Genomic DNA, 288,358 nt, shown 5'->3' on the forward strand with positions numbered 1-288,358 from the left:
AAATACTCTCAGACAAACCAAGTATTCTCAGAAATACCAGAGAACTATCTGACATATCGGACAACTGTCAGACAAACCGGAATATTATCTGACAAATCCCAGTACTAGCTGATGAACCCGAATTTTATTGTACATACCTGGGTACTATCTAATATACCTGAGGCCAATTTGAAACACCTCAGTTTTGTTTGACAAACCTGAGTACAATTTAACAAACCCGAGTTCTCTCTGCCATATCTGAGAATTATCTGGTGCCCTCAAATGCAGTCTGAGATAGCGAGTACTGTTTGGTACATCAAAGCACTGTCTGATATAAACTAATACCATCTGATATAAGTAATTATTTAAGTAACATAGAAGATATTGAAGGAGATATGATATATCCAAATATTACATATTTTAGTAGTCATGATGTATTTAAAAGTTCTGTATTATATCTTGTGATTGTTGTATAACATATCTAGATGTATCATGTCTAAGCACTGTATTATGTGTCTGAATACTATATATGTCAAGTATTGTGTTTTATATGCCCCAGTATGAAATTACATATTAAAAACAAGCAGAAGATTCTGGAAGTACTCAGCAAGTCTGGTATTATTTATGGAAAGAGAAAAACAGAGTTAACATTTCAGGTTGAAGATCTTGCATCAGAGCTGGAAAAAAGTTTGAGAAGCGGCATGTTTAAAGCAAATATAGAAAGAAGGAAAGGAAAGCGAGAAAGATAGAATAAAACAGAAGGTCTGTAGTAACTGGAAGAAAGTAGACATATTATACATTATATTATATTCTCAAGTACTGTGTGACATATAAGATCCTATGTTATATATGTTATATATATATCCATGACATATGAAAGATAGTATTATATGCCCAAAGAAAATATGGATGCTACGTCAATGCTACAAAATTCCATATGTGAGACAGAAGATAAATGAAGAAGTGCTTGAAATTTCAACAGCAAAATGAATTCTAAAAAATGACATCCAGAAAGAAAATGTAATTATTTAGGCTATTTGATCAGAACTGAAAAGATACAGAGATTTCTTCTTCTGGAGGCTAAAGTGGAAGGCAACAGAGAGGGGTCAACCTAGGCATAGGTAAGTACAGACATCCAGAATGGTTGCAGACAAACTACAGTGGATGTTTGAGGATGGCATGAGATAAACGAGTCAGACATATCTTAACAGCAGATCTTCTGGTAAGAGTAGCTAAAAGTAACAGCAATAATATGTCCAAATTGTTAGAAGTATGAGGAATTATGGTCACCAGATTGCAAAAATGATGTTGAAGCATCGGAAAAAGTGCAGGTAAAACTTACCATAATGCCACACAAAAACACAAAAAATCGAAGCAGGAGTAGGCCGCCGATTCCTTCAAGCAGAGAATTCTAGAGATTTGCCACCTTCTGTGAGAAGAAATTTAAGAACATAAGAAATAGGAGCAGGAGTAGGCCATCTAGCCCTTCGAGCCTGCCCCGCCATTCAATAAGATCATGGCTGATCTGTCGTGGCTCAGTTCCACATTCCCGCCCTCTCCCCATAACCCTTAATCCCCTCTCTTACCAAAAACCCATCAACCCGCGTCTTAAAAATATTTAGCGAGGTAGCCTCCAACACTTCAACGGGCAGAGAATTCCAGAGATTCACCACCCTTTGAGTGAAGAAGTTCCTCCTCAACTCCGTTCTAAACCGCACCCCCTTTATCTTGAGGCTGTGCCCCCTAGTCCTACTGTCCTTTCTGAGCGGGAAAAGTCTCTCCACCTCTATCCTATCCATCCCATTCATCATCTTATATGTCTCAATGAGATCTCCCCTCATTCTTCTAAACTCTAACGAGTACAAGCCTAATTTATTCAGCCTCTCCTCATAGCTCAACCCCCTCAACTCCGACATCAGCCTAGTAAACCTCCTCTGCACTCCCTCCAAAGCCAAAATATCCTTGCGTAAGTGCGGCGACCAAAACTGCACACAGTACTCCAGCTGCGGCCTCACCAATGCCCTATACAGCTGCAGCAAGACCTCCCTACTTTTATATTCAATCCCCCTCGCTATGAAGGCCAGCATCCCATTTGCCTTCCTGACCACCTGCTGCACCTGCAAGCTGGGTTTTTGCGACTCATGCACAAGGACCCCGAGGTCCCTCTGCACCGTCGCCTGCTGCAGTTTTTTGCCACGTAAGTAATAATCCTTCCTACCATTCTTCCTACCAAAGTGGACCACCTCACGCTTGCCAACATTAAATTCCACTTGCCATTTCCTGGCCCATTCGCCCAGCCTATCCAGATCCTCCTGTAGACTCTCCACACCCTCCGCACAATTTGCCGTTCCACCAATCTTGGTGTCATCAGCAAATTTCGACACCCTACACTCGGTTCCCTCCTCCAGATCATCTATATAAATGGTAAATAGCTGAGGCCCCAGCACCGACCCCTGGGGCATTCCACTAGTCACCATCTGCCAATCCGAATAGCACCCATTGACCCCCACTCTCTGCCTCCTATTTGACAACCAATCCTCTATCCATGCTAACACCCTACCCCCAACTCCATGTCCCCTGACCTTCTCTCTGTTCTCTGGAAAAGAGATTAAGAAGGGAGATCTGACAGACATGTATAAATAGTTTTAACTGGTTGGCTTACAGGGAAACTGTTTCCAGTTGTGGTAACAAAGGGGCATAAATTGTAAGAGCATCATTCACAAATAAAGAATTTTAAAAGAATTCCAGATATTTAGAATTTCGTTTTACAAAGAATGGTGATAATTTGCAACTTGCAGTCAAATGATGTGGTTGATGCAGAGTACTGCTGTCTTTAAATGACTTGATGCATATATGAGATACAATTCAAGGCTACAGGCCAAGTACTGCAAGTGGGATTAGGTGGGCAAGTCAGGGCCTTTCATGCATCGGTGCAGACTTGATTGGCCAAAGGGCCTCTTCTGCACTGTAGTATTCTGTGATTCTGTGAAAAGAAAGATGAACCCATGTCTTCAGAACATTAGCTGAGCTTCTGAATTAATAGTCTAGCAAAAACACCACTAGGCTATCGCCTCCCCCAGCAAGTCACCCTTCAATCGCCTCGTCCAATGAATATAACCCAAAGTTTCCTATTTCAAACTAAAACTTATTCCCTTATCCTAGGTAGTCATCCAGTAAGTAGCCATCAAGTTTTCTCAAAATCTGTATCTCTTTCCTATGACAGGCAACAGAAAGCCAGTGTTAGTGCAACTGAGATTGTGATGGTGTTGCATTGGTACAGCACAGTATTGAGTGCTGCTGCCTTACAACACCAGGAGTCCAGGTTCAATTTTGCCTTCAGTGATTGTCTGTATGGAGATGCATGTTCTCTCTATTGAGAAAGTAGATAAGAATATAAAGGTTTAACTGGGAAAATATGGTTTAGCATGACAGGGGTTAGAGAGGATAGCATCACTCAAATAAAATGAAGACATACAAAGAATGGAATGCTCTAGGGAAAAAAAACTAAGCCCAATAAGTGATTTAATTATGGGTGTAATTGTATTCTGTGAAGACTATTGGGTAAACAAGGTAGAAAATCCATTATATTGAGGATTTTGATTAGATCTGTACAAGATTGTTACGCTCATATGATTGGATCTGTATAAAAGATGGCTGTAATGGAACAACTGGGAGCAAATCCTTCTGATCACTCCTAATAGCCATTGTAAGCACAAAATAAAGTAATATTGTGTGGATTTGCCACAATGTAAGTTGTTCTTTAAAAATTTCCTTAACACTGCCTGTGTGGGTTTCCTCCGGGTATTTTGGTTTCCTCCCACAGTCCAAGAATGTGCAAGTCAGGTTGATTGGCCATGCTAAATTACCCCTTAGTGTCAGGAGGATTAAATACATGGGGTTATGGGGATAGGGTTGAGTGGGATTGTTGTCCGTGCAGGCTCGATGGGCCAAATGGCCTCCTTCTGCATGGAAGGGATTGTATGAAACTAGAGCGATATGGATATGCTGCAAAAAGATAATTATAGTGAGAGGAGAATCATGAGGATCAGTTGAGATGAATCACCTGTTTCTATGTAATTCTGTGTCATGTCTCTGTGCTATGTTACATGAGGTTTGAATCTACAATACTCCAACTCAGAATCAAGAATACTAGGAGCTAAGCCAACATTGACAATGAAATGGCTACTATAACAAACTTATAACAAAGTGCCCAGTAATTCCCATCAGCAAAACACAACTGCAAAGTATGTAAATCTGTTTCTGTATACTTAACTATTTTTTCAACTCAATCCTTCACTCATTAATTAACAGAGTAGATATGGAAGATTCACAGATTGTGAAAATATGTAATGAAAGTAGTATTTTCATAGAAGTTGTTTATGATCATTTTGTAATGTAGAATGTATTTCTGTGAGTATGCAATCTTTTAAGTACAAGAAAATACAATTAAAAATCAAAATTTGACCTTTGTGTATTGATTGGTAAGTAAAATGCAACTTCTTTACTATATAAGGCTGCATGGTACTGCATGGAACTTCTATTAATAATCAATTAAAATCATCCATTTCTTCCATTATAGCTTATGTCCATGTTTAATTGAAAACACCCTATTTAAGCCTACCTGGCTGTAATTCCACCCTCCTGCCAGATGGGGGACTGCAGCATTGCCACTGGAGGATGCAATTGCATTGTGACATGTTATACAGACAATTTCTATTATAAAATGGGCATAGAATTTGTGTAACCTTTTCCTCAAAAATAACTCCCCATCCATACTCACAGCCACTTTTGCAATTTCACCTTCCCATTATCTCAACTACAAACAAATCCATGGGGATTCCAGAACAAGGGGCCATAAATAAATATACTCAGTGATAGATCTCATCTTAGTGACAAAGAAATGTTTTTTAATTCATTTTTAGGAGTTGGATGTCACTAGGAAAGTCACTATTTATTGCCTATCTTTAATTGTCCATTGGAAAGTAGAAAGAAAGAAACTTAAACAAGGAGTAAGAAGGGCTAAAAGGGGTCACGAAAAATCATTGGTCAGCAGGATTAAGGAAAATCCCAAGGCTTTTAATGCATATATAAAGAGCAAGCAGGTAGCCAGGGAGAGGGCTGGCCCACTCAAGGACAGGGGAGGGAATCTATGTGTGGAGTCAGAGGAAATAGGTGAGGCATTAAATGAATACTTTGCATCAGTATTCACCAAAGAGAAGGACTTGATGGATGACAAGTCTGGGAAAGGATGTGTAAATAGTTTAGAACCATAGAACAATACAGCACAGAAACAGGCCTTTTGGCTCTTCTTGGCTGTGCCGAACCATTTTTCTGCCTAGTCCCACTGACCTGCACTTGGACAATATCCCTCCACACCCCTCTCATCCATGTACCTGTCCAAGTTTTTCTTAAATGTTAAAAGTGAGCCCACTTTATCCGGCAGCTCGTTCCACACTCCCACCACTCTCTGCGTGAAGAAGCCTCCGCTAATATTCCCTTTAAACTTTTCTCTTTTCACCCTTAACCCATGCCCTCTGGTTTTTTTTCTCCCCTAGCCTCAGTGAGGCTGTGTGCACGTAGCAGTGATTAAATTTGCAGAAGTTGATTGCATTAGACACTTGCAGTGATATGATATAGTGCCTGGAAAACAATACATTTCACAATGAGCAAAATTTATTTAGTCCAAAAGTCTGAGGAATCTGTGGACTCATTCATAAATATGTTGTGCGAATTGGCTGAAGATTGTAACTATGATGACCTTAAGTCAAAGCTGATGAGACACTGACAGTAGTAGAAGTGGCTGATGCTCCACTCTAAGGCAGATCTGACTTTGGAAAAAAAATCATCTGAATCACCAGATAATTGGAAGTCTGTCAGCAAAATCAGTCTATTTTCTTGGTGAAGTTAAATCATGGTACAGACCAACACCAAAAGTCCAATTCATAAAGAAATAAAAGGACTAGGATAGTGATACCCAAGCTAAAAGCAAAATGGTGGCAGACCATGTCAGCACTGTGATGCCAAAAGACCTCCAGTGTGAGCAGTGTCCAGCAGGCCTATGTTTAAGTTTATTTATTAGTGACACAAGTAGGCTTACATTAACACTGCAATGAAGTTACTGCGAAAATCCCCTAGTTGCCACACTCCAGCGCCTGTTCAAGTACACCGAGGGAGAATTTAGCGTGGCCAATGTACCCAACCAGCACATCTTTTGGACTGTGGGAGGAAACCAGACCACCCCAAGAAAACCCACGCAGACATAGGGAGAAAGTGCAAACTCCACACAGACAGTGACCCAAGCCGAGAATCGAACCCAGGTCCCTGGCGCTGTGAGGCAGCAGTACTAACCACTGTGCCACACAACTGCTGGGAATACTGATATCTCAACTGGGACTTCTGTTTAGAATTGCCTTCATTCTTTGCAGATTTATGGGATTTAAGCTCTTGTCTGTGAATCATTAGTTCAGGTTTCTGGATTACTGCTCTAACAACAAAATACTATGCTACTATTACCAGTGAGTGCTGTCAAAGAAACGTTGTTGAGTTGCTGCAGCGCATTGTACACACTGCAATCTCAATAAAACAACCGAAGCTCTGGAAATGCTGCACAGGTTAGACAGCACCTGTGGAGAAAGTCTGATCCTTAGTCAAAATTAAAGAGATCTGAAAACATTAAGCTTTCTCCTCCACAGGTGCAACCTGACCTATTGCCTGTTTTTAGAACTTTGTGTTCTTATCACTGAAGGGAGCACTCAGTCCAGAGGTGCTGCAGATAGCCCAGAGAAAGATGAGATAGTGTTCCTGATGCTTGCGTCAGGACAAGAGGCCAAGGACATAGGGCGCCAGTGTGGGGCGGGGGTATTAAAACAGGAAACTTGTGTCCAGGCCTGTACAAATTGCTTTACTGTTAAAAAAGAGAGCAAGTTGTTCAACATCAATAGCTGCTTCCTGAATCGACGAATTATTTAACTCTCAAAAAGGTTTGATAATCAAAGCAGCTTTCAGTGGACTGTAATTAAAACCTATTAATCTGGAGTTGACATAGATGGGAACAGCAGAAGATGCGGTGAAGTACAGTGAGCTCTGAATGCTCCACACCAATGACAATGCAAAACCACTAAGAATTTACAATTCTGAGCAGCAGGACTGAAGACAAGTCAGGCCTCTGCTTCTGTTTCACTGATTTTGTCAAGTGGTGAAAAGGTTTCCTTCAGTGACTGGTACTGCTGCTAGGTTGACTTATTGAAGAACAACTTGCATTTAACTATTGCCTTTCACAGCCTCAGGACATCCTAAAGCGCTTTGTGACAATTAAGTACTTTTGAAGTAAAGTCTCATTCGGAAAGTGGAAGACACAGCTGCTTGTTCTGACACAGCAAAGACCCACAAACAGCCTCATAATAATGGCCAGACAACATGATTGACTGATATTGTTGGTTGAGGGGTAAATAGTTGGCAGGACACTGAAGTGAATTCCTCTGCTCTTCTGAGAAATTAGTGGTTGTGGGGGCTTTCTCATGTGTCACAAGAGGGAACTTTGGCCTCCAGTTCAATGTTTTTTACGCAGAGAGTAGTGGGTGCCTGGAACTCGTTGCCAGGGGATGTATTGGAAGCGGATACAGTAGTGACTTTTAAGGGGCAGCTTGATAAATACATGAATAGGATGGGGATAGAGGGCTATGATCCCCAGAAGGGAAGGGGGTTTTAGTTAAGTTGGGCAGCATGATCGGTGCAGGCTTGGAGGGCCGAAATGCCCGTTCCTGTGCTGTAACTTTCTTTGTTCTTTGTTATTCTTTCTTTTATCTGAAAGATGGTGCAGTACACCCTAGGCACATTTGATTCCAATTTATCAGGCCCAGATTTATCCTTAGCCCGTTGAAGCTGGTTTTCCATTGTCTCCTAAACGATCCTTAATGACATTTGATCTACTTGACCCATGACATCCTCAAGAACAAGGTCCAGCAATGCCTCCTTTCTCAATGGACTGGAAACAAGGGGAGATACTGGCCTACTGGTATTGGTCATTGTCTCTGGACCAGGGCCCAGGGCAAAGTTCTGGGGACCTGGGTTTGAATCCCATCATGGCAGATGTTGAAATTTGTATTCAATAAAAAGCTGGCATTAGAAGTCTAATGATGATCATGAAACCACTGTTGACCATAGTAAAAACCCATTTAGTTCATTAATATCCTTTAGGTAAGGAAATCTGTCATCTAAAGTGGTCTGGCCTACATGTAATTCCAGTTCCACAGTAATGTGGTTGACTCTTAACTGTCCCTCCAAGGACAGATAGGGATCAGCTATAAGTAATGGCCCTGGTCAAGATGCCCATGTCCCATAAAAAATATATATTACTATAGATAATTTTTCTGAACACAGTTTGAGAACTCTTGCCCCTCTCTGTCTCTTATGCCACTACTATCCGAGTCTATATTCAGATACCTTTCCATGGGTTGCCACCTTGCCATGCTGGAGAAGCTTGGACATTTTGTTGATCCCAAGAACAATGTCATCAGGAGTCTTGAACACCTGGAAGGGTCACCCATGACGGTAAGGTTGGAGGGGAGCAACCAAACAAAGCGCAATCCAAAACAAGTCCTCAATGGCGGATCAGTCAAAAGATACTCACATGGAGTCAAGCAGCAGTAGGAAGTTCCCCAGTCATCGAGTCCCCTTGGCACTGGAACTGAACGTACCTTCTATCAAAGACCAGGTGACTGCTGATGTGCAACAGCACTCCCATGTTAAAAGATATCCTGGGCCAGATGTCTACCTAGAGGAAACCAACACACCACCACACATCTGCTCACCCTGCATGGGGAAAAGATTCGAAAAGGTGCCTACAGCTAATCTGTTTCACCTCCAACCTGGCTGGAAAACTGTATCCAGCAGGCTCATCTATCTGCAGTCAGAAAATCAAAGTTCAACTCAATTTCTGAACCTGGAATGTATGAATGCTCATAGATAACTTTCAAGCTCTTCCAGTACAGTTACAACACTGGCATCTACCTAACAATGTGGAAAATTGCCCGGGTACACAAAAAGCAGCACAAATCCAAACCAGCCAAAATCACCGCCCAATCTACTCTCGATCATCAGTAAAGTGACAGAAGGAATCATCGACAGTACTATGAAGCAGCATTTGCTCAACAATAACCTGTTCAGTAACGCCCATTTTGGGTTTCGCCAGGGTCGCTCAGCTTCTGACCTCATTACAGCCTTGATTCGACCATGGACGAAAGGGCTGAATTTCAGAGGTGAGGTGTGAGTGATGGCCCTTAACATCTAGGCCACATGTGATTGAGCGTAGCATCAAGGAGCCCTAGCGAAACTGGAATCAATGGATATCAAGGGGCAAACACTCCGCTGGTTGCAGTCGTACCTGGTACATAGGAAGATGGTTGTGGTTGTGGAGGATCAGCCATCTCAGCTCCAGGACATCTCTGCAGGAGTCGCTCACGATAGTGTCCTAGGCCCAATAATCGTCAGCTGCTTCATCAATGACCTTCTCTCTGTCATGATGCCAGGAGTGGGGATGGTCGCCAATGATTGCACAATGTTCAGCACCATTCGCAACTCCTCAGATACTGAAGTAGCAGTCCATGTTCAAATGCAACAAGGTCTGGATAATATCCAGGCTTAGGCTGACAAGTGGCAAGTAACATTCGTGCCACTCAAATGCCAGGCAATGACCATCACCAATAAGAGACACTCTAACAAAGGTTGGTGGTGTTGTGGATAGTGTGGAAGGATGTCAGAAGTTACAGCGAGACATTGATAGAACATAGAACTTTTCACAAATATGTGAAAAGTAAAAGGATGAGAAGAGAAGGGATAGGACCTATAAAAAGTGAAGGGGGAAAGGTCTGTGTGGAACCAGAAGAAATGGCAGAGGTGCTTAATGAGTACTTTGCCTCAGTATTCACGGTGGAAACTGATCTGGGAGATTTTGCTACAGGTTTGCAGCAGATGGAAAAGATTGAGTATGTGGATATTAAGGAAGAGGATGTGTTAGAACTTTTGAATTCTATCAAGATAGACAAGTCGCCGGGACCAGATGGGATGTACCCCAGGTTACTGAGGGAGGTGATTGCAGAGCCCCTGGCAATAATCTTTGCGTCGTCGATGGAGACGGGAGAGGTTCTGGAGGATTGCAGATAAGAACATAAGAACATAAGAAATAGGAGCAGGAGTAGGCCATCTAGCCCTTCGAGCCTGCCCCGCCATTCAATAAGATCATGGCTGATCTGTCGTGGCTCAGTTCCCGCCCTCTCCCCATAACCCTTAATCCCCTCTCTTATCAAGAACCCATCAACCCGCTTCTTAAAAATATTTAGCGAGGCAGCCTCCACCACTTCAACGGGCAGAGAATTCCAGAGATTCACCACCCTTTGAGTGAAGAAGTTCCTCCTCAACTCCGTTCTAAACCGCCTCCCCTTTATCTTGAGGCTGTGCCCCCTAGTCCTACTGTCTTTTTTGAGCGGGAAGAGTCTCTCCACCTCTATCCTATCCATCCCATTCATCATCTTATACGTCTCAATGAGATCTCCCCTCATTCTTCTAAACTCTAACGAGTACAAGCCTAGTACAAGATGTGGTTCCTATTTTCAAGAAAGGGAACAGGGATAGCCCAGGAAATTACCGACCGGTGAGTCTGACCTCAGTGGTTGGTAAGCTGATGGAGAGGCAACTGAGGGACAAGATTGATGAGCATTTGGAGAGGTTTAGCATGATCAGAAATAGTCAGCATGGTTTTGTCAAGGGCAGGTCGTGCCTTACGAGCCTAGTTGAGTTCTTCGAAAATGTGACTGAACACATTAACGAAGGAAGAGCAGTGGACGTGGTGTACATGGACTTCAGCAAGGCGTTTGATAAGGTCCCCCATGCAAGAGTTCTTGAGAAGGTGAGAGGGCATGGGATCCAAGGGGCTTTGGCCTTGTGGATCCAGAACTGGCTTGCCTGCAGAAGGCAGAGAGTGGTTGTGGATGGGTCTTTTTCTGCATGGAGGTCGGTCACCAGTGGAGCGCCCCAGGGATCTGTTCTAGGACCCTTGCTGTTTGTCATTTTCATAAATGACCTAGATGAGGAAGTGGAGGGATGGGTTAGTAAGTTCGCCGATGACACGAAGGTCGGTGGTGTTGTGGATGGTCTGGAAGGATGTCAGAAGTTGCAGCAGGACATAAATAGGATGCAAGGCTGGGCGGAGAAGTGGCAGATGGACTTCAACGCGGATAAGTGTGTAGTGGTCCATTTTGGCAGGACCAATGGGATGAACGAGTACACTATCAAGGGCAGGAGTCTTAGCAGTGTTGAAGAGCAGAAGGATCTTGCGGTCCGGGTCCACAGGACTCTTAAATCGGCCTCGCAGGTGGAGGATGTGGTCAAGAAGGCATATGGTGTACTGGCCTTTGTTAATCGAGGGATTGAGTTTAGGAGTCGGGAGGTAATGCTGCAACTTTATAAGTCCCTTGTCAGGCCTCACTTGGAGTACTGTGCGCAGTTCTGGTCGCCTCACTATAGGAAGGACGTAGAAGCTATTGAAAGGGTGCAGAGGAGATTTACAAGGATGTTGCCTGGATTGGGAGGCATGCCTTATGAAGATAGGTTGAGGGAGCTGGGACTCTTCTCCCCGGAGAGCCGTAGGCTGAGAGGCGACCTGATAGAGGTTTATAAAATGTTGACAGGAATAGATAGGGTGGATTCTCAGAGGCTATTTCCCTGGGTTGAAATGGTCGCTACAAGAGGACACAGATTTAAGATGCAGGGAAGCAAGTACAGAGGTGATGTTAGGGGTAAGTTTTTCACTCAGAAGGTGGTGAGTGAGTGGAATCGGCTGCCATCAGTGGTGGTGGAGGCGAACTCGCTGGGGTCTTTTAAAAGATTTCTGGATGACTATATGGGATTTAATGGGATTGGGGGTTATAGATAGGTCTATGGATTGGTAGGTATTGATGTGATCAGCGCAACTTGTGGGCCGAAGGGCCTATTTGTGCTGTAGTGTTCTATGTTCTATAGAACACTACAGCACAAACAGGCCCTTCAGCCCACAAATTGCGCCGATCATATCCATTACCTACCAGGCCTATCTATAACTCTCAATCCCATTAAATCCCATGTACTCATCCAGAAGTCCCTTAAAAGGCCCCAGCGAGTTTGCCTCTACCACCACCGATGGCAGCCGATTCCACTCACTCACCACCCTCTGAGGGAAAAACTTACCCCTGACATCTCTTCTGTATCTGCTCCCCAGCACCTTAAACCTGTGTCCTCTCGTAGCGACCATTTCAGCCCTGGGAAATAGCCTCCGAGAATCTGCCCTATCTATACCTCTCAACATTTCATAAACCTCTATCAGGTCACCTCTCAATCTTCGTCTCTCCAGGGAGAAGAGACCTAGCTCCCTCAACCTACCCTCATAAGGCATGCCTCCCAATCCAGGCAACATCCTTGTAAATCTCCTCTGCACCCTCTCAATAGCTTCCACATCCTTCTTGTAGTGAGGCAACCAGAACTGCGCACAGTACTCCAAGTGGGGTCTGATAAGGGTCATATAATGTTGCAGCATTACCTCCCGACTCCTGAACTCAATCCCTCGATTAATGAAGGTTAGCACACCATATGCCTTCTTGACCACATCCTCCACCTGTGATGCCGATTTAAGCGTACTATGGACCCGGACCTCAAGGTCCTTCTGCTCCTCAACACTGCTAAGAGTCCTACCCTTGATATTGTACTCCTTTATTCCATTGGACCTGCCAAAATGGACCACTACACATTTATCCGCGTTGAAGTCCATCTGCCACTTCTTAGCCCAGTCTTGCGTCCTATCTATGTCTTGCTGCAACTTCTGACATCCCTCCAGACTATCCACAACACCACCAACCTTCATGTCATCAGCAAACTTACTAACATATCCCTCCACTTCCTCATCCAGGTCATTTATGAAAATGACAAACAGCAAGGGTCCTAGAACCCTGGGGCACTCCACTGGTGACCGACCTCCAAGCAGAAAAAGACCCATCCACAACCACTCTCTGCCTTCTGCAGGCAAGCCAGTTCTGGATCCACAAGGCAACAGCCCCTTGGATCCCATGCCCTCTCACCTTTTCAAGAAGTCTTGCATGGGGGGCCTTATTAAACACCTTGCTGAAGTCCATGTAAATCACATCCACTGCTCTTCCTTCATCGATGTGTTCAGTCACATTGGATAGGATGCAAGACTGGGCAGAGAAGTGGCCAATGGAGTTCAACCCAGATAAGTGTGAAGTGGTTCATTTTGGCAGGTCAAATAGGATGGCAGAATATATTAATGGTAGGACCCTTGGCAGTGTGGAAGATCAGAAGGATCTTGGGGTCCAAGTTCATAGGACGTTCAAAGCAGCTGTGCAGGTTGAAGCTGTGGCTAAGAAGGCATATGGTGTACTTCATCAATTGAGGAATTGAGTTTAGGAGTCAAGAGATAATGTTGCAGCTAGATAGGACCCTGGTCAGATCCCACTTGGAGTACTGTGCTCAGTTCTGGTCTCCTCATTACAGGAAGGATGTGGAACCCATAGAAAGGGGGCAGAGGAGATTTACAAGGATGTTGCCTGGATTGGGGGGCATGCCTTATAAGGATAGGTTGAGGGAGCTCAGCCTTTTCTCCTTGGAGAGACGAAGGATGACGGGTGATCTGATAGAGGTGTATAAGATGTTGAGAGGTATTGATCGAGTGAATAGTCAGAGGCTTTTTCCCAGGGCTGAAATGGTTGCCACAAGAGGACACAGGTTTAAGGTGCTGGGGCGTAGTATAGAGGAGATGTCAGGGGTAAGTTTTTCACTCAGAGTGGTGGATGTGTGGAATGGGCGGCTGGCAATGGTGGTGGAGGCAGATTCGATAGTCTTTTAAGAGACTTATTGTACATGGAACTTAGTAAGATAGAGAGTTCTAGGTAAGCCTAGTAATCTCTAAGGTAGGGACATGTTCGGCACAACTTTGTGGGCCAAAGGGCCTGTGTTGTGCTGTAGTTTTTCTATTTTTCTAACCAGTGCTCCTTGACATTCAATGGTGTTACCATCACTGAATTCCCCCACTGTCAACGTCCTTGGGGTTACCATTGACCAGAAACTCAACTGTACTCACCTCATAAACATGGTGGTTACATGAGCAGGTCAGAGGCTAAGAATGCTGCAGTGAGTTACTCACCTTCTGACTCCCTAGAGCCTAAGCACCATCTACAAGGTATAACTTAGGAGGGTGGTGGAATACTCCCCACTTTCCTGGAGGGGGACAGCCCCACTGACACTCAAGAAGTTTGACACCATCCAGGACAAAGTAGCCCACTTGATTGGCACCACATTTACAAACATTCAATCCCTCCACCACCGACGCTCAGTCGCAACAGTGTATACTATCTATAAGATGCTCTGCAGCAATTGGGGAAGTAGAGGCATTGTTTCTGTTTGATTCATCATCTATGATACACAGTCAAAGAGCAATTATCAAACGATGGAAGGATATTATTAAACAAGAAAGAGTGCAGAAAAGATTTACCAGGATGCTACTGGGACTTGATGGTTTGAGTTATAAGGAGAGGCTGGAGCATAGAAAGCTGAGGGGTGATTTTATAGAAGCCTATAAAATAATGAGGGGCATAGATCAATTAGATAGTCAATATCTTTTCCCAAAGTAGGGGAGTCTAAAACTAGAAGGCGCAGGTCTAAGGTGAGAGAGAAGAAATACAAAAGTGTCCAGAGGGGCAATTTTTGCACAGAGGGTGGGGAGTGCCTGGAATACGCTTCCAGGTGTAGTAGTAAAGGTGGGTACAATATTGTATTTTGAAAAGCATTTAGATAGTTACATGGGTAAGATGGGAATAGGGAGATATGGGCCAAATGTGGACAATTGGGATTAGTTTAGGGGTTTTAAAAAAAGGCAGTTTGGACAAGTTAGGCCAAAGGGCCTGTTTCCGTACTGTAAACATTTTTGACTCTTTATGACTCTATTAATTCACAAAAGATCATTAAACAGCACCTTCAAATCCATGATCTAGAAGGACAAGGGCAGCAGATAAATGGGGAACACCACCGCCTGCAAGTTCTCTTCCAAGCCACTCACCATCCTGACTTGGAAATATATCGCTGTTCCTTCACAATCACTGGGTCAAAATCCTGGAATTCCCTCTCTAATGTAGTTGTGGGTCAACACACAAAAAATGGACTGCAACGATTCAAGAAGGCAGCTCACCACCACATTCTCAAGGGCAACTAGGTGTGGGCAATAAATGCTGGCCAGCCAACGATGCCCATGTCCCACAAATGAACAAAAAATATAATTGACCAGAATGGAGAACTGCCTTGTTGCTCGTGGACTCAGACAATTCAACATTTACATCACTGCCCTGCAAAAGACTCGAAGAGTAGATGAAGGGCAGCTGAAGGAAGATGATGGTGGTTACATCTTCTTCTGAAGAGGAAAACCCAATGATCACGCATAGAATTGGATCTTCTATCAAGAATAAACTTGTCAACCGACTCCAGAGCTCCCTGCCAGCATCAACGAGCACCTCATGACCCTTCGTCTATAACCAAGAACAGCAATCAACAGTTTTGAGTGCCTGCGCCCTAACCCTTCATGCCAATGAGTCCAAAGAAAGTTTATACTCCATCCTGGATACCATTCTCTCCAACACTCAGAAGGAAGAACATCCTCCTTGGCATCTTCAATGCTGGGGTTGGAAAGGACACCTAGCTGAGGAAAGGAACCATTCGAAAGGAAGGAGTTGGAAATCGCAACTCCAACAGGGTTCTCCTGCTCACCAAATGCATGGAACAATAGTTTGTTATTACTATCACACTGCTGTGCCAAAAGACATGTTCAATACTTCCTGGAGATATCCATGATCAAAGCATTGGCTCATGATCAACTTCTCCATCGCCCAATTTCAAAAGGATGCCTTCATCAATAAAGCGATAACCAGTGCAGATGATTGCTGAACAGACCACCAGCTCACCTGCTCCTCTAAGTCCATCAAATTCCACAAGAAGCTGCAGAAGATGCAGAAACAGCTCAGAAAAAAGATCAACATTGGGCAGCTTCAAGAGCTGATCATGCTAGTGACCTTCCAACAATGTCTTCACCAATATCTCCAAAATGTTCATGCTAATGGAGTGGAGGAAAACTGAAAAGAGCTGAACATAGTCATCATCTCAGGCTGTGAAGAAACTATTGACTGTTAAACTGGGAAACACATAATAACATAAGAAATAGGAGCAGGAGTAGGCCATCTAGCCCTTCGAGCCTGCCCCGCCATTCAATAAGATCATGGCTGATCTGTCGTGGCTCAGTTCTACATTCCCGCCCTCTCCCCATAACCCTTAATCCCCAAGACTAACTCGATGAGAATGACCACACCATCCAAGACTTTATCGGCAAGAAGATGAAAGCTCTCCACGCTTGGCAAAACAACATAATTAACAAGGCCACGAGAAGAATTTGCCAATCAGCAAAGGCAGAGGTACAAAGAAGGACCAAGGAAATGAAGAACAAATGGCGGACTGAGAAAACTAAGGAGCTGCAACTCCTTACTGACAAACTCTTCAGTGCCACTAAAATAACATATGAAGCCAACACCCTTGGCCTCAAACCAGTAAGGAATAATGACAGAACTGTCTTGAGAGAGACAAAACATCAGCCTTCAACGGAGAGAACACTTCAAAAAAATTCCTAAACCGTGATACAATCATAGATGAAAACGTGTTTGAAGAAATCCCTCAACTCCACATCAAAATGATCTTGAATACCTATTAAGCATGGATGAAATCAAAGCTGCCATTAAAAAAGTGAAGAATGGAAAAGCCACAGGAGTGGGAGTGGATGAGATTCCTGCAGAGATTTTATTGTTGTTTACCAATGCACCTTAGGGCAAGATCCAGTCTCTCCCTCCATCAGACTCAATGGAGTAACCTTCCCAAACGTGGAACATTTTCCCTACTTGGGAGCCACTTTCCATCAAACACTGACATCAGTGCAGAGTTCCAACTTCATACCCAATCTGCAAGCGCCACCTTTGGGCGCCTAAGGCCAAAAGTCTTTGGCAACTGTGACATTTGTTCTGACACCAAGATCTTCTTGTACAAGGCAGTCACCTTCTTAACTCTTCTATACGGCTCAGAAACTTGAATGCCATCTCGAGGCCCTGGAGAGGTATCAGTGCTGTCTGAGGCACATTCTTCTCATCAGCTGGGAGAAGAGATCACCCTTTACCTCCATCAGCTGTTCCTGAAAATCTGGGACAGAGAAGAAATTCCCGCTGACCTTAGGGATGCTGTCATCGCTAGCATCTTCAATAAAGGAGACAAAGTGGACTGTGGGAATTATCAAGGAATCTCCCTATTCTCCATCACTGGGAACATCATTGCCCAAATCCTCGCTAGCTGCCTTCTCCCAGTCTCTGAAGCAATCCTCCTGGAAAGCCAGCGTGGTTTCTGACCAAACCTGAAACAGTGGACGTAATTTTCACTGCTCAACAACTTCAAGAGAAATGCCCAGAGCAACATCGATTACTTTACATGACCTTGAACGATCTGACCAAGGTTTTTGATTCAATCAGTTGGGAAGTGCTATGGAAGATCATGTCAAAGACTGGCTGTCCAAAGAAATTCATCAACATCATCCGGCTGTCCCACAATAAGATGTCAGGCACAGTCCTCACCAACAGAAATGGAACAGAAACCTTCAAAGTTAAGACTGGAGTCAAGCAAGGTGTGTCATCACCCCCATCCTTTTCTCTAACTTCATCACCTCCATCCTTCAAGAACAAGCTTCTCAGTGGAGTGGACAATGTCTACAGGATGAATGGAAAACTTTTCAATCTCAACCAGCTGAAACCTAAGAAGAAAACACTGACATTACTCAAAGAATTTCAGTGTGTGAATGACATCATCATCTCCGCTCCCTCAGAAGAAAATCTTCAAGCCATGCTTGACACCTTCTTGGAAACATACCGAAGAATTGGTCTCAGCCTCAACCTCAAGAAGACTCAAGTCCTTTACCAATCTACCTTATGGCAAGATCCAATCTCTCCTTCCATCAAAATCAATGGAATAACCCCCTCAAACTTAGAACATTTCCCCTATCTGGGAGCCACCTCTCATTGAAGGTTGACATCAATGCAGAGATCCAACCTCGTATTCAATGCTTGGGCACCTACAGATGAGCGTCTTTGACAACCACAACATTTGTGCTGACACCAAGATTTTCACGTACAAGACAGTTGGTTGGATGGTATGGGCAAGTTCGGCCAAAGGATCTGTTCCCATGCTATAAACGTCTGACTCTATCCCGATACACGTGACAATAATAAATCAAATCAAATCAGAGCCTTTGTGTGGTAAATCTCCCTCTGACAGCTCGCGAGGATTTGGGTACAGAAAAGATTTATCAGGATGTTGCCTGGTATGGAGGGCATTCGCTATAAGGAGAGGTTGGAGAAACCTGGTTTGTTCTGACTGGAATGATGGAGGTTGAGGGGCAACCTGATAGAAGTCTACAAGATTATGAGAGGCATGGACAGAGTGGATAGTCAGAAACATTTTCCCACGGTGGGAGAGTCAATTGCTAGGGGTCATAGGTTTAAGGTGCAAGGGGCAAGTTTTTCACACATAGGGTGGCAAGTGCCTGGAACTCGTTGCCCGGGGTGATAGTGGAAGCAGATATGATAGTGAGCTTTAAGGGGCGACTGAACAAATACATGAATACGATTGGAATGGAGGGACATGTTCTCTGGAAGGGTAGGGGCTTTTAGTTCAGTTGGGCAGCATGGTCGTTGCAGGCTTGGAGGGCTGAAGGGCCTGTTCCTGCGCTGTAATTTTCTTTGTTCTTTCTTTGAGTCAGTTCCCTCTGAGCCTGGGCCCATCGAGTTTAGAAAGGTATTGAGTGGCTGCGGGGAGGACACCGCCAGCGGGCTGGGCGAGTGGGTGAGCAGTCAGACAGCAGAGCGCTCGCAAGCGGCAAGCGCGAGGAGTAGGGGGCGGGGCGGCAGATTCAAAGCCCAACGGCTGCCGCGCGAGCTGCCGCAGAGCGCGGGAAAATCCTGACCGGCTGATTGGCTGGGAGCGGCCAGCACGTGCTCAGCGTGGTCCTGACCCCTCTCCGTGCCGCTCGTGCTCCAAACGGTGTCCGATCCTCCTTCCTCAAACTGTTCCGGAAAAACGTCTCGAACCTCGCCATCTCCTTTCCGATGTGTCACCATGCCAATGATTAAAAAAAAACATTCTCTGCGCATATTTCGTCACATTTTAACATTTGATTCCCAAATATTTATCGCTTCCAACATTTGGAAAGCCTGAACATGGAAACTAAACAGAAATCGGTGAAAAGAAACAGCCTGTACCGTGAGGGTTAAACTACAATATCCAGAGTGCTGCGGGGCGGACCCGCATCACGTGACCGCGTGTCAAGCGAGCGCAGTGACGTAATGACGCAGCCTCGGGCGTTCGGCACTGGTTGCTAGGAAGGGCGACGGGGATATGGCGAAGGAGATGCTGCTCAAGGTAAAGCCAGTCACTGAAACCGCTCTGATCGGCCATTCCTGACTGGAGCTCGGTGGTCTAGGAGGGTGAAGCGAAGTGGGCTGGCACCGGCTCAAAAAAAGAAGTTATAGTGGGGGTGGCATTATTGGGATCGGTGATAGGGGCAGAGTGTGGACTGTACCCTGGTAGATATTGATTGGTGTGGGTGTGCTGGGGCAGGGTGCGGTCTGTACCCTGGATGTGATAGGGGCAGGGTGCGGTCTGTACCCTGGATGTGATTGGGGCAGGGTGCGGGCTGTAGCCTGGATGTGATTGGGGCAGGGTGCGGGCTGTAGCCTGGATGTGATTGGGGCAGGGTGCGGGCTGTAGCCTGGATGTGATTGGGGCAGGGTGCGGTCTGTACCCTGGATGTGATAGGGGCAGGGTGCGGTCTGTACCCTGGATGTGATAGGGGCAGGGTGCGGTCTGTACCCTGGATGTGATAGGGGCAGGGTGCGGTCTGTACCCTGGATGTGATAGGGGCAGGGTGCGGTCTGTACCCTGGATGTGATAGGGGCAGGGTGCGGTCTGTACCCTGGATGTGATAGGGGCAGGGTGCGGTCTGTACCCTGGATGTGATAGGGGCAGGGTGCGGTCTGTACCCTGGATGTGATAGGGGCAGGGTGCGGTCTGTACCCTGGATGTGATTGGGGCAGTGTGGACTGTACCCTGGTAGATATTGATAGGGGCAGGGTGCGGGCCGTCCCCTGGCCGCGAGAGGGGCAGGGTGCGGGCCGTCCCCTGGCCGCGAGAGGGGCAGGGTGCGGGCCGTCCCCTGGCCGCGAGAGGGGCAGGGTGCGGGCCGTTCCCTGGCTGTGATTGAGAGACCATGATGTGGAGATGCTGGCGTTGGACTGGGGTAAACACAGTAAGATTATAGTAATCTGTAAACTGTCTGTGCGGTTATATGCTCTGTCTGAAGTCAGAACTCGCCATTCACCGACGAAGGGGCAAACTCCGAAAGTTTGTGAGTTTACTATCAAATAAATTGGTTGGACTTAAATCTGGTGTTGTCAGACTTCTTACTGTGATTGAGAGGGCCAGGGTACAGACTGTCCCCTGGTTGTGATTGAGAGGGCCAGGGTGCGGACTGTCCCTTGGTTGTGAGAGGCCAGAGTGCGGGTTGTTCCCTGCTTGTGATTGATAGTAAGAAGTCTCACAACAGCAGGTTAAAGTCCAACAGGTTTATTTGGTAGCAAAAGCCAATGGCTTTCAGAGCACTGGGTGCCCCTTCATCAGGTGAGTGGCAGTTCTAATCACTAACAGGGCTTATAAAGATGCAAACTCAATTTACAGAATAATGATTGGAATGCAATTCTTTACAGCTAATCAAGTCTTAAAGATACAGACAATGTGAGTGGAGAGAGTGTTAAGCACAAGTTAAAGAGATGTGTATTGTCTCCACACAGGACAGTTAGTGAGATTTTGCAAGTCCAGACAAGTCATGGGGGTTACAGATAGTGGACGTGAACCCAAGATCCTGGTTGAGGCTGTCCGCGTGTGCGGAACTGGCTATCAGCGTCGGCTCAGCGACTCTGTGCTGTCATATGTCGTGAAGGCTGCCTTGGAGAACGCTCACCCGAAGATCAGAGGCTGAATGCCCTTGACCGCGTTTCCCAACAGGAAGAGTCTTGCCTGGTGATTGTTGAACGGTGTTCATTCATCCATTGTCGTCGCATCTGAACACAGTTGTGATTGATAGGGGCAGAGTGCGGGCGGTACCCTGGTTGTGATTGATAGGGGCAGAGTGCGGGCGGTACCCTGGTTGTGATTGATAGGGGCAGAGTGCGGGTGGTACCCTGGTTGTGATTGATAGGGGCAGAGTGCGGGCGGTACCCTGGTTGTGATTGATAGGGGCAGAGTGCGGGCGGTACCCTGGTTGTGATTGATAGGGGCAGAGTGCGGGCGGTACCCTGGTTGTGATAGGGGCAGACATAATGACAGTTAGCTTGGATGTGAAGAAGGAAAATAATCTGTTTAAAACCTCAAAGTAGCCTAAAGCACTTCACGGCTAATGAGGTATTTTGGAAACATTATCTTCAGAAGGTTGTGTGTTGAACCCCATTCCAGAGATAAGAGAACAAAAAGACACTAGCAATCCAGTGCGATACTGAGAAAGCATCACGTTGTACTTCAGATGCAATGTTTTGCCAAGATCCCACCATGAACCATAACTATAAGGTTTGTGGTGGGAGATATAGGAGGGATGCCCGAGGTAGATTCTTCACTCAGAGAGTGGTTGGGGTGTGGAATGCACTGCCTACTGTGATCGTGGAGTCGGACATTTTAAGAACTTTCAAACAGTTATTGGATAGGCACATGGAACACTCCAGAATTATAGGGACGCGATGGCTTGATCTTGGGATTGGACATAGCTCGGCACAACGTTGAGGGCCGAAGGGCCAGTACTGTGCTGTAATGTTCTATGTTTCTATGTTTTTATCCCTACCTGTTGTATTGTGTGGAAAAACAAAGCAGACTGTTTGACTGGCAACTCATCCAGCATCTTAAACATTCACTTCCATCACCGTCAAGAATGTACAGCGGCAACATTGTGTAATATGTATAAAATGCACTGCAGCAACTTACCAAGCCTAATTCAAAGCACTTTCCAAATGCATGATCTCCATCATTCAGAAAGACAAGCAGCTAATGCATGGGAAGTTACCCTGCACATTATAGACCATCCCGACTTGGAATTCACTGCTTCTTCATTGTCACTAGGTCAAAATCCTGAACTCCCTCCCTAACAGCACAGAACATAGGAGTTTTCCCAGGGCCAATATATACCCCTCAACCATCATAACAAGCAAATTATCTAGTCCTTTTATAGAGTCGTGGAGCCATATACAGTACAGAATTGTGTCTATACTGATTGCCGAGGAGCAATCAAATCAGTCCCATTCACCTGCTTGATCCCTGTAACTCTGAGGATTTGTTTCCTTCATGTCCATCCAATTTCCATTTGAAATCATCTTGTTTCTGAGATGTTATGGTGTTTGTTTTGGCTGCTGTATGTCTTGCAATAAAATAATGACTACTTAATTGGTTTGAAGAGCTCTGAGACAGCTAAAAGTCATAGAAGGTGTGATGTAAATGAGTGTCATTTTGTCTTGTGTTTTAATATTATGCAATACTTGTGTTCCTGTGACCTTTTTACTTTGCATCCACTATCAGTGCTCCTGTGCTAGACGTTATGCAAACTTTCATGTTGTCCGACATTACAGCAAAACAAACATAGGCAGATGACCAGTATGGCCTAGGGATGTTAGAGGTGAGAGGCCACGTACTGAAACCTTCAAAAATGCATCCAGGCAGTAAGCTAAGTGACAGTTTTGTGATTTCAAGTCGTAGCTAGCGGTTGCTGCTGTGTAAGTAACTATGCACAGAACCAATTCAGGCTCATGACTCTTAATGATTCAGTGTTTGAAAGACATTGATTGCAGCCATGGCTAATGGGGACGACATGGTGGAGTGGTTGGCACTGCCACCTCACAGTACCAGAGACCTGGGTTCAATTTTGGCTTTGGGTGACTGTGTAGCATTTGCATGTTCTCCGCGTGTCTGCATAGATTTCCTCCAGGTGTTCCAGTTTCTTCCCACAGTTCAAAGTTGTGAGGGTTAGTTTGGCCATGTTAAATTGCATCTTAGTGTTGGGGGGACTAGCAGGATAAATACGTGGGGTTCTCGGGATAGGGCCTGGGTGAGATTGTTGTCGGTGCAAACTCTATGGGCCGATTGGCCTCCTGTTGGGATTCTATGATTCGAATTATGTCGGTGGTATGCTGAAATTGAATTTTTTGTCAGAACTATTTAGCTCTGAATTGGGCTCCAGTGTCTCCATTTCTGAGGAACAAATATGGGGGAAATTCTCAAAGTTTTATTCTCTCTCCCACTCCCTATTTTCTTCACTCAAGTTGTGAATCTTTAAAATTCTCTACCCCAGAAGGCCAGGGAGACTCAATCATTGAGCATGTTCAAGACAGAAATTGAGAATAGCATCAAAGGAAACGGGGATAGTGTGGGAAAGTGGCATCAGGGTAGATGATCTGTCATGATCTTCTACACCATTGGAAAATACAGAAGTCCTTTGAACCTGCAGGTTCAAAAGACTTCTGTATTTTCCAATGGTGAGGAAAGAATCAGGTGCTATTCAGGAAAATATATCTCCAGGTTGTGGCTACGTCCCAAAGTCTTTTATTAGACTGCTTCTTCCTCCCTTCCAGCTCTCCTCACCCACATTTAATGCTCCCAGGTGAGTGAGAGAAGGTTAGTTGAGATAAGATTCCTAATCTTTCTGTTTTTTCATTCTGGGTCCTTATGTATCATCAGACGGTAGCATTGTTTCAGCATCATGGCCACCTCTAGATTCAAATATGTAAGTGCCATCTTGGCCAGCCTTCCAATCTCCAACATTTTTTTAAAAATTCTTTCATGGAATGTCAACATCACTGGATTGGTGAGGGTTTGCTGCCATCCCTTATTACCCTTGAGAAGGTGGTGGTGAGCCTGAACTGCTGCAGTGCCCATACTCATTGATGGGACATCCCAGCACATCAAGGCATTTACAACAATCTTCAGCCAGAAGTGCTAAGTGGATGATCCATCTTGGCTACCTCCTGAGGTCCCCATTCACAGCTTGATTCGCTCTGCCTTATATAAACAAATAACTGAAGGCAATGGCTAAACAATACCATCAGCATAGACCCCCTCTTCCCTCAACCTGGTCTGTGGCACCAACGCTGTCAGTGAACTGTCCAGCTCATTTTATTGGCTGCAACAGAAGCATTTTACAATGAGCAAAATTTAATTAGTCCAAAAGCCTGGGGAATCTGTAGACTTTCATAAATATGTTGTGCAAATTGGCTGAAGACTATAACTATGATGACCTTAAGTCAAAGCTGATGAGAGACTGACAGTAGTAGGAGTGGCTGATGACGCTCCACTCTAAGGCAGATCAGACTTTGGAAAAAAAATCATCTGAATCACCAGGTAATTGGAAGTCTACCAGCAAAATCAGTCTATTTTCTTGGTGAAGTTAAATCATGGTACAGACCAACACCAAAAGTCCAATTCATAAAGTAATAAAAGGGCTAGGATAGGGGTACCCATGCTAAATGCAAAATGGTGGCAGACCATGTCAGCACTGTGATGCCAAAAGACCTCCAGTGTGAGCAGTGTCCAGCAGGCCTGTGTTTAATTTATTTATTAGTGTCACAAGTAGGCTTACATTAACACTGCAATGAAGTTACTGCGAAAATCCCCTAGTTGCCACACTCCAGCGCCTGTTCAAGTACACCGAGGGAGAATTTAGCATGGCCAATGTACCCAACCAGCATATCTTTCGGACAGTGGGAGGAAACCAGAGCACCCCAAGGAAACCCACGCAGACACGGGGAGAACGTGCAAACTCCACACAAATAGTGACCCAAGCCGTGAATCGAACCCAGGTCCCTGGCGCTGTGAGGCAGCAGTACTAACCACAGTGCCACAGCTGCTGGGAACACTGAAATCTCAACTGGGACTTCTGTTTAGAATTGCCTTCATTCTTTGCGGATTTATGGGATTTAAATTCTTGTCTGTGAATCATTAGTTCAGGTTTCTGGATTACTGCTCTAACAACAAAATACTATGCTACTATTACCAGAGAGTGCTGTCAAAGAAACGTTGAGTTGCTGTAGCGCATTGTACACACTGCAATCTCAATAAAACAACTGAAGCTCTGGAAATGCTGCACAGGTTAGACAGCACCTGTGGAGAAAGTCTGATCCTTAGTCAAAATTAATGAGATCTGAAAACATTAAGCTTTCTCCTCTACAGGTGCAACCTGACCTATTGCCTGTTTTCAGAACTTTGTGTTCTTATCACTGAAGGGAGCACTCAGTCCAGAGGAGCTGCAGATAGCCCAGAGAAAGATGAGATAGTGTTCCTGATGCTCATGCCAGGATAAGAGGCCAAGGACATAGGGCGCCAGTGTGGGGTGGGGGTATTAAAGCAGGAAACTTGTGTCCAGGCCTGTACAAATTGCTTTACTGTGTAAAAAAAAAGAGAGCAAGTTGTTCAACATCAATAGCTGCTTCCTGAATCGACAGATTATTTAACTCTCAAAAAGGTTTGATAATCAAAGCAGCTTTCAGTGGACTGTAATTAAAACCTATTAATCTGGAGTTGACATAGATGGGAACAGCAGAAGATGCGGTGAAGTACAGTGAGCTCTGAATACTCCACACCAATGACAATGCAAAACCACTAAGAATTTACAATTCTGAGCAGCAGGACTGAAGACAAGTCAGGCCTCTGCTTCTGTTTCACTGATTTTGTCAAGTGGTGAAAAGGTTTCCTTCAGTGACTGGTACTGCTGCTAGGTTGACTTATTGAAGAACAACTTGCATTTAACTATTGCCTTTCACAACCTCAGGACATCCTAAAGCGCTTTGTGACAATTAAGTCCTTTTGAAGTAAAGTCTCGATTGGAAAGTGGAAAACACAGCTGCTTGTTTCAACACAGCAAAGACCCACAAACAGCCTCGTAATAATGGCCAGACAACATGATTGACTGATATTGTTAGTTGAGGGGTAAATAGTTGGCAGGACACTAAAGTGAATTCCTCTGCTCTTCTGAGAAATTAGTGGCTGTGGGGGCTTTCTCATGTGTCACAAGAGGGAACTTTGGCCTCCAGTTCAATGTTTTTTACACAGAGTAGTGGGTGCCTGGAACTCGTTGCAGGGGGATGTAGTGGAAGCGGATACAGTAGTGACTTTTAAGGGGCATCTTGATAAATACATGAATAGGATGGGAATAGAGGGCTATGATCCCCAGAAGGGAAGGGGGTTTTAGTTAAGTCAGACAGCATGGTCGGTGCAGGCTTGGAGGGCCGAAATGCCCGTTCCTGTGCTGTAATTTTCTTTGTTCTTTGTTATTCTTTTATCTGAAAGACGGTGCAGTACACCCTAGGCACTGCAGTGGTGTGTCTGCCTAGATTATGTGCTCAAGTCTTAATTGGGGCTTAAATCCACAACTTCTGATTTGGTCTTTCTTTTAATGGCTTGGGGAAAGCAATGGAGACATTTGCTAACTGGCTTGGTCCATTATGTTTCCGTAGCCGCAGAAGAATTTCTGTAAATAAAAATGGTTGTCGCATTAGGGTGTTCAGGACTGTAAGGGTTAATGTACGCCAATAGAAACAGGCGTGGGAGTAGTAGAATGTAACAGAGGTTGGCATGAAGATCACATCTGGTCAGATCTGTGTCCTATATGTGTGCATGTATTATACAGTTATGTTTTAATGAATAGTTATTGTTCAATCATACAAACTTCTTGGAAACTAGAAGCAGGAGTAGGTTATTCAGCCCTTTGAGCCTGCTCTGCCATACATTTTGATCATGGCTGATCATCAAATTCAATATTCTGATTCTGCGCCCCCCGCCCCAGCACAATGAGCCAAGTGGCCTGATTCTGAGCCATAAACTTTCTATGATTGAGTACAGTAAAAGTTTCCTTCACCTTGCCCTACCATCCTGTGCACCAGGCTGTGGCTTGGCCCTGACTGCTCAACATAATTCAGACTGTTCCTGCAGAACATCTATAAATAGCTACTTTAATCTGCAGATGTCAGCCAGCGAATAAGGAGGCCATCACCGTTGGTTTGATGTCTGTTCTGGCACTTGGTAATTTATCCGTGTTTTTTCCTCCTCCCCCAAACCTTCTCTTCCCTAAACAGAACCTCAGCTGATTTTTATTTTGGAATAACTATTAATTTTGCAGCACAGAAGGAGGCCAGTCAGCTCATTGTGTCTGTGCCAGGTCTTTGTTGGAGTCTTTTCAAAACGGATCTATTTGCCGTGCACACTTCCTAAATCTCCCCCTCTAGAGCTCAGAATTGATCCCAAGCTAATCTTTCTGCCCTGTCCTCTCACTATAGCCCTGTATGATAAAAGATATTGAACTCTTATTTGGTCTTTTTTATAATATGCAATATTTTTTGCGTCATTTGCTTCCTGTTGCAAAACATTCCAGGCTCCAGCAGCCTCAGCATAAGAAACTTTTTGAGTTCTCTCATCATTTTTTTGACAATCTTGATAACTCTTGTCAATATTCCTCCTTAAATAATGGCAATCCTTTTCCTTCTATTCATCTCACATAATACTGCAGGCACTGGAAACCTGAAACAAAAAGTTGAGAGACCAAATTCTCCACCCCAGAGGGCTCTTGAAACTCTTTATCATTCACGGTGTTTCGATAGTTTTTTGGATATTAATGACATCAAGAGTTATGGGGAATAGTGGAGAAAATGGCAGAAGAGAACAAAGAAAATTACAGCACAGGAATAGGCCCTTCGGCCCTCCAAGCCTGCACCAACCATGTTGCCCGACTGAACTAAAGCCCCTACCCTTCCAGGGACCATATCGCTCTATTCCCATCCTATTCATGTATTAATTCTGACGCCCCTTAAAACTCACTATCATATCTGCTTCCACTACCTTTCCCAGCAGTGAGTTCCAGGCACCCACCACCTTCTGTTTAAAAAAAAACTTGTCTCGTATGTCTCCTTTAAACCTTGCTCCTCGCATCTTAAACCTATGCCCCCTAGTACTGACTGTCATATCCTGGGAAAAAGCTTCTGTCTATTCACTCTGTCTATGCCTCTCATAATCTTGTAGACTTCTATCAGATTGCCCCTCCGTCGTTCCAGTAAGAAGAAACCAAGTTTCTCCAACCTCTCCTCATAGCTAATGCCCCCTCCATACCAGGCAACATCCTGATAAATCTTTTCTGTACCCTCTCCAAAGCCTCCACATCCTTCTGGTAGTGTAGCAACCAGAATTGAACACTATATTGCAAGTGTGGCCTAACTAAGGTTTTATGAAGCTGCAACATGACCTGCAAATTTTTAAACTCAATACCGCGGCCGATGAAAGCAAGAATGCCGCTTGCCTTCTTGACTCCCTTTTCCACCTGCATTGCCACTTTCAGTGACCTGTGTACCTGTACACCCAGAGGTTGATGATCAGCCAAGATCTGCTTGAATTGCTGAGCAAACTCAATGGACTGAAGAGCAAATTCTCCCTATTTCCTCTGTTCTTAAATCTCATTGTCTAAATCAGCATTGGGAGTGAATGCATATGAAATTTTAGGTATACTTCATTCCTCATGAAGGGAAAAAGAAGGATGAATGAGCCTAACAGGAGATGAAACATTCAAGGCAAACCTCTCAGGAATGAAATAGGTGACTATTTCTTCACATAAACATCGATTAGTTTATTGAAAAATCATCATGGTGCCCTGTGCCAAATTGTAATGACAAATTAAACAAGTGATCATAATTCAAAACAGTTATAGACAATTGTAAAATGAAAATGAAGTACAAAATAATAAAATAATTATGCAATTGTGAACATTTCACTACACAAATAATTGCAAATAAACTGCAAAATATACATCTGATTATAGAAAAATGGAAGAACTACTGAACGCTATTTTGTATATATGTCCAAAATATCTGTAGATTATTTGTTAGGTGGAGTTCATTAACTTCTCAAACATTTACAAGAAATTTGAGTTTTATAACATACAGGATTTGTCTCATATATATCTTATTTGCAGAATGGTGTCTTTTCTTAACTCCATTACATATTTAGTTTTGTGCAGTTATGGCAAGACATAATGGCAATGGGAAGTGGGATTTGAGCATTTTCTACCTTTCAGCAAGGGAACAGTTACTCAGTAGTTTGGTTTTTGTCAGAGTGGCTCTGAAACCTGTTACCTAGAATTGGTTTTGGTGCTTGTTTCTGAATACTTTCCATCTTGTTTGCATAGTCTTCAGTAAGGCCAACATTCCAATCTGATACTGCGTGTTCAGCAAATGGGTCCAGCATAACTATTAAATGCAGTGAATATGTCAATTTGAGGTACAAAGAACAGGACAGCACAAGAACAGGCACTTCGGCCCACCCAGTCTGTGCCGACACAGATGCCTCTCACATCAGATATTTTCTTGCCGTTACATGGTTCATATCCCTCTGTTCCCTGTCTTCATGTATAAATCAAGATGCCTCTTGAACATTGTTATAGAATCTGCTTCCACCACCTCCGCTGGCAGAGCATCCTTTATGAAAAAACTTTCCCCTTGTATTTCTCTTCAACTTTCCTCCTCTCACTTTCAATCTATGCCCCCGAGTAGTTGACCATTCAACCTTGGGAAAAAGATTCTGATGATCCACTCTGTCCAAGCCTGTTGTAATGTTATAAACTGCTATCAGACCTCCACTCATTCTCCATGCCTTCAACCTTCCTTCATTGTCCATGTCCTCTAAACGAGGCAACATTCTGGTAAATCTTTTCGTCACCCTTTCCAGTGGATCAACATCCTTCCAGTAGTGTGGCGACTAGAATTGTACACAATAGTCCAAATGCAGCCTAACCAAAGCCTTACACAGCTGCAACAAGATTTTCCAATTCTTATACTCAATACTCCGACTGATGGAGGTGAGCATACCACATGCCTTTTTGACTATCTTGTCCACCTGAGTTGCTGCCTTTAGGGAACCTAGATCCCACTGTATGCTAATATTTTTAAGGGCTGTTTCATTCATTGTATACTTCTCTTCTGCAGTAGACCTTCCAAATTGCATCATCTCACATTCGTCTGGATTAAATTCCATCTGCCATCTTTCGGCCCTGGTCTCCAGCTGATTCATATCCTGATGTATTCTCTGACAATTCTCCTCACTATCCGCTACTCCCCACATTTTTGTATCATCTGCAAATTTACTGATCGGATTACCTACATTTTCTTCCAAATCATTTATTCATATAATATATTATATATATAAATTACAAGCAACTGAGGCCCCAGCACTGATCCTTGTGGAACACTGCTTGCCATAGACCTCCAGTTAGAAAAGTACCATTCACTGCTACTCTCTGCTTTCTATGCCTAAGCCAGTTTTGTATCCAAATTACCAGCTCACCTCAGATCCCATATGACTTCACCTTCACCTTCTGTATCAGCCTGTCATGAGGAACTTTAGCGAAGGCTTTACTATAGTCCATATGTACAACATCCACTGCCCTGCCCTGGTCAATTTCTCTTGTCACTTCCTCAAAGAACTCAATCAAGTGTGTGGAGCATGATCCCCCCTTCACAAAACCATGCTGCCTATCACTAATAAGCCTATTCTGTTTCAGATGTGAGTACATCCTACCCCTAAGAATCTTCTCCAATAATTTACCACCTTTGATGTAAGGCTCACAGGCCTGTAATTTCCCAGATTGTTCCTTTGTTTAAGAAGGGCAGAAGAGAGAATGTTAGCTACTCTCCGATCCTGTGGTATCTAGATAGGCTGGGCGAATGGGCCAGGAAATGGCAAATGGAATTTAATGTTGGCAAGTGTGAGGTGGTCCACTTTGGTAGGAAGAATGGTAGGAAGGACTGTTACTTACGGGGCGAAAAACTGCAGCAGGCGACGGTGCAGAGGGACCTTGGGGTCCTTGTGCATGAGTCGCAAAAACCCAGCTTGCACGTGCAGCAGGTGGTCAGGAAGGCGAATGGGATGCTGGCCTTCATAGCGAGGGGGATTGAATATAAAAGTAGGGAGGTCTTGCTGCAGCTGTATAGGGCATTGGTGAGGCCGCAGCTGGAGTACTGTGTGCAGTTTTGGGCGCTGCACCTGCGCAAAGATATTTTGGCCTTGGAGGGAGTGCAGAGGAGGTTTACTAGGCTGATTCCGGAGTTGAGGGGGTTGAGCTATGAGGAGAGGCTGAATAAACTGGGCTTGTACTCGTTAGAGTTTAGAAGAATGAGGGGAGATCTCATTGAGACATATATGATGATGAATGGGATGGATAGGATAGAGGTGGAGAGACTCTTCCCACTCAAAAAGGACAGTAGGACTAGGGGGCACAGCCTCAAGATAAAAGGGGGGCGGTTTAGAACGGAGTTGAGGAGGAACTTCTTCACTGAAAGGGTGGTGAATCTCTGGAATTCTCTGCCTGTTGAAGTGGTGGAGGCTGCCTCGCTAAATATTTTTAAGACGCGGGTTGATGGGTTTTTGATAAGAGAGGGGATTAAGGGTTATGGGGAGAGGGCGGGAAAGTGGAACTGAGCAGCGACAGATCAGCCATGATCTTATTGAATGGCGGGGCAGGCTCGAAGGGCTAGATGGCCTACTCCTGCTCCTATTTCTTATGTTCTTATGTTCTTATCTTGCCTGTGACTAAAGAGGAAGCAAAGATTTTGGCCAAGCCCTAGTAATTTCTTCCCTTGCCCCTTTCACTATTCTGGAATAGACCCAATCTGGTTCTGGGGATTTGTCCACTTTAATGTTTTTCAATACCTCCTCCCTTTTTATGTCAACATTCTCCTTTCTGCACTCGCCATTCACACATCCTTCTCCCTTGTGAATACTGATGCAAAATACTCATTAAGGACCTCGCCCACCTTATTTGGCTCCACTCACAAATTCCTTCCATTGTCCTTGAATGGACCTACCCTTTCCTTAGCTACCCTCTTCCTCCTTATACACACAAAAAGCCTTTGGATTCTCCTCAATCCTACGTGCCAAGGACATTTCATGGCCCCCCTTTGCCCTCCTAAGTCTGTGCTCTTTTCTGCTGTCTTTGTATTCCTCAAAAGCCTTAGCTGTTTTCAATTTCCTGAAATTTATATATGCTGTAGCCTTCTTTTTCACTAAGCTCACAATCTCTTTTGTCCTCCAAGGTTCCCGAATTTTGCTACCTTTATCCTTCACTTTTGCAGGGATATATTTGTCCTGAATCGTTAGCAACTGATTTTTAAAAGACTCCCATATATCAGATGTGGATTTACCCTCAAACAGCCATCCCCAGTCTACATTCCCTAGCTCCTGCCTAATACTGTCGTCGTTAGCCTTCCCCCAGTTTAGTACTTTTGTTCAGGATCTACTTCTATCCTTTTCTACAAGATGTAGCACGTTAAGTATTACATTTGCTCAATCAAGCACTTCACAAACTTGGTAATCCCATTTGAGATCACTTTGAATGTAGATTCCTAATAGTTTAATAGATGCTTGTTGCACAATTAGCATCATCTAAATCTGGCTTCTCGAACCTGTGATCTGGCCTGTGAAGCCTCTTTGTAATGGCCTGCAAAGCAATTGTTGAAAGTACTGGTAAAATGGTCAGTAAGTTTGAAGATTTCTGCAGGGAAACTCCTCCAGTCACAGCCTATTTCTCTCTCAGTGGGGCATTTAACACCCATCGCATAGTAGTTAGCATTGTTGCCTTACAGTGCCAGGGATCTGAGTTCAGTTCTCAGCTTGGGTCACTGTCTGTGCGGAGACTGCACATTCTCTGCATGCGTTTCCCCCTGAGTGATCTGGTTTCCTCCCACGGTCCAGAAGTGCTGGTTAGATGCATTAGCCATGCTAAATTCTCCCTCAGTGTACCCGAACAGGCGCCGGAGTGTGGCAACAAGGGGATTTTCCACAGTAACTTCATTGCAGTGTTGATGTAAAGCCTACTTGTGACACTAATAAATAAACTTTAACCATCCAGTTATTCACAAAACCACCTCCTTATTGAACTCCTGCACATTCTGTGGTAAAGATACCCACCAACTGGGAGTTTTTTTTTAATTCACTCTTAAGATGTTTGGTTGGGTGTTTGCTGGCAAGGTCAACATTCATTGCGCTCAACTAGGCCATTTCAATGAGCAGCTGAGCTTATTTCAGATTGCAGTGGCTCTGGGGTGACATGGGGGTTAGATTGAGTAATGATGAGAAATTTTCTTCCATAAACAATGTTAGTGAGTCAGATGGGTTTTTACAACCGACCTGTAGTTTCATAGACACTATGCTAACTTTTTATTCCAGATGTGCAAGCTGGGATTTAAGCTCTTGTCTGTGAATCATTAGTTCAGGTTTCTGGATTACTGCTCTAACAACAAAATACTATGCTACTATTACCAGTGAGTGCTGTCAAAGAAACGTTGTTGAGTTGCTGCAGCGCATTGTACACACTGCAATCTCAATAAAACAACCGAAGCTCTGGAAATGCTGCACAGGTTAGACAGCACCTGTGGAGAAAGTCTGATCCTTAGTCAAAATTAATGAGATCTGAAAACATTAAGCTTTCTCCTCCACAGGTGCAACCTGACCTATCGCCTGTTTTCAGAACTTTGTGTTCTTATCACTGAAGCGAGCACTCAGTCCAGAGGCGCTGCAGATAGCCCAGAGAAAGATGAGATAGTGTTCCTGATGCTCACGTCAGGACAAGAGGCCAAGGACATAGGGCGCCTGTGTGGGGTGGGGGTATTAAAGCAGGAAACTTGTGTCCAGGCCTGTACAAATTGCTTTACTGTGTAAAAAAAAAAGAGAGCAAGTTGTTCGACATCAATAGCTGCTTCCTGAATCGACAAATTATTTAACTCTCAAAAAGGTTTGATAATCAAAGCAGCTTTCAGTGGACTGTAATTAAAACCTATTAATCTGGAGTTGACATAGATGGGAACAGCAGAAGATGCGGTGAAGTACAGTGAGCTCTGAATGCTCCACACCAATGACAATGCAAAACCACTAAGAATTTACAATTCTGAGCAGCAGGACTGAAGACAAGTCAGGCCTCTACTTTTATCAAGTGGTGAAAAGGTTTCCTTCAGTGACTGGTACTGCTGCTAGGTTGACTTATTGAAGAACAACTTGCATTTAACTACTGCCTTTCACAACCTCAGGACATCCTAAAGCGCTTTGTGACAATTAAGTACTTTTGAAGTAAAGTCTCGATTGGAAAGTGGAAAACACAGTTGCTTGTTTCAACACAGCAAAGACCCACCAACAGCCTCATAATAATAGCCAGGCTTGGAGGGCCGAAAGGCCCGTTCCTGTGCTGTAATTTTCTTTGTTCTTTGTTATTCTTTCTTTTATCTGAAAGACGGTGCAGTACACCCTAGGCACTGCAGTGGAGTGTCTGCCTAGATTATGTGCTCAAGTCTTAATTGGGGCTTAAATCCACAACTTCTGATTCGGTCTTTCTTTTAATGGCTTGGGGAAAGCAATGGAGACATTTGCTAACTGGCTTGGTCCATTATGTTTCCCTAGCTGCAGAAGAATTTCTGTAAGTAAAAATGGTTGTTACATTAGGGTGTTCAGGACTGTAAGGGTTAATGTACGCCAATAGAAACAGGAGTGGGAGTAGTAGAATGTAACAGAGGTCGGCATGAAGATCACATCTGGTCAGATCTGTGTCCTATATGTGTGCATGTATTATACAGTTATGTTTTAATGAATAGTTTTTGTTCAGTCATACAAACTTCTTGGAAACTAGAAGCAGGAGTAGGTTATTCATTAATGAGATCTACCATTCATTTTGATCTTGGCTGGACATCAAATTCAATATCCTGATTTCCTCTTCCTCCTCCTCCTCTTCCACCACCCATCCCTCCCCCCCAACCCCCCATATTATATCCAGTAATTCCAATAACTGTCACACATAATTGTGAAATATGGAACAAATCAATCTTCTGATAACTTTGAATAGGTCACTGACACTTAGTTTAACCTGAGAAGCAATAACATTTCACAATGAGCAAAATTTATTTAGTCCAGAAGTCTGGGGAATCTGTAGATTCATTCATAAATATGTTGTGCGAATTGGCTGAAGACTATAACTATGATGACCTTAAGTCAAAGCTGATGAGAGACTGACAGTAGTGGGTGTGGCTGATGATGCTCCACTCTAAGGCAGATCTGACTTTGGAAAAGAAAATCATCTGAATCACCAGGTAATTGGGAGTCTGTCAGCAAAATCAGTCTATTTTCTTGGTGAAGTTAAATCATGGTACAGACCAACACCAAAAGTCCAATTCATAAAGTAATAAAAGGGCTAGGATAGTGATACCCAAGCTAAAAGCAAAATGGTGGCAGACCATGTCAGCACTGTGATGCCAAAAGACCTCCAGTGTGAGCAGTGTCCAGCAGGCCTGTGTTTAAGTTTATTTATTAGTGTCACAAGTATGCTTACATAAACACTGCAATGAAGTTACTGCAAAAATCCCCCAGTTGCCACCCTCCAGCGCCTGTTCAAGTACACTGAGGGAGAATTTAGCATGGCCAATATACCCAACCAGCACATCTTTCGGACTGTGGGAGGAAACCAGAGCACCCCAAGGAAACCCATGCAGACACGGGGAGAACGTGCAAACTCCGCACAAATAGTGACCCAAGCCGAGAATCGAACCCAGGTCGCTGGCGCTGTGAGGCAGCAGTACTAACCACTGTGGCACAGTGCCGCAACTGCTGGGAACACTGATATCTCAACTGGGACTTCTGTTTAGAATTGTCTTCATTCTTTGCAGATAGTTATTCCAGTTCCTTTATAGATAGTAGGAAATACTCTTTGGTCAGACCAGCGAAACCTCCAGATGGGCACCAACATACTTAAAGCAGAAGATATGGAGCAGGAGCAGCAGAAGGGTATGCCTGAACTTCAGAGTCAAAATGCTGCTGTTATAGGTCAAGGAAAAGATTTAACAACAAAGCTGGGGCTTCAAGCTCACACGCATAACATAAATTTGATCTTGGAGAAGAAATGAAACAACCACCAGCTCAGCAAGACAAAACATAAGAACATAAGAAATAGGAGCAGGACTAGGCCATCTAGCCCTTCAAGCCTGCCCTGCCATTCAATAAGATCATGGCTGACCTGAAGTGAATCAGTTCCACTTTCCTACTTTCTCCCCCTAACTCAGGGAAACACAAGTGCATATGAAGAAACAAGAGTGCAGCATTAGAAGCCAAACTGCAGCTCAAGGATGAAGAATGCACAAAGATAAGGAAGATAAATCATCAACTTAAAGGAACAACATGGCGGGTCTCTTGCATAAAGAAAACCTGAATGGAACCGAACATTCACTCTGGAAGCAGAGGAGATAACTCCATTGTAGTTGTCCATGTAAGACACAAAATGCAAGACACAAAAAACAAATCACTGAAGAGCTCCAGAAACAAACTAAATGTTGAAAGTCAAATAATTGAAACACCAATTGCCATATCTTCAACTCTGTGGCGGATAAACCATTAGGCTGAGTAAGCTTAAGCCTAAAGGCCAGAAGGGAGGAGCCTGAGAGCAGAAAAAATTGGTTTAACCCATTTAAGGATGAATAAATTTTCATAACTCTATCCCGTGGATGAATTAATATAACAAATACCTATATATAGAGGAGCTTCACCTCCGGACTTGTACTATATGCAAATAAATACAAAATAAATGCAACAAAGAGTTTATTGTCATGCTATAACATGTATACATAGTTATTTTAGTGCATACTTAATTACATATAGTACTTTTTTCAACATTCACCCTTACATAATCTTGGTCCCACATCACAACACAATGACTGTCACCTCTGTCTCCAGTGCTATCAATGTATCACCAAATTCACAATCATCAGCTGATGATTCACTAATATCAACATCAAAATCCTTGGCATCTAAATCACGCCCACTATTATCACTGCATAATCCATCATCAAAACTGTTGTTGAGCGCAGTTACTGCCTGTGAAAACGTTAAAATAGACTTTAGTTTGCGTGCCGCCATTGTTGTTTACGACGTGGTAAATGACTCACTGTCACCACTCGCCAGCCAAAGAGTTTGAATTCATTATCATACTGCATTCATAACACATGTATGACATCATCATGAAGCTGAAGAAAGAAAGCATCTGATTGGAACAGTAGCCGTTGGTAAATCTTGTTTTACCAATCACTGCAGACGTGACAAAGTTAACCTACCGAGAAACAACATTTATGTTGCTTTACCCTTAATACAATGGACGACATTCATGTCACTCTACCCTTCAAAGGGTTAATTGAGTATACAAAAAAAATGGTTTAATTGAGTGTACATGTGACTATTTTGGATGATATTTCAGTACTTTTGCATATACTTTTTTCATATGCGGAATGGCCTTTGTGGAAGAGCTCATCTACTTTTAGAAGTGCATTCGAGGACAATCCGATGATGATGTCACTGTCACTGGGATGTATTGAGCTCTGGCAAGAGATTGACTGCACGAGGTGTATCCAAATGCATACATTTGCTTTAGAATTTATCTGTCCTTAATGATGAGTGTTCATTTTCAGCACTGAAGAGGATCAAAATCTATTTGCGCTCAACAATGAGTGATGAGAAACTTATTCACCTGGCACTCATGAACATTGAATCAGACATGCTTCAATCTATTGATTTACAAGCTGTTATCGACACTTTTGTTAATCAAAAAAACACGGAAGCTTTTTGAAGTACAAATGTAAAGAAAATGAAAAATAAATGAATAAAAGGGCTGTAATTGATTCATATAACTTTATGATATACACATAGTATATTACACATGGTACAACAATTATAAGTTATCTAATGTCACTTAATGTCACTTCTTTCTATTCAACGAAGGGTGGAGCAGGGGGCCTTACTAAAGCTCAGTCTAGGAGTCCGGGAGGTAGTTAATCCGCCACGGCTTCAACTCTAGACCAACAAAGTCAGTCCAAAGAAGTTGAAGCTACCATTGCTCCAAACCTGAAAACAATTAGATCCGGAAGTGTTGTAAAGTCTCCAGACTGAGTTGGTGAAGTCAGAGACTCGGTGGGGGGAGGAGAAGTAGTAGCATGTAAATATTATGAAAATATTTCGGTAAAAACTTGGAATGGCTGTGTGATATTAGACTATATGGATTAATGTGGAACTGGGGAAATAGTACTGGCCACATTGCAGAATATCAAAAGGGAGTATAGGAGAGTAGTGAGGCTGGTAGAAATCAGCATGATGATTGTACCGATGTATATGTGTGTTATTAATCAGCAGTAATAGTTGGGCCAAATGAGTCTCTTGACAGCTTCATAAGAAAACAATCTTGCGACAATTATCATTTTAAACAACCTAAAATTGTATGTCAGTAATTAACTATCTAATTTCGATGGTTTTTTTTCCTCAACTCTCACGTTTCTTGCATTCTTATTTACTTTTTATAATTTGTTAGGTATGGTTGTGTAGGCATCACTGGACCTTATTGCAGAGGATGAGGCAAGTACCACTGACCCCGTCTGCCATCTTCAAGCAGCAGCTTAGTTCCCAGCCCATGAGGTATGTTATTATGCAGGAGTTTGTGCACTTTAGGCCAACATATTGTCTTGCAGGGTAGAGGCCAGTGTGGTCTTGAACCTCACCAACTCCTTCAGCATTTGTGTTTTCCCCAAATTAACTCATCAACCTGTTAAATGTAGGAAAATGTTAGCCTTCTGCGTTTCAATAGTGGGATTTCCTCCTATCCAGAACTGTCCAATCTCCTGCAGGAGACTGAGAAATCAGGTTTAAAAACCCTAGACCAATTAGAAACATTTCCTCCAGTTTTCCCATGGGGATTGAAATTGAGTCATAGTTTTTATTTTGGAAGGATCTAGGTCTGGAAGCTCTGAAAGGGCAGGGGTTGGGAAGTAGGAAAGTTTATCCATGGATGATTTTGAAAATGAGGATGAAACTTTTGAATTCAGTGCATTGGGAACCAGTAATAGGGTGGATAAGTCCCCTGGGCCAGATGGGATACATCCTAGGATACTTTGGGAGAACATAAGAACATAAGAAATAGGAGCAGGAGTAGGCCATCTAGCCCTTCGAGCCTGCCCCGCCATTCAATAAGATCATGGCTGATCTGTCGCGGCTCAGTTCCACTTTCCCGCCCTCTCCCCATAACCCTTAATCCCCTCTCTTATCAAAAACCCATCAACCCGCGTCTTAAAAATATTTAGCGAGGCAGCCTCCACCACTTCAATGGGCAGAGAATTCCAGAGATTCACCACACTTTGAGTGAAGAAGTTCCTCCTCAACTCTGTTCTAAACCGCCCCCCCTTTATCTTGAGGCTGTGCCCCCAGTCCTCCAGTCTTTTTTGAGCGGGAAGAGTCTCTCCACCTCTATCCTATCCATCTTATACGTCTCAATGAGATCTCCCCTCATTCTTCTAAACTCTAACGAGTACAAGCCTAGTTTATTCAGCCTCTCCTCATAGCTCAACCCCCTCAACTCCAGAATCAGCCTAGTAAACCTCCTCTGCACTCCCTCCAAGGCCAAAATATCTTTGCGCAGGTGCGGCGCCCAAAACTGCACACAGTACTCCAGCTGCGGCCTCACCAATGCCCTATACAGTCGCAGCAAGACCTCCCTACTTTTGTATTCAATCCCCCTCGCGATGAAGGCCAGCATCCCATTCGCCTTCCTGACCACCTGCTGCACCTGCAAGCTGGGTTTTTGCGACTCGTGCACAAGGACCCCGAGGTCCCTCTGCACCGTCGCCTGCTGCAGTTTTTCGCCCCTTAAGTAATAGTCCTTCCTACCATTCTTCCTACCAAAGTGGACCACCTCACACTTGCCAACATTAAATTCCATTTGCCATTTCCTGGCCCATTCGCCCAGCCTATCTAGATCCTTCTGCAGACTCTCCACACCCTCTGCACAATTTGCCGTTCCCCCAATCTTGGTGTCATTAGTAAATTTCGACACCCTACACTCGGTTCCCTCCTCCAGATCATCTATATAAATGGTAAAAAGCTGAGGCCAGGGCAAGGGATGAGATTGCGGAGCCTTTAGCTTTGATCTTTGGGTCCTCACTGTCCATGGGGTAGCGCCAGAAGACTGGAGAGTGGCAAATGTTGTTCCTCTCTTCAAGAAAGGAAGTAAGAATGACCCTGATAATTGTAGGCCAGTTAGTCTTACTTCAGTGGTCAGTAAGTTAATGGAAAGGGTCCTGAGAGATAGAATTTATGACCACTTGGAAAGATGCAGTTTAATCCAGGATAGTCAGCACGATTTTGTGAGGGGTAAGTCCTGCCTCTCAAATTTGATTGAATTCTTTGAGGAGGTAACTAAGTGTGTGGACGAAGGTAGAGTAGTTAATGTCGTATACACGGATTTTAGTAAGGCATTTGATAAGGTTCCTCATGGTAGGCTCACGAAGAAGATAAGGATGTGTGGGCTAGAAGGAAATTTGGCCGATTGGATAAGTAACTGGCTGTATCATAGAAGACAGAGGGTAGTGGTGGAGGGAAAATTTTCAGACTGGAGGCCAGTTACCAGCAGGGTACCACAGGGGTGAGTGCTGAGTCCTCTGCTATTTGTGATTTTTATCAATGACTTGGAAGAGGGGGCTAAAGGGTGGGTTAGTAAATTTGATGACGACACCAAGATTGGTGGAGTAGTGGATGACATGGAGGGCTCTTGCAGGCCGCAAAAAGACATTGATAGGATGCAGGGCTGGGCTGAAAAGTGGCAGATGGAGTTTAACCCTGATAAGTGTGAGGTGATTCATTTTGGTTGGACAAACTTGAATGCAGATTACAGGGTCAACAGCAGGGTTCTAAGGAATGTGGAGGAACAGAGAGATCTTGGGCTTCATATCCACAGATCTCTGAAGGTTGCCACTCAAGTGGATAGAGCTGTGAAGAAAGCTATATGTTAGCATTTATTAACAGGGGGTTTGACTTTAAGAGCCGTGGGGTTATGCTGCAACTATACCAGACGTTGGTGAGACCACGTTTGGAATATTGTGTTCAGTTCTGGTCACCTCACTATAAGAAGGATGTGGAAGCATTGGAGAGAGTACAGAGGAGACTTACCAGGATGCTGCCTGGTTTGGAGGGTAGGCCTTCTGAGGAAAGGTGGAGGGAGCTGGGGCTTTTCTCTTTAGAGCAGAGGAGGATGAGAGGCAACTTAATAGTGGTTTATAAGATGATGAGAGGGATTGATAGAGTGGACATGCAGAGACTATTTCCTCAAGTGGATGTAGCTGTTACTAGGGGGCATAAGAACATAAGAAATAGGAGCAGGAGTAGGCCATCTGGCCCTTCGAGCCTGCCCCGCCATTCAATAAGATCATGGCTGATCTGTCGTGGCTCAGTTCCACATTCCCGCCCTCTCCCCATAACCCTTAATCCCCTCTCTTATCAAAAGCCCATCAACCCGCGTCTTAAAAATATTTAGCGAGGTAGCCTTCACCACCTCAACGGGCAGAGAATTCCAGAGATTCACCACCCTTTGAGTGAAGAAGTTCTTCCTCAACTCCGTTCTAAACCGCCCCCCCTTTTATCTTGAGGCTGTGCCCCCTAGTCCTACTGTCCTTCCTGAGCGGGAAGAGTCTTTCCACCTCTATCCTATCCATCCCATTCATCATCTTATACGTCTCAATGAGATCTCCCTTCATTCTTCTAAACTCTAACGAGTACAAGCCTAGTTTATTCAGCCTCTCCTCATAGCTCAACCCCCTCAACTCCGGCATCAGCCTAGTAAACCTCCTCTGCACTCCCTCCAAGGCCAAAATATCCTTGCGTAAGTACGGCGCCCAAAACTGCACACACTACTCCAGCTGCGGCCTCACCAATGCCCTATATAGCCGCAGCAAGACCTCCCTACTTTTATATTCAATCCCCCTCGCTATGAAGGCCAGCATCCCATTCGCCTTCCTGACCACCTGCTGCACCTGCAAGCTGGGTTTTTGCGACTCATGCACAAGGACCCCAAGGTCTCTCTGCACCGTCGCCTGCTGCAGTTTTTCTCCACATAAGTAATAATCCTTCCTACCATTATTCCTACCAAAGTGGACCACCTCGCACTTGCCAACATTAAATTCCATTTGCCATTTCCTGGCCCATTCGCCCAGCCTATCTAGATCCTTCTGCAGACTCTCCACACCCTCTGCACAATTTGCCGTTCCTCCAATCTTGGTGTCATCAGCAAATTTCGACACCATACACTCGGTTCCCTCCTCCAGATCATCTATATAAATGGTAAATAGCTGAGGCCCCAGCACCGACCCCTGAGGCACTCCACTAGTCACCAACCGCCAATCTGAATAGCACCCATTGACCCCCACTCTCTCTGCCTCCTATTTGACAACCAATCCTCTATCCACGCTAACACCCTACCCCCAACTCCATGCCCCCTGACCTTCTGCAATAACCTCTTGTGAGGTACCTTGTCAAACACCTTCTGAAAATCAAGAAAGACCACATCCACTGGCTCTCCTCTATCCACCGCCCTAGACACATCCTCATAGAACTCCAGTAACTATAAGGCATAACTATAAGGTTCATGGTGGCAGATATAGGAGGGATGTCCGAGGTAGATTCTTCACTCGAGAGTGGTTGGGGTGTGGAATAGGTTGCCTGCTGTGATAGTGGAGTTGGACACTTTAGGAACTTTCAAGCGGTTATTGGATAGGCACATGGAGCACACCAGAATGATAGGGAGGGGATAGCTTGACCTTGGGATTGGACATACCTCGGCACAACATTGAGGGTTGAAGGGCCTGTACTGTGCTGTGATGTTCTATGTTCTCTATGTAATAATCAACAGGAGTATGAGTGATGGGTTAATTAAACTTAACGTAGGGCTGGATACAGTTGTCAAAATTGCTAATTAGTTGGACTGGCTTGACCTCAGTTCATTTATATGTAGCTTCAATTACCTCATACACTTAAAATCTCGGGTCTGATTAGAAGCTGCAAATCAGTTGTACTCCAGCCTCAAGAATACATCAGCTCTGCTGCCTAAAAACTCGGGCAGAATTCTCCCAAAAAAATTCTAAGTGTCGAATTTGTGTGAAAATTGGAGCAATTCGTACTGGTTTTTTCAGTGGGAGCTCAGAGAAGTCTGTGCACTGCATAGGCCACCAATGTGAATATCATTAAATTTCAGGGGATGGCCTATTCCCACTGCAGAGGCTGAAATCAACGTGCAGAGAGGGCCACTGCACATGCGCAGATATGTCAGTGTTGAAATCGGCGCATGCGCAATGGCCTCGCACTGATGACCTCCCAACTGTTGGCCAACCCCGCAACATGGCTGTCTGCCCCCAAGGCCCAATCGCCTGCCCCAACACTGGCCTCCCTCCTTCCCCCACTGATCCTGAATGCTCCTTGGCATTGCCCATGCCTGATGGGTAGTGCCAAGGTGCCCTTCCCAGGCACTGGCACTTTGCTCCTTGGGCAGTGCCAGTGGGCCCAGGCTGGCACTTTCAGGGTACCAATGCCCCTCCACATCCTTCATTCCAACAGAGTTGGACCGCTAGTTCCCCGAAAGTGGGGAGCTAATGTTACCCCGCTGGAGTGAAATACTCTGGCAGGGTGGGAGAGGCTAGTGAGCCTGGAGACTTCAGTCCTGGCCCATTAATTTAAATTATATTAAAAATAGAAGTAAAATACTTACCCCCCACCTCAGACATACGGAGAGAAGAAAAGATCACCGCACACCACAGTCTGATAACAAGGAAGGCAGTCAAAATGCATGAGGGAGGTGATTCTCCCATCCTGCTGCGCTAATTTTTTGGGAGAATCCCGCGGCAAACTGATGTGCGGAATTTGTGCATGCATTCCCCACCTCCCCACCGATTTCCAGCCAGGAACATATGCCACCAGAGATCCAGCACTGGGAGATTTTAACATGGCGGGAATGCATGCACAAATTCCACACATCAGTTGCCGCGGGATTCTCCTAAAAAATTAGCGCAGCATGATGGGAGAATCACCTCCCTCATGCATTTTGACTTCCTTCCTTATTATCAGACTGTGGTGTGCGGTGACCTTTTCTTCTCTCCATATGTCTGGCCACTGGGAAATGGATCGGAATTGCTGAAGCCAGGAGAAAACCTGTTTAAGACTTGTTTAAGGTTTACTTAGATAGACACGTGAGCAAAACAAGGATGGAGGGTTATAGTAGAGGGTATTAAATAGGGTCAGAGCCTTGGGAGACACCGGAAATGTAGACTTACATGTTAACGTTTTTGTCTTTTTATTCCGCAGGTGGCGGTCCACCTTGTTGTTAAACAAGGGGCATGCACATGGTGGGTCATGCATGGGTTGCTCTTGGAGGTTCCGGGAGTGGCCTAGTACTTCGTGTCGGTGTGTGTGCTTGATCCTGGACCAGTAGACGGGCGCCGCAACAGCTCAGTGACTAGCACTGCTAGCTGTGCAGATACATGGATTTGGGCCTGTGTCTGTGGGAGTTTGCGCATTCTCCCTGTGGTTGCGTGGGTTTCCTCCGGGCGCTCTGGTTTCCTCCCACACCCCAAAGATGTGCTCTTAGGCTGATTGGTATACCAAATTGACACTATTCTCCCCTGAATCTGGCTAAGTTAGGGGTTCCACTCGCATACACGCAGGGCAGGGTAGGCGTAGGGTGATGCGGCGGCGCGGGCTCGTTGGGCCGAAGGGCCTGTTTCCCGTGCTGGGTTGTTCTTTGTTTATGCTGCACCATGTGCTTTTTAAAAAAAGGTGAAAAGTTTTCGCTATGAAGTGTAGACTATACCTTTCTTCTGTCCTTCTACAGTTACGTTCGTCGACGAGGTCTGTATAAAAAGCTGCTCTTCGGGGTAGTGCTTACCGTCCCGCTGACTGCTGGTGTCATGTTTGGTTTGTCAGATGCCCGTGACCGCAGGAGAATGAGGCTTTTGGTTGAAGGTATTAGTCGCTTCTGGAGGTGAGTAATGTGTTTCTTCCTTTTGTTGTTTGCTTTTTGAATCTTGCTTTGCTGTCATAATAGTCCAGATATTTCCTGTCCTTTCCTGAAGAACCCGACTCTCTCTGGGTAACCAATTTTTCATTTATTGGCTGTGAGCATTGCTGGCTAGGTCATCATTTATTGCTCATTCCTAATTGCCCTTGAGAAGGTTGTGACGAGTCAGCATCTCCTAGGAAGGGAGTTCCAGCATTCTGCTCAGCAGCAGTGAAGGAACAGTAATATGTTTTCAAGTCAAGATGGTGTGTGACTTGTTAGGTGCAGTGTTTCTAAACATCTGCTATCTTTTTCCTTCGAGATAATAGAGGTCATGGGTTTGGAAGATGCTGAAGTGGAAATAGCCTTGGTGAGCTGCTTCTGTAAACCTTATAGGTGGTACACATTGCTGCTACTATTTATTGGTGGTAGAGCTAGTGATCATTTAAGATTGTGGATGGGGCACCAATAAAGCTTGACTGAGTGTAAAATGACAGTGGGCCTGTAGGGGTTGATGTGGCTGGGTTATGCGACAACTCTCAGATGGCAGGTACCAAGCATTTGCCTTTCTGATAATTCAAGCCTTTGGTCTTGACTAATACCTAGAAGGCTAACATATCATTTGCCTTGATAATTACATGCTATACCTGGATGTTAACTTCAAACTTGTATACAAGAGATTATAACATTTTTAACAAAATTTCTCCAATAATTGAAATTTGGACCATTAGCACAACATTAAAACATTGCAATAGGGCAATGATTACCCCAGTGCAGAATCATCTCAGAGTGCTGGAGGAATGAAGTAATTTTGTTCATCTGAATGGGCTATACTTGCCTTTCCAGATCCATTTACTTTGGAATCAAAATTTCTACAGATTACTGGTGGACTATTAACGTTAAGCTACATGGAATGGATGAGGTAAGCTTTGTATTTTGAATGTTAGTTTTAATTGAGTTTGTGCCATATAATAGGCTTGCCAACAAATTTGAACCAATGGGAAGAAAATGGACAGTATATTTATATAATGCCTTTAACATAATGAAATGATCCTTTCATGCAGAGGGTTCCAGATTCCCACTGATGAAAAAGGTCTTTCTCAAATCTCCTGCCCCTGACCTTAAATCTATGCCTCTTCTTTATTGACCCCCTCTACCAAAGTGAATAGTTTATCCATCTACCCTGTAATTTTATATCTTAGTCCCTTATGATCAACCTAGTCCCTCCTTGGCCTTCCCTGCTCTAAAGAAAACAACTCCAATGTAACCAGTCTTTCTTCATCACTGAAAAGCTCCAGCTCAGGGAACATCCTGGTCAGTCTCCTCTGCATACTTTCTAGTGCAATCACATCCTTCTCAGTGTGGAACTGGAACTGCATGCAGCACTCTAGCTGTGACCTGACGAGTGTTTTACTCAGCTACTTCAGAACCTCCCTACTTTTACAACCTTTACCTTGGCTAAAAGAAAGCAAGTATCCCACATACCATTTTAATCATCTTATTTACATGTCCGACTGCCTTCAGGGATCTTTGGATATGCACCCCAAGGTCCCTCTGGTCCTCTGTACTTCCTGGTGTCTTACCCCTTCATTGTGTGTTCCCTTGCCTTTAGTCCTCTTGAAATGCATCACCTTACACTTTTCAGGGTTAAATTCCATTTGTCACTGTTCTGCCCACCTGACCAGCCAATCTATATAGCCTTATAATCTAAGGTTTTCCTCCTTGCTGCTTACCACATCACCAATCTTCATATCATTTCTGAACTTATGATCATACTTCCCCACATTTACCTCAAGATCATTAATGTACACTATAAACAGCAAGTGATGGGATGAATTTGAATTTAGAAGCTTATCTTGGTGACAAATGTTACTGTTACGATCCCAGTCAGTGTCATAACTGGACAGGAGGATCCCAGAATGGGACCCTAGCTCAAAAGATCATAACAGTTATATTTATTTTTTGGTTTTATCAAATGTAGAGGAAATGGAGTCACAGAACTGTCAATTTTTTTTAACAACCAAAGAAGACATTTATTAAATGTTTAAAAAAATGAATTATAATACAATACCCTGTATTCCTCCTTTAACTGAACACTTACACACAGGTTTAAGGTTACTATGGATGACAAAATACATTAGAAGCTGCAAACATCTCATCAGCACCCTAAGTCAATATTTGTAGATTTCTTCTTAGAATCTCAGAGCATGGACCAGTTCTTTGTGACTTCCATTGCCTTAACAATTTTTAAGATCTCAGTTGCTACTTTACAGTGTGTTCACAGACAGTAGTAGAACAATTGCCGGCATTACTTTTAGTAGTTCTCACCCATCAATCTGACCCAATTTTTCTTGGATCTCGAATAGAAGTCTGTTCTCCAAAGTCTCCAAACACTGAGTTTCAGGCTTCCTGAAATCTTATTACAGCTCTGTGGTTCTCTGGAATTTTCAGTAGTTCCTTACAAGTATTTTCTGTGTGATTCTAGCTGGTTGTTTGAAGCATTACTTTATTATAACGTTCCAGCATCAAGCAGACTTGAGAGACCCATCCTATCTCTCTTCCAGTCTCCATTTTTCTACAGATTTCCAGACAAAGTCTACTCCCATCACAGGTTACTAGGCAATCATCTGGAGTCTGTATTCCGAAACTCTAAAAGACAATTGAGTCTAAGCTGGATATTGAAATGAAACCCCCACACAGACAAACATTGTTTACTCAGCCTGAAAACTAATCATAGCTTATTTGCCAGTACAGAACATTAAATTAAACCTACCTAAAACCATAAGACATTGGAGCAGAACTAAATTACTTGGCCCATCAAGTCCGCTCCACCATTCAATCATGGCTGACATTTTTCTCATCCCCATTCTCTCCTGCCTTATCCCTGTAATCCGTGATCCCCTTATTAATCAAGAACTTATCTATCTCTGTCTTAAAGATACTTAATGACCTGGCCGTCACAGCCTTCTGCGGCAAAGAGTTCCACAGATTCATCTCTCTCCTCATAAAACTATATCTTATTTTTAATCTTTATCTCTACAAATATAAATCCTTTGAAACTCTGGTTTCCTAACAGTGACATGAAGGTTGTGAACAGAGTGGCTTAATCTTGGACTGTTGCTTGGGAAAGGAATGGAGTTGGTACCTAGGATACAGTTTAGAGCTAAGTCCAAAATCAATGGCTTCAGTAATTGGAGGAAAGCTCCCCCCCAGCACTGGATGTCAGATAAGCTGTCTGATACTTTTCAACAGTAGATGACGAGAGAGTACTGCTGAGGTGGAGTTGGCTGTCATTAGTCTATGGGTGAAAACTAATGCAGTGCCTTTGGATGATGTTGCTGGATTAGGATGCCAAGAATCGGTACATAGATGTGAAATAGGAGGCGACTAAGGATAGATCTTTGGAGGACACCAGTGGTAACATAAGAACATAAGAAATAGGAGCAGGAGTAGGCCATCTAGCCCTTCGAGCCTGCCCCGCCATTCAATAAGATCATGGCTGATCTGAAGTGGCTCAGTTCCACTTTCCCGCCCTCTCCCCATAACCCTTAATCCCCTTGCCTATCAAAAACCAATCTACCCGCGTCTTAAATATATTCAGCGAGGCAGCCTCCACCACTTCAATGAGCAGAGAATTCCAGAGATTCACCACCCTTTGAGTGAAGAAGTTCCTCCTCAACTCTGTTCTAAACTGCCCCCCCCTTATCTTGAGGCTGTGCCCTCTAGTCCTACTGTCCTTTCTGAGCGGGAAGCGCCTCGCCACCTCTATCCTATCCATCCCATTCATCATCTTGTACGTCTCAATGAGATCTCCCCTCATCCTTCTAAACAAGTACAAGCCTAGTTTATTCAGCCTCTCCTCATAGCTCAACCCCTCAACTCTGGTATCAGCCTAGTGAACCTCCTCTGCACTCCCTCCAAGGCCAAAATATCCTTGCGCAGGTGCGGCGCAAGGATATTTTGGTAATGGTGTGGGAGCAGGAAAAGAAGCCGTTGCAAGTGAATTTCGGCCTAGGATAGATGGATCCAGGTGAGAGCAGTCCCACCTAACTGGACAACGGTGCAGAGGTATTGGAGAATGATATCAATTGTGCTAAAGGCCTCAGACAGGTCAAGAAGGATGAAGAGGGAAAACTTACACTATGTGATTGAGACAAAGGTATCTGTAACTTTGAGAGTCATTTCAGTGTGGTGGAAGCAGAAACTTGAATTGGAGAAACCAGCTGCTGTCCTGAGAGAAGATTAAGAAGAGATTTTATCGAGGTACTCAAAGTCTTGATGGGTCGTGGCAGATTTGATAGAGGAAAAACTGGTCCCGTTCATGGAAGATTTGAGAACCAGAGGACAGTGGTTTAAGGTGATTGGTAAAAGAGCAGTCATTATATTAGGCAGCAAGTGACAAGGATCTAGAATGCACAGCTTGTGAGCCTGGTTGGAGCTATATGCACTGTGACTGGAATAGGACTGGCTAAACTGATGTTGCAGAGAACTGATGTGGGCTTGATGGGCCAATTGGTATCCTTCTGTGTTGCAGTACTATGATTCATGTCTCCACTTTCTCCTGAGTACCAACTCTTTAGAATTGAAGAAGTTAGACCTTTGAAGATGACACATCCGATGCAGTTCTGATCATAATAATACGGGGCTCAGAGTTTATCTATGAGTATAGATCACATAGAGCAGGCTTGTGTTTATTCTTTAGAGTATAATTGAGGAATATAAGACAATTTAAGTAATATGATGAGGTAGATGGAGAGAAACTATTTCTTCTGATGGCTGAATCCAAAACAAGGGTCCTAAGCCTGAAATTAGAACTAGGCCACCAGGCGTGATGTGAGGATGCATTTTTATTTATAAATGGTGGAGTCTGAATCATTAAATAGTTTCAAGAAGGAAATGGATATATTTCTGATTTTTTAAAAAATGGATTAAAGGAATATGTGAAACAGATAGGGAAGTGGATTTGAGACCAGGGAGAGATCAGCCGTAAGAACATGAGAACATAAGAAATAGGAGCAGGAGTAGGCCATCTAGCCCTTCGAGCCTGCCCCGCCATTCAATAAGATCATGGCTGATCTGTCGTGGCTCAGTTCCACTTTCCCGCTTTCTCCCCATAACCCTTAATCCCCTTGCCTACCAAAAACCTATCTAACCACATCTTAAATATATTTAGCGAGGTAGCCTCCACCACTTCAACGGGCAGAGAATTCCAGAGATTCACCACCCTTTGAGTGAGCCATGATCTAATGAATAACAGAGATGGCTCAAAGGACTGAATTGCTTACTTCTGCTCCTAATTCTTGTGTTCCTCTGATAAAAGCAAGTGTCCTGTATGTTACCTTAACTACCCAATTAACCTGTCCTGCTGCCTTCAGGGATCTGTGGACAAGCACCCCTAGAGTCCTCTGTTCTCTGAACTTTGTAATATCTTGTCATTCATTGTGAATTCTCTTGGCTTGTTACTCCTTCCAAAGTGCATCATCTCTCACTTTTTAGGGTTAAATTCCATCTGCTGCTGATCTGCCCATCTGACCAGCCCATCTATATCTTCCTGCATCCTAATACCTTCTTCTTTCCTATTAACCATCTTGCCAATCTTCGTATCACATGCAAATGTGCTTTTCCTAACCCCGCCCCCACATTCTCACCTGTATCATAAAATTTATTTTGTTTGTTTAAACACTGGAATCTTGTGGTTTTATTCTTGGATTTGGACATAGCACGGCACAATATCGAGGGCCGAAGGGCCTGTACTGTGCTGTAATACTCTATGTTCTATTCTCTTAGTAATTATTTGGGGATTTCAAACTTTGCCTGCTTTAAACAAAAAGTTACTTGTCCCTAACGGGATCAATACACAATCCAATCTTCTTTGTCCAACTGAGGAAGCGGACAGAGCCGTGGCTTACTGTCTTATTTAAAAGAGAGCACTTCCAACACTACAGCGCTTTGTCAATATGGATTAGAGTGTGGACTGTACTCGAATCTCTAGAGGATTTGAATTCCTAACCTTCTGACTCCAAGAGAGCTACTGTTGAACCAAGGCTGATATGAAGTGTCAATGTCATGCTCAACATTTCGAAGATTTAAGCTTTATTTTATAAAGGAGGTTAAATGTAAAAATTAGTGATCAAAAGGCTTGTTTTATTTTGGCACTTATTCCATAAGAGACCATGTGGTGATCTGTTATAAGTGTTGTGTTCTTCTTGGATCCTGTCAGAACAGCCAGGACTTCCTAGACACAATGTCTGCCTGCCACCAGCGAGGGGCAGACCTCATCGTGGAGGGAGCCATCAAGAACTCAGGTTTGTACATCAAGCTGGGACAGGGACTGTGTGCCTTCAATCACCTACTCCCTCCAGAGTACACCAACACTCTGCGAATCCTAGAGGACAAGGCCATTGGCAGGAGGGACAAGGAGGTATGTCTGTTTGTGTTTCCCTTTGTGAATTATGTTATCATCTAAGATAGTACTGGGAACTCTTGGCACTTCATGCTGGCAGAGTTGGCATTAGACACCCTCAGGGTAGGTACAGCAAGGCTAGCTTCAGAATCCAGCATCCTGTCTAGATGGCACCAAAACATTCCTGAGCTCTGACCTCAAAACATGTAGAATCCTAATGCACCAACCTGCCGATTTCTGTTTCTAACTGCAACCATTCATGTCACTTCCCCAAGTCAAGGTACGAAGTTGGAGACAATGCTGGTATAGTTATATTGTCATTGGGCTAGTAATCCAGAGACCCAGAGTAATATTCTGGAGCAAAAACTGAAACTGCTGGAAAATCTCAGCTGGTCTGACAGCATCTGTGGCGAGAGAATAGACCTAACATTTGGAGTCTGGATGGCCCTTCGTCAGAACTGATGATAAGGAAATTAGGAGGAGGTTTATACTGTAAGGCGGGGGAAGGGGCCAGCTAATTAACAAAAATGTCATAGAAAAAAGGGAATGTTAATGGCAGTGATCATGGCTTAGAAGGGTGCTGATAACAGGCCATCAAGAGATCAGAATGTATTTGAAAAGAACGATGGAAGAAATGTAAATAGTAAATGTGACGAAATAAAAGAAAATGAATAGAAATGGGATGAAGATGAAGGAGAGAGTCCATGCTATGAAGTTGAACTCAGTGTTCCATGTGGAAGGCTGTAAAGAGCCTAATCGGATGATCAGGTGCTGTTCCTCCAGTTTGCATTTACGGGAACATTGCAACAGGCCAAGGACAGACGTGATCATGGAAGCAGGGTGATGCATTGAAATGATAAGCAACAGGAAGGTCTGGGTCCTGCTTGTGGATGGACTGAAGGTGTTCTACAAAGCAGTCATTGCGTTTGGCCTCCAATTTAGAATAAATCACATTGGGAGCAGCGAATGCAATAGACTAGATTAAAGGAGGTGCACATGAAGCGCTGCTTCACCTGAAAAGTGTGTCTAGGTCCTTGGATGGTGAGCAGGAAGGAGGTAAAGGGGCAGATGTTGCACCTTCTGCAATTGCATTGGAAGGTTCCACGGGAGGTGGGCGAGGTGTTGGGTGCGATGGAGGAGTAGACCAGAGTATCCCTGCTGAATGCTGACGGGGAGTGAGGAGAAAATATATTTGGTGATGGAGTTGGAGTTAGTAGAGAAATGATTTTGGGAAAATTGATGGGATTGAAGGCAGGTAAATCTCCACAGCCTGATAAATTTCATCCCAGAATACTTAATGAAGTGGCCCTGTAAATAGTAGATCCATTCGTAGTCATTTTCCAAACTTCTTTGGACTCTGGACTGGTTCCTACAGGTTATATTACAGGCTAATGTAAGCCTTCTATTCAAAAAGGGAGATAAAGAGAAAACAGTAAACTATAGACCAGTGAGCCTAACGTCAGTACTTGGCTAGAGTCCATGATCAAGGATTTCAAAGCTCAGCATTTAGAAGGCAGTGTTATAACCAGACAAAGTCAGCACGGATTTACAAAGGAGAAATCATGCTTGACGCATCTATTGGAATTCTTTGTGGCACTAACTAGCACAGTTGACTAAGGTGAACCATGGGTGTGGTTTATTTACACTTTCAAAAGGCTTTTGCCAAAGTTTCACAAAGCAGACAACTTTGTAAAGTTAAAGCACATGGGATTGTGGGTAGTACCTTGAGATGGATGGATTCCTTCACTCAGAGGAAGGTGAATGTGTTGAGTTCACTATCATAGAAAGTAGTTGAGGCCAAAACAGTCTGTGATTTTAAGAAAAATTACTATTTAACTTACTATTTAAAGGGCAAAAAGCTGCAGCATGCTACGGTGCAGAGGGACCTGGGGGTCCTTGTGCATGAGTCGCAAAAACCCAGTCTGCAGGTGCAGCAGGTGATCAAGAAGGCGAATGGAATGTTGGCCTTTATAGCGAGGGGGATAGAATATAAAAGTAGGGAGGTCTTGCTGCAACTGTACAGGGTACTGGTGAGGTCGCAGCTGGAGTACTGTGTGCAGTTTTGGTCGCCGCACTTGTGCAAGGATATTTTGGCCTTGGAGGGAGTGCAGAGGAGGTTCACTAGGCTGATACCGGAGATGAGGGGGTTGGACTATGAAGAGAGACTAAATAGATTGGGTCTGTACTCGTTGGAGTTGAGAAGGATGAGGGGGGATCTTATAGAGACGTATAAGATAATGAAAGGGATGGATAGGGTAGAGGTGGATAGATTCTTCCTGCTTAGAAAGAATAGCAGGACTAGAGGGCACAGCCTCAAGATAAGGGGAGGGGGCAGTTTAGATCGGAGTTGAGGAGGAACTTCTTCACTCAAAGGGTGGTGAATTTCTGGAATTCTTTGCCCGTTGAAGTGGTGGAGGCTGCCTCACTAAATATATTTAAGTCACGGGTAGATGGGTTTTTGACAGACAAGGGAATTAAGGGTTATGGGGAGAGAGCGGGAAAGTGGAACTGATTCACTTCAGATCAGCCATGATCTTATTGAATGGCAGGGCAGGCTCGAAGGGCTAGATGGCCTACTCCTGCTCCTATTTCTTATGTTCTTATGTTCTAGAAATTAGATATAGCTCTTGGGGCTAAAGGGATCAAGGCATATGGGGGAAGGTGGGATCAGGATATTGAATTTGATCAGCCATGATCAAAATGAATGGTAGAACAGGCTCGAAGGGCTGAATGGTTTATTCCTGCTTTTATTTTCTACGCCCTACCAGAAGAGATGGTGGAAGCAGGCACATTAGCAACATTTAAGAGGCATCTGGATAGGTACCTGAATAGGGAGGGAATAGAAGGATACGGAAGGTTTTCTCATTTAGTTAGGGCATTATAATTGGCATGAGTCTGGAGGGCCGAAGGAGCTGTTCCTGTGCTATTCCTTGTTCTTTGTTTCTATGTTTGACAGAAATGGCAGATGATCCTTTGAATGCAGGGGCCGGCGGGTGACACGTGAGAAATGGGGACACTATCCTGGCTCTGGGAAAGAGGGATGGGATTAAGCAGTGGTGTGGGAGATGGGTCAGACGTGGTTGAGAACTCTGTCCGCCATGGTGGGTGGGAAACCACAATTAAGGAAGAAGGAAGACATTTTAGCAGTGCCATTTTGGAAAGTGGCAGCATTGAATAGATGCAACAGAGCTGAAGAGATAGAATGGGATGGAGTCCTTACAAGATGGGTAGGACTTATTTTCCTCATCACAAACAAAGTGACTATTACTCCCAACTACTCCTTGCATTAAATGTATACAAAAAGACCATGTCACCTTCTCTTCTGACATTTCCAGGTTGATGCATTGTTCCTTGAAGACTTTCAAACCACTCCAGATAAATTGTTCAAGTACTTCAACCAGAAGCCATTTGCAGCCGCCAGTCTATCTCAGGTCCACAGGGCAGAACTACATGATGGGACATCTGTGGCTGTTAAAGTAGGTACAGTCGGTAGCAGTAGTGGGTATCACAAATTAATTTTTGGTTCCAAAATTGATATTTGATAAATTCAGGCAAAAATGATAAATGTAGTAATCTGCTTCAAATTTCAAATAATTTCACCGGTTAACTCCTCTCAAGTGTGTCGTCATCACTGAGAATATCAGCACAATGAGACAGCCAATGAACCAGAACAGCCGACAGATACGCAGTGCAACAACTTAAGAGGAAAGAGTCCAATTGGACTCCTCCGGAAGGCCGCTGCCCTCGACTGGACTTGTATGCCCAAACCATCAGGAGGTGCATTAACACCAGATTCATCAGCTGCACTCACAAGACAGCCCCGAACATCACCCGAGCACAACGCAACGCCATCCATGCTCTCAAGACAAACTGCAACATTGTCATCAAACCAGCAGACAAAGGAGGGGCCATCGTCATACTGAACAGAACGGATTACTGTAAAGAAGTGTACCGAAGTGTAAAGAACTAAACAACGAGGAACACTACAGACAGTTACCCACAGATCCGACCAAAGAACACACTCGTCAACTCAACAATCTGATCAAGACCTTTGATCCGGACCTTCAGAGCAACTTCCGTGCTCTCATTCCACGTACTCCCCGCATTGGAGATCTCTACTGCCTCCCAAAGATACACAAGGCAAACACACCTGGTCGTCCCATCGTATCGGGCAATGGGACTCTGTGTGAGAACCTCTCCGGCTACGTCGAGGGCATCCTGAAACCCATTGTACAAAGAACCCCAGCTTTTGTCGCGACACTACGGACTTCCTACAGAAACGCAGCACACATGGAGCAGTTGAACCAGGGACACTCCTCGTCACAATGGATGTCTCGGCCCTCTACACCAACATCCCCCACAACGATGGCATTGCTGCGACTGCCTCAGTACTCAATGCTGATAACTGCCAGTTTCCAGATGCAATTTTACAACTCATCCGCTTTATCCTGGACCACAATGTCTTCACCTTCAACAACCAGTTTTTCATCCAGACACACAGAACAGCCATGGGGACCAAATTTGCACCTCAATATGCCAACATCTTCATGCACAGGTTCGAACAAGCACTGCACAGAATCTTCAACCGATGCTATACACTAGATACATCGATGACATCTTCCTTTGGCCTCATGGTGAACAATCACTGAAACAACTATATGATGATATCAACAAATTCCACCCCACCATCAGACTCACCATGGACTATTCCCCAGAATCAGTTGCATTCTTGGACACACGCATCTCCATCAAGGACGGTCACCTCACCACCTCGCTGTACCGCAAGCCCACAGACAATCTCACAATGCTCCACTTTTCCAGCTTCCACCCTAAACATGTTAAAGAAGCCATCCCCTATGGACAAGCCCTCCGTATACACAGGATTTGCTCAGATGAGGAGGATCATGACAGACACCTCCAGACGCTGAAAAATGCCCTTATAAGAACAGGATATGGCGCTCGACTCATAGATCGACAGTTCCGATGTGCCACAGCGAAAAACCGCACCGATCTCCTCAGAAGACAAACACAGGACACAGTGGACAGAGTACCCTTCATCGTCCAGTACTTCCCCGGAGTGGAGAAGCTACGACATCTTCTCCGGAGTCTTCAACGTATCATTGATGAAGACGAACATCTCCAGGGCCATCCCCACACCCCCACTTCTTGCCTCCAGACAACCACGCAACCTCAAACAGACCATTGTTCGCAGCAAACTACCCAGCCTTCAGGAGAACAGTGACCACAATACCACACAACCCTGCCACAGCAACCTCTGCAAGACATACTGGATCATCAACATGGATACCATCATCACACGTGAGAATACCATACACCAGGTACATGGTAAATACTCTTGCAACTCGGCCAACATTGTCTACCTGATACATTGCAAGAAAGGATGTCCCGAAGCATGGTACATTGGGGAGACCATGCAGACGCTACGACAACGGATGAATGAACATCGCTCGACAATCACCAGGCAAGACTGTCCCCTTCCTGTTGGCGAACACTTCAGTGGTCATGGGCATTCAGCCTCTGACCTTCGGGTAAACGTTCTCCAAGGCGGCCTTCACGACACACGACAGCGCAGAGTTGCTGAACAGAGACTGATAGCCAAGTTCCGCACACATGAGGACGGTCTCAACAGGGATCTTGGGTTCATGTCGCACTCTCTGTAACCCCCGTGACTTGCCTGGGTTTGCAAAACCTCACTCACTGTACTGTCTGAAGACAATACACATCTCTTTAACCTGTGATCAGTGCTCCTTCCACTCACATTGTCGGCCACTTTAAGACTTGAACAGCAGGTTAGGTGTAAAGATTTGCATTCTAATCAGTAATCTGTAAACTGTCTGTGCTTTATATGCTCTGTCTGAGGCCAGAACTCTCCATTCACCTGACGAAGGGGCTAACCCGAAAGTTAGTGAGTTTACTATCAAATAAATCGGTTGGACTGAAACCTGGTGTTGTCAGACTTTTTACTGTGTTTAAGAACATAAGAATTACCCCAGTCCAACGCCGGCATATCCACATCATCAATATCAGTCCACACATAGGAACAGGAGAAAACTATTTGGTTCCACAAGCCTGTTGCAGGCGGGTGGGCCTGGGTAAGATGCTATTTTGGAGAGTCGCTGCAGACTCAATGACCTCCTTCTGCACTGTAGGGATTCTATGGTTATTCTATGCTCCTCTATTAAAGAGAGACAACTGATCTGTATCCAAACATCATCCACCTGCCCTGGCCTCTTCTTTATCCTGTTTAGCGAAGTTTAATCTCCTTGGGCAGGTTTTAAATTATTAATTGAGCGCAATGCTTTACGTGGGAGAGTTCCACACTTCTACCACCCCAATACACACACAAGTGTTTTCTAACTTCCCTTCCAAATGAGCTGGCTTTAATTTTGTCCCTTTTTCCTACAGTTCTACCAGTGGAAAAAAATTTTATCCCGTCAATTCCATTTAAAATGCTAAAAATTTCAATTTGGCGCTCATTGTTTTAAAATGAGGAGCTGCCCGTTTAAGAAACGAGAAGGATTTTCTCTGCGGATTGAGAATCATAGAATTCCTACAGTGCAGAAGGAGGCCATTTGGCCCATCAATTCTGCATTGACCACAATCCTGCCCATACCCTATCCCCGTAACACCCTAGCTAGTCCCCCTGACACTGAGGGCAATTTAGCATGGCCAATCAACCTGACATATTCAAAGTATATTGTGCTTATATCAATCCCAAAAAGTAAAACTGAAAACATAAAGAATGGAAAACAGTAACACTTTTTTTTAATGGGCACATTCTGACCATGAATTGATTTATTTTCCTTTGGTCATGTAATAAGTCTTATTTGACTGTCTGTGACCAATTGAAGACAATACAACCCCACAAAGCTGTTGTGTGATTCAATTAAAACATAATTGATCTGTAACACAAAGAGAAAATGCTGGAAAATCTCAGCAGGTCTGGCAGCATCTGTAAGGAAGAAAAAATAGCTGACATTTTGAGCCCAGATGACCCTTTGTCAAAGCTTACTGCAAAACCCATTGCACTGATCTGCAATCTTAACTCCCTTCACCCACCTTTGCACCAAATCACTGAATATCCTTAAGTCAACAAGAATCTAGTAACAAAAACAGAAAATGCTGGAAAGTCCCAGCAGATCCGACAGCATCCGTGGAGAGAGAGAGCTGGAGTCTTTAGAATTCTCTTCCCTAAAAGGCAGTAGAATCAAAGTGTTCGAATAATTTTAAGGCAGAGATAGATTGTGATAAGGGGGGGTGAGGAAATACTATAGGAGGTAGGCAGGACTGTGGAGATATCAGATCAGCCATGAACTTGCTAAATGGCGAGCGGGCTTGAGTGGCCTATTCCTGCATCTAATGTCCATGTATGTAAATCATACCTTAGCCTATAATTCAGGGAATTTATTTCACATAATCTAACCCTTTGAACTCTGGAAATATTTTGATAAATCTTCATTACGTTCTTTCCAAATCCAACATGAAAAAATGTGCTGCTGTGAGTGTTACGCAGTCTTCTAGGTGTGGCCTAACATTTACTTTGTGTAGCTGTTGTAAAAGTTCTCCACTTTATATTCCCACCATCCAGCTATGAAGGCTAATATTCGTTTAGCCTTTTTTGAGTACTTGCTGACAATTTATGATGAAGTGGGTCAGCTTTCAAGCTCTCACTATAACAACAATATTCAGTGGCTTTCACTTTCAACACAGTTTCTTACTCCATGCTGGAATAGTTTTAAATACATATCTTGAAATACTTTGGGACTGGAGGTTTACACAGGCTGTGCAAGGCGGTGTCAACCTGACTATAACCCACGCACCAGTGTTCATTCTGTACCAAGATATATCTCTAAACAGGGAGAGAGTCCCTGAACACTGAAGGGAATGAAACTTAAAATTAAATTAATGATGGGATTCAACTTGCATTTCAATGATGCCTTTCACAGGCGTGGGGTGTTCAAAAGCACTTAGGACATAGAACACTACAGCACAAACAGGCCCTTCAGCCCACGAGTTGCGCCGATCACATCAACACCTACCAATCCATAGACCTATCGATAACCCCCAATCCCATTAAATCCCATATACTCATCCAGAAGTCTTTTAAAAGACCCCAGCGAGTTCGCCTCCACCACCACTGACGGCAGCCGATTCCATTCACTCACCACCCTCTGAGTGAAAAACTTACCCCTAACATCACTTCTGTACTTTCCTCCCCGCACCTTAAATCTGTGTCCTCTCGTAGCGACCATTTCAACCCGGGGAAATAGGGTGGATTCTCAGAGGCTATCTATTCCTCTCAACATTTTATAAACTTCTATCAGGTCGCCTCTCAACCTTCGTCTCTACAGGGAAAAGAGTCCCAGCTCCCTCAACCTAACTTCATAAAGCATGCCTCCCAGTCCAGGCAACATCCTTGTAAATCTCCTCTGTACCCTTTCAATAGCTTCTACGTCCTTCCTATAGTGAGGCGACCAGAACTGTGCACAGTACTCCAAGTGAGGCCTGACAAGGGTCTTATAAAGTTGCAGCATTACCTCCCGATTCCTAAACTCAATCCCTCGATTAACGAAGGCCAGTACACCATATGCCTTCTTGACCACATCCTCCACCTGCGAGGCCGATTTAAGAGTCCTGTGGACCCGGACCACAAGATCCTTCTGCTCTTCAACACTACTAAGACTCCTGCCCTTGATAGTGTGCTCGTTCATCCCATTGGTTCTGCCAAAATGGACGACTACACATTTATCCGCGTTGAAGTCCATCTGCCACTTCTCCGCCCAGTCCTGCATCCTATTTATGTCCTGCTGCAACTTTTGACATCCTTCCAGACCATCCACAACACCACCGACCTTCGTGTCATCAGCGAACTTACTAACCCATCCCTCCACTTCCTCATCCAGGTCATTTATGAAAATGACAAACAGCAAGGGTCCTAGAACAGATCCCTGGGGCACTCCACTGGTGACTGACCTCCATGCCGAAAAAGACCCATCCACAACCACTCTCTGCCTTCTGCAGGCAAGCCAGTTCTGGATCCACAGGGCCAAAACCCCTTGGATCCCATGCCCTCTCACCTTCTCAAGAAGTGTCATTGACACTTCTGGTCAATTGGCATTTTCTCTGAAGTGCAGGCTCTGTTGAAAAGAAGTTTTGCTTTTTTTCCCCTCTTTGCATTCCTGCAAACCTCACGCTGCTAATGGCCATCGCCACCTTTCAAATATTGAAATGAGTTGCTGAGCTTTTCTATCATTTCAGTTCATAAAATAGCACTAGCAAATCTCTAGTGCTGATACTACCAATGAGCTTGTTGCAGGATGTGTTGTACATTACACAGGGAAAGGCAGAGACCACAAGTAGTGGATAGAGGCAGCAGCTGGCGGGCATGGTGTGATACGCCCAGGGAAGTTGTTTTGCTGTGTATGTTTTTTTTCAATATGGTTGAAAACTGGAAAAGCAATTTTTACACAACAGGCACACTTGAAGTGTGAGACAAAACGACTTGCATTTATATGACCATCAGAAATTTCAAAGCACTTTGCAGTAATTGAAGTACTTTTGAACGGTAGTCATTGTTGTGACCTAGGAAGCACAGCTGCCAATTTATGCACTACAATGTCCCACAATCTGCATTGTGATTAATGACCAGATAACCTGTTTGATATTGATAAGCCAGGACACTGGGGATAACTCCCCTACTCTTCTTTGAGGTAGTGACCAAGGGAATTTTTCTCTCCAGCTCAGAGGAAGGATGGGGCCTCTGTTTAATGTCCCATCTGAAAGGCAGTACCTCAGAAGTACCCCCTCACTACTGCCTTGATTTTTTTTGTGCTGGAATGGGACTTGAACCTATGTTCTTCTCACTCAAGAGACCAACTTCTTTCTTGACTCTGCTTTTAAATTCACAGTTCAATTGCATTTTATCTCTTCCTCTTACTCCAGGTACAGTTCATTGATCTACGGGACCGATTTGATGGAGACATTATGACACTGGAGTTCCTCTTGGGCCTGGTTCAGTTGATGCATCCAAAGTTTGCATTCCGCTGGGTCCTCCAGGTAAGTGTTCTCTGTCCTAATGGAAGGGTAGGAATGTTGAATGTAGCATGATATTTCCAGATGATACTGCAGAATTTCATACAGATATATATCCTTGATGGTATAAGGTTTTATCAAAAAGAAAATTGTAAGAGAGGCAGTGGTTCAGATATGAATCATGCCCCATTTATTTCTCAGTCAATTAATATCTCTTTTTTTAAGAACATAAGAACATAAGAAATAGGAGCAGGAGTAGGCCATCCAGCCCTTTGAGCCTGCCCCGCCATTCAATAAGATCATGGCTGATCTGTCGTGTCTCAGTTGCACATTCCCGCCCTCTCCCCATAACCCTTAATCCCCTCGCTTATCAAAAACCCATCAACCCGCGTCTTAAAAATATTTAGCGAGGCAGCCTCCACCACCTCAACGGGCAGAGAATTCCAGAGATTCACCACCCTTTGAGTGAAGAAGTTCCTCCTCAACTCCTTTCTAAACCGCCCCCCCTTTATCTTGAGGCTGTGCCCTCTAGTCCTACTGTCCTTTCTGAGCGGGAAGAGCCTCTCCACCTCTATCCTATCCTATCCATCCCATTCAACATCTTATATGTCTCAATGAGATCTCCCCTCATTCTTCTAAACTCTAATTTATTTATTAGTGTCACAAGTAGGCTTACATTAATGCTGCAATAAAGTTACTGTGAAAATCCTCTAGTGGCCACACTCTGGGTACACCTGAGGGAGAATTTAGCATGGCCGTTGAGCCTAACCAGCATGTCTTTTCAGATTGTGGGAGGTAACTGGTGCACCTGGAGGAAACCCATGCAGACACTGGGAGAATGTGCAGACTGCGCAAAGACAGTGACCCAAGCTGGGAATCGAATCTGGTCATGGCGCTCTGAGGCAGCGGTTCTAACCACTGTACCACCATGCCACTCAAAGAGATGTATGCAGATGCGATGCAAATATTTTTGGGCACAAAAGTGCAGGTCCTTATTTCAGACTCTGACTGTCTTAACCACCTCAAAACAGGCCGCATCTTAAACTGCCAGTGTCTCCCAGACTGCAGACCATGGCATAGTATAAAACATGTTCCACCCATCTTGAAATAAATGTCCTTCAAAACGGATTAAGACCAGTTGGCCTGAAATAGCCTGCATTTCTATAGCTCTTTCCACAACCTTTGAAGATTACAAAGCATTTTCCAGCCGGTAATGTACTCCTGAAAAGTAGTCACAGTTGTAATGTAGGAAATGCAACAGTCAGTTTGCCTACAGTGAGCTCCCACAAACAGCAATGAGATAATCTGTTTCTTAATGATGGCTCAGGCATAAATGCTTGCTAAAATATCACAGAGAACTCCCTAGCTATTCTGTGACATGGTGCCATGGGATTGTTTCTGTCCATCCCTGAGGGACAGATGGGATCTCGGTTCTCATCCAAAATATTGCATGCCCAACAGCACTCCCTGGGTGCTGTGCCAGAGTATTAGCCTGAATTGTATGTACTGAATTCTCTGAAGTAGGATTCAAATCCATGACCACTGAACTTGAAGTTATGTCTGACACAGCCTTCTCAAACCTGGTACTACCTAACCAGATGGGTTAATGCTCTGGTAATCACGTGCATCCCCAACCTGATTACCTGACTCGGCATTGCAGCAGGCTGTTTAGTCACTAAACCGACATGGAAATGGTATAACAATGCAAATGATAATGGATGTTAAGAACTGTGTTAAATGACAGATCTGATCCTTCAGGTTACGTTGCAAAAGTTACAAATGGTGCAACGTCATCATCAGCTGTTCGGATGGCAGAACAGGCCGGAGAAAATGCTTCTGTTCCTGTGCCAGGATATTTCACTTCTTAAAGTTCATTCACAACATGTAGGCGTTTCTGGCAAGGTGATGATTTATTACCTATCCCTAATTGCCCGTGAGACAACTGAATTGTTTGTTAGCCCAATTCAGAGAGCAGAGTGCAACCAATCACATTAATATAGGTCTGGAGTTACACACAGGCCAGACTGAAGACAGGCAGATTCCCTTTCCTAAAGGATGTTAGTGAATCAGGTGGGTTTGTAGTGACAATCCAGTAGTTACTGATACTTTCTGCGATACAGTTTGAACTAGTGTCTCTAGATTATTAGCTCAGGTCTTTGGGTGCAGTAATGTTGCCTCTACACTCCCTGACCCTGTATTAATAACATTGAAAGCTTATGAATGCAAGCTGCTGTGGAATGCCAAATGTTAAATTTGCAAGGTCACGTTCAGTGTTGACTGGCGAAATGGCCATTCATGTGAATGATGTATTTTACAATCAAAAACCTCTCTGCCTGCCAGGCCCAACTCCAGATAATTTTTATTTTTGAACTGTCCCAGAATCTTATCTCTTTTACACTCATTGTATATTGCATTTTAGTAACATAACAGGTTATTTTTTTAAATAGACTGTTATCTTTGTACACTGGGTACTCTTATTATGTCTGAACAAGCTCTTATTCAAGCTTTGCATTTTTAACCTTTCCAAGTTTAATTAGAGTCCTAGAGGTTTACAGCTTGCCCATGCCACATTTTTTTAAAACCCATAAGCTAATCACATGTAGACCATTCCTTATAGTGATGATCAGAGGATTGCTCGTACAGCACAGAAAGAGAATGATCATAATGGTGTCAGGTTTGTAACTCAAATCTGCTGCCGCCTTTGCAGTGAGATCATTGGTATCTCAACCCAAATGGCTATTTTTTATGAATCTTAACAATGTTGGCAGGCTGTTTCATTGTGGGAAGACATTGTAACAAAGAACAAAATCAGCCCGGGAAACAGGCCCTTCGGCCCAACAAGCCCACGCCGCCATCTCAACACCACCAGTCCACCTCTCTACCCATGACCCCTATCTAATGTTTTATGGCCATCCAGATTGAGGGAAACTGATTTAAGGACAACTTATTCCTGCCAATCAGCCTAACAGCACATCATAAGAACATAAGAAATAGGAGCAGGAGTAGGCCATCCAGCCCTTCGAGCCTGCCCCGCCATTCAATAAGATCATGGCTGATCTGTCGTGGCTCAGTTGCACATTCCCGCCCTCTCCCCATAACCCTTAATCCCCTCGCTTATCAAAAACCCATCAACCCGCGTCTTAAAAATATTTAGCGAGGCAGCCTCCACCACCTCAACGGGCAGAGAATTCCAGAGATTCACCACCCTTTGAGTGAAGAAGTTCCTTCTCAACTCCGTTCTAAACCACCCCCCCCTTTATCTTGAGGCTGTGCCCCCTAGTCTTACTGTCCTTTCTGAGTGGGAAGAGCCTCCCACCTCTATCCTATCCATCCCATTCATCATCTTATACGTCTCAATGAGATCTCCCCTCATTCGTCTAAACTCTAACGAGTACAAGCCTAGTTTATTCAGCCTCTCCTCATAGCTCAACCCCCTCAACTCTGGTATCAGCCTAGTAAACCTCCTCTGCACTCCCTCCAAAGCCAAAATATCCTTGCGTAAGTACGGCGCCCAAAACTGCACACAGTACTCCAGCTGCGGCCTCACCAATGCCCTATACAGCTGCAGCAAGACCTCCCTACTTTTATATTCAATCCCCCTCGCTATGAAGGCCAGCATCCCATTAGCCTTCTTGACCACCTGCTGCATCTGCAGGCTGGGTTTTTGTGACTCTTGCACAAGACATCTTTGGGGTGTGGGAGGAAACCGGAGCACCCGGAGAAAACCCACGCAAGCACGGGGAGAATGCGCAAACTCCCACAGACACCGGCCCAAATCCATGTGTCTGCACAGCAATCAGCGATAGTCACTGAGCTGTCGTCTTGCCCAGTATCTTGTCCAGTTTAGGCACACACTAACGACATGAAGCACTAGGCCAATCTCAAACAACCAAGAGCAGCCCCAGTACGACCCATCGCGTGTATGCCCCTCGTTGGACACGAGGTGGACCGACTTAAAACCCGTGAATGAAAAGATTATACCCCTTCTATGAGGATGTGTCTAGGGCGGTGGATAGAGGAGAGCCGGTGGATGTGGTCTTTCTTGATTTTCAGAAGGCGTTTGACAAGGTACCCCACAAGAGGTTATTGCAGAAGGTAAGGGGGCATGGAGTTGGGGTAGGGTGTTAGCATGGATAGAGGACTGGTTGTCAAATAGGAGGCAGAGAGTGGGGGTCAATGGGTGCTATTCGGATTGGCGGATGGTGACTAGTGGAGTGCCCCAGGGGTCGGTGCTGGGGCCTCAGCTATTTACCATTTATATAGATGATCTGGAGGAGGGAACTGAGTGTAGGGTGTCGAAATTTGCTGATGACACCAAAATTGGTGGAAAGGCAAATTGTGCGGAGGGTGGTGAGAGTCTACAGAAGGATCTAGATAGGCTGGGCAAATGGGCCAGGAAATGGCAGATGGAATTTAATGTTGGCAAGTGCGAGGTGGTCCACTTTGGTAGGAATAATGGTAGGAAGGATTATTACTTACGTGGAGAAAAACTGCAGCAGGCGACGGTGCAGAGGGACCTCGGGGTCTTTGTGCATGAGTCGCAAAAACCCAGCTTGCAGGTGCAGCAGGTGGTCAGGAAGGCGAATGGGATGCTGGCCTTCATAGCGAGGGGGATTGAATATAAAAGTAGGGAGGTCTTGCTGCGGCTGTATAGGGCATTGGTGAGGCCGCAGCTGGAGTACTGTGTGCAGTTTTGGGCGCCATACTTACGCAAAGATATTTTGGCCTTGGAGGGAGTGCAGAGGAGGTTTACTAGGCTGATGCCGGAGTTGAGAGGGTTGAGCTATGAGGAGAGGCTGAATAAATTAGGCTTGTACTCGTTAGAGTTTAGAAGAATGAGGGGAGATCTCATTGAGACGTATAAGATGATGAATGGGATAGATAGGATAGAGGTGGAGAGACTCTTCCCGCTCAGAAAGGATAGTAGGACTAGGGGGCACAGCCTCAAGATAAAGGGGGTGCGGTTTAGAACGGAGTTGAGGAGGAACTTCTTCACTCAAAGGGTGGTGAATCTCTGGAATTCTCTGCCCGTTGAAGTGGTGGAGGCTACCTTGCTAAATATTTTTAAGACGCGGGTTGATGGGTTTTTGGTAAGAGAGGGGATTAAGGGTTATGGGGAGAGGGCGGGAATGTGGAACTGAGACATGACAGATCAGCCATGATCTTATTGAATGGCGGGGCAGGCTCGAAGGGCTAGTTGGCCTACTCCTGCTCCTATTTCTTATGTTCTTATGTTCTTTACATTACCAGGGTCACCCCAATGCTAATGACCCTTATTTAAAAGGATCTCCTATATCCACCCATCTCTAACTCAGTCATGTGCCTGTCTAAGTTACTCTTAAAGGACTCTAGCGTGTTTGCCTCCACCACCTTGGCAGAGCATTCCATACCCCCACTACCCTCTGTGAAAAATCTCCCTCTAATATCTGTGTTGTACCGCTCCCCCCTCACCTTAAGTCCATGGCCCCTTGTTCTACGTGTCTCTATTATAGGAAATAGCTTACCTCTATTTACTCTATCTATACCCTTCATAATCTTATATACCTCTATTAGATCCCCCCTCAGTCGGCATCTTTCAAGGGAAAAGAGCCCTAATTTCTTCAATCTTTCCTCATACCCCAGTCCTTCCATACCAGGCAACATCCTGGTAAACCTCCTCTGCACTCTCTCCAGAGTCTCCACGTCCTTCCGGTAGTAAAGCGACCAGAACTGGACGCAGTACTCCAAATGCGGCCTAACCAACGTTCTGTACAACTGCAACATTAGACTCCAGCTCTTATATTCTACACCCCTTCCTATAAAGGCTAACATACCATAGGCTTTCTTCACCACACTCTCCACTTGTACTGCCACCTTCAAAGACTTGTGCACTTGCACCCCCAGGTCTCGCTGCGATTCTATCCTCCTTACAGGCTTACCCTTTATCATATAACTTCCCCCTACATTATTCCGGCCAAAATGCATCACCTCACATTTATCTGGATTAAACTCCATTTGCCACGTATCTGCCCAATCAACCAGCCTATCAATATCCCGCTGTATTGCCAGACACTGCTCCTCACTGCCTGCCAATCCAGCCATCTTGGTGTCATCAGCAAATTTGCTGATCACACCATCTACTCCCTCTTCCAAATCATTTATATACACTATAAAGAGAAGAGGTCCCAGTACCGAGCCCTGCGGAACACCACTAGTGACAGACCTCCAGCTAGAAAAAGACCCCTCCACTACTACTCTCTGACTCCTCTTTGCAAGCCAGTTCTCTACCCATCTAGATACCTGACCACATATCCCATGAGCTTTAATCTTCTGTACCAACCTACCATGAGGGACTTTGTCAAACGCCTTACTGAAATCCATATAGATGACATCAATGGCTCGTCCTTTGTCAACCGTTTTTGTCACCTCCTCAAAGAATTCTACCAGATTCGTAAGGCAAGACTTCCCCTTGACAAAGCCATGCTGCGTATCCTTAATCAGATCGCAACGCTCCAAGTGCGCATACATCCTATCCCTAAGAATCCTCTCCATCAACTTGCCTACCACTGACGTTAAACTCACCGGCCTATAGTTACCCGGGCTATCCGTCCTACCCTTTTTAAACAACAGTACCACGTTCGCTATCCTCTAGTCCTCTGGGACCTCACCTGTGTCCAAAGAAGAGACAAAGATTCGCGTCAGAGGCCCAGCAATCTCATCCCTCGCCTCTTTAAGCAGCCTAGGATAAATGCAATCAGGCCCCGGAGATTTATCGGTTTTAATGCCCTCTAAAAGCCCTAACACTTCTTCCCTCATAACCAATAGATCTTTCAATTGGTCTACCGCTCCCTCAATGACTGTACTAGACATCAAGCCCCTCTCCTTCGTGAATAACAGATGTGTTGAGTATAGGGCTAACGGGAGGACTTTGAATAGTGTGGATGAACAGAGGGATCTAGGTGTATGTGTACGTAGATCCCTGAAAGTTGGGAATCAAGTAGATAGGGTTGTTAAGAAGGCATACAGTGTCTTGGCGTTTATTGGTAGGGGGATTGAATTTAGGAGTCGCAGCGTCATGTTGCAACTGTACACAACTCTGGTGCGGCTGCACTTGGAGTACTGTGTGCAGTTCTGGTCCCCACATTACAGGAAGGATGTGGAGGCTTTGGAGAGGGTGCAGAGGAGGTTTACCAGGATGTTGCCTGGTATGGAGGGGAGGTCCTATGAGGAGAGACTGAGAGATTTGGGGTTGTTTTCGCTGGAAAGAAGGCGGCTAAGAGGGGATCTTATTGAGACATATAAGATGATTAGAGGTTTAGATAGGGTGGACAGTGATAGCCTTTTTCCTCGGATGGAGAAAGCTAGCACGAGGGGGCATGGCTTTAAATTAAGGGGGGGTAGTTATAGGACGGATGTCAGGGGTAGGTTCTTTACCCAGAGGGTGGTGAGGGATTGGAATGCCCTGCCTGCTGTGGTTGTAAATGCGCCTAGTTTGGGGGCGTTTAAGAGATCCGTGGATAGGTTTATGGACAAAAAGGGATTGGTTTAGGTTAGTGGGTCATTGTTTTTTAACTGGTCGGCGCAACATCGTGGGCCGAAGGGCCTGTTCTGCGCTGTAGTGTTCTATGTTCTAATACCGACGCAAAGTATTCATTCAGGATCTCCCCCATTCCCTCTGCCTCTAAGCACAATTCCCCACGTCTGTCCCTGAGAGGACTGATTTTACCCCTAGCCACCCTTTTGTTCTTAAGATAGGAGTAAAACGCCTTTGGATTCTCCTTAACCCTACCTGCCAAAGCCATCTCATGCCCCCTCTTTGCTCTCCTAACACCCGGTTTGAGATCCCTCCTACTCTCTCTGTATTCCTCCAACGCTCTCTCCGTTCCCAGCTGCTTAGACCTGACATACGCCTCTCATTTCTTCCTAACCAGGTCTTCTATATCTCTAGTAATCCACGGTTCCCTAATCCTACCTTTCCCATCCTTTCTCCTAACCGGCACATGCCTTTCCTGCATGTAACTGTGCCCAGAACCTGTTTGATCCAATATCTATATACGTGTACTATGCATTGAGGTCATAATTTACTGGTAGTCATGCATCATGCACCGAAAGGTCATCATGAACCGAAACGTTGGGTCTATTCTCTCCACAAATCCTGTCAGACCTGTTTAGATTTTCCAGCATTTTCTATTTGTGTTTCAGATTCCTGCATCTGTAATATTTTGCTTTTATCTTAGAGAGACTGAATGACCTGCTTCTGTTCCTATGTCAGTGGAAGGCTAGAGTATTAAACTGGTTTAATATGGAAATACATAGCGTGCCTCATATGTATTCTGTACATGCCATACACCACAGGACCTGAAGGGAACACTAGCCCAGGAACTGGACTTTGAGAATGAAGGCCGTAACGCAGAGCGATGTGCACGAGATCTCAGCCACTTCAAATTTATTGTTATTCCCAAGGTGTACTGGAAGCAGACTAGCAAGGTGAGGCTAAAAATATGGAGTATGTTCTGGCTATGTGCAATGAATATGTCTCCCATCATTAAAATATAATCAAGGCTTTCATTAGATTAACATCCTGGGCAAATAAAGTGGTTCAGCTGCCTGGAGGCTGGGTTCATTCAGGTTTGGTAAATGGGGCCCATATTTTATGAGATTTGTTGCTCACCAAGTCACTTGTAAACCCTTTGAGTCTGTTGGCCACTGATGAAAGCTCAAAAATTGGGGATGATATGCAAGTCTCTTGGCTTGAAGTTCATCCTAAGCTGTCATGCAGGACAATAGAAGATTAAAAACAAATCTATTACAAATGCAGTGGGAATTTGTTTTTTGTTCTGGAATGTAGCTTATGCTAATAAAATTGTATTTATTTCCTATCAAAATTTCCAATAATTATTACATTAGAATTTAAAGATAAAGCAGCAGGAGTAGACCAAGTGACGCTTCAAATCTGCTCCCCCATTCAATATGATCATGGCTGATCTCTGGCCTTAACTTCACTTTCCTAGCCACTCCCCATGTTCCTTGAATCCCTTCAGAGTTGAAAATTCTGTCTATCTCAGCATTAAATATACTCAATAATAGATCATCCACAATCCTCTGGGGTAGAGAATTTCAGAGGTTCACAAGTCTTTGAGTGAATACATTTCTCCTCATCTCAGTCCTAAATTAATAGTTCCTGACCCTGAGACTTGGCCCTTATCACCTAGATTTCCTACAAAGGAGAAGCAACCTCTCAGCATCTACCCTTTTCGAGCCCCCTTCAGAACCTTGCATGTTTGGGAGTATAGGATTTTGGAGCGGGGATAGGCCATTCAGCCCTTCATGCCTGCTTCACCATTCAATAAGATCGTGGCTATCTTCTAAGTGACAGATGGAATTTAACCCTGAGAAGTGTGAGGTGATACACTTTGGAAGGAGTAAGTTGACAAGGAAGTATTCAGTGAGTGGCATGATACTAGAAGTTCTGATGAACAAAGGGACCTTGGTGTGTTTGTCCATAGATCTGTGAAGGTGGAAGGGCATGTTGGTGGAGGGGTGAAAAAGGCATATGTGACACATTTTTTCCCTCAAGGCCATTGGTGAACCAGATGGGTATTTATGACAACAATGGTTTCATGGTCAACATTCAACTTCTGATTCCATATTTTTATTGAATTCAAATTTTGCCATCTGCTACAGTGAGATTTGAACCTGTCACCACAGCATTGCTAGTCCAGTGACAGTATCACTATCTCAGCACCTCCCCTTCCTGAAGTCAAAACTGTGCACAGTATTCTTCGTGTAGTCTCACCAGAACTCTCTACAACTATATATCAAGACATCCTTATTCCTGTACTCCAAACATGCCATTTGCCTTCCTAATTGCTTGCTGTATGTGCATACTAGCTTTGTGTTCATTGTATGAGTCACCCAAGATCTCAAACCTCTCACTTCCAAACATTATCCTCCATCTGTGCCACCTTTCACTTCACCTAACTTCCATTCATCTGTTATTTATGTTACTTTCCAATCTCTCTATCAGTTCACAGCTTTCGTTTCCAGCTAACATTGTACAATTTTCAAACTTGGGTAACTTTTCTTGGTCTTTTTGTCTAAGTTATTAATAGAGATTAAGTAGCTGGGCCCAAGCGTTGATCCTTGTGGCACTTCACTAGTTACATCTATCAACTTGGAAACACACACTTACCCCTATTCATTGCATCCTGTTCATCAATCTGTCCACAATCCAAGCTAGTATATTACTCCAAACTCCATTAAGCTCTTATCTTTTATAATGACCTTTGAGTGGTATCTTACTGAATGCCTTTTACAAATCCAAGTATACTACATTTATTGGAGGTTCTTTATCTTACTAGTTACATCCTCAAACAAATGCAAAAGGATTTGTCAAAAGTAATAGTACAGAACTCAAGTATAGCTGGAAAAAAGAGATATACTATCAAAGGGAGACTTGCTGTCATCAGGATAGATACAAGAATACCAAATCGCAAAGGGAAAAACAATTGTACTTCATGAGAAAAGAATGCTGATTTGCAAATAGACTCTGGTTGAGATGTTGCCATTGAGAATGCCCAGAGAATATTTATCCCTCTAGTTTTGTTTAAATTCAGAATAGCCAAGTTAGCACTGATTGAGATGTTGCCATGGGGAATGCGCCAGGGAACAGCTGTCCCCCATGTTTTTGTTCAATTGAGAAAGGTGCAATGCTTGGACATAATTTATTTGTTTGCAGAACATAGGCCCCTGAATTTAAATACATGTAACTTCTAGCACAAATATGTGAACCATATTGCAAACTTGACTGATACTGAATTGGTTCTCGACATAATTGGTAGTGTACTCAGAAATGCTGGCCAATTGTGGAATGACACCCTATCTGCATACTGTTCTAAATTTTGCAAGCACAGGTTTGTTGAGTACAATCAATACTCTGTGCCTGTTGCAAACAGCTGAGGGGACATGTTTATTACAATCCATCAGTCATTGGGACATATGACCCACATACCTGGCATCACGCTGCCACTGGAATTAATATAACACATTATTCATTTGTGTGATAGGCGGGAATGTCTTTTTGGCTTGGTGCAGCATCCTGTTGGAAAATACAACTCGTGTTGCTACTGCATATTAGCAGGATGAGATGCTAGCTGAACTTGTTGCTCAAATCTTTGAGACACCTTGGGTGGGATTTTCCTCCCTTGCTGCATCATGTTTGATGGTGGTGGGAAGTGGCGTGTTGTTTGCAGGTGGTGGGATCTTACAGTCCCACCATTGTGAATGGACTCCTTGCGGCTGGGAAACCGATGGCAGGGTTGTACCGTTAGCAGGGCTATAAGATCCCACTGGCGTGAATGGCAGCATGATTTTTGCGCTTGCCTGCGGGGTAATTTGAGATAGACTGGGTACTTTTCAGGACTGACACATTCATTCATGAGTTAGCGCGATATAGATCAAATATTCTCCATGGCAATGCCTTGACCATGCAGAGCCCACTTACCAACTAATCAGCACCTTTTTCTTCAGCACGAAATATTGTTATTCCCTTTGAAATTTGATATTCTTGCATCTGTCATGTTGAGGACTAAACACAAAGCATGTCTTCTTTTTTCAGCTATACTCAAATTGGTCAAGCACAATTCCTTTTCATATAATCAGATAGAGTCATAGAGGTTTACAGCATGGAAATAGGCCCTTTGGCCCAACTTGTCCATGCTGCCCTTTTTTTTAAAACCCCTAAGCTATGAGGAGAGACTGAATAAACTAGGCTTGTACTCGTTAGAGTTTAGAAGAATGAGGGGAGATCTCATTGAGACGTATAAGATGATGAATGGGATGGATAGGATAGAGTTGGAGAGGCTCTTCCCGCTCAGAAAGGACAGTAGGACTAGGGGGCACAGCCTCAAGATAAAGGGGGGGCGGTTTAGAACGGAGTTGAGGAGGAACTTCTTCACTCAAAGGGTGGTGAATCTCTGGAATTCTCTGCCCGTTGAGGTGGTGGAGGCTGCCTCGCTAAATATTTTTAAGACGCGGGTTGATGGGTTTTTGATAAGAGAGGGGATTAAGGGTTATGGGGAGAGGGCGGGAATGTGGAACTGAGACACGACAGATAGCCATGATCTTATTGAATGGCGGGGCAGGCTCAAAGGGCTGGATGGCCTACTCCTGCTCCTATTTCTTATGTTCTTATGTTCTAATTCCAATTGCCTGCATTTGGCCCATATCGCTCTATACCCATCTTTCCCATGTAACTGTCTAAATGCTTTTTAAAAAACAAAATTGTATCCACCTCTATTACTACCTCTGGCAGGTTGTTCCAGACACTCGCCACTCTGTGTGAAAAGGTTGCCCTTCTGAACACTTTTGTATCTCTCCCCTCTCATCTCAAACCGATGCCCTCTAGTTTTAGACTCCCCTACCTTTGGGAAAAGATATTGACTATCTAGCTGATCTGTGCCCCTCATTATTTTATAGACCTCTATAAGATCACTCCTGTGCTCCGGAGGGAAAAGTGCCAGTCTACCCAGCCTCTCCCTATAACTCAAACCATCAAGTCCTGGTAGCGTCCTAATAAATCTTTTCTGCACTCTTTCTAGTTTAATAATATCCTTTCTATAATAGGGTGACCAGAACTATTCCAAGTGTGGCCTCACCAATGTCTTGTACAACTTCAACAAGTCATCCCAACTCCTGTATTCAAAGTTCTGACCGATGAAACCAAGCATGCTGAATGCCTTTTTCACCATTCTGTCCGCCTGTGACTCCACTTTCAAGGATTTATGAACCTGTGCCTCTAATCTCTTTATTCTGTAACTCTCCCCAATGTCCTTCCATTAACGGGGTAAGTCCTGCCTTGGTTCAATCTACCAAAATGCATCTCCTTGCATTTATCTAAATTAAACTCCAGTTGCCATTCGTCGGCCCACTGGCCTAATTGATCAAGATTCCGTTGAATTGGTGATAACTTCACTGTCCACTATACCACCAATCTTAGTGTCATCTGCAAACTTATTAACCATGCCCCCTGTATTCTCATCCGAATCATTAATATAAATGATAAATAACAGTGGACCCAGCACTGATCCCTGAGGCACACCACTGGTCACAGGCCTCCAGTTTGAAAGATAATCCCCTACAACCACCCCCTGGCTTCTGTTAAGAAGCCAATTTTATCCCCATTTAGATACCTCACCCTGGATCCCGTGAGATTTAACTTTATGCAACAACCTACCATGTGATACCTTGTCAAAGGCCTTGCTGAAGTCCACGTAGACAACATCAACGGCACTGCCCTCATCTACCTTCTTGGTCACCCCTTCAAAAAAACTCATTCAAACATGATTTTAATTATTTTTTAAGTGCATTGTTAAGATTTTCTTACAGTTTCCAGCATTTTCTGAACAATTGATGCCAGGCTTAGAGGCCTGAATTTCCCTGTTTTCTCTCTCCCTCCTTTCTTAAAAAGCGGTGCTATATTTATAGAGTCATAGAGATTTACAGCATGGAAACAGGCCCTTCAGCCCAACTTGTCCATGCTGCCCTTTTTTTAAAACCCCTAAGCTAATCCCAATTGCCTGCATATTTCCCCTATACTCTATACCCATCGTACCCATGTAACTATCTAAATGCTTTTTAAAAGATAAAATTGTACCCACCTCCACTACTACCTCTGGCAGCTTGTTCCAGACACTCACCACCCTCTGTGTGGGAAAAATTGTCCCTCTGGACACTTTTGTATCTCTCCCCTCTCACCTTAAAGCTATGCCCTCTAGTTTTAGACTCCCCTACCTTTGGGAAAAGATATTGACTGTGTACCTTGTCTATGCCTGTCATTATTTTATAGACCTCTATACTCAGCCTTCTACACTCCAGAGAGAAAAGTCCCAGTCTATTCAGCCTCTTCTTATAACTCAATCCATCAAGTCCTTGTAGCATCCTAGTAAATCTTTTCTGCACTCTTACTAATTTCATAATATCCTTTCTATAATAGGGTGACCAGAATTGTACACAGTATTCAAAGTGTGGCCTTACCAGTGTCTTGTACAACTTCAACAAGATGTTCTAACTCCTGTATTCAATGTTTTGACCGATGACACCAAGCATGCCGAATGCCTGTTTCACCACTCTGTGACTCCACTTTCAAAGAGTTATGAACATGTATCCCTAGATCTCTTTGTTCTGTAACTCTCCCCATTAACTGAATAAGTCCTGCCCTGGTTCAATCTACCAAAATACATCATCTCGCATTTGTCTAAATTAAACTCAATCTGCCATTCGTCAGCCCACGGCCCAATTGATCAAGATACTATTGCAATTACATTTGCTAACTTCCAATCCACATGGATCATTCCAGAGTCTAGAGAATTTTGGAAAATCACAAGCAGCACATCCTCCGTGTCTGCAGCTATCTCCTTCAGAACCCTTTTAGGTTCTGGGCATTTGTTGGATTTTAATTCCAAAAGTTTATCTAATATTTTTCCGTTGTTGATTATGATTACTTTAACTACATCACTCTTATTAACCCCTTCGTCATCCTGTTCTGACCCTGTCTCATTGCATAATACTAGGTCCATAGTCGGTTCCACAACACATTGCTTCAAGAAACTAATGCATTCTAGAAACTAGTCTTCTAGACCACCTTTGCCAAATTGATTTCTTCAATTTATTTGAAGATTAAAGTTCCACATAACTATTACATTGTCTTTGTTACATGCTCCAATTATTTTTTTGTAATACTCTATCTGTCAGTATAACCACTGTTGAAACATTGTATACTTTGGAATATTTATTTCTCAACCTCGATCTCCTTATAACCATGTAATGGTGATTCGATTTAAACCATTTATCTTTATTTGTGCTATGTTATTGCGAATACTCACGCATTCAGAATGAAAATCTTTATTTTTTTTTACTATTTTTGCATGAGCCTGATTTGCTGCAGCAGTAAGAAAGGCTGGATAGACTGGAACATTTTTCCCTGGAATATGGGAGGCTGAGGGGTGATCTTACAAAGGTCTTAAAATAATGGGGGGCATAGATCAGCTAGATAGTCGATATCTTTTCCCAAAGGTAGGGGAGTCTGAAACTAGAGGGTATAGGTTTAAGGTGAGAGGGGAGAGATACAAGTGTCCAGAGGGGCAATTTTTCACACAGAGGGTGATGAGTGTCTGGAACAAGCTGCCAGAAGCAGCAGTAAAGGTGGGTACAATTTTGTCTTTTAAAAAGTGTTTAGATAGTTACATGGGTAAGATGAGTCTAGACGGATATGGATTGAACGCAAGCAATTGGGACTACCTCAGTGGTTTAATAAAAAGGACGGCATGGACAAATTGGATCGAAGGGCCTGTTTCCATACTGCAAACCTCTATGACTCTATCTGCAAACTTTGAAATAATGCCTCTGTGCCAAGGTGCAGGTCATTTAATATGTATCAAAAAGAACATTGGTCCCAACCCAACCACGTGAGATCTCTTAACAATCTTGAGTCTTGATGGGGTAGATGTGGAAAGGAGGTTTCCTGTTGTCAGAGAAGCTTGAATTGTTTAAAAATAAGAGGTCTGCTGTTTATGACAGAAATGAGGAAAATGTTTTTCTCTGATGGTTATCAGTCTCTGAAATTCTCTTCCTCAAAAGGCAGTGAAAGCAGATCCCTTGAATATTTTTAAGGCAGCTCTCAGTAGATACTTGATAAACAAGGGGATGAAAGGTTATCAGGGGCTGAAAGATGATCAGCCACGATCTTATTGAATGTGCAACAGCTCTAAGGACCGAGTGACCTACCCCTACTCCTAGTTCCTATTTTTGTACCATTGAAAACCTTCTTCCAGTCTGAAAAAAACAATGTTGTTTTCTCAACCTTAGCCAACTTCATATCCACGCTAACACTTCCTCTTGATCCTGTGTAACCATTTTTCTAATAATTCTGTAAGCTTTTCCTTTAAACGTTAGTCTAATTTCTCGTTTGTGTATTGGTTTGTCCGATGATATTCTGCACTTTCCCTAAGCACTCTATTCAATTGCAAAGATGGAACCTTTGTTTACTGTGATCCAGCTGTCTAGATTCTACCTGTCTAAACCCCTCCTTTCCATTTTACCACAGAGTCACTCACACTCACCTTCTATTGCTGTGCATAGGCATTTTCTGCCTTTTGTTGGCTCTGTAAATGTATGATGTATTTCTGCTTAATCTGTGTATGCTTTTACTTTCAGCGAATCCTGACTGCAGATTACTGCGAGGGCTGTAAAGTCACCAACGTTGATGAAATTGAGCAACAGGGCTTGAGTGTCAAAGATGTAAGTGCAGATTTTCCTCATCCACTCTCTCAAATTTATTCCTCATCTCTTCTGAAGGCAATGGCTCATGGACAGACACTAGGAGCCCTCTGGTCTTGCCTCGCTTGCTCGCCTGCTCGCTCACTGGCCTCGCCTCGCTTACTGGCCTCGCCTCGCTCTTCAGACAGTATATGTTAATAGGTCAGTTTAACTGTGGGCCCAGAGAGTATAATAGGTCAATTTCATCATCTGATGCCCATACATGCTATATTCTGAGAGGGTTTGTTTGATGGGGACCAGAAGTGGAAACCCTGAGAGATTATATTTCTTTAAATGTTAATCTAATTGCTGTACAGTCCCTGCCAGTATTTGTTGGCTGTGTATCATTTAAAGCTTATAGTCTTTCAATCTATTGCGGCTGTGCACACTCTTGGCTAGAACGATCCAAAGTCAAACCCACTGTCTCCCCAGCTTTCTCGATGAACTTTAAAGCTGTTAAAAGTCACTTGTCCTTTGAAAAATATAATAGTTTATTCCCAGCACCTACCCTGTACCAAAGCATCCCTTGCTCCCTGACAACCCTGCACAAAGTTTTCTCCCAGCCTGCACTAAGTGATGGCTTTAATGTGCAACTCCTGTTGCTGATGTCCACAAAAATCTGCTCGAATCTGGATGTAACATGTGAGTTCCTTGTCTGGATGGCAAATCACTGAAACCAGCTACTTCATCTGCCACTGACACAACATGGTGCTGTGCATACTATCTGCAAGATATGCTGCGGCAAATTATTCCTTCGACAGCAACCTCTGCTGCCTTAGCAGACACATGGGAACACTATCACCTGGAAGTTTTCCTCCAAGTCTCTCTCAATCCTGACTTGGAAATATATCCATAGTTATTCATCATTACTGGATCAAAATTCTGGAACTCCTTCCCAACAACATGTTGGGTGTCTCTATGTCTCATGGACTGCAGCCATTTAAGGGAGCAGTCCACCATCATCCCTTTGGAGGCTCCTAGGACTCAGTAATAAATGCAGCCTTGCCTGTGATGCCCAACCAGGCCAGCCAACGTTGAGATATCATTGAATTGGAAAAATGGATTGATTAAATGCCTTTGTTGAGAGGGTCAAATTCAGATCTTTTAAGATGCCAAAGACGAGGAAGGGTTTGCAGTGGCTGTTCTAGTTTCTCTGGTGTCATGTCTATGCCTGTGTTGCACACCCACCATCTGTTATGATTGGCAGTACTGTTGAAAAAGCAGCTGGAAGAGTTGCACTGTACACTGACACACCAACTCCTTTCCTCAGGTTGCAGACAAACTGGTCAGGACTTTTGCAGAACAGATATTTTATACTGGGTTCATCCACGCTGACCCCCACCCTGGGAATGGTAAGTCTGAGAACTGTGGGGGAGCACTAGACCACCAAAACTTCACATCTTTGAAGTACAAATGCTACAGTAGAAAATACATCTAGTTTGACCAGAATTAGTTTATATAACTGAAAGCAGAGACTGAAAAGGGGGAAAGCTACTTGTGATCAATAACACCAGGCATTTATATAGCACCATCAACATCCCAAGGTTCTCTACAGGAACATTTTCAAACAAAATTTGATGCTGAGCCATTTCAGGAAATATTAGAACAAGTGACCACAAACATAGCAGAGAGGTAGCTTTCAAGGAGCATTTGAAAGGGGCAGAGAAAGATGGGTGTTTAGGAACATAATCCCAGAGCTATAGGCAGCTGCACACACTACTGCTATTTATGGAGTGATTAAAATGGGGGATGTACAAGAAACCTGAGTTAAAGGAACATCGAGATCTCAGAAGATTTTAGGGCTGTAGGAGGCTATGGAGATTGGGGGAGATTGGAACATGAGGATGAGAATTTTAAAATTCCAAGGCATTTCTGGTTGGAGATGTAGGTCAGCAGCAGTGATGGATAAACAGATTATGGACAAAGGCAGCAAATTTTTTTTCTCTGTCATGGGATATTGGCATCACTGGCAAGGCCAACATTTTTGTTGCCCTTGAGAAGGTAGTTTTGAGCTGCCTTCTTGAACTGCTGTAATCGCTGAGATGTAGGTAGACTGCACATCTGTTGGGGAGGGATTTCCAGGATTTTGACTCAGTGACTCTGAAGGAATGGTGATATATTTACAAGTCAGGATGGTAAGTGGGTTGGAGGGGAAATTGCAGATGGTGCTGTTCCTGCTGCCTTTGTCCTAGGTGGGAGGGGTCATGGATTTGCAAGGTGCTGTCAAGGGAGCCTTGCTGAGTTACTGCAGTGAATCTTATAGATGGACACACTACTGCCACTGTGGTGGCAGAGGGAATAGATGTTGTTGATATCATGCCAATCAAGCAGGGCTGCTTTGTCCTGGATGATGTTCAGTTTCTTGAGTGTTGGAGCTGCACCCATCACACTCGAGACTTGAGCCTGATAGGCTTTGGGGAGTCAGGAGGTGAGTTAGCATCTTTGCTGCTTTTGTAGTCACTGTATTTTTATGGCTGCTCCAGTTCTGTTGCAGTGGTGACTCTCTCATGATGTTAGTGGGGGATTCAGCAATGGTAATGTCATTGAATGTGACTATCTTCAGCAGGAGCACCATATAGTATTTCTATATTGCATCTCGAAGATGTCAGTGTTACACAAACCCACGTGCACACGTATAAATAACCTATAAATTTATAGACCGATAAGGAGGCCAGTCTCCCACAGCAAGAAATCTCAAACAGCAGTAAGGTCAACCTTTTTATTGTTTTGTTGATAGAGGAATGCTCCCCTTACAGGATCTTTATCATCCATCTGAATAGGCTGACATGCATTTCCTGAGATGTTGAGTGATTTTTGTCTTGTTCCAGCCTTTCTCTTCCCCTGTCCCATGTAATTCCTCTTTATCCAAAAGAGTCAAATTAATATTTGATGCTTTTTTCTCTCTGTTGTGCAGTGTTGGTTAGGAAAGGCCCTGATGGAAAAGCAGAACTGGTGCTCCTAGATCATGGATTGTATGAAAGCCTGGATATAAAGTAAGTGTTTTTTTCAGAAATCATTGTTAATAAGTGGGATTTGCTGGCTAGGCCAGCACTTATCGCCCATCATTGCTGGCCTTGAGGTGATGGTGGGCTGCCTTCTTAAACCACTGCAGCCCATCAGATGAACACACTCTGCTTGGTTGGGACTTCACCCTTTGTAGTAGTTTTGATGCAACTTAGTGGTTTACTCGACCGCACTAGTATGGAACTAGTCACAAAGGCCTGACCAGCTAAAGGACAATGATGAATCAGTTTGGTATTTGCATCACTTGACAGATTGTTGCTTCTATTGATAGATTTTTATTTTCATTGCACTTTCTGGATTGTTAATGCAGTATCTTGCTGCTCAAAGCAGCAGCCACTTTTTGGACTATACTGTCCTGACTTTTCCTACTAAAAGCACTGGTGCTTATTAAATTAATCCTGGTCGCATTTTGTGTTGCTCTGTTAAGATATTTTTTGGAATGACTGTAAATCCCGTCTTAAGGGCTTCTTGTTACTGCTATTACTTTGTAAAGATAGATGACAAACACTCGGAGTATAACTTTTGATGTGAAGGAGAATTTGATTATGACAGATTATTTGAGTTTGTAAATGGAGCTGAAAAAGATAGCTTTACATGGGATGAAAGAAGAAATTGATAGCATGTTTTTAGCACCTCAGGCTATCTCAAAATCATTTATAACCAGTTCATATTTATGAAGTTGTAATGTAGGAAATGTGACAGCCAATTTGCACAAATCAAGAATCCACAAACAACAATGTGATAACTAATCTGTCTAATCAGCTATAATGATGTTGATTGAGGGATAAATGTTAGACAGGACAAGGATAATTTCCATGCTCCTAAAATCATAGAATCTCTGCAAAACAGAAGGAGGCCATTTGACCCATCAAGTCTGTACCGACAACAATCCCACTTAGGCCCTATCCCTTTAACCCACATATTTACCTCGCTAATCCTTCTAAGCTACACACACTAAAGGGCAATTCAGTATGGCCAGTGCACCTATGAGCATGCCTTTTGGACTGTGGGAGGAAACTAGAGCACCCGGAGGAAACCCACGCAGTCACGGGGAGGACTTGCAAACTCTGCATTGACAGTGACCCAAGCCAGGAATTGAACCCAAGTCCCTGGCGCTCTGAGGCAGCAATACTAACTACTGTACCACTCAAAATAATGCATGGAATTTTTTTTAACATGCATCTGGGAGAAAGAAGATTTGGCATAAATGTTCATCTGAAAGACGTCACCTCTGGCAGTGCTGCCCTTTCTCTGTTATGTGCTGGGAACGTTAGCCTGAGTATGGTTCCAGAGATGAGGAACTTGCATTATGTAGATAAAAAGGAGCAATTGGGACAGTTTCTCTTGGAGAAGAGAAGATTGACGGCTGATATTCGTAGAGATGCTCAAAATCGTGAGGGTTATGGACAGAGCATTTAGGGAAACCAGTTCCCATTGGTGGAAGGATCAAGAACGAGCAGGCACAGATTTAAGGTAATTAACAAAAGATGCAATGGAGACATGAGAAACATTTTCAGCCAGAGAGTGAGATGGAGGTACGTTCATTTGAGGAATTTAGGAGGATATTAGATAATTATCTGAAAATGAGGAATGTGCATGTTTAAGGGAAAAGGCTGGGGAGTGCTACAATATAAATTGCTCCTTCACAGCAGGCCTAAATGGCCACTTTCTGTGATGATATTGATATCTCTGGACTGTGAGTTGAATTTAACTTTCTGACATTGACAGTGTGCCACACATAATGTCTGCTGCAATCCAAGCTTACAGGAAACAAAAAGTTGAGAGAGTTCCAGAGTTTTCAGCATGAGTGAAAAAAACAAGTTCTCCAAGGTTTGAGTTTTGAACTGAGGGTTGATGTTAGATTAATGATGCAACAAAGAGGAGGAATGTAAAGTGGACAGTTCTAGAGCCAGATTTCTCAGCCTACACCATTGGCTGTGTGTCAGAAATCCATCAACAGAATATTTACTCTCCTGTTCTGTGAAGAGACAAATTGAGATTGTACTCAGCTTATCTTAGAAGTCTGCTGGACTGGCCTTGTTCTCTCGAGTTGGCTGAGGTATGCCTGTGTTTTTATTTTAAAAGTTACAAATCACTTGTAAGCCTGAGACAGCCTTGGTGAGAAAGTTAACCATTTAACTGCTACTGCTGCTAACAATACAGCCTCCTGGTGAGTGCTGTTGCCTTCCTAAAGGAAGCCAATTCCTGGAGATGGTGGAAGTCTTCAGGAATCTGTATCCTGCTCGGCAGAATTGTTCACTTGTTCATATCCCACACACAGTATTTTGGCAATCTGTCTTCCAAACACAATCTAGGATCTCCCTGTTCCAGTTCTCATAAGGAGGGTGTCTGTGTGTAAGACATACTGTAGAACAATTACTGATTCTAGAGCCAAATGTTATACAGGAGAGGAGTGGGATAGGGGAACACTGGTTCAAAGCATGTTCTATTGCACGTAGGTTGGGTATTTCATTGAGAATAATAAGCAAGTAGGTTCTAAGGTTGATCAGGTCCTTGAGTCGTGAATGGACCTGTATATCACAGACAAGAATGTAGGTTCACCTCTTTCAGTTCAGCTGTAGAAAGGCTTATGTATCCGACCTACAGAGACGACAGGAGAAGGCAGAGTCATTAAATGCCACAAAAGGGCAGAGCGCTGCCTTTCTGTGAACCTGTGAAACAATGGTTTCATGCTCATCATTAGACTTTTAGTTCCAGATTTCTACCGAATTGACTAATAATCTGTCCTGGTTCTCTCCCCCCACCATGCTGACACTATAGTTACTAAAGCCCACCAACGCCTCTACTTCCTCAGAAGACTAAGGAAATTTGGCATGTCAACCATGACTCTCACCAACTTTTACAGATGCCCCATAGAAAGCATTGTTTCTGGTTGTATCACAGCTTGGTATGGCTCCTGCTCGCCCCAAGACTGCAAGAAACTACAAAAGGTCGTGAATGTAGCCCAATCCATCACGCAAACCAGCCTCCCATCCATTGATTCTGTCTATACTTCCCGCTGCCTCAGCAAAGCAGCCAGTGTAATTAAGGACTGCACGCACCCCGGACGTTCTCTCTTCCACCTTCTTCCTTTGGGAAAAAGGTACAGAAGTCTGAAGTCACGTACCAACTGACTCGAGAACAGCTTCTTTCCTGCTGCCATCAGACTTTTGAATGGACCTACCTCGCATTAAGTTAATCTTTTTCTACACCCTAGCTATGACTGTAACACTACATTCTGCACTCTCTCCTTTCCTTCTCTATGAACAGTATGCTTTGCATAGCACACAAGAAACAATAATTTTCACTGCATACTAATACATGTGACAATAATAAATCAAATCAAATTCCACCATCGCCATGGTGGGAATTGAGCCTAGAACCCCAGAGCATTATCTGTGTCTCTAGATTACTGGTCCAACAGTGAGTCGGATTGATGAGAAGGAGCCAGTGGGTATGGTTTATTTGGACTTTCAGAACGCTTTTAACAAAGTTCCACAAGAGATTAGTGTGTAGAATTAAAGGGCATGGAATTGAGTATAGTGCATTGAAAAGGATAGAAAACTGATTGCTGCTTGGCAGACAGGATACACAGAATAGGAATAAATTTTATGAGTATTTTTCCAAATGACAGGTAGTGATTAGTGGGGTAGCACAGGGATTGGTGCTAGGGCCCCAGTTATTCACTGTATATATGATTTGGAAGAGGAAGCTAAATGCAATATCTTCAAATTTGCAGATGACACAAAGTTGGGTGGGAAAGTGAGCTGTGGGGAGGATGCAGAGAAGCTTCAGTGTGATTGGACAAGCTGAGTGAGTGGGCAAATGAATAGCAGATATTGTATAATGTGGATAAATGTGGTTATTCACTTTGGGAGTAAAAACAGGAGACAGATTACTATCTGGCCGTAAGCATGCAGGTGCAGCAGCAGTAAAAAGGAAAATGATATGTTGGCCTTCATTGTGAGAGGATTTGAGTAGAGGAGCAGAGATGTTTTGCTGAAATAATATAGGGCCTTGGTGAGGCCTCCACATCTTTCTTATAATGCGGCGACCAGAACTGTATGCAATACTCCAAGTGCAGCTGCACCAGAGTTTTGTACAGTTGCAACATGACCTCACGGCTCCAAAATTCAGTCCCCCTACCAATAAAAGCTAACACACCGTACACCTTCTTAACAACCTTATCAACCTGGGTGCCAACTTTCAGGGAGCTATGCACATATACCCCGAGATCTCTCTGCTCATCAACAGTACTAAGAGTCCTTCCATTAGCCCTATACTCTGTACTCCTGTTACTCTTACCAAAGTGAATCACCTCACACTTTTCTGTATTAAACTCCATTTGCCACCTCTCAGCCCAGCTCTGCAGCTTATCTATGTCCCTCTGCAAACTGTAACATCCATCCTCACTGTCTACACCTCCTCCGACTTTGGTGTCGTCAGCAAATTTACTAATCCATCCTTCTACACCCTCATCTGGGTCGTTTATAAAAATGACAAACAGCAGTGGCCCCAAAACAGATCCCTGAGGTACACCACTTGTAACTGAACTCCAGGTTGAATATTTCCTGTCAACCACCACCCTCTGTCTTCTAACAGCTAGCCAGTTCCTGAACCAAACTGCTAAATCACCCTCAATCCCATGCATCTGCATTTTCTGCAGTAGCCTACCATGGGGAACCTTATCAAACGCTTTGCTAAAATCCACATACACCACGTCAACTGCGTTACCCTTATCCACCTCTTTGGTCACCTTTTCAAACAACTCGATAAGGTTTGTGAGGCATGACCTACCCTTCACAAAACCGTGTTGACTATCCCTAATCAATTTATTTCCCTCTAGATGATTATAAATCCTATCCCTTATAATTCTTTCCAAAACTTTGCCCACAACAGAAGTAAGGCTTACCGGTCTGTAATTCCCAGGATGGTCTCTATCCTTATTTTCTACGACGTGAAACTGTTGAAGTGTAGTAAGCAGAGAGGAATATAGCCACTGGATTTCAGGAGGACGTAGGGCTAATTGAAGGGAAATACATGAAAAATGACATTCAACAGAACAAAGTATGAAGTGATAGAATTTGATAAGAAGATGAGAGTCAATGTGGGCTAAATGTTATAACTGTAAAATGGGGGTGCAAGAACAGAAATCTAGATAGCACAAATCTTTTGTGAGGTAGCAGAACAGGTCACATTTATAACTTGGAAAAGTAGGGTCGTCCTCCTCAGCCCTCTCTGCTTGGAGGAGATTTGATCTGGATATTTAATATCATAAAAGATGTATGTATTTTTAAGGAAAGATCATGTCTCACTAATTTGATAGAATTTGTTGAGGAAGCAGTAAGGCAGAGTGATGAGGGTAGTGCTAACATATATTCCTGTGCTGACTATCCAATTCTGACACTGATTTCCAAGTCCTCTGCTATAAAATCCTTGATGACAAACTGTAGAATTTTCCCCATTACCAATGTTAGACTGGCTGGTCTATAATTACTTGTTTTCTCTCGACTTCCCTTTATTAGCTACTGTCCAATCAGTAGGAATTGTTCCAGAGTCTACAGAAACTTGGATGAAGACCACTATTTCTCAAGCCACTTCCTTCATTACTCTGGGATGTAGATTATCAGGCCTGAGGATTTATCCGCCTTCAATCTCATCAATTTCCCCAGCTCCATTTCCCTACTATTACTGATTTCCTTTGGTTCTTCCCTCTCACTAAACCCTGTGTTCCCCAACATTTCTGGTTCACTATTTGTTCCTCAATATATTGATCCAGAAAACTATCCCATACACACTTCAGAAATTCCTTCACTATGATGTGATTTGCCCAATCTCTATGCAGGTTATAGTCACCCATAATTACAAATATTCCTTTATTGCATGCAAATGTCACTTGCAAATTTTAGGAACTGCACCATTATTCAAAATAGAGCATGAACCATGCCCTTCCCCCCTCTCAATTCCAAGTTATTAATTTTCAGCATAAATAATATTGGGAGGCAGTAGCATTGTACTGGACTATTAAAGTGAAGATCCAGGGTAATGCTCTGGGGTCCTGGGTTCAAATCCCACTACTGCAGAAGGTGCAATTTAAATTCAATAAAAATCTAGAATTTAAAGAAGGCTGGCCATGAAATCATTGTCATAAAACCCATCTGGTCCACTCATGTCCTTAAGAGAAGGAAATCTGCTGTCCTTACCTGGATCTGCTGGCCTACGTGTGATTCCAGACCTACAGCAAAGTGGTTGTCTCTGAAATGGCTGAGCAAACCACTCAGTTCAAGGCCTGTTGGGGATGGGCAATAAATGCTGGCCCAGCCAGCGACACCCACCCTGACTGAATAAAAAAAATACTCGGGAACTCTCCTTACTGCATCCATCCTGTCTGAAAAACAGTTGTTCACCAAAACTGCTTTCTGTCCCTCAGCCAGTTTTATATTCATGCTACTATTGCCCCTTTTAACCCATGCTGATGAATCTGATATGCAGGACTTCATCAAATCCCTTTCGCAAGGCAACCAGAACAGAAAATGTAATCAAGTTATTCAAACACAATTTGCCTTTAACCATTGACTCTCCTGTAGTAGTCTTATGCTTATCTAAATCCCTGTTGATTTTGTCCCCGAATATTTTTTCTGAAGTTTTTTTGTCAGTGATGTTTAATTGACTGGCCTTAAGTTTATTTCTCTACCTTTTTTAAGACTGCAATTCTCTAGTCCTCTGCCACAATCACTTTAACTAAGAATATTATGGCCAGCATCTCCCTAATTTTACCCTAAGTTTCTCAGCAACTTAGAAGACATCAATCCAGACTGGGATGTGGATCACTAGTTCATCAACTGCCTTACTGGTTTAATCTCTAATCTGTACTGAGTTATTAGAGACAGGACTACAGTTGGCTTTTACATCATTGGCTAAGTTTTTTTTTAATTATTCATTCACTTGATATGGACATCATTGGCTGGGCCAACATTTATTGTTCATCCCTAACTGCCCTCCACTACAGAGGGCGTTTAAGGGTCAACCACATCCAGGTAAGGACAGCAGGCTTCCTTCTCTAAAGGACATTAGTGAACCAGATGGGTTTTTACAGCAATCAACAATGGTTTCATGGTCATGGGATTTCTAATTCCAGATTTTTTTTATTGAATTCACATTTCACCATGTGCCATAATGGGATTTGAACCCAGGTCCCCAGATCTTGCTCTGAATCTGAATCTAGTCCAGTGACAAGAGCATTACACCCCTACTTCCCCAAAGGTTTCCTTTTGCTAATTGCTATCTTGTGTGTGAAGTGGGTGATTGTATTTGTTTGAGAGCAAGGGTGGATATATCAGTGTGGGTGAATGCATACAAAAACATTCCTTCCTCTCTTCCTTAAATGGAAGACTCCCTATTTTTAATAAGGGGCAGCACGGTGCCACAGTGGTTAGCACTGCTGCCTGACAGTGCCAGAGACCCGGGTTTGAATTGCCAGTTTGGGTCACTGTCTGCGCAGTCTGCATGGGTTTCCTCCAGGTACTCCGGTTTCCTCCCACAGTCTGAAAGACATGTTTGTTGGGTGCATTGGCCATGTTAAATTCTCCCTCAGTGTACTTGCCAGAGTGTGGCAATGAGGGGATTTTCACAATAACTTCTTTGCAGTGTTAATGTAAGCCTACTTGTGACATAAATAAACTTTTATCCATGACCTCCTAGGGTGGCACAGTGGGTAGCACTGCTGCCTCACAGCTCCCAGGAACCTGGGTTCGATTCCTAGCTTGGGTCACTGTCTGCATGAAGTCAGCACATTCTCCCCGTGTCTGCATTGGTTTCCTCCAGGTGCTCCAGTTTCCTCCCACGGTCCAAAGCTATACGGGTTAGGTTGATTGGCCAAGCTAAATAGTCCATAGTATCCCTGGATGTGTAGGTTTGAGGGATTAGCATGGTAAATATATGGGGTTGTGACTTAAGGCCTGGGGGGGATTGTTGTCAATGCAGACTTGATGGGCTGAATGGCCTCCTTCTGCACTGTCGGGTTTCTATGATTCAATTAGCTCTAGATTCTCCCACAAGAGGAAATATCCTCTCCATATCCACTCTGTCAATCAAGTCACCTCTTATTCTTCTAAACGCCAGTGGATACAAGATTAACTTATCCCAACATTTATTCATTAGAAAACCTGCCTGTTGCTGGTATTAATCTAGTAAACCTTCTTTGAACAGCTAATGTATTTACATTTTTCCTTAAATAAGAAGACCAATACTGCATACATTACCGAGGCAGTCTCACCACTTCTCTGTATAACTGAAACATAATCCTCCTAATCATGTTTTCAATTTTCCTCAGAATAAATGATAGCATTCTATTAGTTCTTCTAATTACTTGCAATGCTGGGTGTCTGTAATTGGCTAGGTGTATTCTCAGCTGCCAAAAGTCATCGTCCAGGGTTATGTTGAGACTGGCCAGTTAAATAAAGGCTGTTGGTGCTTTAGGAACTTGAACCAAAAAAGATGTATTGCTGGGGAACACTGATCAGCTGACATGTTCTCAGATATGCCCGTCACTGGCAAGGCAAACATTTATTAATCTCTCTGTGAAAATGGTGGTGAGCTGTCTTGAACCATTTAAGTCCATGTGGTGAAGAAACTCAGTGCATGAAATTCCAGGATTTTGACCTAAGAATGATGCAGGAATAGTGATATTTGTCTGAGTTTAGTGGGTCCTGGTGCTGATGGTTTTGCCAACACTTTTTGGCAGGTATTGTGAGGGAGAGAAGTACAGTAAACGTGTGACTGAGAAATCCCTGATCCTTCAACCCAGATCATGTGTTTGACATTGTATTTGCTCTTAGGGACCGGATTAGTCTGTGCAAACTCTGGCGTTCTATCATTCTCCTCAATGATTCTGCTATGAAGAAATTTGCTAATGAGCTAGGGGTCAAAGGTGAGTGACCTGATTAATGCCTTGCCTATGTGAATGAGCTTTTTGTATCCAGAGATTGGTCCTTAAATATTATTTACAAATATTGGAATGTTATAATTGGATTGAATAGTTCTTAGTACGTAACATGATGTTTCACTTAATGTACTACACATCAGCCTGAATAAAGGTGCCAATGTTCATAAACATTGCAAGTTTAATCATCTTTCTCCATGTTGTACCTGCCCTGTGAGTGTTTGGAGGCCTCGTCGTGCAGGTCCTTTACACAGTACACAGTAGGATCCACGATGCAAGGCCAATTAGTTAATGGACTCGGCCTATCAGAGAATATGATCAGTTTCTAGTGAGCACAAATAAAAATTTGAATAATATTGTGCTCTTATTGTAATAGAACTTTATTACTGTACAGTGCCACTCAAATTTAAACAGATGTTTAGTTTATTAGTGTCACAAGTATGCTTATATTAGCACTGCAGTGAAGTTACTGTGAAAATCCCCTAGCCCCCTGTTTGGGAGATGTGAGATGCCCATTGACTGATTAGGGAGATGAGAATAACAAATATTGGGTATGTGACAGAACTATCACCAGCTAGTTATAAGTTGTATATGTGAGCACCTTGGGACATTCAAAATCTAAAAATGGTTTGTATAAATGGCAGTGAGGCTGCAATATTCAATATCTGCCTGAAACTATAACAGCCTTATTATAGTCATCAAAGGTAGTACGGCAGCCATACAGGGCTGGCACAGTGGTTGGCACTGCTGCCTTACAGCGCCAGTGACCTGGGTTCAATTCCTGGCTTGGGTCTGTGTGGAGTTTGCACATTCTCCCTGTTTCTATTGGGTTTCCTCGGGGTGCTTCAGTTTCCTCTCAAGTCCAAAAATGTGCAGGTTAGGTGGATTGGCCATGTTAAATTGCCCCTTAGTGCTAGGGTAAACACATGGGGTTATGGGGGATAGGGCCTGGGTGGGATTGTGATCGATGCAGACTCAGTGGATCAAATGGCCTCTTTCTGCACTGTCGGATTCTAGGTAATAAAGGCAGGTATAATTTTGTCTTTTAAAAAGCATTTAGACAGTTACATGAGTAAGATAGGTATAGAGGGATATGGGCCAAACATACGCAATTGGAACCAGCTTAGTTGTAAAAACTGGGCAGCATGGACAAGTTGGGCTGAAGGGCCTATTTCTGTGCTGTAAACTTGACTCTATGACCTGGGAATGAGGTAAAGGATGGATTCTGTGCCTTTAACTGCGCATACCATTTTGAGTCAGGGGCTGCTGTTTTTGGGAAAGGCCCCTGGTAGTGCTGTAATTAGTCAGCATTTGATTAGTCTATCCCCGAAGGCAACAGACCTTTCCGTTTGCTCCAGTTATTTCACTGTTTTTCCTCCCCTGCAGACTATTTCCTCTTCTGTGAGATCTTGATGCAACGGCCAATCAACATGCGAGAGGCAGCCTTTCAGCTGGCCAACATCCTGACCAGGGAGGAGAGGGCTTACATGCAGGACATGGCCAGCAACCACATTGACCGCATTATCCAAGTGCTGAAGGACTTGCCGCGGCCTATGCTGCTTGTCTTCCGGAACATCAACACCGTCCGCAGCATTAATGTCATCCTGGGCTCTCCTGTTGACCGATATGTCCTGATGGCTAGAAGGTAAATCCAGTACTTCCCACATCATTAATGCTTGTCTTTCCAGGTAGGAGCTGATTTTCCTCCTGTTTCCAGTGAATTCCAGCCAGGAATTGAACCCGGGTCACTGGCGCTGTAAGGCAGCAGTGCTAACCACTGTGCCACCCCTGTATGGCTGCCGTACTACCTTTGGTGATTATAATAACAGTTTCTCTGTTCTCTGTGTTATTGATTTCGTCCACCAGAGAGAATAGTTACCCTGTAGCTAATCTTGTTGAAAACATGTTAAGCATTTCAACGTTCTCAATTTTAGGAAATACAGTAAAAATTCCTATCTCAGATAATTTCCTCAGCCCTTTGTCTAACAGTGATACAGTATGGAATCTTACCTGGTATGAGAGTCTGATAGTGCACTGGTCTCACAATTGATACAGTCTGGAGACAAAGATCTAATATTTACTGGCAAGTAAATGATATAATCTGGAGCATCTCAACTGTTGTTGCTCTGCTTATTTTGCTCTTTTCACATCCTTGACCTTGGACATGGACGATTCTTATTTGTTGTTGATTTTTAAGCAATCTAGCCTTCCCAACCTCTATTTTTTCAGGGCCGTTTTTGGCAAATTTTAGCTTTTAAAGAAGTTATGTTTACCTTGGAGTAGTGGATTTATTTTCCACCTATCCTGTTTGTAGGCAAAATTAAAATTATCATGAGTGGTTCCCAATAGTTGGAATCCATGCTCATAATGTTGGGGTGATCCAGTGGGTAGCACTGCTGCCTCACAGCCTCATGTACCTAGGTTTGTTTCGAGCCTTGGGTGACTGTCTATACAGTTTGCATGTTCTCCCTGTGCCTCCATGGGTTGCCTCCCATAGTCAAAAGATGTGCTGATTAGGTGGATTAGCCATGGTAAATGCATGGGGTTACAGGGAAAGGCCTAGGTAAGATGTTCTTTTGGAGTGTCAGTGCAGACTTGATGGGCTGAATGGTCTCCTGCACTGTAGGGATGCTATGAATAGTGACTTGATGCAGATTTATTAATAAACTGCTGGTTCTGGCAGAGTCTATTCAGTTTATAAATAGTAAATAAATGATCTTGTTCTTTACATACATCAGCCTGCTCCTAGTTCTTTGGTTTGCCTTAGCAATGGTGAAGAAAAAAAAAACATAATTCTTTTAAGTAACCTGAGTTGTGCTTGAAAGGGAATTGGACGTACTGCACTTTGATACTTTAGCAAATACTTTCTAGAAATCTAAGATTATTAGGAAAATTCAAAGTTCGTATCATGAAGGATATTGACATGGCGGCACAGTGGTTAGCACTGCTGCTTCACAGTGCCAGGGCTCAGGGTTCGATTGCTGGCTTGGGTCATGGTCTGTGGATTTTCTCCGAGTGCTTCGGTTTCCTCCCACAGTTCGAAAGACGTGCTGGTTATGTGTATTGTTCATGCTAAATTCTCCCTGCGTGTACCCAAACAGGCGCCAGAGCATGGCGACTAGGATTTTCACAGTAACTTCATTGCAGTGTTAACTTAACCCTACTTGTGACTAATAAAACAAACATCTGGACAGGCTAAACTTGGATCTGCTGAAGAACATAAGAAATAAGAGCAGGAGTAGGCCATCCAGCCCTTCGAGCCTGCCCTGCCATTCAATAAGATCATGGCTGATCCGAAGTGGATCAGGTTCCCTTTCCCGCTCTCTCCCCATAACCCTTAATTCCTATCAAAAACCTATCTACCCGTGACTTAAATATATTTAGCGAGGTAGCCTCCACCACTTCAACGGGCAGAGAACTCCAGAGATTCATCACCCTTTGAGTGAAGAAGTTCCTCTTCAACTCCGATCTAAACTGCCTCCCCCTTATCTTGAGGCTGTGTCCTCTAGTCCTGCTATTCTTTCTAAGTGGGAAGAATCTCTCTACCCTATCCATCCCCTTCATTATCTTATATGTCTCTATAAGATCCCCCCTCATCCTTCTAAACGCCAACGAGTACAGACCCAGTCTATTTAGTCTCTCTTCATAGTCCAACCCCCTCATCTCCGGTATCAGCCTAGTGAACCTCCTCGGCACTCCCTCCAAGGCCAAACTTGACTTGATTGCAAGATACTGTGGGCGAATGTAGAACTAGGGGTCATTGTTTAAAACAAAGTTGCGTATGTAAAATGGAGATGAGGTGAAATATTTTCAGTGTGGGTCATGAGTCTTTGGAACTCACTTCCTGAAAGGTTTTGTGTGGATAGGTTCATGAAAAAGAGTAAAACTCCCTCTACATTGTCCCCATCAAACACTCCCAGATTCGTATGAAGTTTATTGTGGATGGTAAGATGTAAATTTGAGGTTGCCATGAGATCAGCCATGATCTTATTAAATGGTGGAGCAGGTTCAAGAGACTGAAAGACTTCTGCTCTTTGTTTGTACGTTCATTGATGTGCATTATTCAATTCATTACAGTTTCTTATTCATCAATAACGCATTTCCTAGCCCATCCTTTACTTCAGGCAAAATGGAAACCAGGAAAATTGAGGCAGCACTCAGTGACTTTTAACTTGGTGGTAGTAGAGAAATGAGTGAAGAGTAAATTCAGAACAATTATAGTCAATGTATCTAGCAAAGTTATAGTCTGAAAACAAATCAGATATCAAAGTGTACCAGAGAGATGGAATTTTTTTTTTTAGGGACTTGGGAGTTATGGCAGCACTGTGTAGTGTGTGCTTTTCTGCATTTATTGCCCGTTCCTAATTGCCTTTGAGAAGGTGGTGCTGTGGGTTGACCCACAATGCCATTAAGGAGGGAGCTTTAGGATTTTTACCCAGTGACTAAAAGAATGGCATGGAGGGGAACTTGCAATTGGTGTTGTTCCCACATGTCTGCTGCCTTTGTACTTCTGGGTTCTTTATTTAGGGGCTTTTGTATTCCTGAACTGTGGTCCAGACCAGTATGCCACTTACATTCAGAAACTACAAACCGGTATCTCATTCCTTGCAGTGCGGTTCAAGCACAAAGTCTGTTAACACATAAACACACCAGGGGATTCTGGACAGTCGGTGCTTTAAAGTGGATGAAGATAAAGTGGGCCACCTTCCAATTTGAGATCAGTCTCAGGTAAGCCAGGAGATGCAAGAGAATTGTAGCAAAACTGTGGATCCAGGAAAAGAGCTCTAGGCTGCAATTCTCCCAGATCACACCAGTTCTGACAGGTCAGCTTCTCACCTGAATCTCTGCACTTTGTGCGCTGAAGAGGTCCTTGTTGTGAATCTAATTAAAAACCTGGGGGGGTGGGGGGAACACTATTCACGCCAGAGTTTGACGGCTGTGGAGCTCTGCGTGTGCACAGTGGCCCCAAACTGTCAAACTCCTGTCTGCTGGCCAGCTCGAAACCCCAGCAGCTCCCCGCCTCCCCCCACAACCCCCTGGCCATCGCTCCATCCTGGACTGATGCCAATGCAGAGTGGCAACAGGATTTGTCCCTAAACCCTGACCACGGGCACTTTGCCCCTTAAGCAGTTTAAGGCGTCCCCAATTGCCCCCCCCTTCATTCTGGCAGGGTCTCCCGCTAGAATGAAGTAATCCTGACAGTGGAAGATTCGATCGGGACTTGTAAGTTTCTGATAATTAAAATAGATTTAAATGGCTTACCTGCCTTCCCGCCGGTTTCCAGCATGGTCTGGCCGGTAACTTCTCACCCGATCTGGGAGATGTGCAAATCCCAGTTCAAGGCCACAAACGCGTGTCTCCCAGCCGGATCCGCCAGGAATGGGGTGGGCGCGGATGGGAGATTCGTGGCCCTAAAGATTCTTCTCTGCCTTAGATGGATGGGAACGTTTATTACCGAACCCAATCTGTGCAAATTCACTTCCACTGGAAAAGACATCAGAAACTGGGGCCATTCCTGTCCCTAAACTGCAACCCTTCCCCCTTATTATAACCCAGCCAATTCGATGATGGGGGAATAGTGCAGTCAGAAAATTCAAAGTCTGTCTGAAACTATTGGACATATTTGTAATTGTATTCTGTTTATTCCTCAGATCGGAAAGCCTGATGATGAAGATAGTCTCCCTTCTTATACGATTGTTTGTTTACTTTGGCCTGTTAGCACCAGACGAAGAACTGTACAGTTACCTAGAGTAATAGTGGGATGGCTATCATTCAAACTTGACAGATGGATTTTTTTTTTCCCAAAATCTTTGTTCATCAAGCAGCCATGAACTTCAAGATTAAATGGAGGGAGCGCCAAAGGGATCTGAATCCTCAGAGTTTCACTCTTCAGATGGCACTGTAAATATATCACTGCAGAACAAGGGCCTAAACCAGTTTGGGTTAAACCAACAGACTGGGCATTTACTCATCTTCTACAACAGGAGGGATGAGAAATTCAGCACTGTTTCCTTTTTTCTACAGCAAGCTTAATGGACACTTGTGTAATGGCTCTAAATCATAGAATGCCTTAATCATCAGTCAGGAGTTTGTCAAGGTGCCCTTAAGGATTTCTTGACATTGAAACAATCTCTCCCAGTTCAGTGATAGAAATTCTACTCTATTTGTAAGAAAAGTCAGGAATTGGATAAGGACCATAGAATCTGACCTATTCACACACTCATCATGTATGGTACTTAATTGTATTTTAAGTAACTTCTTATTGCTGATACTTTAGTGAAGTTGTTTTTCCTTATCTCACTCCGTTCTAATTAGAACAATAGAAAATTACAGCTCAGAAACAGGCCTTTTGGCCCTTCTTGTCTGTGCCAAACTATTTTTTGCCAAGTCCAATTGACCTGCACTTGAACCATATTGACAACTCAGTGACTATCACTGCTAGCTGCGCAGATACATGGATTTGGGCCAGCGTCTGTGGAAGTTTGTGCATTCTCCCTGTGCTTGTGTGGGTTTTCTCCAGGTGCTCCGGTTTCCTCCCACACCCCAAAGATGTGCTGTTAGGCTGACTGGTGTAACAAATTATCCCTAAATTAGTCTTCCCTCAACGTGGAATGGCATAAGCATAGACAAGGGTCATGGATGGAGAGGGAACTCTGTTAAAATGGCGGCACAGGCTTATTGGGCCGAAGGGCCTGTTTCCCGTGCTGTGTTGTTTGTTCTATATCCCTCCACACCCCTCTCACCCATCAACCTGTCCAAGTTTTTCTTACATGTTAAAAGTGACCCACATTTACCACTTTATCTGACAGCTCATTCCACACTCCCACCACTCTCCTTTCATCCTTAACCCATGCCCTCTATCAAATCTCCCCTCCAGGGAATAGAGTCCTAACCTATTCAATCTCTCTCTGTAACTCAGCTTCTCAAGTCCTGACAACATCCTTGCGAATCTTCTGTGCACTCTTTCAACCTTATTTACAGGAAGGATGTAACTAGGTGACCAAAACTGACTACAATACTCTAAATTCGGCCTCACCAATGCCTTATATAACCTTACCATAACACTCCAACTTTTATACTCAATATGCTGATTTATAAAGGCCAATGTACCAGAAGCACTCTTTACAAAATTCTGCACCTGTATTCCCAGGTCCCTCTGTTCAACTGCACTCTTCAGAGTCCTACCATTTACCTGGTATGTTCTACTTTGGTTTGTCCTTCCAAAGTGCAATACCTCACACTTGTCTGTGTTAAATTCCATTTGCCATTTTTCCAGTTGGTCCAAATCCCTCTGCAAGCTTTGAAAACCTTCCTCACTCTCCACTACACCTCCAATCTTTGGATCAGCAGCAAATTTGCTGATCCAATTTACCACATTAATCATCCGGATCATTGACATAGATGACAAACAACAATGGACCCAACACCACTCGTCACAGGCCTCCACTCAGAGAAGCAATCCTCCACAACCGCTCTCTGGCTTCTTCCATTGAGTCAGTGTCAAATCCAATTTATTACCTGCCCATGTATACCTAGCGAACGAACCTTCCTAACCTCCCATGAGGGACCTTATCAAAGGCCTTGCTGAAATCCAGGTAGACAATATCCACCGCCTTCCCTTCATCCACTTTCCTGGTAACCTCCTCGAAAAACTCTTAATAGATTGGTCAAACATGATCTACCACACATAAAGCCATGTTGATGCTCCCTAATAAGTCCCTGTCTATCCAAATATTTGTAGATCCTATCCCTTATCACACCTTCCAATAACTTGCCCACCACTGTCATCAAACTTACTGGTCTGTAATTTCCTGGATTTCTTTTGGAACCTTTTTTAAACAACAACATGAGCCACCCTCCAACCATCTAGCACCTCCCCCGTGAATACTGACATTTTAAATGTGTCTGCCAGGGCCCCTGCAAGTTCAACACTAGCTTCCCTCAAGGTCTGTGGGAATACCCTGTCCACTCCTGGGGATTTATCCACTCTGATTTGCCTCAAGACAGCCAGCACCACCTCCTCTTTAATCTGTAAAGGTTCCATGACCTCCCTACCTGTTTGCCCTATTTCCACAGACTCCATGTCTGTTTCCTCAGTAAATACGGATGCAAAAAACCCATTTAGTATCTCCCCCCATCTCTTTTGGTTCCATACACAGTCTAATTATTTCTTCAGTCCCATTCTCTTGATCCTTTTACAAAAGTTTACTTCACAAAAATTCTGTCCAACAAAAAATGCTAGCTCTGTCCTGTAAAATAGAGATGGGGACTAGGCAGAGAGCAGTGTCAAACATTTTCTCTTCATCCATCCTTTCAATACAATGTTAAGCTGAGCCGTGGCTGTTGTCTCTCATGACAGAGAGGAGTGGTATCACTGGAAACAGTTGTCTTGTTTAAACATTATCACAGTGACCATGCTTCACAGGAACTTCATTGGCCAATGATATCCTGAGATCATGGAAGCATTATAGTAAGTCAGTCTTTCATTCCACCATTTTGTCAAGTGTAAACAGATTAATTCAGAGGCCAGTGTTACCAGTAAAACTTTAAAGTTCTGGGCACGATAGCTATCTGCAAAAGGGTAGGTTTAAGATGCCATTTTAAAATTGAGCTGCACCAAGTACCTCTAATGGGAGTTTAAAAGAAATAGTCTATCCACCAGGGGCAGCCATAGTTCTCCCCTTGGGAATCATAAAGGTGTCCACACACCAAGAGGCAGCATTGCTGTGATCTTTAAGATGAGACTGAAACTCCCATCTATGCACTTGGATTTATTTATACCTCAACCATAGAGATTAAAGTCTGCTTAATTTGTTATAAAGTTCTTTCACTAAATACAATTCTCCAAGTTCTAACCCAAACTTTCAGAAAGGAATCCTTGATGCCAATTGGAGAACTAGCCAAGTACCATCGGGTAGGATGTAGAAGACTTGCTCAAGAACTAAATTCTATGCTGAGGTCAAGATAAGCAACAAAGACATACTGGCAGTGGATTTTCTTACTTTTGATTTTTCCACATATTCTCCAAATAAGAAAAAATAAGGACAGGTTAAAAAACAAAATTTTTTACCCTATTTGCATTACAAAATATTTAAGTATGAAAAACAGACAAATACATTCAAATTAATCCATATAAACAAATCAAGAATGAATAAAAACTGCCTCAGGCCTTTTGCACTGCTGTGTTCAGTCAAAATGTCCAGAGGCCCTCAGACATTTCTGTCTGCATTGAGGTGAAAAGTTGCCGACAAAATCTCTGGCTTTTTGTCCAGTCTGCATTAGAAATGGGCAGTAACTCGATCAATCTCCAGCACATCTTCCAAAATCTGAAAGAAACACAGGTGATATAATGTCACAACAGAGTCCTAAAGAACAGGAAGGCTGTGATTCACTAAGGCAATGACTTGGGTAAGAAAATTACTCTCTGCATGACCGGATTAGGGAGCAGGGAGTTCCTACCCTTGGGTGTGGTGGACAGAATTGGGTTTGGATGTGATTATTTTTGCAACCAAAAAATAGCTGTTGAAACACTCACCTCATTTAACTGACCAAATAGATGGACTAGTTACAATAGAGATTATTGGCTTCAGCAGCCTTCTGAGCACCCAGTATTAAGTCTGTGATAATCCTACAATTTCATAATAACTTCATTAACACTGCAATGTAAACTTACTTGTGACACAATTAAAAAAACAAACTTTAAACAATACTATAGATATAGGAGCAGCATTAGGCCATTCAGCCCATCAAGTCTGCTCTGTTATTCAATCATGGCTGATAAGTTTCTTAACTCCATTTTCCTGCCTTTTCCCCATAACCTTTGATCCCCTTACAAATCCAAAACCTATCTACATCTGTCTTAAATACACTCAATGACCTGGCCTCACAACCTTCTGTGGCAATGAATTCCACAGACTCAGCACCCTCTGGCTGAAGAAATTCCTTCTTGGTACTAACGGTTTATTCTGAGGCTGTATCCTCAGATCCTAGTCTCTCCTACTGATAGAAACATCTCCACATCCACTTTATTCAGGCCTTTAAGTATTCTAAGTTTCAACAAGACTTCCCCCCTCCCTTTTAAACTCCATTGAGTACAGACCCACAGTCCTCAAATGCTCCTCATAAGTCAAGTATTTCATTCCTGGGATTTTTCTCGTGGACTCTGTGCAAGTCCAGCACATCCTTACAATATTCCAAATGTGGTGTGACCGGAGCCTTATAAAGGCTCAACAGTACATCCCTGCTTTTGTATACTAGTCCTTTGAAATAATGCATTTGCCTTAACTACCAACTCAATCTGCAAGTTAACCTGAACTACGATTCCCAAGTCCCTTTGGGCTTCCCACCCGTTTAGAAAACAGTCTACACTTCTATTCTTCCTACCAAAGTGCATGACCTCACACTTTCTCATGTTGCTTTCCATCTGCCACATCTTTGCCCAGTCTCCTAACTGGTCAAAGTCCTTCTGTAGCTTCCCCACCTTCTACTATCTGTCCCTCCACCTATCTTTGCATCATCTGCAAACTTAGCCACAATACCCTCAGTTCCTTCATCTAGATCAGAAGTTGACTCTCACCTCTGGTGTTAGTATCACAGGACCAGTCAGCACTTCCAATTGTGGATGGGGAAAATAGAGCAATAGGACATTGGAATGACAGGTCGAGGAAGGACATTACAAAAGGGCATCCCAAATTCCACACTTAATTCGAAATGGCAGCTAAACCGTTTGAAAGCCAAAGTTCATATAGTGATGATATGAAAATGTGATCTGCTGTTAAAACACATACAATATTAACCCAGGCTATCCTGTGTGGGATTAACCACGTGCCACCATGACAGTATTAAGCCTGACCATCCCTAACGAGAGGTCATTGAAAAAATCAGTTCAGTCTGTTGAACTGGTGTTTGCTGCTATTTACCATATCTGGTGTTGTGCCGATTTTCTTGGCCAGCTCACTGCGCTCCATTGTGCTGAGGTACAAAAACTTGTTGAGCAGTTCACCATCTAGAATGTTCCGCACTGCATTCTGCAGAGCCCGTCGGTCGCAGTGCAACATCCTGTTTCACCAAACATGAACAACAAGCACGTCATTACACACAGCACTCAGCGAGTAGCATTCTCAGTTGAAAATACGTTGGTTCAATTCTCATTCCAGAAACTGAAGTGCGCAAGACACACTGCCTTCTCAGGTTGGCATAAAGAGCCTCTTGACATTCAAAGTAGCTCTTCCCATGTCCTGGGTGGCACAGTGGTTAGCACTGCTGCCTCTCAGCACCAGGGACCCGGGTTCAATTCCCGGCTTGGGTCACTGTCTATGTGGAGTTTGCACATTTTTCCTGCGTCTACGTGGGTTTCCCCCTTAAGTCCAAAGATAGGCAGATTAGGTGGATTGGCCATTCTTATGGTGGATTGGAATTCTCTGCCCATTGAAGTGTTGGAGGCTACCTCGTTGAATATATTTAAGTCAAGGGTAGATAGATTTCTGATAGACAACGGAATTAAGGGTTATGGGGAGAAAGCGGGAAAGTGGAACTGATTCACTTCAGATCAGCCATGATCTTATTGAATGGCGGGGCAGGCTTGAAGGGCTAGATGGCCTACTCCTGCTCCTATTTCTTATGTTCTTATGGCCATGATAATTTGCCCCTTAGTGTCAGGAGGATTAGCTGTGTAACTAAGTGGGGTTACTGGGATAAGACCTACGTGGGATTGTTGTCAGTGCAGACTCAATGGGCCGAATGGCTGTCTTCTGCACTGTAGGGATTCCATGGTTCTATGAAAAGCTATCCCTCATACAGATAATCTCAACATTGTTGTCAAATGCACATAATCAACTGTGAAGCATTTGGGATGTCCTGAGGATGTGCAAGGCACTATAGAGATGCAAGTTCTTCATTTACTTTAAATTTCCTAACTTTGATCAGTCCTTTAACATTTACCACAGTGAATCATTTGTTTGGATGAAATGTCACAGAGCTATCTTGATCTCAACAAACAAGGCTTAATGCATTTTTTAAATGTCATAAGGGAACAGTAGAAATGAGGAAAGTGGTGTCATGGAGAGAAACATTAGAAAGAGAGAACAAAGTTTGACAAGTAGATAAGTTTTGAATCGGATTTTACAGATGGAGTAGTCACAGGTTGATTGAGGTAATGGAGACATAGAGCGAGCTATTATCGGCGCATATGAACACACACAGAAGCTGCCTGCAGTCAATGTCACCAAGAAACAGCACATGGAGGAGGAATGGACTCCTGGAGGTGACTGAAAACAGAAAGAAGCGATGTACCAACATGAAGCCATAAAGATGCCGGCATTGAACTGGGGTGGGCACAGTAAGAAGTCTCACAACACCAGGTTAAAGTCGAGCAGTTTATTTGGTAGCATGAGCTTTTGGAGCACAGGCTGAGTTTAGCTCTACTCACCTGATGAAGGAACAGCGCTCCGAAAGCTCACGATTCCAAATAAACCTATTGGACTTCAACCTGGTATTATGAGACTTATTAATGAGAAGGAAAGTTATTTAAAGTGGTACAGATCAATATAAACTGGGTAGGTTACCAAACCATGTGTCTATTGTGAGATATTGTAGGAAACATACCTCAGTACAGATTTGATATCGAGAATGCATTCAGTGAGATAAAAGCAAAGATGTGGTTTAGATTAAAATTAAACTTTGCATTTATACAACACCTGAGGACATTCCAAAAATCTTTACAGCCAATAGAGTACTTTCAAAATGTGGTCACTGTTAAAACATAGAAAACATGGCTAATAGTTTGCACATAGCAGGCTCCCTCAACAGCAATGTAATGATCAGATTTGTTTCAAATGATGTTGGTTGAGGGATAAATATTGGCCCAGGCAACATTGATAATTGGGATACCGTACAGGAATGCTAAGGAGATAACAGGTCAAGACCATTAAAAAAATGTGATAACTATACCTAGTTTGGAGCCAATTTGTCTACGTTTCAGCTGTTATTATTCTATTAAAGTGTGATGTTTTTACCTGTGCAAAGTTGTTTCATTTTTGAAAAAAACAACCATTTCAGTGAGAATGGAAGTGCATGGTGCAATATTACTACCTACTAGCGAAGGGTAGAAACACCTCTAGTAATTTTTCAATATTCCAGGCCAAAAATGCATCAGGATTGGCTTGCACACTGATGGATATCCTACCACAGTAAGCATGGGATGTGTAACTTATTGTATTTTGTCTATTAGGAGGCATGATTAGTAAGTTTGCAGATGACACTAAGATTGGTGGCACAGTGGACAGAGAAGAAAGTTATCTCCATTTGCAACGGAGTCTTGATCAATTGGGCCAGTGGGCTGACGAATGGCAGATGGAGTTTAATTTAGATAAATGCAAGGTGATGCATTTTGATAGATTGAACCAGGGCAGGACTGACTCAGTTATTGGTGGGGTGTTGGGGAGAGTCACAGAACAAAGAGATCTAGGGGTACTTGTTCATAGCTCCTTGAAAGTGGAGTCACGGGTGGACAGCATGATGAAGGCGGCATTCGGCATGCTTGGTTTCATCGGTCAGAACACTGAATACAGGAGTTGGAACCTCTTGTTGAAGTTGTACAAGACATTGGTAAGGCCACACTGGAATACTATGTGCAATTCTGGTCACCCTATTATACAAAGGATATTATTAAACTAGAGAGAGTGCAGAAGAGATTTACTAGGATGCTAACGGGACTTGATGGATTGGGATATGAGACTATGTGCAATTCTGGTCACCCTATTATACAAAGGATATTATTAAACTAGAGAGAGTGCAGAAGAGATTTACTAGGATGCTAACGGGACTTGATGGATTGGGATATGAGAGGCTGGATAGACTGGGACTTCTTTCTCTGGAGCATAGGAGGCTGAGAGGTGATCTTAGAGGTCTACAAAATAATGAGGGGCACAGATCAGCTAGACAGTCAATATCTTTTCCCAAAGGTAGGGGAGTCTAAAACTAGAAGGTATAGGTTTAAAGTGAGAGGGGAGAGATACCAAAGTGTCCAGAGGGGCAATTTTTTCATACAGAGGGCAGTGAGTGTCTGGAACAAACTGCCAGAGGTAGTAGAAGAGGCGGGTACAATTTTGTCTTTTAAAAAGCATTTAGATAGTTACATGGGTATAGAGAGATTTGGGTCATAGAACAGCACAGGCCCTTCGGTCCTCGATGTTGTGCCGAGCTTTGTCCGAAACCAAGATCAAGCCATCTTACTCCCTGTCCTGGGAGAGTTTGAGAGACTTGTTTGTAAGTGCAATCCATTTTCTGACACTGATACCTCTCGCATTGAAGAATATTAAAATTCACCTGTTTTTGAAGAAATGACAGCGGGTATGAACCCTAAAGCTTTGGTCAACTTTTGGTCCGATCAGGCGAATCCTTCACATTAAATTTGCATAAGAAAATATATATATCCACATCAACTGGCTGCTTTAAAGTTATTGTATATTTTTAAAAATAGATGAAGACTTTACCCTGACTAGCCATGACTCATACCAGAGGAATTTGTAACCTTCCGTCAAACATCAGAGACACGTTATCTCAGAAAAAAATAAATTACTGGCCATTCCTGGAATTGCACAATCCTTCTTAACATTTCTGAAGAAGAATCCTGACCATCAGAGATACTGTGTCTCCAAGAACAAAAGTGGGCCTCAACTCCTTGATCAAACAGCTCAGAATTCCAGACCTAGTAACACATATTCCTGACCAGCACCCAGGAGGAATGGGACATGTGACATAATGTTCCACTCACCAAGCTGCTGGAACGTGAAATGTTGCCATGTGGGAACTGAACCGTGGCTGTCTCTGTGTGACCTCTAAAGAGAAAGCAGGACTCCAGGCCGGCAGCCTGTCACTGTTTCTATTTTATCATCAAGCAGGTAGCAGCAGAAAGAAAACTGCCCCTCGTGTACATAGTGAATGAACTAATTAGTGCAACATTGAAACTTATGCCTTCAAGACTAATTCAACTCTATGCAGCTTCTCCCATCACGTTTATTGGAAAGACTGATTATTGTGCAACACTAATCCTGCTAACCTCTGAAGGAATACGCCATTGCGTTCCGATTCTGGACTCATGCAAAGCTCGCATTTTTATTGTTGCCTTGCCCTGTAGCCATTTCTTTATCCCTCTTTTATTGTATAGGCGTCAAAGGAACGGATATTGGGAAACCCCTTTTCCACACTGTACGTGTTTGATTCAAAAACAACCGTCATATTTTACCTTGTCTCGAGTTTGCTGTGGGGGTTATTTGGAGAGGTTTGGAACACTCAGGTTGGGGAAAATGCATCATCACTGAGAAAGGGGAATGAGAAATCACAAACAGTGACAGGAGAAATCAGGACTGTTAAAATGAATCCCCCTCCTGTCTGTAACACAGTTGGTATAGAGAAGCTTCCATTGTACCCAGGAAGACTGGGGGCTTTGGAAACAATTAGCTGGCAAGTACAAGATGAGGAAGTATTTTCAGTGTTAAAGCTGATGACAATTTGAAGATTAAATTTAAAATTGAAGATTGTGGCGTGAGATGCAAAAAACGCTGCCTTCTTCTCACCTGAATGCCTTTGGGTTGAGGCCCGCATGGTGAGGAATCATTGTGATCAGCGCATTCTGTAGCATCAGAAGACGCCGGTATGTCTTTTCCTGCATTGGTAATAAGAGTCCCATCCCACCATCCAGCGTTGCTAGGAAATACATGAAACATAAATAAATGTCATGTAGAGAAACATTCAGAACCGATAGGGGAAGACAAGAATCCAATCCCATCATTACATTACTGGGAAATAAGGCAACAGTGAAAAATATGCATATGGATAACTGAAGCATACGGATAACTGATAGTTACCAAACCAGGTAATATGTTTGTTCTCCCAAGCCAGATTCTTCTTATTTGAACCATCCATGATTCCACGACATGGTGTCCGCCAAAAGGCATTCACATGAGCTGCCACATTAAAGTCTGCCCTTCGCAGTAATCGTGTCCCTCCATAGCTCTCCCTTGCTGAAAAAGAACAACCAGAGATTCTCAAATATCAACAATTAAACAGGTTACTTTCAGGTTGGCAGGTGGGTCACTGCTAGGATCAGTCCGGATGAGGGAACCAAGTGTGGTGCATCAAACCTTGCTGACAAAACATAGTTAGGTAACAGAAGTAAGCCATGAGGAAGATGCAGGAAACCAAATATAGTTTTAAGGGATTTATATTTGTATGATAAACACTAGAAATAAAATATAGCTTCAAGTGGGTTCAACTTAAATGTTTCTGTGCCTGAAAGGGAGCTGTAGTTAGATTGTTTTTTTGAATTCATTCATGGGATATGGACATCGTTGGCTGGCCAGCATTTATTGCCCATCCCTACTTGAGAGTCAACCACATTGCTGTGGCTCTGGAGTCACATGTAGGCCAGACCAGGTAAGGACGGCAGATTTCCTTCCCTAAAGGACATGAGTAAACCAGATGGGTTCGGACAAGATCGCATATATGGAGGTTCGTTTCAATTCCAACTTTAGAAATGTGGAAAGCAAGTTACTGGATGCTGAAAAGTAAATTTATTTGGGAATTTACTGTTAAATGGTGGAATCTGTGAATCCTTAAAAGAAAGAGTAAATGGGTATTGAAGCACTGGACAAGAGATTGGAGGTCCTCTAACATATATTGTATATGTTAGAACCCAAACTGCATCAGAAATTGCTAAGACTTTCCTAAAGATGGAAGACGATATTTTGACAAATGCTGAGATCATTGAAAGCATAACCCGTAAATTACAAGGATTGTTGGATAGACCAAGCTCTCCAAACAGTGGTGAAACTGAATTAGCTACAATTCAATTGCAAACGGATAATTAGAATTGCTGGAAAAGATAAAGAATAAGAAATAGAATTGAAGAAATCTAGAAAAAGAAAAGGAAAAATAAAAATGAATACCAATGAAAAAACTTGAACTGGATTTTTTGATTAATTCATGTGGATATCACTGGCTCGGCCAGTATTTATTGCCCATCCCTAATTGCCCCTTGAGAAGGTGGTGATGAGCTGCCTTCTTGAATCGCTGCAGTCCAGGGGATGTAGGTACACCCTCAGTGCTGTTAGGGAGAGAGTTCCAGGATTTTGACCCAGTGACAATAAAGGAACAACGATATATTTCCAAGTCAGGACGGTGAGGGGGTGGGGTGGGGGGAGAGGAGGAGGAGGAGGAGGAGGAGGAGGAGGAGAGAGAAGGTGGGGTGGGGGGGGGGGGGTGCCAAGCGCACGAGGGAAAAAAGCGAGAGAGGATAAATCATAAAAGCGACAGCGCTGAATCCTCCACAGCACAGGCTGTAAGGACAAGTGGTTCATACCTTCTGGCTGATACATGTAAACCAGGAGATTCTTCTCACGATCAGACACTGAAATCAAAAAGAAAAATCAGCTATAGGGAACCAGTACAGGCAGAATTTGCAATGTACCACACCTTCTTCAAAGGTGCACAGAGCTGGTTACACCAAAGACTTGTCAGGTAAAGCTGTGTGTTGCAATGTCTAAATCTCCACCAAACCTTTCCACAAATGATAAATTGCATTATCAGGAAGAAGGAGAAACTATCAAGGCGAATGAGAATAAAACAAAATTCTGGGTATTTGAAAGTTTTTTTTAAATTGTCAACATACAGATCGCCCTTAAAGAATAGAAAGAGGGTGGAGATGCTTTGGCATTCTGACAAAGATGGCCTATCTTCCAGACACTGAGGAAGTTGGACATTCCAACAATCCTCTGCAGTGAAGTGCGGGCTTGCTGAACTAAACTAGAAAGACAGCAAGGAAGTTTCGCTATAAACGGGCAGTGAATGTAGATTAGGTTCAAGGATCAAAAGATTACATGGATACAATAGCCAAACTGGCAGAAGCAGAGAGAGAGCTTGGTGCTAAAACAAGTGGGTTTGAAAAGGCCCAGGTTTGTCCTCTAGGTGAGGAGAACAGGATTAGCTGCCTGTGCAGAGGGAGGACGTCATTAATAACAGTAACACTGGTTAAAATGCAACTGGGTTTCTTATTGGCTCTTCAACCTGAGGTCATTTGGAGAGGCAGTAAGGAGAAAAAAATTGCTAAAATTATTCACAGTTTTATTAAGTCTTATTCAAAGCAAACCTTTGGACAACAGATGTGGATAGTAACTCACCGAGGAATCCCAGCTGAGAGTTGTCTACCATGAATTCTATGCTGTACACTTCCAGAAGTTTGGGATCCTGGGGATAAGTGACATTAACAAGGTGAACTTTGAAATAAAAACACTCAGAATCAGAATCATAGAGGTTTAACAGCATGGAAACAGGCCCTTCGACCCAACTTGTCCACGCTGCCCAGTTTTTACCCCTAAGCTAGTTCCAATTGCCCACATTAGCCCATATCCCTCTACACACATCATACCCATGTAACTGTCAAAATGCTTTTTAAAAGACGAAATTGTACCAGCATCTACTACTATTTCTGGCAGCTTGTTCCAGACACTCACCACCGTCTGTGAGAAAAAATTGCCCCTCTAGACACTTTTGTATCTCTCTCCTCTCACCTTAAACCTATGCCCTTTAGTTTTAGACTCCCCTACCTTTGGGAATAGATGCTATCTAGCTGATCTGTGCCTATCATTATTTTATCGACCTCTATAAGATCACCCCTCAGCCTCCTACACTCCAGGGAAAAAAGTTCCAGTCTATCCAGCCTCTCCTTATAACTCAATCCATCAAGTCCCGGTAGCATCCTCGTAAATCTTTTCTGCACTCTTTCAAGTTTAATAATATCCTTTCTATAATAGGGTGACCAGAACTGTACACAGTATTCCAAACGTGGCCTTACCATAGAACATTACAGCGCAGTACAGGCCGTTCGGCCCTCGATGTTGCGCCGACCAGTGGAACCAATCTAATGACCCTCTAACCTAAACTATTCCAATGTGATCCATATGCCTATCCACCGACCATTTGAATGCCCTTAAAGTTGGCGAGTCCACAACTGCTACAGGCAGGGCATTCCACGCCCTTACTGCCCTCTGAGTAAAGAACCAGTGTCTTATACAACTTCAACAAGATGTCCCAACTCCTTTATTCAATGTTCTGACCAATGAAATCAAGCATACTGAATGCCTTCTTCACCCTGTCCATCTGCAACTCCCACTTTCAAGAAGCTATAAACATGTACCTCTAGATCTCTTTGTTCTGTAACTCTCCCCAATGCCCTACCATTAACTGAGTAAATCCTGCCCTGGTTGAATCTACCAAAATGCATCACCTCACATTTATCTAAATTAAACTCCAACTGCCATTCATCAACCCAGTGGCCCAACTGATCAAGATCCCGTTGTAATCTAAGATAATGTTCTTCACTGTCCACTATGCCACCAATCTTGGCGCCAAACTTACTAACCCGACTAACTTACTAACTAAGTAAGCAAACTTACTAACCCTTCCTATATTCTCATTCAAATCATTAATATAAATAATTTATGCTGCAACTATACCAGACATTGGTGAGACCACATTTGGGATATTGTGTTCAGTGCTGGTCACCTCACTATAAGGAGGATGTGGAAGCATTGAAGAGAGTGCAGAGGAGACTTACCAAGATGCTGCCTGGTTTGGAGGGTAGGTCTTATGAGGAAAGGTTGAGGGAGCTGGGGCTTTTCTCTTTGGAGCAGAGTAGGATGAGAGGCGACTTAATAGAGGTTTATAAGATGATGAGGGAGATAGATAGAGTGGACATGCAGAGACTATTTCCTCGGGTGGATGTAGCTATTACTAGGGGGCATAACTACAAGGTTCATGGTGGGAGATATAGGAGGGATGTCCAAGGTAGATTCTTTACTCAGAGAGTGGTTGGGGTGTGGAATAGGCTGCCTGCTGTGATAGTGGAGTCGGACACTTTAGGAACTTTCAAGCAATTATTGGATAGGCACATGGAACACACCAGAATGATAGGGAGTGGGATAGCTTGATCTTGGGATTGGGCATAGCTCAGCACAACATTGACAGCTAAAGGGCCTGTCCTGCGCTGTACTGTTCTATGTTCTATACCAAATAACAGTGGACCCAGCACTGATCTCTGAGGCACACCGCTGGTCACAGGCCTCCAGTTTGAAAAACAACCTCCAACAACCACCCTTTGGCTTCTGTCATCAAGCCAATTTGTATCCAATTGGCTACCTCACCCTGGATCCTGTGAAATTTAACCTCATGCAACAACCTACGATGTGGTACAAAGGCCTTGTTAAAGTCCATATAGACAACATCAGCTGCACTGCCCTTATCTACCTTCTTGGTTACTCCTTCAAAAACTCAAATTTGTGAGACATGGTTTTCCACTCACAAAGCCATGCTGACTGTCCCTAATCAGTCCTCGCGTCTCTAAACACCTATAAATCCTGTCCCTCAGAACATCTTCTAACAATATAGTCATCATAGGCTCAACAGACTGTAGTTCCCAGACTTTTCCCTGCAGCCCTTCCTAAACAAATACATTTGCCACCCTCTAATCTTCAGGCACCTCACCTGTGGCTGTTGATGATTCAATATCTCTGCTGGGGGACCCGCAATTTCCTCCCTAGCCTCCCACAATGTCCTGGGATACACATAATCAGATCCTGATGATTTATTTACCTTGATGCCCTTTAAGACATCCAGAACCTCCTTCTCTGTAATATGTACACTCCTCAAAACATCACTATTTCCCAAAGTTCCTTGACATCAATGCTTTTCTCAACAACAAATACTGATGAGAAATATTCATTTAGAATCTCTCCCATCTCTTGTGAATCCGCACATAGATGACCCTGTTGATCTTTGAGGCCCAACTCTCTCCCTCACTATGTTTGTAGAAGCTCTTTGAATTCTCCTGTGTCTTATCTGTGTCTCCTTTTCATCTTCCTGATTTCTCTCTCAATTCTACTCCTACACCTTCCATACTCTTCAAGGGATCCACTTGATCTCAGTTGCCTATGCCTGTCATGTGCCTCCTCCTTCTTCTTGACCAGGGCCTCAATATCCTGAGTCATCCAGGGTTCCCTACGTCTATCAGAAGTTCAGTCCAGACTCCAACCAGTCTCTTGGTAAAAATAAAATGCTCACATCACTAATACTCCTTTTGTCAATTATTTTGAACATGTCCTCTAGCTCTTGATGTACTATCCAGTGGCAACACTTTCTCACTACTTACCCTTCAAGATCAGAATTCCTTGATCAAAGTCTCTTTCTCCTGGGAAAACAGTCTCAATCTCTCCAATCTACCCCCATAGCGACAGGTCTGTATCCCTGGAATTATTCCTATGACTCTCATCTGTACATACTCCAATGTCTTTCTGAAGCATGATACCCAAACTGGATGATACCAAGATCAGGCCTAACCATGTTCTATATAGTTTAACATAGCCTCCTGTTATTCTGTGCCCCTATTGATAAAGCCTAGGATACTGCAAGCTTTAATAATAATGATCTCAGCCTGTCCTGCCACCCTCAGTTCAGGCTGACAGATTAATAAAGCATACATAATGTTTAGTTCGACAATGATGTGGATCCACCATCCCTTAGGTACTGACTAGCAGTGTTATCTTCTGAGATTCAAGGGCAGGCGATGGCCTAGTGGTATTATTGCTAGGGTATTTATCCAGAAACTCAACTAATGTTCTGGGGATATAGGTTCGAATTCCACCGCGGCAGATGGTGCAATTTGAATTAATTTTTTTTTTAAAATCTGGAATTAAAAGTCTAATGATGGCCATAAAACCATTGTCAATTGTTGTAAAAACCCATCTGGTTCACTAATGCCCGTCAGGGAAGAAATCTGCTGTCCTTACCCGGCCTGGCCTACATGTGGCTCCAGAGCCACAGCAATGTGGCTGACTCTCAACTACCCTCAGGCAACTGGGGATAGGCAATAAATGCTGGCCAGCCAGTGAAGCCCAAGCCCCATGAATGAATAAAAAAATTAGAATGGGAATAGTCTCCATTATCTTAGGCTCTCATGCAGGAAGAGAGCAAACGTCCATCTTTATCCTATTGAAAATTAATGCTCCTGAGTGTTTCCCATTCTCGGGGATCAGTACAAGTGGTCAGCGCTGTGCCACACACGTACCCTGCTAACGAGAGACAGAGTCTTGCTCTCTTCTTGGTATCGAAGGATGGAGACACTTTTCATGATGTCTGCTGCCATGATGAAATTCTTCACACTGATCATCTGGTGAATGTAGAGCTGCGTGTCGATGAAAGCCATTCCAGTTAGGTCATTGTCCTTCAGACTCCACAGGAAAATCTGTACAAGAAGAATTTCATCACATCATTTTACCAGGCAGAAGATCCCGAGAGAAACACACTCAATTCTCTCCAATTGTGACATTTTAAATGAAAGAAAGGACCTGCAGTGCTTCACTCTGTGAAGTGTTGTAGGAAATACAGCAGCTAATTGGATCAGGACTAGAGGGCACAGCCTCAAGATAACGCTGGGTGGGGGGTGGTGTGCAGTTTAGATCAGAGTTGAGGAGGAACTTCTTCACTCAAAGGGTGATGAATCTCTGGAATTCTCTGCCCGTTGAAGTGCTGGAGGCTGCCTCGCTGAACATATTTAAGTCACGGGTGGATAGGTTTCTGATAGACAGGGGAATTAAGGGTTATGGGGAGAGGGCGGGAAAGTGGAACTGATCCACTTCAGATCAGCCATGATCTTATTGAATGGTGGAGCAGGCTCGAAGGGCTAGATGGCCTACTCCTGCTCCTATTTCTTATGTTCTTATGTTCTTACACAGCAAGAGCCCACAAACTGAGATAAATAATCAGCTGGTCTGTATTTTTGTTTGAAGAATAAACATTAGGCAGGATATTGGGAAGCATTTCCCTGCTCTTCTTCAAATTAATGCCATAGGATTTTTTACATCCATCTGAGGGATCTAATGAGAGCTATTTAACAACTCATTTGACAGTGCAGCACTCCCTCAGTACTGCACCAGAGTGTCACCCTAGATTATATCCAATCTAGGGACTTGAACCACAAACATCTGATTCAAAGGCACGTGCACAGACAACTGAGAACAAAAATCCAATCTTACACTCCGTACAGAACAAAACAGTTAATAATTTCTCATAGGACTAGTAATCCAGAGACCTCGATTAATACTGTGGGGACTCTGCAGATGATGGAATTTGAATTCAATAAAAATCTGGAATTAAAAGTCTACTGATGACCATGAAACCATTGTCCATTGTCAGAAAAACCCATCTGGTTCACTAATATCCTTTAGGGAAGGAAATCTGCTGACCTTACCTGGTCTGACCTACATGTGACTCCAGATTCTTAAAATGCCCTCTAAAATGGCCCAGCAAGTCACTCAGCTCAAGGGCAATTAGGGATGGGCAATAAATGCTGGCTCAGCTAGTGCCACCCACATCGCACGAGCGAATAAATAAACCCACATCAGCAATCAGAAATTCTTCACTAACAGCTGAGGAATGTTACAGCAAGTTAATTAAAGCCACATTCCAGGAGAAGTAACACTGCCAGTGACAAGTGAGACTGAATCATTAAAATGCCTGATACTAGGGCAAGCAATGTCAGAGCTCTCACTTGAAGAGTCAGTATGATTTTTAGGTCTCCAAAAGATTAGTGCTTTCAAATTTAACAACAGAGTTTTGTAATCTCGTTGCAGCATTAGCTCAGAGTTTGAAGAGATCCCTGGATGTCTTGATGGCACAGTGGTTAGCACTGCTGCCTCACAGCGCCAGGGACCTAGGTTCGAATCCTGGCTTGGGTTACTTTCTGTATGGAGTTTGCACGTTCTCCCTGTGTCTGGGTTTCCTCCAGGTGCTCCGGTTTCCTCTGACAGTCCAAAGATGCACAGGTTAGGTGGATTGGCCACGCTAAATTACCCCTTAGTCACAGGGACTAGCTAGGGTAAATGCATGGGGTTACGAGGATAGGGCCTGGATGGGATTGTGGTCGGTGCAGACTTGATGGGCCGAATGGCTTCTTTCTGTGCTGTAAGGATATGATTCACCTGCATAAGGCAGGGCAAAGAGCTTCCTTCAGGCCTCAGCTTCTTAAACAGCTCAAGATGGCAGATGGACTCTGCTTCTCCAGCAAATCAGAGCTCCCCCATTGTCTGAATGCAGAAGTTGGACAAGAGCTTGTTCATCTACTCCTTACTGCCCAGCAAAGCTGCTGCTCCTCTCTCACTGAATGAAGATTCAGCTTCAGACAGACTCAAACATCCTCCTGTCTCCAATATCTAATATCAGAAGGTGGGGATTTACAGATAGAAATCTCAAACTAAACGTCACATCAACATCTGACAAGTCACCTAATTCATCATGATCTGAATAGGTTGATCTTCGAATTCAGAAGGAAAAATGGGTGGACAGTGGTTAGCACCGCTGCCTCACAGTGCCAGGGACCCGGGTTCAATTCCCAGCTTGAGTCACTGCCTGTATGGAGTTTGCACATTCTCCCTGTGTCTGCGTGGGTTTCCTCCGGGTGCTCCGGTTTCCTCCCGGCTCCTCCCACAGTCCAAAGACGTGTGGGTTAGGTTGATTGGCCATGCTTAATTCTCCCTCAGTGTACCTGAATAGGCACCGATGTGTGGCGACTAGGGGATTTTCATAGTAACTTCATTGCAGTGTTAATGTGAGCCTTACTTGTGACTAATAAATAAACTTTAACTTTGATTTCTGTCATAAGAACATAAGAACATAAGAAATAGGAGCAGGAGTAGGCCACCTAGCCCTTCGAGCCTGCCCCGCCATTCAATAAGATCATGGCTGATCTGTCATGGCTCAGTTCCACTTTCCCGCCCTCTCCCCATAACCCTTAATCCCTTCTCTTATCAAAAACCCATCAACCCGCTTCTTAAAAATATTTAGCGAGGCAGCCTCCACCACTTCAACGGGCAGAGAATTCCAGAGATTCACCACCCTTTGAGTGAAGAAGTTCCTCCTCAACTCCGTTCTAAACCGCCTCCCCTTTATCTTGAGGCTGTGCCCCCTAGTCCTACTGTCTTTTTTGAGCGGGAAGAGTCTCTCCACCTCTATCCTATCCATCCCATTCATCATCTTATACGTCTCAATGAGATCTCCCCTCATTCTTCTAAACTCTAACGAGTACAAGCCTAGTTTATTCAGCCTTTATTCAGCCTCTCATGCAAAACAGACAAGGAGGGAAGGGCACTGATGAAAGTTCGAGATGAAACTTGTCAGGCCCCACTTGGAGTACTGTGCGCAGTTCTGGTCGCCTCACTATAGGAAGGACGTAGAAGCTATTGAAAGGGTACAGAGGAGATTTACAAGGATGTTGCCTGGACTGGGAGGCATGCCTTATGAAGATAGGTTGAGGGAGCTGGGACTCTTTTCCCTGGAGAGACGAAGGTTGAGAGGCGACCTGATAGAAGTTTATAAAATGTTGAGAGGAATAGATAGGGTGGATTCTCTGAGGCTATTTCCCCGGGTTGAAATGGTTGCTACGAGAGGACACAGATTTAAGGTGCAGGGAAGCAAGTACAGAGGTGACGTTAGGGGTAAGTTTTTCACTCAGAGGGTGGTGAGTGAATGGAATCGGCTGCCGTCAGTGGTGGTGGAGGCGAACTCGCTGGGATCTTTTAAAAGACTTCTGGATGAGTATATGGGATTTAATGGGATTGGGGGTTATAGATAGGTCTATGGATTGGTAGGTATTGATGTGATCGGTGCAACTTGTGGGCCAAAGGGCCTGTTTGTGCTGTAGTGTTCTATGTTCTATGAAATGTTTAACCTCTGTTTCTCTCTCCACAGATGGTGCCAGACCTGCTGTGTATTTGCAGTAGTTTCTGTTTACAACCAAGGTGGCTCCAACTGAATTGGTTCAAGTTGAGAGAGAAGGCCATGATCTTAAGGTGAGCACCAAAGGAGATTGGAAGAGTCTTTCCAGCTAGTGAATTATAGGACGAAGCCACTCAAGTGAGTGGCACTGAAGTGACCGCAGCAGCTAGAAGTCTTCTCTAAAAGGATGTAGGAATAAAGGTGGAAAACAGAATTAATATAAGAAAGAAAGAAAGAAAATAGGGCAGCACGGTAGCACAGTGTTTAGCACTGCTGCTTCACAATTCCAGGCTCCTGGGTTCAATTCTCGGCTCGGGTCACTGTCTGTGTGGAGTTTGCACATTCTCCTCGTGTCTGCGTGGGTTTCCTCCGGGTGCTCCGGTTTCCTCCCACAGTCCAAAGATACGTGGGTTAGGTTGATTGGCTGTGCTAAGAAATTGCCCCTTAGTGTCCAGGGACGCATAGGTTAGAGGGATTAGTGGGTATAATATGTAGGGATATGGGGGTAGGGCCTGGGTGGGATTGTGTTCGGTGCAGACTCGATGAGCCTGCACAGTAGGGTTCTATGATTCTATGATCTATATTTGTGAAATCAGCCCACAAGAGATTTCACTTTACCAAGTCTCCTCCTATGCTGACAATCTCCACATTAAGAACAGAAGAAATAGGAGCAGGAGTAGGCCATCCAGCCCCTCGAGCCTGCCCCACCATTCAATAAGATCATGGCTGATCTGTCGTGGCTCAGTTCCACATTCCCGCCCTCTCCCCATAACCCTTAATCCCCTTGCCTATTAAAAACCTATCAACCCGCGTCTTAAAAATATTTAGCGAGGCAGCCTCCACCACTTCAACGGGCAGAGAATTCCAGAGATTCACCACCCTTTGAGTGAAGAAGTTCCTCCTCAACTCCGTTCTAAACCGCACCCCCCCCCCCCTTTATCTTGAGGCTGTGCCCTCTGTCCTTTGAGTGGGAAGAGCCTCTCCACCTCTATCCTATCCATCCCATTCATCATCTTATATGTCTCAATGAGATCTCCCCTCATTCTTCTAAACTCTAATGAGTACAAGCCTAGTTTATTCAGCCTCTCCTCATAGTTCAATCCCCTCAACTCTGGAATCAGCCTAGTAAACCTCCTCTGCACTCCCTCCAAGGCCAAAATATCCTTGCGTAAGTGCGGTGACCAAAACTGCACACAGTACTCCAGCTGCGGCCTCACCAGTGCCCTATACAGCTGCAGCAAGACCTCCCTACTTTTATATTCAATCCCCCTCGCGATGAAGGCCAGCACCCCATTCGCCTTCCTGACCACCTGCTGCACCTGCAGGCTGGGTTTTTGTGACTCATGCACAAGGATCCCGAGGTCCCTCTGCGCGTCGCATGCTGCAGTTTTTCGCCACGTAAGTAATAGTCCTTCCTACCATTATTCCGACCAAAGTGGACCACCTCACATTTGCCAACATTAAATTCCATTTGCCAGTTCCTGGCCCATTCACCCAGCCTATCTAGATCCTCCTGCAGACTCTCCACACCCTCCGCACAATTTGCCATTCCACCAATCTTGGTGTCATCAGCAAATTTCGACACCATACACTCGGTTCCCTCCTCCAGATCATCTATATAAATGGTAAATAGCTGAGGCCCCAGCACCGACCCCTGGGGCACTCCACTAGTCACCAACCGCCAATCCGAATAGCACCCATTGACCCTCACTCTCTGCCTCCTATTTGACAACCAATCCTCTATCCACGCTAACACCCTACCCCCAACTCCATGCCCCCTGACCTTCTGTAATAACCTCTCGTGAGGCACCTTGTCAAACGCCTTCTGAAAATCAAGAAACACATTACTCAGCTGCTGGGATAGGCAGGTAAGTAAAGCATTGATAAGGGATAACATGCTTATGTACTCATTGACAAGACTACACAAGGACGGTGCTGATGGTACACTGAGGAGGAAGAGGAAGGAACAGTGGTTACCTTCTGTCCGATTGCTGAGACAAGGTAACCATTGCAGTTACACAGGGCCGTCACTGGGCCCTTTTGCTCCTTCTCGTACAACACCTTGAACTTGTTCTTGGTCAGAGGCTGGCCAGGTTCAGGCACAACTTCAATCACATCCAGGATCAGAATCTGTACAGAAAAAAAACAACAAACAGAAATAACAGAACCATTGGTTTATTCTGGTATGCTGAAATTCACAGGACATCTCAAGGAACTTTCAATATCCCCAGTCCATCACTGTCTGTGAAATCTATAGGAGCCTGAGTGGGATCTGCAAGGATTCACAGCTTTGGCTGATTCAACTCTCAGACATTTTGGACAGCGACCAACCAGTAATGAATCTCCTCTTACAGACAACCGGTAAAGGATGCACACACTCATTGGTCCAACAGAATCTCCACTGAAACATATTTCTCAAGAAACATTAGTAAGGAGCTGGATTTCACATTCAGCTGCTCACAAACCCTGTTAATCCTTCTCACACTAATGGGCAATTTAGCATGGCCAATCAACCTAACCTGCCCACCGCTATTCAAAAAGGGAGACAGAGAGGGAACAGAGAATGATAGACCAGTGAGCCTAACGTCAGTACTGGGGAAGTTGCTAGAGGCCATTATCAAGGATTTCACAGCTCGACATTTGGAAGGCAGTGGTATAATCAGACAAAGTCAGCGTGGATTTACAAAAGGGAAATCGCGCTTGACAAATCTATTGGACTTCTTTGAGGATGTAACTAATAGAATTGACCGAGTGTGGTTTATTTAGACTTTCAGAAGGCTTTCGACAAGGTCTCACATAGCAGATTACTATGTAAAGTTAAAACACATGGGATTGCAGGTCTTGAGATGGATAGAAAGGTGGTTATCAGATAGAAGCAGAAGGTTGGCAGAAATGGGTCCATTTCTGTTTGACAGTCAGTAACTAGTGGGATTCCACAGGGATCTGTGCTAGGACCCCAACTGTTCACATTATATATTAATGATTTGGAAGAGGGAACTGAATGTATTATCTCCAATTCTGTAGATGATACAAAGTTGGGTGGGAGGGTGAGCTGTGAGGAGGATGCAGAGATGCTTCAGCATGATTTGGACAGGCTGAGTGTGTGGGCATCTGCATGTCAGATGCAGTATAATGTGGATAAATGTGAGGGTATCCACTTTGGTAGCAATAATAGGAGGATTATTACTTGAACGGGTTAAATTAAATTTAGAGAGATGGATACTCAATGAGACCATGGAGTCCTTGTGCATCAGTCTCTGAATGTAAGCGTGCAGTTAGAAAAGGCAAATGGTATGTTGGCCATCATAATGAGAGGAATTGAGTATAGAGATAGAGATGTTTTGCTGCAATTGTATAGAGCGTTGGTGAGGTCACATCTAGAGTATTGTGTACAGTTCTGTTGTTCTTATCTGAGGAAGGATGTCCTTGCTATAGAGAGGGCACAGAAAAGGTTTACCAGGCTGAGTCTTTCCTCATAAGACAGAGGATAAGTTGGTTAGGATGATATTCACTGGAATTTAGAAGTGTGAGAATAAAATTCTAACAGGGTTAGACAGGGTAGATTCACAAAGAATGTTCCCAATGGTGGAGGAATCTAGAGGTCACAGTATGAGGGTAAGGGACAAAGCTTTTATAACTGAGGGGTGGAGAAATTTCTTCACCCAGAGGGTGGTGAATGAGTGGAATTCACTACCACAGCAAGTAGTTGAGGTCAAAACATTATCAGATTTCAAGAATATTCAAGAAATTAGATACAGTTCTTGAGGCTAAAGGAGTTAAGGGATTTGGGGGAAGGTGGGATCAGGATATTGAATTCGATGATCAGCCATGATCAAAATGAATGCGGAGGAGGCTTAAAGGACCAAATGGCCTCCTCCAGCTTCTAGTTTCTATGTTTCTATCTTTGGACTGTGGGAGGAAACCAAAACACTCGGGAGAAACCCACGCAGACACAGAGAGAATGTGCAGACTCCGCACAGATAGTGACCCAAGCTGGGAATTGAACCCGGGTCTCTGGCTGAGCTGAAGAGCATTAGAAAGTCAACAGATTTTATACTGTGGAAGAGGGGGAGCAAAACAGGCCAGGGACAGTTGGGAACTCAGTCGGGATTGGGCTGACATATCATAGAGGCAAAGTAAAGGGAGAGTTAATGATAGTGTTAAAGTGGCCCAAAGGTCAGAATGTGTTCATTGCAGAACAATGGACAGAGCTCTCTCAAAGTAAAACACAAGAACAGATCGTCCCTGTGTGGGGAAGGGAGTTGGGGGAAGAAAGAAGAGAAATGGTCGAAACGGGGGACAGAATTCACGCTCAGAAGCTGTTGAACTCAATGCTAAATCCAGAAGGCTGTAAAGTGCCTAATCAGAAGATGAGGTGCTGTTCCTCACTGGAGTACTGCAGCAACCCAAAGATTGAAACGTGAGCATCAGAGCAAGATGCTGAGTTGAAACGGCAAACAGCCCAAAGATTGGGGTCATGCTTACAGACTAAGCAAAGGTGTTCCACAAAGTGGTCACCCAGTCTGTGTTTAGTCTCCCTAACATGGAGGGGACTACACTGGGAGCAGCAAAAACAATGGACTAAACTGGAAATACAAATGAATCATTGCTTCACCTGGAGGAGGATTTAGGGTCTTGAATAGTGAGGAAGTAGTAAAGGGGCAGATGTTACACCTTCATGACTAGGATGAGATGAGCGGAAAAGCAAATTGTGCGGACGGTGTGGAAAGTTTGCAGAGGGATCTAGATAGGCTGAGCGAGTGGGCGAGGACCTGGCAGATGGAGTACAATGTTAGCAAGTGTGAGGTTATCCACTTTGGCAGGAATAATAGTAGGAGGGATTACTATTTAAAGGGCAAAAAGCTGCAGCATGCTACGGTGCAGAGGGACCTGGGGGTCCTTGTGCATGAGTCGCAAAAACCCAGTCTGCAAGTGATCAAGAAGGCGAATGTGATGCTGGCCTTTATAGCGAGGGGGATAGGACATAAAAGCAGGGAGGTCTTGCTGCAACTGTACAGGGCACTGGTGAGGCCGCAGCTGGAGTAGTGTGTGCAGTTTTGGTCGCCGCACTTGCGCAAGGATGTTTTGGCCTTGAAGGGAGTACAGAGGAGGTTCACTAGGCTGATACCAGAGATGAGGGGGTTAGACTATGAAGAGAGACTAAATAGACTGGGTCTGTACTCGTTGGAGTTTAGAAGGATGAGGGGGGGATCTTATAGAGACGTATAAGATAATGAAAGGAATGGATAGGGTAGAGGTAGAGAGATTCTTCCCGCTCAGAATGGACAGCAGGACTAGAGGGCACAGCCTCAAGACGGGGGGGCGGGTGCGGCGCAGTTTAGAACGGAATTGGGAAGGAACTTCTTCGCTCAAAGGGTGCTGAATCTCTGGAATTCTCTGCCCATTGAAGTGGTGGAGGCTGCCTCGCTAAATATATTTAAGTCACGGGTAGATAGGTTTTTGACAGACAAGGGAATTAAGGGTTATGGGGAGAGAGCGGGAAAGTGGAACTGAGCCACTTCAGATCAGCCATGATCTTATTGAATGGCAGGGCAGGCTCGAAGGGCTAGATGGCCTACTCCTGCTCCTATTTCTTATGTTCTTATGAGAATGGAGGGACATGGTACCCGAAACGGCAAGGGGCTTTAGTTCAGCATGGTCGGTGCAGGTCTGGAGGGCCGAAGGGTCAGTTCCTGTGCTGTAATTTTCTTTATTCTGCAACTGCATTGGAAGATGCCATGGGAAAGCGTTGGGTGTGATGGAGGAATCCAGGGTGTCCTGGAGGGAATGGTCCCTGTGGAATGCTGACAGGGGGAGTGAGGGGAGGATGTGTTTAGTGGTAACATCACGTTAGAGTTGGCAGAAACGATGCTGGATAATCTGGCAAATGAACTGATTTGATTTACTATTGTCACATGCATTAAGATACAGTGAAAAGTATTGTTTCTTGCATGCTATACAAAGCATACTGTCATTGAGAAGGAAACGAGAGAGTGCAGAATGTAGTGTTACAGTCTTATCTAGAGAGCAGAGAAAGGTCAACTTAACGTGAGGTAGGTTCATTCAAAAGTCTGATGGCATCAGGGAAGAAGCTGTTCTTGAGTCGGTTGGTACGTGACCTCAGACTTTTGTATCTTTTTCCCAAAAGAAGGTAGAGAGAGAATGTTCAGGGTGCGTGGAGGCTGGTGAGGAAAGTGAGGACAAGGGGGACTCTGTCATGGTTCTGGGAGGGAGGAAAAGCAGTGAGGTAGGAGAGTTGGGTTGAGGGCTCTGTCAAGCACAGTGGGAAACTTCAGCTCAGGAACATGGTGGACATTGTAGAAGCACCGTTTTGGAAGGTGACATCTTCAGTCCTATGAGGCTTCCATCCGGAATTTATTATCCCAGCCTAATTGCACTTGGAAAAGATTGTGATGAGTTGCCTTCCTGAACTGGAGTGTAGGTACACCCACAGTGCAGTTAGGAAGGATTTTGACACAGCGACAGTGAAGGAACGGTGATCCTTTTGGTCTGGCAAAAAATTTGCAAGTGGTGATGTTCCCACTGCCTGTTACCCTTCCTCTCTTTGGGAGGCAGAGGTCAGAGGTTTGGAAGGTGCTGTTGAAGGAGCCTTGCTGAGTTTCTGCAATGTATCTTGTATACAGTACTCACGGCTGCCATTTATTATCACTGGTGGATGGGTTACCAAATAAGCGGGCAGCTTTACCCAGGATGGTGTAAATGTTACATAGAACATAGAACACTACAGCACAAACAGGCCCTTCGGCCCACGAGTTGTGCCGATCACATCAACACCTACCAACCTACAGACCTATCTATAACCCTCAATCTCATTAAACCCCATATACTCATCCAGAAGTCTTTTAAAAGACCCCAGCGAGTTCGCCTCCACCACCACTGACGGCAGCCGATTCCATTCACTCACCACCCTCTGAGTGAAAAACTTACCCCTAACATCACTTCTGAACCTCCCTCTGATATTGTTCCCTGCGTCTTGAGTGTTATTGCGGCTGCATTCATCAAAGCAAGTCACACTTCTGACTTGTGCTGAATTGGTGATAGGTGGTAGAATTTCCAGCCTCTGCTCTTGCAGACCCAGTATTTATAAGTACAACAGCCGAGAGACACCAGCACTAAAATATATACTATGCAAACTGACACGATCCATGTCCAAACATAGTAAGATCTGGACAATAACCAGGCTTGGGCTGACAAGTAGCAAGCAACATTCATGCCAAGTGCCAGGCAACGACCATCCCCAAGAAGAGAAAATCTAACCATCACCCTTTTGACATTCAATGGCATTACCATCACTGAATCCCCCACTATCAACATCCTGGAGGTTACCATTGATCAGAACCTGATTTGGACTAGATATATAAATACTGCGGCTATAACAGCAGATCAGAGGTGGGAATCCTGCGGTGAGTAACTCATCTCCTGATTTCCCCAAAGCCTGTCCACCATCTACAACACAAGTACACAATCTTCAAGATGCACTGCAAGAACTCAGCAAAACTCAAAGTACCTTTCAAACCCACAATCTCTACAGCGGAGGTGTTACGAACCACTGCTGCACAGAGCTGTGCAGTCACACAATTCAGAGTATTTTCATGTTTTTTAAAAGGTTTTTTCACTGAACTGTACAGAATGGGAAGCTGATGCCATGAACAGATTTAGATAATGTTAACAGTACAGGTCCAAAAGTTACCCTTTTGTTTTATTCTGTGAATACAATGATTCTTTCCAAGCAATGTGAATGATAACCATCTCACTCACCCGGCCTCTGCACGTAACCTCCTCACCCTGTGTCAGGCATGTTCCCACAGCAATATAACCTTTCAGTCCTGACACAGTCTCCTCACTCCTCAGCGATACGGTTTTCATGCAGGTTACATGTTCCCAGTCCTCCATGTCAATCCTACACAAAATCACAAATGGGAGTCAGAGGAACTGATGGAGAAATTGTGTGCAAATAGAAAATTGGAAAAGCCTGCCTGAGCTCGCCTGCACACTGCTGCCCATGCTCAACTCACCATGAGGCTCTTGCAGCCATCAGCACTGACCTACACAGGCTCCTAGTTCTATGGTGTTAAAATTCTAACCATCACATTTATGCCTCCCCATCTCAATAATCTCCTCAAATCCTGCAACCCTCAGATCTCAGCACTCCCCCAATTCTGGCTTTTCAGTTTCCATTGATCCACCATTGTCAGCCCTGCCTTTAGCTGCCCGGGTCTGATGTCCTGGAATTTCCTTCCCAAATGTCTCTGCTTCTCTCGCTCCTCCATTAAGATAGTCATTAAAATTTGCCTTGTTGACAAAAATATTGGTCATCTGAGCTAACATTTCCTTATGTAGCTTGGTTACGTTCCTGTGAAGTGCCCTGAGGGGTTAAAGGTCTAATATAAATACAAGTTGTTCTACAACTGTTCACAAAACCAGCAGCAGTGTCACTACAGCTGTTACGGGGTTCAGGAGTGTGTACAGAAGCAGGCACGCTGAATGTTCATCACTGAAACTTGCTGCCTATGTTCTGAACACTGAGTTTCGTTCCACCCCATGTTTGGGATGACCACCTGACAGGAAGCTCCCTGCAAGGAGTGTTTTGCAAAGGGAGCTCAGTTTGAGCAGTGCTGAGCCCGCAGCCTGTGGTTTTGTATTCATTCAATATAGTGGGCAGAAAACCAGGGCCCGTGGAAACCAGAACATGGAGCAATTTTCAGCCTCTCAAAGAACAATACAGCACAGGAACAGGCCATTCGGCCCTCCAAGCCTGCACCAACACCTTGTCCTATCTAGACCAACCACCTGTATCCCTCTATTCCTCATCTGTTTCTGCATCTATCCCTCCGTGGCAGGAAGAATCCTTCCACTTCAAGGAACTAAACATTAATGCTAATGGCTGAAACAGGAAAACGAGCAAACATATAACAATCAACAGCCTAATCATCAAATGTTAAACATTGGACTTTCGAATCTTTTACACCAATAGCTGCAAATAAAGAACAAAGAAAATTACAACACAGGGACAAACCCTTCAGCTCTCCAAGCCTGCACCGAACATGCTGCCCAATTGAACTAAAACCCCCTACCCTTCTGGGGACCATATCCCTCTATTTCTATCCTATTCATGTATTTGTCAAGACACCCCTTAAAACTCACTATCATATTTGTTTCCACTACCTCCTCTGAGAGCGAGTTCCAGGGACCCACCACCCTCTGCGTAAGAGCACCTGCCTCGTACATCTCCTATAAACTTGCCCCTCGCACCTTAAACCTGTGCCTCCTAGTAATTGACTCTTCCACACTGGGAAAAAGCTTCTGACTATCCACTCTGTCCGTGCCCCTCATAATCTTGTAGGCTTCTATCAGGTCGCCCCTCAACCTCCATCGTTCCAGTCAGAACATAATAATCTTGTTTTTCTCGTAAGTTAAAGTCCAGGCCACCCAATAGGTTCAAATGCTCATACTTACACCTCACCCCTACGATTGTCAAATTCTTCTAACTTCCTGGAAAGGATTAAAGAAAAGAAAAGGGCACAAAAAGTGTTTCAGATAAATTGGATGTCAAAAAACACAACCTATCTAATATCAAACAATGTGTTCTGGGGATGTTTATCGCTAAAGGGAGGAAGAAATCAAGTCTGCAGCAACAACAATCCCACCCCAGGCCCTATCCACACAGCCCCAGACATTTACTCTGCTAACCCCTCTAACCTATACATCCCGGGATACTAAGGGGCAATTTAGAGTGGCCAATCAACCTAACCCGCATGTTTTTCAGACTGTGGGAGGGAACCAGAGCACCCAGAGGAAACCCACGCAGACATAGGGAGAATGTGCAGACTCCACAAAGACAGTGACCCAAACCAGGAAACGAAATCGGGTCCCTGAAGCTGTGAGGCAGCAGTTCTAACCACTGTGCCATCATGCCGCCCCAATTACTTATCTGCTTACAGGAATGTTGTAACACGTGACTATATCATCAGAAGTAAAACACAGATTCTGTGTATCGTAAAAGCAACCATTACTGTAATAAACTCTCTGGAAGTGTAATTATCCAACCACAGGGGCTGCAGCGGTTCAGGAAGGCAAGTCGCCACCACCTTCTCAAGGGTAATTACGAATGAGTAGTAAGTCCTGGCCTAACCAGAGATGCTCATATAATTTTTATACCAGACTGAAAAGGAAACAAAACAAGGAGACTCAAACACTTACAACTGACTTTCAGGCAGCACTGGTGTAACCAATCTTGTAAAAAGTGGTGCTTTTGTTTACAATAAAAACTGATGACGTGCTTCCTAACACGCCTGTTTGGTAAATACTTCTTAAATTCTTGGCCCATTCTCAGAGGTTTGTGATCTCAGCCACAGTATCAGAAGATTCACATTACTTTGGCCTCAGCACCTCTGTACCAAGGGGAGGGGTTGCAGCAGTGTGCGTGTGCAGGTGTTGTTTTAACTCACCTAGTATTGGGAATGGCTTCCCAACTGACGGGCGAGATCAACTGAATCGAAAACTTCTCCAACATTGGGTAGATGTACCTGTCATCTGCCAATAGAACAAGGCATCAGTGTCAAAGGGGCAAAGGCTTACTCTTCTCCACTAATACCAATGGGAGGCTACTGCTCCCACATTCATTCACACCAACTGAAGGATGTTGCCCCATCTCCTTCACTAGACAGACTCTCATGTGGCTTTACAACATACCTCATGCCCACTCAGTTCACTGTGCTTCTGTTAGTTTACTCAGTCTTATTCCCTTGCCCCTTTCTTATTTTTTTCCCAAAAGACGTATTTAGTTCCTTATTAAAGGCTATTATGAATCTGCTTCCACCCATATCTCTGGCAGACATTCTAACCCCAACAACCCCTCTCACATTAAAAAAGCCCCCTTCCTCAATAGCTCCCTTTGTTCTGAGAGTAATTCATGGCAACAAGGGATCATCGAACCATACCCACCCACTCACACCAATAAAAATACAAATTAACTCAATCAATAGTCAAGCTAGGTTTTACCTATAATGGCAAATCAAGATTCACAATAAATGCAGCATAGAGGTTTACAGCATGGAAACAGGCCTTTTGGCCCAACTTGTCCATTGTGCCCCTTTTTTAACCCCTAAGCTAGTCCCAATTGCCTGCATTTGGCCCATATCCCTCTCCACCCATCTTACCCATGTAACTATCTAAATGCTTTTTAAAAGACAATATTGCACCCATCTCTACTGCTACCTCTGGCAGTTTGTTCCAGACACTCATCACCCTGTGTGTGAAAAAATTGCCCATCTGTCCCTTTTGTATCTCTCCCCTCTCACCTTAAACCTATACCCTCTAGTTTTAGACTCCCCTGCCTTTGGGAAAAGATGTTGACTATCTACCTTACTTATGCCCCTCATTATTTTATAGACCAGACTTTTTCTGATCATGAAGTTATCCCTTATTCCTGACTACTAAACTTTGATTCTTAACCTTTGCCATGCAGTGGACACAGTAACAGCCGCAATGTTATCAACATAGTCAAGTTATATGTCTCCAATACACATGGTGGAGGACACCGCAGCATTTCAATGTTTAACACCATCAAAGTCCTCCGTTCCAACTAGAACTTTGGAGGCACAATTGTAGAACCAGTTTCCTGCAGCATGCTACCAGTGAACTGCCTTTACAGACACCAAGTAGCACAAAAAATTGTTCTTCCTCAGAGATCAAGATTCCCCTCCCCATCAAACTGAAGCATCTTCCTTCAGGTTTGGGTTTACTCACCACGCTCAACGTTCTCAAACTCTTTGTCTTCCCCTGTCATCTTTGGGATCCGATTACAAATCTCTGTCACACTTGTCGTTACTGCATACACCTGGAGGAAAATACACATTTTCACAGTGTTCATTATTGATTATGTGGATTTTCTTTGAAGTGTTAAGGTCAAGGCCCCTGAACAATAAGCATAAGGTCGAACCGGTAGACAATAAATTTTTAATAAGAGTTCATGGTGTGGGGGTAACAGATTGGTTAGCTAACAGCAAGCAGCAATTAAGGTTAAACAGGCCATTTTTGGGTTAGTAATCTAAAATTCGTAAATAGGTATCAATGCTGGGGCTGCAATTATTTTTCATTTTTATTAAAGACTTGGATGAAGGGACTGAATGTATGGTTGGTAGATTTGCTGATGACACAAAAATGGATGTCAGAGGAAGTTAAGAGGACACATAAGATTCAGGAGTCATTAAGTGAATGGGCAAAAATTTGTCAGGTGCAGTATAATGTAGAAAAATGTGAACTTGCATACTTTGGCAGGAATAAAAAAGCAGCGTACTATTTAAACGGAGAGATTATAAAATTCTGGTACACAGGGATCTGGGTGCCCTGACATACGAATCACAACAAATATTATGCAGGTACAGCAACATTAAGATAAAAAATGGAGGGTTTGTGTTTATTGCAAGGGGAATGGAATATAAAAGTAAGGAGTTTTGCTACACTTATACAGAACTTTAGTGAGGCCACATCTGGAGTGTTGTGTATAATTTTGCACTTCTTACTTAAAAAATTTAACCGCTTTAGGAACAGTACAGAGAAGGTTTATTTAACTGATTTCCGAGTTGGAAGGGTTGTCGTTTAAGGGAGGGTTGGATATTGATGTTAAGAAGAATCCAATCTAGCCACTGGAGTTTTGAAGAACTAAAGGCAATCTTACTGCAACAAGTCCTGAGGGATCTTCATAGAATGGATGCTAAGAGGATGTTTCCACTTGTAGGAGGCACTAGAATTAAAGGACGCAATTTAAAAATAAGGTGTCTCCCATTTAGGATGGGGATGAGGAGAATTGTTCCTCTCAAAGGGCTATTAGTCTGGACTTCCCCAGAGAGATGACCGAGTCATTGGATAATTTTGAGGCTGAGTTAGTAAGACAATTGATTGACAAGGGAGTCAAATGTTATAGGAGGTAGGCAGGAAAGTTTAGGCTATAATTGGATCAGATATCGTCTTATCAAGGGGCCAAATGATCTACTCCTGCTCCCCATTATGATATGTACTGGGTGACAGGACCGGACAGTTACAAACTCACTGGGTTCAAAGGTGAAGGAACCAAAATTAATTTTAAATGAAACTAAGTAAATAAAATAGCCCTTTTCCAGAGCTCCTGGTGGCTTAATACTCCATGTTGTGTATTCCCTGGTCACACAGACTACAGCAGCCTCCAATTTGGTTCCTGGTTAGCCATGAGTTAGTCGGTATTAGCACTATAATAGATGCCAGAAATGGAGAATACTCCCAATCGCCATAGTGCTCCACTGTGGGGAAGTGCATATCTGTGGGGCCCCACATACAATAGTTTCTATAGAAACACAGCCTGAATACTGAGGGGCAGAATCTGGAGCTGTACCACTGGTCCATTTTACAAGTGAACGTAGTAAAACATTTCACACATCCACAATTGTATTTTACTGAAATTCTACTGACAACACCATTGCCACAAGCTAATTAAACAAAACATTGGCTTAAAGAGACATTCTGGGGTAAAGCAAGATTCAGTGAAAACATCATTTCTCACCTTAGTTTCCACATGATAAGATACGTAATGTGCTGTACAACGTAGTGGGATCTTTCGAACTGGCCATGGCGCATCGTAGGATAAGTATGTAGGTAACACACTAATTCGAAGATCACCCTACAGGATTGTAAATGAGAAAAGACATATGAAAGAAAAATTCCTTTTATGCATGCTTTTTAAAAAGCCTTATTCTGGGGTGACAGGATTTTCAACATCAGATTAACAATTACATTAATGCCTTTCATAGACTTAAAACAATAAGGAGCTTACAGAGCCACGCTTTGCTGATGGGTTAATATGTAAACAGACTCCACACTGTGTTACTGAATTACACAAGCTAGTAGACCCAAGTATTGTCTGCTCTCTCCTGAACACAACTGATCTGTGACTCTGAGTTTAGAGTTGGATATTAGTGGAAGTAAACGTATTCTCATCCCCAAACATTATTCATTTGACATTCGCTGGAGACGTGTGCAGATAACAAAAAAGGACTGCACTGGGGAGAATAATTCACCGCCCTCCTCACATACGCCTTGCAAATTGTGGATAGGCTTTGGGAGTCAGGATGTGAGCCACTGTATTTATGAGGCTAGTCCAATTCAGTTTCAAGTCAATGGTAACTCTCAAGAGGTTGATAGTGGGGAATCAGTGAGGGCCATTGAACTTCATAGGGCATTGGTACGATTCTCTCTTTTTGGAGATGTCATTACCTGGCACTTGGGGTGGCATTAATACTACTTGTCAGCCCAAGCCTGGATATTATCTAAGTCTTGGTGCATTTGGACATGGACTGCTTTAGTATCTGAGGAGTTCCAAACGATGATGAACATCCATTTCAGACTTATGATGGAAGGAAGGTCATTAATGGAGCATCTGAAGATGGTTGGGTCTAAGCAACTCCTGCAGAGATGTCCTGGAGTTGTGATAACTAACCTCCAAAAACCACAACCATCTTCCTTTGTGCTGAGTATGATTCCAACCAGCAGAGAGTTTTCCTCCTGATTCCCACTGAGCCCAATTCTACTAGAGCTCCTTGATGCGACACTCAGTCACATGCAGCCTTGATATCAAGGACAGTCCAAGACAAAAGACAACACCACATAAAGAAAATTAATGTTTCTACAAACATAGCAAATGGTTGGAAGCATTTATGTCAGAAAAACAATGAGAAAGTGCAAAATAAATCCATGCAATAGAGCACGGCCTGGGTTAAAAACAGCAGGCCTTTCTGGATGGAACCAGGGATTTCTGTATGAATGTACAACACCAGATAGTGCCTTTACTAAGAGCACTAAGGAGCTCTCATGTTTATCAAATTAACTCTTGTGAAAGGAGGAAGCTTCTCGCGAGACACAGATTGGACTGAAGATTTTTACGGTGCCAGTGCTCTGCTCCATACCTGTTTGTTGAAGTATAGGAAGCCCTTGGGGCAGTTGACATTGTGGAAGGGTGCGAAGGATTCGATTGGTCCATCAACAGTCATGGGGTGCAAGCGCAATGCGCCTCGGGAAGTCATGAACAGCCAGTGAGGGGAGGGGCCACAGATAAACACCTAGGGCAGAGGAGAGGAGATATTAACAGCGCATTGAAACTGGTAGAGGCAGCATTCACAAAACTCCACACCATTTGATCCACCACCGACACTGGCAGCAGTGAATGCCATTGACAAGAATCATTGAAGCGACTTGCCAAGACTCCTTCAATAACATCTTTTAAAACCATAATTTCTATTATCTGGAGAGTGTGTAAGGACAGTAGACGTGGGAACACATGACCAGCAGCTGAGAGTTTCCCTCCCAGCCCCACACATCCTGATGTGGAACTCTCACCATTGCTGGGTCAAAATCATGGAATTTCCTCCTTAATAGCATCGTGGATATACCTACAATTGATAGACTGCAATGAGGGGAGACAGTGGAGTACGAGTAATGTCACTAGACTAGTAATCCAGAGGCCAAGAGTTCAATGCCCTTGGGACATGGGTTCAAATCCCACCACAGGACTTGGTGGAATTTAAATTCAATTAATAAATCCACAATCGGAAGCTAGTCTCAGCAACGGTGACCATGAAACTATCATCAACATAAAAATCCATTTGGTTCATTCATTTTCTTTCAGGAAGGAAAACTGGTCTGGCTTACATCTGACTCCAGCCCTGCAGCAATGTGGTCGATTCTAAACACCCTGCGAGATGCCATGGCAAGCCACTTAGTTTAAGGGTGACTGGGGATGGGCAATGCTGGAATAGCCAGTGACACCCACATCACATGAAAGAGTTCTTAAAGTTCGAGCGTACCGCCACCTGCTCAGGGGCCGTCTGGGATGTGGTCACTAGGAATCAGCAAGAGTCAAATGTCAAAAATGAATTTAAAAGCTTGCAGCTTTCCCATCAGCAAATGCATGATGGAAATTTGAACAACACACGGCCATCTTGAATCAGAACAATCAAAACTTCTAATAATGTTGCTATTGGTTCCCAGCTACCTGGAATCTGGAATGTTCGGACCTGTTGGACTTTAACCTGGTGTTGTGAGATTTCTTACTGTGTTTACCCCAGTCCAACGCCGGCATCTCCACATCTAGAATGTTCAGCAGGTTAAGCAGCATGGAAGACTTATTGACTCATATCATAGAATCCCTACAGTGCAGGAGAAGGCCTTTCAGCCCATTGAATCTGCACCAATGGCAATCCCACCCAGGTCCTATCCCCATACTTACTCTGCTAGTCCCCTGACAGTAGGTTCAATTTCCCATTGCCAATTCACCTAACCTACACATCGTTGGACTGCGGGAGGGAACCCATGCTGACACAGGGAGAACAGGCAAACTCTACACAGACAGTGACCTAAGGCCGGAATTGAACCCAGGTCCCTGGTGCTAAGAGGCAGCAGCAAAATCACAGAAATCATAGAAACCCAACAGTACAGAAGGAGGCCATTCAGCCCATCAAGTCTGCATCGACCACAATCCCACCCAGGCCCTACCCCCATTTCCCTACATATTTATCCACTAATCCCTCTAACCTACACCTCTCAGGACACTACGGTGCAATTTAGCATGACCAATCAACCTAACCTGCACATCTTTGGACTAACCACTGTGCCACCATGCTGTATATCCTCTCACTAAATGCTGGAATGCTACCCTAACTGTGCTTGGGATATTTGGGAACCCCGAATTGTGCAGCTGATTTATGTCATCTCTCAAAAAACAAGACTTCTGTCAAAATGCTTTAGAGGAGAACCTCACAAAGTCAGCATATCCAAAGCACTTTATAATTAATCTATGCATAGAAACTGCAAGTAAGAACAAGCAGACAAACAAACTCCAGTAAAAAAGGATAAATATTGACCAGAACACTGGGGAAAATCACCCTATACTTCTTCCTAATAGTGCTGTGGGAGCTGGAACAGACAATGCACCATCTGCTTGGGTAGGTTAGGAGGCTTGTACCTTATTATTCAGGGGTTTATGCTGTTAGAAAAAAGTTATCCTCAAATTATGACCCCTAGTGAGAAAAAGATAAAGGAAAATTTACTCTGCTTTTTATAGTAGCTCTTACCCCCGAGTATCCAGAAATATCTTCAAAAAAGCGGAAGCGAGCGACCCTTGCTTTTGGGATGATCTGCTCCTCTCCTGTAGCACTCTCAACCTTTTTGTCCTTCTTGGACTGTTTGACCTTCTTCTCTCTGAAGTTTATATTATGAGGCACCTGGAGAGGAAACGTAAGAGGAAAGGCATCACTTTGAGATACTGCTGATTACGAGGGGGGGAGCTGTCATCAGGACAGGAGCTGCTTCACAATCTGCTGGATTCTGTGCAAGTAGATGAGCATGGGAAAACAAAACCCAGGAGATGCTGGAAAGACTCGATAGCCCAGCCAGCATCTCTGGAGAGAGATATACAGTTAATGTTTCAAGTCAAAATTGACTTTTCATTGGGGCAGTTCCTCAGAGGAACAGCTTGGAAATGTTCACTCTGTTTCTCTCTTCACAGATACTGCCTGGCATGTTGAGTTTTTCCAACACTTACTATAATAAGATGAATAACTAATTACTCCGATTTTTATGGCACTGGTAGAACCTGCAGGCAGCAATCCATTGGAGGAAAATTGTAAATCTAAATAATGGAATTAGTTGTTGAAGAATAAATCAACAGGCATGCATCTTAATCATAAGCATTCATTGAATGGAAGCAGCTGACTTGAGAGATACTTCAGGGTCGTTCTTCCTCTGCTGTTACGTACCTTTTTAAACCGAACTTTCAAATTATTTTGGCTTTGCTGTGCATCATAGGGGAAGGCCTCGTAGATCAAAAGCTCCTGCTCCACATGAACCTGCAGCAAACACCAAGGATAGTCAGTCATCTCACATACAAGAACAGAACATGCTGGAAATTCTCAGCAGGTCAGACAGCATCTGTGGAGAGAGAATAGAGCCAGCACTTCAAGTCTGGATGACCCTTCTTCAGAGCTGAAAAAAGCATTCTGGTGGACAGTTTCTCACCAGGAATGGAGACAGAGAGAACAAAGAAAATTACAGCACAGGAACAGGCCCTTCAGCCCTCCAAGCCTGCATGGACCATGTTGCCTGTCTGAACTAAAGCCCCCTAGCTTTCCAGGGACCATATACCTCTATTCCAATCCTATTCACGTATTTGTCCAGATTCCACCACACCCCCCCCAACTTCTTCCCTCCCCTCGTAATCAGCCCCTCATATCTGCTTCCACTACCTCCCTTGGCAGCGAGTTCCAGACACGCACTGTGTTTAAAAAAAAACCTTAGCTCATACACCTCCTTTAAACTTTGCATCTTAAACTTATGTTCCCTGGTAATTAACTCTTCCATCCTGGGAAAAAGCTTATGACTATCCACTCTGTCCATGTCCCCCTTAATCTTGTAGACTTCTATCAGGTCGCCCTCAACTTCCGTCGCTCCAGTGAGAACAAACCAAGTTTCTCCAATCCCTCCGCATAGCTAATGCCCTCCATACCAGGCAACATCCCATTAAATCTTTTCTGTACCCTCTCCAAAGTCTCCACCTCCTTTTGGTAGTGTGGCAACCAGAATTGAACATTATATTCCAAGCGTGGCCTAACTAAGGTTCTACAAAGCTGCAACATAAGATCAAGGAAGAGAAGGGAAATGCCAGAGATGGACCATGTAGAAGTGATAGAGGGGTGAAAATTCGAAGTAAAATTGATAAATTTTTCAAGGTCCAGACAAGAGTATGAAACGGCATCACTTGTAAAGAAAAACACAGAGCTATGAAAAAGGGAGGAAGGAAAGAATAGCTGATGGAGATGAATAAATAACAGGAGGGATGGAATTTTGACAAACACACATTCATATAAACAGGAGACGGCCATTCAGCCCCTCGAGCCTGTTCCACCATAGCATTACAAATACTGAATCCCAGGCATTTACGTTTAACAGAGCCAGAGGCAAGGCACCCCGCTCCAGACCAAAATTGAATGTAAACAGGATCACACTTTAATGCAAAGTCTCCTTCGCCCCACCCCGGCCATATCTAACTGTCTCGATCAGACAAGGAGTTCTGACTTGACTCGCCATCACTAAAATTTAATCAGGGTCTTCCAGGACCATAGCACAGATTATACACAGCAGGATCACATAGTTACTTCATAATTGTGCATAAGGATAAAGGAAGGATTAAAAGAGTGAATAGCTCCAAAACTTATGAAAATGCAGCTGCTCCCACACTTACCCTTACTCTTCTAACCTCCAGTGGATACAGGCCTAGCCTGAACAAACGCTCCTCATAGACAACACACCCATTCTAAATATTACTCAGTAAACCTTCTCTGAACCATTTCCAATGTGTTTACATCCTTTCTGAACGATCAAACGCAGACTGAGAAACAGAAGGAAATGAAGAGGAAACAGAGTAAAGCAGACAATTCAAAATCATGTTCAAGGGAAGAACAAAACTTCAAGATGGGTGTGATGGGGGTAGTCCTGAAGAGAAAATGGCAGTGAAGTAACTGGTTCTTCTAACATTGTTCACCTTCACTGCAATCGGTTTCTCTGTGTTTGGTCATCTGTTTGCTCTGCCCTTCTGTCAGTCATTCACCGTTCTTTATTTCCCCCATTGCTTCCTTTCCCCTTTACAAGCAGTTCATCTGATCCTGTAGGAAGTCCCTCAGCTGGAGATGTCATCCCTACCGTCCAACCCACCCTGCTCAGTGTTTCCAGCCCCCCGTGATATTATTTCTGACTTGCTGCATTTTGTTTATATCCCCCACCTCTGACGGGACAAGCTCATGACAGAGAATGGAATCTATTTGCACAGAGAGCCTTGTTGATGTGCTACACGAGCTCAGAACACGTACAAAATACAGAATAGAATTTATTGTAGTGACACAAACTTACTCACCAGAAGGAAAGGCCTGGTCTGTCGATTGCCGAGTCCAACCAGCAGGACCTCTCTTACTGATGGCATCTCCGTTAGGCGGGCAAACTCCTCCTTCTTTATCTCTCCCTGTGTCACGTGCTGACCAGAAGAGCTGTCCACCAGCACACGCTGACCCACAGGGAAATTTTTCACCAGGAATACCAAGCGCCAGTCAGGCAGCTGGTAAATCTGCACAGAAACACAGGGAAGTGAAATCACAACCACCAAAAACACTTACATCCAAAAGAGGCATTCAGGTCATTTTTTTATTATTCATGGGACAAGGGAGTCACTGGCTGGCCAGCATTTATTGCCCATCCCTAATTGCCTGAGGTCAGTTGACAGTCAACCACATTGCTGTGACTTTGGAATCACGTGGGCCAAGCCAGGTAAGGACGGCAGATTTCCTTCCCTAAAGGACATTCGTGAACCAGATGGGCTTTTCCAACAATGGTTTCATGGTCATTAGTAGATTCTTAATTCCAGATATTTATTCAATTCAAATTCCACCATCTGCCGTGGCAGGATTTGAACCTGGATCCCCGGAACATTAGCTGAGCTTCTGGATTAATAGTCTAGTGATAATACCATGAAACCATCGCCCTCCCACTAGCTCATCCTCTGCTGTAAATATACTGTCTCTAAGTGGGAGTTGTGCTGGGACCACTGCTGTCCAGCATATATATTATTGGTTTCCGTTAAGCAGGTGCCTTTTTGTTTAAAAGTGGCTGGGGGTGGAGAGAAGGATCTAACTCTTTGTAAAGCAGAGCTGAATTCAGATGTGGTTCCGCGATGTAATTGTCGGTGCTGCCAAACCTGACACCTTATTTTGTTTGGCTGTTTCCACAATTTCCAGCAGCAAGTCACAGAGGCCAATTACTCAATGTATTAGTCAGGGAGTGATGGAGAAGGCAAGTGAAGAGGTACAAAATTATGGAACATCATTAGGAATTGCAAAAAACACCAATTTTCATGAGAAAATCATAGCTATCCATTCACTCCAATGCAGGGGAAATGCTCAGGGTAATGAGAGTATAGCGGAGACTAACTCCACAGCACTTTTAAAAAAATTCTGCATTAAGGTTCTGAAATTCAGGTTTATAGAACTCAGCAGCAATCCCTCATTGCACTATCCTTATGGATATAAAAACATAGGTCGATGCAGTTTTAAACTACATTGTTACAAGACATTGGGCTCCTTCCAGTCTTGTACACCATTCCAACTCAACCTTAGGCACAGACTGAGATGCTCACCTCCATGACACCGTTCTCCCTCACCAACATGCACCAGTTTGTGGGCTCCGTTTTAAGGTGCGAAGTCTCTTTCTCAGCCGTTGGCAGGGAGGTACGGCTTGGCTCCTCTTTAGGAGGGCTGAACAGCGCTGAGCCAGACTCTCCGTATAGCATCTCCTCTTCATCGTCCACTGTGGTGCTGCAAGTTTAACAAAAGCAATTCACAGAAACCCTTGGATGTGACCGACCAGGAAATTAATTAACAATAACTGAGCCCCTTTCACAGATTAGATCCAATACAAGATCAGGCTTTAGAGTTGAAGGGGTGGTGCTCAAATTTACACCCCAATTGTTTGTGACCATCCTCAGCCCACCAATCTAGAATCATGGGTGGCTCAGTGGCACAGTGGTTAGCACTGCTGCCTCACAGTATCAGGGATCCAGGTTCGATTCCCAGCTTAGATCACTGTCTGGAGTTTGCACGTTCTCTTCGTGTCTACATGGGTTTCTACTGGGTACTCCAATTTCCTCCCATATTCTGAAAGACATGCTGGTTAGGGGCATTGACCTTATTAAATTCCCCCACAGGCACCAGGGGAATTTTTACAGTAATTTCATTGCAGTGTTAATGTAAGCCTATTTGTAACACTAATAAATAAACTTTAAACATATATCCATCTTTCTTCTGTTTGCAATGTTGCTGTGAGAAGCAGCACACAGACAGATTATAAACTCGGATTTTCAGTTCCCACTGTGGCTTGTGTGTCAGGAAACCGAGATAGATATAAATGATCGATATTTGTCTTTTTAAATATTAGAAATAAGCTAAAGATTTAAGTGGATTTAATTTTGTGTTTTTATATAAGAAAGGGTACAAAAATTCTAGTTAGGTTCACATTAAACAAAGTTGTTTGCACACATAAGGATTTTGATTTCAGTTCAAACTGTGTTTCTACTGCACTGAGTTTACAATGAGAAAGATAAAAACAAGCTTGGGGGGGAGAAAATGAGATGTTGCTTCGCAACCAGGAGCCACCTTTAGAGATAATACCTTTTTGATGTTAGTTTTAAGTAGAACCCAGAGCAAAAGGAGCTTAGCAGTGGAAGAGGGAACATCTCCCACAGCTTTGCTAGAAGAAACGCCATACAATGGAATAAGGGACAAGGAACCAAGTACCAAAAATCTAAAAGAACCAGAGAAATTAAGAGAAGTTCCCAGGGAGCATGAAGGTAAAAGAAAAGAGGAAACTTTTCTGTTCATTGAACGCTCACTATTCATTGAAGCCACAGACAGAGATGAGAAGGAGCTGGCTAGTGAAAAGCCAGAATATATCAGAAGTGATTCTAAGGTTTGTAATATCACAGAATCATAGATCGCACAGTGCAGTAGGCCATTCGGCCCATCAAGTCTGCACTGACAACAATCCCACCCAGGTCCTATCCCGGTAACCCCACGTATTTACCCCTCTAATCCATCTAACCTATGCATCCCGCAACACTAAGGGGAAATTCTGCACGGCCAATCAACCCAACCCACACATCTTTTGGACTGTGGGAGAAAACCAGAGCATCTGGAGCAAAACCCACACAGACACTGGGGGAAAGTGCAAACCAAGGCACAAATTGAATCTGAGACCCTGGCATTGTGAGGCTGCAGTGCCAACCACTCTCCACCATGCCGCCCTTATCTTACCATTGTCTGTAAAGCAATCAGTGGCTGGATCTCAGGGTTTGTGCAAAAGCATTTAAGATAAAGGAATACTGAAAGGAGAGTTGGAAAATCTAGAGGTAGATCCTTGTTAAAACAGGTGAAAGCTTTGTTTGAAAGGAGAGTTAGCAAACCTGGAGGTGGATCCTTGATGGAAACAGCTGAAAGAAAGAAAATTTTAAAGTACATCTTTGTGAAAGTCAAAGTTGGAAACATTCATGGGGGGGATTTCACAAAAGGTTATTGCAGAAGGTAAGGGGGCATGGAGTTGGGGTAGGGTGTTAGCGTGGTTAGAGGATTGGTTGTCAAATAGGAGGCAGAGAGTGGGGGTCAATGGGTGCTATTCGGATTGGCAGATGGTGACTAGTGGAATGCCCCAGGGGTCGGTGCTGGGGCCTCAGCTATTTACCATTTATATAGATGATCTGGAGGAGGGAACCGAGTGTATGGTGTCGAAATTTGCTGATGACACCAAGATTGGTGGAACAGCAAATTGCGCGGAGGGTGTGGAGAGTCTGCAGAAGGATCTAGATAGGCTGGGCGAATGGGCCAGGAAATGGCAAATGGAATTTAATGTTGGCAAGTGTGAGGTTATCCACTTTGGTAGGAATAATGGTAGGAAGGACTATTACTATATGGCGAAAAACTGCAGCAGGCGACGGTGCAGAGGGACCTCGGGGTCCTTGTGCATGAGTCACAAAAACCCAGCCTGCAGGTGCAGCAGGTGGTCAGGAAGGCGAATGGGATGCTGGCCTTCATAGCGAGGGGGATTGAATATAAAAGTAGGGAGGTCTTGCTGCAGCTGTATAGGGCATTGGTGAGGCCGCAGCTGGAGTACTGTGTGCAGTTTTGGTCGCCGTACTTACGCAAGGATATTTTGGCCTTGGAGGGAGTGCAGAGGAGGTTTACTAGGCTGATACCGGAGTTGAGGGGGTTGAGCTATGAGGAGAGGCTGAATAAACTAGGCTTGTACTTGTTGGAGTTTAGAAGAATGAGGGGAGATCTCATTGAGACATATAAGATGATGAATGGGATGGATAGGATAGAGGTGGAGAGACTCTTCCCGCTCAGAAACCTTGTGGGACCTTGTGGTGAAGGATCCTCTTGGGGAGAGTGATCATTGTATGGTGGAGTTTCTGGTGCAGATGGAGGAGGAGAAAGTGGGTTCCCGGACACGCGTCATTTGTTTGAATAGAGGGAAATACGGTAGGATGAGAGAAGAATTGGCGAATGTGGACTGGGGAAGCGCGTTGGAGGGAGGGTCTGTTGAGGAGCAGTGGAGGATCTTTAAGGAGATCTTTCTTGGTGCTCAACGGAAATTTATTCCGATGGTCAAAAAGGATAGTAGGAGGAGAGGTAATAAGCCGTGGATAACAAAGGAGGTGAAGGAAAGTGTTAAACTCAAAGCGGAGGAATTTAGAGTAGCTAAGAGTAGTGGGCGAGAAGAGGATTGGGAGAGGTTTAAATGTCAACAAAGATTGACAAAGAAGTTGATAAGGAAGGGTAGGAGAAACTATGAAGCTGGGCTAGCGCTTAATATAAAAAAGGATAGCAAGAGTTTTTATAAATATATAAAAAGGAAGAGGCTGGCTAGGGTGAATGTTGGTCCTTTAGAGGATGAGAAAGGGGACCTAGTGGTAGGGGATGGGGATATGGCTAAGGTATTGAATAACTTTTTTGTTTCTGTCTTCACGGAGGAGGACGTGAATAATTTGCCGGGTGTTAGCGATAGAAAGGTGGTAGGACTGGAGGGTCTTAATGACATTACTGTTACTAGAAAGGCGGTGCTCGACAGACTGGAGGGGCTGATTGTGGACAAGTCCCCAGGACCGGATGGAATGCATCCGAGGGTTCTGAAAGAAATGGCGGAGGTGATAGTGGATGCATTGGTGGTTATTTTCCAAACGTCGCTGGATTCCGGGGAAGTGCCGGATGATTGGAAAACGGCTAATGTTACGCCGTTGTTTAAGAAGGGTGCCAGGCAAAAGGCGGGGAATTATAGGCCGGTTAGTTTAACGTCTGTGGTAGGTAAAATGTTAGAATCTGTCATTAAGGAGGAAATTGCGACGCATCTTGAAGGGAATTGCTTGATAGAGAAGACGCAGCACGGTTTCATTAAAGGGAAGTCGTGTCTGACAAATTTACTGGAGTTCTATGAGGATGTGTCTAGGGCGGTGGATAGAGGAGAGCCGGTGGACGTGGTCTTTCTAGATTTTCAGAAAGCGTTTGACAAAGTGCCTCACAAGAGGTTATTGCAGAAGGTCGAGGGACATGGAGTTGGGGGTAGGGTGTTAGCGTGGATAGAGGATTGGTTGTCAAATAGGAGGCAGAGAGTGGGGGTCAACGGGTGCTATTCGGATTGGCGGATGGTGACTAGTGGAGTGCCCCAGGGGTCGGTGCTGGGGCCTCAGCTTTTTACCATTTATATAGATGATCTGGAGGAGGGAACCGAGTGTAGAGTGTCGAAATTTGCTGATGACACCAAGATTGGGGGAAAGGCAAATTGTGCGGAGGGTGTGGAGAGTCTGCAGAAGGATCTAGATAGGCTGGGCGAATGGGCCAGGAAATGGCAAATGGAATTTAATGTTGGCAAGTGTGAGGTGGTCCACTTTGGTAGGAAAAATGGTAGGAAGGACTATTACTTACGAGGCGAAAAACTGCAGCAGGCGACGGTGCAGAGGGACCTCGGGGTCCTTGTGCATGAGTCACAAAAACCCAGCTTGCAGGTGCAGCAGGTGGTCAGGAAGGCGAATGGGATGCTGGCCTTCATAGCGAGGGGGATTGAATATAAAAGTAGGGAGGTCTTGCTGCAGCTGTATAGGGCATTGGTGAGGCCGCAGCTGGAGTACTGTGTGCAGTTTTGGGCGCCGCACCTGCGCAAAGATATTTTGGCCTTGGAGGGAGTGCAGAGGAGGTTTACTAGGCTGATACCGGAGTTGAGGGGGTTGAGCTATGAGGAGAGGCTGAATAAACTGGGCTTGTACTCGTTAGAGTTTAGAAGAATGAGAGGAGATCTCATTGAGACGTATAAGATGATGAATGGGATGGATAGGATAGAGGTGGAAAGACTCTTCCCGCTCAAAAAAGACAATAGGACTAGGGGGCACAGCCTCAAGATAAAAGGGGGGCGGTTTAGAACGGAGTTGAGGAGGAACTTCTTCACTCAAAGGGTGGTGAATCTCTGGAATTCTCTGCCTGTTGAAGTGGTGGAGGCTGCCTCGCTAAATATTTTTAAGACGCGGGTTGATGGGTTTTTGATAGGAGAGGGGATTAAGGGTTATGGGGAGAGGGCGGGAAAGTGGAACTGAGCAGCGACAGATCAGCCATGATCTTATTGAATGGCGGGGCAGGCTCGAAGGGCTGGATGGCCTACTCCTGCTCCTATTTCTTATGTTCTTATGTTCTTATGAAAGGACAGTAGGACTAGAGGGCACAGCCTCAAGATAAAGGGGGGCGGTTTAGAACGGAGTTGAGGAGGAACTTCTTCACTCAAAGGGCGGTGAATCTCTGGAATTCTCTGCCCGTTGAAGTGGTGGAGGCTGCCTCGCTAAATATTTTTAAGACGTGGGTTGATAGGTTTTTGATAAGCGAGGGGATTAAGGGTTATGGGGAGAGGGCGGGAATGTGGAACTGAGCCACAACAGATCAGCCATGATCTTATCGAATGGCGGGGCAGGCTCGAAGGGCTAGATGGCCTACTCCTGCTCCTGCTCCTATTTCTTATGTTCTTATGATTTTGAGGAGAAATCAACAAAAGATCAATTGAGTGGCATCTGCCACTTGTTCTCAAAGTGGAATGTGATCTGACCACAGTTAGCCTGTTAGATTACAGGAAGTGTGTGCTTGTTGAAAACTTTTTAGCATAAAGTATATTTTGTAAACTGTGTTTTCCTTATAATTCATGTACTTTGGTGAAGATAACAGGAAGTGAACTATTGTATTATGGTCAAATTTGTCATGTTTAATAAATTTTTTTCCTAGTTTAAAGCTAACTGGCATTCCTGTAACTCTGTTCCTCCATATTTTCAAAAAATGTACAAGTTACAATCTTCTGAGCCAGGGTTCCATTCTGGGATCTTCCTGTCCAGTTTTATCAACTGGGATCATAACATTTGACCGTCAGGGTCCAACTCCACCTGGTCTGTACTGAATTTGTCATCTCAATCAGAGCGGGCACCATAATTAACCTCAGCGCCACAGAGTTAGGAACAGATGGAAAAGAGAATGCACACAGCTAGAGTTATTAACCAGTCGTGCCAAGGATTCTGTGATATGGAGACATATAGAGTCAACGCACAGATGATTCTAGGAGGGAAGAGATCTGGATATTGAATTTGGTGATCAACTATGATCAAACTGAATGGTGGGGCAGGCTCAAAGGGCCGAATGTCCTTCTATAGCTTCTAGTTTCTATGTAATTTTCCCGTATTTAAGCGTTAAAGCAAGTATTCCTTACCTAATGTTGGTAATCATGGTTTCCAACTCTGACTGGCTCCCTTTCATGCTGTCCTCCTTCACAACAGAGGCTCGGCTTTCTGTGGTGAACATCCCACTGATATCACGGTATGCACAGAGAGCAATCACTTTTGACAACTGGATAAGAGAAATTTACATGTTTCAGTCCATTCAACTATCAGCCCATGCAGTGTAGAATCAGCCCTCAAGTTGGCGTTAGAGCAAAGCAACTTGTTGCAACCTTACCTTCTAATTCTATCTTCTAAACACTTTCTATATTTCTAAAACTTCATTCTAACTCTTTTAAACTACACTACATTCTCTTCTTTCCTTCTTTATGAACGATATTCTTTGTATAGCATGCAAGAAACAATATATTTCATTGTATACTAATTCATGTGATAATAATAAATCAAAAGAAGAATACAGTTAGTACAACCCTGGAAATAACAAATATCTGACAAGGGCAATGTAACATAAACACCAACCTTTCAACTCCATGTGTAAATACGAGACACAAAGAGTAGAAATCTGTACACTGACTATGAACAGGAGTAAAGGAGGGTGGCACAGTGGTTAGCACTGCTGCCTCACAGCACCAGGGACCATGGTTACCATGTGGAGTCTGCACTTTCTCCCCATGTCAGCGTGAGTTTCCTGCAGGTGCTCCTGTTTCCTCCCACAGTCCAAAGATGTGGGTGTTAGCTTGATTGGCCATGCTAAAATTGCCCCTTAGTGTTAGGGGATTAATGGGCTTACGAGGATAGGGCCTGGGAGGGATTGTAGTTGGTGTAGACTCGATGGGCCAAATGGCCTTCTCCTGCTCTGTAGGATTCTATGATCAACACAGAAAATGGGAGTAGGCCATTGACCCTTCGAACCTGCTCCACCATTCAATAACATCATGACTGATCCCCTATCTCAATACCATACTCCTCAGCTCTCCCCATCCCTCTTGACACCTTAGATTCTATAGAATCATAGAAAATAAAGATCAAGCGCTGTAATGTTCTATGTTCTAAATGAGGAAAGAGCTTTTATCAAAATCACAAAAGATATCAACATGACTGTGACAAAGGTAAACTTCCTGTTCTTGCTCTTCCTGAAGGCGCTTGACAATAATGGTTTCATGGTCATTAGACTTCTCATTCCAGACTTTTACTGAATTCAAACTTCACCATGTGCCATGGTGGAATTCGAACCTGGGCCCCCAGAGCATTACCCTAGGTCTCTGGATTACTAGCCCAGTGACAATACCACTACCTCCTTACGGACTAAATCAAATAAATTTCACCCTTAAATTTCTTGCTATTTCTTTCCTCCACCCTGACTAGCTGATGGGACAGTAAGAAGTCTCATAACACCAGGTTAAAGTCCAACTAACTATCCTAGCTGGAGACAATACACATCTCTTTAACCTGTGCTTAACGCTCTCTCCACTCACATTGTCTGTACCTTTAGGACTTGATTCCCTGTAAAGACTCACATTCCAACCATTATTTTGTAAATTGAGTTTGTGTCTTTATATGTCCTGTTTGTAAACAGAACTCCCACTCACCTGATGAATCAGCAGTGCTCTGAAAGCTTGTGGCTCGTGCTACCAAATAAACCTGTTGAACTTTAACCTGGTGTTGAGACTTCTTACTGTGCTTCCCCAGTCCAACACCGGCATTTCCACATCATGGCTAATGGGAGCCAGTGGAACCAAGTTGTCAGTTAAACAGTGGTGAATGCTTCCACAGCAAAGGGGAAATTGCAAGCAAATCTGGTCCAATCCTGAGCTAACATCAGCCCAACCACCTGCACTTGCAGCAGGAGTCGCTGAATATTAATGAGACAAATCCAGCCTTAGACACTCGTGCTGCTGAGACCTTCATAGATATCTTACTGCACAAATGTAAGCCACTATCAGATCAGCCATGATCTTATTGAATGGCAGAGCAGGCTCAAGGGGCTAGATGGCCTACTCCTGTTCTTATTTCTTATGTTATGTTCATTCAACCCACTGTGCCTGTTCCGACTCCAAATAAAGCACAAAAGCAAGGAGTTCATGTTGTCTTTGACTTGGTCCCAACTGGAATATTATGAGCTCCAGTTATAAAGCACAGGATCCCTATATGCCTTTTCAACCACTTTCTCAACCTGTTCTTACACCTTTAATAACTGTGGTCAGATAACACCCCACTCCCAAGATATTCCCTTTTGAATTGTACCCATTTATTTTGTATTGCCCCATTCGACCAAAATATGCTAGGTGCTAAGCTGATTGTCTGGTCTGTGCTGGGTTAAATACCTGGTCTGGGTGGGTCCATAATCAAAGGAAATGGATTTAAAGCAATTAGCAAAAGGGGACAAAGAATATTTTTATGCAGAAATTAATGATGATTTGAATACACTGGGAAAACAGACATAATAATAAGGTTGTAAAGGAAATTCGTTAGATACATACTTGAATGTGAAAAATGTCCATGGCAATGGGGAAAAGCAGGGAGCTAATTAGATTGTTCTGCTAGAGACGGAACAGGCATTAGTGAATCAGATGGGTTTTTTCTGACAGTCAACAATAGTTTCATGGTCTTCAGTAGATTCCTAATTCCAGATTTTTTTTTTATTGAATTCAAATTCCACCATCCACCATGGTGGGATTCGAGCCCTGGTCCCCAGAAAGTTAGCTGAATTTCTGGATTAATAGTCTAGAGATAATACTACTAGGCCATCGCCTCCCCGTATTCTTGTTCTCCTCAGAGGTTAAATTCATCGATGCTAGGAAATGGGGAGGGTTTGGACAGTCAATGTTAAAGCATTGCGTCCCAATCTCAGACCTACAATCCATTCAAGCACATTGCTCCGTCCGCTGGTAACACACGTTCAGGGAATATGTTCACGCTCCCAACCTCAAACAAGTCTTAACAGGAATACATACCATATGTATCTGTGGTTTCTGCATGGTCAGCCTGTGGGTGTTTCCTCCATATGTATCACGCTTCAGTACAAACATTGTCACTTGACCTTCGCCGCTCATTATTACGACATAAGGATCGCACACTGCACAGTGCATAATTGGGGAACCCAGATCCACAGGTATGAAATGCAGCTGGTTCACTGTGAGAACAGAATGTAAGTGGCACTTGGGAGCAGCAAAAATTGCAAGGGCATCAGAACAGAGACAATTCCATCTAAACTACGCTGGAGAATAAGTGCATCTTTCTTTCTATTCTTTCATGAGGTGTAGGCATCAGGGGTTGGGCCAGCATTTATTGCCCATCCCTAATTGCCCTTGAGCTGGGTGGCTTGCTAGGGCATTTCAGAAATCTGCTCTGGAGTCACATGTAGACCAGAGCAGGTAAAGATAACAGATTTCCTTCCCCAAAGGACATTAGTGAACCATATGGATTTTACGACTGTTGATGATAGTCTCATGCTCACCAATCCTGAGACTAGCTTTTAATTCTGGATTCTACCAGCTGCTGTGGGGGGGAGGGGGGGAGGTTTTGAAGCGATGTCTTCAGGGAATTAACCTGGGCCCTTACGTTATCAGTCCACTGGCATTAGCATTACGTGATGTGGAGATGCTGGCGTTGGACTGGGGTAAACACAGTAAGAAGTCTGATATTACCTGAGAGTTCTGGCCAGAACTCTCCATTCACCTGACAAAGAGGGGAACCTCAAAAGCTTGTGAGTTTACTATCAAATAAATCAGTTGGACTTAAACCTGGTGTTGTCAGACTTCTTACTATGATTACCATTACGGCCACCATCTCCCCTAACTGATCTCCATGACACAAATGGACACAAACCCATGTCAGTGTGCTGGGCTGGAGCATGCAGGATTGACTGACTGCTAATTGCCTTTCAATGGCTCCTCGCATATCCATGTATAGGCAGGCTTAGGGCTGGACTCGAACCCAATCAAACCTCAGAAACTTCTCAGGATCACATATATAGAACCATCTTAGGAGAAAGGTTGAATGACAGCCCAATGGGAGATCATCTTTCCGTTAAAGGACAGGATAAGAACAAAAGCTTTTCACACCATGGTACCGTTCAATGTTAAATTTACATATGCAGGTGGCAGGGTGGTTAGCACTGCTGCCTCACAGCGCTATGGACCTGGGTTCAATTCCCGATTTGGGTCACTGCCTGTGTGGAACCCGCAAGTTCTCCCTGTGTCTGTGTGGGTTTTCTCTAGGTGTTCTGGTTTTCTCTCAGTCTGAAGATGTGCTGGTTAGGTGCATTGGCTATGTTAAATTCTCCCTCAGTGTGCCCGAACAGGCGCCGGAATGTAGCGACTAGGGGATTTTCACAGTAACTTCATTGCAGTGTGAATGTAAGATATTTGTGACTAATTAATAAACTCTATCCCTGGTTAAATTCAGACTTGAAGCAAACATACAAGATTAATGGGAGAGGAAGGGGCCAATCGGCTCATTCACTGAAATTTTCCAGCCTCTCCTGCCAGTGAGATCTTTTGGTGCAACTGATGGTGATCCCTGCCACAAGCTCCCCAGTGAGGAATAAACCCACTGACTGCAGCAGAATGAGAAGATCCCGCCACCGGCCATTGGCGAGTTGCTCCTATCGCTGCAAAACACACTGTGCAAGCAGCAGAAAGTCCCACCACTCTGTCCATAACAGCTGCAAAAGAGCTATCGGTTAATACAACTTTCCAACTTAGGGAGGTAGTGGCACAGTCGTAATTATCACTGGACCTAATAATGCAGAGGCCACGGCCAAGGATCTGAGGCTCAATTCACACCAAGGCAACTGGTAGAATTTAAATGTAATTAATGAAAGAAAACTCTGGAATTAAAACCTAGTCCAAGTAATGGCAATCATAAAATATCAGCGATTGTCATAAAACCCCATCTGGTTCACTAATGTCCTTTAGGGAAGGAAATCTGCTGTCCCTACCCAGTCTGGCCTACATGTGACTCCAGAGCCACAGCAATGTGGTTGACTTCTAACTGCTCTCTCGGGATGGGCAATAAATGCTGCCCTTGTCACCAACACTGACATGCCATGAACAAAAAAAGCTATGGGTCTGCCTGTTACAGCATCTCAACTGCATATCCAAATGCTTTTTATTTAATGCAATCAAGGTGTCCATCTCTGCCACCCCTTCAGACAATGCATTCCAGACCCCACCATCCTGTAGCTGATGGTAGCAGGGAAAGAAGCTGTTGAAAGGTTGCAGTCGAAATAAGTATGTAAGTTTGCTGTAATGTTTTATGCATTCCAGACCCCACCACCCTCTAATCCTTCCACCAATTACTTTAAATCTATGCCCCCTGGTTACTGATCTCTCTGCTAAGGGAAATAGGGCTTTCTTATCCACGCTATCCAGGTCCCTCATAATTCCATGAGCTTCAATGAAATTTCCCTTCTGTTCCAAAGAAAACAAGTCCGACCTATTAGATCTGTCCTCATACCCAAAATTCAACATTCCCAAAAAGAATTTCCTTGTGAGATCACATCCTTCCTGTAACACAAAGCAGTCTAGCTGTGGTCAAACTAGTGATTTATACACTTCCAGCATAACATCCCTGCTCTGAAATCCTAGCTCTTAGCTGATAATGCAATGTATCCCAAGTCCCTTCTAAACCTGTCCTGCAACTTCAGGGATCTGTGAGCATACACTCTGTTCCTCTCCACTTTTCAGAATGCTATACTGTACAATCCCTCGCACGGTTTGTCTTCATCAAACACATTGCCACACACTTCTCAGGATTGAATTCACTGTACCACTACAATGGTCGAGAACTTCAGGTTTGTGTGTCCAGATCATCAATAACCTGTCCTAGTCCCTCCATGCTGATGCTATAGTTAAGAAAGCCCCACCAACGCCCCTACTTTCTCAGAAGACTAAAGAAACTTGGCATGTCCGCTATGACTTTCACCAACTTTTACAGATGCACCATAGAAAGCATTCTTTCTGCTTGTATCACAGCTTGGTATGGCTCCTGCTCTGCTCAAAACCACAAGGAACTACAAAAGGTCATGAATGTAGCCCAATCTATCACGCAAACCAGTCTCGCATCCATTGACTCCATCTACACTTTCTGCCTTGGAAAAGCAGCCAACATAATTGAGGACCCCATGCACTCAGGACATTCTCTTTTCTATCTTCTTCCATCGGGAAACACATACAAAAATCTGAGATCATGTACCAACCAACTCAAGCACAGCTTCTTTCCCTGCTGCCATCAGACCTTTGAATGGACCTACCTTGCATTAAGTTGATCTTTCTCTACACCCTAGCTATGACTGTAACACTACATTCTGCACTCTCTCCTTTCCTTCTCTATGAATGGTATGCTTTGTCTGCATAGCACACAAGAAACACAGATTTTCACTGTTTACTAATACATGTGACAATAATAAATCAAGTCAAAAATCAAACTATATCCAAATAGTCAATCATGTTAGTCAGCTATGACCTTTCCTAAACAAATCCATGCTGACTGTCTTTAATTCATGTCTCGAAGTGAAAAATTATATAATCTCAGAAACTTACCCAATAATTTTACCACCACTGAGGTTAGGCTGATTGGACTGGAATTGCCTGGAATTACTCAGGCTATCTCTTCCCCCCTTTTTAAAAAATGAACGTAGCTAAAAGAAAGTTAAAATTGGAACCAGTTGCTGACGGGGAGTTTAATAATGTCTGCAATTGCTGAGTGCCTCCACAAAGTTCCCAAATACTCACCGCCTTCCAATAACCGAATCCCTAAAGGAGAAACTTGCACAATGTATTTATTGTCCCCAATATTTCCTGCAAAAATGGTTGGGCCCTGTGTGGCAAAGCCGCTGGCATCCAGCTCCATGATTTCCTGACCAGTTTGCAGGATCTGCCAATTAACGAGAGGAAAACATAAAACATAGAACAAACTTATATACTTATTTCCACTGCCACGTTTCAAGTTTTCATTGCGGCTCGGTGGAGTACTCTCTGAATCGGGAACTTGTGATTTCAATCCCTACCCTACAGGCCTGAGCATAAAAGCTGGGTCAACATAGCATATAGAGGGATCTAGGCACACAGATCCATAGTTCCCTGAAGGTGGCAACTCATGTGGACAAGGTGGTCAAGAAGGCGTGTGGCATGCTGGCCTTCAGTGGTTGAGATGTTGAGTATAGGAATTGGACAATCATGCAATAGCTGTATAGGACTTTGGTTAGGACGCATTTGGAGTATTGTGTACAATTCTGGTTGCCACACTACCTTAAAGATGTTGATGCAATGGAAAGGGTGCAGAAGAGATTTATCAGGACGTTGCCCGGTTTGGAGGATATGGCCTATGAAGGAAGATTGAACAAATTCAGATTGTTTTCATTGGTTTGTCGGAAGTTTGGGGGGCTGGGGAATGGATCCCTAGTCTTTTTCTCCCCCCCAGAGTTGAAGGGTCAATTGCTCAGGGACATAGGTTGAAAGTGGGAGGGGGAAAAGTTTAAAAGAGATGTAAGGGACAAATCTTTCAGATGGAGGATGGTGAATGCACCGAATGCGCTGCTGGAGGTGGTGGAAGCAGATTCAATAACAACACTCAAGAGGCATCTGGATAGATACATGAATAGGCAGGGAATAGAGGGATATGGACCACGTAGAGGGAAGAAAATATTAGAGTAGAGAGACATTTGTGTCAGCACAGACTTGGTGGGCTGAAGAGCCTGTTCCTGTGCTATACTGTTTTTGGTCTTTGATATATTTGAGTACAGTACTGAAGGAATGTTGTAATGTTCGAGGTGTAGGCTTTCAGATGAGAAGCTAAGGAAATCCTGTCTTCCCTCTCAAATAAATGCAAAAGATTCCACAGTGCTATTTGAAGCGTATGCCTAGTGTCCTGGGCATCATTTATTCCCCACATCACTAAAATCCGCCATTTGCCTCACTTATCGGGAAGACTTTGCTGGGTGTCATTTTATTCTGTTCTTTCCTGAGATGTGGGAGTCACTGGCTAAGCCAGCATTTGTTGCCCAACCCTAATTACCCCTTGTGAAGTTGATGGTTAGCTGCCTTCTTCAACCGCTGCAGTCCCAGAGGTGTAGGTACACTCACAGTGCTGAGAGGAAGGGAGTTCCAGGATTTTGACCCAGTGACAGTGAAGGAACAGCCAATATATTTCCAAGTCAAGCATGGCTTGGAAGGGAACTTGCAGGTTGCTGTGTTCCGATGCATCTGCTACCCTTGTCCTTCCAAATGGCAAACGTTGCGAGTTTGGCAGGTGCTGTCGAAGGGGCCTGGGTGGGTTGCTGAGGATCTTGTGGATGTTACATAGGGCTGCCACTGTTTGTCAGTGGAGGGAGTGAATGTTGAAGAGGGGAAAGAGGGTGCCAATCGAGTGGGCAACTTTGTTCTGGATGGTTTCAAGCTTCTTGAGTGTTTTTGGAGCTGCACCCATCCAGGAAAGCGGGGAGTATTCCATCACATTCCTGACTTGTGCGTTGTATGTGGGGGACAGGCTCTGGGGAGTCACGACTTGAGTTACTCGCTGCAGGATTCCCAGCCAAGTATTTCCTATTTTGTAACAATTACTACATTTCTTCAGTGCCTTAAAGAGCTTTGGAGTTCCTTCAGATTATGAAAGGTGCTTAAATAAATGCAAATTCTCTCTTTCTTCAGTAGATGGTTAATTCCCAGGGAACAATAATAAATCAATTAACAAACTGAACCCATGAACAAATCTGTCAGTAATTAGTATAACTGAGGAATGCAGACACGCACAAGAACACAATGAACTTCCTGGACCACTGAGAGGGAGGAAAGGAACTCGAAGATGATTCAGAATACAACACCCACCATTGTCGAGTCTTCGCGACTTAAAATGAGGAAACCGTGCTTTTTCACATCTTCCTCTGGGAGGACCTCTTTGGATTCCTTCTCTGCCTTCTCTCCATCAGTGGTCTGATCCTAACAATTTAACAGGGAATTACAGATTAGGAAAGATTGCAGTATAGAAAATATTGAGTTGTACAGGAAGTGGGAGCTCATCACAATGTTCTCAGCCAATTGCATACACCCCATTTCAGCTGTATGCTCTGACTGCGCACAGGCTAGATACTCTGTTTGTCGATCACTACAAAAATAATTACTTTGTTTTGGGATGTCCTGAGGACTTAAAAAGTGCCATTTAATCTGCCTCAAAACTATTCTGGCAATCAGTTTTAACTGCAGATTCCACTATCACAACCATTGGAAATTTCAGGCCTTCTGCAGGTATTCACTCAGCTTAGGGTTTACTGCTGCCAAGAAACAGAGTAAACTGTACCATCCCAACACCATCCTACTGGGTGTGGCACGGTGACGCAGTGGTTAGCACTGCTGCCTCTCAGCGCCAGTGACTCAGGTTCGAGTGACTGTCTGTGTGGAGTTTGCATATTCTCCCTGTGTCCGTGCAGGTTTCCTCCAGGTGCTCGGGTTTCCCCTCAGTCCAAAGTTGTGCAAGTTAGATGGATTAAAGGGGAAAATACTTGGTGTTATGGGGAACACGTCTGGGTGGGCTTGGATCTTAGTGTCAGGGGGATTACACTGGAGTTACAAGGATAGGGCCTGGGTGGGATTGTTGTCAGTGCAGACTCGATGGGCTGAATGACCTCCTTCTGCACTGCAGAGATTCTATGATTTTAAGTGAGCATATCTGTTTTTGTGCTAATTCTCTAGGGGACGTTGCTTTAAATTGCAAGTATAGAGATAGCCAACTGTTAAGAATTACACTTTTTCATGTTTAAGTATTTTAATTGGTGATTATTTCTGTTATATTGTAACTGCGTTCTTAAATAAAGCTTGTTTGGATAATAACTTCCTAATGAATTAACTGCCTCATACCTGGAGTGAATCACCTTATCCTCGCCCTATGTGCAACAAGGGTGGCATGGTGGCATAGTGGTTAGCACTGCTGCCTCACAAAGCCAGGGACCCGGGTTCGATTCCTGGCTTAGGTCACTGTTTATGTGGAGTCTGCAAGTTTTCCCCATGTCTGCGTGGGTTTCCTCTGGGTGCTCCAGTTTCCTCCCATAGTCTGAAAGACGTACTGGTTAGGTGCATTGGCCATGCTAAATTCTCCCTCAGTGTACCCCAACAGGCGCCCGAGTGTGGCAAGTAGGGGATTTTCACAGTAACTTAATTGCAGTGTTAATGTAAGAACATAAGAACATAAGAACATAAGAAATAGGAGCAGGAGTAGGCCATCTGGCCCTTCGAGCCTGCCCCGCCATTCAATAAGATCATGGCTGATCTGTCGTGGCTCAGTTCCACTTTCCCGCCCTCTCCCCATAACCCTTAATCCCCTCTCTTATCAAAAACCCATCAACCCGCTTCTTAAAAATATTTAGCGAGGCAGCCTCCACCACTTCAACGGGCAGAGAATTCCAGAGATTCACCACCCTTTGAGTGAAGAAGTTCCTCCTCAACTCCGTTCTGAACCGCCCCCCCTTTATCTTGAGGCTGTGCCCCCTAGTCCTACTGTCTTTTTTGAGCGGGAAGAGTCTTTCCACCTCTATCCTATCCATCCCATTCATCATCTTATACGTCTCAATGAGATCTCCCCTCATTCTTCTAAACTCTAACGAGTACAAGCCTAGTTTATTCAGCCTCTCCTCATAGCTCAACCCCCTCAACTCCGGTATCAGCCTAGTAAACCTCCTCTGCACTCCCTCCAGGGCCAAAATATCCTTGCGCAGGTGCGGCGCCCAAAACTGCACACAGTACTCCAGCTGCGGCCTCACCAATGCCCTATACAGCTGCAGCAAGACCTCCCTACTTTTATATTCAATCCCCCTCGCTATGAAGGCCAGCATCCCATTCGCCTTCCTGACCACCTGCTGCACTTGCAGGCTGGGTTTTTGCAACTCATGCACAAGGACCCCGAGGTCCCTCTGCACCGTCGCCTGCTGCAGTTTTTCGCCACGTAAGTAATAATCCTTCCTACCATTATTCCTACCAAAGTGGACCACCTCACACTTGCCAACATTAAATTCCATTTGCCATTTCCTGGCCCATTCGCCCAGCCTATCTAGATCCTTCTGCAGACTCTCCACACCCTCCGCACAATTTGCCTTTCCCCCAATCTTGGTGTCATCAGCAAATTTCGACACCCTACACTCGGTTCCCTCCTCCAGATCATCTATATAAATGGTAAATACCTGTGACACTAACTGATTAATTTAAACTTAAAAACTTAATGCCAAAATCAAATATAAAAGTTGGGGTCCAGGCTGACTGTGTAATGTACCTTGAAGCTTCTGATCTGGTCACTAACACAGGCAAGTGAATCACAAATTGAGAAATTTACAAGGGTGATATGTCACTGATAAGGCTTTGAAATAAATCAGCTTTATTTAGTTTCTGTGCAGATAATATTAACCACACGACAAACATTTCATTTTAACAGGTGTACAATACTCCAAATTATGCCACATTAGTGATTTGGAGAACAGATTGTCTTGTAATTACAATGTTAACACTGCACAGAAGATTAATTTAGAAAGACAGTGCAGCAAAATAATTATACAAACTGGGAAGTGTCCTGATACAGAGGGGGAAATGGTAATCGGGTGAACAACATTCTCCTTTACCACCCACGTATTTGAATTTCTCTTCCCCTGACACCATGACATTAATCATTACAATTACAGCTGTCTTTTGTTCCAGATATAGAAGTTACATGTAAACAAAAACTAAACATTGATTCTCCCTCTTACCTTGGCGTTTACCTCATCTTTCTTATCAGAGGCAATCACTGTCCACATATCATGGCAACCAGGAAGTTCAAAGGTTGTGACAACCTGGGCACGAATACTTCGCTGTTTAAAAAGAAAAACAGAGATTTATATGATTAGTTTATTCACAAAATTTCCACTGGGTGTGCCTCGCAGCTGAATAAGGTTATTGTTGCAGTGCCTGGCTACTGAGCTGGCTTCTCCGATTTAGACTGCTGCTTGGGGAATATCATGCGGGGAAGTGGCAAAAATAGCTCCACGGATTAGAGGCAAATTATAATTGTTACTGCAAGCTTCTCTAGACTAATAGGAGTATTGGATTTCACCTGGTTAATGCCACAACCTATGGGTTTCTTTAAACAGTTCAGGCAAAACTGTAGCTAATAACTAGGTTTTCTGCTTTTACCTTCTTTTCAGAAAGACATCAGAGTTTGATAGAAAAATTCTGGCTGGTGAGACAGAGAGGTGAATGTTCCTGTTCCATCCACCATGGGAATCAGAATGGGCGAGGGGCGGACCATGGAAAGGTCCATTAACCTCGGATGGGATTTTCCAGTTTCAGGGAGAGTGCAGCTGGAAAATCCTGCCCAGAATCTCTAAAATTTTACATTCAAACAGCATATTTCACATTTCTCACAGATGCTTTGGAGAAGTGTTATGATCAACTTAAAGTACCCTTGCTCCTCTAAACTGGCTATTCTTACTTTGCCCAGAGTTGGAGGTGTAACTCTCTAAGCTGGGTATAATAGACACAGTAAAAAGTCTGACAACACCAGGTTTTAGTCCAACCGATTTATTTGATAATAGACTCACAAGCTTTCGAGGTTTCCCTCTTCGTCAGGTGAATGGAGAGTTCTGGCCTCTCCATTCAGAACTCTCCATTCACCTGACGAAGAGGGAAACCTCGAAAGCTTGTGAGTCTATTATCAAATAAATCGGTTGGACTAAAACCTGGTGTTGTCAGACTTTTTACCGTGTTTACGCCAGTCCAACGCCGGCATACCCACATTATAATAAACACAGCCAGAGAACATGCCATTTCCTACTAAGAAAATAAGCCATGGAAGTCAATATTACTGCTGTCATTCAAAAACCCCACAATGGAAGGAAGCTGCAGCATGTAACAAAGCAAGGGGCCTCTTTCTGCACTGTAGGGATTCTATGATATGCTAATCATAACACAAACTCCACAAGGCTTCCAGAATCCCCTTGTCCCAGTTTCAGTTATTAAATGTTTTTCTTACTGTCACAGTTCAATGCAAGAATTAGCTAACCAGTTTTTGTAACAGAATTAATAGCTTCTAACTGCAGGAAACATGAGCTAACATACAGTCTCTATGACTCTCAACTGACAGAAAAGGGGAAAATCTAGAATAGCAGCATGGTGGCACAGTGGTTAGCACTGCTGTCTCACAGCTCCAGGGACCCAGGTTCAATTCCCTCCTTGGGTCATTATCTGTGTGGAGTTTGCACATTCTCTTTGTGTCTGCCTGCGTTTCTTCTGGGTGCTCTGGTTTACTTCCACAGATGTGAAGATGCCGGCATTGGACTGAGGCAGGCACAGTAAGTAGTCTCGCAACACCAGATTAAAGTCCAACAGGTTTATTTGGCAGCATAAGCTTCCGGAGCGCTGCTCCTTCATCAGGCGAGTGAGGACTTGTGTTCACAAACAGGGCATATACAGACACAAAAGATAACGGTTGGAATGCGAATCTTTACAGGTAATCAAGTCTTAAAAGTACAATGTGAGTGGAGAGAGGGCCACACACAAGTTAAAGAGATGGGTATTGGCTCCAGCCAGGTGTGGATGAGCAGAGGGATCTAGGTGTATGTGTACATAGATCCCTGAAAGTTGGGAATCAAGTAGATAAGGTTGTTAAGAAGGCATACGGTGTCTTGGCGTTTATTGGTAGGGGGATTGAATTTAGGAGTCGCAGCGTTATGTTGCAACTGTACACAACTCTGGTGCGGCCGCACTTGGAGTACCGTGTGCAGTTCTGGTCCCCACATTACAGGAAGGATGTGGAGGCTTTGGAGAGGGTGCAGAGGAGGTTTACCAGGATGTTGCCTGGTATGGAGGGGAGGTCCTATGAGGAGAGGCTGAGGGATTTGGGGTTGTTTTCGCTGGAAAGAAGGCGGCTAAGAGGGGATCTTATTGAAACATATAAGATGATTAGAGGTTTAGATAGGGTGGATAGTAATAGCCTTTTTCCTCGGATGGAGAAAGCTAGCACGAGGGGACATGGCTTTAAATTAAGGGGGGGTAGTTATAGGACGGATGTCAGGGGTAGGTTCTTTACCCAGAGGGTGGTGAGGGATTGGAATGCCCTGCCTGCTGCAGTTGTAAATGCGCCTAGTTTGGGGGCGTTTAAGAGATCCGTGGATAGGTTTATGGACGAAAAGGGATTGGTTTAGGTTAGTGGGTCATTGTTTTGTAACTGGTCAGCGCAACATCATGGGCCGAAGGGCCTGTTCTGCGCTGTAATGTTCTTTTTTTTTGTTCTAGGACAGTTAGTGAGATTTTACAAGCCCAGGCAAGTCATGGAGGTTACAGATAGTGTGACATGAACCCAAAATCCGGCTGAGGCTGTCCTCATGTGTGCGGAACTTGGCTATCAGTTTCTGCTCAGCGACTCTGCGTTGTCGTGTGTTATGAAGGCTCCCACAGTTCAAAGGTGTGCAGGCTAGGTGGATTGGCCATGGGAAATGTGTGGAGTTGCAGGGATAGAGTGGGGGAGAGAGCCTGGGTAAGCTACTCTGTCAGAGTGAGCTGATACAGGAAATGAACTCACAGTGCTGGCATTGCTTGGTAATGTCTGTTAACCCTCAGGAACAAACTTGTTACTTGAACAACTCTATGACAGAATCATAGAACCTTTACAGTGCAGAAGAGGTCATTCAGCCCATTGAGCCTGCACCAACAACAATCTTACCCAGACCCTATCTCCACAACCTCTGCTAATCTCACTGACACTAAGGGGCAATTTAGCGTGTCCAATCAATCAAACCTGCATATCTTTGGACTGTGGGAGGAAACCCATGCAGACATAGGGAGAACGTGCAAACTCCACACAGTGACCTGAAGCCAAAATTGAATCCTGGTCCCTGGCGCTGTGAGACAGCAACTCTAACCACTGTGCCACCAAAGGCTGAAAAATGGGATTAATGTAGATTCAGTGTAGTTTTGTCCGTGCAGACCTCATGGGCCAAAACGTATGTATGGCTCAATGACAAAGACAGTCAGTTAATACCACCTAATTCAGCATAAACGGAATCAAAACTGGAGTCTTTGTGATCAGAGAAACCTACTTTTGAATAAACTCACCGATCCTCTGGCAAAGAGTCTATGCATTTTTATAAATGCAGAGAAAGAGCCAAGATCCCCAGTCCAGGACAAATTGAGATGCATAGAGAAGATAAATAATAAAGTGGACGCAGATTGACGGATGTTCAGAAATTGCACTATTTGAGTTGTGAAATGAGCTTTGGCTTCAAAGCACTGAGACTGCAGGAAGGAGTGGGTATTTGTATGAAACTTGTTACAAAGGCGAAAGCATTGACTATGGTAGTAACCACAATAAAGACAAGCACACATAAGATAAAGAGAGATTGTATCACAAATAACAACCCTTTACATTCAAACTGGCTACCAGCATGTGAACTGATACCCGAAGAAAGTGTATCATTTATTACCTGTAGAACAGAGAGTGCACCATTCTTTCCATATCCTGAACACACAACTATCTCCAAGTCAGGTTCTGGGTTATTCTGAAACTAAAATGAAATAAAAGCTATTAAACAGAATGCACCTAATGTGTCACTTGTATTTGGAAATATTTCCCAATGATTCGACAAAGTCCAATAAGAATGCATTTTTCCCAGTTTACTTTCTGTCATTGCCACAATGCTCCCTTCAAACGATAGTGCGGAGGAGTGAGAGGCGCTCCATGCTCCGGACTTCTGGGTACTAGAGTGAACAGTTAATGCTGCTCCCTGACTGTCCCAGACAGGGGCTACTTCCTCATCTAACTCCAAGGACAGCAAAGAGTTCACATCTTCAATTGCACAACTTAAACTTGAGGTAGAGATGCCGACATTAAGAAGTCTCACAACACCAGGTTAAAGTCCAACAGGTTTATTTGGAATCACGAGCTTTTGGAGCACTGCTCCTTGATCACCTGATATTGTGAGACTTCTAACTTAGACTTGGGACAGGATCTTTTGCTGAGACTACCAAAACTTTAGCCATCCACAACCTTACTATCTCACTGTGAGCTATCAAGTTTAGCGTCACTTTGACCAGACACCAAACTCCAGTTCAAACAGTGGAACAGAATCAGCAACCACAACTGACAGCTCGAGAGCTTTCAGCCGGGGTATGCACAAGCTTCCATGGTTCTGTCTTCGTTTTCTTGAAAACCCAACTCTGCAAACGAGAAATAAACCAGGTACATTATTCCACCTGTTGCTTCACCTCCCCACTTCCTTTTTCTGTTGTGGCAACCTGTCTCTCCCTGCGCACTCTCACTCCGATACAATGAGGCTTGCTGAATATTTAAACAACCAGTTCTTACTCACCTCTTCAGAAAGGAAAGCTGGTTCTCCCATTGAAGCATTTACACAGGGGCCAATATTCAATATACTGTCACAGACCTACACAAACACAGGAGGGAAATCACTCAGACAGTGCAGCAAGTTTCAACCCTGAGGTCATTTCTAAACACAAGCAATTCAAACCAGCTTTGTGTGGTTCAAGGTTCTGGGTCTCATCCCACACAGAGATTTGAACCTGTAATCCAGGTGAACAAGCTTTAAGGAATGTTTGTCAGAGCTAATTCAATGTACACGAAGAAACAATGTCTGAGGTGGGATCAGTTGTGATATAAACAAACATTTGATTTTCTTTTTCTACCAATTTGTGCAAGAACGTGGCAAATGACAAAACTTTCACATCCATAAACCACATTCATAGTTGCCAAATCTAAGGAAGACCTTCAGGTCTGTCAGTGTTCACACCATCCAGTATCTTACGTACCAATCTCCCCAAACCATTTACAAACACTAACCATCTCAGATACCAATAAACTGGTAGTTTCAGGAGTAACTCTGGACAATCCACACCACCTCCCCCAAACAAACAAGCTACTGGAGGCCGGTTATCCATGATGAAACAAACTAGCCCCCACTATCCATCAACTCTCACCTTCCTATTGTCTTCAGCATGCAGAACGATAGAAGGAGCACAAATTACTATCTTTAACCACCGGGCCAGTCCCAAAGATCACCCTTTCACCTCTGCCTCACTACAGATCCGCTGAATCCATGCTCCCTTGGCCGAGAGATTCTGCTTTCTTTTATTCATTCATGTGACACGGGCATCACTGACTGGCCAGCATTTATTGCCCATCCCTAGTTGCCGTTGATAAGAGGGCAGTTAAGAACCAATCACATTGCTGTGGCTCTGGAGTCACATGTAGGTCAGACCAGGGTAAGAATGGCAGGTTTCCTTTCCTAAAGGACATCAGTGAACCAGATGGGTTTTCCCGACAATCAACAATGATCATCAGTAGATTTTTAATTCCAGGCATTTTTTCATTGAATTCAAACCCGGGTCCCCAGAACAATAGCTAAGTTTCTGGACTAATAGTCTAGCGAGAATATCACTAGGCCGTTGCCTTCCCCCCCGCCCTCTCCTGAATCCCATTTCAAATCTGGTCTCTCCATTCCACTGATCAGTTAAAATACAGGAACTAAGACGTTGGGGGAAAGCAATGAAGTGTCCAAACCAGCAAATCCTGGATGCTGAGTGAAATTCCAACATTATATTTGCCTTTCTCATCACCACTGAACACTAAAGCCCCAAAGCCCTCTCCACTGTCATTCTTTGCAAACTGTTTCCATTGATTGTGTATTTTCATGATCTATTTCTCTTTCATCACTGAGTTCTGTCAGGAATTTCTGCCTCAGGGCATCACAGAATGATCCTGCAGCCCTGCAGAGACTGCTCCCTCCCTATCCAGCCGTGAAAACACAATGAGAATAAGTTGGTATGTGTGAGCCCTCCTCTGCAGATTTACAGACTGAATTATGTCACATTAATATAAATGAGATGATAAGTTTGGGCACTCTTACAGTACTCTATTGATCAGCTGTGACATCCAGCAAATCAGAGCCTACCTCAAAGGAATAGGTGGCTAGCTGAGTGCCAGACTGGGCCTCATTCCCATACACTTCAATCTCGTCCATGTCATCCAGTAAAGCAACATCACCAGCTGGAAGGTAAAAGAAAGAGTAATCAGCCAGTTTATTTTACCACAACTCTCTCCTGCCATTAGCACCCAGCAGGGTGGCAGAGAGCATTCACACCAATTGTTGGGATGTGTGAAATGGGACAGCTGGGAAGAATGGGAATCCTCAGTTACATTTTCCATTCTTCTCTGTTGCTGATGGGAGGGGGAATGAGGGGTGCAACAGTGTTTGGCACTGCTACCTGCAGCTTGCTCTATGTGCCACTGTGTGGCACAGTGATTAGCACTGCTGCCTTGCAGCACCAAGGACTCAGGTTTAATTCCCCACTTGGGTCACTGTCTGTGTGGTGTCTGCATGTTCTCCCCATGTCTGCTTGGGTTTCCTACTACAGTCCAAAAGATGTGCTGGTTAGGTGCACTGGCCATGCTAAGTTCTCTCTCAGTGTACCCAAACAGGCATTGGAGTGTAATGACTGGGGGATTTTCACAGTAACTTCATTGCCGCGTTAATGCAAGTTTACTTGTGACTAATAAACTTGAGGGTCAGCAAATTTTTGTCATTAAATCACACACACTGAAGTCAAATAACAGCACGCTTTTTGATTTTATTACACTAAGCTGATCTCCCTTTTATCATTTGTAGCACTGATAACTTGCGTGCACTCCTCAGGCATATAATTAAAAATTACTAAGGCGTTACTCACCAATCCAGCCCGCTGACAAATCCAGACGTTTCTTTTTATTGGGTGGTTCTTCCTGTAAAACAAAACAAATCCAACCAAAGTCAAGTTATTCTGATTTGATTTATTATTGTCACATATTAGGATACAATGAAAAGTATTGTTTCTTGTGTGCTATGCAGATAAAACATACCCTTCAAATCAGCCTCGCAGGTGGAGGATGTGGTCAAGGCGGCGTATGGTGTACTGGCCTTCATTAATCGAGGGATTGAGTTTAGGAGTCGGGAGGTAATGCTGCAACTTTATAAGACCCTTGTCAGACCTCACTTGGAGTACTGTGTGCAGTTCTAGTCGCCTCACTACAGGAAGGATGTGGAAGCTATTGAGAGGGTACAGAGGAGATTTACAAGGATGTTGCCTGGATTGGGAGGCATGCCTTATGAAGATAGGTTGAGGGAGCTAGGTCTCTTCTCCCTGGAGAGGAGGAGGTTGCGAGGTGACCTGATAGAGGTTTATAAAATGTTGACAGGGAGAGGACTCTCGGAGGCTATTTCCCAGGGCAGAAGCGGTCGCTACGAGAGGACACAGGTTTAAGGTGCTGGGGAGCAGGTACAGAGGAGATGTCAGGGGTAAGTTTTTCGCTCAGAGGGTGGTGAGTGAGTGGAATCGGCTGCCATTGGTGGTGGTAGAGGCGAACTCGCTGGGGTCTTTTAAGAGACTTCTGGATGAGTATATGGGATTTAATGGGATTGAGAGTTATAGATAGGCCTGGTAGGTATGGATATGATCGGCGTAACTTGTGGGCTGAAGGGCCTGTTTGTGCTGTAGTGTTCTATGTTCATAGAGTACAGAGGGGAGAAGAAAGGAGGATGCAGAATGTTAGTGTTCCAGTTGCAGGTAGGGCAAAAAGAAAGATCAACTTAATATAAAGTAAGTCTCATTCAAAAGTCTGATGGCAGTAGGGAAGAAGCTATTCTTGAGTCGGTTGGTACATGTTCTCAGACTTTTGCATCTTTTCCCTCAAGGAAGAAGGTGAAAAAGAGGGTGCCTGGGGTCAGAAGGAACGTCTCTCAATTATTGCCCAAAATCCACAGCGAGACCTTTTCCTTGCTATTTTTTCCCCTTACAATATACTTTTTAATATGTCTTCTCAATTTTTATGGGAACAGGAGCAGTTTTGGTACTCAAGGTCTGAGCCACCTTGCACAATTCAGGCCATGTCACTCTGCAATGTGGGCCTATGGAGTTCTAATGGGATGTTCAATCATGGGGGGATTCAAAGTCGAGCTCAACCAGTCCTCACCTAACATGGAATCGCATGGATGCAATACAGATGGTGGCCATTCAGCCCATCATGCCTTCACTAAAATATCTGCAATCACTACTTTTTGTTTCCTGACACTAAGCCAATTTTGGATCCAAATTCTCCTGTACCTCGTGGGCTTCTACTTTTCTGCCTGGTCTGCCATGTGAGTCATTGACAAAAACCTTACTAAACTGAACACAGACCACATCTACTGCGCTACTCTCATCGATTCTCCTTGTCTCCTCCTCAAAAAATTAATTTAGTAAAACACGATTTCCCCTTAGCAAAACCTGACCATCCCAGATTAATCCATTGCTTCTTAAGTAACTGTACATCCTAGCTCTCAAAATTGATTCTAACAATTTGCCCACACCGAAGTCAGACATGATTGGCTTATAATTATCCCTCCCTCATCAATCACTGGGCTCCAATACGCTGTTATTTCACTTTTGTCTACTAGTGAAATTAGAAAATGATCAGAGCATCTGCTATTTCCTCCCTGGCTTCCTTCAACAGCCTGAGGTACAATTTATCTGGCCCTAGTGATTTATCCACCTTCAAGGATGTCAGTACCTCCAGTACTACTTCTCTCGTAATGCTTATACTATCTAATATTTCACACTCCTCTGACTTGCATGTCTGTACTATTCCACTCCTTAGTTGGGACAAAGGGATATTGAGAATACTGCCCATATCTTCTGCATAAACAGTTACCTTGTATATCTCTGATAGGCCCTACCTTTTTCTTAGTTATCCACTTGATTAAAACTCAGTAAGTAGTCTCACAATACCAGGTTAAAGTCCAACAAGTTTATTTGGTAGCACAAGCTTTCAACACATGATGAAGGTGCAGTGCTCTGAAAGCTCGTGCTACCAAACAAACCCGTTGACTTTAACCTGGTGTTGTGAGACTTCTTACTGTGCCCACCCCAGTTCAACGCCGGCATCTCCACATCTTGATTAAAACTAAAAAGTGTTTTCTTGATCCTACCTGTCAATATTCTTTCATATCCTCTCTTTGCTCCTAATTTCATTTTTTACTTCACCCTCTATTTTCTATACTCCTCCAGGCTTTCAAATGTAATAATTTTTTTGGTAACTGTCATTGTGACTGTCATAAGCTTTCTTTTTCTGCCTGTATGCAGCATTTTTCCTTGTGAGCACATGCTGACACTGTGCCCACAGAATCTTGTCTTTGAATGCCTCCACTGGTCTGTCACTAATTTCTCTTAAAGTAACTGCGCCCTTCACCCTATTCATATCCCAGTTGATGTTTGGGTAGTTGTTCCCCAATTATCACTATCCTATTGTTTTTGAAATGTCTCTATATATTTGCTTTTCTCTCTCCCATTATTTTGGGGATCTATAGTACACACCTCGCAGTGTGGCTGCTCCGTTTTTATTGTTGAACTCAATACTTCAATCGTCTCTCTTAATGCTTCGAATCCGTCTGACTCTTCGTCAGCAATTAAGGGTAGCATGGATCAGTTGTACTAAATGGCAGGACAGGCTTGAAGGCTTGGTGGCTGACTCCTGCTTCTATTTCTTTGTGTGTAAAACATTAACTCTTTCATGTTTAATAAAATATTGTTTTCTTGTTGTTAGAAACACTTGGCAATCCTGTGACTCTGTTCCTCCAGTTTTTGTTAAAAAGTTAGTCTTTTGAGCCAGGGTTCCACTCTGGGATCTTCCTGTACAGTTATATCAACTGGGATCATAACAGCTTCCTTAAGCCAACTTCACAATACAGCAATGATATCTTGCTACCATGTGTCTATCTGTCTGTGCCCTCAGCTCATCAGCTCTATTTACTGTACTCCTTGCGTATAAATATATTCCTTTAACCACTGCCAAACTCCTGTAATATACATTTTCTAATCTTTATTTCTTCTGTCTTGCAGACTCAATTGCTAATTACTATCTAACCTGTGGTGTGACCACCGCTCTGAACATGCTATCCATGTAGGTGTCAGCCTCACGCACGTGCCACAGTGACTCTAATCATCTCTCCAAATCCAAAGCTCAAGGCTCATGTTTCTAAAGCTGGTGACACCTTCTACGTGGTCAGGGTAGGTCACTAGTAGTGTCTGCAACTTCCCACATGCTATGGGAGGCCACATAACCAAGCTGCCCTACCATCTCTTAAGTAAACCAAAATAAAGTTAACAGAAGTGAAGTTATGCTAATTTTACTCCATTTTAACTTGCTTAATAAACCTTACAACTATGCTAAGTCTTATTAGATCCGATAAATCCATCCAATACACACTTTATGAGTTGCAATGATTCTTATTTAAAACACTTCTTTCCCCCACGCACCAAATTCCCACATGGGCCTAATTCATCACTCACTCAGTCTCCTGTCTTCTTGTCTCCTCATGCACCCTCTACTAATCACACAGTTCGAAAAGCCTGTCTGTTATATAGAACCTGTGATGAGTCACTACCAATTCAGCTTTCTGCTTTCCACCAATTGAACCGATTACTTGGAGCCGATTGACAGATTGCTGCCAAGACCCAGCAATTCCCTGTTTAATAAGGGAGTCTAACTTATTTGAAGGCTGGTTCTACATCAGAGCTCAACTTCAAATCTATACATAAAGCTAAAAAAAAGGCTTCCCAGAACTTGCATGGATCTAATTCACTGCTCGTTCTGTCTCCTTCTCACTCAGGTATAGTCTCCTTTCTCCCCTTATGATGTCTGCACTTGTTCTCCAAAGAATTTACCTAATGCCATTCTCCAGCATCCATCCCATAGCCCTGCACCACCGCCTTCAACCATCTCAATCCCTCCCAAATCCCTCAATTGGTCCTGCCATTCTCAGTCAGTGCATTTTGGACCCTAAATACACACCGTGTGAAAGTGTTGATCCTCAATCTGTCAACACCTCTTATGCCAATTACGTTAAATCTGTGCCTTCTCATTCTTGATCCTCCCATCAATGGGAACAGAGTTTCTCCCTCCCTGCTCTGTCCAGACCCCTCATGATGTTAAATATCTCAATCTAATCTCTTTTCAACATTCTCTTCCCCAAGGATGACAGGCCCAACCTTTCCAATCTACCTGCGTAACTAAAGTTCCCGGGTCTGGAAGCAGTTGTGTGAATCTTCTCTGCACTGTCTCTAATGCTTTCGTACCTTTACTAAAATCTGGAATTCAGTGAATATTCCAGCTGAGCCAAACCTGTATTCCATACAATTTTTTTGTAATTCATTCATAGGATGTAGGCGTCACTGGTTAGGCTAGCATTTATTGCCCATCCCTAATTCATAGAATCATAGAACCCTACAGTGCAGAAAGAGGCCCTTCGGCCCATCGAGTCTGCACCGAACACAATCCCACCCAGGCCCTACCCCTCCATATCTCTACAATATATCCACTAATCGCTCTAACCTACACATCCCTGGACACTAAGGGGCACTTTCTTAGCACGGCCAATCAACCTAACCCGCACATCTTTGCACTGTGGGAGGAAACCAGAGCACCCGGAGGAAACCCACGCAGACACGAGAAGAACGTGCAAACTCCACACAGACAGTGACCTGAGCCGGGAATTGAACGCAGGACCCTGGAGCTGTGAAGCAGCAGGGCTAACCACCGTGCTACCGTGCCACCCCAACTGCCCTTGCGAAGGTTGTGGTGAGCTGCCTTCTTTAACAGTTACTATCTGTATGACATAAGTAAATCCACAGCGCTGTTAGGGAGAGAGTTCCAGGATTTTAACCTAGCAACAGTGAAGGGAAGGCGATATATTTCCAAGTCAGGATAGTGAGCCGCTTGGTGCTCCCATTTGTCTGCTGCCCTTGTCCTTCTAGATAGCAGCGGTCATGGGTTTGGAAGGTGCTGTCTAAGGAGCCTTGGTAAGTTCCTGCAGTGCATCTTGCAGATGTTACACATGGCTGCCACTGTGTGCTGGAGGTGGTGGGAGTGAATGTTTATGGATGGGGTTATGGAAGCGGGCTACTTTATCCTGGGGTGCGGCGGGGGGGGTTGAGCTTCAAGTGCATTGGAGTTGCAAGTGGAGAGTATTCTAATACAAGAACATAAGAAATAGGAGCAGGAGTAGGCCATCTAGCCTGTCCCGCCATTCAATAAGATCATGGCTGATCTGTCGTGGCTCAGTTCCACTTTCCCGCCCTCTCCCCATAACCCTTAATCCCCTCTCTTATCAAAAACCCATCAACCCGCGTCTTAAAAATATTTAGCGAGGCAGCCTCCACCACTTCAACGGGCAGAGAATTCCAGAGATTCACCACCCTTTGAGTGAAGAAGTTCCCCCTCAACTCCGTTCTAAACCGCCCCCCCTTATCTTGAGGCTGTGCCCCCTAGTCCTACTGTCCTTTCTGAGCGGGAAGAGTCTCTCCACCTCTATCCTATCCATCCCATTCATCATCTTATACGTCTCAATGAGATCGCCCCTCATTCTTCTAAACTCTAACGAGTACAAGCCTAGTTTATTCAGCCTCTCCTCATAGCTCAACCCCCTCAACTCTGGTATCAGCCTAGTAAACCTCCTCTGCACTCCCTCCAAGGCCAAAATATCCTTGCGAAAGTGCGGCGACCAAAACTGCACACAGTACTCCAGCTGCGGCCTCACCAATGCCCTATACAGCTGCAGCAAGACCTCCCTACTTTTATATTCAATCCCCCTCGCTATGAAGGCCAGCATCCCATTCGCCTTCCTGACCACCTGCTGCACCTGCAGGCTGGGTTTTTGCGACTCATGCACAAGGACCCCCAGGTCCCTCTTCTATTATACTTCAGACTTGTACCTTGTAATGGTGCAGAGACTTTGTATAACAAAGCTTCCTTGGTTTTATACTCATTGCCTTTATTGACAAAGCCCAGGATTCGGTGTGTTGTATTTGCCGTTCCCTCACCTTCAATGCTTCGCCCACACATATACCCTCTGCTCCTGAACCCACTTTAGAATTGCATGCTTTATTTTAGATTGTATCTCTACATTAAATTTGCAGAGTAGAATAAATTGTCCTGAATTTCTGACAACGATCTAAAATCCTGCGGTGCTGGTGCTCCTGTCGACACTGTCAAAATTAGTCACAATCTTGAAGGCCTCATCTCAAGGAGGATCAGAATGACAATTGAGCAAAGTGGCAGGGAACACCTCATCACAAAAACACCAGATAATGATCATGTCAGCCTCCTGCTCTCGGTCTTCAAGAGCACCACCACCACCAAGAGCCAACCATCAACATCCTGGAGGCCACCATGAAACAGAAAGTTTAACTGGTTCTGCCATGTTAATTCCACAGATACAACAGCAGAGTTCTCTGATGAACAGCTCACCTCCTGACCCCATGGATTTTCCCCATTATCTAGGTTAAGGACAAGTGGGTGACATTTACTTCAATGCGAGCAACAATACTAAAGTAACTGGACATCATCCCAGTCACTGCAGTTAACAGGAGTCCTTACCACTGGTTTCATGTACCTCAAAAATAAATTGTAAAAGCCATCAGTTCTGACAGTGCCATTCAATTTCTTAAAGAGCTCATATTTCTCTAACTAGGTGACTAACGAAGCCCACAATTCACTAGATAAGCTCACTAATTGCTGGCAAAACTGGGACCACTAAATTTCATTTGTTTGTATAAATAAAGATTGTATCAGAATCGTTTTAAAGCATAAATTCAAATGTGGAATTCATCCTATTGGGAGTGAATCTTATTCACATCAACATTTTCTACCACAATGACTGACTGGAAGAACTGTGAGCCCATTCCACAGCAGGTACTGTCAGCTGATGAACTGTGTACAACTGAATAATATTTGCAATCCTCTGCCAATGTTTTGCATCGAGTGAGTAGAACTGTGTCTTTAATACCTGTTTCTCGCGATCCTTTCCAACATCCATTGGTGCTTCCTGCAGTTTCTCAGTGTATCTGAGCAACAGGGAATTCCCCAAACGTGATCCAAGGAAAAGGAAGCCTGGCTCCAACGTGGTCATCTGTAAATGTAAACCGGTCTCGTTAGCCCAGTCTGTCTGGTGGAGGTATCAATCCAAACTGTGCCTTGTTCAACACTTGGTAAAGGTGATGGGGGAATGTGCTTGTGATTTTCTCAGAGGGAGCTCCCAAACATAATCATTACACTTCAGTCAACGGGCGTGGGCTCCTCATGCACAGGATTGGGCAAGGAAACTGTCAGACAAATGGATAATTCCATTTGAAAAATAACAAACAACAACTGGAATAATAGGATGGCACAGTGGTTAGCACTGGGTTCAATTCCTGGCTTGGGTCGCTGTTTATGTGGAATTTGCACATTCTACCCGTGTCTGTGTGGGTTTCCTCCGGGTGCTCTGGTTTCCTCCCACAGTCCAAAGATCTGTGGGTTAGGTTGATCGACCATGCTAAAAATTGCCCCTTAGAGTTCTGAGATGCGTAGGTTAGAGGGTAAATATGTAGAGATATGGGGATAAGGCCTGGGTGGGACTCTGGTCAGTGCAGCCTCGATGGGCCGAACGGCCTCCTTCTGCACTGTAGGGTTTCTATGATTAGAAATACATCGAAGTTTCAAAGCATTCAACAATGCGGAGCACTCACCCTCCTTTCGTTTTTACTCAATCCCATTCTGAATGCAGCAGTATCAAAGGGTGTAAAGAATGGTTCAAAATATTCTAATGTACAGATATTTATTTCAAGGAATGACCAAATCACTCCAAGTGTTAAAAACTTACGCAGGTGGTGAGGACACTGGCTGCTGCTTTGTCAAAGTGGAATGCGCGGACACTCCTCATCCCGTCTGTTATCAGGGTTAAGACATAGCTGAAGATTCAAACAGTGAGATCCAGATAGACACAGTTAGGACACTCAAGTAACATTACTCAAAGTTTGAAAGAAAAACAGAAAGTGGGGAAATGCTGAGCCAGCCTGGCAGCATCTGTGGAGAGGGAACAGAGTTAAAATTTCAGATTGATGATCATTTGTCAGGACTGATAATCGGAAACATTAACTCTGTTTCTTACTCTACAGATGTTGCCTGACCTGCAGATAGCATACAAAAAAAAGCACTGGAAACAAAGCTTACAATCTGGTTTACAATTGGAAGTAATGCATTGAGAACAGGCACAGAAAATTAGATTTTCATTACATTTATCTAAGGACCAAAATATTTGAGAAAAAAGTTACTATATAATTTCTCACAAGGAGAGAGCCTTCAGGAAACAGTTCATTGAAAAGCTTCATATCGTTATGAAAGAGGATGGTCTATGCATAACCAATAGAAAGTATATTAAATTCTTTGATACGCCATTATATAACAAAAATTTGTTTTTTTCTGCCATTGCAATTCCCAATAGTTTGAATTAAAGTATCTGGATTTGTGAAGTGCTGTTCACCCCAGCAGAATGTCCTGAAGCAGTTTGCAATAGCTCAGGCACAGTTTGGGAACTGCACCACAAGCCAGATGTTAACTCATTTCCCACTGTTGTAAATACTGAAGTCAATAAATCAAATCTCAGCAAGAATCCAGAAAAGCAAGGGCAGCAGGCACTTAGGAACACCAGCACAACTTGCAAGCTCCCCTCCAAGTCACTAATCATCCTGAATTGGAAACATGTCGCTCCTTCACTGTCACTGGATCAAAATCTTGGAACTCCCTCCCTAGCAGCATGGTGGCTGTACCTACACTACCCAGGCTGCAACAGTTGAAGGCAACAGCTCACCACCCCTTTTCAAGGGCAATTAGGGATGGACGATAAATGCCGACCTAGCCAGCAATGTCCACCTCCCAGCTGCCTCAAAAGTAGCCAGCATAATCAAGGACCCCACACACCCCAGACATTCTCTCTTCCACCTTCTTCCATTGGCAAAAGGAAACAGAAGTCTGTACCAACTGACTCTAGAACAGCTTCTTGCCTACTGCTGTCGCAGTTTTGAATGGACCTACCTTGCATCAAGTTGATCTTTCTCTACACCCTAGCTATGACTGTCACACCACATTCTGCAGTCTCTTGTTTCCGTCTCTATGAACGGTATGCTTTGTCTGCACAGCGCGTAAGAAACAATACTTTTCACTGTATGTTAATACATGTGATGATAATCAAATCAAATCAAAATCAAAGAATCCCTACAGTGCAGTAGGAGATCATTCAACACATCAAGTTTGCACTGACTACAATCCCACTCAGGCTCTATCCCCATAACTCCATGCATTTACCCTGGCTAGTCCCCATGACACCAAGTGGTAATTTAGCATGGCAATCCACCTAATCTGCACATCTTTGCGGGAGGAAACCCAAGCAGACACACTGAGGATATGCAAACTTCACACAGACAGTGACTCAAGCTGAGAATCGAACCCAGGTCCCTGGCGCCGGGAGGCAGCTAACAACTGTGCCACCATACTGCCAAATACACGAAAATTGTTGCTACACTTGAATATCCGATCAATCAAGTGATGGATGAACAACGTATTGAATGCAGTAGGTAATTAAGGAGGCAAATGGAATTTTGTCCTTCATTGCCAGAGGGATGGAGTTTAAAAACAGCGAGGTTATGTTGCAGCTGTATAAGGTGCTGGTGAGGCCACACCTGGAGTACTGTGTACAGTTCTGATCTCCTTACTTGAGAAAGGATATACTGGCACTGGAGGGGGTGCAGAGGAGATTCACTAGGTTGATTCCAGAGTTGAGAAGGTTGGTTTATGAGGAGAGACTGAGTAGACTGGGACTATACTCATTGGAATTCAGAAGAATGAGGGGAGATCTTATAGAAACATATAAGATTATGAAGGGAATAGATAAGATAGAAGCAGGGAAGTTGTTCCCACTGGCGGGTGAAGCTAGAACTAGGGGGCATAGCCTCAAAATAAGGGGGAGTAGATTTAGGACTGAGTTGACGAGGAACTTCTTCACACAAAGGGTTGTGAATCTGTGGAATTCCCTTTGAAAGCAATTGAGGCTACCTCATTGAATGTTTTTAAGGCAAAGATGAATAAATTTTTGAACAGTAAAGGAATTAAGGGTTATGGTGAGTTGCGGGGGGGGGTGGAGAGAGAGAGAGAGAGAGATAAGTAGAGTTGAGTCCATGAAAAGATCAGCCACAATCTTATTGAATGGCAGAAAAGGCTGGAGGGGCCAGATGGCCTACTCCTGCTCCTAGTTCTTACGCTCTTATATTTATGACCTCACTTTAGGGTGAGATATACGCTAAGCCTCCACCCCAGCTCTAATGTCCATCGAATGGAAGCTCCAACATGGCTCACCTGATGACCAACCAAGAAAATCTGTGGATCGATATCCAGTCTGCACTCACTCAGTTCATTTAAGCTGGCGTTAATAGGGAGACTTTAATTACTCTCAGTGAGAGTGGGTTAGTGGCTAGAGGAAGCTGTGACCTCTTCACACATGACCTGCAGTGAAGAATCAGAACATACCTGCCACCAGGAATCCATAAACCAGCAAGCAGCAAAGAGAAGAAATATTTAAATCTATGTTTTCTGACCTATGTGAATACCGGTATTGTGATCAAAAACATGACCTGAAAGTTGAGCCCTAGATTGTGTAGCTTTTAACTCGCAAGAGCATCAAATAGAACGAGTGAGTTAGCTGGACATCATTGTGGGTGAATTTCTATTGCCTCTCTGGTACGTCCCAATTTTTTGGAAGAGCGAGCAACTTAATGAGTGCCCAAACACTCCAGCAATTTCCTGGGTTTTCAAATTGAATTCAAATTCTCAGAATTACAATATCAATTTGAGTAGATGGGGATACAGGAGAATGTTGGAAAGGAACTTAGAACTACCCTAAAGAGGTTTACTGTGGCTCAAATTGCAGGGAAACAGCACACAAGAAAGTACTTGCAACATTCCATACTTACATTTCTCCTCCCTTTAAGGAAATTACCATCTTATCATAGGAGACAAAGGCAGCCTGAGCACAGTCCAACATAATTCTCACCCCGTCTTGAATCCCTGTGGGAGACACACACACATAACATAGCAATCAGTCTTTGATTCACCATGGACTTTCTTGTAGATTGTGATGCTTGACACGTCCCAGTCACACAAGCAATAAAAAACTGCCACTGCAATTGTTTATCTAAATCTTGGTACGATCACTCCACCACCTATCATGTTCATTGGGATCTGTGGGTATAAGTATATATAACACATCTATATATAGATAGATATTCTTGATTAATAAGGGAATCAAAGATAAGATAATGGCATTGGAGGCCATAATCACTTTTTATTGGATAGTAGAGCATGCTCGAGGGGCCGAATGTCATACTGCTGCTCTTAATTCGTCCGTTCATATGTTTTTATGAAGGAAATTTTGACTTTGTCAGAATGATTTGTTATCGGCAAAATTCAGAATACACACACATCCATACAAAGCTTTGACAAAGAATCATCTGGACTCAAAATGTCAGCTCTTTTCTCTCCTTACAGATGCCGCCATTTTTCTTTTGGTTTGAGAAATATTTTCAAAGTTGAATATTGCTGAAAGTGACACATCTTTCTGAAGCTTTTTGTTTTATATCGTCAGGATAAACATGTGAATGTCCACATACTTCACCACTTTCTGCCATAGTATCAACTGTTATGATCATTTGAAATTTAGTATTCTTGTATTTATCCTGATTGTGCAAGATGAAAAAGTTTAGCAACGCCTCTCTCTTTCCAATAATCCACAATTATTCTAATGTAAGAAACCCAGTAACCAATTGCACACAGGCAACAGCAATAGCATTCCCAAATTCTGCATTTTAGGTCATGTCACTGTTGCTTCTAGATCCATCAAATCTCCTGGCAATCCTGGCCAGTCTCCCGTCCTGTGACCTACTTTGGAATCAAAGAATCTCTAAAGTGTAGAAGGCCATTTGGCCCATCAAGCCTACACCAATAACAATCCCACCCAGGCCCTATTCCTGTAATCCCAAATATTTACCCTGTTAATCCCCCTGACACTAATGGACATTTTATCATGGCCAATCCACCTAAATCGCACATCATTGGACTGTGGGAGGAAACCGGAGTACCCCGAGGAAACCTACGCAGACATGGGGAGAACGTGCAAACTCTACACAGTGACCCAAGCTGGGAATCGAACCCAGGTCCCTGGACCTGAGAGGCTGCAGTACTAACCACTGTGCCGCCTGAAAGGTCACGCAAAATTCTGCTGTCCGTTCCCTTACCAGCACCAAGCCATGTTCACCCCATCACCTATCTTGGCTCCCATTCAAACAACAGAACTATCTAAAAAAAAGTTCTCATTCTTATTTTCAAATCTCTTCATGACCTCCCCCTTCTTTCTCTACAGCCTCCTCCCCTCAGCACTCTTCCAATTTTAGCCTTTTGTCCCAATTTTCACCACTCCACCATTGGTAAACATGCCTTCAACTACCTTGATCCCAAGTTGTAGACCAGACTACCCTTACCCTGAGACTGAGCACCCTTGTTCTGATTCTCCAATCAGAGGAAACAATATCACTGCATCCAGGCTGCCCAGTTCTGTTCAATTAGACCCCCTTCACTCTTTGAAATTCCAGTGAATACAGGCCTAGTCAAACCAATGTCTGCTCACACAACAATCCAGTCACTCCAGGAATCAGGAATTGATCACTTACGGAGTGGGAAAGATGTTGTTCCATTTGTCAAGCTGTTCAGAGATACGCCATAGGGTGGGACACTCTGGTTGAGGTAGAGCAACGAATTTACAGCAAAGATGACCACACCACCTGCAGAATGGAGACAATCCACAAAGTACAAATGACACTCCAAATTGAAAGGACACTAAGAGTCGCACAGAGCTTTGTGTTACAGAGCAATGGATCACCCTGGCCCTATCGATAATGTTTGTTCTCCGCCTGCAGGAACGCGGACCCATGCAGAAACCCATCATTTGTTGCAGTTTGGCCCGAGATCCATCCTGGCCCACAAATATTCTACTCTCCGCTTTCCAATTCAGGAAGCACAGAATACATAAATAAACAGAAGGACCAGGATCACGCCCCATGCCAGATGTGGAGATGGTGTAGGAACCCAAAAAAGCCATTGACACTTATCCTTGTGCATTGTTATTTAGACAGGAGAGACAGACAAGCCACAGCTCAAAGTCCACACCCTGAAGTGGAAACATTTTTCTTCATTTATGGGATGTGGGCGTTGCTGACAGGGCCAGGATTTGTTACTCATCCCCAATCCTTGAACTGAGTGACTTGTCAGTCCATTTCAGGAAGCAGTTAAGAGTCAACTATTCTTGGATGTGGAAATACCTGTAGGCCTGACTAGGTAAGGATGGCAGATTTCCTTCCCTAAAGGACATGATAGCTGTCCTGGTCACCATTAGTGAGACTGGCTTTTAATTCCAAATGATATTAAACTAAATTTAACACTAGCTACCATAATGGAATTTGAAGCTGAGAGTTAGCCTGGGCCTCTGGGTTACTGGTCCAGTAACATTTATCACTACACCCTGCATGATGTATATCATGGTCAGAGAAAACAGGAAAACATATGTTATAACTTAAAAGTTTAATTCTCAGTGATAAATTGAAACCCTCACTTAAATTTGTTTCAGATCAAGCTCACATATTGATAGAATTGCTGCATATGAACAAAGCAATTCAAGTATTTTATCCAGATTCTGGATCAGGAATGCAGCCATTTATCTAAAGGTTATCTAGCTGTTGACTGGTTTCACTTTTCAAATATTTTTCCGTAGAATAATACAGCAGCGTCAGACTTTCTCACTTGTTCAAGATGTTATACCAGTTTGTCCATTTACTATTCTCTCTCAAATATTCAGTAATCAGAATAGCTATGAGGAGATTTTATTCGATCCACAATCATATAAGAGAGGTATCTCAAGACCTCAAGAGTCTCCAGTGAGGGACATCAGCAAGTGTGAAACAAGGAGACAAGGGGACACAAGTTAAAGCAACATTAAATTCTCTCTTCCATCTTCTTCCATCAGACTTTGTATCCTTTTCCCGACTCAAGAACAGCTTCTTCCCTGCTGCAGTCAGACTTTTGAATGGACCTTCCTTGCATTAAGTTGATCTTTCTCTACACCCTAGCTACAACTGTAACACTACGTTCTGCACTCTCTCATTTCCTTCTCTACGGACGGTATGTTTTGTCTGTATAGCGTGCAAGAAACAATATTTTTCACTGTATGCTAATACACGTGACAGTAATAAATTAAATCAAATTTAAACGGTATTCATGGACAGTCTCTCAGTCATTCATTTGCTCACCTATGGGTTTTGGCACAGCCAGAGCCTGGGTGCAATCGAATGGTAGGTTGCTTAGTGACCAGATGACAGGATGGACCTTCTGCATGATGTTTAATGAGATGGCAACAATGCTGCAGGTGTCCTGTCGCACTGCCACACGACTGGAGACAAAAAGAGGAAACATGATGAAAAATACACTTCTCACGCTGCATTTAAAGAATTTCACCAGAAGATACCAGAAACACAGCAAAACTAGAAGAAAATTACTTTAATAGAACACCCAGAAATGTCTGAACTGCAAAAGCAAAATACTAAAGATGCTGGAAATCTGAAATTAAAGCTGGGAATGCTGGAAGGAGATCAGGCAGCATCTGTGGGCAGGAGTTAGTGCTTCCAGTCTGTCACCTTTCCTCAGACAACAGATCTAAAACATTTCTCCCCATGGCTGTTCCTGACCTGCTGAGTATTTCCAGCACACCAAAAGAAAATGCTGGAAAATCTCAGCAAGTCTGACAGCATGTGGGGAGAGAACAGAGCCAAGGTTTTGAGTTTAGACGCCCCTTCAGCAGTGTTCTTTTTATTAACACATAGCTGCATTCTTAGAGAGTGAAGGATTAACTAAGGGAAAACTTGGTTCAAGCTTTCGATTCCCCGCTTGGGTCACTGTCTGTGTGGAGTTTGCACATTCTCTCCGTGTCTGTGTGGGTTTCATCCAGGTACGGGTGGCACGGTAGCACAGTGGTTAGTACTGCTGCTTCACAGCTTCAGGGACCTGGGTTCAATTACCAGCTCGGGTCACTGTCTGTGTGGAGTTTGCACATTCTCCTCGTGCCTGCATGGGTTTCCTCCAGGTGCTCTGGTTTCCTCCCACAGTGCAAAGATGCGTGGGTTACGTTGATTGTCCATGTTAAAATTGCCCCTTAGTGTCCCGGGATGCTTAGGTTTGAGGGATTAGTGAGTAAAATATGTAGGGATATGGGGCTAGGGCCTGGGTGGGATTGTGGTTGGTGCAGACTCGATGGGCCAAAGGGCCTCCTTCTGCACTGTAGGGTTCTATGATCCTCCGGTTTCCCCTCTCAGTCCAAAGATGTGCAGGTTAGGTGGATTGGCCATACTAAATTGTCCCTTAGGGTCAGGGGGACTAGCTAGGGTAAATGCTAGGGAAATCTGTGATCACAGCTAGGATCAGAACAGACTTACAATTGGCTTTTCAGCTCAGGCTATTACCTCCACCCCCTGCTGGGTGCCATCTCACTTACAATGTTCCCATATGAATAACTGCTACTTGAGTAAGGTACAACAGGGACACTTCATAGAATCCTACAGTGCAGAAGGGGGCCATTCAGCCCATCAAATCTGTACCAACCACAATCCCACCCAAGCCCTATCCCAACTCTGTTAGTCCCCCGACAGTAAGGGAGAATTTAGCATCACCGATGCACCCAACCTTGACATCTTTGGACTGTGACTCTCCCTAGGCGGAGGGATTGGGGAGAATTGTTTAAAATAAAAGCATGATACACAGGCCATAATAAAGATTAATTTTAAAAAAACATTGACAATTGAAGCTAAAATTCAGCAGCAGTAATTCCATCAGCTTCTAAAAAAGGCAGAAATAATACTGGTTACTATGAAGTGTCTCCACCTGAAAAGTTTAGCTGACTTTTTTTCTTTTAGATATCACTAGTCAGTCTGTGCATTGCTAACATTTTGTGCCATTATTCATGTGGAATCTAAGTGTATACATACCCAGGCCAGGTCTGGTTGGGCTCAAAGAGGATGAGCAATGTGGGTTCGTAGTAACCATACAGGAACTGCATGTCAATCACATTCAACAACTTCTCATCCAGCTCTCGAACGTCGATAATGTAACTGGGGAGGAAGCTGGATTTCTGCCTGCGAGTGAAAGTGTGTTGATCAGATGGGAAAAGTAATAGCTGGATCTAAAAATCACTGGCTGAATCAATAGCTGAATCCAAAACCAGCACTGCTGTAAAATAATCACATTTAGACACAGCATTGGGGCAGGCTCGAAGGGCTAGATGGCCTACTCCTGCTCCTATTTCTTATGTTCTTATGTTCTTATTGTGTCTAAACACACGGCGCAACTAGTGGGCCGAAGGGCCTGTTTGTGCTGTAATGTTCCATGTTCTATATTCTATTGCACATTGTCACCAGCAACCATCATGATTGTAGTAAAACAACAATCGATCTCCTATAACATTCCTCTCAGTAAATCTGCTGCTTTAGAGAATTGTACTGTGCCATTTTATTTATAATGTGCTATTCTACTGCTACAACTAACTATGTTTAGAAAATTTAGTTTATTTATTAATAAGAACATAAGAAATAGGAGCAGGAGGAGGCCATCTAGCCCCTCGAGCCTGCCCCGCCATTCAATAAGATCATGGCTGATCTGTCGTGGCTCAGTTCCACATTCCCGCCCTCTCCCCATAACCCTTAATCCCCTTGCCTATCAAAAACCTATCAACCCGCATCTTAAAAATATTGAGTGAGGCAGCCTCCACCACTTCAACGGGCAGAGAATTCCAGAGATTCACCACCCTTTGAGTGAAAGTAGGCCTACATTACAAATCATTAAGTTACTGTGAAAATTCCCTACGTACAATCTAATCGGCCCCTCAGCTGAATTTCATTTTTTGGATATTGAACTTAGCAAGCATTTAAATTTCTTATTCTCAGGAAGAGAAAGGAGTCTGAAATGGCTGCCCTTTCTTTTTCATATTGAACACATTGAATAATGTCAGCAGGTAATGGGTGTGAGGCCTTTTTTAAGCCATTTTCGCTTGAGTCACACAATGCACCAATTTATGCACCAGTCCCTTTCTTAACCAGGTTTTCAAATCTCAAAGAACAAAGAACAAAGAACAACCCAGCACGGGAAACAGGCCCTTCGGCCCAACGAGCCCGCGCCGCCGCATCACCCTACACCTATTCTACCCTGCATGTCTACGAATGGAACCCTACTCAGTCAGATTCAGGGAGGAAATAGTGTCAATTTGGTAAAAACCAATTAGCCTAAGAGCACATCTTTGGGGTGTGGGAGGAAACCAGAGCGCCCGGAGGAAACCCACGCAACCACAGGGAGAATGCGCAAACTCCCACAGACACAGGCCCAAATCTATGTATCTGCACAGCCAGCAGTGCTAGTCACTGAGCTGTTGCGGCGCCCGTCTACCGGTCCAGGATCAAGCACACACACCGACATGAAGTACTAGGCCACTCCTGGACTTCCAAGAGCAGCCCACGCACGACCCGCCGTGTGCATGCCCCTCGCTTGACACGAGGTGGACCTCCACCTGTGGAATAAAGACAAAAATATTAATCTTACAGCCTGCCTTTCCGGTGTCTCCCAAGGCTTAACCCTATTTAATAGCCCCTACCATATCCCTCCATTCTCGTTTCACTCATGTGCCTATCTAACTGCATCTTAAACGAGTCCAACGTTCCTGCCTCCACCACCCTACTCGGTGGCGCGTTCCAGACCCCCACAACTCTCTGCGTAAAGAACCTTCTTCTCACCTCCAAATTATACCTCTCCCCCCTCACCCTTAAATGATGACCTCTCGTGTTCGTACCCAGTCTAGGGAGCAGTCTCTCACTATTAACTCTATCTATTCCCTTCAGTATCTTATATACTTCTATCATGTCCCCTCTCAATCTCCGTCTTTCCAAGGAGAATAGTCCCAGTTTCTTCAATCTCTCCTCGTAACCCAGTCCCCCCATGCCAGGCAACATCCTGGTAAACCTCCTCTGCACCCTTTCCAGAGACTCCACGTCCTTCCGGTAGTAAGGTGACCAGAACTGGACGCAGTACTCCAAATGCGGTCTAACCAACGTTCTGTACAACTGAAGCATTAGACGGCAGCTTTTATACTCTATGCCCCTTCCCATAAAGGCTAACATCCCATAAGCCTTCCTAACAACCTTCTCCACTTGTGACGCAACCTTCATGGATTTGAACATCCATTCCTCCCAATCCCACCTCAATTCTTTCTTCTTTAAAAATGTTTAAAACTCAAGTCGACGGCTCCATCCGTGGCAATCCTCCACACTATGGGCTTTGCTCCTTTGGGTTTGTCATTAAAAATACTTTAAGTCAGGCCAAGCATTTCTAGGAACAAGGATTCCAAACATGAATCCTGCTGTCTCCTGATAGATTTCATTGTTTTGCTTTATCGTCTCCCTCAAGGGGTTGGCTATTTGCTGTGCTGCATATTTAAAGCTACTAGTCAGCTCTTAGCCAAACAGGCCATTAGTTCATTAAAGTCCTGCACTAGTGACTCCAGACCTATAGCAACATGGCTAACTACTAACCAGCAAGCTACTCAGCTGTGAGTAGATGGCTCACCACAAGTACCACAGAAAATGCTGGCTTTGTCAGCAACTGTATTTCCAGAAAATGAATGAATATTAAAAAAAAATCACTTGGACCGAGTACTCATGGACAATTGGGCAATATCTTCAGGAGTGTTCGGAGTTAGAAGAAGCTGAGATGAAATAGGTTACCTGAACAAATTTTATACATGCAGCAATAAATTATTTTTCTTTTTATTTAGCTATAGCTCACCCCTCCCCCATAACTCCATCTTGTTCATCGCTTAAGGTGTCTCTTCGAAAAGGCAAGACCACCAACTGCGTTCCATAGATCAGCATCACTGCACAGCGTCCATCTGGGTCCACACGCACCAGAGGTATGTGAACATTTTGCACAAAGCCATCCTGTCAAGAAAGGCAGAGACAGAAAGTAAGGGAGTCATGTTACAAATCCAACAGGGAATTCAGAAGGAATTTCTTTACGCGGAGTCTTAAAATGTGAAACTTGCAGCCACAGGTAGCGGTCAAGGTGAATGGAGTTGATAAAGGATATACTAAACGAGTTCCAGGAAGTAGGGTGGGAGAAAACTTGTGTAAAGTGCAAACAATAACACAGACCATTGGGATGCAGATCACCTATGCCTATGCAATAAAATCCTAGTTTAGACTTCTTCAACTGAACACCTGCCTCAATGGGAGAGGGCGTTCCAGATTTCCACTGCCCTCTGTGTGAATAAGTGCTTTCTGACATCAACTTTGAACTGCCTGACTCAGGCTCAGTTTCTGATTTTTTTTTGATGTGCCTCAAGGGAATAGTTTCTCTTTATCTATGCTAATGAACTTTCAATCATTTAAATGCATCCGTTAGATTTTCTACGCCACTTCTTTGCCTTTTGACACTAGTGTTGAAATCGAGAGTGGTTGGATGCTTCTCTTGTGTTCCAGAATGTCAAGAGTTGTGGAATTTCTTTCCTCTCTCAACCTTTAATCTACAGGCTCCCTGTTTACCTAACCACTATCAACATCTTTATGCATACCCTGTTAACATGAAAACATAAGAATTAGGAGGAGTAGGCCATCTGGCCCCTCGAGCCTGCTCCACCATTCAACAAGATCATGGCTGATCTTTTCATGGACTCAGCTCCACTTACCCGCCTGCTCACCATAACCCTTAATTCCTTTACTATTTAAACATTTATCTATCCTTGCCTTAAAAACATCCAATGAGGGAGCCTCAACTGCTTCACTGGGCAGAGAATTCCACAGATTCACAACCCTTTGTGTGAAGAAGTTCCTCGTCAACTCCGCCCTAAATCTGCTTCCCTCTTATTTTGAGGCCATGCCCCTTGTTCTAGTTTCACCTGCCAGTGGAAACAACTTCCCTGCTTCTATCTTATCTATTCCCTTCATAATCTTATATGTTTCTACAAGATCTCCCTTCATTCTTCTGAATACCAATGAGTATAGCCCGAGCCTATTAGTCTCTTCTCATAAGCCAACCACCTCAACTCCGGAATCAACCTAGTGAATCTCCTCTGCACCCCCTCCAGTGCCAGTATATCCTTTCTCAAGTAAGGAGACCAAAACTGTACACGGTACTCCAGGTGTGGCCTCACCAGCATCTTATACAGCTGCAACATAAACCTCTCCATTTTTAAACTCCATCCCTCTAGCAATGAAGGACAAAGTTTCATTTGCCTTCTTAATTACCTGCCGCACCTGCAAACAAACTCCTTGAGATTCCTGCACAAGGACACCCAGGTCCCTCTGCACAGCAGCATGCTGTTCTAAGGAGTTTAATACATGAATAACTTTCTAAATTGAAAAAGGCAAAGGGAAATTAAAACAACATAAGAAATCCACAATACACAACAAAATCCACAACAAAAAAAATCCACAACAAAGAAAGAGATCACAAGTGATTAAAGATCTCATTCTGCCACGTCACAACATTAGGATAGACGCAGCACTGAGATCCTACCTTTAACTCCGGCTCCTCAAAATAATGCAATGAGAGCGTTTTCAGGTCATGGGTTCCAGGGTCATACTCAACCACAGACAGCTTCAAGAAAAAGGAAAGCAGCAGTTACGTTAAAAATAAATACAGATTCTCTAAGTACAACACTGGTCATGAATGTAGCCCAATCCATCACACAAACCAGCCTCCCATCCATTGACACCGTCTACACTTCCTGCTGCCTCGGCCAAGCAGCCAGCAAAATTAATGACCCCATGTACCCTGGACATTCCCTCTTCCACCTTTTTCAAAAGTCTGAGATCGCATACGAACCGACTCAAAAAGAGCTTCATCCTGCTGCCATCAGACTTTTGAATAGACTTACCTTGCACTACATTGATCTTTCTCTGCACCCTAGCTATAAGCGTAACACTGCATTCTACACTCCTTTCCTTCTCTATGAATGGTATGCTTTGTCTGTATAGCATGCAAGAAATAGTACTTTTTGCTGCATACTAATACATGTGACAATAATAAAGCAAATCAAACCAGATAATTGCATACAACCTGCAGGTCTTATGGAGGTGTGGAGAGAAGGATATATTCAGTGTTAAGGATGTGGGATGTGTTTCACCCCTTTGAAGCTCTGGACCCAAAAGACTTCCAAATGGTTCTATTCGAGGATACTGTGGAGCTTGATATAAACCCTAAATCCAAACCTTAATTGTGGAATATAATTCAAACTGTAAATACTAATTGATTTTCGATTCAAGTATCTACTTGTAAGACAACGGCACCAACAACTACATTAGCAGTTCAGAGAAGGTTTACTAAACTCATACAGGGAATGGGTGGGTTTTTAATGAGGAAAGCTTGGAAAGGTTAAGTTTGTATTGAGAGTTTAGATGAGTAAGAAGTGACTTAATTGAAAGCGTTAAGATCCTGAGGGGTATTGACAGGATGGATGTGGACAGGATGTTTTCTCCTATCACAGAATCTTAGATTTGATTTATTATTGTCACATGTATTAGTATACAGTGAAAACTATTGTTTCTTGCGTGCTATACAGACAAAGCATACCATTCATAGAGAAGGAAAGGGGAGAGTGCAGAATGTGCTGTTACAGTTATAGGTAGGGTGTAGAGGAAAATCAACTTAATGCGAGGTAGGTCCATTCAAAAATCTGATGGCAGCAGGGAAGAAGCTGTTTTTGAGTCGGTTGGCACGTGACCTCAGACTTTTGTATCTTTTTTCCGATGGAAGAAGGTGGAAGAGAGAATGTCTGGGGTGCGTGGGGTCCTTGATTATGCTGGCTGCTTTACCGAGGCAGTGGGAAGGGTGGATGTGGTGTTTCTTGATTTTCAGAAGGCGTTTGATAAGGTGCCGCACAAAAGGTTGCTTCAGAAGGTTAGGGGGCATGGAGTTGGGGGTAAGGTGTTAGCATGGATAGAGGATTGGTTATCTATTGGAGGCAGAGAGTTGGTATCAGTGGGTGCTATTCTGATTGACGGTTGGTGACTAGTGGAGTGCCGCAGGGATCGGTGCTGGGGCCTCAACTATTTACCATTTATATAGATGATCTGGAGGAGGGGGCTGAGTGTAGGGTGTCAAAATTTGCTGATGACACAAAGATAAGTGGAAAAGCAAATTGTGCGGAGGGTGTGGAAAGTCTGCAGAGGGATCTAGATAGGCTGAGCAAGTGGGCGAGGACCTGGCAGATGGAGTATAATGTTAGCAAGTGTGAGGTTATCCACTTTGGCAGAAATAATAGTAGGAGGGATTATTATTTAAAGGGCGAAAAGCTGCAGCATACTACAGTGCAGAGGGACCTGGGGGTCCTTGTGCACAAGTCGCAAAAACCCAGTCTGCAGCTGCAGCAGGTGATCAAGAAGGCGAATGGAATGCTGGCCTTTATAGCAAGGGGGATAGAATATAAAAGCAGGGAGGTCTTGCTGCAACTGTACAGGGTACTGGTGAGGCCACAGCTGGAGTACTGTGTGCAGTTTTGGTCGCCGCACTTGCGCAAGGATATTTTGGCCTTGGAGGGAGTGCAGAGGAGGTTCACTAGGCTGATACCGGAGATGAGCGGGTTGGACTATGAAGAGAGGCTGAATAGACTGGGTCTGTACTCGTTGGAGTTTAGAAGGATGAGGGGGGATCTTATAGAGACGTATAAGATAATGAAGGGGATGGATAGGGTAGAGGTAGAGAGATTCCTCCCGCTCAGAAAGGACGGCAGGACTAAAGGGCACAGCCTCAAGATAAGGGGGGGGGGGGGGGGCAGTTTAGAACAGAGTTGAGGAGGAACTTCTTCACTCAAAGGGTGGTGAATCTCTGGAATTCTCTGCCCGTTGAAGTGGTGGAGGCTACCTCGCTAAATATATTTAAGACATGGGTAGATAGGTTTTTGGTAGGCAAGGGAATTAAGGGTTATGGGGAGAAAGCGGGAAAGTGGAACTGATTCACTACAGATCAGCCATGATCTTATTGAATGGCAGGGCAGGCTGGAAGGGCTAGATGGCCTACTCCTGCTCCTATTTCTTATGTTCTTAGAGTCAATGGCTGGGAGGCTGGTTTGCGAGATGAATCTAACACTGGGATCACTGTTTAAAACTAAGGGTCGTTCATTTAAGACAGAGATGAAGAGAACATCTTTCTCTCCAAAGGTGGCAAGTCTCTGGAACTCTCTTCCTCCGAAGGCAGTGGAAACAGAGTCTTTGATTATTTTTAAGGCTGAGTTAGATAGATTCTTGATTGAAAAGGGGGTGAAAGGTTGGCAGGAATGTGGGGATGAAGTTACAATCAAATCAGCCATGATCTTATAGAATGGCAGAGCAGGCTCAAGGGGCCGAGTGGCCTACTCCTGCTCCTAGTTCCTTTACTTCTCAAAATTCCAAGCTTTTAACTTTCAAAAAGAACTGACTAGCAAATAAGAAATACAACCATAAATAGAACTGAACTGCTTTGAGTACTGGATAGAGGGGGTTTGAGATCTCACAGAAACAAAGCAAACAGTTCCTGGGGGTCTATCCCACAATTCAATCAATCATTGATGATTTGTATATGATTGTCATTCACCCACCATTGATCAATATTTCTGGGTAGCCTCAATAAAAAAAATCCAACAATCTCAGTCTTGAAAATTTCAATTAGTCCACAGCCTTTTGGGAGGTGAGTTCCAGATTTCCAACAGCGTGCATGAATAAAGTGCTTCAATTTACTCTAATTTTAAGATCATGCCCCCTTATTTATAAATTCTGCACCAGAGCAAATAGAGCCCCATGATTTATTTAGCAGAGTTAGATCACCCATCAACCTTCTAAATATGAGAACACACAAATATAGACGTGGACATGTAACTTACTTTAGCATCTTTGAAACTGAGGAGGAGGGCATCCCTCTTGGAACCCGCGAGTTGAACGCTGGCTATGGACATGACATTTCCAAAGAGTGAAAAAGATGCCATCTGCTCCAGCTTCTCTTTCCGCCCTTTGACCTCTACACCGAAAACAGACATTCAGAAATAAAAATATAAACCTGATCATTTCTGTAATTTATTCACACCGATCTAAGGCAACAAACTATTCCCCTCTCACTATAAGGTTTAATTAGTTGCAGGTAATGTATTCCATTCAGTCCTGAGGTGTCTCAGTTAAACTTTCAACAAGTCATATTAACATTTTTAACACCGTCCTAGTGTTATATGTCGTGGTCAGCTCTCTTGTATTCTAAGATAAAAGGATGAGAAAGTTGCCATACAGTGGGTTATTTAACCAGTTACTTTGGCTAGTTACAAGTCTAGGATGGAAGAGAGGGAAAACCCCATGAATGTCTCTGATGATGTCACTACATGTTACGTGACTAGTCAGATATGACTGCTTTACAATACATTTGTTTCAATAGTACAAAAACTTTAAACACTAACACATACCCTCCATGAACATATGTATAAAATAATACCTGGTAGTGAAGCTTATGTACAGTTAATAGTGCTTTTTTGAAAGATGTTGACTTCATCTTGGCAAGATACAACATCCTTGAAAGTCACTTCACTAATAGCATCTTGTGATAACATCTTGCGATGTTGCTTCCTTGTCAGTTTCCATAGAGATGAGTTGTTCGACCAGGATAGAATCCGAATTCAGTTCTGAAGTAATCTTTGGTTCAGAAATTCCACAACATTGGAAATCTGACATAAGCCTTTCTGATACAGACTTTGCAAATTCACTCTTTAAAGCCAGAATTTGATTTCCTGCTGTCACATGTATTAATATACAGTGAAAAGTATTGTTTCTTGCTTGCTATACTAACAAAGCATACTATACTTAGAGAAGGTATGGTTGATAAGTGACCTCAGACTTTTGCATCTTTTCTTGACGGAAGAAGGTGGCAGAGAATATGTCCAACGTGCGTGGGGTCCTTGATTTTCCTGGCTGCTTTTCCAAGGCAGTGAGAAACGTAGCGTCAGTGGATGGGAGGCTGGTTTGCATGATGGACTAGGCTTTGTTCACGACCCTTAGTAGTTTCTCGCAAGCTTGGGCAGAGCACGAGCCTTACCAAGCTGTGATACAACCAAGAATATGGTGCACCTGTAAAAGCTGGTGAGAGTTAAAGCGGAGATGCTAAATTTCCTTAGCCTCCTGAGAAAGTAGAGGCATTGGTGGGCTTTCTTAACTATAGTGCTGGCATGGGGGAACCAGGACAGGTTGTCGGTGATCTGGACACCTAAAACCTTGAAGTGCTCAGCCATTTCCTCTTCATCGCCGCTGATGTAGGCAGGGACATGCCCTCCACTATGCTTCCTGAAGTTGATGACTATCTTCTTTGTTTTGTTGACATTGGGGGAGAGATTATTAATCAGAGCTGACTTGCCAAAGAATCAGCACCCTTACGTCCTGTAGTATAAATTGTGGCTGAAATCTCATTCTTGTGTTTGTCCAAACACTTGAAAAACAAAGAGCTCCAGCAACATGCCTCTCTTTTCAGAAACATTCAAGTTCTGTACCACCAAGCATATGTGTATTTTGTTAGTGTTTGTTAAGGGCACCAAGAGAGAGCATTCATAGAATCACTACAGTGCAGGAGGCAGCCATTCAGCCCACCGAGCCTGCACCCACCACAATCCCACCTAGGCCCTATTCCCGTTATCTCACATATTCACCCTGCTTGTCCTAACACTAGGGTCAATTTAGCACGGCCAATCAACCTAACCCGCACATCTTTGGCATTGGCCCAGGACATCAGGCAGAATTCCTACATTCTTCTTTACAGCAATATGATGGGAATTCAGTTTAATGTTCACTCAGAGTGCAGTACTGTATTACTGTACTAGTGCATCAGCATAGATTCTCTGCTCAAACCTCTGGGTGAGATTAGAACTCATAACCTTCTAACTGAGGCAGGAGTGCCACCCAGAGAGATATGGCTGACACTAATCTTTCAGGTGTTTTCTGCAACCACCCACTCATTTGTAATAGAGCCAGTTAAATATCTGTGTAAAAAAGTGCTACGTTACCTGAAGACTTGTCTCCTTTCACTGTGCTCTGCGAGTATAAAAGAAACAGTTTGTATTAAAGTTTAAAATTAATTTATTAGTCACAAGGCTTACATTAACAATGCAATGAAGTTACTGTGAAATTTCCCTAGTTGCCACAGTCCGGCACCTATTCGGCTCAATGCACCTAACCAGCACGTCCTTCAGAATGTGGGAGGAAACTGGAACATCCAGAGAAAACCCACGCAGTCACGGAAAAACATGCAGACTCTGCACAGACAGTGACCCAAGGCTGGAATCGAACCTGGGTCCCTGACGCTGTGAAATAGCAGTGCTAACCACTGTGCTACCGTGCCACCTGTAATCCCTAAAACAGAAGCAAAATATGTGAAAGCTGGAAATATGAAACAAATCTCAACAAGTCAAGGGCCTGAAATATGAAGCAGCATCGATGGAGAGATTAGTGTTTCGGATCAATGTTTATCAATGCTTCCTATTCATTCCCACCAGTTCAGAGGGGCCACGAATGACTGACCTCAACACGCAGAACTTCATCAGGAGAAACACCCACAGCTCCCAGTCATAACACCATTAGATAAAGCAGCAGAAGATCTTTCAGCCCATTGCGTCTGCTCCGCCATTCAATGAGGCCATAACTAATCTGATGCAATAATCTTCAACTCCATTTTCCCATTAACCGTCAGCTCCCTGATTAAAAATCTGTCCGAGTATTAAACATACTTAATGACCAATCTCTACAACCCTCGACAACATCCTGGTTGTAAATACCGAAGATTTGTGCTCCAGAACTATCAGCCACTAGCTAAGCTGTTTCAGTACAAGCAACGCACTGGAATCTTCACAACAATGTGGAAAATTGCCCCAACAGTGTCCTGTTCTCAAAAACCAGGACAAATCCAATCTGGCCAATTAGCACCCCATCAATCTACTGTCATTTAGTAAAATGACAGGAAGCGTCACTGATAGTGCTGTCATTCAGCAGTCTTTTTTTATTTGTTCACGGATATGGCCATCATTGGTTGGGCCAGCATTAATGGCCTATCCCTGAGGGCATTTAAGAGTCAACCACGTTGCTGTGAATGCCAGGCCAGGTTAAGGACAGCAGATTTCCTTCCCTAACGGACATTAGCAGGCTGGATGAGTTTTTATGACAATCAACAATGGTTTGTTTCATGGTCATCATTGGATGTTTTTAATTCCAGATTCTTATTGAATTCAAAGTTCACCATCTGCCATGATGAGATTCCAACCTGGGTCCCAAAGCATCACCCTGGGTCTCTGGATAATTAGCCCAGCAACAATACCACTATACCACTGCCTCTCCTAACATAGTCATAACCTGTTTATTGATGCTCAGTTTAGAATCTGCCCAGACTACTCAGCTCCTAAGCCTCTTTAACAACAAAAGAAATTGGGACAAAACAGCTGAAATCCAGAGTTAAAATAAGTGACTGAAGATGTTAACAAGCTGCCTTCTTGATCTGTTGCAGCCCGTTACAGTTCATGTGATGTAGTTACATCCACAGTGCTGTTAGGGAGGGAGCTGAGTTGCCCCCGTAGAACCCAAACTGAGCGACACGTAGCAGACTGTTGCCACTGTGAACAACCCCTTCCATCACTTTGCTGATGATTGAGAGTAGACTGATGGAGCGGTATTTGGCCGGGTTAGGTTTGTCCTGATTCTCACATACAGCACATACCTGGGCAATTTTGCACATTGCCAGATCGATGTCAGTGTTATAACTGTACTGGAACAGCTTGGCTAGAGGTGCGGCAAGTTCTGGAGAACAAGACTTCAGTACTATTGCTGGAATATTGTCAGGGCTCATTATCTTTATTGTGTCTAGTGCCTTCAGGATTTTCTTGATATCATGCGGAGTGAATCAAAATGATTGAAGACTGACAATACTGGGGACCTCGGGAAGACGATGTGGAGATGCCAGCGCTGGACTAAGGACACAGTAAGTCTCACTACGCCAGGTTAAAGTCCAAAAGGGATTGTTGGCGTTGAGAGGAAAGAGTTGAATTGGACTCCTCCGGAAGACCTCTGCCCTCGACTTGACATGTACGCCCAAGCCATCAGGAGGTGCATCTACACCAGATTCATTAGCCACACTCACAGGACAGCCCCGATCATCACCCAAGCACAACACAACGCCATCTGCGCTCTTAAGACAAACCACAACATTGTCTGCTAGTTTGAAGACAAAGGAGGGACCATCATCATACTGAACAGATGGATTACTGCAAAGAAGTGTACCAACAACTGAGCAACAGGGAACACTACAATTATCTGCAGATCTGACCAAAGAACACACCCGTCAACTCAACAGGCTGACCAAGACCTATGATCCAGACCTTCAGAGCTCTCATCCCACATATTCCCCACGTTGGAGATCTCTACTGCCTCCCAAAGATACACAAGGCAAACACATCCAGCTGTCCAATATTGGGCAATGGGGCCCTGTGCGAGAACCTCTCCGACTACGTCAAGGGCATCCTGAAACCCAAAGAACCCCCCCACTTTTGTCGTGATACTACGGACTTCCTACAGAAACTCAGCACAAATGAAGCAGTTGAACCAGGAGCACTCCTCGTCACAATGGATGTTTCAGCGCTCTACACCAGCATCCCCCACGACGATGGCATTGCTGCAACTGCCTCAGTACTCAACGCTGACAACTGCCAATCTCCAGATGCAATTTTACAACTTATCTGCTTCATCCTGGACCACAACATCTTCACCTTCAACAACCAGTTCTTCATCCAGACACACAGAACAGCCAGGGGGACCAAATTCACACCCTGCAATGCCAATATCTTCGTGCACAGATTTGAACAGGACCTTCAATCGATGCTATATACTAGATACATAGATGACATTTTCTTCCTTTGGAGTCATGGTGAACTATCACTGAAACAACTATAGGATGATATCAACAAGTTCCATCCCACCATCAGACTCACCATGGACTACACTCCAGAATCGGTTGCATTCTTGGACACACGCATCTCTATTAAGGACGCTCACTTCACTATACCACAAGCCCACGGATAACCTCACAATACTCCACTTCTCCAGCTTCCACCCTATACACACTAAAGAAGCCATCCCCTATGGATAAGCCCTCCATATACACAGGATCTGCTCAGTGGAGGAGGAGCGCAACAGACACCTCCAGATGCTGAAAGATGCCCTCATAAGAATAGGATATGGCACTTGACTCATTGATCAACAGTTCCAACGCGCCACAGCGAAAAACCGCACCAACCTCCTCAGAAGACAAACACGGGACATGGTGGACAGAGTACGCTTCGTCATCCAGTACTTCCACAGAGCAGAGAGGCTATGACATCTTCTCTGAAACCTTCAACATGTCATTGATGAAGACTGACATTTCGCCAAGGCCATCCCGACACCCCAACTTCTTACCTTCAAACAACCGAACAACCTCATTGTCCGCAGCAAACTACTCAGCCTTCAAGAGAAGGGTGTCCACGACATCACACAACCCTGCCTCAGCAACCTCTGCAAGACATGCTGGATCATCAACATGGATAACGTCATCTAACGTGAGAACACCATCCACCAGGTACACAGTACACACTCTTGCAACTCGGCCAACACTGTCTAGCTGATACGCTGCAGGAAAGTTTGTCCCGAGACATGGTACATTGGGGAGACCAAGCAGACACTACGACAAGGGATGAATGAACACCACTCGACAATCAGCAGGCAAGAGTGTTCTCTTCCTGTTGGCGAACACTTCAGCGGTCCCGGGCATCTGGCCTCTGACCTTCGGGTAAGCGTTCTCCAAGGCGGCCTTCGCGGCAGCGCAGAGTCGCTGAGCAGAGACTGATAGCCAAATTCCGCACACATGAGGACGGCCTCAACCGGGATCTTGGGTTCATGTCACACTATCTGTAACCCCTACAGCTTGACTGGACTTGCAAAATCTCACTAACTGTCCTATCTGGAGACAATAAACATCTCTTTAACCCTGGCTTAACGCTCTCTCCACTCACATTGTCTGTACCTTTAAGACTTGATTACTTGTAAAGGCTCACATTCCAACCATTATTTTGTAAATTGAGTTTGTGTCTTTATATGCCCTGTTTGTGAACAGAACTCTCACTCCAAAGCTAGTGGCTTTTGCTACCAAATAAACCTGTTGGACTTTAATCTGCTGTTGTGAGACTTCTTACTGTGTAAACCTCAGGCAGAGGCACAGATGTTTCTTCCACTCAGCTCCTCTGGCTGAAGATGGCTGCAAATTCTTCAGCCTTGCCTTTTGCTTTGAAATGCTGGGCTTCTCTATCTTTGGGATGGGATATTTGTGGAGACGATTCCTTCAGTGAGTGGTTTAATTGTCCACCACCATTCACGTGTGGATGTGGCAAGACTCAGAGATCTGGTCCATTGTTTGTGTAATCGCTTAACTCTGGCTATCAAATGCCATTTCCATCGCTTGGCATTCAAGTAGTCAGCTTGACATCTGATTTTTAGGTATGCCTAAAATGGAATATTGCCCATTTGCCTGGATGTTTACAGCTCCAACAAAACTCAAGAAGCACAACATGATCCAGGACAGAGCAGCTTTCTGGGGTCACTTCAAAAAGAAGTCACTCTCTCCAGTACAAACACACTCTGGCTGCAGTACAATCATAGAATCCCTACAGTACAGAAGGGGACCATTTGACCCACCGAGTCAGTACTGACCACAATCCCACCCAGGCCCTATTCCCATAACCCTCATTTACCTTGTTAACCCCCCCTGACACTAGGGTCAATTTAGCTTGGCCAATCCACCTAACCTACACATTCTGGACTGTGGGAGGAAACTGCAGCACACGGAGGAAACCCACGCAGATACGGGGAGAACGTACAAACTCCACACAGATAGTAACCTGAGGCTGGAGTTGAACAGAGGCCCCTGATGCTGTGAAGCAATGCTAACCTAACATGTACTTGATATATTGCAGGAACTCATCAAGGCTTCTTCCACAGCACCTTCCAAACCTCTACTCTCTAAAGCAAAGACATCAAACGCAGGAAACACCACCATCTGAAAAGTTTCCATACAAGTCACTCACTATCTTACAATCACCTCGCCATTCCTTGACTGTCGCTGGGTCAAAATCCTGGAACTTCCTCCTTAGCATCGTTGTGAGTGTACTTACACCACACGGACTGTAGCACTTCAATAAGCCGACTATCATCTTCATAAGGGGAATTAGGGACAGACAGTAAATGCTGCTTTTTAAATGATGCCGCCATTCCGCAAAAGAATAAAAAAACTAGTAGCTCCGTGATGCTGAGTATGATGGCATCAGTGAAAACAGAATAATATTTAGCTATATCTCTCTCTCCACGAGCGACGTGCCCATCAATTTAAACACTAACAATGAGGAAAGAAAAGAATACAAGAGATAGACACAAAAGGCGGCCATCTAGTCCCTCAAGCCTGCTCCGCCATTCAACAGGATCATGGCTGATCTTTTCGTGGACTGTGCTCCACTTACCCACTCACATAACCCTTAATTCCTTTACTGTTCAAAAGTTTCTCTCCTTGCCTTAAAAACATTCAATGAGGTAGCCCCAACTACTTCACTAGGCAGGGAATTCCACAGATTCACAACCCTATGGGTGAAGAAGTTCCTCCTCAACTCAGTCTTAAATCTGCTCCCCCTTATTTTGAGGCCATGCCCCCTAGTTCTAGTTTCATCTGCCAATGAAAACAATCACCCTGTTTTAATCTTATCCATTCCCTTCATAATCTTATATGTTTCTATAAGATCTCCCCTCATTCTTCTGAATTCCAATGAGTATAGCCCCAGTCTACTCAGTCTCTCCTCATAAGCCAACCCTCTCAGCTCCGGAATCAACCTAGTGAATCTCCTCTGCACGCCCTCCACTGCCAGTAGATCCCATCTCAAGTAAGGAGACCAAGATGCTGACAGCTGTGGACCAGTGCCCTGGAAATGAGTCATCATCTTCAGGTTGAGTTACAGAACAATTTAGAGCAGGTTTTGTGTTTGTAAGTGTAGATTACAAACTGACGAGTAATGGACAAGCTGGAATCCACTGGAACTCACCTCTGCATCATGGATCAATCGGTAAACCTGCAGCTGAGAGGTCCCAGCCACCACCAGATTTCGCTCAGTGTTTGAAAAGAAGCTGCAGTAGATAGCAAACTCAATCCCCGTCGGGGGGTGCATTTGGCGGTACACAGCGTACATACTGTCAGTTCCTGCAAGGAAAGTTAAAACACTGCTCAACTTCACTTTTTAATTAAGAAGTCATAGGTACAACAGAAGAAAAGGTTTCCTAGTACTACTGACAAGACAGCACAAACTTGGAGTAAACATTCAACAAGACTTCTGAGTAACAAACATGAGGTGTGCTGGGCGTCATAGACCAGATTAAAAACTCAGATCACAAACCTTTCAGGAATTAATCAGAATTGATGCCCCAAACCAAACAGAAAGGATCTGTATTGCACCGTTCACACGTGCAGGATGATGTAAAACACACTGCAGCTAATGATGTATAATGAAGTGTAATTTAGGGAAAATAGCAATCATGGAATAGATGCAGCACAGAACGACGCCATTCGACCTGTTGTGTCAGTGCTGGCACTCTGCAACTCCAACTGCTCCCATCATTTTCCCACAGCCCAGCAAATACGTCTTCAGTTTTGAAAGCACTATCTGACACCTACCCCACCATACGTTGAGGCATTGCATAACAGATCCTACCTAACCAATCACTGCATGAAAAGCTTCTTCCACATGTTGCAGTTGCTGCCTTCTTTCAGTCAACTTAAATCAGCATCCTCTGCTTCTCAACACTTCCACCAATGTTTCTCCCTATCTACTCTGGCCAGATCACTTACGGTTAAGAAGTCCGCCAATCTCTTCTCAACTTTCTCTTCAGCCTTTCTCTTGGGCTTCCCCAATTTACCCACGCAATTGAAGTTCTGCATTCCAGCAACCATTAGAACATAGAACATTACAGCGCAGTACAGGCCCTTCGGCCCTCGATGTTGCGCTGACCAGCGGAACCAATCTAATGACCCTCTAACTTAAACTATTCCAATGTTATCCATACGCCTATCCACTGACCATTTGAACGCCCTTAAAGTTGGTGAGTCCACAACAGCTGCAGGCAGGGCATTCCACGCCCTTACTACCCTCTGTGTAAAGAACTGACCTCTGACATCTGTCCTATACCACCCCTTAATTTAAAGTTATGCCCCCTCGTGTTAGCCGTCACCATCCGAGGAAAAAGGCTCTCACTATCCACCCTGTCTAACCCTCTGATCATCTTGTATGCCTCAATTAGGTCAGCTCGTAACCTTCTTCTTTCTAACGAAAACAACCTCAAGTCCCTCAGCCTTTCCTCATAAGACCTTCCTACCATACCAGGCAACATCCTGGTAAACCTCCTCTGCACCCTTTCCAATGCCTCCACATCTTTCTTATAATGCGGCGACTAGAACTGTACGCAATACTCCAAGTGCGGCCGCACCAGAGTTTTGTACAGTTACAACATGACCTCACGGCTCCGAAATTCAATCCCTCTACCAATAAAAGCTAACACACCGTACGCCTTCTTAACAACCTTATCAACCTGGGTGCCAACTTTCAGGGATCTATGCATGTTGTCATTAATCTTTCCCACAGTCTCTCTAATGCCCCTACATTCTTCCTAAAATATCATGCCCATAACTGAACACAATACTCCAGATGAGGTCAAACTAGTGTTTTATAAAGGTTCACCATAGTTTCCTCGATCCATTTACATCTATTTGTAAACACATATGCCTTCCTAAACACAGTCTCAAATTGTCTTGTCACCTTGAGTGATTTTTGCAAGTACGTCCCCAAGGTCCTCTGTTCCTTTAGAATTTATTCCTTTAGTTTAGAACCATAGAATCCCTACAATGCAGAAGAGGCCATTTGGCCCATCGAGTCCACTCTGACTCTCCAAAAGAGCATTCTACCCAGGCCCTCCCCTTAACCTAATCCCTGCAACCCCACACATTTACCATGGCCAATGCAGCCAACATACACATCTTTCTTTAAAGTTTATTTACTAATCACAAGTAGGCTTACATTAATGTAGTTACTGTGAAATTCTCTGGTCACCACACTGCAGTGCCTGTTCGGGTACACTGAGGGAGAATTTACTACGGCCAATGCATCTAACCAGCATGTCTTTTGGACTGTGGGAGGAAACCGGAGCACCCGGAAGAAACCCAGGCAGACATGGGGAGAACATGCAAATTCCACACAGACAGTCAACCAAGGCTGGAATCGAACCCAGGTCCCTGGCGCTGTGGGGCAGCAGTACTAATTACTGTGCAAATTTGTGTCTTCAATTCACCTTTGAAAGCAATAATTGACTATTCCCCACCACACATTCAGGTCATTTTATATTGCCTCCTCTTGTTCTTCCCGTGGAAACACATCATTCACAATTCTCTAACCCATTTTGCCCATTCCACAAGCCCAATTATTTAAATGCCCTGATTGTCAGTCACTCTGCAGTAATTTGCTAATCCCAACAACCTTGGTTGCCGCAACCACGAGGTCACCGCAGACTGAAAGATTAACCCAGAATTTGAGCAGTTAATACATCACAGAATCACAGGAGGCGGCCATTTGGCCCATCATGTCTGCACCAGTTCACCTGCAGAGAATTACAGATTGACAGAATAACCTGGGTTTAGGGGTGCAATAGGTTAGCCTAAACAGACAGATTAATCTAGCATAAAAACACAAAGTGCTAGAAAAGCTCAGCAGGTCCAGCAATATTTGTCGAGAACGAAGCAGAGTTCATATTTCAAGTCAAATATAACTCTTCTGAACAGAAGTCACATTGAGCTTGACATTTTAATTCTCGCCACACCTGCAAGTTTTTCTAGTACTTTCTGTTTTTATTTCAGACCTCCAACATCCACAATATTTTACTTATAGATTAATTTGGGGTTTGTGAGGTTAATAGGTTACCTCAGGTTGGCAAATTAACCTGGAATTCGGGGCTTTCAAAAAATATTTCTTGCTTCTTGGGGTATGGGGATCACTGACAAAGCCAGCATTTGTTACCCATCCTAAACTGACCTTGAACTGAGTGGTTTGCTTGTTAAGAGTCGGCCACTTTGTGGTGGATCTGAGGTCATGTGGGCCAGGCAAGGAATCACAGGATCAATGCAGTGCAGAAGGAGGCCATTTGGCTCAACGCGTCTGCACTGGTTTGCTGAAGGATTTCCTTCCCTAAAAGGATATCAGTGAACCAGATAGGTTGTCATGACAATCAATGATAGTTTCATGGTCACCATTACTGAGACTACCTTTATTAATTGAATATGAATTCCACCAGTTTCCAGGATATTATCAAAATCCGTGTTCCCATTAGCCAGAGCCTGTGGAATACTAGTCCAGTGACATTACCATTATGCCACCCTCTAGCTCACTTTAGGTTTGAGGGTTCATTTTATATTATTCTTTCATGGGATGCGGGCATCACCAGCTGGACCAACATTTATTGTCCAGCCTTAATTGTCCCTGAGGAGGTGGTGGTGAGCTGCTTCTTCAAACACTGCAGTGATATCCGAGTTAAAGCTTAATTAGTGTCACAAGTAAGGCTTACATTAACACTGCAATGAAGTTACTGTGAAAATCTCCTAGTCACCACACTCCGGCACCTGTTTGGGTAGACAGAGAATTTAGCATGGCCAATGCACGTAACAGCACATCTTTCAGACTGTGGGAGGAAACCTACAAAGACACGTGCAGACTCCACACCAGCAGTGATCCAAGACAATCAAACCTGAGTCCCTGGCGCTGAGGCAGCAGTGCTAATCACTGTGTCACCAAGCCACCCATAATATTTTGCTCTACTCTGGCAGAAGAGCAAGAGGCAACCTTATTGAGACATAAACTGGGGGGGATTGCCAGGATAGATGCTGAGAGGTTGTTTCCTTTGTGGGAGAGCCTCAGACCAGAGAGCATAATTTCAGATTATGGGTCACTTGTTTAAGACAGAGATGAAGAGGAATCTCTTCTCTCAAAGGGGAGTGGATCTGTGAAACTCTTTACTGCAGAGGCTGGGTCATTGAGTATGTTCAAGGCTGAGATAGACAGATTTTTAATCAGTAAGGGATTCAACGGTTATGGGGGTAAGGCAGGAAAGTGGAGTTGAGGATTATCATACTAGATCATGATTTCATTGAATGCTGGAGCAGATTGGATGGAATGAATGGCCTATTTCTGCTGCTACATCGTATGTCTTTGGTTAACCTAAAGCATGATGTGAAGACGCCGGCGTTGGACTGAGATAAACACAGAAGTCTCACAACACCAGGTTAAAGTCCAACAGGTTTATGCGGTAATAAAAGCCACTAGCTTTTGGAGCACTGCTCCTTCGTCAGGTGAGTGGGAGTTCTATTCACAAACAGGGCTTATAAAGACACAAACTCAATTTACAAAATAATAGTTGGAATGCGCATCTTTACCTGTCTTAAAGGGACAGACAATGTGAGCGGAGACAGTATTAAGCACAGGTTAAAAAGATGTGTATTGTCTCTAGACAGGCCAGTTTGAGAGATTTTGCAAGCCAAGGTAAGTCATTGGGGTTACAGATAGTGTGACATGAACCCAAGACCCCAGTTGAGGCTATCCTCATGTGTGCGGAACTTGGCCAACAATCTCTGCTCAGCGACTCTGCATTGTCATGTCATGAAGGCCACCTTGGAGAACGCTTACCCAAAGATCAGAGGCTAAACGCTCCAGTGGTCACAGGCATTCGGCCTTTGATCTTCGGGTAAGCGTTCTCCAAGGTGGCCTTCACGACACACAATGCAGAGTCGCAGAGCACAGACTGATAGCCAAGTTCCACACATGAGGGCAGCCTCAACCAGGATCTTGGATTCATGTCACACTATCTGTAATCCCCACAACTTGCCTGGGCTTGCAAAATCTCACAAACTGTCCTGTCTGGAGACAATACACATCTCTTTAAACTGTGCTTAACCCTCTCTCCACTCACATTGTCTGTACCTTTAAGACTTGATTAGCTGTAAAGACTTGCATTCACAACATAAGAAATAGGAGCAGGAGTAGGCCATCTAGCCCTTCGAGCCTGCCCCGCCATTCGACAAGATCAGGGCTGATCTGAAGTGGATCAGTTCCGCTTTCCCACTTTCTCCGTATAATCCTTAATTCCCTTGTCTATCAGAAACCTATCTATCCATGACTTATTGGCGGTTGGTGACTAGTGGGGTGCCCCAGGGGTCAGTGCTGAGGCCTCAGCTATTTACCATTTATATAGATGATCTGGAGGAGGGAACCGAGTGTACGGTGTCGAAATTTGCTGATGACACCAAGATTGGTGGATCGGCAAATTGCGCGGAGGGTGTGGAGAGTCTGCAGAAGGATCTAGATAGGCTGGGCGAATGGGCCAGGAAATGGCAAATGGAATTTAATGTTGGCAAGTGTGAGGTTATCCACTTTGGTAGGAATAATGGTAGGAAGGACTATTACTTACGTGGCGAAAAACTGCAGCAGGCGACGGTGCAGAGGGACCTCGGGGTCCTTGTGCATGAGTCACAAAAACCCAGCCTGCAGGTGCAGCAGGTGGTCAGGAAGGCGAATGGGATGCTGGCCTTCATAGCGAGGGGGATTGAATATAAAAGTAGGGAGGTCTTGCTGCAGCTGTATAGGGCACTGGTGAGGCCGCAGCTGGAGTACTGTGTGCAGTTTTGGTCGCCGCACTTACGCAAGGATATTTTGGCCTTGGAGGGAGTGCAGAGGTGGTTTACTAGACTGATGCTGGAGTTGAGGGGGTTGAGCTATGAGGAGAGGCTGAATAAACTAGGCTCGTACTTGTTAGAGTTTAGAAGAATGAGGGGAGATCTCATTGAGACATATAAGATGATGAATGGGATGGATAAGATAGAGGTGGAGAGACTCTTCCGGCTCAGAAAGGATAGTAGGACTAGGGGGCACAGCCTCAAGATAAAGGGGGGGGGGGGGGGGGGGTGGTGGAGGCTGCCTCGCTAAATATTTTTGAGACGCGGATTGATGGGTTTTTGATAAGCGAGGGGATTAAGGGTTATGGGGAGAGGGCGGGAAAGTGGAACTGAGCCACGACAGATCAGCCATGATCTTACTGAATGGCGGGGCAGGCTCGAAGGGCTAGATGGCCTACTCGTGCTCCTATTTCTTATGTTCTAAATATATTCAGCGAGGTAGCCTCCACCACTTCAATGGGCAGAGAAGTCCAGAGATTCATCACCCTTTGAGTGAAGAAGCTCCTCCTCAACTCCCAACCATTACTTTGTAAATTGAGTTTGTGTCTTTAAACGCCCCGTTTGTGAACAGGACTCCCACTTACCTGAGGAATGAGCAGCACTCTGAAAGCTAGTGGCTTTTGCCACCAAATAAACTGTTGGGCTTCAACCTGGTGTTGAGACTTCTTACTGTGTTAACCTTAACCATGCCACAGTGCAGCAGTGATTAGCACTGCTGTCTCACAGCGCGAGGGACCCGAGTTCGATTCCCAACTTGGGTCACTGTCTGTGTGGAGTCTACACATTCTCCCAGTGTCTGCGTGGGTTTTCTCCGGGTGCTCTGGTTTCCTCCCACAGTCCGAAAGACGTGCTGGTTAGGCGCACTGGCCACGCTAAATTCTCCCTCAGTGTACCCGAACAGGTGCCGGACTGTGGCGACTCAGGAATTCTCACAGTAACTTCATTGCAGTGTTAACGTAAGCCAACTTGTGACACTAATAAATAATAAACTTTAAAAGCTTGTGGGGTTTCCAACCTGGACGGAATAACGTGGAATTGGAAGGGGGCGGGGGGTACAAACAGGGCCCTGACAGACTCGAGGGTTTGGGGGAGTTTATTGAGGCCCCCACCCCCAGGCTCTCAGTGTCTCTCCCTCCCTTCCTTCCCCCGGGCTCTGCTGGTTGCTATGGACGGCCACGGCGCTTCCCCCGGCCTCAAGTTTTACTGGCTTACCGAAGAGACCCCCCCTCAAGTTAAGAAGAAGAAGAAGAAGAAGCCAGAGGCCTTCCTCGCTGCGCCTCCGAGGCGGATCAGGACGACAACATTGTTGAGGCTCCCCACACCAGCCGCCACCATTCACACGCCGGGAAGGGGGAGGAGCTGGCCGCCCGACATCTCGCGACAGTGACCCCGGGGTGACGGGAGGCGGTGCTCCAAATATCGCGAGCTTTGCCTGGGCGCGAGAGTTCCGGCTTGGTACTTGCGCAGTGGGAGGGAGAGGGTCCCGCCTTTTGCCGCGCTTGCGCGCTGCCTGAGCGCGTGCCCCGCGCTCTGGGCACGTGACCGCCTTGGCTTCCATTCTCTGCCGAAGCCAGCTGCATTTTCTCGAACTTTCTCCCTTTCTTAAAATAACAGGAGCCGGCGCGTCTTATATCAAAACAAAAGAAAGACACGGCTGCAGAAGCTTTTTTGTCTCACAAGAATGCCAAATTTGAAACAATCACAGCAGTTTATACTACAGGAGAAAAGGGATTTGTTGGCAAGTCCATCCTGATGGGCCGATGCGTTGCTATGGAGAAGTGAGTTTTCAATCTTTTTTCTTCTTGTCCTTTTATAAGCATTGGTAGGCGTTGCAGATTTGATTTATTATTGTCACACGTGTTAACGTAGAGTGAAAAGTATTGTTTCTTGTGCGCTATAGAAGACAAAACATACCGTTCATAGAGAAGGAAAGGAGAGGGTGCAGAATGTAGTGTTACAGTCACAGCTGGGAGAAAGGTCAACTTAATGCGAGGTAGGTCCATTCAAAAGTCTGACCGCAGCAGGGACGAAGCTGTTCTTGAGTCGGTTTCTACGTACCTCAGACTTTTGTATCTTTTTCCCCGAATGAGGAAGGTGGAAGAGAGAATGACTGGGGTGTGTGGGGTCCTTAATTATGCTGGCTGCTTTGCTGAGGCAGCGGGAAGTGTAGACAGAGTCAGTGGATGAAAGTGTGGTTTGAGTGATGGATTGGGCTACATTTTGTAGTTTATTGCAGGAGCCACACCAAGCTGGGATACAACCAGAAAGAATGCTTTCTATGGTATACCTGTAAAAGTTGGTGAAAATCGTAGCAGATGTGCCAAATTGCCTTAGTCTTCTGAGAAAGTAGAGGTATTGGTGGGCTATCTTAACTATAGTGTCGGCATGGTGGTCCAGGACAGGTTGTTGGTGACCTGGACACCTAAAAACATGAAGTTCTCGATCCTTTCTACTTCATTCCCATTGATGTAGTCAGGTTCTTATTCTCCTTACATTTCCTAAAGTCGATGACAATCTCTTTCATTTTATCGACATTGAGGGAGAGATTATTGTCACCACGCCAGTTCACCAGATTCTCTACCTCATTCCTGTAGCCTGTCTCGTCTTTGTTTGAGATCCAACCCACTAACGATGGTGTTGTCAGCAAACTTGAAAGTAGAGTTAGTGGGGAATTTGGCCACACCCTGGAATATTTCCAGATCTTTACACTGTATGTTGCCACCATGTTTAGTTTTAAGTTTTGGGGCCTACATGGAGTTTTTGTAGGGTTTGCCCATTACAGATCGACTAACACCTCGGTATTCCACATGAGGTTGTACTTAAAAGTTTAAAGTTTAATTGTTAGTGTCACAAGTAGGCTTACACTGCAATGAAGTTACTGTGAAAATCCCCAAGTCGCCGTACTCCAGCTCCTGTTTGGTTACACTGAGGGAGAATTTAGCAAGACCAATGCACCTAACCAGAGTATTTTTTTAGACTATGGAATAAAACCAGAATACCTGGATGAAGCCTACACAAGCATGGGGAGAACGTGTAAATTCCTCCCAGACAGTGACCCAAGCCGGGCATCAAACCTGGGCCTCTGGTGCTATAAGGCAACAGTGCTAACCACTGTGCCTCTGTGCCACTTCGGCTTCCTGCCAAATCTCATGTTGCACACAACCCAAATAAAAGGGTATCAGAATGATTGCTGCATTATATGCCCAATCATGTACTTTGTCAATACTTTGAAAAGAGAAAATATCTCACAAATTGTTGCTGATTTTTTAGTTTGTAATGACAGACTATCATTCCCAAAACACTTGCACTTGTCATTCTCCCAAAAATCCATCAAGGTCACATGGGAATAGCGAAATGCAGAGCAAGAGCCCAGCAGTCAGCCTGGTAGCCAAGTATCAGTAATTCTGGGATTCTACAACAAGCACTACAACCTAACATCACCTCAGTTAATCATGAAAAATTTAGGAAGAATGAGGAGCAACAAAGAAACTAGTCAGGTTCATAATTTCAACTTCAGGCATAGAGCATGAAATTTGAAAGTGCTGTAGCCTGGGGAGAGAGTGTAAGTTCAAGGTCGTCAGAAAGAAAACAGAAAGTATTGTAATAGAAAGAACTCCACAACTGTGAATTTATAGAATTGAGGTGGACCATAAAATGCATAGAATCCCTATAGTGCAGAAGGGGACCAGGAAGGGGTCAAAGAGCCTTTATATCAGTGGGAAAGAAACCAGTGCAACCTCAACATTTAATTCAGCTCAAGGTGGAGACAGGAATCAGAAACAAATAGAAACTCTATAACCAGTCAGGTGGAAGTGTCTTATCAAATGATGAAAGACTGAAATTTGTTCTCAATCTCAAAATGAAATCAGGCCTAGATCAAGAAGGTTGGTCAAGGCACCACAGGAAACTAACCCTGAGACCTTGAAGGTCTGAGACCTTGAAGGGAGATATAAGAATATGTATATATTTGGGTAAAGACTTGGAGGGTAAGATTAACATCTGGATCACCTGACACGGATATAATTGCTGATGTAACTATGTTGCAATGTCTCATGACAAAGAGCAATAAAGAAACTTAGAAACTAGTAGCATGAATAGGCCATTCAGTCTTCAAGTCTGCTCCACCATTCAATATAATCATGCCTGATCCTCGATTTCAATACTAGATACCCGCTTTCTCCCCATACATCTTGATGCCATCAAAATCTAAAAAATTATCAATCTCTTTCTTGAATACATGCAGTGATTTGTCTTCCGCAGCCCTCTGTGGTAGAAAGTTTCACAGGTTCACAATCCTTTTAAGTGAAGAAAATTCTCCTCATCTCAGTCCTAAATAGTCAACCCCATATGAGACTGGATGAGGTCTAAATTCGCTAACCAGGGAAAACATCCTCCCTGCATTTAATCTGTCCAACCCCTGTTAGAATTTTGTACATTTCAATTAGATCTCCTCTCATCTAGAATACAGGCCCAGTGAATCAATCTCTCCTGATAGGACAGTCTCACCAACAGCGGTCTTGAGAACTTCCACTGCACTCTCTATGGCAGAAAAGAAAACTTTTCTTCGATAGGGAGACCAAACCTATACGCACTACTCTAGCTGCGGTCTCACTGAGGCCCTGTATATGTGCAGTAAAACGTCCCTACTTCTGAACTCAAATCCTCTTGCAATGAACCATAGACACTGTTCTCCAGCCACATGAAAGATTCTGTCATTGGACTCCAGCTTTGCGACTCAAACTCATGAATCACTATTAAGCTTTTCTGTTGTCTTTGTACTGTAAACCTCCATTTCTCTATCCCTTCCTTTCTTCTGTGAATGTGGAGTGGGATGTTGCAAACACAAAGAACAACCCAGCACGGGAAACAGGCCCTTCGGCCCAACGAGCCCGCGCCGCCGCATCTCCCTACACCTATTCTACCCTGCATGTCTACGAATGGGACCCTACTCAGTCAGATTCAGGGAAGAAATAGTGTCAATTTGGTGGAAACCAATTAGCCTAAGAGCACATCTTTGGGGTGTGGGAGGAAACCGGAGTGCCCGGAGGAAACCCACGCAACCACAGGGAGAATGCGCAAACTCCCACAGACAAAGGCCCAAATCCATGTATCTGCACAGCTAGCAGTGCTAGTCACTGAGCTGTTGTGGAGCCCGTCTATCGGTCCAGGATCAAGCACACACACCGACATGAAGTACTAGGCCACTCCTGGACTTCCAAGAGCAGCCCACGCACGACCCGCCGTGTGCATGCCCCTCGCTTGACACGAGGTGGACCTCCACCTGTGGAATAAAGACAAAAAATATTAATCATACAGCCTGCCCTTCCGGTGTCTCCCGAGGTTTAACCCTATTTAATAGCCCCACCATATCCCTCCATTCTCGTTTCACTCATGTGCCTATCTAACTGCATCTTAAACGAGTCCAACGTTCCTGCCTCCACCACCCTACTCGGTAGCGCATTCCAGACCCCCACAACTCTCTGCGTAAAGAACCTTCCTCTTACCTCCAAATTATACCTCCCCCCCCTCACCCTGAAGTGATGACCTCTTGTGTTCGTACCCAGTCTAGGGAGCAGTCTCTCACTATTAACTCTATCTATTCCCTTCAGTATCTTATATACCTCTATCACGTCCCCTCTCAATCTCCATCTTTCCAAGGAGAATAGCCCCAGTCTCTTCAATCTCTCCTCGTAACCCAGTCCCCCCATGCCAGGCAACATCCTGGTAAACCTCCTCTGCACCCTTTCCAGAGACTCCACGTCCTTCCGGTAATAAGGTGACCAGAACTGGACGCAGTACTCCAAATGCGGTCTAACCAACGTTCTGTATAACTGAAGCATTAGACGGCAGCTTTTATACTCTAAGCCCCTTCCTATAAAGGCTAACATCCCATAAGCCTTCCTAACAACGTTCTCCACTTATGACACAACCTTCATGGATTTGTGAACCTGCACTCCCAGGTCTCTCTGTATGTCTATACTCCTAATCGGCCTACCTTTTATCACATAGCTCCTCTCTGCATTATTCCGTCCAAAATGCATCACCTCGCATTTGTCAGGATTAAATGCCATCTGCCACCTATCTGCCCACTGCACCAACCTATCTATATCCTGTTGTATCACCTGACAATCCAGTTCTGTACCCGCCAACCCTGCCATCTTGGTGTCATCAGCAAACTTGCTGATCACACCACCTACTCCCTCTTCTAAGTCATTTATGTAGACCACAAAGAGGAGAGGTCCCAGTACCGAGCCCTGCGGCACACCACTGGTCACTGGCCTCCAGCCCGACAAGGTACCCTCCACAACTACCCTCTGTCTCCTATTTCCCAACCAGTTCTCAATCCACCTAGCTACCTGGCCTCGTATCCCATGCGCCTTAACCTTTTCTACCAGCCTACCGTGAGGGACTTTGTCAAACGCCTTACTGAAATCCATATAGATGACATCAACGGCTCTCCCATCGTCAACCGTTTTTGTCACCTCCTCAAAGAATTCCACCAGATTCGTAAGGCAAGACCTCCCTCTAACAAAGCCATGTTGCGTATCCCTAATCAGATCGCAACGCTCCAAATGCTCATACATCCTACCCCTAAGTATTTTTTCCATTAACTTCCCTACCACCGACGTCAAACTCACCGGCCTATAATTCCCAGGGTTATCCCTACTACCTTTTTTGAACAACGGGACCACATTTGCTACCCTCCAGTCTTCTGGGACCTCACCTGTGTCCAAAGAAGAGACAAAGATGTGCGCCAGAGGCCCAGCAATTTCATCTTTCGCCTCCCTAAGCAGCCTGGGATAAATACCATCAGGCCCCGGAGCTTTATCCGTCCTTACGCTACCTAAAAGCCCTAGCACTTCCTCTCTCGTAATAACTATATCCTGCAACTGAACCTCCGCTCCCTCCAAGAGACCGCACGATTCCGAACCCCTCTCCTTCGTGAATACCGACGCAAAGTATTCATTCAGGAGCTCCCCCATTCCCTCCGACTCAATACACAACTCTCCACTCTTGTCCCTAAGAGGACCAATTTTCCCTCTAACTACTCTCTTGCCTCTAATATAGGAATAAAATGCCTTAGGATTATCCTTAATCCTACCGGCCAAAGCCATCTCATGCCCTCTCTTCGCCCTTCTAATTCTCCTTTTTAGCTCCCTCCTACTCTCTCTATATTCCTCCAGCGCACACTCCGTACCCATTTGTTTTGACCTAACATACGCCTCCCTCTTCTTCCTGACCAAGTCTTCAATATCCCCCGTAATCCACGGCTCTCTAATCCTACCTTTCCCATCCTTTCGCTTAACCGGAACATACCTCCCCTGCAACCATTTCATTTTGTCCCTAAAAGCCTCCCACTTGCCAACCGTGGACTTGCCAGCTAACAGTCCCTCCCAGTCAGTTTGCTGCAGCTCCCTCCTAATCCTGCCATAGCTCGCCTTTCCCCAGTTCAGCACACTCCCGCTTGGACGGCACTCGTCCCTTTCCATTTTTATCCTAAAGTAGACAGACTTGTGGTCACTGTTCGCCACATGTTCGCCTACCTCTACCTCACCCACCTGCCCTGGCTCGTTTCCCAACACTAAATCCAGTATAGCCCCTCCCCTAGTCGGGCAAGTTACATACTGTTCTAGCGACCCTTCCATAACACATTTCACAAACTCCTCTCCCTCCGTACCCCCAGCTCTAGGCCCCCTCCAATTCACTCCGGGAAAATTAAAATCACCCACTACAACCACTCTATTCTTCCTGCACCTGTCCAAAATGCCCCTGCAAATTCCCTCCTCCACTGACTTTGGGCTGTTGGGTGGCCTATAGTACACCCCTAGCAGTGTGATCTCTCCCTTTTTATTCCTCAACTCCACCCACAGCGACTCAATCCCTATCTCTTCCATATCGCCCTCCCTCTGCACTACTGTGATGTTTTCCTTGACTAACAGTGCCACCCCTCCACCTCTCTTCAACCCTCCTCTGTCACACCTAAAACACCTGTACCCAGGAACATTCAGCTGCCAGTCCTGCCCTTCCCGTAACCACGTCTCCGTTACAGCCACCACATCCAACTGCCTCACAAACATCAAGGCCCTAAGCTCATCCGTTTTCCCTGCCACACTCCTAGCGTTGAAACAGACACAGTTCAACCCACAAGTGTCCCTCGGAACCACCTTCTCCCTTATAATTTTCCTTTCACCCGTCTCTCTCCCAGCCACCTCCCCACCCCCCCTCCCTATTAGTTTAAATCATTCCTGAACACCCCAGCTAACCTCCCTGCTAAGACACTAGTCCCCCTCCCGTTCAAATCCTCCCCACCCCTCCTGTACAATTGCCTTTCTCTCCTAAACACCTCCCAGTGATCCACATAAGTAAACCCCTCTACCCTACACCAGTCCCTCAACCATGCATTCAACTGCATGATCTCGTCATTCTTAGCCCTGCTCGTACTGGGCAGCAACCCAGACAGTGCCACCCTGGAGGTCCTGCTCTTTAGTTTGGCCCCCAACTCCCTAAATTGCCTACGGACCTCTCCCCTACTCCTCCTTCCTATATCCCCCTCCCCTACGTGTACTATGACCTCTGCCTGGGTCCCCTCCCCTTTCAAAATTCCCTCTACCCTTTCCATTATATCCTTTACCCCTGCTCCAGGGAGGCAGACCACCATCCTGGAGTCGCGCCCTTGCCCACAGAACCTCCTATCAATCCCTCGGACCCTCCCATCCCCTACCACTATCACCTTACCAGCCCCCTTCCGTCCCTCTAAGTCAGTCTCCCCTTCCTTCCTATTTTTCTGTGCCCCTGCCGACGAACCTTGGGGGGCCTCCGGGGAGGCCGGGGGACCCTGACTACTCTTCTTCTTCCTCTTTCCCCTCCTAACAGTCGTCCATCCTCCCTTCTCTTCAGCCCTTGAGACCTCCTCCTGCTCATGTTTCCCAGCCATTATCTCCTCGTTCTCCCTGACTAGAAACGCATCTTCCAGCCGCCCCTCGAGTTGCCTGACCCGGGCCCTCAATTGCTGCAGTTCTAAACATTTACTGCAGATGTGTACCTTGGGGACCCATGACACCACCAGGAACTCCCACATGTGGTACCGGACGCAACTTACATTCCTCCCTATATTCCCTGCCATGTCCCAACCTCCTGTAACTGCCCAAGGTAGAAATCTGTCACTCACCTTCTCCAAGCCTGCACTCGCCTAAGCCCAGCAAGCCAAAGCCCTTCTCACTCAGTTCCCACTCACTCCGCTGCCCGCTCCCGACGCTGCCCGCTCTATGCTGCTACCCCTTTTTTATACCCCCCGCTCCCCCTTAACGACTATCCCCTGGCCTAACTTCCGGTACGGAAGTAAACTACACTCTAACAAGCCCCGAGAACCGGAAGTACAGGAAAAAAGCTTATTCTTTTTGGTTTTTGGATGTGCAAAATAAACTAACCCTCTGAGTTAATCCTAACTCGAGTTTACTGTGGAGTTATTAGTAAAAATTGGATCACTCAAAAACCAAGAGGTTGGGCGACAAAACACCACCAGTTATTCTAAAACAAATGAATTCAAAACACCTTCTGTTTAGGTACAGGTGGTAAGAAACAGTGACCCACTCCTATCCGTAGCAATATCTAATATCTTGTTGGAGAAAAACAAAAATGTTGCTTTAACTTACAATGTGTTGAAGTAACCACTGGGTTAGTTGCTCTAAAGGTAGAGAAGAGTAGGAGAGAAGATCAGAAATCAGGAACTAACGGGATATTCTGAAAATCTGCATGGAAGGAAACTCACTACAAATAATCCAATGCACCTAAGCAGAGAACCAAGAAAATCTTCCCTGTAAGTGGTGAGCTGATGCCTGGATTGAGTTTTAAAACATAAGAACACAAGAACATAAGAAATTGGAGCAGGAGTAGGCCATCTAGCCCCTTGAGCCTGCCCCGCCATTCAATAAGATCATGGCTGATCTGATAGTGGTTCAGTTCCACTTACCCGCCTGGTCCCCATAACCCTTAATTCCCTTATTGATCAGAAATCTATCTACCTGTGACTTAAACACATTTAACGAGGTAGCCTCCACAACTTCAATGGGCAGAGAATTCCAAAGATTCACTACCCTCTGAGAGAAGAAGTTCCTCCTCAACTGTGTTCTAAATTGACTCCCCTTCATTTTGAGGCTGTGCCCTCTAGTTCTTGTTTCCTTTCTAAGTGGAAATAATGTCTCTGCCTCTACCCTGTCTAGCCCCTTCATTATTTTATACGTCTCTATACGATCTCCCCTCAGCCTTCTAAACTCCAACGAGTACAGGCCCAGTGTACTCAATCTTTCTTCATAAGCTAACCCACTCATCTCCAGTATCAACCTGGTGAACCTCCTCTGTACTCCCTCCAAGGCCAATATATCTTTTCGCAAATAAGGGGACCGAAATTTCACTGTACTCTAATTGTTGGAAGAAGGAAAGATGGAAAAAGATAAGCAAATCCACAGTTTTAATCTCGTGAGAGAAGTATGTGTTAGACTGGAAATCAGTGTAATAAATCTTAATTTCTGCACAATAAACATGTCAAGGATGACGAGGTTGTAATGAAGTTTGCAACTTCGGGTAACATAGGGAAAACGTAACGTGAAGTTAGGAATACCCCATCTGACTGTTAACACCCACGTCCATGATCCATGATATTTGTCACAAAGAAGACAACAATACTACAAAGAGATAATCATATGTTTTTTTATTTTAGTGAAGAGATAAAATGGCAGTGCTTGGAAAAGTAAACACTGCCTCCGCACTGACTAACCAAGTCAATAATAAAAATAAATTAACAACAAATAGATTAAAATATTCACATGATTATGAAGTATTTCACCTCTGCACCCCCACTTCCCCAAGGTGAGAGGAGCTTTACAGCTTGTTCGTACCAGTGAAAATAACATTCCCTGTCAATATCACTTAACTGCATAAGTGGTCAACTTAAATAATTTACAATTGGAGTTTAGGCACAGTAGTTCTTTGGAGTGGTTGTTGGGACTGCCTTTTTGGCCATTTGGAGTCCTGCAGTGTTTATCTGCAAGCATACAAATTAAGCACTGTTCGCTGGTGAATAGATCTGAGATCAGCAGGTTATCTAATTTGCCAGTTGCCTAACAGCACCTTTGGTTGGCATTATCTCTGTCACAGCTCCCTTTTATGGGAACTCCAGACAGTTGGTCAGGTGGCAGCATCATGCTCCTTATATACCCATCTCCTTGACTGACAGGAATCTTCCATTCTGATACCTAAGTTTGGTGGTGTGGAACTGGGAGCAATTTCTACTGTGGGCCAAGATGGCTGACACCAGCATCTCCAATAATGCAGTATTCCTTTAGAGCTGAGACTGTAACTAACCGAGCTGTGGCCGGCACTGTGACTGCTGATATCACTGGATTTACTGACCATGCCCTGCAACTGTTTCACCAACTTCCTTCAGTAAAAGCTTTCCAAATCTGAGTCTCACCAAATGGTGGGAAACCCACAGAATCCAGTGGAACATTGATTTTGCACCCTCCCAATATTAACTATTGATTTCAATGGAGAGTAAAACTGGTTATAAAATTAACATTGCGCTTAATTTGACTAGCAGGATAGGTTAAAATGGCTCCCAGTGGATGGAGTGTAAAATTAACATTCTGCCTGGTCATGTGGGTTTCCCACCCAGCAAGACCTTTACAACATCAGACAGAGGAGACATTTATCTTATTAACCTGAACTGATTAACCCTCCCTCAATGCTGCCTTCCAAACCTGTGATTTCCACCACCTAGAAAGAGAAGGGTAGGAGAGCCATGGGAATGCCATTACCTATATATTCCCCTCCAAACCATGCATCACCCTGACTAGGAACTATATCGCCATTCCTTCACTGTTGCTGGGTCAAAGTCCTGTAACTGTCTTCCTACACCACATGAACTGTAGTGGTCACCTTCTCAAAAGTAATTAGGGCTGGGCAATAAATGCTAACCTAGCCAGTGACGCCCACATCCCATGAAAGAATTTTTTAAAAGTGCTGGCAGGATGTCAGAAGAGATCCTGACTTGATGACACCATTCATTCATGTTTTGTTACATGAAATCTCTGTTCACAAATACAGTAGTTGCTGTTGGGGAAAAGAGAAATTTCAAACTACTAGTTCTATTTGTTGTGAAAATGTTAGGAATTGGTAAATGTAGCCTCAGTGATACACACTGTGGTCTTGTTCTGTCTTGCAGCCATGCACTGCTCTGATGCCATGAGAAGCTATCCTTGATATCCCAATGTCCCCCAGTCATTAATACACATGACATAGATTCTTACTGGTTATATATCTCGCCAAACTCATAAATCCAGTTAAATAGCAATCAATTCAACTATCTCAGTGTTTGTACATGTCTATTTGCAACCACCATCTGCTGACCGCAATCTTTATTTGATATAACCAGCAAATTATGCATCTTTATTTTCAACTCTGTGGGGCGAATTTTCCCGTCTTGCCCACCGCAGGAATCGGAATGGGCGAAGGGCAGACCATGGAGAGGTCCGTTGACCTTGGGTGGGATTTTCCGGTTTCAGGGCGAGTGAGGCTGGAAAAACCCACCCATAATCTTTTATAAAAATCATTTATTAAATAATTTACTATTGCATTTTGTAAACCATGACAGCTCAAGCACTAATCGCTAGTCATATAAAAATGCAGCACCTTTGGATAATCACCTTTTTTTCCTATATTTCAATAAATTTGCAATAGCAAAATGCTAAACTAGAAATTCTGAATGTGAATTGAGTTTTGTCCACTATTGTTACTTTAAATAGATTTAGCATATATAAACAACCTTCCACAAAGTCATGCTGACTTTCTCTTGGTACCCCTGTTTCTCTAGGTGTTTAATTATTAATTCCTTTAGGATGTCACTAATGTTTTACCCATGACAAATGGCAGCTTCTTTGCCTTGTAGTTATCTTTACATCCCAATTCCAAAAATATATAAATTGAGTTAGTTGATGAAATATTACCCAATAAATGCATCCCACCCACCAGGTTTTTGACTACAGGCCTTTGCACTGCAGTGAAGATTAAAAAGAGAACTACAGAAACTGCCCCAGCAGATATATTTTGGAGTAAAACAAGTCTTCACTCTAACCAAATTGGATTTCATCCTCATAAAGCGACAATAAGAGTAGGATGGCCCAGCCGACAAGTAATCCCACATTTTGGATAAGGAATAGAATCCAGGGACTTTTGCTTTTTGCTCGCATCAACTCTGGAAGCTAAAGAAAAAGGGAAATTAAATGAGAGCTGTTTTCTAAAACATGGTATTGCCTCTATGGCTAACATAGTTATACCGTGCACTGCCAGTGGAAAGGACTGATTTAAGGGTTGAATAACCTTTCTTCCTTTGTAGTAGAGGCGGGCACGATTTTGTCTTTTAAAAAGCATTTAGACAGTTGCATGGCTAAGATGAGTATAGAAGAATATGGGCCATTGCAGGCAATTGGAACTAGCTTAGGCCTTTAAAAAAAGGGTGGCATGGACAAGTTGGGCCAAAGGGCTTGTTTCCATGCTGTAAACCTCTATGACTCTATCATAGAATCCCTGCTGTGCAGAGGGAGGCCGTTCGACACGTTGAGTCTCCACTGACTCTCTGAAAGAGCACTTTACTATCCGCGTCGTCCCCCCCATTTTTATATTGCTTAAATATAAACATTTCTTTGCCAGTGCATGCACTTTTTGTTATCATATTTCTTAATTGCTGTATGTCATGATTTTTGTAAGACTCAGTGACACCTGGGCACCTTATATTGTAAACATTAAAAACCTTCTGCCAACAATAGGTGTCTCTGTTATTTCCTCCAGGACAGGGTTTACTTTTCTTGCAGGATATGGTTTAATCCTGCCCTATCGTGCTGTTCTTCCACAGCCTGCCATTAGCTCCCTAACACATTAGCTGATTCCCCTCCTCTTCCATTGTATGGCCATTTAATATTGTTTCTTTCCCACTACTTTTACAATTCCAGCCTATTGTGGTCCTATCCTTAGTCTTCCAGTGCCTTGCTTTGATTTTGCCTTCGACCATACTAGACATGTGAGTAATAGTAATGTAGAAAATGAGGTCCTTAAAAGCAGGGTAAAAGGTTGGAGAGGGAACTAGAGGGAATTCAGTGAGAACGGAAGACATCATAGCAAAAAGTAGGAGATCAGACCAAAGAAAGAGAACCATGAAGGAGAGAAAGCAATATGAGAGATAGAAAACACAAGAGAGATGAGGGATGGAATATGAGGATATAGGGAACAATTAATGGAAATAGTAGTTTTGCTAGAAGAATTTGAGAGAGAACTGTAGGAGAGAAAAGCATTGATGCAAAACATGGAGGAGATGAGGAATGGAGACACAAAATATCATGAATCATGGAGGAGAGGGCAAAGAGAGAGAGGATTCAGAAGAAGAATAAACATGGGAGGACTGAAAAGCTGACCAGTTCAGAGGAACTTTAGGACGGGACCTGATTGAGGTGTACAAAATTATGAGGGACATAGATTGGGTCGATAGGAAGAAACCTTTCTCCTTAGTGGAGAGGTCGATAGCCATGGGCAGGAGATTTAGAGGGAACTTAAGGAAAAGCCTTTTCAACCAGAGGGTAATGGGAATCTGGAACTCACTACCTGAAAGGGTGGTAGAGTTGGAACCCTCAACATTTAAGAGGCATTTAGATGAGCACTTGAAATGCCATAGCATACAAGACTACAGAGCAAGAGCTGGAAAGTGGGATTAGACTAGATAGGCGCTTGATGGCTGGTGCAGACCAGCTGGAATGTAAAGAAGAAATCTGAAATTTCCACCACTATCGATCTGTTTTCAAACAGAAATTGTTGGGGGAAAACAATCTGCATTTTGAGTTTCACTCACTCTAAGGCATCACCTGGTAAAAGAGTATTCAGGCTACACAGGGTAATTTGTAGTGTATGCTGATTTACCAGATATTGACTGTGTCAGTTTTTGGTGTACATCTTTAATTACAATCTGTAATTCAAACATAAGCAGCAATAATCAAATAAAATGTTAGCAAGCAAAGATATATTTACCATATCTCCAAGTGCAACGTATAGGAAGAGTCCTGTTGCTACAGTAAATATCCATTGCTGTACTGCCTCATTTGTTGCAACTGCTAATGATATGTAGAGTCCAATAAAGGCAGTCAAGGCACTGCCAAAGTTCATGAGAACGGTTTTCTTCATAGAAAGACCAGAGTGCAACAAAACTGCAAAATCACCTGAAATATAAGGAGGACAAACTCATTATGGGAAACAGACAGTTTTCACTCTGTAGTGCGGTAGTGAGTGATATAGCATCCTGGATACTTATTTATGCATGTGCATATCAATATCGTTCATAACTCTTTAAATAATACAACATAACAGTAACATGTAAGCAAAACCTTGATGGCATAACAGTTTAGGCCTTTTCATTAAATACACAGGCACCTTGGGAACATCTCCCTGGTGTCCTAAATCTGATATTTTATTTCAGAATATGTCACTGAGAGGGTAAAAGAGATTAAGTGGCCAAAAAAAAATAGTTCAAGGCAAACAGAGGTGGTAAGGAAGAGAAAAAATGTGTCCAGTGGAGGAGGTTTTAAATGGAAAAAAAAGGATTACCACCAAATATCTCTTGTCCAAAAAGTAATGACTTCTGAGATTATGATCAGATTTTAATGTTTGCTTAAAATGTGTTACATCTCCAAGCACTCCCAGTTTTGACAATGGATCACAAACCTGAAACATTGGGTGAAATTTTCCCAAATAAAAGTGTCATAACGATGAGAGTAACAGAGTGGTCTTCACCGTTCTCTCAGTCACGATCCACATTGCACCGCAATCATCCTACACAGTCAATTTTTGGGAGAATGGTGAGTTGCGCTCCAGTACTGGAGGGGATGGTCAGAGACTAAACACATTAGTGATCCAGGTGTCAGAGCGCTTGGATGCTGTTTTGCAAGACGCCCCAATTTCTCAGTGCACTAGGAAACTCTCTCCCAAACCCTATGGATATCAGGAACCCCCTCCCCTTATCAACGGCATGTTTCCGTCTGGACTTCCTCCCTTCACCTGGTTTCCCCTGGGTGCTTTGGTTTCCTCCCAAAGTCCAAAGATATGCAGGTTCCGTTGATTGGCCATACTAAATTCCCCCTTAGTGTCAGGGGGATTAGCTGGGTAAATACGTAGGTTTGTGGGGACAGGTGGGATTGTTGTCTACGCAGGGTCAGTGGGCCAAACAGCCTCCTTTTGCACTATAAAGATTCAGTGATTCCCTGACATGGGTTGCTGGCATTGGGACCTTCCCAGTGGGACTCCTGCCTGGCCCCCGACATAACCCCCATCATCAGGACCCCCTTCATGCTCCACACCTACACAACCTTCTTCAAACTCCATTTCTGCATGACCCCTTACATGCTGCATCCCTGTTCAATCCCCCCTGCATAGCCCCTCCTGCACATAACCTCTTGCATAGCCCTCCCTGCCACAGCCCCCACTCAGGCTCCATCTTTACTCAGGCCCACTCTCTTGGCATTGCCTCACGCACACTGGCAATATCCAACTGACACTGCCAGAGTGTCCAGTGGCCACTGCTGGGGTGCCTTGTGGCCATTGCTGGATGCCAGGTGGTCATTAGTGGAGTGCCAACTGCCAGTGTGCCAGGTACGCAATGCCAGGTGGGCACAGCCCAGCCATGTCTCTGACAGCCTAGGGGGCTTCAACGGCCTCCAAGCCTCCCTCACCTGCTGGTGCGGTCATCACGCCTGGTCTCTGCTGATGTAGACCAGTAATGACTCACAACTTTCTCACACCGTACCCGAAGGTCGGAAGTTCCTGGGAACTGGTGTTGAGCAGGTAACGCCTATTTAAAAAATACTTTACGTATGCTATTCATCCTCACGCCCTTTCTGGGCGCAATCTGGTTCATGCCATTAGAAAGGGACCAGGATGAGTGCAAACTGTTCGATGCTGAGCAGTTTTTAGGCCCACAAACTATTTTTCACGATTTGCACCAGGCATGGCAAGGTCAGAAAATTGCCCCCATTATCTGTGTCTCTTGCTAAAGATGCTATCAAGCATTTTTAGTTCTTATTCCAAGAGAACTGTCCTGTTCTTCTGCAAATGAAATCCTTTACAGTTGCCTGAGATGCCTGATAGGACTGCTGCTTCGCACCTAAATGACGGTACTGCACTGGGAGCACAAACCTAAATAGCTGATACTACTGTACTAGAATGGCATTGTAGAAAAACAAAACAAGGACCATTCAAAATAATAGCAGTAATAGTAGAGTAACACAAACCAATTCAAAATGAGAGGGTCTAAAATATATAAATTAATTTTTAGTGCATTGGTTGGAAATTCCAACACTACTCATATTCAGCCGGAATATCATCATAGAATATTGTCTTAATTGCATGGATGTTCCTTGTGTGCTGGACAGCAAGTTATGTTATTTATTAATAATGATTCTTGGTAGCTGTTATTTATTGATTATTTTCAAGTTGCACTTGTCTGAATTTGTTGGGGATGTTCAGTTTAAAGTGGGAAGAAATGTTATGTATTAATATTGATTCTTGAAGTAGGACAGTTGAATGATTCTGAGGAGCATTATTTACCAGGTCCAGTTATTTCTGATAAGTGGTCTGTCCCTATGAAATGTATTGTTGTGTTTTAGATTTCTGTTTATTTCATGGAGAATTAGAACAATGGGGACCTCAATTTAACAATCAGAAGCTGCAACAGAGGAGTTTCTGGATAGGCAAAACCAGAACCAACAGAATGGCCTTTTTTATTCTGATTATCTTGTGATAATAGGATAATTCTTGTTAATAAAACCATACCCATTTCATGAGGAAGTTCATGGCATAAAACCGCAAGTGTTGTGGCAAGTCCTGCCTTCCAGGACACAGAGAAAGCGGCACCTAGAGCCAGCCCATCTGCAAAGTTATGGATACCATCACCAATCACGATCATATATGGAAGCACCCTCAAGCCTGTGGGAAAAGGAAAGTCAACATAAATCAAACATGCTATAATGATTTATTTAAACTGCATATTTATTCCAGTTGATTCATTATCCCTCTCAGTAACAGATTATTCCAACAGCTGGGAGATTGTAGCTGGGAGAGCTGGAGTCCTCGTGAACTAGGAAAAGTATACTATATGAAATCCAAATCTACAGACATGTTTTTGACCTCATTGTTTGAACAATAAAATACAAAAGCTAAGCTGCAGTCAAGAGCACAGGGCTGGGCAGCAATGGGCTTATTCAGATATTTGGTAAAAGACAGTGGTTGATCAAAAGGGATCGGACATTGACTGGTTGCTGTCATAGGACAATGGCAACACCAGGTTAAAGTCCAACAGGTTTATTTGGTATCAAATGCCACTAGCTTTGCCCCTTTGACAGGTGAGTGGGGAGTTCTGATCACAAACAGAGCATATAAAGGCACACACTCAGTTTACAGAATACTGATTAGAGTGTGAGTCTTTACAGCTAATCAAGTCTTAAAGGTGCAGACAATGTGAGTGGAGATAGCATTAACATAGGTTAAAGAGATGTGTATTATCTCAAGACAGGACAATAAGTGAGATGTTGCAAGCCCAGGCAAGTCATGGGGGTTACGAATAATGTGACATGAACCCAAGATCCTGGTTGAGACTGTCGTCATGTGTGCAGAACTTGGCTATCAGTTTCTGCTCAGCGACTCTGTGCTGTCGTATGTCGTGAAGGCCGCCTTGGAGAACGTTTATCCGAAGATCAGAGGCCGAATGCGCATTGCCGCTGAAGTGTTGGCCAACAGGAAGAGAACACTCTTGCCTGGTGATTATCATGGTCACTGTTCTCCTGAAGGCTGGGTAGTTTGCTGCAGACAATGGTCTGTTTGAGGTTGTACGGTTGTTTGAAGGCAAGAGGTGGGGGTGTGGGGATGGCCTTGGCGAGATGTTCGTCTTCATCAATGACATGTTGAAGACTCTGGAGAAGATGTCATAGCTTCTCCGCTTTGGGGAAGTACTGGACAACAAAGGGTACTCCGTCCACCATGTCCCGTGTTTGTCTTCTGAGGAGGTCAGTGCGGTTTTTCGCTGTGGCGCGTCGGAACTGTCGACCGATGAGTAGACTGCCATATCCTGTTCTTATGAGGGCATCTTTCAGCGCCTGCAGGTGTCTGTTGTGATCCTCCTCATCTGAGCAGATCCCATGTATATGGAGGGCTTGCTCATAGGGGATGGCTTCTTTTACATGTTTAGGGTGGAAGCATCGTGAGGTTATCCGTGGGCTTGCAGTACAGTGAGGTGCTGAGGTAACCGTCCTTAATGGAGATGCATGTGTCCAAGAATGTAACCAATTCCAGAGAATAGCCCATGGTGAGTCTGATGGTAGGATGGAATTTGTTGATGTTATCATATAGTTGTTTCAGTGATTGTCCACCATGAGTCCAAAGGAAGAAAATGTCATCGATTTTTTTTCTAGTGTATAGCATTGGTTGAAGGTCCTGTGCAGTGAAGAAGTCTTCTTCGAGCCTGTGCATGAAGGTGTTGGCATATTGAGGTGCGAAGTTGGCCCCCATGGCTGTTCCGTGTGTCTGGATGAGGAACTGGTTGTTGAAGGTGAAGACGTTGTGGTCCAGGATGAAGCGGATGAGTTGTAAAATTGCATCTGGAAACTGGCAGTTTTCTCAAGTTTCCTGTTCTTGGTGTGCATGTAGATGGTGTAGTTCTGCATAACGTCCATCAGACCATTGTCCGCAGCAAACTGCCCAGCCTTAAGGAGAACAGTGACCACGACATCACACAACCCTGCCACAGCAACCTTTGAAAGACATGCTGGATCATCGACACGGATTCCATCATCTCACATGAGAACATCATCCACCAGGTACACAGTACACACTCTTGCAACTCGGCCAACGTTGTCCACCTGATACGCTGCAGGAAAGAATGCCCTGAGGCAAGGTACATTGGGGAGACCATGCAGACACTACTACAATGGATGAATGAACATCGCTCAACAATCACCAGGCAAGACTGTTCTCTTCCTGATGGCAAACACTTCAGTGGTCATGGGCATTTGGCTCTGATCTTCGGGTAAGCGTTCTCCAAAGCGGCCTTCACGACATACGACAGTGCAGAGTCGCTGAGCAGAGACTGATAGCCAAGTTCCGCACACATGAGGATGGTCTCAACCAGGATCTTGGGTTCATGTCACACTATTTGTAACCCCCATGACTTGCCTGGGCTTGCAACATCTCACTTACTGGCCTGTCTGGAGACAATACACATCACTTTAACCCATGCTTAATGCTATCTCCACTCACATTGTCTGCACCTTTAAGACTTGATTAGCTGTAAAGACTCGCATTCTTATCGGTATTCTGTAAACTGAGTGTGCACCTTTATGTGCTCTATTTGTGATCCGAACTCCCCGCTCACCTGACAAAGGGGCAAAGCCCTGAAAGCTAGTGGCGTTTGCTACCAAATAAACCTGTTGGACTTTAACTTGGTGTTGTGAGACTTCTTACTGTGTTTACCGCAATCCAACGCAGGCATCTCCACATATAGGACAATGGCACCAGGGAACTGCCATTATCTGTCATTGGCTAATGCAATTGAAAGACTGATTATCCTATGCAATAGTACAAGAAACATGCCATTGATATTATTCAGTTATAATACAACTCAAGCCAGCATTGTGGACAATGGTACTGGAAACTGGCCATTTTAACTATGGTTGGCTCCCCTCAAGGAGAGGAATAGGTATTACAAGTCTTCATCAACCTTGGAGCCAGGTGCTGTTGCTGTGTTGCAGGAGAATTGTTTAAACAGTGTGAGTGTTGGTCATATTCACCCAGGCTATTTTTCTATGGATTAATTTGTTATTTTGACCAGTTGAAAATGATCAGCTAATGCTGGTTAATGTGTGGAATAAACTAAGAAGTGCTAACTGCTGAATATTGGGACAGTATAAAGATCAGGAAATATGTTTGATACGTTCTGAGTTGAATCATTATAAAAAGAAGAGCATAATCAGAATGTGGTTACTGCAGTCAGGAGAAGGGTCAGGAATGGCCATCATGATTCAGGACTTAAAACACTGGACAGACAAACCATGTTGGGGATTATAAGTCTTCCAAAACAAATCTGAGAGTAACTTCATGTTGGCTAAAGGTGGATTGCGGTCAACTCACAGGTTCAGTCAGGAACTGAAGGTGCTAATTTCAGCCAGCTGCAGGGGGAGTTGAACTGGAGTATTTGCATCAATTTGGGTGAACTTTAGTAAAAAGTCGTTTTTTTGTGAGCTTGTGATCTGTCAGTCAAACCACAGGGCATTTTGTGCTGAGGGCAGATTATTTTTTCTGTGGGTGTTTCTGTGTTACTTTAACCAGTTGAGGAGTTATGTGCTGGGGATATTAGTGGGTACAATAAAGCAACACATTTATGGTTGAAGCAATTTGGGTCTGTGTACTTATTATTCTTCATAAATTCTAAAGTCTAAGAATTACTTGTAAGGAACCTCTTACAATGGTCAGATAAACATTCAGAGGATTCTTGTAGGATTTTAAAGGTGAGTGGGTAAACGTTTCCTCAGTATCATAGTGTTTTTTGCACAAGTTAGAGAATTGGGGTAAATAATGCAACGCAGGTTGGGTTATAAAATGTTTCACATAGCTCAGCAAACATGCACATGTACAGAGCATAGAGAATGGACAAGTTGAACCAAACAGCATGCTTTTATGTTGTAATCTATATGTAATTCTATATAATGGCTGGACTGCCTAATATTAAAATCACTACAACATTTCAAGTTAGAAATGTCTGAAATTTGTTATATATTTAAGTGGTTGCATGATCGCTTTGAGAGCTGGTCACATGATTTGGTGGTGTATTGGAGTATTTCACAGGCTCTTTTTAGGTTCAATTTTTACTCTGCATAGCCAACAGCTCCTACAATAAATCCGTTGTTATTTTGAATGTATGTGTGCAAACCAATTCCTTTTCTTAAAACTCACAACCCCTAACATAGTTAAGACATTACAAAATTGATTAAAACAAATACCCCAAATTTCCTAAACTTTATTCTTCTGTCTCACTATAACTTTATGTGAATTCTGGTGTTGATGCAGCAACGTAATGGTTAAAAAAAGGCCAGGAAAACCATATTCATTCAAATTCAAAATGTTGTCAATCTGACAACAGGAGATTTTTCCATTCTTTATACAATTTAAGAAATCTAACCTTTGTTGGGATGTTGATAGGAATCAGCTTCCAGGGACGCTTCAGATGTCGTCTAAAAATAGAAACAGTAATGAGTGGTTAATATCTCATTGGAATACAAGGAAAAGAGAAAAACATATAAACTTAAAAATTGAAAATGAGAAAGTTACAAGTAAAGAAAGGAGGAAGAATAGATTGAGACAAGTAGATGGGAGAGAATTATCTTCATGATAGAATTCCAATAAGATCCAATTTTACCTGTCCCTTCTTATCTGACCCATAATACGATTCACCCTTCCACGTTGGGATATGTTAGCTCAGCAAGTATCTAGAAGCTAGTACAGGAGTGAATATCTTTAGCAGGGATACCACAACACCAGTAGAGGCTGAAACCAAGTCCTTCAGCACTTTCTGAAGGAAAGAAGGTGCCTGCAAGACTCTATCCCTCTATTTGGTAAACTAGGAAGCTTCCACTATCTAAATTCTAGCCTGACCAACAGCATTCTCACTGATATGTATGAATAAAGGGGAACCAGTAGGTGTATTCATTTAGATCCAAAAGGCATTTCATGTAAAAGGATAACTACAGAAGAGTTCCTGGTATTGAATAATATCTTAGCATGAATAGAGGATTGATGACAGGAAACAGAGAGTCAGGATAAATGGTCATTTTCAGGTTGATAAACTTGCTAGTCAGGCAGTGGACTCAACTATTTACAACCCATGTTATTTTTTACTGACAATACAAAGATAGATGGGAAAGCAAATTGTAAGGATTGCCAAAATAGTCTGCAAAGGGTTAGAGGTGAATGAAGTTAATGAGCAAAGATTTGACAGATGGAGTCTGTAGGAAAATGTGAAATTATCCACTTTAGGAGAAAGACTAGGAAAGCAAAATATAACTGAAATAAAGAATGCTGTGGTACAGAGGGAGCTGAGTTCCTTTATGCATGAGTCATAACAAGTCAGCATGCAGGTTCAGCAAACAATGAGGAACATAAGTGGAATGCTTACCTTTACTGCAAAGGGAGTGGAGTATAAAGATTGAGAATCTTGTTCAATTGCACAGGGTGTCGATAAGAACACACTTAGAGTACAATGTTCAGATGTCGTCTCCTTACTTATGAAGGGATATAGAACCTTCAGAGAAGGTTCACTAGGTTGATTCATGGGAGAAAGGGATTGTCTTATGTGGAAAGGTTGAACAGATTGAGTCTGTACTCACTGGAGTTTCGAAGAATGAAAGGCAATCTTATTGAAACATAAGATTCTGAGGGGGCTTGACTGGGCGGATGCTGAGAAGCTGTTTCCTCTTGTGGGAAATCTGGAACTGGGGGCACAATTTAAAAATAAGTAATCTCCCAATTAAGACAGATGAGGAGGAATTTCTTCTCAGAGGGTCATTAATCTTTGTATTTCTCCAGCCCAAACAGCAGTGGAGACTGGTCATTGAATGTATGATGTGGAGATGCAGGTGTTGGACAGGGGTAAGCACAGTAAGAAGTCTCACAACACCAGGTTAAACTCCAACAGGTTTATTTGGTAACATAAGCTTTTGGAGTGTCACTCTTTCTTCAGGTGTCACTCCTTCTTCCTCAGCTGAAAGAATGACGATCCGAAAGCTTGTGCTACCAAATAAATGTGTTGGACTTTAACTTGGTGTTGTGAGACTTCTTACTGTCATTGAATATACCCAGGCTTGATTTAGACAAAGTGATCTACAGGGGAGTCAGGGATTATACAGGGGTGAAGGGAGGAGGAGTGGGTGGGCTGGAAGGTTGGTAGATGGGTAGTAGGGTTGAGGCCATGATCAGATTGTTAATGTTTATTTTGTTTATCAGTCACAAGTAAGGCTTACAGTAACACTACAATGAAGTTACTGTGAAATTCCGTTCGTTGCCACAGTCTGGCACTTGTTTGGGTCAATGCACCTAACCAGGACGTCTTTCAGAATGTGGGAGGAAACTGGAGCACCCAGAGGAAACCCACACAGATATGGGAAGAATGTGCAAACTCCACACAGACAGTGATCCAAGCTGGGAATTGAACCCAGGTTCCTAGCTCTGTGAAGCAGCAATGCTAACCACTATGCTACCATGCCACCCTTATTGAATATTGAATGATGAAGGAGGCTTGAGGAACAGAGTGGCCAACCCCAAACTCTGATTTCTCTTGTCTGATTCGAGGAGGACAAATTATCCCAAGTGAGTGAAAGAGAAGGAAAACAGTGGGGAGATGGAAAGTCACTGGCTAGTCCCTTGTGCAACACTTACCAGTTCCATCTGGGATGTTGTTTGCTTTTCCTTCTGTTTTCTCTTTTGCCCTTCTTTATATGCCTCAAGAGCCAGCACATGATCACAGTGATGGTCGTCATGTTCATCCTACAACCAGATACAGAACACCATGAATTTAACACCGTGGTATTGTGCACTACGTACATTGTTTGAACTCAGGGAGTTCCATAACGCCAGATCCTCAGGATTACTATTATTCATTTCCTATTGCTATCAAATCATTTATAGCATTGCCTTCTTCTTGCTGCAGTCAACTAGTTTACAAACCTAAGGTAGCATCAGTAAATAACCACTTGCTGGTGTGACACGTCCTGTCCTGTTTCAGCTGTGTTGGGACCACACTTGGCAAGTCTTCACCATTTAATTAGGTTTCTCAGTAAGCAAAATACAAAGTGCTATTCAGTTATCTCTTCAAGATTTGATTTCAATATATATGTGTGCTTACAGGGAAGGTTTCTCCTTATGACACAAGAAACAGATGTCCAGAGGCACATGAACCAGGGATATCTTGTCTAGTATGAAGAATTGGTACTTATTAATTAGCAATCGAGGTCAAATCTTGGTAGAGTGCTGCAGATTTCACTATTTTGCTCTGTGGGAGCAGTAGCATTGTGGAATTTTACTGGAGCAATGTATAAGGAATCCACAGGCTCAAAAGAATGTTCTGGAGATGAGGTCAAAGCTTGGCATGGCAGATGGGAAAATTTAGTAGTTTTCTATTCCCAACTTATTAATTAATCAAATCTATCATTAATTATGGTAATGAAACTTAATGGTTGAAAACCCATCTGATTCACTAATGTGAAGGAAATCTGCTCTTCTGACCAGTGTGGCCTGAATATCATTCCATACCTACAGAAGTGTGGTTCACTCTTAACGGCCGTTGAAATGGTCTAATAAACTGCAACAGAAAGTTAAGAGATTTCGAGTGCTTAAAGCTTGTGTGATAGATATGTTCAATGTCGATTTGATTGACGTATTTATAGGGTTGTAAGAACACCTTTTATTTTTAATAGCTTATTTCTTATGATAGAGCAACCTGCTAGATCTCTGCAGAGACCAGTGGAGAGTCATAGGCATTGTTGTGACATTGAGGTCACATCTCAACCAGACCCAGGAATAAAGACAAGTTTCAGTTGCTAATAGACGTTAGTGCCTTTTTTACAAAATCTAAATAACTTTATAATCAATTTAATGATGCTGATATTTTATTTTGGGACGGTAGGATTTGAACATGTATCTTTTTTGTCCAGCACTATAACCACTTCATTACTGGAAGGATCTGCATCACAAATATGGAGCTAGATTTAACATTCCTGTATTCAGAGATGGTGATGGGGGAGAGACGGGAGGTGGGGAGGGAAGGGACATGTAAAAACCAATGGGCATTGTTCCCATTGCCTACCAGCCCTTGCTTGGATTTACCATTGCCCAAATGAGACCTTTTAATGGTCAATTACTACCTATCAAAAGCCTTATTCTGATCCCCCAGGATTAACCAGTGCCAAAAGAGGCCCATGCCAAGCATCAAGTCCACAGCTTTCTTTGTGTGGGCTGATGGTGGGCTGGGTGGGGTTTCTTCTTACTGGAATTCATGGGCTCATTGAAGGGTCCTCCAATGTCTAACTACCTTCTTGTAGGTTTCCTTTCCCTCCTGACAAATCTACTCTTGTGTGCATCTTCCTAAACACCCTTGCAGGGACTTGCCAACCTAGCCACAGTGAGGCCCCCAGACTTAGTTATGGTCATGGCGGTAGGCTCAGCATGCCTCCTTGTAGACTTCAGTGCAGGACTGGAAGTGGTCACCATCCTTGGTGGTAGTGCTGCTACTGGAGAGATGCTGGCCTCTCATTGCTTAGCAGCTATGTAAGGCAGGACTTCCTATTTCTGGGATGGGGGTGGAAATCAATTAAGGGCCAGTTGGCCAGTAAATGTGGGGAAGACATTGGGAACATGGATGGATTTCTCCACTCCCTCCCTCTCTCAGCCTTTAGTCAGGTGGACAGAGACCATGGCATGCCATTAAATTCCATGCACGGTGATTAACAAAATCAAAACTTATAAGAAGAAGCACGGATGGAGGTAATTTTCCACATTTAGTAGGGTATAGATGAATTATGATGGTAAGAGAGAACCTGAAGTTTTCAATTAATTACTATTGGTGGGTCATGGAAAGTTGAACTTTTTTTTTGATTATTTACATGTTATTAATCATCCCCTCTAATGATTCAAATAGCTGCAGTTGCTCACTCTGCAAATTGTTGAAAAGAGCAAGGCTGATGACTGATTTGGGCCTATACTTGTATACCTATTTATTTTTAAAGGATAAATACTTACCCCATCATCTTTTATGGATATGATGAATATTTTCTCCAACAGGAAGAAAACATAGATGCCTCCAAGAACAGCCAGTAGCTTCCAAATGTGGGTGGATGAATCATGTTCGTCATGATCACCTGTGTGACTGTGTAAGCCAAGAAACTAAAATAAAGATAGAAAGAGACTTTTCTTTAAATGTTATATTGAATTAGATTCCAAAGCACAGAAACAGGCCATTCAGCCCAACAGAAGTTTAATGCACACTTCCTCTTTATTAAATCCTATGAGGACATCCAGGCAATCCTATCGTGCAGTCAGTACCGTCTCTGCCTCTGAGCCAAAAGCTCTGGGTTCTAGTCCCACCCCCAGATTTGATGGCCAAGGAAGGTATGTTGTGTATCAATCTGCAAATCCTTCCAACAAAGACCAAAGGCAGGAAGTAAGAGCGGGCAAGATTCTTGGCCAGTCATGTTATGGGAATAATGTTGAAGCCATAGTCCTGTAGTTCACTATCCAAGGCTCCAGATCACAAGTTGCTACAGCAACTCAAACTCCCTGAGCAACCTGTAACACACCCTCAGCATATCATGGAATACCATAGGATCCTACAGTGCAGAAAGAGGCCATTCAACCCATTGCACTGACTCTCTGAAACAGCATCCCACTAAGACCTTCCCCTCCACTCTATCCCTGTAACACCGTGCATTTACCACAGTTAATCCTCCAAACCCACACACCTTTGGACACTAAGAGGCAATTTAGCATGGCCAATCCACCTAACTTGCACATCTTTGGACTTCTATTTTTAGTTCCCTCATATGCCCTTTTAGCTTTCCTTTAACTGCAATGATTCCGTACCAAAATCATGTTAACATTATTGCTGGCACTCTGCTCCATTTGTTCCTCCTCCTTTTCCTGAAATTATCCATTCATATTGCTTATAATCCTCTGTAACTTCACCCACTGATTTTTTTTCATGAATGGGCTCTGATAGTGAATATTGTCAGGTTATTCAACCATACCAAATCCCAAGCATTGATGCACTTAATGTCCACTATAACACATTTGCCAGCAGAGATCACTGAATCTGCCAGTGGTGCTATTACGTCCCACAGTTAGTGATTTCAAAATAACTGGTAAATTAACTGTGGCATTTTTCGTGAACAGTAGATTGTGTATTTTTACCTGTAATATGGCAGCGGAGTTGGGAAAAGCCTCAAAGTTAATACACATCTAAAATTGAAAATTACAGGCATCTGTTTTTATACGGGATTTCTGTTCTATAAGCTGATTAAACAGTGAACTGTCCTGGACCTGCTTCTGGCTAGGGCGGAGATCACTTCATATAAAAGGGAAATGGAAACAGAGAAAATAGGTGCAGGAATGTACCATTCGACACTTCAAGCCTGGCACCATCATTCAATATGATCATGGTTAATCATGCACTTTCAGTATCACACTCCCGATTTCTCTCCATACCCCTTGATTCGTTTAGCCGCAAGGGCTACTCCGGCTCGCTCTTGAACATATCTAATGAACTGGCCCCCGCAGCTTTCTGTGGTAGAGAATTCCAAATGTTCACAACTCTGTGAGTGAAGAAGTTCTTCCTCATCTCAGTCCTGAATGGCTTACCCTTTATTCTTAGACTGTGACTCTTAGTTCTGGACTTGCCCAACACCGGGAACATTCCTTCCACATCTAGCCTATCCAGTCCCATCAGGATTTTATGTGTTTCTCATTCTTCGAAATTCCAGTGAGTACAAGCCCAGTCAATTCAGTTTCCGGTATGTTATCCAGAGCATAACATTTATCAGGGCCAGAAGTTTTCTTTGCCTAAGATATCAGTGAAAAATTTTCCAGATTCTTTTTTCCCTTAGCTTGGCTTTCACATGGGGAAAAGTGTATTATATCTAGGAATGCACATAGCCTCACAGTACGTGAATGGACTAGTAGATCTTTTTCTGTCTGTTACTGTTTATAATAGTTACATGTTAAATAGTGACATAAAAATGTAATTCAAATAGTGACAACTAGAATTTAACTGACATTTTAAATTAAGTTTAATATTAGTATCATGAGGAGGTTTACATTCACACTGCAATGAAGTTACTGTGAAAATTCCCTTGTCGCTCCACAGCAGCACTTGTTCAGGTACGCTGAGGGAGAATTTAGCAAGGCCAATGCACCTAACCTGCACATCCTTGGACTGAGAGAGGAAACTGGAACAACTGGAGGAAACCCACACAGAGGAGTGCAGACTCCACACAGACAGTGACCCAAGCTAGAAACTGAACCCAGGTCCCTGGTGCTGTGAGGCAGCAGTACTAACCACAATGCCACCATGCCAACGCTAACATATAGGTAGCAACACTTTGCCATTTCTTTCATCCAGTCAAATAGGTTCCATGTAAATACAACTTAAGTGAAAATATTTTGTATATCACAAACAAAAAAGTGTTATGAGAAGAACAGTGTGCTTACCGAGGGTATGAGATGTAACACAGCATCACCTGTCAGTGACCCCACAGCCAGACTCACGAAGCCTTGTATGATATACTGATATGCATTTGTACAGGAGGTACAAAGCACGATCACAATCCCCAACAAGGCACAAAGACTCACAACCAACGTTGCAATCGATCCATAAATATATTCTGGAAAAAGGGAAGCATTTTAACAATAACTGATAAACAAATATTAATCATTTGTTGTACCTATTATTGAGGGTACAGTTCTTTACTTTGAAGATATTTTTGATCTCTCCACAGCATACGAAGGGGATTGAATATAAAAGTAGGGAGGTCTTGCTGCAGCTGTATAGGGCATTGGTGAGGCCGCAACTGGAGTACTGTGTGCATTTTTGGGCGCCGCACCTGCGCAAAGATATTTTGGCCTTGGAGGGAGTGCAGAGGAGGTTTACTAGGCTGATACCGGAGTTGAAAGGGTTGAGCTATGAGGAGAGGCTGAATAAACTGGGCTTGTACTCGTTAGAGTTTAGAAGAATGAGAGGAGATCTCATTGAAACGTATAAGATGATGAATGGGATGGATAGGATAGAGGTGGAAAGACTCTTCCCGCTCAAAAAAGACAATAGGACTAGGGGGCACAGCCTCAAGATAAAAGGGGGGCGGTTTAGAACGGAGTTGAGGAGGAACTTCTTCACTCAAAGGGTGGTGAATCTCTGGAATTCTCTGCCCGTTGAAGTGGTGGAGGCTGCCTCGCTAAATATTTTTAAGACGCGGGTTGATGGGTTTTTGATGGGAGAGGGGATTAAGGGTTATGGGGAGAGGTCGGGAAAGTGGAACTGAGCAGCGACAGATCAGCCATGATCTTATTGAATGGCGGGGCAGGCTCGAAGGGCTGGATGGCCTACTCCTGCTCCTATTTCTTATGTTCTTATGTTCTTATACACTACCCTCATACCAAATGAGCAGACCAAATACTCTTATGCCTCTGACTCACTCTGGATGAAAGTCAGTGGCAGCCAAAAGGGATCCTGGACTTTTCCAGTCTTGTACTTTCCTGGGCTACATGGCCTCACAACAATGCTGGAATCAGAATTACTTTTTTTTAGGATTTATCTTTGCTTTGAAAAATGAAAAAGAATAAAAAGAATGTACAGGTAATTGTGCATTTCAAAACTTCAGGATTTCCCAAAGCTTTTTACCGCTTCATGTGGTGTAGTAGTAATACAGTCCCTACAGTGCAGAAGGAGGTTATTCGGCCCATTAAGTCTGTACCAATCCCACCCAGGCCCTATCCCCATGACTCCATGCATTTACCCTAGCTAGTTCTCCTGATATGAAGGGACAGTTTAGCATGGCTAATCCTCCTAACCTGCACATCTTGTGGGAGGAAACCAGAGCACCCGGAGGAAACCCACGCAGAACTTTGAAACTCGTTGAAACAGACAATGATCCAAGCTGGAAATCGAATCCAGGTCATTGGCACTGTGATGCAGCAGTGCTAACTACTTTGCCACCGTGCTGCCGTTAATGCCATGGGATGAATAATCCAGAGATGGAACTTAAATTCAATTAATAAATCTGGAATATAAGCGTGTTTCAGTAATTGTGACCATGTTCCTATCATTGATTATCATAAATTAGAGGGAAATGCAGCAGCAAATTTGCAAGATTCGAAAAACAGCTCTGTGATAGTGACCAGATAGTTTTTAGGTGTTTGTTATAGAATGCAGGGGAGAACCTCCCTGCTCTTTTTTCAACATTGTGCTGTGAGCTATTTTATGTCCATCTGAAGAAGCATTGCTGTGGGTCTGGAGTCACATGTAGGCAAACTGGGTAACAGCAGATTTCCTTCCCTAAAGGACATTAGTGAACCAGATGTGATTTTAGGGCAAATAATAATCATTTCATGGTGATGATTACTAATACTATCTTTCGATTCCAGATTTTATTAAATGAATTTAGTATCTACCAGCTGCTGTGATGGGATTTGAACACGTGCCCAGAGCCTTTAAAGTTTAAACTTAAAGAAGTTGATTTATCAGTCACAAGTAAGGCTTACATTAATGAAGTTACTGTGATGAAGTTCATGCTGTAAAACCCTATGGGTGGAATTTTCCTGTCCCACCTGCCACAGGAATTGTAGCAAGTGGGACAGAAAATCCAGCGAACTATAAAAAGGTCCATTGACCTCGGGCAGGAATTTCCGGTCTTGTGATGAGCGTGGCCGTTCCAATCCATTCCAATGATCCCTTAAGCTAGACTACTGATTACTAGTCCAATTATTACTAGTCCACTATGCCACCGTTTCCCAGGCAGTCAGCTGGATCAACCATCCCCATATTCCCAACAGATGGGAAGGCTGCCAGCTGAATGCTTTCTTCACTGGCTACCATTCAGTGGTGGCACTGCTGAGTTGCCAACCCTGTGGTTGGGCCAACCACACTATGGAACTGGTGGTCATCCTACAGAAGACAATAAACTGCTGCTTATAAAAGCAAGAGAGTTAAAGTTCAAGTTTATTTATTAGTCACAAGTAGAACATAGAACATTACAGCGCAGTACAGGCCCTTCGGCCCTCGATGTTGCACCGACCAGTGGAACCAATCTAATGACCCTCTAACCTAAACTATTCCAATGTTATCCATATGCCTATCCACTGACCAGTTGAAGTTGGCGAGTCCACAACTGCTGCAGGCAGGGCATTCCACGCCCTTACTACCCTCTGAGTAAAGAACCTACCTCTGACATCCGTCCTATAATTACCACAGCTTAATTTAAAGCTATGTCCCCTCGTGTTAGCCATCACCATCCGAGGAAAAAGGCTCTCATTATCCACCCTATCTAACCCTCTGATCATCTTGTATGCCTCAATTAGGTCACCTTTCAACCTTCTTCTTTCTAACGAAAACAACCTCAAGTCCCTCAGCCTTTCCTCATAAGACCTTCCCACCATACCAGGCAACATCGTGGTAAATCTCCTCTGCATCCTTTCCAATGCCTCCACATCCTTCTTATAATGCGGCAACCAGAACTGTACGCAATGCTCCAAGTGAGGCCGCACCAGAGTTTTGTACAGTTGCAACATGACCCCACGGCTCCAAAATTCAATCCCTCTACCAATAAAAGCTAACACACCGTACGCCTTCTTAACAACCTTATCAACCTGGGTGCCAACTTTCAGGGATCTATGCACATATACCCCGAGATCTCTCTGCTCGTCAACACTACCAAGACTCCTTCCATTAGCCCTATATTCTGTACTCCTGTTACTCTTACCAAAGTGAATCACTTCACACTTATTAAACTCGCATTAAACTCCTTTTGCTAGCTCTGCAGCTTATCTGTGTCCCTCTGCAAACTGTAACATCCATCCTCACTGTCTACAACTCCTCCGACTTTGGTGTCGTCAGCAAATTTACTAACCCATCCTTCTACACCCTCATCTAGGTCATTTATAAAAATGACAAACAGCAGTGGCCCCAAAACAGATCCCTGAGGTACACCACTTGTAACTGAACTCCAGGTTGAATATTTCCCATCAACCACCACCCTCTGTCTTCTATCAGCTAGCCAATTCCTGATCCAAACTGCTAAATCACCCTGAATCCCATGCATCTGCATTTTCTGCAGTAGCCTACCATGGGGAACCTTATCAAACGCTTTGCTAAAATCCATATACACCACGTCAACTGCCTTACCCTTATCCACCTCTTTGGCCACCTTTTCAAAAAACTAGAAAAGGTTTGTGAGGTACGACCTACCCTTCACAAAACCGTGTCGACTACCCCTAATCAATTTATTTCCCTCTAGATGTTTATAAATCCTTTCCCTTATAATTCTTTCCAAACTTTGCCTTATGAAGTTAGGTTGAGGGAGCTGGGACTCTTTTCCCTGGAGAGACGAAGGTTGAGAGGTGACCTGATAGAAGTTTACAAAATGTTGAGAGGAATAGATAGGGTGGACTCTCAGAGGCTATTTCCCCGGGTTGAAATGGTTGCTACGAGAGGACACAGATTTAAGGTGCAAGGAGGGAAGTTCAGAAGTGATGTTTGGGGTAAGTTTTTCACTCAGAGGGTGGTGAGTGAATGGAATCGGCTGCCGTCAGTGGTGGTGGAGGCGAACTCGCTGGGGTCTTTTAAAAGACTTCTGGATGAGTATATGGGGTTTAATGAGATTGAGGGTTATAGATAGGTCTGTAGGTTGGTAGGTGTTGATGTGATTGGCGCAACTCGTGGGCCGAAGGGCCTGTTTGTGCTGTAGTGTTCTATGTTCTAACAGAAGTAAGGCTCACTGGTCTATAATTCCCAGGATGGTCTCTACTCCCCTCCTTGAACAAGGGGACAACATTTGCTATCCTCCAGTCTTCTGGCACTATACCTGTAGCCAATGACGACATGAGTCGGTGTAGTCTTACATTTACACTGCAGTTACTGTGAAAATCCCCTAGTCGCTGCACTCCAATGCCTGTTCAAGTACACTGAGGGAGAATTTAGCATGGCCAATGCACCTAATCCGCACATCTTTGGATTGTGGGAGGAAACCGGATCACCTGGAGGAAACCCACGCAGACATGGGGAGGAAGAATGTGCAAACTCCACACGGACACTGACCAAAGCCAGGAATCAAACCCAGGTCCTTGGCGCTGTGAGGCAGCTGTGTTAAGCACTGTGCCACCATGTTGCCCTTAGATAGTCCTACCAGTGCTACTAACATGCACTTCCAGCCACTATCAAGGCTCCTACCGTTTTTGGGAGAAACATTTCTCTATGGGGTAAATTTTCCAGATCAGGAATTGTCACAGCGGGATGGAAAATTTGGCGGGCCATTTAAAGGTCCACCTACATCGAGTGGGAATTTCTGGCCTTGGGGCAGGCGTGACTGGAAAATCCTGCCTAGTGTCTCATTTGAATGATGTTACCCCTGGCAGTGCAGTACCTCCTCAGTACTACTTAGGGTGGCATGGTAGCATAGTGGTTAGCACTGCTGCTTCACAGCTCCAGGGACCTGGGTTCGATTCCCGGCTTGGATCGCTGTCTGTGTGGAATTTGCACATTCTCCTCGTGTCTGCGTGGGTTTCCTCCCACAGTCCAAAGATGTGTGGGTTAGGTTAATTGGCCATGCTTAAATTGCCCCTTAATGTCCTGAGATGTTTAGGTTTGAGGGATTAGTGGGTAAAATATGTAGAGATATGGGGGTAGGGCCTGGTTGGGATTGTAGTCAGTGCACACTCGATGGGCCGAATAGCCTCTTCCTGTAATGTACTGGGATGTGTGCCTACATTGTCAGCTCATGTCACTGGAGTAGGACTTGCTTCAGAGCCGAAAGAGCTACCTAGGAGCCCCAGCTGAGATCAAACAATCCAGTTTTATATTTACTATAGAACTGTATCAGCAATTGCTGCAGATACACATCACATGCTGGAGAACCTTACTTTCTGCAGTGGTCAGCTGAAATTTATTTTGTTCTGCGACTTGGTTGCTTCTGGTGCAGGCCTGGCTCAGAAGTTGCTGGATCAATGCAGGACTGAGCTGAACAAAGTCACTACGAGAAATCGTGGAATCGATTGGAATCTGATGGATCTTCATTATTTCACTGGAGCTAAAGCATTTCTATAAAACGCAAGAGAAAAAAGAACATGGGTAGTTAGACAATGTTCTAACATGTCGGTCCTCATTCTAAATTGGCCTTACAGGCTTCCCACATTCATTTCATTTCAGCAAGTTTGCAGAGAGCAATCTTAGGTAGCAAGCCAGTAAAGAAGGATGTTTTCACGTCAGGTGAATACAAATTGTCATTCAGTCATACAGAACTTGGGTTTTGTGGAAAAAGGAGAAATATTGCCATAGCTTTTCATCTTGGCGCATCACGACAGATGAAGAATACCAAATTTCAAAGGGAACAATACTTTATACATGAGAAAAGGCTGATTGATTGGCAAGCCGACTCTGTTCAAGGAATGTCCATGGAGATTGCAATAGGGAACTCTTGTCTCCCACACTTTTTGGCAGTTTTGCATCTTGTGTGAGAAGTATGAGATGAAAAGCTTTGACAGTATGTCACTTTTCAGCAATACACAGGTGACAACCGTAAGAAAATAGAAGTTCACCATTCAGCCCGTTGAACCTCTTCTGCCATTCAGTTAGCTCAGGGATGATCAGTATTTTAATTCGACTACACCAGTTTGATTCCCTTGCATAACATTAACCTGTCTATTGAAGCCTGGACATTTCCCAATAGCCAAGGTACCAACAACTTTCATAGAATCATAGAGGTTTACAGCATGGAAACAGGCTCAACTTGTCCATGCTGCCACTTTTTTTAACCCCTAAGCTAGCCCCAATTGCCCACATCCTTCTATACCCATCTTATCTAAGTAACTCTGCTCTGTTCCTACCGCCTCTGCTCCTACCTCTGGCAGTTTGCTCCAGGCACTCACTACCCTCTGGACCCTTTTGCATCTCTCCCCTCTCACCTTAAACTCATGCCCTCTAGTTTTAGACTCTCCTACCTTTAGGAAAAGATATTGGCTATCTCGCTGCTCCATGCCCTTCATTATTTTGTAGCCCTTTATAAGATCAGCCCCAAGCCTTTTTTCCAGAGGAAAAAGACCCAGCCTATTCGGCCTCACCTTATAACTCAAACCATCAAGTCCTGGTAGCATCCTAATAACTATTTTCTGCTCTCTTCCTAGTTTAATAATATCATTTCTATAATGGGGTGACCAGAACTATACACAGTATTCCAAGTGCGGCCTTACCAATGCCATGTACACCTTCAACAAGTTGTCCCAACTTTTGTATTCAATGTTCTGATCAATGAAACCTGACATACCGAATGCCTTCTTCAGCGCCCTGTCCACCCGTGAATCCACTTTCAAGGAGCTATGAACATGTACCTAGATCTCTTTGTTCTGTAACTCTCCCCAAAATTCTACCATTAACTGAGTAAGTCCTGCCCTGGTTCAGTCAACCAAAATGCACCATCTTGCATTTATCTAAATCAGGGATCTCCAACCTTTTCAGTACGAGGGTCACATCGTATATTTTACACATTTTCGGGGACCAAAGAAAAAAATTAGTTTTATAAATGAATGAATAAAATTTAAATGAATGAATAAGTTTTATTTGGATCACCTTTGTAATCAGCATGATATGATTCAGAACAAAAGAGAAATGTGACAATTACAAAGAAACAATGCCGTGCTGAGAAATGATATATAATGAGTAAAATGTCAAACATTAGCAAATGCTCTGACAAAATAATCAATTATTTAACTGCAGATGAGAAAAGCAGGCTATTTATTTTTTAATTTTTTTTTACTAAAATTTTACAAATGTTTACTTGAAATGAGAATTTGCCCAATTTTGTGGCACACAATAAGAAAAATAAACATGTCTCAAGAAAGAACTTCAGTAAAACAAAGCACAGTAATTGAAAATAAACTTGAACCATTAGTAAAGGTCAAACAAAAATAAATTCAGTCTGCACCTTTCTACACAATTCTGACAATTGGAGTTTTCAAATGTAACCAACAAACAGGTTTCAAGCTTGAGAAGCCAGTTATTAGAGTGGACTTATAATGCTCATCAGATAAATTTGTTCGATATTTGATCTTGACATACTTCATTTTTGAAAATATTTATTCACACAAGTACCTTGTACCAAAAATTGATAAAAATCCACAAGCAAATTGTTTCAAATTTGGAAACTGCTCAGACTGCAAAGATTTATAAAATTGGATCAGATTTCCTTCTTTGTACTTGTCTTTCAGCATGTCATCTGATTGGAAATCAATAATTTCCATTTGAAACTGACTTTGGAGTGTTTCAACATTGTAGTCAAATGATTTTGAAACAACTTTATTTCATCTGTGTTTCCATCAAGATCAGAAAATCATTCCTGAAATTGTTTTTGCAAGTCCTTAATAGTTTCTGTTGCAAATGAAGAAGGAAATTCTGCTTCACTTTCTTCATGAAATTTTTCACAACATGGAATATGAACCAAGTTATGAACTTTCAGCTGTCCACGAAACAGCATCAGTTTTGCCCTAAATGCCTTGACATGCGCGACTAGATCACAAATCAGATTTGTTTCACCTTATAACTTCAGATTCAATTGATTCATATGGCTTGTCATGTCTGCAAAAAATGCCAATTTCCAAAGCCAGTCAGTGTTTCATAAAAATGGTTCAGGTCAATTCTTCTCTGTGAGAAAGGAATCAATTTCTTCTCTGTACTGAAAGAACCGTGATAGAACCTTTCCACAGCTAAGCCATCGAGCTGCTGTAGGCAAGTCACCAAATTCAGAATCAGTTTCTTTCAGAAAATCACAAAACTGGCGATGATTAAGCCCGTGAGATCGAATGAAATTCACCATTGAAACAACAGGTTTCAGGACGCAAGACATAGCCACACATTTTCCGCACAATGTTGGTTCTTGGATAATGCAATGCAGAAACATAGGCTTTGAGAATCCACCAACCTCACAAGCTTTTGTGATTTGTCCAATCAAACCTTTCTTCATCCCAGACATGTTCTTTCCTCCATCAATTGTCACACATTGCAGTTTATTCCACTCCAGGTTATATTCTAACACAGTTTTTTGCAATTCTTTGAAGATGCCTTCTCCAGTTACTGTGCTGTGCATGCTATGCACTGATGCTAATTCTTGTGTCACATTAAATTCACTACCATGGATGAATACTAGGAGTTGTGATGTGTCACACACATCAGTCGATTAATCAAGTGCGAGAGAATACAACTGAAAATTTGTTGCTTTGTCTGCAATTTGATGAAATATATTGCTTCCTATATCCTCAATTCTACGAGCAACAGTATTTGGCACAAGACTGATGATTTTGAACAGATTTGCTTTTTCTGGACATAAGTCTTCCACTACTTCCATTATACACTCTTTGATGAGATCTCCATCAGTGAATGGCTTTCTTCTTTTAGCCAACACATAAGCTAGTTTGTAACTGTCCCTGGTTTAAGCTTCATTTTCAGTTATCTTCTGCGTAAGAAAATGCTTGTTGGGAAAACAACCTGCATTGCATTGATTCACATTTTTTTGAACATTGTGTTCCTGTGAATTGGGAATAATGTGGTTCATGTTTGGTCTCATAGTGCCTATGTACATTGTACTCCTTCAAAACTGCAACAGTTTTGTTGTATATGACACATGAGGCTTTGTCACCTGTGTGTACAAAGAAGTACTTTACACCCCATTCTTTGTTAAACAGGTGGCACTCACTATCCACTTCTTTTTTCCTTTCATAACTGAATTGGTCTGAATTGCCACCATCATTGTCCTTGTTCTCGCTCATTTCAGACAGATGGAATTTACGGATTGGATAAAGCAGCTGTCACTCAATCAACGCAGAGCGGCAATTGGATAACAGATATCTCAATAGCTAATTTGTCTAATGAACTGTCATACTCCATCTACCAGGTCCTCGCCCACTCACTCAGCCTATCCAAAGTCTGCAGAGAGATCTGGATAGGCTGAATGAGTGGGCGAGGACCTGGCAGATGGAGTATAACGTTAGTAAATGTGAGGTTATCCACTTTAGTAGACAAGGGAATTAAGGGTTATGGGGAGAGGGCGGGAAAGTGGAACTGATCCACTTCAGATCAGCCATGATCTTATTGAATGGCGGGGCAGGCTCAAAGGGCTAGATGGCCTACTCCTGCTCCTATTTCTTATGTCAGTCACAGACAGCAGTTCTGATTGGACAATAGCTGGTAAAGAGGATTCCCATTGGTTCATCAGACACTGCACAGAACGGCAGCAGATGTCTGGCCTGTGGCTCCCATTCCCACGTCTGGATCCAGAGTCAGTGGCGGAGTTCTGGACGCGGGAGTGTTTCCAGCTGCTGGAATCCCATCCCACCTCACTGGATGCAGGCCGTAATTTGGAGACCTCTGATCTAAATTAAACTCCATCTGCCATTCATCAGCCTACTAGCCCAATTGATCAAGGTCCTATTGCAGTCCTAGATAACCTTCTTCAATGTCTACTATACCACCAATCTTGATGTCATCTGCAAACTTATTAACCACACCTACTAATTTCTCATCCAGATCATTAATATAAGTGACAAATAACAGTGGACCCAGCACCAATCCCTAAGGCACACCACTGGTCACAGGCTTCCAGTTTGAAAAACAACCTTCCACAGCCACCCTCTCTGTCTCCTGTCATTAAACCAATTTTGTATCCATTTGGTTTCCTCACCCTGGATCCCGTGAGATTTAACCTTATGCAACAATCTGCCATGTGGGACCTTGTCAAAAGCCTTGCTAAGGTCCATGTAGACAACATCAACTGCTTTGCCCTCATCTACCTTCTTGGTTACCCCTTCAAAAAACTCAGTTAAATTCGTGAGACATAATTTTCCACTCAAAGCCATGTTAACTGTCCCTACTCAGTCCTCGCATCTCTAAATGCCTGTAGGTCCTGTCTCTCAAAATACCTTCCAAAAACTTACCCACCACAAATTTGAGGCTCACCGGCCTATAGTTCCCAGACTTTTCCCCTGCAGCCCTTTTTAAACAAAGCCACATTTGCCACCTTCCAATCTTCAGGCACCTCATCTGTGACTATCAATGATTCAGATATTTCTGTTAGGTGACCCGCAATTTCCTCCCTAGCCTCCCACAGTGTCCTGGGATACAAATCATCAGATGCCAGGGATTTTTCTACCTTGACACGCATTAAGACTTTCAGCACCTCCTTTTTTGTTATATGTACACTCCTCAAAACATCACTATTTATTTCCCCAAGTTCCCTAACATCCATGCCTTTCTCAACAGTGAATACTGATGAGATTTATTCATTTAGAATCTCACCCATCTCTTATGGATCTGCACATAGATGACTTTGTTGATCCTTAAGAGGCCCTACTCTCTCCCTAGTTACTCTTTTTGGCCTTTATGTATTTGTAGAAGCTCTTTGAATTCTCATTTGTCATATCTGCCAGAACAATCTTGTTTCCCCTTCTCGCCTTCCTGATTTCTCTCTTAATTCTACTCCTACACCCTCTATACACTTCAAGGGCCCCACTTGATCCCAGTTGCCTAAGAATGTCATGTGCCTCCTCCTTCTTGACCAGGGCCTCAATATCCCAAGTCATCCAGGGTCCCCTATTTCTACCAGCCTTGCTCTTCATTCTAAAAGGAATGTCCTTATCCTGAACCCTGGTTAAGAACATAAGAACATAAGAAATAGGAGCAGGAGTAGGCCATCTAGCCCTTCGAGCCTGCCCCGCCATTCAATAAGATCATGGCTGATCTGTTGTGGCTCAGTTCCACTTTCCCGCCCTCTCCCCATAACCCTTAATCCCCTCTCTTATCAAAAACCCATCAACCCGCTTCTTAAAAATATTTAGCGAGGCAGCCTCCACCACTTCAACGGGCAGAGAATTCCAGAGATTCACCACCCTTTGAGTGAAGAAGTTCCTCCTCAACTCCGTTCTAAACCGCCTCCCCTTTATCTTGAGGCTGTGCCCCCTAGTCCTACTGTCTTTTTTGAGCGGGAAGAGTCTCTCCACCTCTATCCTATCCATCCCATTCATCATCTTATACGTCTCAATGAGATCTCCCCTCATTCTTCTAAACTCTAGCGAGTACAAGCCTAGTTTATTCAGCCTCTCCTCATAGCTCAACCCCCTCAACTCCGGTATCAGCCTAGTAAACCTCCTCTGCACTCCCTCCAGGGCCAAAATATCCTTGCACAGGTGCGGCGCCCAAAACTGCACACAGTACTCCAGCTGCGGCCTCACCAATGCCCTATACAGCTGCAGCAAGACTTCCCTACTTTTATATTCAATCCCCCTCGCTATGAAGGCCAGCATCCCATTCGCCTTCCTGACCACCTGCTGCACCTGCAAGCTGGGTTTTTGCGACTCATGCACAAGGACCCCGAGGTCCCTCTGCACCGTCGCCTGCTGCAGTTTTTCGCCACGTAAGTAATAGTCCTTCCTACCATTCTTCCTACCAAAGTGGACCACCTCAGACTTGCCAACATTAAATTCCATTTGCCATTTCCTGGCCCATTCGCCCAGCCTATCTAGATCCTTCTGCAGACTCTCCACACCCTCCGCACAATTTGCCTTTCCCCCAATCTTGGTGTCATCAGCAAATTTCGACACCCTGCACTCGGTTCCCTCCTCCAGATCATCTATATAAATGGTAAATAGCTGAGGCCCCAGCACCGACCCCTGGGGCACCCCACTAGTCACCAACCGCCAATCCGAATAGCACCCATTGACCCCCACTCTCTGCCTCCTATTTGACAACCAATCCTCTATCCACGCTAACACCCTACCCCCAACTCCATGTCCCCTGACCTTCTGCAATAACCTCTTGTGAGGTACCTTGTCAAACGCCTTCTGAAAATCCAGAAAGACCACATCCACCGGCTCTCCTCTATCCACTGCCCTAGACACATCCTCATAGAACTCCAGTAAATTTGTCAGACACGACTTCCCTTTAATGAAACCGTGTTGCGTCCGCCCTATCAAGCAATTCCCTTCAAGATGCCTCGCAATTTCCTGCTTAATGACGGATTCTAACATTTTACCTACCACAGATGTTAAACTAACCGGCCTATAATTCCCCGCCTTTTGCCTGGCACCCTTCTTAAACAACGGCGTAACATTAGCCGTTTTCCAATCTTCCGGCACTTCCCCGGAATCCAGCGACGTCTGGAAAATAACCACCAAGGCATCCACTATAACCTCCGCCATTTCTTTCAGAACCCTCGGATGCATTCCATCCGGTCCTGGGGACTTGTCCACAATCAGCCCCTCCAGTCTGTCGAGCACCACCTCTCTAGTAACAGTAATGTCATTAAGACCCTCCATTCCTACCACCTTTCCATCGCTAACACCCGGCAAATTATTCACGTCCTCTTCCGTGAAGACAGAAACAAAAAAGTTATTCAAGACCTTAGCCATATCCCCATCCCCTACCACTAGGTCCCCTTTCTCATTCTCTAAAGGACCAACGTTCACCCTAGCCAGCCTCTTCCTTTTTATATATTTATAAAAACTCTTGCTATCCTTTTTTATATTAAGTGCTAGCCCAGCCTCATAGCTTCTCCTACCCTCCTTTATCAACTTCTTTGTCAATCTTTGTTGACATTTAAACCTTTCCCAATCCTCTTCTCGCCCACTGCTCTTAGCTACTCTAAATTCCTCCGCTTTTAATTTAACACTTTCCTTCACCTCCTTCGTTATCCACGGCTTATTACCTCTCTTCCTACTGTCCTTTTTAACCATCGGAATAAATTTCTGCTGAGCACCAAGAAAGATCTCCTTAAAGATCTTCCACTGCTCCTCAGCAGACCTACCTTCCAACGCACTCCCCCAGTCCACATTCGCCAATTCTTCTCTCATCCTACCATACTCCCCTCTATTCAAACAAAGGACGCGTGTCCGGGAACCCACTTTCTCCTCCTCCATCTGCACCAGAAACTCCACCATACAATGATCACTCTCTCCAAGAGGATCCTTCACCTCAAGGTCCCTAATTCTACCCGCCTCATTACATAGCACCAGATCCAAGATAGCTCGCTCCCTCGTTGGCTCCAACACACACTGTTCAAGGAAATTATCCCAGCAGCATTCCAAGAACTTCTCCTCGAGCCCACCTCGTCCAACATGGGTCGACCAATCAATATGCAGATTGAAATCTCCCATAACTACTGCCATCCCATTCCTGCACGCCGCACTTATTTGCGTGTTAACAGCCCGCCCCACCTCCAGATCATTATTCGGGGGCCTATAGACGACACCCACCAGCGTCTTCCTCCCTTTGCTGTTCCTAATCTCCACCCACAACGATTCCACGTTCTGCTCTTTGGCTCCGATATCATCCCTTGCTACCACCTTGATACTATCCTTAATCAGCAGAGCTATGCCACCCCCTCTTTCCTCCTGCCTATCCTTCCTAAACACTTGATAGTTAACACACTTTTGAAAGACTCCCACTTACCGGATGTCCCTTTGCATTCCCACAAACTCTCCCAATTAACTATTGAAAGTTCCTGCCAAATACCGTCAAAATTGGTCTTGCTGCAATTTAGAATTTTAACTTTTGGGTTAGACCTATCATTCTCCATAGCCATCTTAAAACTAATAGAGTTATGGTCACTGATCCCAAAGTGATCCCTCACTAACACTTCTGAGACCTGCTCTTTCTTATTTTCCAAGAGGAAGTCAAGTTTGCCCCCTGTCTGGTCGGGCCATCCACATATTGAATGAGAAATTCTTCCTGAATATACTCAAATTTCTCTCCATCCAAGTCTCTAATACTAAGGCTGTCCCAGTCAACGTTGGAAAAGTTAAAATCCCCGACTGTTACCACCCTATTTTTCTTGGAGCTATCTGCTCTTCAATTTCCCACCGACTATTTGGGGACCTATAGTATCACCCTATCAAAGTGATTTCCTGCTCATTTTTTAGTTCAACCCATATAGTAGAATATAGTCGTATAGTAAGTGGAATAGTAAGGGAAGAAAGTCACTGGTGGGTGTGGTCTATAGGCCCCCAAATAATAACTTTGAGGTGGGGAGGGCTATAAACAAGCAAATAATGGATGCGTGCAAAAATGGAACATAGAACATTACAGCGCAGAACAGGCCCTTCGGCCCACGATGTTGCGCCGACCAGTTACAAAAACAATGACCCACTAGCCTATACCAATCCCTTTTCGCCAATAAACCTATCCAGAGATCTCTTAAACGCCCCCAAACTAGACGCATTTACAACTGCAGCAGGCAGGGCATTCCAATCCCTCACCACCCGCTGGGTAAAGAACCTACCCCTGACATCCGTCCTGTAGCTACCCCCCCTTAATTTAAAGCCATGCCCCCTCGTGCTAGCTTTCTCCATCCGAGGAAAAAGGCTATCACTATCCACCCTATCTAAACCTCTAATCATCTTATATGTTTCAATAAGATCCCCTCTTAGCCACCTTCTTTCCAACGAAAACAACCCTAAATCCCTCAGTCTCTCCTCATAGGACCTCCCCACCATACCAGGCAACATCCTAGTAAACCTTCTCTGCACCCTCTCCAACGCCTCCACATCCTTCTTGTAATGCGGGGACCAGAACTGCACACAGTACTCCAAGTGCGGCCGCACTAGAGTAGTGTACAGTTGCAACATAACGCTGCGACTCCTAAATTCAATCCCCCTACCAATAAACGCCAAGACACCGTACGCCTTCTTAACAACCTTATCTACTTGATTCCCAACTTTCAGGGATCTATGTACACATACACCTAGATCCCTCTGTTCATCCACACTATTCAAAGTCCTCCCGTTAGCCCTATACTCGACACATCTGTTGCTCCTACCAAAGTGAATTACCTCACACTTCTCCGCATTAAATTCCATCTGCCACCTCTCAGCCCAGCTCTGCAACCTATCTAAGTCTCCCTGCAGACTATGACACCCTTCCTCACAATCTACCACACCTCCAACTTTGGTGTCATCAGCAAATTTACTAATCCACCCAACTATACCCTCATCCAGATCATTAATAAAAATTACAAACAACAGTGGCCCCAAAACAGATCCCTGAGGCACACCACTCGTAACTGAACTCCATGATGAATATTTACCATCAACCACCACCCTCTGTCTCCTATCTGATAGCCAATTCCTGATCCAACTTCCTAGATTACCCACAATCCCATACATCTGCATTTTCTGCAGAAGCCTACCATGGTGAACCTTATCGAACGCCTTACTAAAATCCATATATACCACGTCAATACGGCAATAATCATGGGGGATTTTAACCTGCATACTGATTGGTTGACACAAGTTGGATGCGGTGGTCTTGAGGAAGAATTCTTAGAATGCTGTTGGGATAGTTTCCTTGAACAGCATGTTACAGAACCTACGAGGGAACGAGTTATCTTAGATCTGGTAATGTGTAATGAGACAGGTAGAATTAAGGATCCTCTTGTGAGGGATCCTCTTGGGATGAGTGATCACAATATGGTTGAATTTCTGATACAGATGGAGGGTGAGAAAGAAGGGTCCCAAACCAGTGTCCTCTGCTTGAACAGAGGGGAGTACGATAGGATGAGGGCAGAACTGGCTAACGTAGACGAGGAGCGCAGACTGGTTGGTAGGACAGCTGAGGAATAGTGGAGGATTTTTAAGGAGATTTTTCTCAGTACTCAGCAAAAATATATTCCAGTGATAAAGAAGGGCTGTAAGAAAAAGGATAACCAGCCGTGGATAATGAAGGAAATAAAGGAGAGTATTAAATTAAAAACCGGTGCGTAGTGTCCAAAAATAGTGGGGAATTAGAAGATTGGGAAAGCTTTAAAAAACAACAAAGAACTACGAAGAAAATAATAAAGGAAGGAAAGATAGATTATGAAACTAAACTAGCTCAAAATATTAAAAAAAAGTAAAAGTTTTTACAAATATATAAAAAGGAAGAGAGTGGCTAGAGTGAATGTTGGCCCCTTGGAGGATGAGAGGGGGGATTTAATAGTGGAAAATAAGGAAATGGCTGAGACTTTAAATAAGCTTTTTGTGTCAGTCTTCACGGTGGAGGACACAAATAGCTTACCGGATATTAACGATTGAGGGTTGGTAGGAGGTGAGGTCCTTAATACAATTACTGTTACTAAAGAGGTAGTGCTTGGTAGACTAATGGAACTGAAGGTAGACAAATCTCCGAGCCTGGAGGGAATGCATCCCAGGATATTGAAGGAAATGGCAGAAGTAATAGCAGATGCGTTAGTAGTTGTTTATCAAAATTCGCTGGTCCCTGGGGAAGTGCCAGCTGATTGGAAAACAGCTACTGTTACACCGCTGTTTAAAAAAGGAAGTAGACAAAAGGTGGGTAATTACAGGCTGGTTAGCTTAACGTCCGTAGTTGTGAAAAAGTTGGAATCTATCATTAAAGAAGAAATAGCAGGACACCTGATAAAGAATGGTTCGATCAAGCAGATGCAGCATGGATTCATGAAGGGGAAGTTGTGTTTGATGAATTTACTGGATTTTTGTGAAGATGTGACTAGTGCGGTTGATAGAGGGGACCAGTGGATGTGGTGTTTTCAGATTTCCAGAAGGCATTCGATAAGGTGCCTCACAAAAGGTTGCTGCAAAGATTAGGGTACACGGAGTTGGGGGTAAAGTGTTAGCGTGGATTGAGGATTGGTTATCTAACAGGAAGCAGAGAGTTGGAATAAATGGGTACTTTTTTGGTTGGCAGTTGGTGACTAGTGGCGTACCGCAGGGATCGGTGCTGGGGCCTTAACTGTTTACCATATATGTAGACGATCTGGAGGAGGGGACTGAATGTAGGGTAACAAAGTTTGCTGATGACACAAAGATGAGTGGGAAAGCGACTTGCGTGGAGGATGCGGAAAGTCTGCGGAAGGATTTGGATAGGCTGAGAGTGGGCGAGGATCTGGCAGATGAAGTATAACGTTGGCAAATATGAGGTTATCCACTTTGGAAGAAATAATAGTAAAATGGAATATTATTTAAATGGTGAAAAATTACAACATGCTACTGTGCAGAGGGACCTAGGGGTCCTTGTGCATGAATTGTAAAAATCCAGTCTGCAGGCGCAGCAGGTGATCAAGAAGGCGAATGGAATGTTGGCCTTTATAGTGAGGGGGATAAAATATAAAAGCAGGGAGGTCTTGCTGCAACTGTACAAGGCACTGGTGAGGCCGCAACTCGAGTACTGTGTGCAATTTTGGTCCCCTTATTTGCGAAAGTATATATTGGCCTTGGAGGGAGTACAGAGAAGGTTCACCAGGTTGATACTGGAGATGAGGAAGTTAGTTTATGAGGAGAGATTGAGTAGATTGGGCCTGTACTCATTGGAGTTTAGAAGGATGAGGGGTGACCTTATAGAGACATATAAGATAATGAAGGTGCTAGATAGGATAGAGGTAGAGAGATTCTTTCCATTTAGAAAGGAAACCAGAACTAGAGGGCACAGCCTCAAAATAAGGGGGGGTCAGTTTAGAACAGAGTTGAGGAGGAACTTCTTCTCTCAGAGGGTAATGAACCTCTGGAATTCTTTGCCCATTGAAGTGGTGGAGGCTACCTCATTGAATATGTTTAGGTCATGGGTAGATAAATTTCTGATCAATAAGGGAATTAAGGGTTATGGAGACCAAGTGGGTAAGTGGAAGTGATTCACTCCAGATCAGCCATGATCTTATTGAATGGCGGGACAGGCTCGAGGGGCTAGATGGCCTACTCCTGCTCCTATTTCTTATGTTCTTATATAGACTCAGTGGGCGAACCTTTGAATATATCCTCAGAACTGCCATGATGTTTTCCTTAAAAGTGCAACACCCCCTCCTCCCTTACCTCTTGTTCTAACTTTCCTACAGCATCTGTACCCTGGAACATCGAGCTGCCAGTCCCTTAGCCATGTTTCACTAATTGCTATAATATCCCAGTCCCACATACCCTCCATGCTCTGAGTTAACTGCCTTGCCCTTCAGGCCTCTTGCATTGAAATAAATGCAGTTTATTTTGGACTTGCCTTGCTTTCTGTCTTGCTTTTGCCTGATCTGTCTACTGACACTGTCTTTACTATTTAGTGTGCTCTCCCCAACCTTCTCTTATCTCCCTACTGCTTTGGGTCCTTTATGGGAGAGAAAGTTCCAGATTTATATTATCCTCCATGTAAAGAAGTGTTTCTTGACATCATCTCTGAATAGCAGAGCTCAAACTTTAGTATTGAATCCCTTGTTCAAAACTCACCCTACCAGAGAAAGTAATTTCTCTGCATTCACCCTGTAAACTCGATGGGCTGGATGGCCTCTATCTGCACTGCAGTGGTTGTAAAGGAAAAAAATTTGGCCAGGGATTGTTATGCTACATTTGAAATGTTAGTCTGACTTCTATCTTCAGATTCTGATAGATTTGAGGTACAATTTTGGTTTTGTGTTTCTGATTTTCAGTGCTTACAGGGGTTATCTCCAAAATTCAGTGCATTTACCGTACTGTATATGGCATCAGTTCTTTTACCTGTCCAGATAAGATAGCAATTTGCCAGCCAGGTCAGCCGGAATTTTACTGTCCCTTCTGCCATGGGAATCGGAGCGAGCGCGGGTCGGACGAAGGAAAAGCCCATTGACCTCGGGCAGGATTTTATGGTTTCGGGACAAGGGAGGCTGGAAAATCCCACCCTCTTGTTTCCAAAATTTTATATCTTATATAGAAGAATAATATAATGTTGTACTGCCCTCTGTAAATGCGCCTAGTTTGGGGGCGTTTAAGAGATTGGTGGATAGGTTTATGGACGAAAAGGGATTGGTTTAGATTAGTGGGTCAATGTTTTTTTTTTAAAAATAAGACTGGTCGGCGCAACATTGTGGGCCGAAGGGCCTGTTCCGCGCTGTAATGTTCTATGTTCTATGTTCTGTGTTCTATGATGGTCATGTCACTGATAAAGCTTGATACAGACTAAATTGTAAACCACACCCTTGACCCTTTGGGAGCTGAAATTCCTCTTTGTTAATGCAAAATTATATTGAAAAGAGATTAATTTTTTAGAAGTGTGCTCACTTTTGCATGATCAGAATGCATCTTCCCTGATGCTGTTCACTAAACTGCTGTCTGCATTCTCAAACAATTCAGATGAATGAATGAAAGAGTTAAATAACAAAGATGTCATGGAGCACAAGGCAAGGAACGGTAATGGTAGTACTAATACTAGCCAGGTACAGAGGAGATGTGACAGGTACAGAGGAGATGTGACAGGTACAGAGGAGATGTGAGGGGTAAGCTTTTTCACTCAGAGGGTGGTGAGTGAGTGGGATCGGCTGCCATCGGTGGTGGTAAAGGCGAACTCGCTGGGGGCTTTTAAGAGACTTCTGGATGAGTATATGGGATTTAATGGAATTGAGAGTTATAGATAGGCCTGGTAGATAGGGATATGATCAGCGCAACTTGTGGGCCGAAGGGCCTGTTTGTGCTGTAGTGTTCTATGTTCTATATTCTATGTTCTACGTACTAAAGACACAAAGCATTAGTCCAGAGTAGGTGCTAATAGCAGAATGAAGGAGAGATAAAATGAGAACAAGATGCAGATTGGCACTTGGAGGCCCATAAATCAAAATGGTGGACAGAATTCATGGTTTGAAGTTGGTGAACACAATGTTGGGTGCAGAGGCTGAGGACAGAAATGTGAGCCTAAGAACAAATGGAAGATCAGAGTCATGTTCCAAAACTAAGTGGAAATGTTCCACAAAGTAGTCACCCAGACTGTGTTTGGTCTCCCAAGTGTAGGGGAGAACCTTCTGTTTTTATGTCAGATCTCCAGCATCTACTTACATTTCAGATAAAACTTTGCCCATATTGCTGTGTAGCAAGCCTTCAAAACTTTGGTTGAGCAGAAGTAGGGAAGTCATTGGAAGTTGTTGTTAGATATCAGCACTAAGCTGGCGTGCCAGATCAGTTGTTGAAACCACCCCAAAACCTTTTGGTGCAAAGGATGCTCTGATAAATGCAGTAATGAGGAAGTGAGCACTTCCTAAGAATGTGGGTTTTGTTTAAAAGTGTCAAATTGAAGTTGTGCAAAGCCTGTTCAAGTTCAGTAACTGTAATGAAAATATAACTTCAATTTGCATTAGTGGTGGCTGGCTCATTCAGTAATATATTAAAATGATTTCTGTACACTAGCATAAATAATAATCCCTTACTCCTGCAGTTTTGTGGTGAAACCAGTGAGTACACCAGAGACGGCAGCAAGCTATGGTATATTCACTCTCTATTCGCGCTTTTAGATGCACTACTAGCAGAGTGCGTAGCAGTCAGGGAGGAAATACTGACTAAGTTTTCTTCTCCTCAACCTCGGGACATGGGGCAAATGTAAGTTTTAAGTTTATTTATTAGCATCCCTTAAACACTGCCTTGGATCAGGTCCTGTGACTCAGCCCAGGTCAGATATTCACACTGGAACTTCCTGGTCTATATATCTCCTGTACTGAGTATGTAATTCAGGGGCAGCTGAGTGACCTGATATGTCCAACTTCAAGGGAATGTAGGATCATCCCACTGAACCCTGAATTAGCTGAGTCTAGATTTTCTGTCAGATCTATAACAGCAATTAATAAAGACAGTAACCAAAGGAGTGTAGTGTTACCGTGTCCCAGTGACTGGTGGTCATGTTGGCGTCCTCCTCCAGACTTTTAGATAGCACATTCTTGTGATCTTGCTCATGATGGTGCTCATCCCCATGGGCTTCTTCGTGCCCATGATCTGTGGAACCCTCATATTTATTATGAGGCAGACCAATTTTAACCATCAACTTTTCAAGCTCTGAAATGGAAAGAAAGAATGACTTGCATTTATATAACCCTTTTCACACTCTGCAAAAGCACTTCATGGCCCATTTGGTATCATATAAACAAGGAGCAGATCATTCGGTGCATTGAGCCTGCTCCACCAGTCAATATGATTATGGCTCATCATCCAACTCTGTAGCCTGATCCTGCTTGTCCTTTAATCCCTAGGGGCTATGTCTAACTCCTTTTTGAAAACAAACTGTTTTGGCCCTTATGGAATCATAAGAAAAATCAAGATTAGTCTATTCATCACCATGAGTTTCCTCTACCAATTCCATATTATGACTGATCGTCTATCTCAACTTCATCTTCCCACACCGTCTACCTGTCCCTTCTTCCTATTATTCCTAATAATAGATTCCATCATTTTCCCCACTCCTGGTGGCATGCTGTCTGGCCTGTTTTCTCTTAACCTTGCTGTTTTGAAAAGCAGGATTATGTTTGCCACTTTCCAATCTGTGGGACCATTCCAAATCTCGGCAAATCTGGAAGATCAATGCAACCACTATTTCTGCATCTACCCCTTGTTAAGTCCAAGGATGTTGTCATCAGGTCCAGAAGAGTCGTCAACATTTATTCCCAATAATTTCTCTTGTTCTATCATTTAATTCTAATTTCTCATTAGCCCCATGTTTCTCCACACTTTCCAGAATGATTTTTGAGTCTTCTTCCTTTTTTAAAATGTAGTCTTTCATGGGATATGGGCACCATTGGCGAGGCCACCATTTATTGCCCAACCCTAATCGCCCTCAAAAAGGTGATAGTGAGCTGCCTTCTTAAACCTCTGCAGTCCATGCGCTGCAGGAACATCCACAGTGCTGTTAGGAAGGGCGATTCAGATTTTGGCCCAGAGACAATCAAGTTAAGGTTAAAGTTTATTTATTAGTGTCACAAGTAGGTTTACATTAACGCTACAATAAAGTTACTGTGAAAATCCCCTAATCACCACATTCCAGCACCTGTTTGGGTACACAGGGAGAATTTAGCATGGCCAGTGCACCTAACTAGCATGTCTTTTAGACTGTGGGAGCAAACTGGAGCACCCAGAGGAAACGCACGCCGACAGAGGGAGAACGTGCAGACTCTGCACAGACAGTGACCCAAGCCAGGAATCGAACCCATGTTCCTAGTGCTGTGCAGCAGCAGTGCTAACCACTGTACCACTGAAAAGGTCAATATAGTTTCAAGTCAGGATGGTGTGTGGCTTGGAGGAAAACTTGCAGGTGATTGAGTATCTGCTGCCCTTGTCCTTCTAGGTGGTAGAAATTGGAAGTTTGGAAGGTCCTATTGCAAGAGGCTTGGTGAGTTGCTATAGTACACCATGTAGATTGTCATACAATGGGCCCTGGGCATCAGTTGTGGGAAGAGTGAATTTTGAAATGGTGAATGGAGTGCCAATCAATCAATCAATAGTCCTGGATGAATGTTGAAGCTGCACTCACTTGGCAAGGGGAGCGAAGATACAAAGTATCTTGTTCCGTGTTAGAAATTTCCTGTTTCTTCCTGTAAGTGATCCATGTTTATCTTTGCTTATCTCTTTCCTTTAGCTTATCTCTTGTTTGGCATTTATATCTTTTGTTTGGTATTTTTGCAAGGAAAGAAATGTGGCAGCCAAAATTGCAAATAGCAAGGTTCAAAACCAATAATGACATAAATGAACAAATAATCCATTTTAGTGATGCTGTTTGAGGGCTAAATGCTGAACAGGACAAGAGTCAATGAATTATTTAAGGTACTGGAAATGGATGTTGATGCTAAATATTGATACTGTAGGATTTAGAAAAGTTCCCATTTCCCTTACCTTCCAGTGGCAGCCAAGTCACAGTATTTGTATTATCACTTGCAGATGACTTTATAGAATTATAAAATCTTAGACACTATTCATCCCATTGTGCCTCTGCTGATTCTTTGTCTCCCAGATCCCTCCCCTTTCAAATATTTCATTTTCTGTTATATTCCCTTTTATCATTACTCATTTTTGCTTTCTTTAATTTGTGCCACATTTCCAATATCAACATCAGCTTTGACGAAGGGTCATCTGGACTCTAAATGTCAGCTCTTTTCTCTCATTACAGATGCTGCCAGACCTGCTCAAATTTTCCAGCACTTTCTCTTTTGGTTTCAGATTCCAGCATCCGCAGTAATTTGCTTTTTTCCAATATCAATAATGCTACAGCCAAATGCTGAATATAAATGCAGTACTTCTGTTAATCTTTCTAATTATAAAACCCAGGAAATGAATTTTAGTTCTCTTGACATGGGAGTACCAGTATAAATATCAGAAACTCCCAATCCAGGTACAGCACAACTGAAATAGGAATTGGTGCTGTGAAATGCCAGTGAGGCCCAGTGGCCTTTAATACTCCAGTGGCATTACCTGCTCACTCCCTATCCTCATGCACAAATCCTGCTCTCACTGCTAACTAACCGAAAACTGAATGGGAGAATGTTGTCCTTACCGGTTCTGGTGATGTTTGCCGAATCATTATGGTACACATGAAAGATAAAATCGACAAAGTATTCAGGACCGGGCAGTAAGTGTTGGAGGATACAATCTCCTTGAAGAACATGGTAAAGCACAATAGCAGAAAAGTGGCCAACATCATCTTCTGTCATTCCATTAGTACCCAGTTTAGACTCTTCTAAGATTTGAGACACATCGACACAGGGCTGTAGTTAGAAAGAAAATCATTAACTAACATAACTAGTTCCTAACTACTCTGGTAATCTTTTCAATTCTATGCTAGTTTTGTGTTGACAAATTCTGCTCTATTCTATCATTATTTGCTGATATGAGTTAAAAGCGTATTCTCAGCATTTAATTAACTCAACAATCAAGTCTTGGGATCAAGATGTAATTTAACTGAAGGTGTACAATGTTGGAATTATGTTCCACCGTGCTTTACAATAGTGAAATACATGCTCAGCACTAACCAATGAGATAATAGATGAAGAGGTGTAAGAAGAGGCTTGTGCAAAATATAAAGACCAAGAGAGACAAGCTTAGTCAAATGGTTTGCTTCTGTGCTGACATTCTAACTAATACAATTTAAAAATGTGTTGCCTGAAGCCTGTGATCTGCAGGAACTGATAAAACTTTGCAGTAATGGAAGTGATTATCCCCTTGCTATAATCTTGCCTCAATTTAAATGAGCCATTGATCTCTTGAATTTATCTTAATGCTTTACTGACTGTTTAACTAGTCAATCATTTAAGGTTCGAAGTTGGTTCACACAAAGTGCAGCCCTGCTAATGGTTTTAGTATGGTATAGTGTTCAAGGTTACAATGACTAACTGATTGAATAGTTAAAAAGAAAAAAGGCATCAAGTGCCAATCCCTACTTACCTGACCTTTGGCCACTGTCAGATAGTTCCTCTGTATCGTCTCCAGTAACTCTTCTACTTGGTGATGGGTGGCGTCAGGAATTTGGTTGATGTTATTTTTCATCACCAGGCTCTCTGTGAATGCAACCGTTGCTTTGTTCCATCCTCCAGACTGTATGACCTTGCATTCTTTCTGTGGATTACTCAGGAAAAGCAGCAATCCAGGAGTAATTCGGAAAAAGCCATCAGACATCAGTGTTTTTGTCCTATTCGTCTTGGCGAGTTCAAAAAAGTCATTTACTGAGAAACACTGGTTGAGAGAAAATAGAGGGAAGAGGCTTGTAAACAAGGAGAAATCAAGCAGTTTTTTTAATTAAAGGAGATGCTCTCATCTACCATGACGTATGTGTGTTTGCATTAATGCCTATAATGTACATAAATCCATATTTGTGTGTTTGTGTAATTTGTACATCTGTGTGTATTTGTTCATAAATGTGCATTAGTATATATGTGTATATTTGTTATGTGCACTTATATATATTGTGTCTGCATTTATATATTTGTGCATATTTTCACATTCTGTTATCATTGTTGTGCACTTTAGCTTCGGTTGTCCTTGGCCAGGCTTGATAGAAACTGCTGGAGGCAAGGCTGTTGGTAAACTTTAACTTTTTATTGAACATTCTTATAACTATGTACAGGGAAGGCAATTGTGAAGTGGTGTTGTCGCTCGACTAGTAATCCAGAGACCCAATGCTCTGGCGGCCAGAGTTTGAATATCACCACAACAGATGCTGAAATTTGAATTCAATAAAAATCGGGAATTAAAAATCCAATGAAGACTATGAAACCATTGTCAATTGTTGAAAAACCAATCTGGTTCACTAATATCCTTTGGGGAAGGAAATTTGCAGTTCTTATTTGGTTTGGTCTACATGTGACTCCACATCCACAGCAATATGGTTGACTTTTAAATGCTTTTAGGGATGGGAAAAAAACGCTCATCCAGCCAGTGCATATTTAATACTATACGTATGTGATTTGTGTTTTTGTATGGGGTAGGTTGGCTTAATTGATTAGAGGGTTAGAGTGTGATCCAGTGGGGTTCGATCCTTGTACCGACTGTGGTAGTTTATGGAGACCCTGCTTCCTTCCCCCATGCTTGTGGAGTGACGCTGCTTGAGTTACAGACTGCCAAAAATTGTCTCTCTCTAATGGATGTAAATGCCTATGGGACTTTGGGATGAATGAATGCATGCAGATACATATATATTTACATGTGTAAATATCTGTGTGTGTGTGTGAGAGTCTGCATCAAGAGGGTAGAAGTTCCATTGTGTGTCATTTTAATAAAGTCATGGACATATGTAAAATAAATGGGTGAAAGTCTTTATCAATGCAGCAGGCAGAATGACTTCAGCAGAAAGCCTAAACCAAAGACTATATCACTCTTCTTGTATCGTTACTTAAGGCTGGATTTTGGGGCACCACCAATGCCAGAAAAAGAACCTTGTAAACAAGGATTAAGGAGGACAGCGGAGATTTTCAACTTCCCCACATCAGCAGGGAGGCAGTCTGTTTGCTGGTACCCAGAGGCAGGCAGGCCTATCTGGGACAGAATGCAGCCAAAGGCTACGCTATAAAGGTTTTACCCTTCTCCCAGCTCGACAGTGGTGACTTGGCACTTGTTTTCTGTTTTTAATTAAAGATTTTAAAATAAGGCTAAGAGGGTGCTTTTTGTGGAAAAAATGTGGGGGGACAGGGATACTCGTTCCATGCTGGGCTGGGAGGGAGGAGGAGAGATTCATTGTAGAGCCAGTGGAGACTGGATGCAATGGTAAAAACTTGGGCTTGGGAGATAAGTGGCCAGGATGAAAAGACTCTAGGGGTCTAGGGGTGTGGAAGAGAGAGTGTGTGAGTAAGTTAGTGTGTGTGGAAGTGAGTGAACACATGTGGAACTGAGGGAGAGAGTGAGCAAGCGAAGAAGTAAGGGGGAAAGAGGGAACGAGTACAGGGGAGAATGTGTAAGTATGGGGGAGCAGTAAGTGAATGACTGTGTTAAGTGTGGGGGAAGCAGTGAAGTGAGTGTGTCTCTAGCTCACTTGCAGTCTCAGGATTCATACTCACCCTTACCTCCAGCCACCAACAATCAAACCCACTCATATGGTTGATGAGTCTGTATCAAGAGATTGAGAGTGAGCCTCTCACATTCTAATGATGATCTTCATTTAATGCTCTTTAATGGTGGCACGGTGGTTAGCACTGCTTAATTCCCGGCCTTGGGTCACTGTCTGTGTGGAGTTTGCACATTCTCCCTGTGTCTGTGTGGGTTTCCCCCCACACTCCAAAGATATGCGGTTTAGGTGGATTGTCAATGCTAAACTGACCCTTAATGTCAGGGGGATTAGCTAGGGTAAATGCATGGGGTTTTGCGGGATAGGGCCTGGGTGGGCTTGTGGTCAGTGCAGACTCGATCCGCTAAATGACCTTCTTCAGCTCTGTAGGACTCTATGATTCAAAAACAATTATCAATTTATTGCTTTGTCATTGCTTCATTTTTTTCCCCTCATCAAATTGCTCTTTTCTTCATGTCTCAACTTTATTTTGAAATTCATGTCTAATGCTGTGCCAAACTATCTTTCTGAAATTTTCTCATCAGTCCCTTGAGTGAGAAGAAAATGGGAAACAGGACCTCCCAAGTAAAAAGGTTGGACAGCCTGTAATGTCCTCTTAGTTTTGATATCATCTTGGAAATCTCTTCTGCATTTCCTCCAGCACTCATGCTATATATTGTGTTTCCGGTATGCAACATATAGACCAGAACTGTTCAGTGTTTCAAGTGCGTTCTAACCAAAATTAGACTTCTGATTTGATGAAATATTCTGAGCTAATTAAATAATTATCTGGTGCCACCCACATCCTGCAAAGCAGGGTAAGTTTCACCTTAGAAATGTTTCACCTGCAAATGCAACTTTATGTCCAGTATTTCATAGTTGTTCATTAACTTGGTGAATTTCATAATGTATGCATATTGCAATATTAATTACAGGGTTCAAATCCAACAAAACTTTATTATGTAATTGAATTGCAGTAATCAGGCACATGGAGATTGTTCTACAGTAGACAGAGAAGGTATAGAAGTCACCTTGACAAGGTAAACCTACCTGAGAATTATACAGGCTTTTAGGGCAAGAGGATTTACTGAAACTATGAAAAATTGACAGTGCAAGAATGCTTAGCTTAAGAAGTGTCTCATGTTTGGAAAAATAGACAATGGAAATACAAAGTTCAAAATGCAGCTGGCCACAGAAACTTAAAATCCACTTTGCCCTATTCAAGAAATTCCCTGCAAATATTATCACGATTGAGGTGATCCAAGTACTAACTGAGTAATGGTGGCCACAAACTATTGGAGTGTTATAATAACACATCCCATGCACTAATGTTGTTTAGGAAATCCGCTGTTTTACATATAATGTCACATTAGTAACAGTTTTGCTGAATGTGCTCTGAATTGACCTAGCCACTTTGTTCTATTCAAGATATCTGCTCACTACCCACTTCTCGCGAACAATTGGGATGGGCAACAAATGCTGGTCTTGCAAGTAATACCTGCATCCCATGAATGTACAAAAATAAACATAGCAATTAAACTAGATGGATTTTGATTTATTATTGTCACATGTATTAGCACACAGTGAAGAGTATTGTTTTTTGCATGCCATACAGACAGACAATCTGAATGGACTGGATCTTGCTGGAACAGGGCATCTCAGGTCATGCTGTTAGGTCAGCTTTTCTGCATCAATCAATTCAAAAATATTGTGTGTTGTACCTTGCTGAACGTGCAAATTGTCAATGGATGGGAGGGCAACATGACGCCTTGGTGAACGGCAAGACCAACCAATGAGATTTAACAATTGAGTTAGGAGCTAAAATAATGGAGAACTAGATTCAAATCCGGCACAGAGGGAAACATGGCAGATAGGAGAATGGTGTGAGGCATTCCCAGCACCCTTTAAATATGGTGCCTGGCCCTTCAAGCTCACAAGGTAACAGCGGGGAGGCTATCTCTGTCACGAGATTCAATGTGCTGCACATGAATGCATAATTAATGAGCTGAACAGTGGAAGATTCCATGAGTTCAGCCACCCCCCACCCATTGAAGGTTATCAATTTTTGATAATCTTCTTCGCTATCAACAATACCTCCTAATTGAGTATAATCCACAAAATTACCAACCATACCTTGAACATTCACATCCAAATCATTTATGTACATAATGAATAACAAGAGTCCAAATACTGACTCCTGAGGCACACCACTAGTCACAGCCTCCAGTCCAAGAAACAACCACTGACCATCACCCTCTGCTGCCTACCATCCAGCCAATTTTGAATCCAATTAGCTAGCTCACCCAAATCCCATGTGACCTAGGAGGCTGCCTTGCTCAATATTTTTAAGACGCGGGTTGATGGGTTTTTGATAAGCGAGGGGATTAAGGGTTATGGGGAGAGGGCGGGAATGTGGAACTGAGACACGACAGATCAGCCATGATCTTATTGAATGGCGGGGCAGGCTCGAAGGGCTAGATGGCCTACTCCTGCTCCTATTTCTTATGTTCCAACCTTCCAGACAAGCCTATCATGCAAGATCTTGTCAAAGGCTTTGTTAAAGTTCATATGGACAACATCTACTGCCCTACTCTCATCCATCCTCTTGGATGCTTCTTCAAAAAACTCTAAAAGATTTGTCAGACATGACTTCCCACACAAAATGCTGTGCTGAATATCCCTAAATAGATCTTGACTCTCCAAATTTGACATTTAAATTTGACATTTTGGAAATTTCTAACAATTAACTTAATGCAGGAATGAGATTGACTAGTTTAGAAATTGCTTTTCCAAGCCAAGAGCTTGATTGCCATTGCATTAAAAGTCATCACGTGGTTAACAATGCACTTTAGCTATTAATTATCAGACTTGACAAAGGTGAATTGAAGGGTGACTAATGTACAAATCCAAGAGGTTCATTAAAATAACAGGGAGATAAACAATGAAATTCTATTTGCACGAAACAAAATCAGATTGGCATAAGCCATTCAACAAGTTCTGTAGGTTTTCACAGCATGGCATGACTCTTAGTCCTTTGAGATATCTGCAGATTGGCATGTGAATAAAGGCATGTGTCAGTAAAATACAATTACTCTTCCAAAAAGATCTGGCTCAATAGTACAACCAGGAAATTGTACATTGAAAAATTGCACAAGCATATCAAATGTACTTGCCACTTGGCAGGAGACTTCAACCCTACCCTATTATTAACATGAACATTAAATAGCAGGAGATCTAATTGAGATATGTAAGATGCCAAAGGAGATTGACAGGGTAGATGTAGAGCAGATGTTTCCCCTTGTTGGACATTCTACGACATGAGGGCATAGTTTTAAGCAAAGGGATAGTGAGGAAAAAGGCCCTCCCTGTCTCATCCTACCTACATGACCAGAGTCTCACACCATTGACAGGTGACTTTGGTGGGGAAGAAACCATTGCCCACCCTTTGTGGAATATGCCTTTGTAAAGAAGTTCTGGAGCGAGATAAGGTGGTTTTCACCTCAAGCAGCTCCATGATGCAGGACACACACCAAACTGCTGCTGGAGAATCACCAACTCGGTGAAAGGCACTCTCTGGTCTGTCTGAAACTTTTTGGTAGCAGATTTAAAACAGAAATGAGGAGGAATTACTTCACTCAAAGGGTTGTGAATTTGTGGAATTCTCTATCCAAGGGTGTAGTGAATGCTAGATCAATAAACAGATTTAAGAAGGGGGTAGATAGATTTTTAATTAGTAATGGGTTGGAGGATTATGGAGAATGGGCAGGAAAGTGGAGTTGAGGCCAAAATGAGATCAAAGGGACTTCCACATTAACTTCATTGTATTGCGAATGTAAGCCTACTTGTGACTAATAAATAAACTTTAAAACTTTAGCCATGATCATATTGAATGGCGGAGGAGGCACAAGGGCTGAATTGCTACCTCCTGCACCGAGTTCTTATGTTCACTCTATTCACGGTGTCATTCCCATAGATACCCAAACCTTATCTTGCCAGAAACATAAGACTGCCATTAATTTAAGAATTCTCCTTTTTGTCCAAATCACAATGCAATTGATGTAGAACCTGCAAACTTTCATAGAAATGTGCAGCATCAACGAACCCATTGTGCCTGTGCTTGCCCTCTGAAAAAACTAAACAATCAGTACCACTATCCTACTTTTTCTCCTGCATTTTTCTGCCATCAAGTTATGGGTTGTTACAGATCATAAACAGCTAAAATTATTAGATACTGCAAAGGGTATGGGACCTGACATTCCACTGAAGTATTGAAGATTTGTGCCCCAAACCTTGCAACACCATTAGCCAAGCTGCTGTAGTACAGTTACAACATTGGCATGTGGAAAATTTCCCAAGTATGTTCTGTACACAAAAATACAACCCAACCAATAACTGTTCGAGTCCAAATGAAGCAAGACCTAGATAATATCCAAGTTAGGGCTGACAAGTGGCAAGTAACATCACCGCCACGCAAATGCAACACAACAACCATTATCCCTTGACATTCAATGACCATCACAGAATCTCCCACTATTAACATCCTGGAGGTTACCATTGACCAGAAACTCACCTGGACTAGCCATATAAATACTGTGGCTACAAGAGCAGATCAAAGGCTAGAAATTCTGCAGAGGGTAACTCACCTTCTGACTTCCCAAAGCCTGCCCAACATCTACAAGGCACAAGTCAGGAGCGTGATGGAATGCTCCTCATTACCTTGATAAGTGCAGCTCCAATGCCACTCAATAAGTTTGACTGGCATTTGATTGGCACCCATAATAAATATTTTCTCCTTCTACGACAATGGACAATATGATGGCACACATTGTACACACAAGATGTATTGCAGGAATTCATTGGATGTGGCATTGCTGGCTAAGGCTGTATTTATTGTCCATCCCTAATTGGCATTGAACTGAGTGGCATGCTGGGCCATTTCATAGAACATAGAACATTACAGCGCAGAACAGGCCCTTCGGCCCACGATGTTGCGCCGACCAGCTTTTAAAAAAAACAACACTAACCCACTAATCTAAACCAATCCCATTTCGTCCATAAACCTATCCACAGATCTCTTAAACGCCCCCAAACTAGGCGCATTTACAACTGCAGCTGGCAGGGCATTCCAGTCCCTCACCACCCTCTGGGTAAAGAACCTACCCCTGACGTCAGTCCTATAACTACCCCCCCTTAATTTAAAGCCGTGCCCCCTCGTGCTAGCTTTCTCCATCCTAGGAAAAAGGCTATCACTATCCACCCTGTCTAAACCTCTAATCATCTTATATGTTTCAATAAGGTCCCCTCTTAGCCGCCTTCTTTCCAGCGAAAACAACCCCAAATCTCTCAGTCTCTCCTCATAGGATCTCCCCTCCATACCAGGCAACATCCTGGTAAACCTCCTCTGCACCCTCTCCAAAGCCTCTACATCCTTCCTGTAATGTGGGGACCAGAACTGCACACAATACTCCAAGTGCGGCCGCACCAGAGTTGTGTACAGTTGCATCATGACGCTGCGACTCCTAAATTCAATCCCCCTACCAATAAACGCCAAGACACCGTATGCCTTCTTAACAACCTTATCTACTTGATTCCCAACTTTCAGGGATCTATGTACACATACACCTAGATCCCTCTGCTCCTCCACACTATTCAAAGTCCCCCCGTTAGCCCTATACTCAACACATCTGTTATTCCTACCGAAATGAATTACCTCACACTTCTCCACATTAAACTCCATCTGCCACCTCGCGGCCCAGCTCTGCAACCTTTCTAAGTCACCCTGCAAACTATGACACCCTTCCTCACAATCTACCACACCTCCGACTTTGGTGTCATCAGCAAACTTACTAATCCACCCAACTATACCCTCATCCAGATCATTAATAAAAATTACAAACAGCAGTGGCCCCAAAACAGATCCCTGAGGCACACCACTCGTAACCGAACTCCATGACAAATATTTACCATCAACCACCACCCTCTGTCTCCTATCTGCTAGCCAATTCCTGATCCAATTACCTAGATCACCCCCAATCCCATACATCTGCATTTTCTGCAGAAGCCTACCATGGTGAACCTTATCAAACGCCTTACTAAAATCCATATACACCACGTCAACTGCCTTACCCCTATCCACCTCTTTGGTCACCTCTTTCAGGAGCATTTAAGAGTTAATCACATTACTGTGGATCTGGAGTCATATGTGGACCAGACCAGGTAAGGACAGCAGATTTTCTTCCCTAAATGACAATATTGAACCAGATGGATTTTTACATCAATTGACAGTGGCTTCATGGTCACCATAATACTTTTAATTCCAGATTTTTATTGAATTCAAATTTCAGCATTTGCCGTGGTGGGATTTGTATCTGGGCTCCCAGAGCTTTGTCCCCAGTCACTGGATTACTAATTCTGAGACAATACCACTATGCCATCATTTCCTCAATGCTCTTTCAACAGCACCTTCCAAACTCAAAGGACAAGGGAACACCCTGGGAACACCATCACCTGCAAGTCTCCCTTCGAGCCATGCAATGTCCTGACTTGGAAATATATCACCATTGCTTCACTATCAACAGGTTAAAATCCTGGAACTCCCTAAGCATTGTGGGTTTACCTACATCACGTGGACTGCAGCAGTCAAGAAGGGAAATCACCACCACCTTCTCAAAATGGGCAATAAATGCTGGCCTGATCAGCAGCACCCTAAACCATAAATTAATAAATTAGGAGAAACAATCTCATGTAATGTAAGGAGTAGCTGCCTGAATCTATTACTAAGGTGGAGTTTTGTTGAAGATGGCTTGTCCCTTTAAAGCCACAAAGTTGAAAATGCTGTAAATCCTGGAGTCAGTTAGACATTCAAAGTTTCTTAGAATCTCTAAGTCCTTATCAAAGGTCTTAACTGAAGAGACTCACAGGCAGTGAGCAGGCTGTGGCAAGTGGAAAACTGATTATGTTTTAAGCAATGATGGCCCACTGAAGACATTGTAAAAGAAATGACTCCAGGTGAATGATATGCCGGCTGAGATTAGGATGGTTGGAATTATGCATTCTATCCTCTGACTTCAGCAAACTCAGAAATGGAAAAGAGACCTGGAATGCCCTTTCTGATTCTCAAACTCTTCTGCCGGAAGTCCTGCTGTGGGATCAGAGGGACTGAAATGCGATTAAGTTTTCCATGAAGTGGGAGAAAGAGGCAAAGGGAAACAGTCATGGATTGAAATGGCATATCAAAGAAAAGAGCAGCTGGAATGTGGACCCCTACTACTCTGTGCAATCTCTTCATGATTTTGACCATGTCTATCAAATCTCTTCTTAGCCTTCTCTCCAAGGAGAACAGTACCAACCTCTCCAATCTATCCTCATAACTGAAATCATGAAGGCCAGGTGCCCAACTTGGCACCATTGTTTGGTTTTTTGACCCTTCTCCTGTTCTGCAACCTCCGTCCCCTTGGTAATTAAAATTCTGCCCATTCCTGCCAATAGGATGTTGTGGTCCTGCCAAAGGCGATCCAACACCTTGCTGGCAGGACGGGTGAGCCATGCTCCAGACGTTGGTGGGACCAGAAGGTCCTGCCAACAGCCAATAGCAGGCTGCCTCTGTCAACCTTCATTTCTTTCTCCATGATGCTACCTGACCTGCTGAGTATTCCCAGCATTTTCTGCAGGCATTAATTGTTATTGACAGGATAAGTTCTGGAGCTTGCCAGGTATGTGTCTAGCTCCAGTTCAAACAGAGGCCTTTTACTAGGTGACAATTACTTGGCATTAGTTGGCAGCTATAAGGAATTTGGACTGTCATTTATATAATGTATATATAACATCTGAACCATGACACTTGAAAGTGAGCTGCAAGTTGGAATCTAATCAAAGAACCAATTACATTGGCAAATGAGAGAACAAAGAAAGCATACACGTTTTATAACTTTTTCTGAATCCTAAAACCAAATTCACAATGTTGGCCATTATGATATAACTTTGGTTATTGCAAAATCATATTCGATGATCTAACTGCAGTTCTCTGAATAGACCTTGCTCTGTGCAATACAAGTACTGTACCTTTAAACTCTGTCCTCACGCAGATGTGAACTGGGTCACCCCAACTGCAAGATACTTCCTGCTGAGTCCATATCTCACCTACACTAGCTCAGATATTAGCATAAAGTAATTAATATTTTTACAATCAAATCATATGATTACAAAGTTTAAAAATCAGCAAATGATAAAAGTATAATATATAACAGAACAGATAGTGAGAAAGTCTGTAATGTGCCTGTTACCAATGCAAGAATGGCTCTCTACCAAATTATAGGGCGGGATTTTACAGCCTCGCTTGTCCCAAAACCGAAAATTCCCACCCAAGGTCAACGGACCTTTCCATGGTCTGCCCCTCACCCACTCCGATTCCCATGGCAGACGGGACAGTTGTCTCTCAAGGAATGAGAGAAATAAATTCCATCCTCATCATCAAGCCTCAGGTTCCTTAAGGATTTCAAACTCTTACTTTTCAATGTTTTAATTTATAATTTGTAGAGATTATGAGATAACTTCAAATATTAATAAAATGCCATTAAAGTATGTAAGAAAAATGATCTATTTCACATCAAAATGTATTTCACTGACTGGGAGATCAAAAACAGAAACTTCTGGAAAATCTCAGCAGCATTTGTGGAGAGAGAATGGACCCTTTGTCAGAGTTGAGAGCTGGGCCCTGAGTTTACCAGCACAGCTGCCTGAGGCTCATAAAGTCATGCCTGAGGCCAGTGGGGAATGCTGTTCTGTGAGCCTCGCCCACCTGATTTTGGGGCAGCCAAACTGGTAAAACCGGGCCCTGAGCTCTGACGAAGAGTCATTCTGACTCAAAACATTGGCTTTATTCTCTCTCCACAGATGTTATCAGACCTGCTGCATTTTTTCAGCATTTTCTGTTGCTGTCAAAGCACCCTGACTGTGGTCTGATCATTAACTCAACACAGATTGTAGAGGTCAAGTGTGAGTTCTGGTGTGTTACAATTCAGTCCTGGAAACATATGCGCATGCATGTTTTAGAGCTACGGATGGTGAATTCAGAGGCTGTCACATATATGATCATGGCATTCTTACTCGTTACCATTATTGTGTGTTGGAAGGATTTGCAGGTTAATATTCAACCTGTTTGGCCGCGTTATGAACAAACCATGACCATCAAGCCCTGGATGGCACTCAAACCTGGTGTACATGTTGCTAAATGACTAATTGTCCCTTCCTCATTCTTCACATGAACGGCCAGGGTGAGCAATGACCTTATCTCTGAAATCCCAAGATTTAACCCTGATTATGAGGAGTCGGGAGGACCGGGTAATGAAGACTACCCACTTTTCCGTGAACTCTGGCAATATCATTTTGCCTCTGGCACCTGGCAGCAAGTGGGTACAGAGGGGTTCATGCCCAGGGAGTTGGCATCCATGTCAGTTGTCTTGCACGGTAATAACTTGCTGGTGTTTGGAGGCACTGGTGTCCCCTTTGGCGAGAGCAGCGGGAATGATGTCCACGTGTGCAATGTTAATTACAAGCGATGGGCACTGCTCAATTGTCGAGGGAAGAAACCCAACCGTATATACGGACAGGCTATGGTGATCATAAATGGCTACCTGTACATATTTGGTGGGACAACTGGTTACGTTTGCCTCACTATAGGAAGGATGTAGAAGCTATTGAAAGGGTGCAGAGGAGATTTACAAGGATGTTGCCTGGACTGGGAGGCATGCCTTATGAAGTTAGGTTGAGGGAGCTGGGACTCTTTTCCCTGGAGAGACGAAGGTTGAGAGGCGACCTGATAGAAGTTTACAAAATGTTGAGAGGAATAGATAGGGTGGACTCTCAGAGGCTATTTCCCCGGTTTGAAATGGTCGCTACGAGAGGACACAGATTTAAGGTGCGGGGAGGGAGGTTCAGAAGTGATGTTAGGGGTAAGTTTTTCACTCAGAGGGTGGTGAGTGAATGGAATCGGCTGCCGTCAGTGGTGGTGGAGGCGAACTCGCTGGGGTCTTTTAAAAGACTTCTGGATGAGTATATGGGGTTTAATGAGATTGAGGGTTATAGATAGGTCTGTAGGTTGGTAGGTGATGATGTGATCGGCGCAACTTGTGGGCCGAAGGGCCTGTTTGTGCTGTAGTGTTCTATGTTCTAAGAGGTTTTAACTCCTGATATTTTTTCCAAACCCATGCCCTGACAGCACCCTAAACCAGCGACAGAAATCACTGCTGTACTTGTGGGAACTGTCCCTGGCCGTCAGTTAAGTGACAAGGATTGGCAGGGTTTGCGGGTGTTGGGAGCGGTGGGATATCATGTAACTAATCACATTTAGATGATGTGAAGTTGCCAACATTGAACTGAGGTAGGCACGGTAAGTAGTCTCAGAACACCAGGTTGAAGTCCAACGGGCTTATTTGGTAGCATGAGCTTTCAGAGTACTTCCCCTTCATCAGGTGAGACATGAAGGAGCAGTGCTCCAAAACCTCGTGTTTAACCTGGTGTGAGACTACATTCAGATGTTCAGGTGACGCCTGAGTGAGAAAAGAAGCCCAGTGTATCTTTCTGGGTCAGAAAGATTCTGCCTCTCAGCTGTAAAACCTACCTTTGTGGGCTTCATCTGGCCTTTTCAGTTGAGCTTCTGCATGTTTAGTTAAATGAATAAACCATCACTGCTCCTGCATTCAGCTCTCCAATTTAAACAGCAGATCAATCCCATAAGATATTATTGCAGGGAGTCAGACTGGATGGGGAAAGGGTTGTATATGTTACTAATCCATTTTCCCAGCCCTCCCCCACCCATCTAGTTCCCACTGAGTGGACAGAGTTAAAATTGGTCTATTTGGAAGAGCTACTTGAGATTTTTAGCAGCCTATGAATTTCTAGTTATGGCTTCCTGAAAGCTGAAGGAAGTGCTCATTAAATGGGCATGATTGCTCTTCTCATATGTAATTCAGGAGAATTCAACACATTTGGTAAATTTGACAATGAGTTAAACAGAAAAAAATGCTGTAACAGTGATACAGTATAATGTGGCTCTGATTCATACATGATGCCAGCTTTTATATAGTACTTTTTGAACCCAGTTTCACATACCAGGAGAAGTAAGCCCTAGGAAATGTTCCATTGACTGAATGAACTGGGCTCTTTTTAATAGGTCACTCCCTTGCCCCCACTGTCTCTGCCTTCCCCATGTATTTCTTAATCCCTTATCTTTTGAAAAATGCACTGACTGGATCTAATTTTGTCTTTGTGTGACAGTATGGTTGGATAAAAGTGAATCATTAGCCTGTTTCACTAAAAGAGCAAGCGAAGTGAACTTTGGCAGAGATGTAAAATGAGTTCTGAATCTCTATCTCCTGTTTTATACTATTTGCCCCCATTATCTCTTCAACCTGTTCATCCTCCAGCCTTTAGTTATCCATACCATGAAACTTATTCCACAATTGCCTTTTGGATGAAAGTATTACTCCAGCTTGCCTACATGCCCTATTTTAACTGTATTCCCTTGGATTTGAATCTTTCCCCAAAATGAATAACGTTCCAGGGTCCGTTTTCTTAATTTCCTTCATTATCTTCAAAAAGAGAAGAGAAACTTGCATTTGTATAGCACATTTCACACCATTACCTTTATCTCTCACCTCAAGCCCTTTCAGGTAGTTTTAACAACGTGTTGTGTTTCAATAGCATCATTAAACATAATAAAATGTCACAAGGCACTTGGAAGTGCAGGAGCATAATTACACTAAGATTGAGAGTGAGATAAAGAGGGACGGTCTGTATTTGATGACCAAAAGGGCACCAGGTTTGTGTTTTATGTGTTCATGGGATAGGCTTTACTGCCAAAGCGAGCATTTACTGCCCTTGAGAATATGGACCTTCTTAAACCACTCTCCACCACAGCCATGCTGTTAGGAAGGGGGTTCTAGGATTTTGATCCAACGACAGTGAGGAATGATGATCTATTTCCAATTCAAGACGCAGTGACATGCAGAACTTCAGGCTGGTGGTGTTGCCATCTGTCTGCTGTCCTTGTCCTCCTAAGTGGTAGAGATAGCAAGTTTGAAGGGTAGAAGGGTTTGAAAGGTTAAAGGAGCTTTGGTGAGTTGCCGCAGTGCACCTTGTAGATTGGTACACACTGATGTCACAGTGCATCAGTGATGGAGAGAGTGAATATTTAAGGTGGAGGACAGGGTACCAATCAAGCAGACTGCTTTGTTCTGCAATGTGTTGAGATTCTTGAGCTCCGTTAGAGCTGTGCTCAATCCAGGCAAAATATTCTATTGCATTCTTGACTTGTGCCTTGTAACTAGTACACAGGTTTGGGGAACAGAGGGAGTCAGCGGTGCAGTGGCAATGGGTGGAATCCTGTTGAGATAACAGGGGGCTAATTTGCCAACTGGAAAGCAGACAAGAGATTCATGTTGCCTCTTTTCGGGAAGGCCCATTGAACCACAAATCAACCAGGTAGTGACTGTGTCTGTGGCAAACTTTCCCCTGGAATCAATGACAGGAAGTGTGGGGCAAGCGTGGGGAAGCTGTCAGCCAATCGAAAGCTGGTTCTTGTTCTCAGTACTGCCATGGAGAAGTCTGTTCCTGGAAGGATAGTCATCAGGATTTCAGCACTGTGGAGTGGCTCAGAAATGTAATGTTGGAATGGGGTGGAGGGGAGGAGGGTTTCATAAAATAGGGGGCGGAGAAAAGCAGTGCACAGGAGTCAACAGTATTGGCAGGGGGATGACTGTGCACATCCTTCCCTTTCCCCATGTCCAGTCCCTCAGTCGCTGTAGGACATCACTAACTACCCCTAATTCCCTCGACCCACTGGAAATGACAATCGCAAGTTTCTGTTCACACCATGTGTTGACAGGGCTAGTACCAGTGATGGCAGGATGAGGCTATTAAATTTTACTTCAATTATTATTTATTAGTGTCACAAGTAGGCTTTTATTAACACTGCAACGAAGTTACTGTGAAAATCCCCTAGTCATCACATTCCGGCACCTGTTCAGGTACATTGAGGGAGAATTTAGCATGGCCAGTGCACCCTAACCAGCATGTCTTTCAGATTTGGGAGGAAACCGGAGCACCCAAAGGAAGCCCACACAGACACTGGGAGAATGTGCAGACTTTGCACACACACTGATACAAGCCAGAAATTGAACCCAGGTCCCTGGTGCTGTGAGGCAACAGTGCTAACCACTGTGCCACCATGCCGCACCTAGTCATCAGTGATCATCATTTGGCTATTTAAGGCCTCGATAGATGGAAGTTTGGGAAATTTGACCATGGGCCTTCACAGCAGAACTTGATTCTGACAGAGGAAGACGGCAGGGTTCTTGTCTGCCACTTTCTCGCTTAAGTAAAAGCCTTTCCCACCTCCAAGCTCGCCACCAGCAAAAATGCAAGACTTCAGCCAACATCACTGGATCACAGAGATCTAACTAATTCTCTGGAGGCATAGGTTCAAGTGCCACCATGTCACCTCATGGAATTTAAATTCACATAATAAAATCTGGAAGTGTTAGCTAATCTCAGCAATGATAACCATAAAACTATCAACTATACTGTAAAAACCCATCTGGTTCACTAATCTTCTTGAGGGAAGGAGATCTGCTGGCCTACATCTGACTCTTATCAGTCCTCTGAAATGGTTCAGTAAATAATGCCAGGTTGGCACTGCCAAGGTAGGCCCTCAGGTCCACAGCAGACACTATCTCCCTACCCTGCACTCAACCCTGGATCACCTAGATAACAAGGATACTGATGTAGATTCCTATTTATTGACTACAGCTCAGCCTTCAACACTATTATTTCTACAAAATTCATCTGCAAATTTGTGGCCTGGGCCTCTGCTCCTCCATCTGTGACTGGATCCTGAACTCCCTAACCCACAGACCGCAATCAGTAAGGATAGACAACAACACCTCCTCCATGATCACATTTACACTGGTGCCCCACAAGGCTGTGTCCTGAGCCCCTTACCATACTCCTTATACAGGAATGACTGTGTGGCCAAATTCCCTTCCAACTCAATTTTCAAGTTTGCTGACGACACCATCGTAGTGGGTCAGATCTCATACAATGACAAGATGGAGCACAGGAAAGAGATAGAGAATCTGGTGAACTGGTGCAGCGATAATAGCCTGTCCCTCAATGTCAACAAAACGAAGGAGATTGTCTTCGACTTCAGGAAGCGTAGTGGAAATCATGTCATAAGAAAGAACATAAGAACATATATATCAATATGCCTATATCAATAGGGATGAAGTAGAAATGGTCGAGAGCTTCAAGTTTTTAGGTGTCCCGATCACCAACAACCTATCCTGATCCCTCATGCTGACACTATAGTTAAGAAAGCCCACTAACGCCTCTATTTCTTCAGAAGGCTAAGGAAATTTGGCATGCCTGCTTTGACTCTCACCATAGAGAGCACTGTAGAGAGCATTATTTCTGGTTGTATCACAGCTTGGTATGGCGCCTGCTCTGACCAAGACAGCAAGAAACTACAAATGGTCGTGAACAAAGCCCAGATCATTACTCAAACCAGCCTCCCGTCCATTGACACATTCTATACTTCCCGCTGCCTCGGAAAAGCTAGCAGCATAATTAAGGAACCCATGCACCCCAGACACACTCTTTTCCACCTTCTTCCATTGGGAAAAAGATACAAAAGTCTGAGGACAGTTACCAACTGACTCAAGAAGAGATTCTCCCCTGCTGCCATCAGATTTTTGAATGGACCTACTTCACATTAAATTGATCTTTCTCTGACTGTAACACTACATTCTGCACTCTCTCCTTCCCTTGTCCACAAATGGTATGCTTTGTCTGTATAGTGTGCGAGAAACAATAATTTTCACTGCACATTGATACATGTAATAACTTATATATCAAATCAAATTATATTTGGGAAGCCTCATTGCGGGTGGTCCTCCTTTTTGTGTGTGTGTGTGTGTGTGTGTGTGTGTGTGTGTGTGTGTGTGTGTGTGTGTGTGTGTGTGTGTGTGTGTGTGTGTGTGTGTGTGTATACACTCGTATGGTGAGTGATGGCATGGAGGGGTGCCCCAATCCCTGTGGTGGGCAGTGTGTGTCAAGATGCTCTGATGGTGAACAAAAAGACAAAGAAAATTACAGCATAGGAACATACCCTTCGGCCCTCCAAGCCTGCACCGACCATGCTGCCTGACTTAACTAAAACCCCTTTTGCTTCCGGGGACCGTATCCCTCTATTCCCATCTCATTCATGTACTTGTCAAGATGCCCCTTAAAAGTCACTACCGTATCCACTTCCACAACCTCCCCCAGCAACAAGTTCCAGGCACCCACCACTCTCTATGTAAAACATCTGCCTCGTACATCTCTTTTAAAACTTGCCCCTCGCATCTTAAACCTGTGCCCCCTGGTAATTGACTCTTCCATCCTGGGAAAAAGCTTCTGACTATCCACCCTGTCCATGCACCTCATAATCTTATAGACTTCTATCTGGTCTCTTCTCAACCTCCGTCGCTCCAGTGAGAACAAACCAAATTTCTCCAACCTCTCCCCATAGCTAATGCCCTCCATACCGGGCAACATCCTGGTAAATCTTCTCTGTACCCTCTCCAAAACCTCCACATTCTTCTGGTAATGTGGCAACCAGAATTGAACACTATATTCCAAGTGCAGCCTCACTAAGGTTCTATAAAGTGTCAACATGACTTGCCAATTTTTAAACTCAATACCCTGGCCAGTGAAAGCAAGCATGCCATATGCCTTCTTGACTACCTTCTCAACCTTTGTTGCCATTTTCAGTGACCTATGTAGCTGTACACCCAGATCCCTCTGCCTATCAATACTCCAAAGGGTCCTGCCATTTACTGTATCTTTCCTATCTGTATTAGACCTTCCAAAATGCATTACCTCATATTTGTCTGGATTAAACTCCATCTGCCATCTCTCCGTCCAAGTCTCCAACTGATCTATATCCTGCTGTATCCTCTGATGGTCCTCATTGCTATCCGTAAATCCACCAATCTTTGTGTCATCTGCGAACTTACTAATCAATCCAGTTATATTTTCCTCCAAATCATTTATATATATTACAAACAGCAAAGGTCCCAGCACTGATCCCTGAGGAACAGCACTTGTCACAGCCCTCCATTCAGAAACACACCCTTCCACTGCTACCCTCTGTCTTCTTTGAGCCAGTTTTGTATCCACCTTGCCAGCTCACCTCTGATCCCATGCGACTTCACCTTCTGTACCAGTCTGCCATGAGGGACCATGTCAAAGGTCTTACTGAAATCCATGTAGACAACATCCACTGCCCTACCTCATCAATCGTCTGTGTCACTTCCTCGAAAAACTCGATCAAGTTCGTGAGATAGAACATAGAACATAGAACACTACAGCACAAACAGGCCCTTCGGCCCACGAGTTGTGCCGATCACATCAACACCTACCAACCTACAGACCTACCTATAACCCTCAATCTCATTAAACCCCATATACTCATCCAGAAGTCTTTTAAAAGACCCCAGCGAGTTCGCCTCCACCACCACTGACGGCAGCCGATTCCATTCACTCACCACCCTCTGAGTGAAAAACTTACCCCTAACATCACTTCTGAACCTCCCTCCCCGCACCTTAAATCTGTGTCCTCTCGTAGCAACCATTTCAACCTGGGGAAATAGCCTCTGAGAGTCCACCCTATCTATTCCTCTCAACATTTTGTAAACTTCTATCAGGTCGCCTCTCAACCTTCGTCTCTCCAGGGAAAAGAGTCCCAGCTCCCTCAACCTAACTTCATAAGGCATGCCTCCCAGTCCAGGCAACATCCTTGTAAATCTCCTCTGTACCCTCTCAATAGATGCGACCTCCCCTTCAAAAAATCATGTTGCCTCTCATTGATACATCCACTTATTTCCAAGTGGGAATAAATCTTGTCTCGAAGAATCCTCTCCAATAATTTCCCTACCACTGATGTAAGGCTCACTGGCCTCTAATTGCCTGGATTATTCTTGCTACCCTTCTTAAACAAAGGAACAACACTGGCTATTCTCCAATCCTTTGGGACCTCCCCTGTAGCCAGTGAGGATACAAAGATTTCTCTCAAGGCCCCAGTAATTTCCTCTCTTGCCTCTCTCAGTATTCTGAGGTATATCCCATCAGGCCCTGGAGACTTGTCTACCTTGATGTTTCCCAAGAACCCCAATACCTCCTCCTTTGTGATCTCAATATGATTCAAACTATCTACACATCCTTTCCCAGACTCATCATCCACTATAGAACATTACAGCGCAGTACAGGCCCTTCAGCCCTCGATGTTGCGCCGAAACTATGGTGGGTGCTTGAGTATGAGTCCATGATAGGAGGGAGAAATGCTTTTCGTTTAAATCACCCTGATCTGGGGATTCCTGGTCTTGCCAACTTCTTTAGGTCCCATCCCCAAATTGACTGCCTAATTCTCATTTCCCCTTCTAAAATGATGTGGAGATGCTAGTGTTGGATTGGCATTGGACCAGGTTAAACTCCAACAGATTTCATTGGTATCTCACTCACCTGATGAAGGAGTAGTGCTCTAAAAGCTCGTGATACCAAATTAACCTGTTGGATTTTAATCTGATATTGTAAGACTTCTTACTGTGCCCTTTCAAAATGCACAGCATGTTGTTCTCAATCTGGCGAGAGAAAAACGGTTGTGGAATCTGCAAGCTTCACACCAGTTTTCTCACCTGAGCCAACACCCACTACATTCTGGGAAGATTTGTCCTCTAAATGCAACTCATTGTTATTAAATAAACCTGTTTCACAAGTTAGAGACAGAAAACCAAGATAACAAAAATTTCAGCCATGAGGAAACACCAAAGAGGTTGGCCTTGTTTTCTTTGCACGTTCAAAATAATGAAGAGATTTGATAAAACAGTTCCACACTGGGAGATTCATTGATGAAAACTATTAAACGGCAAGGGGAAACTGGGAGATTCTCCCTTTACGGCACAGTAGCACAGTGGTTAGCACTGCTGCTTCACAACTCCAAGGACCTGGGTTCGATTTCCAGCTTGGGTCACTGCCTGTGTGGAGTTTGCACATTCTCCTCGTGTCTGCATGGGTTTTCTCCGGGTGCTCTGGTTTCCTCCCACAGTCCAAAGATGTGCAGGTTAGGTTGACTGGCCATACTAAATTGACCGTAGATGCGTAGGTTAGAGGATTAGTGGGTAAAATGTATACAGATATGGGGGTAGGGCCCAGGTGGGTTGGTAGTCGGTGCAGACTCAATGGGCCGAAGGGCCTCTTTCTGTACTGTAGGGTTTCTACGACTCATTTCTATGACTCTTTGGCAATGGTCATTGCTTGGCACCTGTGTGGCATGTATGTTATTTGCCTGATACTGCTCAGACCTTGCTACGTATTGGCACAGACTGCTTCCTTATTTGTGGAGTTATAATGGAACTGAACTGTCGTCAGTGGACACCCCCACTTTTGATAGTTTGATTGAGGGAGGGTCATTAATGCAGCAACTGAAGGTGGTCATTGCCTATGTATGTAATTGTGACAGGCGGGGAAAAGCTAAGACGAGTAGGTAGGTTTTAAAGAGAGAGAGATTTGGGAGGGAGTTTAGAGCTAAAATAGCTCAAAGTGTGACTGCCACTCTCCCAGAAATAAAACATTAAGATTCAAAGCTAGTGGATTTGCAACGTGCAATAGATAAAGTACAGTAAAATTTTTTAAAGTAAAGTTTATTTATTAGTCATGAGTAAGGCTTACATTAAACTGCAGTGAAATTACTGTGAATTTTCCCCTAGTCGCCACAGTCCAGCACCTGTTCAGGTCGATGTCCTTAACCAGCATGCCTTTCAGAATTAGAATTCCTTCTCATGTTTTTTTAAAACATCCTCTCACGCATTTTTTTGATGAGGTGACAAAAACGGTTGACGATGGGCGAGCTGTTGATGTCATCTATATGGATTTTAGTAAGGCGTTTGACAAAGTCCCTCACGGTAGGCTGGTAGAAAAAGTTGAGGCACATGGGATACAAGGACAGGTAGCTAGATGGATTGAAAACTGGCTAGGCAACAGGAGACAGAGAGTAGTAGTGGAAGGGTCCTTTTCAAGCTGGAGGTCTGTCACCAGTGGTGTGCCGCAGGCCTCAGTACTGGGACCTCTTCTCTTCGTAATATATATAAACGACTTGGAAGAGGGTGTACGTGGTGTGATCAGCAAATTTGCAGATGACACCAAGATGGCAGGTTTGGCCAGGATAGTGAGGAAGACTGTCAGGTGACACAGCAGGATATAGATAGGCTAGTATGCTGGGCAGGTAGATGGCAGATGGCATTTAATCCTGACAAATGCGAGGTGATGCATTTTGGAAGGAATAATGCAGGGAGGAGTTACATGATAAAAGGTAGACCAATTAAGAGTATAGAAATGCAGAGGGACTTGGGAGTGCAAGTGCACAAGTCTCTGAAGGTGGCAACCCAGGTGGAGAAGGTTGCGAAGAAAGCTTATGGAATGCTAGCCTTTATAGGAAGGGGTATAGAGTATAAGAGCTGGCGTCCAATGCTTCAGTTGTACAGAATGTTGGTTAGGCCGCATTTGGAGTACTGCGTGCAGTTCTGGTCACCTTACTACCGGAAGAACGTGGAGACCCTGGCAAGAGTGCAGAGGAGGTTTACCAGGATGCTGCCTGGTATGGAAGGACTGGGATATGAGGAAAGATTGCATAAACTGGGGCTTTTCTCCTTAGAAAGACGGAGATTAAGGGGGGATCTGATAGAGGTGTATAAAATAATGAAAGGTATAGATAGAGTCAACAGTGGCAGGCTTTTTCCTAGATTGGAGACAAATATCACAAGGGGTCACGAGCTAAGGGTGAGGGGGGAGAAGTATAATATGGATACTAGAGGGAGATTTTTCACACAGAGGGTCGTGGGGGTATGGAATGCACTACCAAGTAAGGTGGTGGAGGCAGGCACGCTGGACTTGTTTAAGGTTTAGTTAGATAGGCACATGAGTGACACAGGGATGGAGGGTTATAGGCGACAGTTTTAAAAAGGGTCAGAGCCTCGGGACGACACTGGTATTGTAATATTACATATTAATGTTTTGTCTCTTTTAATCCACAGGTGTCGGTCCACCTTGTTGTCTAACGAGGGGCATGCACACGGTGGGTCGTGCATGGGCTGCTCTTGGATGTTTTGAGAGTGGCCTAGTACTTCGTGTCATTGTGTGTGCTTAATCTTGGACCAGCAGATGGGCACCACAACACTCAGTGACTATCACTGCTAGCTGTGTAGATACATGGATTTGGGCCAGTGTCTGTGGGAGTTTGCGCATTCTCCCTATGGTTGCGTGGGTTTCCTCCGGGTGCTCCGGTTTCCTCCCACACCCCAAAGATGTGCTTTTAGGCTGATTGATGTACCAAATTGACCCTACACTATTCTCCCCTGAATCTGGTTACAATAGGGGTACCATTGGCATACACATGGGGCAAGGTAGGTGTAGGAAAATGCTTTGTTAAAATGGCGGGGCGGGCTCGTTGGGCCAAAGGGCCTGTTTCCCATGCTGGGTTGTTCTTTGTTCTTAATACCATCATTTATCAGAAGTTAATCAGAAATAACCTTTTGTTATTAGCTAACTGTAGGACACCATTATATTTTAAAAACGAAATTAGCAGATAATACCACAGTGCTTCATGCACGAATGTGAGAGGAAAGCACTTGAAGAAATAAAATCAGGTTTTGGTATTTGAGCAATGTCACTTCATTTACTCAATTAAAACCCTCCATGATTTTGACTACCTCTATAAAATCTCCCCGACCTTCTCTACAGTACAGGAAAGAGATAGAAGATCTGGTGAACTAGTGCGATAATCTTTCCCTCAATGTCAGTGAAATAAAGGAGTTGGTCATCGACTTCAGAAAGCATGGTAGAGGACATGCCCCTGTCTACATCAATGGGGATGAAGTAGAAATGGTTGAGAACTTCATGCTTTTAGGTGTCCAGGTCGCCACCAACCTGTCTGGTCCCCCCATACCGACATTATAGTTAAGAAAATCTACAACGCCTCTACTTTCCCAGAAGACGAAGGAAATTTGACGCGTCAGTCACCAACTTTTACAGATGCATTGTAGAAAGCATCTTTCTGGTTGTATCACAGCTTGGTATGGCTCCTGCTATGACCAAGACTGCAACTGACTACAAAAGGTCATGAATGAAATCTGTCACTCAAACCAGACTCCCATCCATTGACACTGTCTACTCTTCCTGCTGCCCCGGAAAAGCAGGCAGCATAAGCAACTCACCCCGGATATACTCTCTTCCATCTTCTTCCAACAGGAAAAAGATAGAAAAGTCTGAGGACCCATACCAACAGACTCAAGGACAGCTTCTTGCCTGCTCCTATCTGACTTATGCGGAAAAGTGCGAGGTAATTCACTTTGGCAGGAATAATGGATGTGTAGAGTATAGGGCTAACGGTAGGACTCTGAATAGTATGGATGAACAGAGGGATCTAGGTGTATGTGTACATAGATCCCTGAAAGTTGGGAATCAAGTAGATAGGGTTGTTAGGAAGGCATACGGTGTCTTGGCGTTTATTGGTAGGGGGATTGAATTTAAGAGCCGCAGCATCATGTTGCAACTGTACAAAACTCTGGTGCGTCCGCACTTGGAGTATTGTGTGCAGTTCTGGTCCCCACATTATAGGAAGGATGTGGAGGCTTTGGAGAGGGTGCAGAGGAGGTTTACCAGGATGTTGCCTGGTATGGAGGGGGGGTCCTATGAGGAGAGACTGAGGGATTTGAGGTTGTTTTCATTAGAAAGAAGGCGGCTGGGAGGGGACCTTATTGAAACATATAAGATGATCAGAGGTTTGGATAGGGTGGACAGTGATAGCCTTTTTCCTCGGATGGAGAAAGCTAGCACGAGGGGGCATAGCTTTAAATTAAGGGGTGGTAGTTATAGGACGGATGTCAGGGGTAGGTTCTTTACCCAGAGGGTGGTGAGGGATTGGAATGCCCTGCCTGCTGCAGTTGTGGATGCGCCTAGTTTGGGGGCATTTAAGAGATCCGTGGATAGGTTTATGGATGGAAAGGGTTTGGTTTAGGTTAGAGGGTCATTGTTTTTTAACTGGTCGGCGCAACATCGTGGGCCGAAGGGCCTGTTCTGCGCTGTAATGTTCTATGTTCTATCTTGCATTAAGTTGATGTTTCTTTGCACCCTAGCTATGACTGTAACACTACATTCTGCACACTCCCCTATACTTTGTATAGTGTGCAAGAAATAATACTTTTTACTGTATACTAATACATGTGATATACCATATACTAATACATTCACTGTATACTAATACATAAATCAAATCAAATCTTCTCTCAAGAGAATAATCGCAGATTTTCCAGTCTGTCCATATTAACTAAAATTCTTCAATCCCAGAACCATTTTAGCAAACATTCTCTGCACACTCGCCAACATCTTAGCATTATTGTTAATAAGAAAAATGAAATGTCGACAATCTGTAACTGTCCCCACGCAAACCCCCCACAACCCCAATTAACAATGACCATTTTGGATAATTAATTTGGACCACAATGCACAGATTTGAAAGGAGACAATTCTTTAGACCCCATACTTAAATATTCATGCTTTTAAAACTAATCTCAATAAAACTAAATTCCCATTTACAGACTATCTATGCATCAGTCTATACAGAATACTGAACAGAAACTTGAAGTTGCAATATCTTAGTTCACGCTTTTATAAAACACTCTACAATTTGACTATCCTACTGCCACGTATTTTATACTGTAATTTAAAATGTTGAGTAAAAAGCTGAGTTAGTGCTTAAAACCACCTTCAGGTGGCACCAGCAGCCTGCAGTGGAGTTTGTAATAATGTAATAATCAGAAAGCCTTGCTTGCACTTACCTCTTCACACGACACCTCAGAACACTGCACACGGTTCCCTAAGATATGTATTAAAGAGGTGAAAGCAGCCTCATTCAAAGTGTCTTCTCCTGGGGCCAAGAGATCCACCACTCTCTTGAAGACCTCTTGTTTAGAGATAAAGAGAGATCCATTTCCCTGTGAAGCTGCCTGCTTTAGGACAGCTAACACCACGGGGAGCAGTAGAGACAGACTAAGCATAATTCAGAAAACAATTAAAAAGGAAAAGATCTTTTCAATCAGTTCACACAATGGCTTATTCAGTGAAACCTTGAGTACTTCAATGGAAAGAGGTTCAAATGACTGCTGGTTAAAGTTGTTGAGTTTTATAACTAATCTTGTGGTAAATGTCCCCCCCCCACTCCACCCTGCCTCTTGATTGGCTGGGGAAAGATTAATGATGTCAGCCATTACACTAAAGGAAACTCCCAGGTTTGTAAATCTCACTTTAGTAAGAAATCCAGCTATTGGGCTATCAAAACAAACACATTCACCTGAGCATATACATTTTGCTTTCATTAATAAATATTTCTAGAAAAATAAACAATTTGTTTTAACAAATTTGAAAATATGTACATACCCCTAGTGAGCACAATACAGGTCCACTTCCTGAACCTGGTTACACGCCAAGTCATCCAGACTCTCCCCTTTAATAAGTTATTGGCGGTAAACGAAATGTCAGTCTGGTTTTAGGAATGTGAAAATCACTGTCACTTCAAAACAATGTTCCACTCCCTTCTCTCCAAGTTAAATTTTCTTTCATCCTTGGTTTCTTTGCTGCATTTTTGTCTTAACCTTTTTCACCCAATTGTTTTATTTTTCTTCTGTCTTACTATTAGATTTCCTTCAGATCACATACACCATCAATTTATTGTGCATTTTGTGTACATGGTGTCTTTTCAAAATAAAAGTACTTTTTAAACTTAAAAAACATAAAAGTGCTGGAAATTCAGATCCCACCTATCAACCTCCCAAAGGCAGCTTAGCCTCTTAGCACTGATCATTTTTATTTGTGTTTTTCCTTCTACAACTTTCCAAACAATTACAGTGAAATTCCATCTCTAAAAGGAAATGAAACATTCTTTTTGCATCCAAATTTCATTCTTCCTAATCTGGTGGTGTTGGGATAGAATTTGATTTAGGCCCATTTCGAGAACATCAGAAGGTGGAAGCTTGAGTCTCAGCTGGAACCAAACTGTCGGTTTGCATCCTAATTTTTCAGTGAACTGTTGGTGCCTGGCAGACCCTGAGAGGTATGTTTATGGACTCTGGGACTCCAGTTTAGTTAGCTGCCATGCTGGACAGAGTCCTCAATTAGAGCTGCTGGGGTTGAGAGAGGGGTGTAGTAGAAGGGTCTGTTGCATACAGTATCACCCACGCAGAATCATAAAATTGTTACAGTGCAGAAGGAGGCCATTTGGCCCATTGTATCTGCAATAGCTGTCCAAACAAATATCATGACTTAATGTCATTGCCCTGCCTTTCCCCCATATAGCTGTAAGAAGTCCCACAACACCAGATTAAAGTCCAACAGGTTTATTTGGAATCACGAGCTTCCAGAGCACTGCTCCTTCATCAGTTGAGTGGGACTCACTGATTCACTCACCTGATGAAGGAACAGTGCTCCGAAAGCTCATGATTCCAAATAAACCTGTTGGATTTTAACCTGGCGTTGTGAGGTTTCTTACTGTGCCACCCCAGTCCAACGCCAGCATCTCCACATCCTGTATACCTGCACATTGTTTCTATTCAAATAATCATCTGATGCTCTCTTGAAGGCCTCAATTGAACCTGCCTCCACCACACTTCCAGGCAGTGCATTCCAGACCCCAAGCCTTGCTGTGTGAGAAAGTTTTTTTTCGCATCACAATTGCTTCTTTTGCAAGTCACCGTAAACCTGTGCCCTCTCGATCTAGATCCTTTAATGGGCAAGAACAGTTCTTTCCTATATACTTTGTCCAACTCCATCATGAGTTTGCATATCTCTATCAAATCTCACATGAATGTAACAAGGCAAATAACCCAGAGCCAAGATCAGTCTACAAATGGACAGAGATGTGTTAAAGACCTAGGATGGAATCAGCATGCCACCAGTCCCTCCTACTGTATAGATGAACTTAGTTATGAGTTTTTAATAAAGACTTGCTATTATTATATTCAAGACCACAAAGCCTACTTCATGGTGTTTGAAGCAAGAACCTTCATGTGGGAAATGGAGAACAGGTGTGAACATGGGTTGGTGGCAACCTGCAGTGTTGCAGGTGTTAAAGAAACACCTGTTTCTCTTTGTCTTCACATTGAGGTACTCTGGGAAGCTTCCAACAGTTCCTTTAAGAATCGTTCATTAGGCCGCATAAAGATTCAAAAAAAATTTTGAACAGGGCAGACCCAGCACAAAGTCAGCTCAACAACTGTGTTTTTGCAACAGAGATCATGAAGCTGGTGTTCGTTCAGAGACATGAAAGAATCTTAATGGTATCAGATGTCTTCCAGGCACTGCAGGGGTGGGGCAGACAGCAGGCGTCCTGCACCTGAAACATAGACACAGCAAGGTCCAATTTCTCTCCAAATGCTCGCTGTGCCCACAGGTCACAGTTGTTTTTCCCAACTCAAGAGACCGTTGGGATGGCACAGTGGCCCCAGAGTTTGCATTTTCTCTCCTTCAGGTGCTCCAGTTTCCTCCCACAGTCCTTACAGCGCCAGGTCAATTCCAGTCTTGGGTCATTGTGTGGAGTTTGCATATTCTCCCCGTGTCTGCATAGGTTAGGTTGATTGGCCATGCTTAAATTAACTCTAGTGTCAGAGGATTAGGAGAGTAAATATGGAGGGGTTATGGGAATAGGCCTGCTGGGATTGTAGTCAGTGGAGACTCAATGGGCCAAATGTCTTCCTTCTGCATTGTAGGAAATCTATGATTCTATGAGTGTCGGAATATACAACCATTGTGGGATATCCTGAAACCTTCTCTCATAATGCCCACATAAATGCACAAACGCTGGTTAATTGTCCCCTCACTAGCTCACTGGCCAGTTTTAATGCTCACAATTGGTCCAGTTAGCTGAGTACAGACTAGGCTTCATAAGAACATAAGAAATAGGAGCAGGAGTAGGCCATCTAGCCCTTCGAGCCTGCCCCGCCATTCAATAAGATCATGGCTGATCTGAAGTGGATCAGTTCCACTTTCCCACTTTCTCCCCATAACCCTTAATTGCCTTGTCTGTCAAAAACCTATCTACCCGTGACTTAAATATATTTAGCGAGGTAGCCTCCACCACTTCAACGGGCAGAGAATTCCAGAGATTCACCACCCTTTGAGTGAAGAAGTTCCTCCTCAACTCTGATCTAAACTGCCCCCCTCTTATCTTGAGGCTGTGTCCTCTAGTCCTGCTGTCCTTTCTAAGCAGGAAGAATCTCTCTACCTCTACCCTATTCATCCCCTTCATTATCTTATACGTCTCTATAAGATCCCCCTTCATCCTTCTAAACTCCAACGAGTACAGACCCAGTCTATTTAGCCTCTCTTCATAGTCCAACCCCCTCATCTCCGGTATCAGCCTAGTGAACCTCCTCTGCCCTCCCTCCAAGGCCAATATATCCTTTCACAAGTGCGGCGACCAAAACTGCACACAGTACTCCAGCTGTGGCCTCACCAGTGCCCTGTACAGTTGCAGCAAGACCTCCCTACTTTTATATTCTATCCCCCTCGCTATAAAGGCCAACATTCCATTTGCCTTCTTGATCACCTGCTGCACCTGCAGACTGGGTTTTTGCGACTTGTGCACAAGGACCCCCAGGTCCCTCTGCACCGTAGCATGCTGCAGCTTTTCGCCTTTTAAATAATAATCCCCCCTACTATTATTTCTGCCAAAGTGGATAACCTCACACTTGCTAACATTATACTTCATCTGCCAGGTCCTCGCCCACTCGCTCAGCCTATCCAGATCCCTCTGCAGACTTTCCACAATTTGCTTTTCCACTCATCTTCGTGTCATCAGCATATTTCGTCACCCTACACTCAGCCCCCCTCCTCCAGACCATCTATATAAATAGTAAATAGTTGAGGCCCCAGCACCGATCCCTGCGACACTCCACTAGTCACCAGCCACCAATCAGAATAGCACCCATTGATACCAACTCTCTGCCTCCTATTAGACAACCAATCCTCTATCCACGCTAACACCTTACCCCCAACTCCGTGCACCCTAACCTTCTGTAGCAACCTTTTATGAGGCACCTTATCAAACGCCTTTTGGAAATCTAAAAACACCACATCCACCGGTTCCCCTCTGTCTACTGCCTCATAGAAATCCTCACATCCTCATAGAAATCCAATAAATTCGTCAAATGCGACTTCCCCTTAACGAATCCGTGCTGTGTCTGCTCGATCAAACCATTCTTTTCTAGGTGCCTCACTATTTCTTTGATGACGGATTCTAGTGTTTTTCCAACTACAGACATTAAACTAACCGGCCTATAATTCCCTGCCTTTTGTCTGCTACCTTTTTTAAACAGCGGCGTAACATTAGCCGTTTTCCAATCTTCTGGCACCTCGCCGGAATCCAGCGAATTTTGATAAATAATTATTAAGGCATCCATTAGCACCTCTGCCATTGCTTTCAGAACCCTGGGATGCATTCCATCCGGTCCCGGGGACTTGTCTACCTTCAGTCCCGTTAGTCTATCTTAGGCTTCAGAGTTGGGATGTGCCTTATATTTTTGCAGCTATGAGAGACAAAAAGCTGCAATATGTATTACACTGTTGCTGCTCCTAGCTATCTCAAAAACATATAACACGTTAACCAGAATCAATGAATTACACGCAGTCTCGATGGATGGTAGACTTCATCCTCCTGGCTAACATTTGCCAATCAAACACATTCCCTGGCTCTTCATTCATGTATAGGCTGAAATTTTCAAGCCCTTCCTGCTGATGGGATTTTGAGCAGTGACCCCTTGTGGCACATTTCCTGGCAGTGAGGGTGCAGGGTATGCAAAACCCCTGTATAAGCTGGCAAGACTGGAATATCCTGCCACCGGGGAATGGTGGGCTGCCTCCGCCGCTGGAAAATACAACATGAGGGGGGCTGGAAAATCCCACCAGTAGGGTGGAACTTTACACCCTTTCCTGCCAGTGGGATTTTCCAATCCCGCCAAATTCAATGGGCCTTTAAATTGCTCGGGTGCTTGAGAGGGAGACACTGGGAGGATGATTCCTACTCACGTGGAAATCTAGAACTAAAGGACACAATTTCAAAATAAGGGATCCCCCATTTAAAATGGAGATGAGGAGGAATTTCTTCTGAGACGGCGATTAATCTTTGGAATTCTCCACGGAGAGCAGTGGGGGCTGGTCATTGAATAAATCCATGGCTGAGTTTGACAGATTTTTGATTGACAAAGGGACTCAAGAGCTTTGGGGACAGGCAGGAAGATGGGGCTAAGGCCACAATCGGATCAGCCATTATTCTATTGAAATGGGAACTAGGTTTGAGGAACCAAGTAGCCTACTTCTCCTATTTTTATTCATTGTGGGATATGGGCGCCGCTGGCTGGCCAGCGTTTATTGCCCATCCCTGGTTGCCCTTGAGAAGATGATGGTGAGCTGCCTTCTTGAATCGCTACAGTCCATATCCTGTGGGTTGACCCACAATGATTTTGACCCAGTGACTGTGAAGGAACAGCGATATATTTCCAATTCAGCGTGGTGAATGATTTGGAGGTGAACTTGCAGGTGGTGATGTTCCCATGTGTCCGCTGCCCTTGTCCTTCGAGATGGAAGTGGTTGTGGGTTTGGAAAGTGTTGTTTAAGGATCCTTGTAAATTGCTGCAATACATCTCGTAGATAGTACACATTGCTGCTACTGAGCATCAGGGTGGAGGGAGTGGATGATCGCAGATGTGGTGCCAATCAAGCAGGCTGCTTTGTCCTGATGGACTTCCTTGGGTGGCACGGTGGCACAGTGGCCAGCACTGCTACCTCACTGCGCCAGGGACCTGGGTTCAATTCCTGGCTTGGATCACTGTCTGTGAGGAGTTTGCACATTCTCCCTGTAACTGCGTGGGTTTCCTCCGGATGCTCTGGTTTCCCCCTACATTCTGAAAGACATGCTGGTTAGGTGCATTGACCCAAAAAGGATTGTGGCAACTAGGGGAATTTCACAGTGACTTCATTGCGGTGTTAATGTAAGCCTTACTTGTGACTAATAAATAAAATTTACCTTCCAGAAGACTAAGGAAATTTGGCTTGTCCACTACGACTGTCACCAACTTTTACAGATGCACCTGGTTGTATTTCTTATTTCTGGTTGTATCCCACCTTGGTATGGCTCCTGTTCTATCCAAGACTGCAAGAAACTACAAACATAAGAACATAAGAAATAGGAGCAGGAGTAGGCCATCTAGCCCTTCAAGCCTGCCCCGCCATTCAATAAGATCATGGCTGATCTGAAGTGGATCAGTTCCACTTTCCCACTTTCTCCCCATAACCCTTAATTCCCTTGTCTATCAGAAATCTATCTACCCGTAACTTAAATATATTCGATGAGGTAGCCTCCACCACTTCAATGGGCAGAGAATTCCAGAGATTCACCACCCTTTGAGTGAAGAAGTTCCTCCTCAACTCCGTTCTAAACTACACCCCCCCCCCCTTTATTTTGAGGCTGTGCCCTCTAGTTCTGTTTTCCTTTCTAAGCGGGAAGAATCTCTCTACCTCTACCCTATCTAGCCCTTTCATTGTCTTGTAAGATCCCCCCTCAGCCTTCTAAACTCCAATGAGTACAGACCCAGTCTATTCAATCTCTCTTCATAAGCTAACCCCCTAATCTCCGGTATCAGCCTAGTGAACCTTCTCTGTACTCCCTCCAAGGCCAATATATCCTTTCGCAGACATGGGGACCAAAACTGCACACAGTACTCCAGCTGCGGTCTCACCAGTACCCTGTACAGTTGCAGCAAGACCTCCCTGCTTTTATATTCTATCCCCCTCGCTATAAATGCCAACATTCCATTCGCCTTCTTGATCACCTGCTGCATCTGCAGACTGGGTTTTTGCGATTCGTGCATAAGGACCCCCAGGTCCCTCTGCACCGTAGCATGCTGCAGCTTTTCACCTTTTAAATAATAATCCCTCCTACTATTATTTCTACCAAAGTGGATAACCTCACATTTGCTAACATTATACTCCATCTGCCAGGTCCTTGCTCACTCACTCAGCCTATCCAGATCTCTCTGCAGTCTCTCTGTGCCTTCCACGCAATTCGCTTTTCCACTCATCTTCGTGTCATCAGCAAATTTTGTTGCCCTACACTCAACCCCCTCCTCCAGATCATCTATGTAAATGGTAAACAGTTGAGGCCCCAGCACCGATCCCTGCGGCACTCCACTAGTCACCAACTGCCAACCAGAAAAGCACCCATTGATTCCAACTCTCTGCTTCCTGTTAGATAACCAATCCTCAATCCACGCTAACACCTTACCCCCAACTCCGTGCACCCTAACCATCTGCAGCAACCTTTTGTGAGGCACCTTATCGAATGCCTTCTGGAAATCTAAAAACACCACATCCACCGGTTCTCCTGTCTACCGCACTAGTCACATCCTCATAGAAATCCAATAAATTCGTTAAACACGACTTCCCCTTCATGAATCCGTGCTGCGTCTGCTTGATCAATCCGTTCTTTTCTAGGTGTGTTGCTATTTCTTCTTTGATGATGGATTCTAGCATTTTTCCAACTATGGATGTTAAGCTAACCGGCCTATAATTCCCTGCCTTTTGTCTGCTACCTTTTTTAAACAGCGGCCTAACATTAGCTGTTTTCCAATCTTCCGGCTCTTCCCCAGAGTCCAGTGAATTTTGATAAATAATTACTAAGGCATCTGCTATCACCTCTGCCATTTCTTTCAGAACCCTGGGATGCATTCCGTCCAGTCCTGGGGACTTGTCCACCATCTGTCCCATTAGTCTATCAAGCACTACCTCTATAGTGACAGTAATCACATTCAGGCCCTCAACTCCTACCATCCTTCTATCTTTAATATCCAGCAAACTATTCGCGTCCTCCTCCGTGAAGACCGACAAAAAACTTATTTAAAGCCTCAGCCATTTCCTCGTTACCCACCGCTAAATCCCCCCTCTCATCCTCCAAGGGTCCAACATTCACTCTAGCCAGTCTCTTCTTTATATATTTGTAAAAACTATTACTATCATTTTTTATATTTAGAGCTAGTTTAGCTTCATACTCTATCTTTTCTTTATCGCTTTCTTAGTCATTCTTTGTTGTTTTTTAAATCTTTCCCAATCTTCTAATCGCCCACTATTTTTAGCCACTCTGAACGCATCAGCTTTTAATTTAATACTCTCCTTTATTTCCTTCGATAACCACGGCTGGTTATCCCTTCTCCTACCTTCCTCCTTTACCATCGGAATATGTTTCTGCTGAGTACCGAAAAAGATCTCCTTAAAAATCCTCCACTGTTCCTCAGCCGTCCTACCGACCAATCTGCGCCCCCAATCTACATTCACCAATTCCGCCTTCATCTTATCGTACTTCCCTCTGTTCAAACAGAGGACACAGGTTCGGGATCCTACTTTCTCATCCTCCATCTGCATCAGAAATTCAACCATACTATGATTACTCGTCCCAAGAGGAGCCCTCACAAGAAGATTCCTAATTTTACCTGCCTCGTTACACAGTACCAGATCTGAGATAACTCGCTCCCTCGTAGGTTCATGAATGAAGCCCAGTCCATCATGCAAACCAGCCTCCCACTGTCTACACTTCCCGCTGCCTCGGAAAAGCTGCCAGCATAATTAAGGACTCCAAGCACCCTGGACGTACTCTCTTCCACCTTCTTACATTCATAAATATTTTCAAATAGCTCTGATTAAATACTTCTAAAATTAATATGTCTTAAACACCATTTGAACATTTCAATCAAGGCTGTGAAATGAGAATTGAATATTTATCTGAAGAGAGGGCACTACAGGAAAAATGTGGGGTTTTTTATCCACTCGTGGGACATGGGCATTGCTGGTTCACCGACATTAACTTCCCATCTCTAGCTGCCCGCGAGCAGTTGAGAGTCAACTGCATTGTTGTGGCTCTGGAGTAACATGTAGGCCAGACTGTAAAGGTGGCAGATTCCCTTCCCTAAAGCACATTAGTGAACCAGATGGGTTTTTACGACAATTGACAGTGGTTTCATGGTCATCAGTAAATTCTTAATTCTATGTTTTTTGTTGAATTCAAATTCCTCCCTCTGTCCTGGCAGGATTCAAATGCAGGTCCCAGAACATTGTCTGAATTCCTAAATTAATAGACTGTCACCTCTCCTATTGTGGGACTAGGTTGGTTGTTCTTGCAGACAGGCAGCATTGAAGCAATGGATTGAATGGCCTCCTTCCGTGCGATAACCATTCTATGATTCTATGAATGATAGATAACCGTGTGGGACACCAATATGCTTTACTGGTTAAATAGCCTGTCACAATCACAGGCCAGGATTTTCCGGGCCTTCCCACCAGCGGAATCTTCCGGCCCTGCCTAAGCCCTTGGGGTAGGTTCCCCAGCAGCGCGACTAGAGAAG

General features: G+C 43.8%; 3 protein-coding genes across 6 annotated transcripts; 1 reads left to right on the plus strand and 2 right to left on the minus strand.

Annotated features, from left to right (window-relative positions):
* The first annotated feature begins 19,458 nt into the window (after positions 1 to 19,458).
* adck5 (aarF domain containing kinase 5) lies at positions 19,459 to 98,680 on the plus strand. Of its 2 annotated transcripts, XM_080213914.1 has the most exons (15): positions 19,459 to 19,512; positions 38,543 to 38,646; positions 44,876 to 45,025; positions 45,887 to 45,962; positions 51,261 to 51,461; positions 54,779 to 54,919; positions 61,407 to 61,520; positions 69,831 to 69,962; positions 77,688 to 77,771; positions 79,060 to 79,141; positions 80,704 to 80,782; positions 89,651 to 89,742; positions 91,141 to 91,399; positions 94,366 to 94,482; positions 95,406 to 98,680. In XM_080213914.1, the coding sequence occupies exons 1-15, from the start codon at positions 19,489 to 19,491 to the stop codon at positions 95,506 to 95,508; spliced, it is 1,758 nt and encodes a 585-aa protein (XP_080070040.1). In that variant the 5' UTR covers positions 19,459 to 19,488; the 3' UTR covers positions 95,509 to 98,680. The 2 variants fall into 2 exon arrangements, with proteins under 2 accessions (XP_080070040.1, XP_080070048.1); XM_080213922.1 differs by lacking the exon at positions 69,831 to 69,962.
* Positions 98,681 to 98,798: 118 nt separating this feature from the next.
* Positions 98,799 to 201,074, minus strand: cpsf1 (cleavage and polyadenylation specific factor 1). 2 transcript variants are annotated; one of them, XM_080213890.1, is made up of 39 exons: positions 200,936 to 201,074; positions 194,004 to 194,158; positions 187,908 to 187,935; positions 185,757 to 185,890; positions 182,417 to 182,497; positions 180,689 to 180,840; positions 177,847 to 177,993; positions 176,119 to 176,258; positions 174,487 to 174,597; positions 172,735 to 172,828; positions 169,593 to 169,680; positions 168,738 to 168,860; positions 161,611 to 161,662; positions 160,836 to 160,930; positions 159,237 to 159,311; positions 158,352 to 158,432; positions 154,641 to 154,742; positions 151,741 to 151,851; positions 149,650 to 149,791; positions 145,867 to 146,045; positions 142,945 to 143,081; positions 136,802 to 136,979; positions 135,530 to 135,736; positions 133,380 to 133,469; positions 132,696 to 132,845; positions 130,533 to 130,685; positions 129,134 to 129,250; positions 127,345 to 127,435; positions 126,045 to 126,129; positions 125,053 to 125,088; positions 123,355 to 123,496; positions 117,553 to 117,705; positions 111,872 to 112,048; positions 107,931 to 107,997; positions 107,114 to 107,161; positions 105,621 to 105,776; positions 105,330 to 105,459; positions 100,674 to 100,812; positions 98,799 to 99,080 (listed from the first exon to the last, which is right to left on the minus strand). In XM_080213890.1, exons 2-39 carry the CDS (start codon positions 194,145 to 194,147, stop codon positions 99,033 to 99,035), a joined length of 4,383 nt encoding a protein of 1,460 aa, XP_080070016.1. In that variant the 5' UTR covers positions 194,148 to 194,158; positions 200,936 to 201,074; the 3' UTR covers positions 98,799 to 99,032. The 2 variants fall into 2 exon arrangements, with proteins under 2 accessions (XP_080070016.1, XP_080070027.1); XM_080213901.1 differs by lacking the exon at positions 125,053 to 125,088.
* Positions 201,075 to 210,414: 9,340 nt separating this feature from the next.
* Positions 210,415 to 279,420, minus strand: slc39a4 (solute carrier family 39 member 4). 2 transcript variants are annotated; one of them, XM_080213940.1, is made up of 12 exons: positions 279,354 to 279,420; positions 253,739 to 254,026; positions 252,852 to 253,062; positions 250,191 to 250,366; positions 234,473 to 234,650; positions 229,055 to 229,227; positions 226,592 to 226,735; positions 224,234 to 224,341; positions 221,982 to 222,033; positions 217,586 to 217,738; positions 214,793 to 214,980; positions 210,415 to 212,979 (listed from the first exon to the last, which is right to left on the minus strand). In XM_080213940.1, exons 2-12 carry the CDS (start codon positions 253,967 to 253,969, stop codon positions 212,848 to 212,850), a joined length of 1,746 nt encoding a protein of 581 aa, XP_080070066.1. In that variant the 5' UTR covers positions 253,970 to 254,026; positions 279,354 to 279,420; the 3' UTR covers positions 210,415 to 212,847. The 2 variants fall into 2 exon arrangements, with proteins under 2 accessions (XP_080070066.1, XP_080070057.1); XM_080213931.1 differs by lacking the exon at positions 279,354 to 279,420 and adding an exon at positions 278,756 to 279,089.
* Positions 279,421 to 288,358: the final 8,938 nt, after the last annotated feature.

The sequence above is a fragment of the Carcharhinus amblyrhynchos genome, chromosome 2 (genome assembly GCF_965287045.1).
Source record: "Carcharhinus amblyrhynchos chromosome 2, sCarAmb.v2.hapA, whole genome shotgun sequence".
Taxonomy (NCBI): domain Eukaryota; kingdom Metazoa; phylum Chordata; class Chondrichthyes; order Carcharhiniformes; family Carcharhinidae; genus Carcharhinus; species Carcharhinus amblyrhynchos.

Coding starts and splice junctions, on each gene's coding strand:
- cpsf1 (XM_080213890.1), bottom strand. CDS start 194,147: ATGTACGCTGTGTACCGCCAAATGCACCCCCCGACGGGGATTGAGTTT. Junction 174,598..176,118: donor GGCTGTGCCAAAACCCATAG/GTGAGCAAATGA, acceptor TCCATTCTGCAG/GTGGTGTGGTCATCTTTGCT. Junction 154,743..158,351: donor GTGCACTCTCTGTTCTACAG/GTAATAAATGAT, acceptor CTTTTTAAACAG/CGAAGTATTCGTGCCCAGGT.
- slc39a4 (XM_080213931.1), bottom strand. CDS start 278,974: ATGCTTAGTCTGTCTCTACTGCTCCCCGTGGTGTTAGCTGTCCTAAAG. Junction 254,027..278,755: donor CTGAGGTGTCGTGTGAAGAG/GTAAGTGCAAGC, acceptor TCTCTCAACCAG/TGTTTCTCAGTAAATGACTT. Junction 253,063..253,738: donor TGACAGTGGCCAAAGGTCAG/GTAAGTAGGGAT, acceptor TTCTAACTACAG/CCCTGTGTCGATGTGTCTCA.
- adck5 (XM_080213914.1), top strand. CDS start 19,489: ATGGCGAAGGAGATGCTGCTCAAG. Junction 45,963..51,260: donor AGCTACATGGAATGGATGAG/GTAAGCTTTGTA, acceptor GGATCCTGTCAG/AACAGCCAGGACTTCCTAGA. Junction 61,521..69,830: donor CATTCCGCTGGGTCCTCCAG/GTAAGTGTTCTC, acceptor CATACACCACAG/GACCTGAAGGGAACACTAGC.